We start from the raw sequence: 288358 nt of genomic DNA on the forward strand, positions 1-288358 counted from the left end.
AGTGGGAACTTGAATGAAAGGTCATTAAAAGTAACAGTGATAATAAAGAGAAGAGAATAGTAATTGGCTGAAGGTGGTTAACTCAGCATCTTCAGCAAAAAGTCCCTAATAATGTCAGAAAATATATATTTTGGGGAAGAATAAATTCAGCACTGGACAACAAAGATGTGCATCAATGGATCAGGTATTTTTCCTTCCTCTCGAAGGAAAAAAACAGATGGAAATCAATTGATAGAGGAAACTGCATGCTTAAACACTAGCTCCACTGGATTCTGGAAGATCATGGGACATCTTCAAAATGCTGATACTTTGACCCTGAAATCCTATATTTAGACAAAATAACATGCAAGATTTTGAACCTATAATTCTGTTTATGCAAAATAACATGCAAGAAGGAAGGCAGAATAAAGGCGTTATCAAAACATTCAAGAACTCAAAGGATAATATTGATGACATACTCCAGAAAAATGAAAAACCAAGGAAGAGAAAAATGGGCTAAAAAGTAAAAACAAGTCTCTCTTATTCACTGTCAATATATTCAATAAAATATTAGCAAATCAAGTCAGCATTACATCAACAAGAATATTATTAACCCAGAAATCCCAGGATATTCAATCATACGTATGTTATAATTGTAGTAAGAGATTCAGAATTCAATATATAAGGCTTTAAATACATGCCATTTGGCAGGAACAGAGAGGAGTGTTCACCAGCCAGGGTCTGAGGAACACTCCACACCCCAAGTCCCTAACACATCAAAATGACAGGCTTTCACAGCACGAATGTAACCAAGACCACTCCTGAGAGTTGCCTTTTAGTGGTCAGGTTGGAGGTTCCTTCGGACATTCAGGAAGGGAATGGAGACTTGGTGATACTTGAGTAGAAGAGATGCAGACCTTGCATGTCTCAGATGGAGGAGACGAGCCCCCTCGACAGCATGGAAAGGAAAGGTAGACATCAAAGCCATAAGTCAGCTAATTTCCAAAAAGCTCTTTGAAAAGGGATACGGATAGCATGCCTTTGGAAAGCGGCATGATACCATTTCGTGGGAGGCTTTGACTTCTAGTTATAGACGGGATGCAGTACCACGTTGTAAAGAACGATCCTCCCTTGTCCCATATGCTGAGTATTAAAGGACGCAGCTCCAGGGTCATCTCAATATGATGGAAAAAAATTGATTTTAATCAATCAGCTGATTCTATTCTCCAACGATACCGTCCCCTTCCCATTCTCTTTTTTTCCCCAGGAAGGGAAGGGCCAAGGACCACAGTATGGAGTTAAAACTGCATTGTATTTTGTCTGACAATTTGTGGAAGTGGGATGACACAGGAGGTTGTTGCTTCTTATTGCAAGGATAGATCAATGACCTTTCCCAGGCTCAGATTTTTACGCTGATAGTTTCAATGTAATAATAGCTTCCCTGAATTCTTTTCTTAGCTCATTTTAATTTAAGAGCTACTCAATCGATTCTATTACTCTTTGCACTGAGCCACCAGTTATTTTTTTATATAAAATATGCCCATATCATAGTGTTCCCACCATGCTATGTAGCCCCAGACCAGCTGTGCCCTTAGGTTGCAGGACTGCAGAAAGCTCTGGCCATAGCTGCATTGAGAGGCAAAACCATGGCACCCTGTCCTCATAAAATCTTATTTGATAGCATCTTCTTCATGTTTTGTCAGCTTCTTAGGCCACGGGCTCTGCATTTTTGACTTTTAAATTTAATCATCTTACTTTATTGTAAACATTGTATTTAATGGATTTACAATGTTGGTAGAACCACCTCCCCCAGGATTTCATTTCTTTTTTTAGCAGGATTGTATCTCATCTAAGCAAACAAAGAAATATTCCCGTGACAGCATAGGAATAGCTTGCATTTACTGATTGTGCTCTGTGTACCAGGTCAGGGAGAAGTGCTTTTCCTGCAATGTTTCTGTGTTCATTAGCCAGCCTCACTTTCCATCCTGGACCACCAATCTGCAGCGGGCAGTCAGCACCGCACGTCTGACTGCACTCCTAGGATGCTTTTTCTCATTTTCTACAGTGAGAATTTCCTATGTCTTCGCTGTTCTCAAAACCCAGTTCCTTCCCCTGTGTTCATTCTCAGCTGATGACCTTGCTCATTCTGAATGAGGAAATTGAAGCAATCGGGTGGGAACAAACCATGTCCAGACACCCAATTCCGAATATCCCTGCATTTGTACCTCTGTCCTCTGCCCTGCCATTTGCTAAAATGGATGAATTATCCCGCTTGTCCTTTTCTGCCCTCTCAAGGATGTTGCTCCTAGAAGTACTAGCCCCTTCTTTCTCTTGCATTTATAAGGTCTCTCTCTCTCTAATAGTATCCGTTCTACTGGAATGCAAATATTCTCTAGAATCTTCCATCTTAAAAAGACAAAAACAACAACTTCCGTTGGCCTTACATCATTTTCTTGCTGGGACCCATTTGTCTACTCTTCTGAAGAGCTGCCTATGGTTCCTCTCTCCACTTCCTCATGACACCTTCCTCTTCAGGCTCTCCAGAGAGGCCTCCATGCCCCTGCTATAATGCGACTGTTCTTGCCCCAGTTTGCTTGACCTCCCTATTGCCAATCTAATGCCATTTCACTGTTTTTATCTTTGGCCCTCTCCACAGCATTGACGAAGTACTCCTTTCTGCTCTTGGCTTTTTCCATATCCTTGGTCACACTATTTCCAACTCTTTTGCTGGCTCCTTGTCTACTCAAACCGTGCCCATGTGATCTTTCAAGTAGGAGGAAAATCAGGGGTGGTGTTCTGGAAGCCCAGGGAAGGAAGAGTGCATCCCAGAGGCTGGGATAGGAGTGGGTGTCACCAGCAGAGGACAGTTATGTCCAGTGGCTGGCATCCTCAAAGTCGCATTCAGTGGCATCATGGTATCAGGAGGAGGGGATAGAGCAGAAGTAGAGGACATGGCTATTTTCAAACATTTATGAGATCAGGGAGGCTCTCAGATTGTTTCCATGTGGGTTACACTGGTTGCAATAAGCTATCAGCAAAAAGGAAATGCATTAGAATTTCCTCTTGTGCTGAAAAAAAAAAAAAAGATAGGAAGTTATTCTGCATCAAACGCATCTTTGAGAAATGGGTAGGACAAGGAGATGGTGAGAAAACAGATTTTTAAAAAAGTTTTTCAGTTACGTTGACATACAATATTGTATTAGTGTTTCTGGTGGACTTCCTAGTGATAAAACAGATGAAATAAAAGAAAATCTACTTTTAGTTCAGCTCCCTTTAATTCCCTTTGAATATTAGTCTTCTTTAATAATAGTAATAGTGCCCCTTAATGGAAACGAGACTCTGCAGAGCTGTCAGCAGTGAGTTTCGAGGGCGATGTCATTGCTTCTTGGAGTATAATTCCAACATTGAAACTAAAGGACCTGATGCACTATAACAGAGAAGACCATCAACAGCATTTTTCATGGTAACTGCAGGAAGGGATTTCATGTGACTTTTTAAAAATATGATAAGGAGTGAAGACCTTTACCCTCTTAGAAACAGTATTTGTCAAAACTACGCAATCACTAAAACCAAATCTGGCTTTTCAAAGTAAAACATTGTTTTTTACGTAATTGCTATAATTAGCTGTGGGGACATCACTGACCATTAGCAGAAAGAGAAAAAAAAAAAAAAAACAAACAGATGGAATGAGATTTATCTTCATGCATGAGCAAGGATCTTGTAAAAATATACATTGTCAGCCATAACCTCAATCACCCAGTTGTATAGCTGGGTGCTAAGTTACAAATAGTGCTGGAGATGGTACAACCAGTCTCTGAATGACCTCTTTTAGTTAGAAAGGTCATTTTAAGTGTCTTTCATGGCAGCTAATTAAAAAGTGTGGAGATTGCCAAATCAGTTCAAACAAAAATCTGAGCAAACTTTGGAGCAAAAGAAAATACTACTATTTCCCACATCTAGTCCACCGTTTCAGCTAATGGAGCTGCCACTGACCCAGTACCCCTCGTGAGAAACCTGGGGCCTTTTCCCCCTCTTCCCTCTCTACTCTTTCTGCTTGGTCTCAGCCTGCCTCCAACTCATGAACACCTACCTTCAACCTCACTATTGGCTTTGGCCTGGGGGTAGGGGTGTGGGTGGTTAGGGAACAAGACTGTGAACAACTAGGATTTGGGAAGAGAATGGGGGCTGGCATGTGTATTCTTAAAAAGCACGCAAGGGATTCTGATGCTCCCTTCCCCCACAAAATTAAGAGCCTCAAGGTATAATATAGATTCTCAAGGTCAAAGGGAATACAGGAACTTTCACAGCAGGAACAGATTTTAGATTTCCCAAACCCCAAATGCATTATTCAGGCAAAATAAGGGAACAAAAAGGCATGATACAGGAGACATGAGAACATGAAAGAAAACAGAACAAGCCAGAGACTTGGATTTGAGGTATTTAGTACAGATCTCTGACCCCCGAGCCTGTGTCTGGGCAACACGGCTCTGTTCAGCCCTGACTATATATCCTCTTCCAAAGGCTTGCCAACATTATTAATTCTGTGCCCTCTCTCCCTTCCTAGACTGCAAGCTTCCAGAGGGCAGGATCGTATCTTTTTCTCTCCACGTATCTAGGGCCAGGTACCGAGCCTAGCATAAGGTAGACACTAAGCAGTGAATTCGGTGGATGAATGTGTGTTTGTAATCAGCACATCTCTGCTACGATGTTCTGGAAGAAACTTAAACTCAGCAGGACCAAACATTGACCATGGAATCTAGATCCTGCTCACACTCACGTTCCCATTTCTATATCGGTTGGTGGAACTGAGTCTTGCAATCAGAGCCCTGTGTCTTCCAGTCTTCGTACTAATTGACCACTCAGTGGCCACTCTTTTCCTTTTCCAAATGTGTTTGTTTCCTGAGACATTGTCTTCTTCTGACTTTCCTTCCATCTTTTGGACTGACAGTGTTCCACACGTCCAGGACACTTGGTCCTTACCTACTTTTATACGCTCACTCAGTCATCTCACCCACGCACAGAGCTGCCAGTTGCATCCATGTCCCAACAATCCTCCGACCTCTGACTCCAGCCCTGATTTCTGCAAGGGTGCATCCACCCACCTCCTCGACCTCTCCACTTGGCCGACAGCTCAGATTGAACGTATCCCAATAGGACTTTGCCATCCTTCACTGTCCCTCAGCTCAGTGAATAGAACCAATGTTTTCCTATTGTTCCAGCCAGAGATCTGAGGGTGCCCTTTGCACCTCAATCCAGCCAAACCCCAAATCCTGTTTTTGCCTCCAAAATGTCTCCTGGACATTTTGCTCTTGATTCCTTCCTGGACTCTATAGGATGTCTCCCAATTAGTCTACCCACCATCTCTTCGCCCTGCTGCCATGTGTTTCTTATACTAAATTTATCAAAAGAAAACAAACTCAAATCTGATCAGGTCACTTCCCTCCTGAACTTTCAGTGTCTTACCGTTCATCATGGATTAAAGACAAAATGCACCATATGGGTCCAGATGTGCACACCGATGCTATCTGTGATAAACGGGATGGTGATGGGAGAACATGCAAAATGCTCTGTATGCAGATGAAGGAGGGCATCCTGTGACTAGGTGGAAAATGATACCTCAACAGTGAGTCCTAGCGCTCTGCACAGGTGGAGAGCCGTCTCCTGGGAAGTTCTTGAGGCAGAAAGTGGGACACCTACATCTTGAGTTTTCAGTGGGGCCAAGATATCAGAGAGGCCTGTGGAGTGAGTGGGTCAAGCAATCCTGGAGGTCAGACAGGAGGAGGCAGGGCACAGCACGAGACTGGAGCTGTGTGGGGAACCCACTGTTGGTGGGAAAGAAAACTTCTGAGTCACAGCACTGTCTAAATTGGATTTTCAGGTATTAGGTGATATGCCATGTGCCTCCCCTGCCCCCGGCTCCTGCCTACCCATCAGCCCTTCAGTGAGGTCTACTATTAGGGGTGGTTAGTTGCTCTCTTTCTTATTGTTATTTTAAGTGAAAATGGTGAAGGGTTTAAATTTCCTGTCTGGCCTGATGCAATGCCAAACAGGCCACAACAAGGAAGCAAAGACCAGAAACCTTTAGTCTCCACAAGCACAAATTCACAGGTTCTGGGAAGGGCTTTACACCTCATAGAAAATAGCACTAGGGGTTTGAACCAGTGTAGATCTGAACCTTGATTTGAAGTGGCATGGAACCTGCTCCCACCTCCACTCATCTGGGTTACACTAGGATTCTTCTGAGCTGGGAAAGGGTCCAGGACTGCCACAGAGGAGGTTCCATTGAGCTGAGCCTTATTAATGGATGGTTAGGGGTTTTCAGGGTCAGAGGTTGGCATTCCAAGGGACTGAACATAATGTGGGAAGATGTAGAGTTGAGCAAGCTCCTCGCTTTAATGGTTTGTAACCCACAGAGGGTAAATGGGGCCCTGCCAGGAGCTGTGGTCCAGCATTCCTGTACGGTTATAGCCCAGCTCTGACAGTACCTGGAATAGGCTTCCCAACCACATTTAGGTCTGTGTTTTTACCATGAGCCACGGTGGTCCTTTTCCCCTGCTGTCAAAGACAGAGTGGAGGCCAGGAGAGCCGAAGCCTAACTGCTTCAAGTCAAGGAGGGGTGATGTACTCCTTTGTCATCAGACAGGCCAGCAATTAATAGGGATCAAACTGACACCTGGCTGAGTGACATCAGCAGAGCTGCTGTATCTCAGACAGTCAGCATTTCAGTAGCCCAGGGACACCGGGAAGAATTGCTCCTGGACGTGGAAAAAACATTATAAAACCGTCAGTTCTGCCAGATTGAGGACACCGACACATTCATCACCACGATGATTGTACAAAGACCCAAATTACAAATGGGGTGGAAATACTCATTCATAGATTTGGTTCTTCACATTCGTCACGTGTGATCTGCTCTGACCAGGGCAAGAATACCTATCTGGCCTCCCCTTTTCAAGACTGGCCTTCCTCAAATGAAAATCTTTTTCTGACTTCCCAGTGGGTTTGCCATGAAATGAATAAAAGAGTAGGGAAGAACAAATATAAAAGGACGGGCTTGAAAGCACAAATTGTTGTCATTACCAGGAAACCAGAAAGGGCAATAGAAAACACTGCCACCACCGCCTACGAGGAGCCCTTTCGTTTTCCATGAAGTACTTAGCACATTGCTCAGTGAATGAGGACAGCAATTTCATGCTCTTTCCTCTCGTCACCTTGCCACCTGACACCTGATGCTCATGGCACTGGGCCAGCACTGCTCCTTGTCATCTGACACACACAGCACAGACAGCAGAAGGTGGCTTTCAGTCTGAGGCCGGCAGGGTCTCAGCCCTGTCTGTCCTCAAACCTCCCTGAGCAAGCCCAAGGCGGAGACCTTGGCAAGCTTGGTGGGGCCCTCCGGGAAGTTCAAGGGCACCCTCCCCAGATTGCTCTGATTATAGCAGAGTACGACTCTCCTGGACTCCGAGTTGACAGATGTACGGGATGTTCATTGCGCCTCTCCCGCCCGACCAGGCTTCCCAGAGGTTCTCAGGTTCGTAGCCTTGTAAACTGCTACCCCTGCCTGGCTGGCTGGCTGGCGTTGGGCGTTATGAATACGCAGGGGAGGCAGAGGTGGATAGAGGAGGAGGCTGTCACCTGGGTCACCTGCCTTATGATGCCACACGGCTCTTCCATCTACCAGCAAAGAGATTTAACTTTGGCCCACTTCCAAGAGCCACAAGGAAACTCGATTGGAAACCCTCAGGTCTCAAGGAAGCTCACTGGGTGGTTTCCAGGCAACAATAACTCCGGTGTCTTTCAGAACTTCAGTTAAGATAGTCGGATGGTGAGTAGACCTTCCCTCCCTGGGCTGGGGAGGAGAGCAAGGAAGACAAAACCGACAGAAAGCTTTTCCCTAAAGGGATGGAGGAACACTCATCGCAGGGCCCAAGCAAGAGATGGGGTTCTCTGGGTTATTCCCCACGTCTTCCCTGCTTTCAGCTGCCCTGTAAGCATTGAGTCAAGTCTTGAGAGCGAGCACAGCCCTGACGGCTTAGGCTGGGGACGAGCTGGAGGGGGAATTTGAATCACCAGGAATCTACTAGGTTTTCTAATTACTAGGTGGTCTCCCAACTTTTTTGGCCCCACAACCCATCAGTAAAAACTGTTTATATATATTCATTTATAAATTAATCCCCCCAAAATATATTCATTTATAAATTATTTACATGTACTCTCATTTAGCTCTCTATTTAATATTGGTAAAGCTTACTTGCAGATAAAAAATACGTATAAATAAAAGGTCTAGTGTTTTCTTTTACCTGCTCCCAACTGATCGTCTTCTACACCCCGTGTGTAGTCTATACCCCGCTTTGGGAATACTGCTCTAACCTCTGAGTTCTCCAAGTTCTAGCTTTTTCTAGGCAAAGGATGAAGGAGGAGGCTCTATTCGGAGAAAAGATGGACCATGTCTGGGCACATGGGCTGTGTTCAAAGAAGTCAGTGAAACGAGTGCACACCTTAGAGTCTTCCCTGGCTTATCAGCGATGGCAGGAAGGGAGGACGGCACCTCGGAATGTGATGTTAGCTCTTTCTCAGCCCAGAGACCGTGTTACGAGAGGCCCGGCGAGACTCAGCCGAAGGTGCTGTGTCTCCTGGGGACCCACTGCTTGCGAGTGTCTGTGGCTACAGGGGCTTGTGACTTCGGACTCTGGGGAGCAGCTGCTTGGACCATTTACTGCCACCTGGGGTTACCCCACCTTCGTCAGAAGAGGAGTGAGGGTGAAGTAGAGGCTTGGGGGAGTGTTCTGCTCCTCCATCTTGGTGTCGGGATTCCTCCTGTACACGTCAGTGTTGGAGGGGTGCTCACCCCCTACTCCAGTGTGGCCTGTTGTGCACGCTCTTCTTTCAGTCACGTGGGCACAAAGTAACCACAGCCTAGATCCAGACCACCATGGCCGCCCCACGTGAACCAAGTTTGTTTCAAGCACCTGCTCTGTGTGGGACAAATGGAACCCAGTTCCTCAAGGTCAGGGCAGGAGAAAGACACACAAACATGAGCATGCACTGCAGGGGTTGTCTTCCTTTGGGCTTTCCCCAAAGCAGACTCTGTGCTGAGTACTTCATTTGGGAGGTGACCCCAGAATATGTGCTGAGGGAGGGAGAAGGTGAGAGAATGAGGGAGGAAAAGTCACAGAAGAGGCACCGGTGACCAGCTCACCAGTGGGTAATGGCCTCAGTCCTGCAGGGTCCTCTCTGAGGGACGGTACTGAACCTTGCTACTCAAACTGTGGCCGGCAGATGTGGCATCACCGGGTAGCTTGTCAGAAATGCAGAACTGTGCACTCCATCCCAACCCTGCTGAGTCTGAATGTGTTTGCACATTAAAGTTTGAGAAGCAGTGCCTCAAATCTTTCATCTTTATCAAAGGTGACAACTTTGATACAAAACACATTTTTCTACATGTTAGGACTTGGTTCCACCAAACTGGATCCTTCTGAATAACCTCTTTGAAATTTCCAATGTTTGAAGTCGATATTAAAGTTTTCCAGCCCCTAGAAAGCTCTTTAAAATGCAACTCTATTTACCTGCACTTCGTCATAATTATAACTCAGTCGCAGAGACAGACGGCTCATGCAACCAACTGTTCTGTAAAATGCAAATTTTGTATGGGAAATATTTCTCCTGGGAGAAAATAGAGTGGCTGTCATGTGAGAAGTTATTTTTAAAGGACCATGCCAAATGTCTCATGTGTTTTAAAGTTTTATCAAAAATTTCAATAAATAGAGGACCCTTTGTGAAAGATCAACCCAGGCATCAAGATAGATAGATAGATAGATAGATAGATAGATAGATAGATAGATAGATAGATAGATAGATAGATTATAGATAGATAATAGATGATAGAGATCCTCCTAAAAATGTAACCAAAACTTCATATGTAAGTTGTGAAATGTCAAAAACAAGTAGCTCACTGTTTGCTTATACAATCTTGATATTGACAAAGTGAGTTTAATTTTGATATTCACTACTCTTCATTTCATCTGTAACACAAGAGTTAAGCTAAGGTGATAAAACTGATTTTTCAGGTAGTGTATCAGTTAGCTATTGCTGCATAACGAAGCAGCCCAAAACTCAGTGGTTTAAAAGAGCAGCGATTTACTCTTGCTCCTATGTCTACAGGTTGGCTGGGTGGCTCTGCTGAGCTGAGCTGGTCTCACTGAATGTAGCCACAAGCTGTAGCTTGGGTCTGGGTCTGTTCCTTGGACCAGCCTGTGGCATGTTCTCACAGTGAATAGCAAAACGTTAGTGGACAAACCCAACTCCATCAACATGTTTTAAGCCCCTTGTGTAACTCTTCTGCTAACATCTCATTAGCCAAAGCAAGTCACATGGCCAAGCCCAAACCATGGGTTGAGGAATGCTATGGTCTGAATGTTTGTGTCCCCTCAAATTCGTATGTTGAAACCTACCCCCTAAGGCGATGGTATTAGGAGGTAGGGCCGTTGGGAGGTAATTGGGTCATCAGGGCTCCTCCCTCATGACTGGGATAAGTGCGCTTTTAAAAGAGGGTCCAGAGGAATCCCTTGCCCCCTTCCACTGTGTGGGGATGCTGCGAAAGTGGACAGTCTGCAACAGCCCTCACCAGAACTCGTCCTGCCGGCACCCTGACCTTGGCCTTCCAGCCTCCGGATGGGGGAGACATACATTTCTGTTGTTTATAAACTATCCAGTCTCTGGTGTTTTGTCACAGCAGCTGGAACAGACTAAGAGAAGCATGTTCCACCGCCCAGCCCAGCTTCAATGAGGTGGGGTAGTGCCCTCCTCCCCGAGTTAGGAGGGGAAAGGAGTGAACATTTAAGAATAATCTCCTCTATTATAAGCAGAAAAATAGAGGCATGACTTTTGCATAAGTCATGATGCTGATATTTACGAAGGTCTGACAATTTAGTTCGCGAACTTGCTGCAACGATGTTGTTAATGTTTTTTGATATCAGAGGGATTATTCATTATGAACTTGTACCAACTGGACAAACAGTTAACCAAGTTTACTATTTGGAAGTGCTGAAAAGGCTGCATGAAAAAGTTAGACGACCTGAACTTTTCGCCAACAATTCATGGCTCTTGCATCACGACAATGCACCAGCTCACACCGCACTGTCTGTGAGGGAGTTTTTAGCCAGTAAACAAATAACTGTATTGGAACACCCTCCCTACTCACCTGATCTGGCCCCCAATGACTTCTTTCTTTACCTGAAGATAAAGGAAATATTGAAAGGAAGACATTTTGATGACATTCAAGACATCAAGGGTAATACGACGACAGCTCTGATGGCCATTCCAGAAAAAGAGTTCCCAAATTGCTGTGAAGGGTGGACTAGGTGCTGGCATCGGAGCATAACTTCCCAAGGGGAGTACTTCAAAGGTGACATAGTGATACTCAGCAATAAAGTATGGAGCACATTTTCTAGGATGAGTTCACGAACTTAATTGTCAGACCTTGTAGATGATTTTCTTATCCTAAGAGAAAAGGAGGAAACACGCATTGAGTAACTATAGTTCCCAAGACCTCGCTGAGAGTTTTCTCATGTGTTATTTCATTTAACCTTTCACAACACCATGAAGAAGATATGTGTGACCCCATTTTACAGATGCGGTGATAGGTTGCAGAGCAGGAAAATGGAAAAACCTAAGAGAAGCCTAGTTTTTCCTGGCAGCCTTCACATGCCTTGACTATTTGATCACTTTTTTTTTTTCTGTCCCGGCCAGCCAATCATGCACTTATTTCTTAGGGGAAAAATATTACCTCTGTAGTGTTCCTATGTACCCCAGAAACAAGCAGAGCTGTACATTTTCTGACTATAGCTGCCCATCACTCTTGATACTCCATTTGACTCAAATTGATTCTCTTGAATACTCAGATTGTCAATGCAGTTTCGTCACTGAACACATGCTTTTGGGGCTTCTGGGGTAGAGAGGCTGAATGTGCAGGTAACTTGGGTGTGAGTGGACCCTCTCTACTATCTTATGTGTCTTGCTAGCCTATGGGGATGAGGGTGTGGGGTGGGAGGTCAGAGAAATCAGGAATTCTGACCAGGAAGTGCTGCCTGGAGAGGGAAGTGCTGCCTGATACTGCCCTTCCCACCTCCCCCATCTGACATGGCCTGTCGACCTAAATGTGAGCTCGTCTGTTGTGAGTGTTCAGCACACATTACTGTGCCCGGCACAGAGTAGAGAAAGGTAGACTGAGGACTGGGATGATTGGGTTTATCCCTGAATCTACGTTTTCACAGGCGACTCTGATGCCCACTCAAGTTGAGGACCACTGCATCAGACCACCAGGCAGAAAAGGCTCTCGGCTACTATTAGTATTTTCATTCACTCATTCATTCCAGGTTAGTGCAGGGTTCCCCCTCCTACTTGGGGATGGCAGGGGCCAGTGTCTGGCTTCAGTGTTCTGGGCTGGCCCGACTCAGAAGGGCAGCGGCTGCTCTGAGCCTGGGCTCGACTGGGAGAGACCCTGTCCTGCTTCCTGCTCAGCTGCACCGTCCCCGCAGAGCCTGGCAGGGGCTTCTCCTGGGACGTTCAGACTTACCTCCAGGCTCTAGGCCCGCTTCTCAGCCTTGGCACTATTGATATTGTGACTTGGATAATCTTTGTTGTGGGCGCTGTCCTGTGCACTGTCGGATGTTCAGTAGTGTCTCTGGCTGCTAGCCGCTGTCGGCCAGTAGTACACACCCTGCCCTCCCGTGACCCCCACAATGTGACAATCAAAATGTCCCCTAAGAGACATCACACTGACCTCCACTTGGAGACCTGCTGGTTCTACCTGAGTGAACACTCAGTAGAGGTGATCACTGCTAAATTCTGTTCTCAGGAGAACCAGCGATGGAGAGGTGAGTGGTATCCCTGAAAGGACCACGGGTCCTGGGGAAACAGTGGTTTTAAATCTTGGCCCCTCCAGTGACTAACCATGGAGTTCTCTTCTTATCGCCTCTTCACTCCTAGACTTTCCTAACCAAAACAAACAAACAAACAAACAAACAAACAAACAAAACGCCAAAAAACCACATACCCACAAACATTATTTTCATAAATGACTTTTACTTCTTTATCATTTCTCTTGACAGTAATTCTTGGCAATGGGCATATAACAGGAAGGCAGGCATAACTTTCAGAAGTCGTCAAAGATATGGTCCCACTGTCCTCATTTTCTTAAACCATTAAAATATTTTCATTTATAAAAATTAATCTAAATATAAATATTGACACTGGAGATCAAAATCACTTGATGACAAAATAATTCTTCTGGAATTATAACATATGCTTATGATTTTTAATAGTAAATTAAATCTTTGCACTTATTTGGCACAAGGAAACCTTTATAAAAAATTCAAATGCCATAGAGCAGGCTTTTTTTTTTTTTTTTTTTTTTTTTTGCAAGGCTTACACAGTACACATTTTTGTGAAGGAAAACTGAATATTTTAACACTGTAACACAACAATAGTTGCTTTTCATGCCTCTTAAAGGAAACGTTCAATTGGAATTCAGGTCGCTTTTGTTGTGTTTTTCAAATTTGTATTTGTTTGCTTTGAATCACACCAACAGAACACAAAGCCAAAGACTTACTTTCTTTCAAAGGCATCGTTTCTGTTGGATAACACATACACAGCATCAGCAAGAAGCATTCTTGGACAATATGTAGACCCCTATCAGGAATGGATCATAACACTTATTTCAGCAGCAAATCAGTCCTGGGAGTGTGCTGAGCAGCAAAAGAACATCAACGTTGAAAATAACACAGACTGAGGCTCTTGTGAGCCATTCTAACTAAGCTTAAAGGTGTACCTTTGGCGAATTAGTCTCGCTGGCTCTCAGTTTCCAAACCTGAAAAATGGGAATACTTACTGAATAGGGTTGCTGTAAGGATTAAAATGAAAATAAACATCAGTCATACTATTCCCTTGCCTCCTGTCTTTGCCTTTTTCTTCAGATTCAGAATATGTACCAAGAGCAAATAAAAAAGGTTACAAATGCTCAATTAACTGAGTGAAATTCCAGTTCCATTTGCTTTTGTAAACACACTCAAGTCATGCATTTGAGACTGGAAACGTGGAGTTAGTGTCAACTCTTGTGTCCATTAAATTTACAGTTTGTCTTTGCTTTTTCATACCTGTAAAGTTTTCAAAGGCTGTTCCTTAACCATTTTTTCGTTTTTTGTTTTGTCTTGAAGGTCATTTTACTACTTTTGCTGGATAGATATTGGGAAATAAATTTTGAAGGATAACAAGTTCTCATGTGGTTATAGTCTGCGATAATCCATGTTCCTAAATCTTATTTAGATGGGATCACTGCTACCCACATCGCCTTGGTTCTGGATATTGCCCTCAGGTTAAACCAAGGCTGGGCTTTCTCAAGCCCCTCTCCCCTTCAGAGTGGGTAGTAAGCCCAAGGAAGAACCTAAATTCTCGATGAGCCATTGTTTCAGATGGACCTGGGCATGGCACGGGGAGTCAGAGCTTCCCAGTCTGGGGCTTGTGATTGCAAAGCAATGGGAATGATTGGTGGTGCGGTGGGCTGGGAGCTTAGCAGAAAGGAGGTGGCTGAAGGGGGACCTACACCCTGGATGGCTGAGCACTCCCCAAATTTGACAGTCCCTAGTACTCACTACAAGGTCATTTGCACCTTAGCATTTGCAAGACAAAGACGCTTGTGAGAGATTAATAAGAATCGAGGATGAATTAAATCATACCATCTCCCTTCCCTCCACCCCAAGCATTTTCCTTTGGACAAATTGTTGTCATGTCATTCTAGTTGAATCAAAAGGATGAAAAAAAAAAAAAGACAGTAAAGATGACACACAGTAGCAAAGCGAACAGGGAAATGATGCATCATTTGGATGTGGAGCGCTGCTGCTGGAAGCCAGCGTGGTGGTTTTCTCTGTCTTGGATCCCCGGGGAGCCTCAGGCAGAGAGTGGGCGGGACCTCCACGCTGAAGTCTGGGACTGCTTTCTGGGGAGGTATCAGGACAGCCCTTGCGCTGCTGCACCGGCCTCCCCAGACTCCCTCCTCAGGTGGAAATCCGTACAGTATTCAATGGCTGTTGGGTCAAGGCACTGTCGTGTACGGCCGGAGGCAGTGGGGTCACTGGCAGTGGAGTTCCATGGCGTTAATACATCACAGCCGACTCCAGAGTGGGCTCCTGGGGCGACACAACCAGCACCGTCATCGGCCACTTGGCAAAAGCGAGGACACGCCATTAAAAACATCTACCACTTTTTTTAAAAAAATATCATGAAAGGCATTCATGCTCATTGACCAGATAAATATTTCACCATATTTAAAAAGTGATGCATTTTTTTTTTTACCTGTGCATCTGAATCCATCTGTAATGTATTGTGGTACATGGAATAGGACAGATGGATTCCCTTCCCACTGCTACCCCCTTGGCCAGTTTCCCAAGCAAGTGCTGTTTTTGATTTTTAAAATAATCTATACCGTTTCTCTACTAGTTCCTAATGCTTAAAAAAAAATCATATAACATGTTTTCATATGTGCCTGAATCTGTAGCTGAGCTTTCTGTTCTATTCCATTCATCATCAATGTCTTTACAGCTTTTAATTTGTTCTAACATCCAGCAGGAAGATCATCCCAACTTTGCAAAATGCTTTTGTCTATTCTTTCTGATTTATTCCGATGTGAACTTTAAAGAAGTCCCGTTGAGATTTTTATGAGAATTGCATGAAATGATAAATTAATTTGAGAAACGACTTTCCTTATTGAACTATTGGTGGGAGTGATTCATCAGCATCTCGATAGTAAAGGTACCCTGGCGTTCCTGTGACTTTTACCTGGTGATTTAGTACTTAAGCTACTGCTGTGTTTAATTTGCTAAGATTTTATTTAGTACGCTTCACCTCTCTGAGGAAGTACACCTGGTGCGTGGTTTGTGTGTCTGCGTGTGCCTGGCTGTGAGTGGACATGGGGTTTGTGTGCACACTTACCAGCCATGTCAGGCTGTGGCAGCTGGCACTATAGTCACTTTCTAACAGGAATCTTTTAGTTTTCTTTTCTTTTTTTAACGCTCTGGAACATTTTATTTTGTCTGGGAATTAACTGTTCCTTAAAAAGTTATCAGCAAAACCACTGGGCCAGAGAATCCTTTTTTGAAGGTTTAATGAATTTAAAAATTTTATTTCTTAAGCCACTTTTTACTAATATTCTGATTTGATTCAAATTAAGACTTAAGATTTACATCCAATTACATATTTAAATAAGAAATTTTTTATCTCTATTATAATCTCTTACTTTTGTTTATTTTTTGTTGATTGGACTTACAGCATTTTTCTATTTTCTATGTTGCCAAAGAACAAACTCTTGGATTTATGATCATGTCTACAATTTTCTGGTTTTAATGAACTGGTTTCTGCATTTATCTTTGATGTCTGGAATTCAATGTTTAGCTCATTAGTTTTGCTTCTTCTTTACTAGCAAATAAAATATTTAATACAATGAATTTGACTAATTGATAGAATTGACTAATTCATAGTTCCTTGGAAATGTGTGCGTGTGCATTTCTATATATGTATAGTTGTGTATGTGGGCGCATGTGCTTCATAAATGCAAGTAGGGTTTCTGCTTATTTTAACTTTTGTTCTAATTTTCTAGATTTGCCCTGTCCAATGCGGTAGTTACTACAGTTACTACAGCTATTTATACATTGTGGCGATTTATAAACTGTAGCTACGTGTAGCTATTTACATTAAGATTAATTAAAATTAAATAAAAATTTAAAAATCAGTTCCTCCAAGGCCATATTTAAGTGTTCAATAGCTACATGTGGCTACCATATTGGGCACTCCAAATATACAGCATTTCCATCATTTCAGAAAGTTCTATGGAACAGTGTGCCATTCTAGATGATTTTTGGCATTGGGGTCACTGAAGGTAGTTTTATACTTTCTACGTTTTGGAATTGATTGAGGTTTCCTTTGTAGCTGGTACAAAATCAGTTTTTATAAACGGTCCATTGATGGTTGGAAAGAAAGTGAATCCTCTGTAAAGTATAAAGTTAGATACACATCTTAATTAAGGGAATTTTAAAGTCCCCAACTATGGCACAATAAATTGTATTGCTCTATTGTTTGCCAAGTCAAGAAAGGCTCATGAGTGACTATTTTCCTTTATCAAAATTAAAACACCCTCCTGTCTTGTTTTTGCTAAATGCTTCTTGGCTTGAATTCTACTTTGTTGGAAAGTAATATTTTTGTCCTTTTTTGTTTGTATTTCTTTAGTAAATATTGTCTGTTCTTTCATTTTTATTTTTTTTTTGTTCTTTCATTTTTAAGCGTGCTGTGTTATTTAAAGGTAATTTATTTTTTTTTAAATAATTTAGTGAGGTGAAATTCACATACCACAAAATGAACCATTTTGGAGTGAATGATTCAGGGGCATTTAGTCCATTCACAATGTTGTGCCACCACTGCTTCTCTGTAGTTTCAAACATTTCCATCACTGTATAGAAAACCTCTTAACCACTGAGCAGTTTCTTCCTATTCCCCATTCCCAAAGCCTCTGGCAACCACCGATCTATATTCTAGCTCTACGAAACGTCATTTATTTTTAACTATCTGATTTATAACAGATTCCCTCCCTGGCCCTCATGGTCTGGCCCTTTAGTGCAATAATGAATCTCTTTCGCTCTTTGAAGTAATGGACAGGAGCAAGGTAATTGGACTTTGAAAGGTCAGGGGTAACGGCTGACCAATGAAGGAAAGACAACGGGCAGAGGTGTTGCCGTGGCTCTATGGTGTCTAATAGATGCAGTCACTTGTAATTCAAAGCAGCATGCCCACCATTATGCCATTCCCTGGTGCTTCTGGAGACAGACAGGGACAAAGAAAAAGAAGAAGGGGAAAGGAGTGACAGGTGAGGCGTGAAAGGCAATGGAGTAAGTCTGTCCTTGCTTTCATCTTGTCCCCCAAGATGCCGTCTGCCTTGAGCCGAGTCGTACCACTGAGGCAGTTTAGCTGGATCACCTCCTCCCACATCAGCAGTCCCCAGCATCTGCCAACATGCCGAAACACGTGGTGGTATTTACCCAAACAACCCTATGCCCGCTAGAGTTCGTGCAGAGTATCGTCTGTCCTTCCTTTGCCTCCTTTAGGGGCAGCTGCTGACTTTTTTCGGGAACACAAGTAAGAAATGGCTGACAGGAAATTTAAGGAAGAGTGAATATGATCTAAAAACAGAATACAAACTCTTACACCTCAACCAGATTTTACATTCCTGTGTATGTGTTTTTATTTCTCTTGTATCAAACCTGGTCCCTGCAAGGAGCTGGAGAGATAGTGGAGGATGGCAAATGCAGGCAGGGTGTTCATTACTGCTTTTAGATCTCCACCACCCCCAACCGACAGACCACGAGACCCTGCGGGAAGGATGCTACTTGGGGCTCCGAGCGGGAAGCTATAGAAAGAAGGACTATAGAATGGAGGGACCCTCTACAGTGAAAGTGATGGGCATTGGGACAGAGATGACACTTACTGTCAAATCCTTGGAGGTGTTTTTCCTTTCTTTAGCTCTGTTTGTCGAGGAGCCTTGGAGAATGAAGTTGCGGTTGAATGTTTTAATGGTAGTCACTGAAGATGCCTCCATTTTTTCAGCTAAAAGGAAACAAATGGGAATAGGTGTTACCTAGAAGCTGGACTGATTGTTAAGGAAGAACGACCAGGCGTCCAGATTACCCAGATTTTTGTTCTAGACTGGGAATCTCATTCTGGTCCACATGTCTGACTGTGGAATCTTTTTGTTTTGTGTTTACTTTTACAATGAATGAAATAAATTAATCATTAGTGGCTTTCTGGGTAAAGGTTGCTTGGAGATAATCCAATATAGCCCATAAATTCTCATTTGCAATTCTGAAATAGAAAAAGCTTTAAAAACTTCGCATTTATAACTTCACATTTATAACTTTGCAGCCAACATGGTCTGATGTGTGGCCATTTCAAGTCCTCTCCATCCCACCGAGTGGGAACAGTCTCGTGTTTTCCTGCAAGAATACTGATTGTTTATCAGATGCTGCCCCAGACACAAGGGGGCAGGGGCTCTTATGAAATACACAATATCACCTTTCTAATGCTCAGGAAATTCTGAAACACAGAGTGACCCAAGGGTTTCAAATAGGGTATCATGAATCTGTGATAAATTTTGATTGTATAGGTGTTTGTGGAATGTAAAGTAGGCATTCAATAAATGTCTATTGAACATTACACGGTAGAACCAAGATTCAAGTAGGTATCTTCTGACTTTCTACTCTTCTAATGTGTGGATCTAAATTTCTAGTTTGGCATCACCATGATGTAGCTTCCAAATCCAGGGAAATCACTGAAAAGACCCAGGATAAGGGTGATGCAACTGGCATCACCGACATCCCTTCTAGGGTGGGCACTCTGTTAGATGCTTTGGGTGCCCTGCCCATATCTCCCTGACAGTCACTTTGCCAGCATATTCTGACAGCATCCTACTGCAAGCACTGCCACTCTGTTGCCCATGCATGGGGCAGGTCAGAAGTACCCCACAGGAGGAACCTTGGGCCATGATGGATGAGAGCTGAAATACCTCACCTTCTTACTCTTTGGGCAGGAAACTGCAGTGCAGTCAGTCAATACTGTCTCCCAGAAATTCCCAGCCCTATTTAGCACCTCGTATTGGCTTCACTTCCTTCCCTGAATCATTTCTCTCTTTCCCACCAGTGCTTCTTGGAACTACCTCCTAAATAAACTACTTGCGCTCACATCCTTGTTCCGGGGTCTGCTTCTTGGGGGGATACAGTGAAGACAGACTCTCCCCAGGAGCGATTCTGGGTGAGAACTTCCCAGCAGATCTGGTCCTCAAACTCAGACCTGGGAGTTACTCAAAGTAAATGAATCAGGTTTAATTCTCCGGCCGCTCCTTGGTTTTAATTAAGCATACCTTTCACTGGTGGCGCGGGCAGTTTCCTCCTCTGCTGCCTCGATGTGTCTATAGTTTGTACCTACAAAGAGAACGCAGCAATCAACACACCTCTCAAAGCCAAAAATAGTTTATCTTCTAAAATTTCCAGGCTGTGCAAAATTCCCACAGCGGGAGTGAGGGAGGGACGCACCTGGTTTCTTTGCTTCTGATCTCGTTTTCGTGTGAGACGCACACAGGGCGCTATGTTTAATCCTGCAATGGTCAGGGCTGAGATCCGGCTCTCGATGTCAGAGATCTTCATGCGGCAGAAAGACAGAATCAGTAGGGAGAGAGCACAGGAGGGGAGTCTTTGTTAGAAGCATTATGAACCTATAAAGAACAAATCTGCTGTGATGTACGCTCACTCCTTCATTCAGCTTCTACCAAGCATTTCTCTATCGAATGCTGTAGCGAGGAAATAAAACACAGGCCCTTCTTTGTACATTTAAATGTCTAGTCGGTAGCTCTACAGCATGTCACCCATGTCAGAGTATCTCTAGGGATAAATGGGAGCCTAGGGCACAGCGGGAACCCTGTCCCGGGGCCATCAGGCTCAGCACAGGGAGAGGGGGTCGGGGAAGGCTTGCATGGGAGGCAACACCTGATGTGAGCTTTGTAAGGCGAGTATGATTTACGGGTCCTGCTTCATTCTTCCATGACATGTGAATCCCAAACCACAGCACCAGGTCTTAGGAGGGAGGCCGAGCAACCCCTGGTTCAAGTCCATTTCCTCTATTAAGAGGCCAAGTGGCCTTGAGAAACTCCTTCTTCTCTCTGGGTATCAGTTTCCTTAAGTGTAACACTGGAAGGTCAGAAGGAGCTCAGATTTCCTTCCAACAGTGTCTTAAAACACATATAGAGGGCAAGAGCCCACTCAGTGCCCAGAAAGAACCCTGGTCCATCCCTGTCCCAGGGATGAAGAAGACACAGTCCCTGTTCTTAGAAAAGGGCATTACTAAGGGCCATGCCAAGTCACCGTGCTCAGTGCTGTGCCATGTACATGAGCTCATTCATGCTTTGTTCATGAATTCCTTCATTATCTGGTGACCTAGGTACCATTCTCTTGGTTTTATAGATGAGGAAACCGTGGCTCAGAAGGAAAAGTAATATACCCCACATCTCACAGCTGGTCTGGTGCAGACCTTGGAATTGATGCCAGTGCTCATGCTCTTGCCACTTTGCCCCCTTCTCGGAGGCCTTGCCAAGGCTGGAATGGGGGACACTGGAAGGGGCAGGAGAAGGCTGGCAGAGTTGAGGAAGGAGCGGGGATCACAGCTGTCATGCTGAGATGGTGCAGACGGAGTGGTGCCAGGGCATAAAACAAGTAAGCTGAAAGCAGGCCCAGCAGCCAATGTGTGTGCTGCACCCCGAGGTCACCATTGCCTCGCCATCCCTCAACTATTTTGTGCTGCTCAGGACCAACTCTAAGTCTGCTGTCATGTACTGATGGCTTCTTTGGACAAAGCCTCCTGGGATAGGCACTACGGGAAGTGCAGAGAGGACTGAAAAGTCAGCAGATATGGGAGATGATCCCCCTGTCCCCAAAGAGTGGTGGTCTTGGTCAGACAAGGAAGAGGGGGTAGGTAAGATCAAGACTGTGGCAGCTGGTGGAAGAAGGCACGGACAGCTGCCCAGTAGCAGCCCCCTGAAGGGGCCACTGTGCACCCCTGCCGCTCCCCAGCCCCCAGGTGCCTTCCTGTTCTAACTCCTCAAATTTCACACTGAGAGCTGCATTCATTTGGTTTATAGTCCAATAAATTGTGCAAGACTCTGAGAAAGATTGCAGGCTACACTGTTATCAGTTGTTTGCTACTGGTGTGGATTAGATGCCCACATTCTTTTCTGGAAGTAGTTTTGATCGAAGGCCTTGCTCAGGCAGCCCTGGGAGACAGGTCCGTGGGGAGAACAAGATGCTGACCTCCTGATTTGTCTGACTGTCAGGCTCTGGAATAAGAAGGGGTTGATTTTTCAAGTTTTAGTGCATAGGGTAAAGGAAAAAGAGAGAGAGGAAAAGAGACCACTAAGGGCTAATTTTACCTATATTTTGCCTATCTATCTATCTATCTATCTATCTATCTATCTATCTATCTATCTATCTATCTATCATCTATCATCCATGCATCCATCTAGTTTTATCCCTCTTTATCCTAAGACTGCATGCACCATGACCCTTACACTTGACAGAAGAGGATGGCCAATTCAGCTCTGAGTTTCCTGGGAGGCAAAGCAAAGAGATCTGTGTAGGACCCTATGCCCACAAGATAAGGACCAAGTACTCAGAAGAAGAGCTTTCCCTGATACTAACAGTTAAGAGAGACTGTCCCCAGGAATGCTCACAGAGATGACCCTGCGTGGTGCAATGGACAGCATCCCTAGGGCAACTCCTGGCATATAGGACGGCCCACTGAACATTAGGTATATTGATAACATTATTGTAATATTCTAAAATAAGTAGTAAGTTAGTAGGTACATTCAAACATATGAAAAACAGACACTTTGGACTCCAGGATCTTCTGCCATAAAACAGAGCTCTAATAATTTAAGCCTATACAAATTTGGAAGCAGGAATTACTAATTATTCCAACAAAACCTTCTCAAACACACATAAATAATATTTCTTCCTTCTATACCATTCAAGAAATATTTATAAGTATTGCAAAATGTACCCCCAGAAAACAAATGATTTGATTCTACTTTATATCTTTATATGACTTTGACTATTCATTGATTAAATGTTGGGTGGCATTTATGGAAAATTATTTTTATTTGAGAAGAAGTGCTCTTCAGCCATTCTGGCTGATAATAAATAGCCAACAGAGCCAATAAGACCATTCCTAGCGTGCAGCATTAACCCATCCATGGAGTGGAGACTTGGTGCCCACGCATTCTTAGGAGAGCTTAATGATGTCAGTGGTGGTTGTGATTTTTGACTATTTACAATGAAAATATTTATTTAAAAAAAAAATCATCAGTTGGAAATTTCCATAATACAAAGTTTTCTTAAAAAGAAAAAAATAATCATCACCCAAGATTGTCAGCTCTCTCCAGAGGTGTTTCTATTGCCCTCAATTGGGCAGGTCTAAGATGCAGGGCCCAGGGGTCGACACTGAGCTTGTGCTGCCGAGACCAGCATTTCTCATGGGTTCCTCAGTATATCTCCACAGACCCCAGTTTGAGAATTGGTGGCTTAGTCCATGGTCAATTCCGATCCAGAGTCAGAGCCCAAAGGACTGTCCGTGAAAACGGCAAGCAGGCCTCTTCACAAAGTTATCGCTCACAGTGATCAGTGCTGAAGAAACAGCACGTAAATCACGCACAGTGTTGGTCTGAGAAAGCTATGCTTCCAATTTTCATTTATTTCTCCCATTTTTATTTTATTTTCCATTTTTACTGAGTGCCACACCTGCGTCAGGTATCGCGCCAGGCACTGGAGTTACTGTGGTAAGCCAGACAGCTACAGCCCTGTGCTCGCGGAGCTTTTGGTCTGTAGTGGGAGAAACTGGCATTCAATAGATAACCAACAGTGTGATAAAGGTTAGGGGAGGGGGCCTTGGGGTGGAATGGGAACCTATATAGCAAAGAGGCCTACCTATGGGGCAGAGATTTGTCAAAGAGGAACGCCGCATAGGTTTTAAAGAGAAGTCTGATATATTATCAAGGCTATAATTTGGAGAAAGGAAATCAGCACTTTAAAAAAGGAGGGTTTGCTGGACTCTCCCCCGAAGGACCACGTCCATGCGACTGTGCTGGCGAGGGTATAAACTGGTAGCTACAAGGGCTTTGAAGCAATTCTTGTGGAAGATGCAGTGCCCTGGTCTTTTGCCCGGTGGGGCCCCATCTGGGCAGAGAGGAGGGGCCTTACCTGGAGCTCAGCATGGTGCACCTGGGCTGCAGCTGTGGCCACCTGGTCCTCCAAATCTGCCAGTTCTGTCTCGTCACTGCCACTGTGGATGCAGCGGGCAGCATCTTCCAGCTCGTTCAGCTGGCCTTCCAGTCCGTACACCGTGCCTGCCACCAGGTACACCTGTAGGGGAGGCACAGCCTTGAGCTCAGGTCTGGTGGGGCCATTACAGGGGACCTCGGTAACTCAAGGGAATGGGAGAGAACTAGACTCAACACTGGGGGTAAAGGACAGGGAATGCCCCTGTGTACAAACATCCTTTGCACTTAAATGGTGGCATGAGGTCTTGCCACCCCCTCAACCCTCCACCCCACTTTCCTGCAAGGAAAAACAATTTGTAAGTTGAGAACAGAAAGAGAGAGAGAGAGAGAGAGAGAGAGAGAGAGAGAGAGAGAGAGAGAGAGAGAGAGAGAGAGGAGAAGAAGGGGAGGGAGGGGAGGGGAGGGGAGGGAGGGGAGGAGAGGGGAGGGGAGAATGACGGCCAGGACAGTCTTGAGTTTGGATATTATACTTTTGCTACACCCAAAAAAGGTGAATTTATTTTGATAATTTTAAATATAAACTTAGTTGTGCACAATGATACAAAATTTGGAATTGTTGTTTGAATGGAATAATTTGAGTGTGGCAACGGTTAAACATTACTTGACCAACATAACTTTGGTCTCAGAACCTTGGAACCTTGATATTTCCAGGAACACACAAAGCTCAATGTCATCACACCTTACGGCTATAGCAGCTTAATACTGTAGCTCCTTGTGGTTTTGTCTTCAGCATGGCCTCTGCTAATGTCCTCCGTCTCCTCTGACAAGGCAAAGCAGTATGAAAGCACTTCAAGCCCTCAGCCATGCCAGAATGTTCATCCTTCACTTTGTGTTCCTTAAAAGCCTGCTTTCCTGGCAATAGGGGAGGTTCAGCGGTTTGGCACTGACACCAGCGGAACAGGAACTTACAGCCAAGGTGATGGCGCCACAAGGACTGGAGGATGACAGTGACGGCAACCAGGGTGATGATGACGACCACACACATTTACTGAGCCAGGAGCTGAGCCCACGCCTTCATGTGACTTATCTCATTGAATGCCCACGGCAGCCACGGAGGGAGGGACTCTTCTAATCACCATATTAAAGATGAGAACCTTGTGCCCAGTGGTTTCTCCAGGTCTCACAGCTGGGAAGTGGCAGAGCTGTGGTGTGACCTCGGGACGGCTGATGCCAGACTCCATGCCTCTGTCCGCCCTGCCCTGTGATACTGTGATACTGAATCTTAGCTGGGATGTTAGGACATTTTACATTTTGAACTTTGACATCCAGGGGCTGGAGTCATTGCGGTTACAGATCAATATGACATTGTCTGTGTTGCGGGGCTGAAATAACAAAAGTTACCATGCTAGCTAATGAAAGTGTTATTCTAGCCTTAAAAAATAACCCATTGAAAGCCATGAGCCTGGAATTGCTTGCTTAGTACGTGTCCGCTGTTGGTGAGAACTGTGCCCGGACATGTCTGGGTCATCCACGTCCTCTGCAAACCCGACTCACTGACTCCTAGGACCCCACGAACTGGCTCCTGGTTCAACTAGCCTTTCTCAAGGTGGTTCAAGGGCTGAGCGTAGGCGTGCCATTCAGGAAGGGCTTTGTGGACAAAGCCCCTGAAATAAAGAGAACGAAGCAGGACTTCTCGGAGTCTTTAATGTGCTAATAGGAATCTCAATTTTCCTAGAAAGAGTATACAGAGTCCTCAAACTTATTTGCTCTTAGAGCATCTTGTTGGACTTGGCCTCCATGAAATGCACTTTAGTTAGGCAGTAACTGGTAGTATTTCTTTTCTTGTTCTCTGAGGGCAGAGAACCACCTGAGTGGCCGTGACCACCCCCACAGGTATGACAAGTACGACATCCTCTCCTGTGCTGAGGGTGTTGTACAAGGGCCTTGAGAAGGAGGACCACAGCCTCTGCCTGGTCCTGGATTCTGCGGCCGAGCTGGGCTCCTGGCGGGGCAGCTCCACTCTGTCTGCAGCCACTGGTTGTATAATACATGCCAGCATATTTGGTGCTGCTGAGAGTTGCAGGGCAGAGATAAAAGGGAAGCTGGGATAGTTCCTCCACTGCCTCTGTGGTTGGGAATTACGGGGTACCCTAGGCTATCTCTGTCATTTAGCAAAGATGAGAATGAGGAAGGTCCTCAGGTGGGGGTGGGAGGGTGAGGGGGCCGATTCATCCCTCCCACTCACAACCCAGCATACATTCACAAGGTGGCCCTTGTGGGACCCTACTATTCACACCACAGGTCTGAGAATGGTCACGCTAAGGGCCCTCTGCTGACCCCTAGATCCATATTTCACCCTCTCTGCCCTGTTCCGTTCTCTGCGAGGCTGACCTGTATGAACTTCATCATCAAGCCTCCCTTGCTGGCCGGGATGGTTTTGGCCAATGGGAAACACCAGCAGAAGATCACAGACAGGAGAAGAAACAGTCTTTGTTCCCTGCTCTCTCCGAGCCGCTAGGCTCCATGGTGACAGACACCACTAGGGGGCGCTCGTCCAGGCTCCCGTTCTTGGGCTGCACTGCCCCGGGGTGGCGACTGCTCCTCCCACTGCTACTCTCTGGGTGCTGCCGCGTCCCTTAACCTTGTCCACACCTCAGCTAACCATCCTTTCCTGAAATTCCTCACCTAGCCAGACCCCAACAGGTCCAACAGAATCCTACGCTTCACAGCTCTCAGCAAGAGCATCACCAAGAGACCCAGGCATTCAATCCAAGGAACTGGGTCCCCATTGTGTGTGCAGGGGAGGCTGGGTCTGGCCCGCGGTCCCCCCTCCCCCCACATCTTTCCAGGACACAAGAGCTCCAGCAGCAGGTGAGACGCATCAAACCCGAGAGACTAAGGGAATTCTGAAACCCCCATGCCTTCCTCTAATTAAGTGGATGAACAAGGCAGTTTATGAAAACAGGGGATTCAACATATGAATGTGACATTTTTATCTCATGTAGCTCTGAAGCCTTCAGAGGTATTTTTAAAGGCGAAACATTCTCAAGCAAATGTTCTCTTTCATCTCAGTCCTGATCTGCAGTAGCCGATGTTCTGAAGGCGAGAAAAAGTGTCGCCATTTCTATTTCTGACGGTCCCTGGTTCCAGCACAAAGGAGAAAGGCAGCGGAGGAATGAGCAGCAGAACAGACAGACAAAAGGCACGGTTTAATTAAATCAGCTGCAACCAGAGGCCAGCTGAAGAATCGGCCGTGCCCTTCTCCCGCCACTCAAATGAATTCCATCCTGGAAACCACAGAGCGAAGCCACCTGCCCAGGCTCTGTGATCTGGTGAACTAAAGAGATAAAGAGAAGAGTCACCCCTTCTCTGACTCAAAAATCCACAGACTTCAAAGGAACATAGATGGAGTTTCTCCTGAGGTGAAACTTGAAAAGCTGGAGCGGGGGAAGGGAAGGAGGAAGAAGATGGTCAACTCTTGGGGGACAGGGGAAGCATCTCAGAGGTGATGGACAGGGGTGCAGTGAGTGACAAACCCCAGCGGCCTTTCAGCATGTGTCCCCACTGGGGTTAGTGACATTTTGAATCAGTGGGTTAAGTGGATGTATTTCAAACTGAAAGTGTTAACAAACCCAAGAAAAGAAACATATTGTACAATCAAAGGCTCTTACAAAATGAACACTGGACAAGGCCGTTTTTCAACATGCTCTTTTCGGGGGGTGGGGAGAGAAAGGCATGCTTTCTTTGCTTTCAGTGCGTGTGCCATGAGAACTGACCGCTGTCATTTAAATTTGCGTTACTTCACACATTGTTAGTTTTTTTGGATATCATACTTTGTAAAAAAACAAAAACAAAAACAAAAACAAAAACCAGCATCCCATTCCTGGGGAACCGTATCTTTATCTTAACCTTTTCAATTCTGCGTGGGGCCATTTTCAGACTATCAGCTCTGAAAGAACTGTGTTATGACATACTTAAGGGACACAGACCCTGCACGTTAGAAGTAAAACATGTCTTCCTTTAAAAAAAAGCACTTCATTCATCCGATGTGACCACACATCAGGTAAGCGTTCTTTGAGCACCTCCTCTGTGTCAGGTTCTGGCCACGGCTACAGATAGGGAAGCCGCAGGCCCTGTGCTGCAGGAATTTATGACTTTGGTTCCCAACCTGGGGGGAACTGTGCCCCTGTCTCCCCACAGCGTCCCCCTCCAACATCTGACAAGGTCTGGAGACATTTTTTTCATTGGCAGAATTAGGAGAGTGCTGTTCCTGGCATCTAGTGTTGGGTAGAGACCAGCAGTGCTGCTAAATGTCCTACAATCTACAGGACAGCCCTTCATAGCACAGAATCACCTAACCCTAAATGTCAGTGGTGCAGATCTAAGGGGAGCCAGAACAGAAAGGACGGCAAAGTGAGGTGAGAGGTCAGTCAGACATATGTTTAGGTTTAATGGGGATCCAAAGGGAGAGACTCTTCAACTTTTAAAGTGAGAGAAATACTGACTTTTTAAAAAACTTCAAGTCATTTTGATGTGTTGTTTCAACTTTTAGCAAATATTTCCTCTAATAACAGTTCCTGATTTCTGAGAATGGCATTCATTAGAGCGACCCCCAAATCAGGGTTTATTCTGCTGGGTCTGAAAAGATAGAATCGCCTGACTTGATTTAATACAGTTTTGTGGGCAGGACTATGCCAACTGGAGATGGTGACGATGGCCCAAGTGGCTAATGTCCACACCGCTCTGTGTCACCTGTGGGCTGCGTTGTTGGAAAATTCTCATAGGATCTTTATGGATACACGTAACGATGGTTGCGGATATTTATATGTAAGATTCTATTACATTCTTTTTTTTCTCACAAGTCAGAAGGCTAGAAAACTCTACTACCAGAGGTCATATCTATGAAGCGGGGCAGACCAGCTGTAGGAACCTCTGTTCTATGGGCAACCACCCTCATTTCCTACCGTGGCATTGGTGATGTTTCACCTGGATCCCCACAGACCCTGGTTATAGCTTCTGTATACTCACCTCCCTGTACCCCACCCCCCAAGCTTCAGTGTGTTCCCAACAGCTCAAATCTATACAGAAGACTGCCGTTGGGCCCCTGTAGACACCCTGCTTGCATGCAGACAGCCTGAGGTGCCTGCTGGCTGGGGGAAGGGCCAGCAGGACAACTCTGAGATGCAGCTTATATTCCAGAGCTCCCTGCAGGATCAGGTCGAAAGTACTCTTTGTCTAAGATCATGCCTTTGTCTCATTTCCTCCGTCTCCCTTTCTTTCCCCACTCCCTTACCAGCCACCCCTGGGAACACTTCCCTAATAAATCACTTGCACACAAACCCTCATCTCAGGATCTGCTTCTGGGAACCCAGCCTAAGACCCTTCCCGAGAATGTATTTGTTAGGGTGGTGGTATGTCTGTGACCTTGTACTCTGTGTGATGTGTTATGACTGCATCCGCTGCTTCTTGCACGTTTGCTCTAGATGGGGCGCTGACTTACGTTTTCTTCCAGGGAAGTCAGCTGCTCATCCAGTCTCACTTGGTCTGTCCCAAGGGGAAATGTCCCTTTCTCTCTGTCAGGTAGGACAGGTGGGAACTGCCAGGGCCCTGTAGACTCTGCTATCAACTCCTCCGTGGCATTGATGACTTTCAGCACTTCTGTGGAGATGTTGCAGAGAGAAACAGCAGAAAACTTCTGTTTGGTCCAATAACAGAAGGAGACAGAAGACAAGAACAGCACATTAACCAAGACATGGAAATTCTACATCGTCAGGGTGCTCATCGTGGGATCACTTCCATGATAACACACACACACATCAATGAGCTGAAGGAATGAGAAGGCAAACACAGCAGGGGAAACTCAGAGGTGGCCAGATTTGACTTGGCCTAGATTCCGTGACTCACACTGAATTATTTCAGATGCTTAGGGAGGGAGGAAGGAGAGGTCAAGGGGAAGCTACTGTGTCCTCTGCCCACTGCTGAGAGTTTTATATCCAGCACCTCGTTTTCTGGATGGTATTCTACTTCTTTAATGGAGCTTCAGACACAGGCGATGTCAAACCACATCCATGCCGTGGACCAGTGGGTAGTTTTCTGGACTGCGAGTTAGGAGACCTGGGTTCTGGATCTGGCTCTAACTCCATCTAGTTACGGGACCTTGGCCAAGCTACTTCCCATTTCTGTAACTCAGTTTGGTCGTCTGTACAATGAGAGTATTGGAAAAGAGTTTCTCTGCAGTGCCTTGGTAGCCACTGTGCGTTAGCTCACACACACCTATTCTCAGGCCCGTTCTTCCTTGCTGTCCTCTGCCATAGATGCTGAACAGAAAAATACTCTATTTTCCCGCCTCCCTTGCTGCTAGCGGCAGTCATGTGACGTAGTTCTGACCAGTGAGACTGAAGGGAAAGCCTACTGAGGGGTTTCCAGAAAAGTTTTTGTTTTCCTACCAGGTGAATAGATACAGCTGATGCTCCTCCCCTTCCCTTCCTCTTCCTTCCTTGATTATAGATGTGCAGTTATGACAAAAGTGAGGGTGAATACCAAAATTCGGAGTCAGGTGGATCAGAAAGACTGAAGGGGCCTGTGCCCAGATAGCTCAACCAGTGGATCAACTCAACCACTGTGAGTTACCACCTGCCTCTGAACATCTTGTTACATGAGAAAAATAATTCCCTATCTGTTGAAGCCACTGCTGGCCAAGTTTTCTGCTCTTTGTGGCTGAACATATTCCTAACTGACACAAGTCACTTCTAGCTTTTACATTCATTCATGGCTCAAAATTACAATTAGTCCAGATCTGGGCATAGGTCATTAATGGAGCAGAAGGTCTTCAACCATAAAGAATTATCTGCATCTCTGAGTTCATCTGAGCATATATAGCACCAACCAATACGCTGAAGATCAATGTTGCTTGGCAGTAATGATTTCCATCTACAATCAATTTTATTTACCTCATCACAGGGTTTATAAATTGGAAGTCAAATATTGCCCACACGCATATTTTTTGTTTGTTTTGTTGTTTGTTTTGACCAGTAAAATGTTTCAAGAAAACACAGAATTTGAATGCCTTTGGTACTGGGCTAACATATTAATGACAGCTATGGTTTGATTTTGCAAAGTTTGTTTCTCCAAGTAGATTCTGCTGTAGGTTTTATCTCACTTGAGGATGTTGTCTATAGCCCTCCCACTTCACTAGGGAATCAAAGTGTCTAAGTGACAAGTCAGTGACTGCATCCAACAGCCTAGAAGCTGGCTCTGGGCTTCCATGCTGAGGCACATGGTCTCATACCTGTCAATCCATCCCAAGGTTAGGGCACACGTGCTCAGTGGGCTCCTCTCCAGCCTATGTCACAACAGCTGTTTGACTGACCCAACAGTTTTACTCCTTTTGATTCAAGGGACTTTGTTACAAACCAAAAGAAAAAAAGTGGGGGGGTTGGGATATCAGTAGAAGGGGGTGAAGGGAAGGTGACACAGACCCACCCGAACAAGGGCAGTGTCCAAGGGAGCAGCCAGGGCCAACTCTTCACCATGGGAAAAACTTTCAAAGGCTGTCCTCCACTATCCAGGACCCTGGGTCTCGACATGGCAGATTTTGGAGATGAATTGGGTTCAAAATGATGGGCATGAAACAGTTACCACTGGTTGCTTACGTCTATTTTAGAAAAGGCTATGTTTTACATGTGAAAGCAGATTTGTTACCCTTCTTTTAATAAATAAAGCATGTATTAGAAAGTCTGCCCCTTATTTGGTAGAAGAGGTGCCCTTGTACCTCTTTTGAAAAGAAAGACGTAAGACTAAGCAATTCAGAAAAAAAAAAAAAAAAAGGGCGGGAGGGAATCACAATGCAATGGGAGGGAAAGTGTGAACATCACACTAACTTCCAGTTAATCCAGGGGCATTAACAGGCCAAGGTTATTAATGGGAGGACTCAGAAGGTGCGTCTCTGCGTCCTGAGTCTAGCTGAACATATGCTATCTAAACAACAAGTTGGACGTTGATGTTGCTTGGTAGTCATTGTTCCATTCAATCCATAAATAGCCTTGTTTATTCAATGATAGGAGTTGCAAGCTGGAAGCCAAACATTGCCCAGAGGCATGCATTTCTGATAAGAGTGCCAGCTGTGGGATACACATGTCCCAGTTTTCTATGGGCCCCACCATTCATTCTACATACTTTATTGGGGGTCCATAGCGTTCAGGCTTTGCTCCAGGTACTGGGACAAGCAGTGGACAATGATAAAGTCCCTGCCCTCATGGCATGCCTTTAGCCCTACCCCAGCCACCTGATGTGGTGACACTTTCCTGGCCCCTGAAGTCATTTGCATTTGCCATTGAGTCTATTGAGAGAGCACCACAGCTTCTCTGTGCTCTGTGGTCTGGTTCAAGGTCTGGATCACTTCAGAAGGGAACTAACCTCCAGCTGGGGGAAGTGGTTGAAAAATAATTACGTGAAAACTGGACAAGATGTGTCTGTCTGGTGGGTGCCCCAGTCTTGCTCTCTACTGGAAAATACAAACTGGAATCCACAAGCACTTGTAGGGGATCACGTGTTTCTTGTCTGTGACACAGACGTGGGCTCAGACGTGGGGGCGGGAGCCGACACAGCACCCACCAGAAGTGAAGATAACTGGGATTTAGTTAGCTCACCTCTCTGTTCCTTGTTTACTCACTGGCCCAATAACAGAGATTAGATCTGTTACAGGGCCACCACTGATTTGTTATGCAAATGGCCAGTTCCCTGCCCAATCTAGATTTAAAAGTACAAAGCACCTTCTACAGTTTATGTTAAATAAAGCTGCATGTGGCACTGGACGGGGTATTCAGATGAAAAGCTGGTGGGGACTCATGGGTGCTGTGTGTGGGGCACAAATGAAAAGCTAAGGCTCCTTTCTGCTTTATAGCTCACAGCCCTGGAGGCACGCGCTGAATGGCACAAACGAGCACGATTTGAGAGCCAGCCAGAGCTATTACAGTAGCTGACATTACTCCAGATATTAATTACAAGACGGATCACATGCGACAGTTTCATGGTATCAAATAAGGGAAAGATGAAAGTGTGGAGCAAATCAGCTGCCAGGAAGGTTGGGCTCCAACACTGTGGCCAAGGGCCCTACAGACAACGGACCGGCCATGGCTGGGAGTCCACGCAGTAACCAAATCCAACCTGCTAGTGAGCACAGAAATACAAATTAAACAACCGCTTTTATCAAGTGCCAGACACAATCGCAACTCCCTTTAAAAATGGCCAGTGTCTGCCAGTGGGACTTCACTTGGGGGGCCCATGCTTCCAGCTGGTGGCCCAGCAGGGGACGTGTTTGCTCCTCAGTCTCCCCACCACTGACGGTCACCCTCAGTGAGTGACCTGAGTATCCCCTTCTAGGGCTCAGTCTGTGTCCCAGCCCCACGTGGAAGATCACATCCAGAACGTCAACTTCACCACCACTGGGACTGAGGTTAACAGGCCAGCACTCAGGGTACAGAGGTGAGAAGAAGCACCCATTGTTTACCCCTGGCGGAAGGGGGTGTTCTCCATCACTTACCACCAAGGCAGTGAAACAAGCACCTACCTCAGGAAAGACTCATGCTTCCTGCCTGAGTCTAACCAACAATGGGACCAATGCAGACCTGTAAGAAAGGGAGGGACCACTCCGAGGTCGGGGCCCTGCCACAGTGGCCACTTCAACGGACCCAAGAAAGAAGAAGACCTGGTCAGGACCCAAGTTGTATATGCAAGCTGCATCATTTGTTTCTTTCTGGGGACTGCAGGGCAGAGCAAGACTGCTTTCCTTTTGTCTCACTGCTCACAAAGTTTAGCCTTAGCAATCTCTGCATTCTGTCCCCAGGCATATTCTCTTCCTATTAAACAAGTTGCTAGAAAACAAAATCGCCCTCTATTTACTCTTCCTTATAAACTGTTTTCCAGAGACATGCAGAATGCAAAGGGTTGCCTGGAGGAGTCTACAGAACTCTAAAGAAGAAAGTAGTTGCACTTTCAACACCAAATAGATCTATTTATTAGCAATTCTTGCAAATTCTCCTGTGATTTCCCCACCAACACTGTTCATTTCAAAGTTTCGTGTGGGACAAAGAAATGCCAGCTCATTTCGAGCTGGAATAAACAGGAATATTGCTTACCAGAATGGCTCGGGCTTGTGAACGTGTGAGCAGCAGGGCTCATTAGGTGCCTGGCTGAATAGAAAGGGAATATTTTGGGGCAACAGAGGGCTGGTTCCAGCCCCAGCCCCACCCTTGGGCGTGCACACCTGCTGTGTCAGCTGGGCCAAAACACATCTGGTGTCTGGCTGTGTGTGATGGCCTGGGGTGGCCACAGAGGCCTGGGGTAATTACTTATGAGACTTGATATACGTCTTGATGTGCTATACTCTAACGCAACACAACGTGGGAAAAAGCGCTGAGTAGTAAATGATGTGGACAGGTATCTGGGGCAGAACAAAGGCTGGTCCTCGCTCCACCTTGGACACTGTTCTGATGTGTACTCATAACAACAGCTAAAAGGCTAGACAGGTGGAAGCTGAAGGGACACTGCCACGAGGATTTTTGTGGGGTACAGAGGCAGGCTATATGCTTTGAGGCCCCGGGGCCAATCTTCAAAACAGGGAGGGGCTGTGGCAAGGGGACTGCCACTTTGCAGGATCTGACAAAGGGCCTCCTTCCCCTTGGGCGCAGCGGGCCTGACGTCTGGGCCCCACCACTTTTTTAGGGGCCCATGAACATCTTTTAATTTCTTTTAAAACTGGAAGGAAAAGAAATGAAATCTTAGGTCCAGGAACATGTTTTAATACCTAATGTTAATATATGAATCTTAATGCCAACTTGGTTGCAAGATATGCTTTTTCTCTTACTGTAGCCCAGGGCGTGCAGAGGATGACAAATGGGAAAACGGAGGCAGGCCCGGAATGCCCAGCTCAGCAGCTTGAGTGTTGCACTGCTGGCGAGCAGGCATCACTGCGGGCGCGTGCTGCTCGTTATCAGAGCCGTCGTTTACTGAGCGCTGACCGTGTGCCAGGCTCTGGGGTAAGCACTTTATTTGCCTCACCTCATGTAACCCTCCTCACCGCCCTATGATGCAGGCATTAGGACCACTCTGTCTCACAGGTGAGGAACGAAGGCTCAGAGAGGTGATGGGGTTTGGCCTGAAGGAGCCGGGATTTGGACCCAGGGCCACCCGATTTCAAAACCCAGACTCTTAACACGCCAGCCTGAGGGGCTTATGCTTTAGAAACGTAGTTCTGACTGCCAGACGGAGAGATTTAGGGCTGGGAGAATCAGAGGCAGAGAAAAGCACAGGAAATGATCGCTACAACTTGAATCAAAGGTCACAAGGGCCTGAGGTGGGGTGTCTGCCATGGGAATAAAAGGACGAAAGGCACAATATTCTGGAAAGAGAACCGAGAACACTGTGGCTATGGGGGGAAGAAGGGGGAGATGGAAAGACGCTGCTGTGCTTTCCAGCTGAGCGCTCTGGAAGAAACTGGTACCATTAAAGGAGATTTAAAAGCCAGGAGAGGATGAAAGTTTCATTAGGCTTTTGAAATAAGGAAACATATAATATTTCAAAGATCTTTCTCATAACCCAAGAGACTGAGCAATTGCCAAATGCCCAAATGGGGTAACTTCCAAGTCATGTGTTTAGTCTTTATCTGGAATCCATTATTTCTGATGTCAGGTTTCGCGAGTGGGTTTGGAGGAGACACAACCTTCATGGTTGGCTTTCGTAAAAACAAGACAGTGTGGGGGCCTGCAGTTCTCCTTTCAGACGTGTGGTAAATGAAACGTTCTTTAGGGGCCGAGGAGGAGACAGGGGACATCCCATGTAACAGAAAGAAGTTTCACAGGGGTCATCTGAAGACCTGTTAGGACACAAAGGGGTGGCCTGCGTGGAGGAATTCCAGGCAGAGTAGAAAAGTCTGTTGGCTGTTCAAGTTGCACAAAACACATAGGAGGCCTCACCTTCTGCCCAGCTCACCGCTGCTCCACAGATCCCTTTAGGGAAAGAGGAGAAGAGAGAAAGAAGCCCGTTCAAAGTCAGTGTGGGTGCTTCCTATGCCAGCTACGCCTCTAGGCTTCTCACAATTTCATGTAACCCTCACAACCACCTGGCATGGTTTTCATCCCCTCTTTAGAGAGGAAGAAACCATGTTTGGTGAAGAAGATGCTGAGCAGGGCTGTGAGCCCAGAGACTCTGGTCTCCAAAGTCCACGTTCTTTCCCACCTGTCACATCACCTTCTCCACATGTATGATTCCCGAGACCCAATGGATTGTAGAAAGTGAGGATGGACTAGAATCACACTGAATGAGCAGGTCCGTGAACAATCAGTCGGTCAGTGAGAGGAGGGCCTAATACGGGAAGTCCTCAGGTTGTCGTAACACCAGTCAGAATGAGCTCGTTGAGTTGGCACACCAACAGCCCAGCCACACGCTGGAGCTTGAGATCTCCTGAGGGACAAGCTCCTTTCTATGCCTCTCTGAGCCTCCCTGGGCGTGAGCCACCAACGACAATGCAAGTGAAAAAGAATGGGGTCTGTAAGAAAATCTGCTCTGCGTGGGACCCAGACGTCACAGTCTGCCCATTACTTTTCGGTCCCATGTTACAGATGCTGCCTTGGCTTTATGAAATGCTTCTATCAAACCACCAGAGCAAGCAAGGAAACTTGTCCAAATGCCCTGATTTCTTGTATTTTTTTTTTTTTTTTTTCAAACGTAAGAAATGAAACTCCATATGTCCTCCTAAATAGTTGACAGAAATCTGCTAGGAAAATTCAGTGCAAATATGTTTTAGCTCTCGTGAAACATAAGGCGTTCCGGCACGGCCTCTACAACCCATCAAAATACATTCTCCACCAACAGATTTGTGTCCCTGAAGAGTGACTTGATGAAAGAGGACGGCACAGAAGTTCGGAAAGAAATTGGAGCATGAACCTAATAAATTAGCACATGTAACAAACTGACACAACGAAGCACGACGGAGATTGGAGAACTGACCTCTAGGAGTGCTTCCTGAAAGCATCTAGGTTTTGATGGTCAAACCATTTAGGAAAGAAATAAGATTTTCTTTTTTTTAATGGTGATTACAGAAATAAAAATTTTTAAATGTGCTACTTGCAGTGTAGTTCCAGAATTAAACCCACTACTAGTTTGTCTGTTTCCCTTGGGTCCTTTTCTTGCCCTTCCTGGGGGGAGTCCCTGTGGCTTGATGTGGGCCACCTGAGCAAGGCCACTTCAGGACCTTTGGCCATTACCTGTGACCAGCCCTCCCTGGCAGGTGTAGCGCACACAGGACTTCCTTTCCTGGCCAAGGAGGTGATCACGGTCATCAATATTTTTCGCTTTTGTATCCTGGCTATTCCTCCAAAAAAATGGTTCCTGATACTGACTGCAAATATTTCCCCACTGCTGGCAGTAACCAGGGCCTCCCCAGGGCACATGTTCAGCTCTGAAGAAACTCAACGAGCCATGAAACCATCTTCCTTGTTCACTAGGAAAGGAAGTGGCACATGGCAGCCAGCGTGATCTTCCTAAATGTGAGGTCCTCCTTGTTCCTTTTCTGCTGAAACTTTCCAGGTGCTTTCTACCTCGCCCAGAATAAAAGCTGAAGTTCTCTGCACGGCCCACATGGCCCTGCTTGCTCCGGCCCCTGCCCTCTCTCCCTTCTCCCACCACTCTACCTTTGGCCACGTTGCTCCAGCCACCCTGGATCTTAAATCTGTTCCTTGAACTTGTCAAGGTCATTTTCACCTTAAGGCTTTGCCTGGGGTTCCTCTGCCTGGTAAGCCTGAGATCTCTGCCTGACTTTTTCCTTTTTGTTCTTCAGGTCTCAGCCAAGAAAGACACTTGGTCAGAAAGGGCCAGACCAGCCAGGACCCCTCCTCCTTCCAACTCGCTGCCATGACTGCCATGCTTACTCTTCTTAGCACTTAGCACTATCTGACATCTTCCCCTGCACGTATTTACATATTTATCAGCTCTCTTCCAACAGAAGGTACATTCCCGAAAGCACGGAACTTTCTTCTCTTATGTCTACTGTTATGTGGCTCGTACAATAGTTCAACCATTATTTGTTGACTAAATGGTAAATGAACAAGGATTGTGGCAGCACGTCTCCCACAGGAAGTCAGGTAAGTCTTTATTGTCTCCTGTAAGTATCACTTGGCCTACAAACCAGGAAGGTCCATCTGTTCCTCCATTGGCATGAAAATTAAGCACCTTCCCCTCTAGCCACATTCTCCCCTCCCCAAAGGAACAAGTGAATATTTGTTCCAGCACTATTTATTAGGAAGTGATCTCTTCACAACTAGAGGTGAGAGGTGGGTAGAAATCATTAAGATAAATCATGAGTTAAATTTTAGTATATTCTAGGCTATCCTCTGGACTATCTCATTGTATCTTAAATCAATATTCACAAATTACTGTGCCTTTAAAGACATAATGTGATATCTTAATAGCTAGGCCCTCTTCATTCCTCTTTTATTTTTTTCTAAACATTTCTAAATTATTCTTGATTTTATTCTATCAGATAATTTCAAAAATCCTTTTGGAAAGTTAAAAAAAAATCCCGTTTGGATTTTGATTTGAATTCCATTAAATGTCTACTCTAATTTTGGAACAATTCATCCTCCTTACCAGCAAACTGCTACGTTTCTTGGAAATCTGTGGTTTTCTCGTTAAGTTTTAATTTCACATCTTTTGCTCCTATTATGGATGGAATTAATTTCCCCTATATCTCCCTTCCTCCCCCAATCTGGTTTGAGATTCATCTGCAAATTTTAGTTCATGGCAAATTAATGGCTAAACTACAAGCTCCTGACACGGGGAGTTGTAGTGTAAATCCCAGAACCACTTGAGCTGTACTGTGTAATTATGCTGAATGATGTGGATTTATGAATACATCTGATACTAACAGACCTTTCCTTCGAATACAGTGGATGTTTATTTTGCATTTATTTGCATTCAAGGTTGCTATATCCTTTCACTCTCTGTCGCAGGTAAATATTCGTGATCTCTGACCTTACCCAAGTTTTTATTGCTGCTTGGGGATCCTTTCTATCTCTAAACACTGTTTTCTCTCCTATTCTATGCAATAGCCATTTCACACCCTCTCCAAAACGCTGAAACTCTAATTCCATTATCCGCTCACTTTCAGAAGACAAACTTGCCTTTTAGTCCGGAGAGCTAGAGAGAGGAGAGAAAAGCTCGAACATAAAACAAACTTTCTGACATCAAATTCACTCTCTTACTTGTATCTGGACCAATCTGTCTTTGCTATTCCAGTGCCTATGTTCAGATGTTTTCTGGACCTCACCCTCCCCAATTCCCCAAGAGCCCCTTATTGTTGGATATAGTGCTAGATATCCTTGGCTGCTTGTCCAGTTTTCCCTTAGGATAAATGAGCTACACTGCCTTTCTCTCCTCAAACCACATCTGGCCTATGTCCCGTTCTACTGCTGTGGTGGAGGCAACATCGGTTTTTCCTGGCCTTCAGGTAACACCTGCATTGCACTGGGGTTCTGGACCCTCTTCCTCTCTAGTGCTCAGTCCATCCCTTTCCTAGAGAGGAAGACGTTCTGCTGACGTCCCAGTGACCTAGCAGAGAACCTGGGACTCTGTCTCCTCAGCCAGGTGGCCCCCCTTCCTCCTCCCTGCCCACACAGGACACAGCTGTGGGAATGCATGAAGCCGTGACAACATGAGTGAAGCCAGTGACGACACGCGTGCAATGAAACCGCCTCACCTGTTCCAGCACGGTGGCTAAGAGCTGTAGCTCTAAGTGGACAGCTAAAGCTTCTCTGTTTTCCTAGGACAACAGTTAAATAGAAAGTTAGAAGACAGGTGTGAATTCTTCAACAGGCGTACAGGCCGACTGAGATCAGTGTAGTTTGCAAGGTAGAAGTTAGTACCTCACACTACATTCGCTTCAGCACCAACTAAAGATGAAGACACTCTTCTACAATCAAATGCTACCTGGGATGAAAGACATTGAATCCTCTGGGGAATGGGGGGTTATTCTGCAAGGGTGAGATACAGATGGACAATCCTTGATGTTACGTCAACACTGTGATATCAACAAAAAGTTTCTCACAAACACTTGAAACTTCAGAAACCCAAGGTGCTGGGTTTTCTCAGACAACATTCAATAAACCTGTCTCCTTGTCACTGACCAGGATTGTGTTTCCATGTGATCTGATGTTAGTAAATGGGGAGCTGCCATGAGAAGATGAACAAATTCACCTCGAAAGACACTTTAGTTTGGAGAAGTGTCAGTACTTTGATGAGAATTATTCCACGAAACTATAAATATGGGAGACATCAGCTGGTCTGTGACTCCCTTGTGAAAATAAAGCCCAATGACTCAGCGACTTGTGATAATAATAAACAAAGACACTTTAAATAAAATGCTTGCAGGATACTAGATGTACATATTTGACAATATTGTAAGAATTGACTAATTTGCACCTTCAACAAACACTCATGTTCCAAAAGCTTGACACGTAGGACACTGTCTGTCATACAAAGTGTCATAAATGATACTTATGTCAGGAAATAACAACCCATTTAATCTGTGACATATCTAGACCCACGGGATTTTTGAAGCCAGAAGGTACCTTGGGGACCACTGCTCCAAGCCTGGGATGATGAGGGGCTTGTGGGAGATTCAGCTCCTGAATGTGGGCTCCAAACTCTTTGTGCCCCTCTTGTAGGGACACGGGACCTGCATCCCTAGAGGCAAATGGATCTAAGAACCACGTTAGCCAGAGCCATTGGCACGGCCACCTGCCCAGTGGTAGAAGAGAAGCAAGTGCTTGTTCCGGGGCTCCAAGGACCCCATGGTTTGGGAGGCTGACGACTGAGGCTCAATGGAACCAAGCTGACTTAAAGAACAACCATGAACCTTTGGGAATCCAGGTCCCAGGAGGTTACTGGGCTGACCTCAAACTCTACACGCCCATCCTTCAGCTAGTTCAAGTGCAGATGGCAGTGACCATCCTGGAGTCATCACTGGTCTCCCAACACCCAGCCCAAGTGAGCCGACTCCAGAGCCAAGTCTGCCCACAGCAAAGGGCTCCCTCCAGTCAAGAAGAACTATATTTCTAGAATGGTTCTTCTGCTTCTGGACAGGATTCTGAAGCCCTCATTCCTAGGTGGGTTTTCATACCAAGGACACTGAATTGCCACCGATGGCACTGTGTCTATGAGGACATGCATGTTCCTCTGCTTTGGCTCCCAGAGAGCAGGGCCACTGGTGGGGGCAGGAGGGACAGTGACATCTGGTATTAGGCAAAGCCCCTCTTGGTAAGACAAAGGCGACTGGCAGCCATTTAGGCATTGGGATTGTTCCACTGCTAAGTCACAATATCGATGTGAGTATTTGTGAACCTGGACCCTTCTGTTTGGTTACTGTCTCAGTCTGTTTTGTTTTCCCCAGAGGCAGACTCAGAGACAGGGATTTGAGAGCATGTAGTTTAGCTGGGAGGCGAGCCCAGGAAACAGGGGTGGGGGAGCGGGGAAGTGAGGCAGCACAGAGAAAGGAGGCAGTGAAGACTGTCTTATCACTCTGTGTATCAATCGCTGTGGGTGCCGAGAGCTCAGTCTGCTCAGTGTGCAGCTCGTGTCCCAGGGTCACCACCCAACAGGGACACCGGAGCTGGAGTATGTACACTCTTCCCATCAGTCACTGGTGAGGGCTGCTCCCGGGGAGTTGAGTTCTCTCACACCCAGCCTGCCTTCTGCTGTCCAAGGAGCCCCTGCCCGCTGCCTCAGGCAGTTGGACTTTGGGCCAGTGCATGACCACGGTAAACAGAGAAGGTGAGCACTGACAGCTTCTGGGACAGCCATGCGTTCAGATCCACTCCCCAACTGTAGTGTGTGCGCGTGCGTGTGAGTGTACAAACTAGTTGTGCTTGGATCAGGGGGAAGTTACGGTTATTCTGATCCTGACCATGGGAACCTGGGGTTTCTGATGCACTGTCTTCCCATTGCATCCTGCATAGCGTGACGAAGCACCGAATGGGCTTCCAGACCTATGGCTCGGCACTGCCAGTGTGGACTGGGAACATGCACTAGGCTGTTTGGTGCCAGCTGGTGGGTGTTATTTCGTGGCAGGGAAGTTGATTTTCTTTGAGGCTGTTAAAGGAGATACAATTAATATCTGCTGGGCTCCTGCTATACGCTAAGCCCTACGCTGCATAATTCAGTCCTCACAACCCTATCAGGGGTACGATTATCCCTATTTTGCAGATGAGGCTGTGATGTGTTTATTCAATCAACAATGAAGACCAGGGTGGGGCCTTGGGAATCAATTAAAAAACAAGACAGACGTGGGCTTGTCAACATGTTGGGAGCAGCTCCGCTGCCCAGTGGGAAAAGAACTGGAGAAGCTAAGAAGGGCCTGGAGGGATGGGGAGAACAGTTCAGAGGTGGAGGGTAGTGAGCAGGCAAGGAATGGCACTGCTTTGCTCTAAGCAGGGGCAAGGAGTTAAGACGTTAACCAAAGTCCACAGAGTCTGTAAATTGCATGGTTGTGTTGCAAACTCAGTCTAATCCTGAAGCCTATCTCTATGCCCTTCTGATTCTAACTAACGTTCAATATGTAAACCTGAATTTCTGTTTTCCTTTCATCAGAGTAGCCCATGCCTGGAGGAAAATGTACTAATTATCCTTTCTGTTGGCTACATGGATTTTTGCATACAGTAATGGATACCTGGTTGATATTTAATTCATTGATTCATGGTAGGCTGGGGGAAAGATGTGAACTTTGACCCATCTGGGAGTTTGAATAAGAAAAACTTCCTAATTTCCTCCTCAGCAAGGGCTCAGGGCAGGATGGGGGGTTGTCAACGTGCCCAGGATCCGCCCCTCCACCTTCCCCCTGTGGCTCCTCCTTTACTTGTTCACCTTCTGCCCAGGAGAGCACTGCACAGACTGCTGGCTCTGCCTCCAGAAGGTGAGGCCTGCAAGCTGACGGTGGTGGCAGTGTACGACTCATCAGGGCCTGGCATGCCACGGGCACAGCATGAGTTTCTGGAGCCTTGGGACCACCAGGCAGCAAAGCCAGAGGATGCAAGGCCCTTGTAGGAAACAATGTGATACTCTTCAGTTACCACCTGGCTCTCAGCTCTAGCCGACAAATGTGACGGGGCGTGGGTTCAAGTAACAGGGAGGATCAGAGCCCGCTACCATTGAGGAAGTGATGGGTGGGAACCCACATCCCAGGGAGCGGCTGCTTGTGAAGGCCAAGTTCTGCTCTCCAACCCACAGACACGCCAGAGGAAAGACACGGACACTGTCCACAGGCAGGAGGCCTGGCAGATTTACGAGTGAGGACTCCATGTTTATGGAGGGTGGGACGGGAATGAGTGAAAGGCAGAGTCTGAGATGCTGGAGGGCTCAGGGGCTCAGCCATGGAGGACAGTCCCCATGTCCCTGTGGGCCTGCTCCTGACCTGTGGTCATTCTGACATTGGCCTGGCTATGCCACGGTACCCCAACTTGGCTGCTGAGCAGATGAAGGGGCCTCATTCACCTGTGCACATGGGTTGCCAGCAACCTGTTGGCTCCTTTGGCATATTCTCAACACAGGAAAAAACTGATCACAAGTGCAAAGACATCTAGGTTTTTCAAGATAAGATTGTATCTGAGTTACCGAAGAGGCAAGTCATTGTAAAGGAAGGAGCCCATGATTTGAGGCCACGCAGATGTGTGATGCCGCCCCAGCTCTGAAACCTACTAGCTGTGGGCCTTGGGCAAGTTCCTTCATGACTAGCCTCAGTTTCCTCATCTGCACAAAGGGCTGCATCTATTAGGTTGGTGCAAAAGTAATTGCGGTTTAACAGGTTAAAAATAATTGCAAAAACTGTAATTACTTTTGCACTAACCTAATACTTCGATGGATTTATTAAATGAACTAACCAACATGTGCAAAACAGCAGGCACACAGGAGACACTCAACAAATGTTAGTGTCATCCCCTTCCACTGGAGGCAGCTGGGCTGTCCCAACTCTAAAGTGGCCAAGTCTATCAGGAACGTACTTGGAGAAGCTGTAGAGAAGCCAGGTGTGCGTTGGAGGCAGGGACTCGGGAACTCTTTCTGCCAGAGGTTGGGGCTATCGTCTATGGTTTTCAAACAATGTCCCTTGGAACTCAGGGGCTGGCTGGTGGGAGTCAGAGGGGAGGAGGAGGGTGGGGCTGAAGATCAAGTGGCTGGGCTTTGGGGACGTAAGAGCAGCAGTGTTTTTGTCTGTTAATGGGATTCCACATCAGGTTTGTTTGAAAATGGATTCTGAGGCTAAGGCAAATAAACCCAAATCTGGAAACTACAGAGACAAATGATCCAGAGGCTACTTTAACACAAAGACCATGGAATGAAGTTTCATCATTGACTAAAAGTGGGGTGGCTAAATGTTCCCAATCCACAAGCAAAATTCCTCAGGGAGAGGGTGGGGAGGGAAATCACACCGCTCCTTACCAATGAGAGGTCATGGACACTAACATATAGGCTTGAGACCGACGGGCTGTCTGGATGAAGGATAGTAAGTAGGAGATGACAGGTCTTGGAAGATGTCCCCAGGACACACAGTGCTGGTGTCCTGATGGAACCACTCGGCGCCAATCAAGAAGGGTTCTCTTGGGCTCTCTCCAGTGCACAGGGAGGGCCATTTTAGGGAGCTCTTTGGGAGTCATGCACATTTCTGTGCAAATACAGACCCTTTCCCCACTCCACCCCCAGCTGCAGGAGCCAAGCTGTCTGGAGGTGGTTCACGGCCCTTACCTTCTTCAGCTCTTCCTGGACACTCTGGCTGTTGTCTTCAGAGGACAGACTTTCCTTCTGGGTCTCAGACTCTGTCTTGGGTTCGGACTCCTGGTCCTCCCCTGAAGAAGTCTCCTTCTCGCTCATTTTCATTGCTAACTTGAACAGCCTGTTTCTTACTTTTTCCTCCGTGCTGTCTGTGCTGGTCTGCGGGTTTCGAGCCTCACTGCTGAGGTCGGTGTCTGATAAATCACCCGACACCTAAATAAAAACCAGAATCATGAGTTGAGGATGCCTCTGCTGCACTCGTGTTGTTTGCTGTCCCCAACGACCGCCTGTGAAGGATTGCCCAGGAAAGTGACGACTCTCTTACCTGATCTGCTTCCTCTACAGAAGCCTTTCACTTTTTTACTTTCTCAAACACATGCATTTTAACACCTTGTTAAAGGGTTCAGGCAGGCGAGCATCTGTACTTGGAAACATGTTTGAATCCATTCATTGCTTTTCATTCACAAAGTACCGAGCACCCACCATGGGCAGCACTGTGTATACCTGGCCACAGCCCCGCTGTCCCCTAGTGAAGGAGACACACTAAAGCCTTACATACTAACCGTCACTACGGTGAGTGCTCAGAAAGGGGTGGGTGGGAAGCGAGGCTCTGCCAGCCCACTAAGGGGCACTTCCTGGGAGGGGCCGGGGTTCAGGAAGTCTGCCTGGTGGAAGCCATATTTGATTTCAGATTCAAAGTGTAGCAGTTACTCAGCTAAAAGGGAGAGAGCGAAGACCAGGATTCTAGGCAAAGAGCAAAGGTGTTGAGATGGAGCGAGGTCCTTGCACAGAGGGAAGGACTACTGTGAGACAGTCCCTTTGGCAATTACAGTTCCGGCTTAATAATGACATCTCTGGTTCCTACTATCCACTTGGTGAAACTCTCCTAAGCTCCTTCTGCGAGTAGAGCTCTGACCAGGCCTGGAGAACTCCAGGAGGACACGGAGACTCTGACAGTCACTCTATTCTTGGCCTTAGACAGATGTGTGTGGGATGTGAACCAGATAACCCTCAGCATACCATCAGGTCCAATTTTAGCTTTTGAGTTTCCTCTCTGAGCTGTTCGATCTGTTTATAAGGCTTGATATTTCGTGGCTTTTATTCTTTTATGAAGGGCTTCCAAAGAACAAAGAGAAAATTGACTTATATTTTCAATAAAATAAAACTCATTCTAGTTTGCATTTACTATATGGGTTCATTAGGCCTTTTTATAAATCTAAGGTATGTGATGGGATCTTTGTGACCATATTTTCCCTATCTTTTGAAATATTTTGCTATTTCATCATCCTGGGAAATATCTTTCATTATTACTCATCAGTGATTCCCAATTATGCTAAAAGAGACTAAGATAATAAAATAGAAACATAGAATTGCCTACAAGGATGATTCAATAGCGAAATAAATCATCATCACTCTGTCAGCTTTTTGTTCATTGCATCCAGTCGAGAATTCAAAATTTCATAATGGCAAAGAAAAATCTGACAGAGAACAACATTTCATTAGATGACTCAGAAGACGAATTCAAAAGATGGTGAAGTTGATTGTATACGTCAAACCTAAGACTAAGAGTCTTTAGATGATAATGTCTTAGGTGAATTATCTCAAACTCAAGAATCAGTGAGTAAACAGTGTATTCAATAAAGACAAAAGAAAGTGATGGTATTTTCATTTAGTTTCATTTCATTTCATTCAACAGGAAGGACTTCATCACACATTTTACAACAAGAATCCGGACAATCCTGCTTTGCTGAAAAGATGTGTGACAGATTCTTTCATTCTTTATGATGTCTGTGTATCAAATTTGCTTGATACAGTTTGTAATTGGACAAATGCCGAAGAAACCTGCCTACATAAAGATGTTTAGAAGGAAACAGATTATAGAAATGAGAAAAAGAACCACTGGATTAAGAAAACAAAAAGGTCCATTGGAAATGACTGTTTTTTTCTGGTCCTGAGCAAGAATCAATGACGAGGGCCTCATGAGATGTGACCAGTGCTGTCAGCATGCTCGAGAAGGAGGAATTCCTTTGGGGCTACGGGGACGCTCTACAGGAAGAATGGCCTCTGAGAAGATTCCTGAAAGATGAGGACCATTTTAATATGTAGACATGAGGTCAGGCATTCTTGAGGAAGCAGCAGGACCAATAAGACCCAGCATGCATGGAAACTGCTTGATGTAGTTAGAGGAAAAAGGCTTAGAAAGGGAGAGACTGGGGAGCTTGGAGGAAAGAAGAAAACAGGCCTGGGTCAGACCGCAGAGGAATAAGCATCAGCCTAAGGAACTGAGCTTTACCCATCAAACAGTTTGGCTGCTACTGTTGTGGTACAAACTCACACCTGGTAACCAACCTCCTCTTACCATCTTACTCAACAGATTTAACACTGAACTGTTGATTCATCTTAACACGTTGCGTACGGATCACGAGAATCTTCACGAGGGATTTAAACCCCGCCGTACGCAACATGTTAATTCTGGTTGGCTTTTCTTTAGCTTTGGCCTATGTCTCTATCACATGAGAACTCGTGAAGAATTAGCCAATGGTGATTCAGTTCACATTTGGCAAACAAACATTGAGCACCTACTTTCTGCTGGGCTCTGTGCTGGCCACCGAAGCTCAAAAGTGAGAGTGACAAACATTCCTGCGCTGGCAGAATCCACAGCTTGGTGGAGAGAGGAACATCTAACTAGATCATTGTAACACACTGGGTACAACATGTGAGGGTTTGGTGAGACTTTGAGAAGGAAGACTCGCCCAGTTGATTGAAGTGGATGGTGTCACAGAAGAGAAATTGGGATAGGTGATACCTGAGCAGAATCTTTAAGAATGGAACCCTAAAAGTTGTCAGGATACACCTCAAGTTTTACTTAAATTGAAAATTGCATTAATGCTAAATGATGGCCCTAGAGTTCAATAAGGACTTTGGGATCTGATACCCAGGACATGTGATACTGTACACATGGATGGAAGCATCATTATCAAAAGCCATCAGAGCTTCAAACTAACTTAGTAATATTTGGCCGTGTAATATTTATCAAATAGATTAACAAATACTTACATTTCCAAAGAAAAATAGGTACAGTAAGTCCTCACTTAGCGTTGTTGATAGGTTCTTGGGAACTGTGACCTTAAGCAAAGTAACGCATAATGAAACCAATTTTACTGTAGGCTAATTGACATAAATAAGAGGTAAGTTCCTACAGCATGTTTCTGGTCACAAAACCATCATCAAAGAAAGACCCCCAAACACTTCTAATATTAAACATTGAAACAAATGTGAGCTATACATACATTTAAGAAAGATTAATAAAAACAAGATAATTTTTCCCATCCAGTTTTTCTAGTTCAGGGTCACGGGGGGCATCTCCCAGCAGCTCAGGGTACAAGGAGGAAACCCACCCTGGGCAGGACGCCCTTCCATCGCCTCACACGTCCCCACACTCACTCATACTGGGACAATGTAGACACACCAGTTCACCTCAGATGCACATTTTTGGGATGTGGGAGGAAACCAGAGTACCTGGACAAAACCCATGCATGCCTGGGGAGAATGTACAAACTCCACGCAGACTGTCGCCCTGGCTGGGAGTCGATTTTTTTAAATTCTCATCGTTATAATGAAATGACATTGAACAAAACAATGTTGTTCAAAGAATAATCGTTGACTCTCCCCACCAATATTCACCCAGCTTCAATGTTAAGTAAATATAAGATAAATAATCCAGAATGTAAGATAAATGATCATCATAAAACAAACACACACACAACTTCTGAGCCGTCTATTGTGGTGGGAGGGCTTTTTAAGCATCCAAAGATAAGCCTAACTTCTAAGCCTTCTTAATCCTGCTCTACTTTATGGCCACTTAGAAAATGTATTTCCCCCCAAACCTGCAAGTAGGTAGAGGGAAGAACTAGCCACAGTGACAAGCTACATCTAGGAGGTATGGCCATGAAATGTAAAGCCCTAGGGTGGAGACTATAAAAGCCATGTAGTGGTTTTTGTTGTTTTCCATTCATTCATTCACTCATTTATTCAACATACGCATGTTCAGTACTGCAGCTAGTTCTTAGCCATCTGTTCAAAGACACAGAGCAAGACAACGGAGTAGGAAAAACTCCTATCTTAAGCGAGCAGAGGAGAAATGACTTGAGTATGCTAGATATTGGCAAAGAACAGGGTGGGGAAAGCATTATCCTCGTTCAAGAATGACTCAGAAAAGGTTCACATGAACCTATGGAAAAATACTGCAGAGCAAAAAAGCAAAAGTTAGCTTAAACACATCACACAAATTTTGCTAACAACCAGGACCCCATGTCTGATCGCAGTTTCGCATTTTCATTAGGCGGTAATAAAACACAGAGTCAATAGAGAGGAGTAGAACATTACAAGGGACGCGCACCCAGACTAAAAGACTAAAGGATGAGACGAAAAGGGGAGATGGGTGAGACAAAAGGTTGAAGAAAGACTGACAACACAGCAGCAGGATTAGAACCTGCAATCGGAGAGAGTTAACAGCAGAATGTATCTTGGGAAAAGAAATGAGTGATGTGGAGGATGAATTTGGGAAGGTTTCCTAGGAGGTTGAGGCAAAACATCAAAGCAGGAAAACAGTTAAGAGAATATCACAGACACGGAAGACAGAGAATGGAGATTCCACATAGGAATTATGGGTGGCCTGGAAGAAGTAATAGTCACAGTGACAGAAGAAAATGCTCCTGAGTTGAAAAAGCACCTGAGTGTGTCTATATTATGTGCTGCAGCATAAAATGAGCACACACCTACCATTCTGGCAAAACGTTTGCTTTTTAAAGATACAACAAATCAAACAAACTTCGAAGAGAAGAGACAAATGTTATATGTAAAGGAAAAATTAGTCTCTCTTCAGGCTTCTATCCAACACTAAGATTATCAGCTTCAGAGTGTTGGAGGAAAAAAGATTCAGACCCACAGATTTCATGCCATCTTCTTTCACAGGAGAAAAAATGCAAATAGCTTTAAATATAGGAAAAAATGCTCAACCTCAGTAGTAACCATGAAAATGTTAACTAACGAGAAATATATATTTTTTTCCTCCCATACAGTTGGCAACAATTTAACAGACTGACAGCACTAACTAAGTATTGTTGACAATAGGAGAAAACATACTCTAACAGTTCTATGGGTATGTAAATTGCTATGCGGTTTTGGGAGCTTAATTTGGCAATACTCATTAAAATTAAAGATGCATATATGCCTCAAGTCAGCAATTCTACTTCCTGTACTTGTATAAAGAGGCTTCCACAAAGAAATTCTCTGCAGTACTGTTTGCAATATCAACCACTGGAAAATTTAAACTTCTATCATCACGGGAACTATTGACTGTTGATTCCTCCCCACCATGGAGCAGTGGTGAACCCAGCAGGTTGGGTGGACAATGGGAGCACCCTATCCCAACAGGAAAAAAGTCTTTTATCACTAGCATTGCTTAGAATGTTCTGTGCATGGTGCAAAGTGATAATGACAAGACTGAATTTTATTAGATTTGTTTTTGTTTAAAAATTCTCTACAGACAATGCACCCTTATTACTTGCACCCTGGGTGGATTACTCCCACTCCCAGGCTCCTCTTGGGGACCATGCGGCGTAATCTTTTGCAGGTACGATGTGAATGTAGTCCTGTGTGTGCTGATATCTCCATCACTTATTGTTAAGAGAAGGGGACAGAAGAATATGGAGAATAAGATGCTGATTTTGATTACACACAGATACATTTACAGAACTATGTTTCTAAATATACTCTACGGATATGAATGCACAAATACAACTATAGTGAATTTGGGGGAGATGACAGGGATTTAGGGTTGTGATCAAGGGGAACTATATCCGGATGTTTTAAAATTTATAATTTAAAAATATGCAGTTTAGGGGCTGGCCTGGTGGCTCGGGCGGTTAGAGCTCCATGCTCCTAACTCCGAAGGCTGCCGGTTCGAGTCCCATATGGGCCAGTGGGCTCTCAACCACAAGGTTGCCAGTTCAATTCCTTGAGTCCCGGAAGGGATGGTGGGCAGCGCCCCCTGCAACTAAGATTGAACACGGCACCTTGAGCTGAGCTGCCTCCCAGATGGCTCAGTTGGTTGGAGCACGTCCTTTCAACCACAAGATTGCTGGTTTCAACTCCCGCAAGGGATGGTGGGCTGTGCCCCCCTGCAACTAACAACGACAACTGGACCTGGAGCTGAGCTGCACCCTCCACAACTAAGAATGGAAGGACAACAACTTGAAGCTGAATGGCACCCTCCACAACTAAGATTGAAAAGACAACAACTTGACTTGGAAAAAAGTCCTGGAAGTACACACTGTTCCCCAATAAAGTCCTGTTCCCCTTCCCCAATAAAATCTTTAAGAAAATATGCAGTTTAATTATATTTTTATAATTAAAAACTATATTTTTTCTTTTGAGAAGAGAACTACGCTAGTAAACTAAACAGGAGGGAGGACCACGACAGCCGGTTTTGAAGTCCCCAGAAGTGCAACGTCATCGCCCCCTAGTGGGGAGGAGAGGACACTACCAGCGAGGCTGATAACACGTCCCAGCGCCTTTCTGCGGGCTTTGCCTTCTCCAAGTTGATGCCTTGCAAAGATTAACACCAGAAGACAACTTTCAAGCCGTTTCAGAATAAATAGGGAGTGTTAGGCACCTAGTTCTGATGGAGAGGTGGCATTTCATACCTGCGCGTGAATCATGCAGACAAGAATATCCCCGAGGGAAGTTACCCAGAGGAAAACAGTATCCATTTGAGCTAGGTACCAATGATTCATAGTTGCACAGAACCTGGTATTTCTACTCTACCATCACAACAATCCCAAGAGGCAGATTTGTAATGATCCTGTTTGACAGAGGAGAAAATGAGAGCTTGGACCAAATCGAGGACTTTTTCTAGGCAGTGTATTAGCAGGGCAGGCAGGCCTGATGCCACAGTCTGTGATCTGAGGATCTTTGAGTCTACAGCTATTTTCTTGGGGGCCCCAGGATCAGGGATGTGGCTGACACACTCATGGAAGGTCACTGTAGCAGATGATGGTGACATCCCCAGCCTGCATCTCCCTGGATCTGCATGAGTTGCCTGCAGCCGTGAGGGGTGGCCCACTGATAGTTTCCCACCTGGGTCTCTCTCCTTCTCCATCTGAGGAATTTCTCAGGTAGCATTCATGCAAACCTAGCTGTGTATGGAGTCAGTGCCCACTCTGGGTGGGACCACTCTCCACTAATGGGAGATGGGAGCCTGTGTCTCCTAGTGGGAGAACTCTGAGCTGTGATCACATGGCTTCTCAGAGAATTCCTGGTGGGATGGGGCCCTACTTGCCTATAGCGTGCTTTAATTGGCCTTTCTCACTTCCCTGTCTCCCTCATGGGCTTCCAAGGATCTCCTCCCACACAAACCTACATCCAAATCCTCGACTCAGGACCTGTTTTTGGTGGAACCCAAACTACGACTGCCGGGCATGGCAGCTGGGTACTGCTGAAGACGCAGTGACATTCGGGAAGTGGGTGTGGTTTCTCCAGGAGTGCAAAAGGTCAAGTTGATAGGAATGCGAGTGAATGACCAGGATGTCCCTATAGAAGACAGAGGCAACATAACTGTATCTCCCATGAGACTCTCAGTTTCAAATACTACAATGCGTTGCTTATATAAGGTCACTAAACATCCCTGGCTACATGTGTCACTTTGGAGTGTATAAAATATTACTATGGGAAGGCCAGAGTGGGCTCCACAAAGCTTAGTATTCAGTCCATGGTGATCACAGCCCTTCGCCAGGAAGAGGTGAGGGCAAGGGCACGGCATAGATCTGGGAATGAGCAGCGTGTATTTAGAGAATATAAACTCCTGAAAGTGTAAACAAAATGGGGTGTGTGCGTGTGTGTGGGGGTGCAGGTGCATTGTTTTCTAGGAAGAGAGTCTGTAACTTTAATAATATTCTTAAAGGGGATCCATGAACAAGACCACGTGGGCAGAGCCATTCAGGATTCTGAGACGGGGTGTGCTGTGGACTAAAGGGTCACAGAACGTTAGGAAATTGTGCCCTAAATTATCATGTTGAAATCACAGGTACTGAATCCTTGCGCTGTGTCTAGGACAAAGCTCAGCTCTTTATAAACATTACCATTTTCACTCATCTCAACCATTCTTTGAAGTGGGTTTGAATATTATTTCCACTGTATAGAGGAGGAACCTGAGACCGAGAGGGATGCCTTGCCCAAGGTCACACAGCTGTTTTTGAACCCAGGAAGGCTGACTCTAGACCCCATTCCCTTAAGCCTAAGCCAGTGGCCCTCAAACTTTAACGCACAGCAGAATCACCAGGCGAGCTTAGTACAAGAGAGATGCCTGGGCCCCATTCCCGGGGTTTTTGATTGAGCAGATCTGGGGTGGGGCCTAAGAACCTGCATTTCTAACAAGCTCCCTGGTAATGCTGATGGTGCTGGTCGGGGGCCACACTGTGCAAATCCACTTTGAACTTGAAGTTCCCATGTCTAAGAGGAAGGCGTGGAACCCCAGAGAGTTGGTGTCATCCGTCTCGGTCACCCAGCTCCTCAGCAGCAAAAGTCAAGATGAGAATCTGGGTCTGTGGATTCTTAACCTAGGGCTCTCTATGCCACTCGTGCGTGGAGGAGGGCACAGGCTACTGGAAAGTATGTGTGCACCTGTACGCACCCATTTCATTACCTGACGTGTGTCCAGCTTCTGGGTATGGGCGCCAGGGGAAGGCAGTTCCTTGCTTGGCTCCTCCGAGCCCACTCGGGCCCGTCTCCACCTCCTAGCCCTGCGGTCTGCAGCGTGGGGGGCCTCCTCAGGCTCGCTGCTGTCCGAGGTCTCCCTGCTGGCTGCCTGAGGGTTGAAGTTCACGTCCAGCTCTCCCTGTAAGCGTATCTTCTCAGCTGCAGGGGGCCTGGGGGCCTTCCTCTGCAACCAGGACAGCCTGGCCCGCCGGCCAGCTTCCCGGGAGGAGCCTGCTGATGAGGTCTCCGAGTCAGAGCACATGGCCTCGGGGTTGGGGGAGAGCCTGGAGGAGGCAGAGGTGGCTGAGGGTCCTTGGGCCAAGCCTTGCACCTGCGCAGGCTGAGGCAGGAGGTTTCTGGACAGGCCCTGGGGCCGTGGGCACAGGCTGCTCAAGGCCTCAGTCCAGTCAAAGTCTTCCTCGCTGTCAGAGCCCATCTCATCGTAGGCGGATGCCATGTGGGAGGCCGCCTCCAGGGCCTGAAACGTGCCACTCTTAGGTGTGGCCAGCAGGCGGGGAGCGGGCAGGGTGCCGTCCTTCAGGGCCATCCAGTTCCCATCGGGACTCTGCAAAACGGGGGCCAGGTCTGCAGGTGGGAGAGAGAGAGAAACCAGAGAGGGCTGTTACCACCTTCGAGCAAGGTGAGGTTGCCATCTGTCCCTTTCCCACGACTGGCTCCTGGGGGTCTTGGGGAGCAGCTGACTCTAGAAGTCCAGGGGGACACACCTAATTGGGGGACAGGTTTCAAGGTCCTCAGGAAGTGCCTTGAGGCCTCACAGGTCCCCAGTGCTTCAAGGATGGGAGAAACTCAGAGATCTGACTCCGATTTAATGTCTACCTGAGCAGACGGTTACCTTAGTCCCCTGAGAATTGTCCCACTCCTGCCCTAGGCGGACTTGGGTATAGAAGGGGAGAGGAGAAGGCTGCTATTGGCAGCCCCATGTTCTGGCTCTTTGAACTTGGGCCTTGGTTTTTGCCTCTTAGATTCTGTTTCTCCCGGTTGGATAGGAGATGATTCCACTACCTGCCCTGGTCTACCGCACAGGTCAAGTACACCTGCCCTTGGCACTTTTACAAATCTCATACGAGCCTCGTGAGATGGCATGTGTGAAATAATGAGATACATATGTATAAACACACACACACACACACACACACACACACACACACACACACACACACACTGGTCTCTGTCTCTGTCTCCTGCTAGTATTTGGTCTTTGACCCCAGTTCCTGACCTAGAACTCTTAAATTCCTTGGAAATTTTTGTTCTAAAGAAGCAACTGTGAGTGCCTCTGGGACGAGGGCTGGTCATGAGACAGACCAGGTCATGATTAGAAACTGAAAACTTTTAGCCCCTCCCGTATCCTTCAGAGAGGAGAGATGGGTTAGAAAATGGGTTAACAATGGGTTATGCCTACCTGATGAAGCCTCCATAAAAATACCCAAAGTTGGGGTTCAGAGAGCTTCTGGGTTGGTGAGCGCATCCATGTGCCAGGAGCCAGGAGGGTGGTGCACCCCAAGTCCACGGGGACAGAAGCTCCTGTGCTGGGGACCCTTTGGGGCCGACCCTATGTACCTCTTCACCTGGCTGCCCATCTGTATGCTTTATCATATCCATTATTATATAACAAACCAGCAAACATAGGCAAGTGTTTCTCTGAGATCTGTGAGCGGCTCTAGCAAATCACTGAACACGAGGAGTGGGTCACAGGAGCCCTGATTTATAGCCGGTCGGCCAAAGTCCAGGTGACAACCTGGGACTTAAAATTGGTATCTGAAGACATGCAGAGCTGGCTTAACCTTTAACGGTGAAATCTGTCATTAACTCCAGGTAAGGAGTGTCAGAACTGAACTGAATTGTAGGACAGGGCCATCCAGTTCCCATCGGGACTCTGCAAAACCCAGCTGGTGTTATATAACCGGTTGGTTTGGAGAAAAACCTGGCACATCTGGTCACAGACGTGTTTTGTGTGAGCCGTGGAGGAAGAACAGAGTTTTTTCCTGCTCAGCTTATTTTCAACTCAGGGCACACGCCTCATTCCGGAAAGGGCTCGAGGCAGAAAGAGGTCGGTATTTCCAACCTCATTTTACAGATGAGGAAAACACAGGTAACTAAGTCAAACGTCACAATAACTAGTCAAAGGCCACAGAGCCCATAACTGGTCAAGGTGGGACAGGCTGCATCTTTGTCAGACTCCAAGGCAGCTCCTGGTTAAGACAGGAAGCGCTCGGCCAGCTGTCAGGCGTTGCGGGAGCAGGCTGGGGTGGGTCTCAGTCCGGGGTCATGGTCTGGACTGGCCTAAACTGGGCTCAGTTCTACCCAGAGCATCTGTGATGACTGGCGGCTGGGCCATCGGCGGGGACCAGCAGGCCAGAGGACAAAGTGACTTTGTCTTGTTTTGGCTGAAGGCAAACAAAAAAATATTTTCTGCCCATGGGCCCGGGGATGGGAAGTCTCTGGGAGATGACCTGGCTCTCCTTCAGCTATGGGTACCTGGCCCAACACTGCGGCCTCTGGCACAGCAGCTGCCAACAGAAGCTGTTTTCCTGTATCAGGAATCTTGCAGGACTCCCTGGGGGTGAGCGATGGGGACTAGGGCTTTGGAGGAACCACTTCCTGGGACACCAGCGCCTGGGCTGGAGGCCTGAAGGGTCCCAACTGTGCTGTGACAGAACGCCAGGCAGGGTCCTGCCAGACACTCTGACACTGGTCCCCCGAGGCACCTTAGGCCTTCTCTTCTGGAGGAGCCGGCTACTCTGTTCTCCGAGCTTTGCTGAAAAACTTCATTCTTTAACTCTTAAACTCCATTATGGTTTAGTTTTTGGTTGTCCACCCTGCCCCCAACCCTGATGGTGAGCTCCTTGAAGGCAGGGCCCCCTCTTCTTCGCTGCTGTACCCCGAGCCCCCAGCCAGTTCTGGAACCCATCCTGGGCTTGTCAAAACTCCTTGTTAATGATCACAGGCCCCCAGAGGCTGCAGAAGCTCTTGTTTCTGGGCTTCCCTGTGAGGCTCTCAATGAGCCCCGCCGTCTGCAGCTTCTCTGAGGCCATGGGAGGAAGCCAGCGGGAAGACCTCTGCTGACACCGCTCAGGGCCTGGCTCCAGGGTAGACGTGGACCCACCTGTCACACCCACTACCTGATGGGCGGGGGGATGCAGCTCATTGCCAGCTCCTCTCTCCTATCTTTTACAACCCCAGGTTGCCACGTTCCTTTGGGGAAGCTAGGAGTTGGCCAACTTCTAGCTCAGCAAAAGCACAGATGTCTCCGTGAATACCCAACCCTCTGAAAACCTTGGTTGTCAAGCAGCATCGTCAGAATTGCTAAACACCACACCTGTGCTCCAACAGATGTTCCCTTTGTCCCCCGGGGATGCCTCCCGGGATCCACCCCCTCTCCCTCCTCTGCTTTCCCCATGTTCCCACTCTTTCATGCGTGTGCAGACAATAGTGACTAAGCAACTCAAGAGCAGGGGCTGTCCCTGATCGTTAGTTCTCAGCTGTGCATACAGTCGATGCTCAGTCAAGGTCGAGAAAAAGAAGATGGGTGTTGGGGGAATCCATCCACTGCTATAAGCCCCGCCAAGACAGAGAGTGGAGTTGCTGTGGTCTGCTCGGCCGCAGTGTTCCTCCAGCTGACCCCAGCTGTGGACTACCAGGCTCCAGAACCCCCTTACCCCCCAAGGCAGAAACAGAACTGCCGAAAAGAGCCCAGTGGACATGAACCTTCTAAGATGACCTTCACCTCTGGGCCTCGTCTGTCCTACATTTCTGCTCTGCTGAGAACTAAGCCGCGATGTCTGGGAGTAATCTGCCTCCTGGAAACATACCAGACGTCTGTCAGGACCGCCGGGCTTGGCCTGGGCATTTTACCACGTCAAAGGCCGAGCAGTGCTCAGAAAACCAGCCGTTTTCTACACAAGTGCTTTATTTATTGATTTAAAACAAAATTTTTAAATCCTCATCTTGAGAGCTGCATGGATTTGGGGCAGTGTGTGAAATCTTTTTTGTGTGTGTTTGATGTTGTTGAACTAAGTTTTATGTTCTTACCCAACTGATAAATTACACGCGGATGTGTTATTTTACAGTGAATTACACACAAAGTCATGTTTTGAAAACCAAAATCCTCTGCCAATGTGTCTGGCATGCTTCTAAATCAGTGGGGAACGATTTTGTGAAACTGAGTGTCTTTTAGAAGTTTTTATAATACCCTTTAAGTTATCAGTTTGTACATTTGAATTTTGAAATGCTGTTTTTATCCTTGTTCGTTTATCTTTATGGTGTGGAGACACATTATCGGGCAGGAGTTGAAAAAAATCTGCAAACTGGAGTCACTCTGTTTGTGTCTGAGGACCAGATATGCTCCCACGAGCGGTGGGATCTTGTCACTTACCCTCACTGCCCCTCAAGGTTTTTATCTGCCACACAAGATGACGACAGCCATGCTGTGAAGGAATAAATACAATCCGCCGGCAGGTGGACACTGTACATCATGACGTGATTTTCCAAAGGTAGTTAGTATTGTTTATTGAAGCTCTATTATATGATATTCTCATCTAAGAGTCCCTTCTCTGAAAATTTTCAATCCATGGTGACAGAGAAAGAAAACATATGAATGAATGGGTGAATGAATGAATGGATATGGACTGGGGGGAGGGAAAGCATATCTAGAAAGGAAAAATGCACTTAAAAACAAAACCAAAAGCCACAGACATAAACAAAGAAAATTTCATGTGCTCACAGAATCTTTGCAGTTTCCACTGGTAGGTACTAAAAGGTTAACGTGAAAACAGTCTCTTTTGGAAAATCTTTAGAATGACTTTGAAAAAATATTTAGTGTCTTTTTATTCTTTGCACTGTGATAACACTGGAATTTGCTTAAAGCTGTTAGTTAAATCTTTTCCCTTAGGGAGTAGAAGTGATAGCACAATCTTTAAAAGCATATTTCTAAGATGAGTATTTTTGCTGCTAGTTTATTGTTTTTGTGGCTGAGGAAAGGGGTGTAGATCTGACAGATAACATGGGCTGAGAATATTTTTAGTGGTTTCTTCTTGTGAGGACACATATGCCTAGCTTCCTATATAAGTATGTGTTTCTAGGTGAGAAAGGAACTGACCTGTGTCGGGTGGGTTCAGTAGCTTTACCCCCACAATCATGGGACACAACAGACCTACTTGACCCGGGCATGGGGGCTTCACAGTCCTTGCTGTCACTCATGTGGTTCCAAGCATCTTGCAGCTTTCTGATGTGTGACTTTGGGAAAGTGACTCAACTAATTTGAGACTCTTTGTTGTGAGGGATTTCATGACGTGACAGCTTTATAAAAGACACAGATGTTGAGTCTCTGGAGAGGTGTATTCAATTGCCCTATGTTGAGGCAGTACATTCCAAGAGAATTAGCAGGAAGAGGGACTAGTCATGCCATCTTTTGGTGTGGCAGAGAAAAACTCATGTGCCCCGCCCTTTTCATGGTAGAGCCATGGTGCTGGGATACATTTGCTCAGCTTGGACTACATTTCCCAGACTCCCTTGCATCGAGGTGGGGCCATGTGACTAGTTCTTGCCCAGGGAATGAGTATGAAAATGCTTTGCATGCCATTTCACTGCTGAGGTGGTTAGCAAGCAGGTGCACTGACATTTCCATTCTCTCTTTCTCTATCTGCTGGCTGGAGGTGAATGACCCAATGGAAAGCTCTACAAGGTCCTAGAGAATCACAGAGCCACAAGGTAGAAGGAGCCTTGGGGTTCTGAAGGCCTCCCACAGCCAGGACACTGCATTGCGCTGTTGTGTGATGAAACGTAAAACTATTGCATTAAACCACCTCAATTGTTGGTTTACTTGTTATAGCAGTGAGTGCTGCCCTGACAAACATGTCAGGTTTCAGAAAGGACACTCTTACAACCAGACCGATGCTGGGACGCAAATCCCTTTGACACTGACATACCACAGGTATGTCATCAGGTTGGATTAGCGTTCCTGGCCTATATAAGACACACCCTCCTAATCCATAGACTGGTCGCTAGTCATGTTTCCATCCATTCTCCCGGCATTTGAAGTGGGCTGTGCAGCCAAGCGAGTTTAACACACTTGCCCAGGTCTCAATAGGAAAACTGCCTAGGCAGAAAACACATCACATACTGCGTGCTGTGCTATAGGCTTTGTGACTCAGTGGCTCGGCTGCCCCAAATGGGCACACACCACTTGACTGATGGGAGGCAAAGCTGAGTGGCCATGTGATAGCCGAGAAGCCTCCGAACAGCACTTCTGCAACCCACAGACCAACTAGATGCTGCTTAAAACACTTACTTGTCTCATCCAGCCTGTCCACGCTCTTCCAGCTGGGCAACACCATCTCCTCCCTGGGCTGCTGGCCCTGGTCCCCTAGCTGCCTTGACGCACTCCCCAGAGAAGGGGTTGTTAGGGCTTCTCCTTTGGTGACTGAGAATGCAGACTGGGATTGCTGTGGAAAGAACACAGGGGAAGGGGGGTCACTCAAATGGCATGGTAACTGGCAGGAATGCCTTCAGCTTTGGGGCTGACACTGCACAGCGTGGAGAAGATGTGTTGGACAGCATGGGCTGTTCTCATGTTCAGGCTTAAAAGCTGCAAATAAGTACATAATGCATGTGAAAAGGTTCCTGATTATTCTGTTGCAAGCCGGCCAGGCGTTCTAGAAAGCATCATAGAGGTAGTGGAACCAGACAGAGCCAATTCTCATTCAGCTGCTTTTTAGCCAACCATTCTCCGAGACAGTATTTCTTAGGGCCACCTACGTATGATGAGAAAGGAAAGCGTCTTCCCCTCGAAGACTCCAAACCTGAGTTTCGGCAGTGTAAACAGTAAGTACAACGTAAGTGCTATAACAGATAAATGAACCAAGAATTGTCAGTCCACAAGCCTAGAACTATTCCAACATGTTCCCATTTAGTGCCTGAATTAAAGAAAAATAAACTCAAACATAAGGAGAAGTGGGAGAAATGGGATTTCAAATGACTGACAGAAAACATGTTTAAATTGTATCTCCTATATGTATATATATATATGTGTTACGAATATTATCTACAGTGAATTCGAAGCTTAAATGTTATAAAGAATTTCATCTAACAGAGACCAATTTTTTTCCTTTGTCGTTTAGTATAGGAATTATCTTTTACTAGTGATTTATTTTGTTCTCTTTATATCGATAAGCCGAGAAGGGGAGGGCAAAGCCACTGGAAGCATCCATGACTGCAATATGAAATAAAGTACCCGTCACTAACTCAGGCCCCGTGAGCTGTCTGTCTCCACCTGCTGGCGGACCTCAGTGCCAGCAGCCCCACTGCCTTCTCTCGTAGGGAGAAATGTGCTCACCCTAGTAAATTCTGTCCTCTCCCACCACAGGTGCTAAGAATGGGAGACAAAAGGACAGCTGTGGGTAGGGCTCCTGGGGTGGCTGGAGCTGGACTCAGGCTTCAGCTGAACCTGGGCTCCAACATCCCCTCTGCTACAACACCTTGGCCAAGTGACTTAATTTCTTGAGATGGGCAAAATTAACCTTGCCCTGCACACTGTAAATGCATAATAAGTGGCAACTTAAAAAAGCTGTTTGAGAATAACAAACACAAATAGCAAATATCAGCACCAGGATATTTGGGGGGGGGGGGGAACACTGCTCTCCATGACCGGAGTTTGGGGAGAGGACAATGCACTCAGCAGCCTCACCTCGAAGGATGGTTAGCCAGCGTGAGAAACGACAGAGCTAGCTGAGGGTCAGGGTCCAGCATCCCATCATCACAGCCAGGGCCCAGGAACTCTCATATGTAGGGCGCTGGCACATTTTGTTGGAGAGGGTGGTACAGGCCAGTTCTGGTTCAGAGAGTCCTGGGAAACCTCTGCTGTTTCCCCCTCACCAGACCCTGGGGCCAATCTAGGAGGAAGATGGACTTATAGAACAAATATGGACCCTCTAAACTGTGTACCCAGGGTTGCAGCTTGCCGCTTATCCCTCTGATGACAGAAGAGAGCATGAGGGGCCCCCAGACCTGCCTTTCAATGTAGCGTCACAGGTCAACTCGGCCCAGGGTGGATGAGCTCTCCCCATCTTATCAACTTGATAAGATTCTGTGTATATTCAGTTCGAACAGGCCGTGTTCTGTGAGAAACGCCCTTCCCCAAGCTGGGCTGGGGTCCTGGGCTCCCTCTGGGCTTATCTGTGCTACACTGCGTTCTCCTGCAAACATCTGTCTCTTGCCTGGTGTCTCCATGAGACTGTGAGCAACTGAGGGCAGTCCAGGGCCTATTGATGGTGACACCCCCAGCCCTTGGCACAGGAACTGGTACGGAACTGGGAATAAATGAGTGTTTGCTGTGGAGTGAATGTGACTTGGGGTGGGCTGCAGGCTGGGTTTTCAGAAGTGTCTGATTTGTTTTCTTTACTCATTTCTTGGATAAAATTAGGGAGCAAGAGAAAGAAATAAGAAGTCCACCGTCATTCCCACTTACATCACGGAGAGCAAGGTCTTACTTGGAGGAGAGCCAAGCTAACACACACACACACACATCAGGTGGCTTGCAGCCGGGCGTCACTTCCTTCCCTCCCAGGGCATGACAAGCACCGATCCATCCCTAGGGTCCTGCACAGCTTTGATGCTTGACAACATCCAAGGTGTTCACGGGGTTGGGTCTTCAGGGAGCCACCTAGGATTTTGCTAAATCCTTGACAAATGGTAAGTGGCTATCAGAGAGGACAGAGGTCAAGACTGATGGCCAACTGGCAAGTGAAGTTATTAAAAATGAAGGAAAAAATTCTTGTATGATGAACCCCCATGTATTCAGGGGGACATACTGTTGAGACTCCTCCCACGTGAACTGGCAAGAAGACTCCCCTTCTGCGTGATCACACACTTCCCACAGTCTGTTAGAGTCGTACACCAATTTGTTTAATGTTTAAAAAAGGGGGAAATATTTAATGTTTGATTTTGTAGTGGCTCAAATGGTGTGTACACGTGTGTCTCCAGGAGGTGGCTGGCGTCTATTTTTATGGGACAAAAATGCTCCCCAATGTAAAAAAGCCAAGACCAAGAAATGAAAAGTCCCAACAGGAAAGCCAGATGGGATCTGTGTTCTTCACAAGAGACTTAGGGATGCCAGGCTTTTATTTCAGGCAAGCCATTGTTTCACATTAGAAAAAAACTATACCCTGATAACCACAAAAGGTCCCAAAGAACTGTCTCCAACAGGTCTCAGGACACTGCTGGCCCATAGTCTCCAGCCAGGGTGGAAAACTCCCCTTCTGAGACCCCAGACCTGGTTTCACTACAAATTCATTACAATGAACACACTGCCCAGTAGGTGGCGCCACAACAACGCTTTCACGCACCAGTTAGTGCAAACTCGGTGGCTCCTGGGAAATGATGGGATAAGTTGATTATTTGCTCATAACCCTGGCTGGGCTCTCTATGCACACCCTTTCTTTCACACCCACAGCCTCTGCTTTTCTTCCCTTCCTCTTACCCACTCTAGGGTCCATGAAAGCAGCAGAAAGGCTGGTGATATCTGGAAGGGTTGGCCTGGGTTATAGCGTCTGCACGTTTATGCACAAGAGGAAGGCTGGGAATGGCTGGTGGACGGTACCAGTCCAGGAATGTCAGCATGCCAGCAAAGCCTCACAAAGATGCACGTGAGAATTTGGGCTTTCACACAGGCCCCGACTCTTAACTCTTCAGGCACTGAGTGATGAAATGGGTGGTGTGTCAGGTCGTGGGTCAGTGCCAGCTCCTCCTCCTGCTGTGTGGGATCTTGGGAACCTTCAGCTGTTCTAAGTCTCAGTTTCCTCATTAAAGGATCAGTGTCATCACTGGTACATAGAAAGCACTCAGTAAATATTAGTCCGAACAAGAGCATTTATGAAGCTCTATCACGGAGCCAGTGCACCGTATCCATTCTCTCACTCAGTCTGATTGGGTGCGCAGGAGTAAACTGAGGCAGGGTTGAATAACTTGCCCAAAGCACGTGGGTGGTCGGGGGCGGAGACAGGGATTGACCCTGGGTCTGTCTGGCTCCAAGTCCATGCTCTTCTCCGCCCTCTTGGTGCTGTACCTGAGCCTTTCCTCAAAGCCAGGGGACCAAGCACTCCTGGATGACATGCTCCAACCCCGATAGCCCTGCCACCCACCGGCTCCGAGGCTCTGTGCATAACACAGAGTGTGATCGCCGGTTACCTTGGCTATACAGTTGTCCCTAACACGGGGGCTGGGGATGCCGACCCTGCAGGCAAAAACCCGTGTATAACTTTTGACTCCCCCAAAGCTTAACTCCTAATAGACTGCTGTTGACTGGAAGCCTTACTGATCACATAAACAGTCCATTGACACCTATTTTGTATGTTACATGTATTATATACTGTATTCTGACAATAAAGTAAATCAGGGAAAATAACATGTTTTTAAGACCATCATAAGGATAATACATTTACAATATTTATTGAAAAAAGATCCATGTATAAGTGGACCTGCACAGTTCAAACCCGTGTTCTTCAAGGGTCAACTGTCCCTTCCTTCGCAGTCGCTGTGTCCCCCGTGTTCTACCTATATGTCTCGGGTGGTGCTGGTGCTATGTATGATTCTCCTCATGGTTGCCAGGCTCCCCGAGGCCGAGATCACGGCTTCAAAATAGTCTGCTGTCAAGGAGCCCACAACATAAAACAGGGAGAGGATGTTTTTAGCATCAAGGGTTTGGGTGCAAAGGGACCAGTAATAGAGGTCAGATGAATCAACAACCGAGACATAGCTTTGCTTTGTATTTGCAGGGTTAGGCATAGCCGCTAAACTCAATCCACTCATTATAATACTTTAGGTCTGTACTGTAGTCAGCCAAAGGAGAGAGCGAATGTGAGGGAGAAAATGACAGAGACACAAAGAGAAAAGACTGAGGAAAACAGAAAGCAATAGAGCAGGGACAGAGAGAGAGAGAGAGAGAGAGAGAGAGAGAGAGAGAGAGAGAGAGAGAGAGAGAGTCAGAGTCAGACAGGGACACGTCTTAGTCACTGGCTCTTGCTGTCACCATATTTCCCATCAATAGGATCACCTTCTTATTACAGAGATGGCTTTTTGTATACACGCGCCCAAAGAGACAGGCCTTAAATGAATTATAACCCCTGAGCTCGTTAGTTCCTTTTAGGATATTGCATCTTAAGGCTTTCAAAGCCGGATTGCCCTGACCCCCACTACTGGCAGAGAACCACATACAATAATGGAGGAAATTAAAAGAGAACAATCACACTGAAGTTTCTTTCAAGAGAATAGATGAGAAATCCTGGCTGAACGGGAATAAATTAAGCCTGGGTTTTGCAGTTAAGCCTGAGTAGCGTGCTCTGCAGCATTCTGGGATTCGGCGCAGTTATTCTCTGTGCCAGACCTGCCCAGGTTGTTGGAGAACCTAGGAAAAAGGAGAAAGCAATACCAGGATGCCACAGTTTAAGGCCCTGCAGGGCCCATGAGTCAGGAGCCTCATCGGGTGTCATAAAGAGGGCATCCTCAAGCCGGTAGCCTGGTGGCATCGCCTGGGAGCTTTCGGTCGGTACATGTCTGCCCAGGTTCCACGCCAGACACCATGACCCAGAACCTGAGGGGGATCGGGCAGGTACGCTGAGTTCCATCCATTGTGAGCACAGCCACCTTCCGTGAGGTCCCCAAGAACCGAGACTTGGTCTGCTGCTTCGTCTGGCCAGTGTCTGGGCACATCTCTGCGTTATGCCCTCTGCTTATCACTCCTTTATCTAGACCCCTAGACAAATAAACATTTCTGGGAAGATGGAAAGGTTCCATATCTGCACTGTTCCATGGAGCAGCCACCAGCCACAGGAACAGTTGAGCACCCGAAACACGGTCAGTGCAACCGAAGAACTGAATTTTTAATTTGATCTAATTTCAATTTAAATAGGCACGTGTGTCTTGTGGCCACTGAACTGGACAGTGCAGCCCTAGAACCTCTGAGCTGAAAGGGGTCTTAGCGATCACTGAGTCCACCAACCTCATTTTATAGAGGAAGAAGTTAGATCAAGGGCTTTGGAGCAGAAAAAAACGTATCTGATGTCCAGCCAGCAGACGTGTGGCCTTAGGTAAGTTACGGTAAAGCAGTTTTCTCATCTATAAAATGGGTCCAATAATATGTGTCTCCACCTTGTGGTGGGAAGTAAAAGAAGTAACATGCGATGGGCAAATGGGATGCCTTCTCCTTAACTGATAGTTTTCCTGCCCCCTCCCCACAGGGGCCTCAGCAGCAGCTAGAGCCGTGGCCATCGTGCTGCACAACCCCTGGGGGTGCCAATCACACTGTGCTCTAGGGGCTCCTGGAGTTGCACAATATGGTGGCTTTGGCAAGGGTCAGTCCTTCTCAGGTCCTACCTCCTGGATGTGGTCCCAGCACAGGCGCCTTCATCACAGGGGACTACGGTCAGCGGCTGGGATAAAGCATCGGCTTAGCCCACGTGGGTGGGCCATGTGCCCAACCATCCTGCACGGAGCACTTGAGGGAGCTGAATGTGCCACCCCTCCAGGGCCCCAGGCTGGCCCTGCTATGGTGCTGGTTAGAGGGGAAGGGCTAGGGGTCCCGGCCAAGGGGCATGAGGCCGGTGTCTGTCGCGGGGTCAAGGCCCAGGGAGTGACATCATACTGAAGTCTGAAGGCAAGCGAGGACAGAGACAAGGACAAACAGAGGAAGGGGTGAAATGTGGTGGGAAAGATGTCAGAGGCAAGGACGGGTCCAGTCACTTCCTGTGAGCCCCCGTGGCTTGTCTTCCAGGGTGGTCAGTGTGGGCGCTAAGGGTTACCTTAGTCCATCCTATCAGTCTGTTAATACGGATGGTTGGAGACTAATGGGGACAAGATTCAAACAGTGGAAGTGCGCTGGCTTCCGCGTCACCAGGACGGCTAGAACTTGGGGTAAGCCTTTCCAAGCAGACCGCTAATCAGGAATCACTGGATTCCTATCACGAGGGCTGGGTAAGGTATAAACTCTCCTTCCGGATAATGTTTTTAAAAGCTCTAATCAGAGTGCTTGTCTTTAAACCAAAACAGGAGCTAAAAATGGCCATTGATGAGAATCCTGGTGTTTTGATGGAACCCTAATCAACATATTCTCCTTCCTCCACAGGCATCCTGGGAACCAGAAGGGAAGGACTCCAGTGCTGACCATGACTAAGCCCCCACACAGTCACGCATTCTGCCATCAGTGGGCCGCAGACCTGTGTCTGCAGGGTGCCCACCATATAGCCAATGCTGAGCTGGCCCAAGGCCTGCACAAACGTGACCACTGACAGTCAGGGGCTATTTATATTGGCTGCTCAAAGGGGCAAACTGTGCCTGGGACCCCGCTGGGTGCTGGGGTTCTCTTTCTTTTCTTCCCACATTCAGGCCGCTTTGCTTGGGGCAGTTCCGATGAGTCCCAGCATGGATGGAGAAAGACAAAGCAGTCACGGCTCTTGACTGACATTGTTGAAAATAATATGCTGTTTACATGTGGCAAATCACGGCTCGGGGAGGACTCACAGGGAGAGGACAGGAAGGGACCTCCTTGATCAAGCATCCATGTTAAGGATGAAGGTCGTGGTGATGGGGACCACCCAATGATCTCGTCCCTTCGGTGAGGTGCCCAGGACACATGATCCGGGGGTTAATGTGTTATGCCAGGAAGAGTGCTCATGCAAGAGGTGTCTCATGTGGGCTATTTCCCAAACTATATCCTCAAGGTTCTCTCCCAGCCTGTCCCACAAAGGTGGACTCGTGCCAGGGAAGTGGACATAGCTTGCAAAGTGCTGTACATCAAAGATTCAAGGATTCTTTAAAATCCCAGAGAGCGGGGTGGTCAGTTAGCTCAGGTGGTTAGAGCGCGGTGCTCTTAACAACAAGGTTGCTGGTTCGATCCCCGCATGGGCCACTGTGAGCTGCACCCTCCACAACTAGATTGAAACAACTACTTGACTTGGAGCTGATGGGTCCTGGAAAAACACACTTAAAAGAAAAAACTCAGAGCGGGACTTTCATTAGGCCTTTTTCTATAATCTAGAAATAAACCATATTCTGCTATTTGCCTGAGGAAAAACAGTAATAAATGAATCAGCTCTGTCTACATGGGTATTGGAGCCAAAGGGAAGATTCTGCTGTGTGGGAGGCAGGCGTTTGGCAAGACGGATTTTTCTGATGAGAAAAGAAAACCCTGAGACGTATTTGTTTTAGCACCCCAATGGGAATCCAGCACGACTCTGATTTCCGCTTCTAACCGTCTCCCTCAGTGAAGAAGCCCACGGCCACGCCTGCTTCCCGGGTGGACTAGAGCTGAGGGGCTGAGTGCGAAGCCCCCTTGGGAAGGAAGCGTCACTGCGTTAGGCCAGCGCTTGGCTGAGGAGGGTGGGGAGGCCTCTGTCATCCCTGGGGAAAGGGGACGCGGTGGCCGTAATCGCTGCCATGCCCAGTGTTGTGACTCATGGTGCGAGAGCCCGCTGTCCCACGATCTAAGGACACACACACAGTGCCTCTGGTCTCTAGGAGGCAGCAGGAATACCATTTCCATGATTAGCGATAGACACAACAAGGAGACCTGGTGAGCATCTGGTGGGAAAACAGGCATTTCAAATCCAGAGCTTCCCAATGAGACAGGAGACAGCGGAGTCTAGGAAATGCTCGGAGCCAACTAGTCCTGGCCCCACCACTGACTTCCAGTGGCTCAGGCTAGCTAGCTAGGCCTCAGTTTACTCCTCTGTAAAACGGGGATAATGTGGGGTGCTCTCACTTGGATCTAAAGAAATAATATGTGTAAACACCCTGTGCACATAGAGTTTATGTAAAGGACGGTACCGGCCCCTCCCTTCTCTGAATGCCAATTCCATGTCCCGACTGAACCTCTCCACGAGGGCCCACTGTGAGCTGTCCCATAGGCGTATCCCCTCCTGCTTTGCTAACCAGACAACGAAGTCCAGGAGGACAGGGGCCGAGTCTCCTTTGTAGTTTGTTCACCTTGATGCCCAGCGCATGACAGCAGCAGCAAAAGAAGCTGACAGCATGTCGACAAGGGAAGGTTCTGCCGATAAGTCAATGAAGTTAGATCTCTGATAAAGCCACAGACTTTAAAGTGACACTCCTTGTCACCTCCCATGCATCTGGTGTCTGGTGAGGACCTGGGGAGAGTTTATGCAGGTGACGCTACTGACCACCCCTCCTGGAACTGCGTGCCGACCATGTGCTGCTCTGCTCCCCCATTTGTCACTTTGTCCCGGTAGGGGATGAATGCCACTGACCCCCCACTCCCAGGAGTTGGGTAAACACTTGGCATTGTTCCCCCTTCCCCACACCCCACCCATCTGACTTTCGGCTTTAACTTGCACCTGTGTGTGACCTGTCCCAAGCTACGACTGCAGGCCCAAGGCTGATGGGACACAAGCCCTGCAGCCCGTCCCTGTCCCTCTGCCTCTTGCTGAGTCTCCTCCACACGGAAGGCCCAGCTTCACAGGCCCAGCCACTGCTTTGCACGTCCCCTGCTGGGGCTACTCAGATAACAAAGGGTTTCATGGGCCTGGTGGCTGGACGGCAGACAGGAGCAGGCCCAGACCGCCTGGTCACTAGAAGGCCACTGTCCCTTGGCTTACTGTCAGGGTGACAAACAGGCTGACCCACATCACAACTTCCCGACTGTGTCTAGATAGGACCATTTTGGTGACGCAAACGGCAGTGGCAATGCTCTTGCTGTCCCTTTTCAGTTTCAGAAAAGCAAGTGAGCTCCGTGATAAAGCTATTGTTTGCCCGCATGGGACTCAGTGCAACTCTTTCCAGAATGAATTTTTAAAAATGCCTATTGACATCTGTAGTTTTCCCAAATTGGTCTCTGTGTAAAAACCTACCCCATATTCTTCAATAGTCCATTGTGTTTCTTCTCTCTTGCCCCTTGGGGCCCCCACTCACACACATATTTCCTGTCTCCGTTGCTCCCTTTCCCATAGGCCCTTCAGGAAACTTTACACTGTCTGGAGGGCACATGAGTCAACTACAGATGGTTAAACATGCTGTCCCCATGTCTATGGGGACAGCATGCGGGACACCTGTGTTAGGCATGGTGGTGGTCAGTGGGGGGGCTTGGAGACTCACCCAGAGGGTGCCACCAGAAGCCTGGTGGCCTTCTGGGGAGGCTGTGGTCCCCTCGTCGGCCGCCTTGGCGCTGCAGCTCTGGGGCTGTGACCACTCTGGCTCTTCTTCCATTGGCTGCTCCCCTTTGCTCTTCTGTTTTCTTATGATCTGAGGAGGTGGGTGACAAAGGGGACGAGTTATTGGAGAGGCATAGTGACTTGGATGATCTTTGGGGTTTTTCTTTCACGCACGTAAGAGCTTAGTTTCAACAGAATGCCAGCCTATTTCAGATCTGCCTTATGATAAAACAGTACAACTACAGCCTTGAACATTCTATAGCACTTTACAGTTTACAAATAATCATTTTGTGATGTTAACAACTTCTTTTATGTATTAAGTGCCTAGTATGTGCCAGACTGTGGGCTAGGCACAGTAGGTGCTTTGCCTCATTTAATCCTCAAAATACTTCTAAGAGCTGCATACTATAATGGTCCCCATTTTACAGATGAGGAAACGGGCTCAGAGAGGTTAAGTTATCAGTTAACACCGCACAGCTCATGAATAATGGGGCTGGATCTCAAACCTAGAGTCTCTGGCTGTGAATCCTGATTTTAGGAAGCATCGGGAAGGCCTGTGAAGGGGGCAGATACAAGAGTCATGAGGGATAGCTTCAGCTTGTGTGCACCCTTGCTGTCTTGGGCAAGGCCACTGGGATTTAACGAGCCCATTTGTACAAAGGTCTCTGGACCCCAACTTCCCACACACAGGAAGCATCTGAGAAAACTGTTGGGCCACCAAGAGGGGCATATTCTCCAACACCTTTTCAGACCAGACGGGGTGATGGAGAGGAAGGCAGAGAGCCAAGAAGGACAACGAACTGAGGTGCCACGCCCGGCAGAAGACTTGGGCCTACTCGTATGTGGAGGGCCGACTTAAATTACACGTGGATTATCCACTGCGGGGTGGTCGGTGCCCTAACACCTGTGTTGTTCAAAGGTCAAGTGCATTTCCCACCTTTAGCTCTGTGTTGACTGTGCGCCTTGCTTTGGCCAATCACATGTGAGGAGGGAGTGGTAACAGGGTGTCAGGGCGGAGCCTAGGCCTTAACAGACAGCGCCGGCTTTTACTTGCGTCTTGTACTTCTGTTGTGGCCACAAGTAGCTGCTGTGCCTTCAGTCAGACCCCAGAGTGAACATACTGCACGGACTTGAACCCAAGATGGAGCCAGTTATAGATGCATGAGTGAGAAATAAATTGTAGTATAATAAAATATGGGTTTGCTCTTTGACCCTGGTACAGAGCTTCAAAAACCCTTGGAATTGTTTGAGTGACAGGAGTGTCTCTGTATGCTAATGAGATAACTGACCGGGGCCACTAGATAGTTGGAGGCTGATGGCTAAAAAAACAACCAGACAGAGCAAGACAAATACCACATGACTCTACTTATATATGGAATCTAAAAAACAAAAGAAACAAACAAACAGAACAGAAAAAGACTCATAGATACAGAGAACAAACTGAGGGTTGCCAGATGGGAGGGGGGTGGGGAGCTGGGTGAAAAACATGGAGGCATGAAAAAGTACAAATTGGTAGTTACAGAACAGTTGCAGGGATGTAAAGTACAGCACAGGGAATATAGTCAATAACATTGTAATAACTATGTATAGGGCCGGGTGGGTAGTATACTTATCAGGGGGATCACTTCATAAGGTATATGAATGTCTAATCCCTATGCTGTACACCTGAAACGAATATAATATTGTAGGTCAACTGTAATCGAGAAAAAACAAACCAACCAGGTGAACCACGGAACTTTCAGCTCTACCCCAACCTCCGGGGAGGGGAGAGGGACTGGAGACTGAATTCAATCAGGTGGGCAGTGATTTAAGCAACGATACATTCTTAATGAAACCTCAATTAACAACTCGGACACACTGAGGCTTGGGGACTGTCCTGGCTGGTTCGTACACGGATGTGTTGGGAGAGTGGGGGGCAGGAGAGGGCATGGAAGCTCTGCACACCACTGCCCACACACCTTGTGGTCCCACTATCGTCTCTTCATCTGGCGGTTCATTTGTATCCACTATAATTAACGAACAGGTCACTGTAAGTATAGCACTTTCCTGAGTTCCATGAGTTGTTCTAGCAAATTATCCAACGTGAGGGGGATCCTGGGGATCCTTGAATTTGTAGTAGACTGGACAGAAGTGGGTAACTCGGGGATTCCGGAGACTTGCACAGGTGTCTCAAGTGGGGCAGTCTTGTGGGACTGAGCCCTTAACGTGTGGGGTCTCTGCTAACTCCAAGCGGTGTCAGAATTGAACTGAATTGTCGGACTCCCCGTTGGAGTTGGAGAATTGGCTGTGGAACATAGAAATAATCCTTGTGTAATGCCACAGAGTTTTGGGGTGGTTGGTTTCTAAGCAGTAATTACTGATACACCCTGTAAGGGGCTTACGGCATGGAAGCAGTGGGGGGTGACTGCACAATTTCTTTAGCAACAGACTATTTGAGAAGTGTGAGTAAACACTCCCTGTCTCTCTCTCACAGCCTAGGAAACAGGAAGTCAGTGAGTAACCTGCTCAGTGCTGAATCCCTGGCTCCTCACCCACTAAGTCAATCCCAAAAGGCAGATGGAGGTCCCTCGGCGCAGATTTCACAGTGAACGCAACCCTTCTGCATTAGCCCCCAGAGCACAGGAAGCAAAGGTGACGAGGCCCAGAAATGATGCCCAAGACGAGAGCGGTGCCCACGGCTGCCCTCCAGCTCACCAGAGGCCCTATCTGGGCACGCGTGGTAAACCGCCGTCATTGGACGCCAGGCCCACCTACCTTCTGCAGGATAGTGGTGGCCAGTTCCTCCGTCAGCTCCTCCTTGTGGTCCCGCAGGTAACTGGCCTCGTTCTGCTTGTCCTGCAGACGGAGGGAAGAGAATGGCCGTGAGCTGGGGTGGGCCTGGGGGACCTGGCAATCAGTTTTTGGGCATCCTGACCATAAACGAAGGGAGAGGTTGGGCACTGCTCCAGTCAAGGATGGCTATCGTGACGCTGGTTTCCTGACAACCGGTGCTTTCTCCTGGAGGCCAGCACACTGACCCTCCCTCCCCCAGGAGGAGAAGCGGGGCCGTACCAGGCTGTCTCCATAGGCTTCTGCTTTGGAAATCGCCTCCTCGATGGCCTCTTCTGCCACGCGGAGGGCAACGGCCAGGGTGTCCATCATGCTGTGTCCTAGACAGGAAAGAGAACATAGACCACTTTCTGAAAGGGAAAGACGAGTAAACCAATGATTGCTCCACTGTAAGCAATTCTGCTGAAACCTCTCAGAGGCTCCAGGATAATTCCCGCACTGCTCACCCTGGCACACACGCCCCTGCCCTTCTCACCCGCCTCACTGCCTCCTGCAGGTCAGCCACACCCCCTGCCCCAGACACAACCCATTATCCGTGATTCTCTGACAGCTCCCCCCTGTCTTCATTATCTTGTTCCTCCTCACACTGGTCCCCTGCTCTGTAACAGCGCTGGTTCCCGGGGACCCCAAGGATTCCTCCTCTGAAAACCTTCTCAGATCCCTCCTGCCCCACTCTTGGCTGGATGTCCGTCCAAGGTTCTGGGGTTGCGTCCGTTGGAGCCAAAAAGCCTCCACCCTTCACCCCTCACACAGGTCATTCTCAGAGAGCGTGATTTGATCTGTGACCAAGCACAGCTCCAAACACACAGCGTGGCTTAAAGATAACTGAACAGAAGGACTTACTATAAAGAAATAATGGTCCTTTACCTACTTTCTCAAATAAAAATTATGCGTTATTTTGTGCATGTAATGTATCATTATGAGGATAGGGATGAAAATGATCAAATGTTCTAAGGGCACTGGGCTGTACATCCGGCTTAATGCAAACACAAAATCCACGGAAGAACTTTTTAGACTCTAAACCAGTACTATCAACAATAGTAAGGCTGCTGAACTTCACTGAGCTTGACCACATGCTGGGTCCCAGACTGAGGGTCACACACATGATGCAAGTTATTTGTCCAACAGGCCGCTGAGCAGGTACCATTTTACAGATGAGAGGACTGAAGCACAGAGGCCAAATCACCTGCCGAGGGCTACACAGTGAGACAGTAAGAGAACTGAGACTTGAATTCAGGACTCTCCATCTCCAATGTCCTTGGTTTTCACCACACAAGCCCCATGTGGTGATATCAACACAAGCTAACATGATTAAAAAAATAATGCTATCATGTTAGTGACCATATTTTTTGCATATGGCAACAAACGGGAAGAAGTGTCCCAAAGTCGAAGGACTTCTTCAGGTGACAAACTTCTTTTTGGAGCTAAGTGCTTGGAAGAGTGCCGCTTCCCCAAGGTACTAGATTTTTGCTTCCTACTCGAGAGTGAGAATGTCTATCATTCCTCTCCGGTCACCTCAGAAGCCAGCGCACATCCGCCACAAGCACATAGCTCTGAGGGCTGTGTGTCTAGGTTTCCTTTTCTCCGGCTTCCATTTATAATCTCCTGGTCATGCATTATTCAACACATGCAAATCTCCTGAAAGCTGCCTCGAATTCTTTGTAGAGTGAGACAAGGTGTAAATACATCAATTCATTCATTAATCAAGCCCTCCATTAAAGAACCTAATTCAAGCTTCTTAGGTTCCTAGAGACAGGAAAGTAGACAGGAAGTGGCATTTAGCAACAAAATAAAATCTCTACAACCAACTCCGTGAAGGTCAAAGTGATCCAGCCAGCAGATGCGTACATCACAGGCCGGTTACGACAGTCATGACAGAGCCGCGTCGGGGCCGCCCAGCTCAGGGCTCTGCACACCCAGGGTGGCTGACTGGACACACATTTCTCCCATGTTTCTGTAAGCAGAGGCTATCAAATTTAAGTTGTCACCACACTAAGTGCTCCCTGGAGACAGACACTGTCTTTCCCATCTCTCTTTTTTGAGATACCCACCCATGTATTTTTCCCAGAAGAGACGCCCCACAAATTCTCACTGAATTGAAGCTCACCAAGTACCTCCAGAGAGCGAGGCCTGATGGACAAGCTGAGCCCACACTCTCGTGTGCTTTCCAGGCACATAAGTAACTGCTAAGTGGCGTGCAGTGGGTCCCATGGTAGGGACGGTGACCAAGTTCCACAGGTCCCTACAAAGTCAGAGTCTGGCGACAAAAGCAAAAAGGCTCTGGGTGCCGAGTTGACGATCTTTGGATGAAGGTACTGTGGAGCCCTGAAAATGTTTCGGCTGAAAGTGAAGGCTCAGGTTGGTATTTCCAAGAGAAAAACTGGTGGGAGGTGAAGGAAGAGTAAGAAGACAGAGGCAGAACGACCAGAGGTGAAAACACCAGTGAGATGGAGGGAAGATTGGTTTATGTGCCGGCGTGGCTGGGCGATCGCACCCAGTTATTTACTCAAACACGAATCCAGGGGTTGCTGTGAAGGTATTTTGTAGACGTGGTTAACATCTACAAGGGTTGACTTTAAGTAAAGGAGATTACCCTCTAAAATGCCAGTGGGCCTTAGCCAATCAGTTGCAAGGCCTGAAGAGCAAAATCTAAGGTTTCCCAGAGAAGAAATCCTGCCTTAAGACTGAAGCAGCAACTCCCGCCTGGGTTTCCAGCCTGCTGAGCTACCCGATAGATTTTGGGTTTGCCAGGCCCCATAATTGTGTGAGCCAAGTCCTTGAAAACAAATCTCTGTGGTGTGTGTGTGTGTGTGTGTGTGTGTGTGTGTGCGCGCGTGCGCACTTCCTGTGGTTCTGGAGAGCCCTGACTGGTACAAATGGTCACCGAGATAGAATGAATATAGGAGATTTGTGGGCAGGGAGGTGCTCCAGCCATGGGCATCAGAATGAAAAGGAAAGGATCGTGTTGGAAATTGAGCTGATGGGAACTCGGGTGACCGGTGGGAGCAGGGAGGGGAGTTGCAGGAGAGAAAACCTGCTGGTGGACCTAAGTGGCTGAGGAGAGTGATTAGGACACACTGAGGCTAAGGTCCCTGGATGACCTACAGGTCCTGATGGCCAAGCATTGGAAACCGGAGTCTAGAACTCCGGGCTGAAATCAGGGCTGGGCATTTCAGGCTCAGCAGTAAATAGCGGCGGGCTGAGGCAGGTCATGGTGTGTGGCCGCCCATGGAGAAGCTTCAGGTAGCAAGGACGAGAGAGGACAGGACCTTCGTGGGAAGAGAACAGACTAAGCAGAAGAGCTGGGGGGCCCCAGGAGCAGGGCGACTCAGAGACGCTGGTTCTCAAGGGCTCTTACTTTGGAGAAGGACCAAAAGTGTTGGAGAAAGTTTTTTTTTTTTAAACTGGAGGTTTGTTTTAACCTCTGCCCTAAGGGGACTATTATATTGGTACAAAAAAGTAGAAGTTAATCAGTAAACGATACATTCTTTCTAAGAATAGTTTAAATGAATGGATTGCATATGTACGTTTATTGGCTTTTATAGTTCAACTCCAGAACACTCACTAGTTGATCATAAAGCAGCTGGTGGTTGGGTAGCAAATGCATTTCTCTAGGCTATGATTCTAGGTGGGAATTCCCGCCTGTTCTCAGGAAATTTTTTTGCTTTCCCGTTCCTGAATCCTGAGATACAAACTGTTTTCTGTCTTCCACGGTGAATCGCTTCCACAAAGGGACGGCTAATACTACCAACCACCTGGGTTCAAGGAGCCGATTTTCCAACCAACTTTTCTCAGGATTCGGGAACGGGAAAGTGGAAAAAAAAAATTCTTGAGAACGGGCGGGAATTCCCGCCTGAAAACCCTACTCTAGGCCACACCTTGGATATCCTCACCTATTTTTTTTAATTAAAGTTTATTGGGGTGACAATTGTTTTTAAAGTTACATTGGTTTCAGGTGTACAAGTCTGTAATATGTCACCTATATATCACATTGTTTTGATGATGGATTCATACCAAGCGCAATGACAAGACCCACAGAGACTCCCACATAGCAACATACAGCTGTACCCAGTGGTTACAATGCAGTTGAGAGACCCTGACTATCTGAAGGTGTTTCTGTTCCCCCAACTTCCCATTAGCTGTCAACTCTTCAGCAACCTTACCTTCCGCCTGCCTATAAAATGCTGACTCACTTCCTGAAATACTTCCTTCATTCTCCAGGTTCGCCTCAAAATAGCTTCCTCCTAGAGGAGAGAGGGAAGAAGGGGGGTGGGGTGGGGGAAGAGGGAGAATATGACTATCAAAGTTTATCAGTGAGCACTCATGCTCTGTGTCACTGTATTGGCAGACCACCAGACCCATTTTGATGACGTTAGCCTTGCAAATAGATGTAGGGAATCTCTGGCTCCCACAATAATGCTACAATTTTTAACCAGTCACATTTTCCTTCTCACATGGATTCCTGGTATAGCGTTGCTGCCTCCCCAACTTTCTTCCAGTAAATTCTTTAGATGTAACATGGCATCCAAGACAGAAAAATAGACCGAAGTCAGAGAGATGTGAGATCCATTCCTGGACATGAAAATTCCTAGTTACGTGACCTAGAGTGAGGTACTCAGTCTCTCTGACACTAGGCTTCCTTACTACATGAAGAGGACTAACCAGGGTGCTGTCCCCAGGATGGTGTGCCTGGTCTTTAGCTACAGTCCACGGCCCTGATCCAAACAGATGTCCTTAGCTTATGATTTAACTGTCATCATTCTCTCCAGCAGAAGAGAGTCCATGTGAAACAAACCCAGTGTGAGACAAGGTAAACCATGGCATTTGATCTTTTAAGGCCCACTGCTTCTTCTCTGGTCTTCTTTTAATTGAATACACAACCCTAGTCTTAGTTCCAGACTGGGGAAGGCAGTTGGCTAAACCCTTTTTAAAGCCCTTTTAAAATTGGGGGGTTTTAGCATATGTGTTCACATCAAATGAGGACTCCAAAGGTGGGGATGATTTTTTTTTTTTAAATCACTGTATTGTATCCCAAGTACGTAAGATAGCACCTAGATAGCAGGTGGTCAAAAATGAAAAAATATATATTGAATTGGATGCTGGTGGAAAACACTGATTGATAGAACTGAGAAAATAAATATAGGTCTACACTCTTTAGCTCAAAAGGGGCAAACTAAGCAAAAGGCGTCAACACAGAGGACACACCCTGTGCTGCCCTGGATGGGCTGTCATGGGGGTTCCCAGGTAGGAACTCTAAGAGCACCTGCCATAGGCATTTGTAGCGGGTTAGCAGGCTGCCACCTTGATGAAAGAAGCCACGAGTGTGCAGCCTGTCGTGGTAACTCAGCCTAACCACATGCCATGCTCTGTGTTTGTGGTTTTTGGCCGGGCTTTCAAAAGGCCTGAAGTCTATTTATCCTAGCTCTGTGACCTTGAGGAAGTAATTTAGTCTTCCTAGGTCTCCGTTTCCCCAGTTTTAAAATAAAGCTTTAGGTTAAGTCATCCCCAGGCTACACATCTTAGCAAACACTTCCCTTTGGCACGGCTACATCAGCATTCATTCATTCATCCATCGAGCAAAACCTCCACGACTATCTACTAGGTGCCTGGCCCTGGGCTGAGTGTTAGGGTCCCCCCTGCCCTGACAACCTTGACAGTCTAGAATTTCTTAATCCAAGATTTATATAAATAAATATAAAATGATAGATGTGCTACGTGCTCTGATTGGGTGCTTCACAGTGCAGCACAAGTGTTCAGCGGGGACTGACCTAGATGGTGAGTGGCCAACGGCGTGTGGGCAGTGGCAGAGAGGCCAGGGCACAGCCAATAGCTCACACAGGGACAGGCGGTCTTCTGACCTAACCAGGAGGCCACTTTAAGTACTGGGAGATTTCTCCATACTTGAGGTGTCACTGAATTTTCTAGGTGGCATGTAGAATAAATGTCATTATTTTACGACCACGGCTTTACAAGCTCGAGTACCGTCTCATTAATTGTCTCCGGTCTGCTTGTCTTCACGTGTATCAAAAGGAAATCTTAATTTAACTGGAGATACTAATCATGAAAGTAACTGATGCTAATACTTCTGTGAAGTGTCTTGATTCCCCACAAAATGCTTTAAGATTGAACGAGTTAGCACAATATCAAGAACATACGATGTACCAGGCACAGGGCCACACATTGGGAACAGATAACAAAGCGACGGCTTTGTAGAAAATCCCAGGATGCGATGTGGTTGGGGCCGAGACTGAAGCCCAGATGAAAGAAGAGAATCACTGGGGGCCCAGCACCTAAACCGGCTTCAATTGTGGATGACAGTTATTCCCAGTGGATGATGCTCCTTTGAAAATGACACTTGAGGATTTCAAAGACCTGAGCTCGCCCACTTGGGATTGTGTCGGCCTGCGTCTCCTGTGGCATCCTCCCGAGAAAGGGAAGGAAATCAGAATTGTGTTGCTCTACAGGATTCTCTATATGTTTGCTTTTCCCTCCATTTGCATTAAGCAGGCGAGAACACCTATGACATCTGAATTTGAGGACATGTAAAGAGGTAAAAAAAAAAAAAAAGCAAATGGGAAGATGTACAACAGAGGAAAGAAAGAAAGGGATGCAAATGAGTGAGCCAATTCTATTCTGAAACGTTCTGGAGCTACTTCTTTGGGTTGAGGAACTGCTGTTAACACCATTACTTTTAAGCTTTGTTTTCTGCCTCCATTCCTAGAGAAAAAATTTTAGAGAAAAGAGAGAATAAAAATAATATGTGTAAACCTTCATTACTGCTCTCTTAGCTACAGGCTTCTTGAGTCGTTTGAAAGATATTCTACCAACTACCACAAAAGGCGCTAATGATTCTCTGTTCAATGCTTCCATCCTATTTTCTCCCTTGTCTCAGTGGCTGGAATATTTTTAGATAAGATAAAACTGAAGACTTTATTGAGAATACAAAATAATGATGGTGAAAAAGCTCCAAATGGGATGGATGAGATTTCTTTTTTCCTACCCTCTTTCTTGTGGATAAAAAGCATTTACCTGTGTCAGCAAAGTGACGAAAACATCTGCCTCTAGAGAGAAAAAATAGGCTCTTTTGGAGGACATTCTGCTCATATTCTGACAACCATTTCTTTCTACTGGCTGGTCTGAGAGAACTACAGAACATAATTTCTCATTCTAATTGCATACATTGGTTGTCTTAGCCATAGAAAACAGTCTAGGCAGGATTCATCCTTCAAGCTTCCTGGGAGGAAGCTGGTACTTTTCTCACTCTCCCATTACATCAAATTCTGGGGCTGGTATAAACAGAATTTTGGAGCAGGAAGGAAGGGGAGTGTGGAGGGCATATCCTTTGAGTGCAGACCTAGTCTACACAACCAAACAAAGATGGCGTTGTAATGTTTTAATCCTGAGGGGGAAGACGATCAAGAATCTTTAATTTCTAAGGATTCAGAATGAAAAAAGCTGCAATTTGCAGAAATACTTTGGTCCTCCCAGCTCCTACTTTACCCAGCCCAGTGGGGATGCTGAAACCTAAAGACTCAAAAGTTAGCAGAGTCTTTGGTGTATGTCCAAAAACATGTCCTATTTCTGCTCCTCACTAGAGCCGGGAGTTTAAGCAACTTTCTCTGTCTCAGGTGACTGTGCCTTAGCCGACGGGGCCTCTGAGCAAGGCCTCCTACGCCACCCGCTCCCCACGGACTCCCAGAGAGGCAGGCAGCCAGCGTACCAAGGATGTCGAAGCATGCCCCACTCTCCAGCCGGTGTTTCCTGTACAGATTCTTCAGGACCTTGGCACTGCCGAAGCGTTTGAAACGGCTCTTCACATTATTGTAGAACCATTCCAGAGACTGAGCTCTCAGGAGCCTGGAGAAAACACAGAATCAGAAAACAGAAAATTTGAATTCCAAAATGGAATCATTCAATGGTGGAGTGCGAAGGTTGCCACAATCCTTTGTTGCTTGTCCCATCAAAAGGTGGAGTTTATTTCTCTGCTCCTGGCATCTGGGCTGGCCCACGGGCTGTGACCACAGAGAGCGATGGAAGTGAGACTGTGTGAATCCTGAGCCTTGCAGCCTCCTCCCTTACTGCCCTTAGAAGTCTTGCAACCCGTCGCCATGTGAGCAAGCCCAAGCTAGCCTTTGGGATGATGAGAGGTACTTGGCCCCATCACCCCTCTTGCCCCAGAAGGTATCCAGCCAACCCCCAGACAAGTGAGAGAGACCATCAACTGCCAGTTGACTGGAGACACATGAGTGATGCCAGGTAAAACCAGCAGAAGATCCGTGCACCCAAGTCCACCCCACAACCGAGCTGATACATGCTTGTCATTTGAAGCCACTAACTGATATATCTGTTTGTTTTATTAGTTTAAGGTGTAGAAACTAACATAGTGATTAGATATTTACCTACCTCCCAAAGTGATAACCCCAATAAGTCTATTACCCATCTGACAGTGTACATAGTTATTAGAATATTATTGACTACACTCCCTATGCTGTGCTATATAACCCTGTGACAATTAAAAAATATAGATAGGGTGGCTTGGTTAGAGTGTGGAGCTAAAAACACCAAGGTTGCCAGTTCTCCATATGGGCCACTGTGAGCTGCGCCCTCCTTAAAAAATGAATAAAAGTTAAAAATATATATATATTTTATTTAAAAATATATATACATATATACATACATATATATACATATGTATATATGTATGTGTGTGTATATGTATGTATATGTATATGGTACTGTTACTGCATTAGCAACATTTCTAACTTAACTTGGGAACATAAAAAGCACAAGTGAGACCCTGGGCTCTACGGCAAAATTCTCCAGCCTCTTATTCGTTCCGCCTGAAGCACGATAGGAAAGCAGTTTCCTCTGAGACGTTCGGTACAAAACTCTGACATGATTTTACCCTCTTCTCTCTGACAAGACCGTATTTCTAAGTCCCTCTCACTTGAAGAATATGCTTTTGTTGTTATGTTTCATATGAGGAATGTCAGAACGCATGCTCATTTCAAAGAAAATTTAGAAAAGCAAAATGAGTAGAAATGCTTCTAATTTAATGGAGGAACAAGCACACATGTAGCTGCTCTCCCTCCCCAGATGCCCATGAGATGTGAGAAGACATGCAATGGGAAAGAAATCTATAAAAATGAAGAATGAGGGTGAGAGCAGAATCAGAGATTCTGACAGATTTCTGGAAAATTGAAAGTGATGGAGAGAATAATGTTCTGCGAATCAGACAGAAGACTGAGCGATCCAATGTGGACAGAGTGGGTCGCTGGGTGCGGAGGGCAGGCCTGGATTATGAGACAGGAGTCAGAAAGCTCATCTGATGGGTACATAGACAATAGTGGGGCCTCTTGGCCCCTGTCCCTATTCCCGAACAAATGGACAATTGGTCCAAGGATGCTTTGTCCTAAGTCAGAAACAGAAAGCAGTTTTCTAAGAAAATTGAATCATCTACTGGAGCAGAATTAGGATTCCAATACAGGGGTTACCACCTTGCAGTGAAGCCCTCCTTGTTTGGCACTGGGGGAGCCCCACATGCCTATCCACCAGATCCTATCCACGTACCCCAAAGCCAAGCTTGCCAGTCACCTGCCTGGCTCACAAACTTGGAGCTCCCTGCACAAATGGCACCCCCTTTGGGAGGCCATCCCTGACCGCCCTCGCTAAAACACCACCACCGTGCCAACACAGCTTCTACCCTCACACTCTCATTTTCTTTCCCCATATTTCTGTAGAGTGCTTCTCTGTACCTGATATTCAATTATTCATGATTCATTATTTATAAGACAGTCAACACATTAATATGCTAATTAACGATTAAATTGTTTATTATCGATTTTCCCTTTCCAATAGAACATAATGTGTGTGTGTGTATATATATGTTTATGTATATATCTCACCAGCATCATCGCTATTTATAAAAATAAACACAATTACTTGAGTGCTTGCTCTGTCTGAGGCACTGTGCCCAAAGCGTTCCTTGAATCACGACTTAATTCTCACAGAGTAGAGCTCTGTGCGTAAGTGCATGGGTGCTGGGCAGGCTGGGATGGCTCCGGCCCTGGCTTTTACTGCCTGTGTGGTCTTGAGCAAATGCATGAATCCCTCTCGGCCTCAGCTTCTTCATCTATAAAATGGGGATGCTAACAGTGACACCTTATAAGGCTGTTTGAGGATTAAATGATGTGACGCGAGCAATAAGGTATCTGGCACCACGTAAGGGCTCAGTAAGCTTACAACAGCTCTACAGGGATGCGAACCGTTTTTATGGATGATAAATAGAGATGCAGTGAGGCTGATGCCTTGCCCAAAGGAGCAAGTGCCTGAGCAGGGATCCAAAATGGGAGCTCAACCACGCACAGACACTAGTCTCAGGCACCCAATGCGCAGAGCGACTGGCTCTCTTCAGTGTATTTTCCTGTAGCATTTTACTACAATAAGCATCTGCATTTTTATTTAAAAAAAAACACCAAAAAACATGAAGCCATTTTCAGAGTTTAGACTAATATAGCAGGAAAAAATACAGAAGATTTTGTCCTTGGAAATCATAACCTCTGGGCTTATGATTTACTTGATAGCTTTGAAAGCACACACAAAAAATGCAATTCTAGAAGAGAAATGTTCTCCACGCTGCCTCTCCCACACACTTGCCCTGCTCTCTGAGCAGCTGACCACCAGGAAGGACCTGCTGGGGGGCTCAGCTCTGCAGCTGACAGGGTCCACAAAAGTACTGGTGGAGGATGGTTGTTACTGAGCCCCTCATTCATTTAACAAAAGGACATTTCTTTTCCTTTTGGGACACTCTCTCCTCCTCCCTAACTGAGTCTACTTTGTTCTGAAAAAGCTGGTCCCATCCCCTGATAGCCATGTGGTCACATGACACAGACCTGCCAATCAAAGCTGAGGTGAGGGCTTTCATTGTTGCTGTAGGGAAGAGATTCTTCCTTTCTGCTGGGCTGGTTCCATGGCAGAATGAAAGCCTGGGGCTTCCAGGCCATCTTTGCCATCACTTGGGGGATATTCGTGGTTCTCTGAACAAAACAGATTTGACAGTGGGAAGGGACAGAATCCTGTTGATATACTTTGAACCCTTGGATCTACTCAAGCCTGCGGTCAACCCTTGGACTTTTCCATGATATGAGCCAAAAAATTCCCTCTTTCGTTTAAGCTCTTTTGAATTGGGTTTCTATTATCTGCAACCATGAGTCCTAATACTGCAAGTACATCACAGGATGAGTTCTCCATTCCCTGGTTATACCAAAACTGCATGACCTTCGAAGCATGTTAACGACCTCTAAAACAGAATGCCTCAGCTTGTTCATGTCGCAGTGTAACCAGGGTACCACCCTGGGGTTGCTGGGAGGTGGAAGGATGGCACTGAATCCTTGGAGAATGACCAGCAAAACCACAGCCCGATTTGGAGAGCAGAAAGCTTTTCCTAAAGAAGTGATGCGTTTTAGATTATGTTTGGACTTAGAGTTAATGTGGAGAGCTTTTCTGGAAGCCCCAGGGAAGGCTCAGGCATGATTACTCTCATTTGATATTACTGCTTTTATTTCACTTATTTAAAAATTTATGGCTCAGAGGACACTCAGAGGATGCAGGTGGCTCCTGGGGCAGGGGTGTGAAGAGAGGGCTGTGAGAACGGCAGCACCCAGGGAGGCTGGAGAAGTGTGCTGTCGAGTTCCCCAAAGTCCCGTCAGGGAGGTCCGTCCGCCTCTCCGTGCTTTGGTCTCTGCAAGGTGGAAATAACAATAGCTCCCACTCCTATGAGGTGATGGAGGAGGTTAAATGGATATAGATGGAATATGAAGCAATGCAGCAGAGTCTGGCGCAAAACCAGTGCTCAATTCGAAGTGTGTGCTGTCAGCAGTGGCCTGCTCGCCACGGTGCAGTGGGTAACAGCACTGGCTCTGAGCCTGGCTTCCAATCCCAGCTCTGCACCAGTAGGCTGGGTGATCTCAGGCAAGTCACCTAACCTCTCTCTGCCTCTGTCTCCTCACCTGTCAAACAGGTAATAATGGCACCACAGAGTTTTGGGAGTACTTGACGGGACAATCCAGGGAAAGGACTCAGCCCTGACACAGGGAAAGCCATCGCCACCCTCACCAAGCTCAAGGCTTCTCAGAGGAAGTGTGTAGATGGAGAGGGTCAGGGCCCTCACTCGGACAGCGTAACAAGAGAGCTGCGCTTTCACACGGAGGTGGGGTCCTGGTAGGCAGGCAGGTGTGGAGCGCCAGTGCATCTGTAATGTTTCATCTCCCTAAAATCTGTTATGGTGGGTCCATGAGAGTTGTTAAATCAGGATGATGGTCCACGAGCGTCTTTCTAGCACGCTGGGCACTTTTGAGAGTGGCTGAAACATTCTGCAATACAAATACAAGATAACCCAACACGATCCAAGGTACACATGCTTTGTACCTATTGTCTTCATTCTTCTTGAGAAAACCTCCTCTGAATTCCACATCTCTTCTCTAAGCACACACCTTTCCCGGAGTGCTTCCTAGTACTGACTTCATTAGCTATTTGGGAGCTGGCTGCACTGCTAAGTTAAGCGTTCATTAACGGAAGGAGCTTTTGCAGACACACTTCACAGTTTGTACTATTACACTGTATCTCCTAAGACGATCTCTGCAAAGAGAACAGATTATATTGCTTTTTTTTTTTTTTTGTAAACCCAAAGCATAACCACCCCTGAAGCTCTTATCTTCTTTGGCTTTACCAAAGGATTTTACATCTGCAGTGGATGAATTCTTATTTTCCTGGTTGACTCAACAGACATCAGTTTCCTTAATACGCCCTCCTGCCTGCACTGCTCTTTTTCATGAGCTCTATCTTCCTCCTTCTGTTCCATGACTCTAGACACCACACAGCACGGCCTTCTGCATTCTCCCCAGCAATGACCCCTGCATGGGGCTCCACAGCCATCTCCGACCCACACATCAGCCCGCCAGCTTTTGCTAATCCCCACCATGAACCAGTAGTCCCTTGGCCAACAGAGGCATCTCCCCGGCAGTGTGGTAGCTTCGACAAAGGCAATCCACTGTAAGACTCCGAGGATGGCGGGCTGCACTGGGATTGGGAAGTGTGTCCAAGTCCAGGCTGGACCACTCGCCATGCTGTGTAACCTTGGTGGGCTCAGCCGCTGGACACCATGCCCATCTCTTTGCATTGCCCTGGCATACCATGGGGTTGGGCAAACACTCTCCACCATCCCTGGAAAAAGCCTACTGGTGGGGCAACCCTCTGGGCAGCCAATGTCCATGCTGAAAAGGAACGGCTGGACAGCAACTTCATGCTCCAGGATCGTTTCCTGAAGAGGTCCGCTTTGGGTTAGAGTCACTGAGTGAAAACTGCGAGGGAACCAGGGCCCCTGCCTGGTATAGCCCAGGGCCCTCACCCAGGAAAACGTCTCCGTGTGGCTTTATATACTTTTCATTCCTGCAGCTCTCGGACTTCTGGGGGAATTGCTCAGCCACGAAATGGTCCAGCTCCTGAGGTACAAAACTGTGACAGCACCAAGTTTGAGGAGTTTCAGGTGGACATGGAGAAGGGCTAGGAAAAGCAGATTCAGTCAAAGCAGAGTGTCTCATTCCACAGCTACGTGGGCTCATCTGCTCAGTCTGCAAAATGGGGAGGGAAGAACTTCCGTTTGGGAACTTCCTGGACGGCAAGTGGGGACACGCTTTGGGGTAAAGCTCTCTTCAGCAGCTAAGTTCCAACCAAAAGGTGAAACTCCTTTCTTATAGTGACAGAGAATCAACAGCTTATTTTCTCAGTTCTCTAAAGGTCTCTCTCTCGCCACCCCCTTGTTTCATTACCTGGTGTCACAATGTCTTCACTAACCCCCAGCTCAAGGCAGGTATTTGGAAGAACGTCAATGATTCCATAAGTATTATATAAATTGATGTCTTAAAAAATGATGTAAGCACATTTTGAACTCATTTTTGCCATCATTTATTGGGGTCCTCCTCACCTTGAGTTTCATTAAACAGTCTCTTTTCTGCATGTAGAGAACTTCTGATTCTGCAACTAGAATTCAGATCGGCCTCTCCCACAAAGTAAAAGCAGATTGAGAGAAGTTCTCATTTTTAAAAAATTAAAGATTTTTTTGTAGCGAAGAGAACTTTTGAAAAAGAAAAGATACAGAATAGGGGAAACTTGTCCTACCAAATATTAAAATAAATTACAAACATATAATAATTGAAACAGTGTAGCCTATTAAAAAACCATAAATATAAATAAGAAAAAAAAAAAAAGAAACCTGGAAAGAAATGTAGCAAATGTAACTGTTGGTATCTCGCAACACTGGAATTACGGGTAACTTTTCTTTAATTTTTCAAATTTCATGAACATATATGATTTTATGAACAGCAAAGAATGATACTGCATCTTTATGAAGATTTCCAAGTAAAAGGAAGAAAGACTGTATCCTCCTAACGTGTGTTAGGAAGGCTGGTAGCCATGCAGAAGAAAGGGTTGGCAACCAAGCCCCCTCGCTTGTGTGTGATATTGGGAAAGTGAGTAATTACTCCCCTTTAAAAAATTATAAAACTAACTTTTTAAAAATTATTTTTTTCAGTTACAGTTGTCATTCAATATTATTTTATATTAGTTTCAGATGTACAACATAGTGGTCAGATATTTATGTAATTTATGCAGTGATTGCCCCCGATGAGTCTAGCACCCACCTGGCACTTTACATAGTTGTTGCAACATTATTGACTATATTCTTTATGTTGTATTTTACATCCCCATGACTATTTGGTATCTACCAATGTGTATTTTTCACTCCCTTCACCTGTCTCACCAGGTCCCCAACACACTTTCCCTCTGGGCAACCATCAGTTTGTTCTCTGTATCTGTGAGTCTGTTTCTGTTTTGTTTGTTCATTTATTTTGTTCTTTAGATGCCACATATAAGTGAGACCACATGGTATTTGTCTTTCTCTGTCTGATGTATTTCATTTAGCATAATTCCCTCTAGGCCCATCCATGTTGTCGCAAGTGATAAGATTCCATTCTTTTTTATGGCCAAGTAATATTCCATTGTACATATGTACCACTTCTTTATCCAATCATCTATTGATAGGCATCTTGGCTATCGTAAATAATGTTGTAATGAACACAGGGGTGCATATATCTTTTCAAATTAGTGTTTCGGTTTTCTTCAGATAAATACCCAGAAGTGGAATTGCTGGGTCATAAGGTAGTTCTATTTTTAAGTTTTTGAGTAGTAATTACTCTCTTTGAAATTCAGTCTCATCATTTTAAAATGGTGTTTACAAATTCAACCTCACAGGTTGTAAAATTAAAGACAATACCCCATAGTGTCTATTATGATGCCAGTACATAGAAGGAATGCATCCAAGAGGGAGGGAGACAGGAGCCAACAAACATGATCAGAAAAGAAATCAATAAAATATGTAGATAAATCTAGATTACAGTTGATGCAGAATATAAAACTAAAAATTAAAAAAGGACCACTTTGCTCGTATGTATTTTAAAGTCATAGGAATTCACCATATCCTGGCAGTAGAAATAATCAACAAAGAAAGCTGTATTCACCTTCTTTTTAGGGGAGAAAGAGACGTTGCCATGCACCACAATCCTCAGAAATGATTGCCAGGGTTATAGGGACCATCCATCTTTACAGAGTTTAGTTCAATTCAGTGACATGTTTTTGAGCATTTTGCTGTGCCAAGTCCAGTGCAAGATACTGGGGTTATAAAGGTGAGTAAACCCAATTACTGCTTCAAGGAGCTCACAATTTAATAGGGAATGATGCCTCCTGGCTTGGATGAGGAGAGTGTAATGGTCACACAACTAACCAGGATGGGAATAGAGGAAGAGGAAGGAAGATGGTAAGTTCAGTTGGACAACTGATTATGGGGAGCGCCATGCATCTCCAGATGGCAACACCTGGTGGGCATTTGGATATACTAGTCTGGGGCTTAGAAGGACAGAAATCTGGACTATAAATAGAGGCTTGGGATCCTTTGGTCCACAGGTAGTATTAAAGCCAATAATCCGTACATTGGAGGTATAAGTTTTCATTATCTCTATTTTACGAGAAAAATGGAAATGAGTAGTTTGCTGCTAGTCACTGACTGAACCAGTATTAATAATAGACTGTAACCTCATTCTTGGGTCAGTGCCTTGAAGTCTGATCAGGTTGCTTTCCTTTCAGAAGCCCCAGCTAGTGTTCTTATTGCCAATTAGGACCTTTGCTTCAAAGTTTAAGCAAATAGAAAGCTCCATGAATCAACGAACCAGAAGAAATTCTAAAGTCACTGTATTGTTTCTCTAAAAAAAAAAACACTTCTCACATTGTGAATACTAACCACTTCAAGGCACTTGTTATGTAAGCAGTTTTGTATTTTTTTTTTCTATGACATGCATACATTTGTAATTAGGATGCATTCTCATTAGGAGACAGAATGGAATCATATAACTCAATGCAAGAAAAGCACTAAAAGTACAATCACACGAAAGCTTCACCCAAGAATGGAAGACGGATTTTGGTTCATTGGACTGAAATAATACAATTGCGAGAAGGAAGGGACTGCCTACATGAGAACTGCTCAGATCCTGGCTGCTAATGACAAAGCCAGTCTTCCTGGGCCATCAGCCCCAGCATGGCAGGGCACTGTGCAAACTGAGTTCACTGTGGGCGAGCCTTGGGGAGATTCTGGAGGCTTCGCTACTTCCAGTACGGTCCTCAGACCAGCAGTGTGGACAACTTCCAGAAGCTTGATGGAAACGAGCACCCCCAGCCCTCCGTCCTCATCATGAGACCTGCTGAATCAATCTGCATTTTGGCAAGACTTCCAAGTGATTACTACATTCACCAAAGCTTGGTAAGCACTGGCTTAGCAAAATTAGCTGGGTGTTTTCTGAGTCTGCATGATTTTTTTTTTCTTTTAAATTTTGACCACAATCTACTTAGGTAAAGAGATAGAAAGCTGACTTGCCTCACTCCGCTCCATTTTTCAAGGAAAAAGAAATGGATGGGGTGATAAAAAGTTCTGAAGAGGAATAGAATTAAAATAGTACTCTCAAATTCAGGTGTCTTCATCACACACACACACACACACACACACACACACACACACAGCCAAAAATACTGCTGATGCAAATTTAAGTCATTATACACAGCACAGTTCCCCAAACAATCTACTACAACAAAGTGCTGCTGGTCCAAGGACCTCACTTTGAGAACCACTGAGTTCAAGGACAGGTTTGGCACGTCACGAAGAGCACACAAAAACATTGCTGATTCCAAGTGGTGGGGAGAACAACAGAAGGACAGTCAGGTGGTTGGAAAACAAGATTCCCTCAGCCCTGACAGCGTGAAGGCCCTTGTGTACTGTGTCAGAGCAATCAGTTCTGAAAAGTCAAGAGAGGCTGGATGAAAAAGAACAGCCCTCACACTGGGACCCCTGAGTGTGTCACGGGGAATTTGCAGACAGACACAGCCAGGAGGCTGGAAGTGTCATGTTCAGTTGATACGTGACAATTGCCATTAATCTGAAGCATCCTGCTCAGGGCAAGAAGCTGGTGTTGACAAATAGCAAGAAGGAAGAAAAGCATGGAAGAGAAGGGAGGAGACGTCCATGTGACAGACTCGCTGCTGTTCCCGGGCCCTCTCTTCACGATTTCTCTAATCCGCACAGCAACTCGAGGGAGACAGATGAGGAAACTGAGGCTGAAGGAGGTTCAAGAAGCCCAAGGTCACACGGTTAGTAAGTGGCAGGACTGTAATTGGAAGGTAGTTCCATCTGGCTGCAAAGCCCCTGTGTCTTGCCTGGACCACACGGACTGTGGATATTATGTGAAAACTCTCACCGTATACTTAATACCAATTACCTATTTAATCCTCACAGCCACCCCAGGGGCAGGCACTCTTATGAATCCCACCTCACAGAGAAGGAACTGGAGGCTATGGGACCTGCCTGAGGACATACGGTCAGTGAGAGGCAGAGCTCGGATTCCAGCCTGTGCCCATCAGCACTGCACTGGCTCTCCCCTGCAAGGGAGAGGTTTCCGAGGACACAGATAAGCCAGGCAGAGGTGGTGGCTTGTCCACAGTTCTGGAGGAGATGAGGAATCAGCGAAAGAATCCTAGCTGTCAGAGCTGTGTGCCTTGGGGGTCCGTGGACAGACTCCAGCTGCCCTTCCCTACAGCTGCATTCTGCTGATCTGATTGGACTCACTTTTCTGGATCCAATCAAATCCTTTCCTCTCCCTGCCAGCCATGCACCAAACCCCAAACACCCCCTGGAGCCAGCCTTTCTCTCTAGGACTGAGCCTCCGTTGGAGGCCGCAAACAGGGAGGAGAGTGCAGGCAGCAGCGGGTGGGCTGAGCCAGCTCTCTGAGCCCAGCTTCAGACCACGTTCCCCTGCGGCCCTGGCCCTCCTCTCCCTCTGTGTCATCCCCAGCACCAGCCCTGGCCCCGGCAATGACCAGTCCTGCCCCCTCTCCCAATAAACTGACCAAGTGTGGAAACGCCTTCTTCCACAGACAGAGCCATTCATGGCTGCAAAACTCAAAAGATGCGAAAGTCACAGAGAGCACTCCACAAAGACCCCGCGTGCAGTGCAGGAGTGTGGCCCATATGAGTCTGTGATTTGGTTTGTGCCCACAGCTGGCACTCAGGCCTCCGAGCTTCTGGACACCTTGGCGTCAAGCTCTGAAGGACGTGTCTTTCCATGGGGCTGATGTAGGTTAAAGATGGCAGCAAATTCTTTATTATTCCTCTCTTTGAAAGGTGGAATCTAAACGCCCTGTTCTTTTGCATCTGTGCTGGCCTTGGTGACCTGCTGTCCCCTTAGAATGTGGCAGAATTGATGTCCTGGACTTTCTGAAGCTAAGTCATAAGAAGGCCTGCATCTCCACCCTAGGTGGCTTGGAGCACAGTCTGGACACCCTGGGCTGCTGTGTAAGAGGAGGAAGTATTCTGAGACTGCTGTGCTGAAGAGACCACGTGGGGAGGCCACACTAGAAGCCGCAGGTACAGGGAGAGAGAGAAAGATGGCTGCCCGGCTCCAGCCACAGTCACCGAGTCCCTCCATTTCAACCCTTTTCAATGAAAAGAAGTGCCCACGTTTGACAATGATGTTTCTTCACCAAATAACAAGCTTAAATAATTTTTAATTATGTTCAACTTACTGAAACGTGACTGGTGTTAAAAAAAACAATTTCAACACTTACAAATTTGGATAAGATTGCACTAAGCAAAATTCATGAACCAGTGCTAGAGGATGCAAACATGCTGTTGGTTTTTATTACACATTATTGATATTGCCTGATGCTGACAACGGTCAGAGGAAATTTCTACAGGATTTAAATCATCAGATTATTAGAATCAGATCATTGGCTGCTTTTTGTAAACCAGATATATTCATAAAAAATAACTTCTCTCAAGTAAAAAATCCAGAATCTGAAGGCCTTTTGTTAAATCTTCATGTCTCCATTTCAGTGTGAAATTAGAACAGCTATAATCTTAATTTCTATATGATGTTCACTTTTCCCAATAGTAACTGATATTCTTAGCCAGAAATTCATACACTTTCAATTTCTTTTTCATTTATTTTCAAATTTGGAAGGTAGATTCATTTCTCTTGTTAAAGTTTTACAGACTTTCAGAGTTACTTTCGTTTATGGAAAGTTGCAATTCCAATAAAAAATGAGAGAACAAAGAAGGAGATTTTGAAAATATTATTGATGAGTATGCTTCCATAAAGGCCAGGAAAGTAAAATTATAATAAGTTATGTTTTTGATTTAAATAAGCCATTTAAACTTAAAATAATGTCATGAGTTTAATCTACCTACTTTTCAATTTTTCAATATTTTTCAGATATTTTGATATTCTAGAAAAGTTAATTATTAAAAATACATAAAAATATTTTGTAGGGGAACACATATTTCCTTTTGTCTCAGTCTCTAATACAGAGATTTTTACCAGATCCTGCCTTTAGTTAAAATTGTTATATTTTTTGTACTTTATTTTTGATTTTTGCACTAATTTTGATATTAAACATACTGTATTAAAATATTATTTATCTTGATTAGGTTTTTTTGTCACTCGAGGTGAGAGCCTTGCTCACGTCACCCTAACCTTGGTGGGAAGAGGGCAGTGCCACGTTGGCACCTTTGACTCTAGGGTTCCATGGTGGCAGAGGAGTGCCTGGTGGGAGACCGCTGTGCCAGTGGAAAGGGAAAAAGTGCCCAGGGAAGCAGATGCTCCCAGGAAGAGAGGGCGGTGCTGCCTAGGGGGGCATGGCAGTAGATGGATGTGGCAGGGCCCAGAATACACTGGGGATAAGGAACAGCAGAAAAAAGGTGGAAAACAAAACCCAGGGATCCCATGGGTTAGTTGTTGAGAGTTGGACCCTTTGAGAATCCCAGGAGTCCATGGGGGTGGGGTGGGGAGACGAGCTGTGAAAGAGGCTAGAGTCCTGCACTAGTAGTTAAGGATCAAAGCCAATGAAACACCATTACTCAAAAATGTATATAAGAATACATTTCTGAAATGGCGCGGAGGTGGATGTGTCAAGGTACCCTCTGTCCCTTCTAGGACTTTTCTGTGTGTCACTCATAGGGCTTGGGCACAGCAGCACCTCCTCTTTGCCGGCACTCTGACCACTCGGCAGGACCTGCCCAGCTGTCCCTCTCCAGACTTGAGGTCACTAGCATTGACCTTGCCCAGAACTCTCCCATCCGTCACGTGGTCTCCATGGCTCTGGGCTCCACCCTCATGCTTGATTCATTCCTCTCTGTGACTGTGATTCATATGCTACCAGGCAGTTGTCAAGCCTGGGCGATGGGGAGTTAAACGGTTTCTTTTGCCTCAGCTGTTTGGAGGCAGGACTAAATGTCATTTGAGTGTGGCTTTTCTTTTGCCTTCTGATTTATAAAGCTGATTGGGACGTCCCTCTTTTGTCAGAATCATCTTAAAGTGAGTAAGAGAATTGACTGGTTTACAGAGCTGCTGCTCTTGCTCTAGCTGCTGCAACTTGCACCCCACGCCACGCTGGCCCGGGAGGGAACTCTTGCCCCCACCCCGTGCTGATCTGTATGACCTGGGTTCCAAGACAGCAAAGAGCGGTCCACACAGGAATCTCCCTGCAACCTCATCCCTCCATGTGTGGCCTTCAAGAAAGACCTCAGTTTATCTTTCTGCATCTCACCACCCTCATCCTCAGAATACAAATGATCACAACCTTCCTCCAACCAACTCTCCAGGGCCACACAGTTGCATCTGACATTTCCTCGCCTCGCGTGCTCTGATGTACTGATGTGTGCCAGTTTTGTTCTGATAACCTTCATGTCCATATAAAGAAATGGGTGCAAGTCCCCCATTTTTGTTTTTTTTCATCTGTTGCATTAATGGTAACATTACACAGTTAAACACCATAGTGAGGTATTTGCCCTTTAAATGAAGGTCCAAGTTGGTGTTGGAACAAGAGAATGAAGTGATTGCTGTTAATATCAGCCAATTCTGGACCTGAGCTGTAACATACACACGATGTATTGCTGTGAAAATTGAAAGGCAAGGACTTTCCCAGATTAAGTGAGTGGCTAAGATATTGTAAAAACGTCACTGTTTTTTTCATAGTAAAATACTTAGATTGGAGTTGTTGGGGCTGCTGTGTAATTAGCATCTGCCACTTACTGAATGCCACCGAGCCAGGTCCTTTTAGTCCTCAAAACAAAACTATGAGACAGGTATTATTTTGTGAAAACAAAGGCTACATATCTGCTCAATGAGGAAGCCAATATCTTTTTTTTGGCCTGTTAATTAAAAAAAAAAATAACAGATGGCTCACCATTTTACATGAAGGCACCCTAGCACAGAGAGGTTAACAAAGCTTTCTCAGAATCTCATGTTACTGGGTAGAACAAGTGTTCTGTTTCCCACATTCCTCAGTTATATAGACCGGATTAAGCCTTTTCTAAACTATGTCTCCTGCCTTCCTCCTTCTTTCCCTCCCTCCAACCTTCCTTGCTTCCTTTCTTGCTTCTACCTGTCCCTTCAGCACCATGGCAAGGCCATAAGCGGAAGTACCAGGGTGGGCCAGGGGGCAGAGGGAATAAAAGTGTGGATGCGAGCTTTTGTGGTGGTTTCCATGGGGAGGAATGAGGGTGCAAGTTCAGGATCAGCTAGTTTGACTCATTTCAGTGGGCTCTGGGACACAGGGGCTGTCCCTAGTTGTCTGATACTTGGCTCTGCAGTGATTAGAGCAGGGGAATAGGGGCCCTTAGTGCGACAGCCTGACAGAGGAAGTGATGAGGATGTGGGCGCTGGATTGGCTGGTTCCCATTTGAAAGCTGCACTCACTTTTCTATAAAAGACAGTTGTTTACTATCTTTAGGAATTATCAGTCTCTCCAGGGTCAGCGAGGCCCCAGATGCCAAAGCATCAAATACAGAAACCAGGAATATAGCTATGACACCTCTCTCCTTAGCAGCCAGGAGTCTCTGGCTCACAGTCAGTGTTACCTTCCTCACCTCCCGCCTCCCCCTTCAAACAATCCCGTGTCCGTCCCACCACAATTGCTCTCCGACGGTCCCACGGCTTTCCTGCTAAGTCACAGGACCTCTTCCCTGATCTTCCTTCATGTGCTATTCCGGCCCCCAGTTTATGTGTTTGACCTTTTCACTGTTTCTGAAATGCTTTGCCTCCTTTGGCTCCCATGATACTCGGACTTTGAAAGTGCACGTTTCACCTCTGCCTCTTCCTTCTTATTCTCAGCCTTGTGTGAAGACTCCTCCTCTTCTGCCCACCATTGGATTGACCCCCCAGCTCTGAGCTCCCCCAATACAAGGAGTAGAGTGAACCCGCAGACGCCCCTGTGGCTTCCGCTGGCCTCTCGTTGATGTCTATCTGCCAAATTCCCAGCCCCGCTGATGGCTGGCTATCTCCACTGCATCTCCCAGCTCAAAGGCAGCATGCCTCAAATTCAGCACCGCCCTTTTTGCACACAAGCCTGGCCGTGATCCTACACCCCTGACCTCGGTGGCTTCATCTTTCACTCACCCCTCTCTCTTAAAACCCCAGCTAAATAACAAGTAAATACTGCAGTGTTTCTCTCCTGCATGTTGACCAAAACCGTATTATTACCTCACTTCCTCTGCTAACACTTTCTTTCCAGCGGCCATCACCTCCTCCCACCTGAGCCTCCCAACGTGTCTGCTCAGCCCAGCCTGTCCTCTCACTCCTTTAAGGTATGCTCCATGCTGAAGCCAGGTGACCATTTCACATGAGAGACACTAATGTGGTCAGTATCACGGTTTAGAAAGATGGCGCCCACTTAAGTTGGCATAAAGGCAGAACATTCTATGATGGTGTTCCAGATCCTTAGCAATCTTCTTTTGTTTCTTTCCTCAGACTCACCTCCCATTACCGGGCATAAGACTTGGTATAAAGTAACGGTCATTTCTAGAAGGGGCTTGCCATAGGGGCTTGCCATCAAGACTTAAAATGTAGACACTCTCGGTTTAACATCTGCTAGAGATAACTGGAATGTTTTTCCATCTTTGCCCCTACTTCAGACGATAATTCTTCTGACCTTGATGGTTTCAATTACCTTCGTTCAGGGATACCTACAATTTTTGCTCTTACCACAGACGTCCTGATGTCTGAAGACCCTGGCCTTGCCCCTGTTGTTTCCTCTGCCACCTCGTCTCCCTCCAGGCTGACTCCTACTCCTCATCCCATTCTCTCCAGTGACCCACTGTGTCCAGAAGGCCTCCCAGACTGGTGAGGAGCACCCCCGTGCTCTCACAGTCCCATCTGCTGACTCCTAGTAGGGTATTTATTACACCATATCAAAGTTGCCCATGTTCTGACTCTCACACAGCTTCATGTTCTTCTAGGCGGGACCAGCCACATAATCTGTGAGGCCCCGTGCAGACGTGAAATACAGGTCCTCGTGTTAAAAAATTATTAAGACATTCAAGACAACAAGAACAGAGCATGAAACCAAGCTTGGGGCCATGAAGTGACTGTACATCTACGAAGGTGGCCCTGCTTATGGGGCAGGAAGTGTGTCGTGTTGTCTGTTAGATCTCCAGATACAACAGCCTGGCTTGGTACCTGGTACCCAGCAGGTATTCAGTAACTATTTGCAAAATTTATGAATGGAAAAATACATGGGTATCACAACTCACTGTCACCTACCCCCATCACCATCCAATTAAAAAATATTGAGATCGTGGGCTGCAATAGTAGTATAATATGTTGATAAAAGGTGATAGACATATTAGTTATCATAATACAGGTCAGTAGGGTTAACCTATAGTTAAGAGACAGATGCTTGGAAGAATAAAAAAATCAAAACCAATTATATACTGTCAACAAGAGACATGCCAAAAGAATCATAGAGAAGATTAAAAATGAATGAAAAGGCCAGAGAGCAACAGATGAACACAAAGAAAAAAGGAGAGAAAATCCGACAAAAGAAAATTCAAGAAAAACCCATTAAATAAGATAGTTATTTTCCCATTGATGAAAGGGATAACCCATAATGGAAATATAATAGGCTGAAGAATAAAACTGACATACACAAAACAAAATCTATTAGAAAAACAAAGAGAAATTAAAAAAGAAAATCACAGTGGGGGATTTAAAAAGCTCTCTCAGTCTTTGACAGATCAAACAGACAAACATAAATAAGGGCAGAGAGAAAGTGACTATTAGCAGCTTGGTTGGAAATATACATACAAATAAAAAGATGCATAAAATGTAGTATCTTAGAAAAGGCACTTTTCCCCCCAAATGGGCAATGCAAGGAAGAGTCATAAACTGAATCACATTCCCGACATAAAACCTCAATGGAGCCCCAAAGTAGCTAAACTGTTCAGAAAAAATGACTGACTTTACAAAGGCAGGCATTAATACTAAAAACAAACGTAATCATGAAAATGCAAAGCACTTGCAAATGACATCTCTATCCCCTCCCACCACCAAGATTCCCCTTAAAGAACTCTTTTGTCCATAAAGAAATGAAACATCTAATTTCGTTGTGGAGTTCCCTGCTGTTTTGTATTCTCTTCCCAGGGCGGCGGGACCTGCATAGGGAAGCTGGTGATCAGCACGACTTATGATGCAAGCAGTCAGACTGTCCCGTATCCAGTGCTATGACCTGAAATGTCCACACGTTCCTGGACCCCTAAGAGCAAACTGCTGTTACACTGTAATGCTTCTAACTTTGACCCTTTTCAGTTAGTGTTGTCCAGGAATACCTACGGAAGTGGTAAAGCCATAAAGAAAAGGGTGATTGACACAGAAGTTAAGGAGTGAGGCCACTGGGAAGAGGTAGTAATTAAATATCTAATAGTAGGATATTGCTTAATAAATTATAGTCGACCTTTACCGTGGCATACTACAATGATATAAGTATTATATTTTAGAAGAACATTATTTTCACATAAAAATATTTCTGATATTTACTTGTAGGTAGAAAAGGTGAGTATGTAATTCTGACATTAATAACCCAAATAACCTTAGGAAATGGGAGTACAGGTAGATGAAGCAATTAGGTATCCAGGTCTCCTTTTACACTCCATTCAGCCAACTGCTTTCCTCCACAGAAGACTCAAGGTTTACTCCCTAGAAAGACTGATAAATATATCTGGAAGCAGGCTTCTGGCATATCAAGGGCAGGAGCACCCATGGAAAGTAGAAGCGTTGAGTAAAAGCCCTCATAAGGAAAGCTGGGCGTGGCCTTGGCCCCGCTCTGCCACTGGGCTCCCCTAAATTGACTCTAAGACTTACATCCCCAGTGGGAGATGGGAACACTCCTATCTGGGGAAATTGACCAACTCCAAAGAAAAGACCTACTGACAGTTCCCCGAATAAAACAGTTCAGCTTGATCATTCAAGGCTGAAACCTACCACCCAACAAGCCCCACTGGTCTTCAAATCAGCTTTTAGTGTGTCACTCTTAAAGATGAAGTGACACTGAATATAGTCAATAATATTGTGACAACTTTGTACAGTGACAGATAGTTACTGGACTTACTGTAGTGATCAGGTTGTCAGGTATATAAATGTTGAGCCACTATAGTGTACACCTGAAACTAAGATAATATTGTATACCAATTATACAAGGAAAAAGGTGAACTGACAGTCCTGGGTCATCTGATACTTGAACAAAGTGTTTATCATTAAATATAAAGACCAAAACAAACAGAATAAAGAAACTCTAACGCAAGAAAACTTAAAAATATATTAATAAGGGAATATATTGCAGCTATGAAGCAATAACATTACACTCTGAAAGGAAGAGAGAAACAATAATAAGTCTTAGAAAAAAACATTATTGTGAAAATGTAAAACTTAGTAAATAGAATGGAAGATAAAATTGAGGATGCCAGAAATTTTAACAAAAAGATAGAGAGCATTCAGGGAAAAGTAAAACTAGAGAATTAATCTGTGAGGTTCAATAGCTATGCTCCAGAAAGAACAAAAAAAAATGCAAGAAATAAAATAATCAAAGAAATAATTCAAGAAACTCTCCCAAGACTGAAAGAACTGTGTTTCTGAAATGAAATGGTTCTCTAAGAGCCCAGTACAATGGGAGAAAAAAGATGCACATGAAAGTACATTGTTGTGAAATTTATAACAGTGGGACCCAAGAGAAGATCCTACAAACTTTCAGAGACGGGGGAAAAGCCACGTACAAAGGATCAAGCATCCTTTGGACCTCTCAATAGCAACATCTGAAAGCAGTTTATTTTATAGTTACAATAATAAAACAATAAAAACTGATCTAATAAAGACCATGTTACAAATATACTCGGAGAATGGTGGGAAGAGGGGTGGGTACGTGTTGGGAGTTTGGAGGAACAAGAGAATAGCACCTTTTCATAGTAAGAAATGAAGACATAAAATTAAAAATAAAGTAATGTAAGCAGGTTATTTCTAAATTTGGAGATGAAATATCAAAAGAAAACTAGAGGTTGAAATGGTTGTGTCTAGGAAGCAGAAATAAGGTGGGGGAGGGTGGGACAAGGGAATACTCTTTTTTTTTTTTTTTTACAATAAATCAATAGAACTAGTTGACATTTTTAAGTAGGGACATTTATGACTTTCATTACAATAAAATTAAATGAACAAAGAATCCAGGGATTTAGCACTTAGCTTTAGGACCCTGAGAAATCTCTGAATGTCCCTCTGCACGATGGGCAGTTACCACGCTGTGGCTGCTCTGTGAAAATCCCTGAGAACACACAAGTCCCCTCAGTTGCTGCTCATAAAACCTGTGCGAAGAGTGCACTTGGAATAAGTCAATATCCTTAAATTCAGGTGTGACTTTCCCACTCTCTGCAGGAATAAAATAAGGAGTCCAGCCGCAGACACGGAGATGGCAGGTCTGCAGAGAATGCAGCCGAAACTACAACACTCACTACCTCAGGTTTGTACTGTGTGAGCAGCAGAATAAAATTCTACCTGCTCTTGTAAAGCGTCAATAAAGAGAGAAGACATACTCCACCCCCCCATATTTTTGAAATGGAGCCAAGAGTCCCAAACGTCCATTAAAATTCATTTCTCAACGTGCACAGATACTCATATGCAAAATGCTGAAAACTTAGGCACCAAATAGGACAAAAATGACCCAGTTCTGTAGAAAACATCAGTGACAACAAGCATGCAGCCTATGATAAAGGATTATCGTCAATAATCAATAATTGTAAGCTCTGAAACAAAGAACAAGTCAGCATTGCTTAATTTTTAAAATTACCCGGACCAGTGGTTTTCTTTCTGGCAAGTTCTTCTACCCAGATCTAGTTCGAGTGTCTGGAGAGAGAATTAAATGCCACGACACAGGTAACGGAGCCCCCAAATCTTCACTCTGTGCCCTCATGGCCAGAAAAGCCCAAAGACGGAGCATGAACTAGGAATCCTTCTCAGGAAGACGGCGCTCCGGGCGGTGAGCTCCCCCAGAGGGAGTGAGCAGTGCCATCATCTGTTTCTATTACCAGCTTCAGGAGGGAGGTGACAGAGAGCTGTGAAATCTCAGACGACCAAGCTGAGAAAAACCCATCAACACGTGTGTGGTGGGGAGAGAGAGGGACCAACGCTCATTTAAAGCTGCCCAATTTAACACAACTTTGTGGAGGAAACGTCACGCGAAGTGTTCCATTTATTTATTTATTTGTTTGTTTGTTTGTTTGTTTGTTTATTTATTTATCTATTTATCTATTTATTTACTTTTACTTTCTGGCTTTAGCAAATTCAGGATCCTGCGCTACAGACACACCAGGATGAGGTTTTACCTTGTGCTTTCTCGTCAGTCAGACCCTCGGATCTGCTTTGCTCAATGTTCTCAGCATAAACATGCTTGTCATGGCAGCAAGAGCCAGGACAGTGGGGAAGGGCTGAGTGAAAGAGAAACCTCGGGGGACAGTTCTGGGCAGGCCAGGTGGGCACACCTCCTGTGGTGCACACGGCTTGTCCCCTTCATGTTGACACCAGCTGCAGCGTGGGGAGTAGACGTGCCCACCCGCCAGCAGTGCCCACAGGCAATCTATTTTGCTTCTGGGAGACTCAACAGTCCTCCTTTGTACAAGGGCTATCATTCCCACCCCACCCCTCCCTTGCCGAAAGGGTCAAAACAGACCATGCTTGCAGCGCACCAAGTTACAATATTTTGCATATTTTAGTACCATGTCATCTGTAAAATACTATGACTAATAAGCATGGATAATGTTTTTCCCCCCAATCACACAGCTTAGAAAGGAGCTATCACAGAACGTTGTGTTTGTAACCCCAAGCACTTGCTTGAAACGTGCCCCCTGCAATGTCCCTCCTGGTCTGCTGTGAGCCCCCCCTTCCCTAATATGTAGGTAGGACTAATTCAGGCGGTCACCAGAGCAGAAAGTTCTACAAGAAAAGCTGCCTAACTGCCCAGTGCAATTCCAACTGCCAGTTCTCAGCGGGGCCAATTGGCTCTCTGCCCAAGATCAGTATAGATTTTTCAGGTAAGATTTCATTCTGGTGCTGAATAAAACGATAGGTTTTGACTCACAATACCTGCACACACACACACACACACACACACACACACACACACACACACAAGAAGGGAGCACAACATCGGATAGGAAAGAATCGGGGAAGCTTCTCTCTAAAGGAGCTAGGCAGGATTTGGAAGCATGTGCTTCTCCCTTTACTATGAAGTGGGATGCAGAATATTTTGCAAGTCATCACACTAACTCCTGTCTGTGTGTGAGGACATGATTCAGAATATTCATTGGGGACCCAGGGCACTCTGCTCACAGCCCACCACTGTTCCTATAGATAGCACATGCTTAGAAAGGGACCTCCAGATAAACTGCGGGCATTAAAGAGGAAAGGAAGAAATTGGTTCTTTTTTCCCCACTGCCAACTAACCGCATCCTTTGCCAGTGGGTCCATTTCTCCCAGACAAATGCATATGTGCAAAATTCTGTTAACATGTTAAGGGAATGTACTGCGTCAGAAATGGGTTCCCTTCAGTTATACAGGATAAACACAAACATTGAAAAGGCATTTGCCTCATCCATTCATTTTCACACAAAAATCAGTGGCTGCTGCTTACAAAAATGGGAACAAATTTCTACTTTGCAGAATTCGTGCAAAACATGAATTTCATGTACTCCTGTTCAAAGGTAAATCTCAAAATAAATGAATAAATAAAAGGTCGCTGTTGTTGGTTAATTTGAAAAATAAGTTGAAAGTGTGGAGTGGTCTCTGCCAGGGCCAACCGCAAGCCCTCTGTCCTGCCAATCTATCATGACTTGGAATTTGGTGGTGAGGGTGTTAGCAAGTCTGACTTACAAGGGAGTGCCGTGATAAACTCGGACAGGCGTTTCCAAGGTTGTGTGCCATGAGAGCAGGCGGGGAACACCGGAAGTTCATTCCTGCTGTCATTAAGTCCCCGAGCTCATCCTCAGCCGGTCTGCATCACCGCTTTGTCCCTGTCGTCATAGAGGATCCCAAACCCCGTTCCAATGTCCAAGTTGTTTGAGCAGACTGGCCGTCCGGATGGGGTGTGGGACGTCCCCAGGCCTCTGCAGGTTTCTGCCTACAGAGATGCTCAGAAGACCTGGGTTCCAGGGTCCACGCTGCAGGACATTCACCCCTTTAGAGATGGGAATCCTGCACGTGCACTACAATCCCACCTCTGGCTGAAGATCTCAAGTGTGCAGGTGGTGGTGGTGGGGCGCTTTTTAGTCCATTTTAGCTACCATGGTGGACTTCACGGCTTTGCATAGAAAGATTCAATCCATCTGTATATAGCCAAAAATATCCCTCGAGAGAAGCCTTGAATAAACCGAATACACTGCTTTTAGGGTTTTTTGTATTTTTATTTTCCTGTTCTCATGAAAATTGAAACCACTGACCGGGATTCAATTAGGCGCCCTAGAAGCCATCTTCAGAAAGTCTGCAGATTTTTGAGTTCCTGAGAAGCATCTGAGTGCGGAGGGTAAGAGTACCAACTATGGAGCCAGCCTGCCTGGTGTAAATCCTGCCTCCTCCACGTCCCAGGTGTGAGACCTTGAGCAAGTTCGTGACCTTCCTTTCTTTAGTTTCTGCATCTGTCAAATGGGGGCAGGATATCTGCTTCATGGGGTCGTTGTGAGGGTAACTGAGTGCTTAGCCAAGTAATTCAGTAGAGAACAAGCTCTCAATAACGTTAGCTATTACACAGATAAGTAATTTCCCATTTCCACAAGCTTTGCCCACGCTTGTTGGTCGTGGGATCTATTTGCAAAGGCAGTGACTCAAGGCCCAGCCTTTGAAGAAGTCGAAAGCCTCCATGGCAACAGAGAAACCTTTTTTCTGGGTGTTGGCAGGGCCGTTTATACCAAGGTACCCTGATATAGACAGCAAGGAGTTAGGGCGTTGGGAGGATGTGTTGCTTCACCCAAACAGTAAACCAAGGGCTTTGCCAAGCAGCACAGATGATGTATCTCAGAGTGCCCAGATTTTTCTTACAGTTGTCATTTTGCCTGGCAAAGAATGTTTTCGTATTTCAAAGACATTAATGCCTTTGCCCAATGCATGGACAAGGGTCTATGCCCTCAGCCTACTGCTCTGAGATGGGGAGTTCACGGTGAATCTGCTGGGCTGCGCCCAATTTTCCAGGCTGCCCTCAGCATAGCTCACCTGTCAGACACCCCTCTATGCAGTCCTTGGCATGAAAGCACACAGACATTCGGCCTGTGAGGGCCACTCCTGTGGTCAGAGATGACACAGACCCGTTAAAAACCGTCTTTGGTTTCTTTGGTCACTTAGGGGAGGGTTTTGTGGGAGGAGAGCTGACATGATGGACTCCATATCATGTGTGGCGATCTCCCCATCGGTTCATCATGCCACCTTTGTCATGTGCTAAATGTGACTTCATCCTCACGGTGTCGCCCGTATTACACAGTGAGGATTCCGGACATGGGGGAGGCACCGAAAGTCAGAGAGAGAAATGGAAAACTCCCCGTCTAGAGGTCCAGAGAGCGCGCGTCCACCCACACCTCTGTCACTGGCGGCTGTGAGACCAGGCTCAGATCCCCTCCCTTCTCTGACCACAGTTTCCTTATCTGATGCACTCCATGGTAGCATGGATCCAGTATTTGAAATTGGAACACAAGTTTAAGATTTGACTGCCGTTTGGTGTGTTTCCATCCAGAGGGGGAATGGCTGCAGAAAACGAAACCATGGAGGCCAACCTTTGAAGTGTCAGTAGTCACAGATAATGAGTGGTCTGAGAGTTTGGGGTTGGTGTGTGTGTGTGTGTGTGTGTGTGTGTGTGTGTTGGGGACTGGGGAAGAGGGAGAGAGGGGTGAGGTGTTATGCTGTATAGCCTGTGTGTGTGTGACACAAACGGGGAGGGTGTATATGTGAGAGAATCACAGAGAGGCTGACACATATATGGGTTTGAGAGAAGGAAGGATGGGGAGAGAAGGAGGGGAAAGGGGGAGGAGAAGAGGAAAAGTGGGAGAGGGAGGAGGGAGGAAAAGCAGGAGGAGGAGAGAAGAAGGACTGGAGTATGTGAGAAAGACATTGTGCGAGAGCTACTGTGACTGTGTGAGAGAAAACGGGAATGCGGGAGAAGGTGAGGGAGCAGGGGCCAGAGCGACAGGAGGGAGGGAGGTAGCGAGGGGGGCAGAGGCTCTCTGTGGTACATGTACGTGGACATGTGTCTGTGCGTGTGCGTGCTGCTGTGTGTGTGTCAGCTGTGGCCAGCGGCTGGACCGTACAGAGAGCCCCTGCCCACACATTTCTCAGAACCTCCCCCAGTTCCCTGCAGCAGCACAGCAGAGGCTTGGAGGACTTCTGTCCTCTGACTGGCTCCAAAGCAAGGCTACTTTTCCTAGTCTGAAGACAGCGGCTCCGGAGGCCACCGGGGCCCTGCCCGTCTGGTCAAGGCCTGGTTTCTGGCTCTGGGCTTCTGAAAGGCTGGCTCTGCACCGGAAGGAGTGGTCCTCACTCAGAAACCGGTGGTCCCACATGAGCTGGGGTTTCTCAGAGCAGCACCACCGGTGCAGGCAGCAGCTAGAAGCTGCTCAGGAAGGAAGGATGCTGGGATCTGTGTACAGTTCCAGGCCCGAGAAGTCTTCCTGGAAGGGATATGAGGAATGGGAGTCAGGCTCTATCCCACAAAGGACAAGAGCAGCACCGGACTGGTGAAGTCTGGAGGAGGTGTGAGGTCAGTTCGGAAAACTGTAGGAGGAGGTTGTCGTGGAAATCTTGCTTTCAGGGCCTGGCATCCATTCTTCCTGATAAAATATTTGGGGAACTGCATCTTCCCCACTCCCAGCCCTCATTTTTTGTGGAGTTGACCCCACTCTCAGCTCCAAGAGTGTGTCTTGCTTTAATCAGTTGTCCTTACCTCCTCCTAGAAGGAAGAGAGGGAGGGAGGGAGGCAGACAGTGGTCCGGTCAGGGGGGGACAAGTGACCCCAAATCAGGCCAATGGGAGCCATGCTTTGAGCTTCCTGGAGCCCTTGGCAATGGGTTGTTTCTGAGATGTGGGACTGGGAGAAGGGAGGGGCGGGAGCTTTGGCCGGCATCTGTGAGAAGTCTGAAACTGCAGCCCCTCAGCAGGAAGCAATGGAAAGGGGAGGAACTGTGTCCTGACGGTACTGTTTGAATTCCGAATCCAGCAATGCCTAAAGCCTGACTACCCTTGAACTTCTCCGATTACACGAGCTAGTCACCAGGGAAGGGAGATGTCTGAACAAGGAGCTGACCTCCCAGCAACAGATGTCCATGTGCTACAAAGAAGAGGAGCTGGACAGCCTTAATCCAGAAGCTGAAATGCAGACTGAGAAGTCAGGCCACGGTTGTCATAGGCTAACAAACACCAGCTTTAGAGACAGACTGAGCCTTAAATCTGAATGCAACCTCTCTAAGTGTCCATTTATTCACCTGAAAAGGGGGAGTCTTATCTCATAGGGTTGTTGTAAGAATTTAACATCTAATCAGCCACCCTAGACATGTTTGTTGAGCACCTATTATGTGCCAGAAATTGGCAACGTGGTGGGCAAAAGCAGAGGGGGTGCCTATAATCCAGTGGGGTAAACAGCACATGAACACAAACTTGCTTGATAACAATCTGTGACGAGGGGGCTGTGGCCATGGAGGGGACGTCTGAAAGCAGGATAAGAACTGAACACGTGCAGACAGAGGACGGGGGCAGCATTGTAAGTGGAGGACACCACACACAAAGGCCTGTGGAGCTGGGAATGGGGGAGTAGGAAGGATTGAGAGAGACCCCCCTTACGAAGGGGGAGGAGGGAGAGAGAGGTGGAAGAGCAGGCGGGGGCAGACCCTGCGGGCTTTTGTTAAAAATTGAGGAGTTTGTCTTTATCTTAAGAGCAAAGGGAAACATGGATGGGTTGCCTCTGGATAATCCGGAGTCTGAAGCAAATTGTTGTCGCTGGTTTTGCATTCCATTGCAATGGTGTTGTGGCTGGGCTGACACTAGAGATTAGGAGAGATGCAAACTGTGACAAGCTGGCTGCATCTCACCTCTGTTTGAGCAATGCTAAGACAAGGGTGAGCTGCCACCGTGGAGGGACCGTTATTCCAGTGCTGGGGCAGGAGCTGCTAGTGGGCAATGGCAGACTTGCTTCTACAGTCTGGTCAAAGGGCCCAAGATCCATAGAGGGGCGTGGTCACTAACTACAAAGCTGTATGTTCCAAGGGGCCTGGCCCTCCTGGAGCAGGAAGCCCATTAACAGACTAAACTTCCTGGGGTGGAAAGATCTGAGACAGACTTGTCCCTGGAAGCTGGTGATGGTGGCCTCATGCCCCCAAGTAAGCAGAGAGGGATCGTGGAAAGATGGTGGGTTTCAGAGTCAAATAGACTGGGTTCCAAATCCAGGCTCAGTGCCTAATTAGCTGTGGCTTTAAGCAGGTTACCAACCTCCGTGAGCCTACCTCCTACCCTATAAATCGGGGATAACACCTACCGTGCAGGCTATTTGAGGACTTGGTGAGTTAACATATACAACATTCATTTCTCTTCTTCCCTTCTCAGGGTTCTGGGTGACCAACTTGAGTCATAGGTGACGAGACAGACCCAAGACAGCCCCAGGCACTGCTAAAAGCATCCCAGAGGAAAGCCGGGAATAATTCTGGAATAACCCTAGTCAGCATAAGGGCTTGCCTGTGAAAATAAAATTCACCTGGGAGAGGGATTTGGGGAGGTAGACCCATCCCTTACGGTGTGGGGTGAAAGCTGTTCACAGCCTTTCCTAGCAGCTGGCTGTGATCCAGGGGAAAAGGAGAGAGAGTCCAGGAGGGGTGCCAAGCATCTGGGGGAGACATTTTGGGGGGCTTTGGGGTGCTGACCAGGAACAGGCAGCAAAGACCCCAGGCAGGGTCTCTGAACTGAGAGGCAGTGGTGGTTTCAAACATGGAGGAAGGGGACCTGCTGCCCCAGGAGTGCCCCTGTGCCGTTCCACGGTGGCAGTGGCCCGTGTCCTCTCACGAGCAGACTGGCAGGCTGGGGAGGGAGTGTAAACACACACTGCGAGAACAGAGTCCATTGCAAGGCTTACAGAGCCTCGGATGAGCAATTTATAGCTTCTGAAACGCATTCTCATGGGTCTTTGCAATGACATTCTCTTTCCGTACAATTTCAATCCTTGGCACCGTTACCAGGGTAAGAGTGGAAGGTGATGACTTCCCTGGGCCATGATAGCATGAAATGTTCCTTCTGGGAGGTTCTGGGGAGAGGAGGAAATAATCAAAAGAGATCCTTTATCATGTTGGCATTCTCCCTCCTCTACCAGGCCCTTGATGCGGCTCAGACAAGAATCCTGCAGCCTAATTAGTAGATCAAGCATGCCATTACATGTGAGAATTAGACGTGACAAGCAAAGTGCCCCATGCCATGAAGCTCATACTCATTCAGCCGTTCTTGTCTATTATTTCAGCTAAAATACAAGCTCACTCAGAATATGCTTAACAATGGTCTGCTAAAATCTGTGTCTCGTGATTTAAATCAAACATAGGGAGGTCTGGGTTGTCTTTGATTTGTCACACGGCCATTAAAACTATTGTTGCCAAGAAATACCATTAATTTAAAAAAAAAAAAAGAAAGAAAGAAAAAGTGGCTGGCACAAGAAGAAGGAAGCATCTGGATCAGGAAGGCCAAATTGCACACTCTCGCCAGGACAGCTGGCCCCTCCTGGCCTCTCCTCTCCGCTAGTGGCTGACCCCCTTCCGGGGTCCAGCTGTGGCGATCTCCAGGAGAGCAGGCCAGAGGGCCCAACCAAGAGTTGGGTGGAGGCTCTGGAGCTGCGAAGGAGATGTGAACACAGAGGGCCCTTCGGCTGCTCAGCTCTCTGACGTGCACACACTTGCCTCCTGCCAAGGACTTCCCGTCTCCATGTGGCAGGGCCACGTGCACTCGCTGCCCCAGAAGCACACACGTGGTCTTCCTGAAGCCCACACCTGAGAAACCACGACTGAAAGGAAGAAGAGCAATCCTCTTGATGGCTTCCTGAGCACCACCTCTGCTCCCCTGAGGATGGAGCTTCCATGTGGCACCTCCTCAAAGCCCCACAGCCCCACCCACTAGAATAGGTACAACTCAACGCTGTATGTTCTCGACAGAGATCCAAGTGCAGGGACATTATTAATGAGTAGAAAAACGCACAGATGCACGTGCCCCATGGATGACACTTTGTGGTCTTTTTCTACTGAAATGACTCTGGGCAAAGAAGTGCATAGGCAGCAGGTTCAACAGACAATGAGTTAAAAATGAGTGAAGTTGGTCAGCTGCGGTAGGTTTTCCTTTCCTAAAACTGAAACCCTGTAACATGTGTAGTTGCCTTGTCTTGGAGAGCGCAAACCATTCTTCAGCAGAAATGGTGACAGAGGAAGTCTGGCTGGTCAAGGATAAGACAGGGCTCTCTCTGCAGACGTCAGCCTCACCCCGGGTGGGTACTTGTCATGTACAAGGGCAAACTCCTCTGCTGTCCTTTCCCTTCCTCTTTTCCCCAACCACTGGGCAGTTACGCTGCCCTCTGAGCCCAAGCACACGGTGCCACCTGAGCACAATCATGGCCCTTCACAACACTGGCAAATTTCAGCACACAGCATCTGGGCAGCCCTTGCTGGCCACCCCTCTGGGCTCTTGGAGGAATGTGTCACAGGGGTCCGTGACCACTGTCATCCTCAGGAGACGAGGCCAGAAAGGTCAGGGATTTTTGACAAGGTATCAAAGCTTATCAAGCAAGAAAAAAATCTGACTAGAAACAAAACTGAACTATGTTGATTTTTCTTGATGAAAATTTAAATGCAACAAGTATTCACGGAGTGTTTTTCCACATCCAGTAACACCATACTAGGAACGTATTAATACACTCTTGGCATGGATTGTCCCAAGGTCAAAAATAAGAGGATGGAGAGCAGCACTTGAACGTTATTTTCAGAGGCGCATGCAGTACAGGAAGTGACTTTCCTTGACCTTGGCCCACTGAAGTAGGTTCACAGGCTCGTGCACATGCACACCCCCCCCCCCCCCGAAAATCCTGTTATAAATTTAGAGAAAAAACAGAAAGCTACAGACAGTCATTTTTAGGGAAGCAAATGCAATTCTGCATAAACAATCCGTTGCCAAGGCCATCACCATACAACAAGCCCAGAAACATCCAACAAAGAGGCATTTGCCTCAGAACTAATACACGAAAGCTTTATGGTGATGATTATATCCCTGAGAACCTAGGAAACAGTCCTGTTAAGCTTCACGTTCTCTTTTAGTTTTTGTTTGTTTTGGTTCTTCTCTCTCTCTCTCTCTCTCTCTCTCTCTCTCTCTCTCTCTCCCCCCCCCCCCCCTTTCTTTCCTTTCATTCATTTTTTGAGCCACAGACAAGTCCGCCAGCACTTTGGCATATTCCAACTATATCTAGGACCGAAATGTTCCTGCTGTGTGAATATACCTTTGTCTCCTTCCTGGCCAGGAGAGCATCTTGGAGTCGTAAAAACCTGCATGGAAAGGCACTAAGCCCAAAGATGGCTTTGAAGGGCTATAAATGAAAAAGGATGATGATGTTATAACCACCTCTGCAAGCATCAATTTGTTCAGCTACAAAATTGGAATATTGGCTCCACATAGTCCATGGATGACTGAGAGGTTAAAACAACGTAATGCAAGCAAAATGTTTCTTAAATTTAAGTGCTAAATACAGTACGGCTGAATTCTTCTTAATGACCCAGAGTCCAGTTTGGGATTCAGGCGTTAAGATGCTGATAGCTACCATTCGTTCTATACTTCCTGTCCAGCCCTCTCTCCTGCTCACATTGTGGGGACCACAGGCCCTCACACTCACACATCACCCTCCCTGCTCACTGCTGCTCCCCCTGGGCTGTCTCCCTGGGAATGTCACCAGCATCCATCCAGGGACCCAGCTGAAACTGCAGCATCACATCCTGACTCCTTCCACCGCCCCACACCGTCCATAGGTCTAGGTGCCTTTCAAATCTACCTGTGTCTTTCAATACCCACGGCTACTGTGAGTCTCAGGCTCCATCCCTGCACAGGTGATGCTGAGGCCTTGTCCTGGCTCCCTGCTCCAGCTGCAACATTCTCCACACGGCATCTGGAAGCATCTTCCTAAAACATGAATCTGAGTGAGTCATGCCTCTGCCTCTGAGGGCTGTCTTTTGTTCTCAAGATAACCATACCTTCCTTAACAGGACTGAGAAGGCCCTGTGGGGCAGGGCCCTGCACCCCGTCCCAGCCCAGCCAGCTTCTCCCCCAGGTGGCAGAAGAGGTTCCAGCCAGGGACGCTCTCCAGTTGCCTGGCTTATACCTCAGGCGTCTGCCCTACCCCTGGGTACTTCCCCAGCGCTGACAGGAACTCCGTCTGGCTGGGTCGAGGCTTTCCGGTCTTCCACAGCAGACTCAGATCCTAGAAGGCAGCAGACTTCCGGTTGTTCTTGGAAGCACACTCGCTGCTCCACCACAGTCGGTTAGGCTGGATCGGGCTTGTTCTGGCTCTCGAGAGCTGGCTGTGAGCATCTCTTCCCCACTCGGCATTCGGGGATGACATGTTGGTAACTTTAAAACGTAGATGGTGGGAGCCAAGAAATTGGCTTTTCTTTAATCCTTGTAGAGCTAGTTGGTAAACTGTACCAGGGCACCACTGACTCCAGGCCAGCCCTCTCGCCCTAGTTGTTCACCTGCCACATTCACGCTGAATAAACGCTCTCTGCACCAGAACTAAAGCCTGGGGTCTCCTAACAGCCTCCTTTCTGGAAGCAGACATTTCAGTGTGGACTCTTGGTTCCACTGATCTCCGTGCCTGGCTCCCTCCCTCGTGAGAGCAGCAATAACGACAGTAACATGAACAGCTAACATCCGTTGGTGCTGAATGGGCCAGCGGCTGGGCTCAGCCCAGGCCTGTGACTCTCAGGGAATCCTGTCCACAGCACCGTGAGGCTGGGACTGTCACTGCACTCACGTGACCCAGGAGGAAACAGGCTTCGGAGCCTTGCCCAAGGGCAGGCAGGGCCGGTATCCGAATCCACACCAAGGCAGCGAAATCACCTCCCCATCACAAGCACGCTGGCCCTGCTTCCCTCCTGGGACCTCCCTCTGTGGGGACGATTATGCCTCCGTGTGTCCAGCACTCCTCGCTGTGGTCTTATTTTCATCCATGCAGTAACTGCATGAGTCCACTGATGCCTTGTGGCATGTTATGAATGTCCCGACAGTTCCCGGTTTTCATCCTGGGCGCAGGGAATGGGGCTGGCTTCCCTTGCCCCCACACTAGAGCTCAAATGCAAAGCAGCCTCAGTGCCACTCTGAGATTCACTTGCTGCTACATTCTTGCTTCTGGATGGAGGCTCCCAGGGGCCACAGCTGTCCACATAATTTCTCTGAACCTGGCCTCAGGGAACATTCATTGGGGGTCCACTACAGTCCACACTGGGCTGCAATTCCCCAAACCAGCGTCAGTTCTACTGGGCAGTGGGCTAGGGACAGAGAGCTAGTAGGGGCCAAGCCAGGGTTTAAAGCAGGCACGCCTGATAGCAGGGCTGGTATTTCCTCCATAACACCAGAGGTCCGGAGTGTAAGGCAGGGGACAGGCCCTGCATGGACAGGACAGCCACTTCACACTGCCATGTCCTGGCCCCTGGCCCACAGAGCACGCAGGCCCCGGGCGTGCCCTGCAGCTTCTTTTCCCACCGTAGCTTCCTGTCCCAGCCCCCGGGGAGCAGGTCCCTGCTAGGGGAGCTGCAGCCCCCCGTCTGTGTTGGAGAGGTCCTGCCCACAGTGGGAAAGCCCTATTGTCACAAAGTCTTCTTATCTCTCAAAAGGCGCCCTTCACACAGTGAAAAGCAAGCTCTTTGACTTGGTTTTGAGGTGGCTGCTAAGTCAAGGGGAGTTCAGGTCATTTAGGGAAGTACATCCATTCCTTCTGAGTCCTGTGGGACACACTGGGTTAAGGGGGCTTTTCAGACAGTGAGAAGTTATTGTCTTGGAGTCTGGACTGGGGCTCCGCTAAGAAGATGGGGAACTTACAACGAATCCAGGAAGAGAAATTTCCCCAGCTTTTGCAAATGCTTCATGCCGTCCACTATTGTTTCTTTTGGTTCTTGTTACTTTGTTTTCTTTCCTGCCTTCGTGTGCATTCCCTTTAGGATTCCATCTTGATTTATTTATGGGTTTTGGGTGTCTCTCTGGATAGTTGTTGTAGTGGTTGCTCTGGGTATTACAACACACATACGTTCCTTCTCATGTCAAGATAACCATTCTCTGGTATCAACGTTTCCCACTTCAAGTGAAGTTTGGAAACCTCAACTGCATTAGGTTCCTTTGCCTTTTCCACTTTTCAGTATCATTGTCTTGAGTGTCAGATGTTGTTACACTTTTCATTTCCATCATCACAAATGATTTATAAACTATCATGTGTCCCCACATTTCTGCTCTTTCCGTTGACTCCTCTTCTTTCCAACGCATCACAATTCCTTCTTTCATCATTTCATTTCTGTTTGAAGAATGCCCTTTAGCCAATCTTCAAGGTGTAATTCTGCCAATTACACCTTCTTCTAGTCTTCTTTCTTCTGAGCAGCTCTGGATCTCCCCTTCATTCCTGAAGGATAGTTTCCCCAGATAGAGAATTTACAGTTGACAACTCTTTCCTTTCAGTGCTTGAAAAATGTTGTGCCACTTCCTTCTGGCCTCCATAGTTTCAGAAATCTGCCGTCACCTGAACAGATCTTCCCTTATAAGAAATGCATTGTTTTTCTCTAGCTGCTTTCAAGATTTTTTTTTTTTGTCTTTTTTCTAAAAGTTTAATTATTATGAGTCCTGGCATGGATCTGGATGTATTTAGTTTTCCAAGTTGTGTGTTTATGTTTTTCAGGGTTACAAAGACATGTTCTGGCTTTATTCTCAGAGAATGATCTTTTTTTTTTTTTTCCCCCTTCTCAACATCAACCAGTGAAGTTATTTGGTTTTCATTTTCCTTGAGTACCACTGACAAGCCTTATTGTGCAATTTCTCATTTTCTCCACTCATATTTAGAAAACCCTCAGCTGCGATAAAAAAGTGTAGCTGGAATACTTGAAAGAGTAGAATCAGAAGCGGTGTCCTTGTCACAGGACATGCCATCGCCTAGAACACCTGCAGGGACTCAGCATAGCTTCCCGGCTGTGCCACTACAGCTGGAGCCATCAGAACCAGGGGCTTGGGACTGCGGACCATTATAGTGAAACAAATATAAGTCCTTGGCATTGGGCGCCTCTAAACCATGTGACAGACAAAATGGTGGACACCACTCACCCTTGCTCTCATCCCTCAGCAACCTTATGAGCCAAGGATCATTCATTGCCGTTTTTCAGATGAGGAAAATGATGCTCACAGATGCTCGGCAAGTGTTCCCACCAACTGCCAATTCTGTCAACTTGCAGAAGAGAAATAGCCACACAGCTATTAAGTGGCAGAGCCAGCTATGTCCCAATGGCTCTTTTAAAAATGTATTTTATGGCAGAATAGCTTACACATAACAAAGCACACTAACTAAGGTACAGAACACTCCAGGAGGTGCCCTCTGTTCCCCCCCCCCCCCCGCTTCAGTAATATCTCCTTCCCCCCCAAGGCAATCACTATTCTGAGTTCTCTCATCGCAGATCAGTTTCACCATTTGGGAGCACTACATACATGGATTCATACAGGATGTGCCCATCTGCATCTGGCTTCTTTGGCTCAACAACATGTCTGTTCATGCATGTTGTTGCATGTATCTGCAGTTCCCTCCTTTTTGTTGCCGTGTAGTATTTCATTAGAGGAATATACCACAACTTATATGCTCATTCTCCTGCTGGCATACTTTTGGGCGGCTTCCAGTTTGAGGGTATTACAAATAGGAAAATCACTTCTTTTTCCTAGTACATAATGCCCAAGACATAGTTTACCTACTGGATGGTATACTATTTTTTTTAAATTAAAGTTTATTGGGGTGACAATTGTTAGTAAAGTTACATAGATTTCAGGTGTACAATTCTGTATTACATCATCTATAAATCCCATTGTGTGTTCACCACCCAGAGTCAGTTCTCCTTCCATCAACATATATTTGATCCCCTTTACCCTCATGGAGGGTAAACTATTTTTCCAGAAGTTAGAGATACAGGCTTTGCATCATTTAAACTCTGCATTGCTCTACCCATTCCTAAATTCCCAACATCATCCACCCACTACCCCACCATGCTCAGTAACGCGCCCCAGACCTCAGCCACGCCACTTCTGCTGCTCCTGAAAACAACATTCATTCTTAACCCTGCACCCTGTTCTACTCCTCTGCCAAGCTCCATTCCTCTTTCAATCCTTGCTTAAATAACACCTTCCATTTTCTCCTTTGCAAGTTGACAGAATTGCAAGTTGCTGGGAACATAAACACGAAATAAATAAAAGACATATACTCTCTTGGTATGAGGATATATAACAAATTTTGGCTCCCTAAAGGGAATTTTTAAACATAAAGGATACAATTTAATACATAGGAAAAGGAAAATCATTTCTTTTTGCTAATACATAGTGCCCAAGACACAGTTTACCTCTTGGATGGTATATTATTTTTCCAGAAGTTAAGAGATATAAGCTAAACTGATGAGAAGCAGAGAAAAAATTCTAGTGCTTTATGATTGCATCTGAGAGGCACAGCTGCCACACAGACTTTTTAAAGTTATTCAGCTTATTCGGAATTTGTTTCACTTCCTGAGTTTACAAGGCCACTACTCTGTGTCTCTTGCGGGACCTCATTTCATAGATTTGGAATGAGAATCTCACCCCTCAGCTTGAACAAATCCCCTGAGGGACACACAGCCTTGGAAAAGACAGATGTTTTCTGTGTGTTTCATTCGGAGGAGGCTCTGGAAGCTGCTTGACTGGGGAGTTGGGGTCCCTGGCGCAATTCTTTAGAATGAGTTAAATCCTCTTTTCTTAATTATCTCCCATCCTCATTTCTACTGTTGCAAACTACAAGCCTCTTGAATTCTTTCCTTACCAAAAAATTTCTAAATATTTCCCTGCTAATGCTGCCTTTGAATTACAGGCAGTGCGATATTCTCTGATGGCTTTACGATGATTCGGAGAGCAATTCCCACCTCAGGCAGGATTCCTGGGAGCGCTTATGGCTGTAAGGCTCACTCGGCCCAGGCGGAAGGAACCGCTCAGACGGCAAATGTGTTGGCCCTCCCCACAGGCGACGCTGGATTACAGTTTGCTTTCCTTAGGCCGCCTGTTCACACCCTCAAATGAGAATTCAAGAAATTTAAAAGCATGCTCAGGAGCTTTGACTCTTGACTTTTGGAGCTGTTTGTCTGTAGTTCTGAGGATGCATACAACGTCATCTTCTATATTTGTTCCTGCTGATCTGAATGTCTTCATGTTGAATACGGCCTGATTCCAACGAGGACTTCTAGCTCTGGGATCTCTCTAAGGATTTACATTTGGCAAGGTTTTTATAAAGGGAAGTGGGCACTGCTTACTGGCTAGTCCCCTCTTTAGCTGGGGTAGCAAACCCGTCTTTTCATTTCTTACGTTGGTGGTCTCGGGACCCTTTTGAGTGAATCTCGAATCTTTAACCACAGGCCCATCCTGGGCCCTCTCCCCCCTCATCTTTGATGTGCTCCTTCCGTCCTTGGTACCTTCCAGGCACTGACGAGCCGCTGAGCTCTGGCCAGCGCTCTCTGTGTGAAACGCCCCTGTAAAGGCCTTGAGGGGAACGTGTACAAAAACAAATCTGCCACCTTCATCTTGTCCTCACCGTGGCACTTTACTGCTGTTTTCCATCTCCGTAAGTGGGACCACCCTTCCTCCGAGAGGGTAAGCCAGGAACCACGGAGTCATCCGGGATCCCTCTCCATTTTCCAATCGCCAATCCATCCCTCCAACTAGCACTTATTTACTAAGTGTCCACTGAGCGCCCAGCACCGTGCCAGGTGCTGGCGACACAGCAAGGAGCCAAAAGACACAGGGGCCCTGGCTTCAGGGAGCCTTATTCAAAGGAAAAGAAGGAAAGCTAAACATACTAAGCACATAGTTGTACAACTAAATATATAATTACAAACTGGGAGGTGTAATACTGTGCTTCCCTGAAAATAAGACCTAGCCGGACAATCACCTCTAATGCGTCTTTTAGAGCAAAAATTAATATAAGACCCGGTATTATATTATATTATTTTATATTATAAATTATGCCTGGTCTTATAGTAAAAAAAGACCGGGCCTTATTTTCAGGGAAACAGGGTAGCACAGAAAAAGTTGAAGAGCCTCGAGAATACGTATGAGGGGAGCCGTGTGGGACCACGGAAAGTTTCCACCAGGAGAAGAGATCTGAGCTCTCTCTCAGATTTATTTCATTCTCACTCCTGCACTTCCCCACCCTCACCCCTAACCTAGGCCACTGCAGTTGCCATGAGCCAAACTCTCCCACCCCCAACAATAAGCACACAAGGGCAGGGACTCTGCGTATTATCCTGGAGAAGTCTCAGAGCCTAGAAGGGGGCCTGACCAGAGAAGCTGCTCAGTAAGTATTTGCCAAATTAAAATGTGTGAACTTCCTGACAGCACGAGATCAGGCCCTTGGCACCCTCCGTCCTCACCCCTTCCCATTCTTCTCTCCCTTCTCTGGCTCCAACCACCCTGGCCCCTGAATCTCTAATTTAGGCCACTCATCTCAAGGCCTTTGCATGTACCATTCCCTCCACCTGGTCACTTCTCTTCCCGGCCCCCCATGCAGAGACTCTGCCTTGTTAACACTTGCTCAACCTTTACATCTCAGCTTAAGCATTGGGGAAGCCTTGCCTGACCTCCAGCCCAGGCCAGGTTTCCTTCTTACAGAGGCTCACACCTGCAGAAGCTGCTTTCTCATAGCCCTTGACACTGCTTTAAAATATCCAGGCATTTTTGTGGTTATATGACAGCTGTCACTTTTTCCCACACTGCTGTCAACCCCAACGAGTCAGGGATTGTGTGTATTTTGCCAGTAATGTACCCCAGGTTCTAGCACAGTGACTGGCACACCTGAGGAGCTGAGTAAAAATCTGTAGATTTTATACTAATAATGACAAGTTTGAAAGCATTAGGCATGGAAAGAAGATGGAAGAAAGTAAGACCCAAATTCCCAGCATGATATACAGAATAAAGGTTTAAAACCCAGTCAAGGCGGGGAGCCTCTCTTGCTGAGAAGAGGCACTAAGTACCCCGTCTGGGGCTCCTCCCTGGTGAGCTGTAACAATACTGCTTTGGATTCTAGACCATGGCCTGCTTTTCCAAATTAGTTGGCACGTGCTTCAAATACGGCCACTGCTTGAACGTGTCCTCTTGCATCTCGGTTTAGATTAAATTCATCTTCTAGAAGTGCTTAAGACTGACTCTGGTGCATTCCTCACTGCACAGGGCTTGAAAGATGGGCTTCTGAGGCCATCAGAAATACAATCTCCCACATAAATGCTTCCCTTCGAAGAATGCAGGGGAAGAAAGTCTTGCAGAATTAAAGGGCCTGGAAACACTTGCTTTGCCTAGAAGTCATGTTTTTCTCCCTAAGAATTATGCAATTGATCAGGTTGTGTTTTCTGCTTTGGCCACCAAGGAACCCAGATACAAATGTGTGGTCCAGCATCTGGAACTGTGTCATTCCCTGCAGGGTGCATTTTTTGCATTACAGTTAATTTACATTCTCTCGGTCTTATTTTTAAATTTATTTTTATTTATCTTTCTATTTTAGGGAAGAGCTTTTTGTAAGATACTATAAAGCACTTTAACATAAGCTGGGGTAAAAATGTATGTTGTTAAGTCACAAAAGGACAAATAGTACATGATTCCACTTATGTGAGGGATCTAAAGTAGTCCAATTCATAGAGACAGAAAGTCGAATGGTGGTTGCCAGAGGCTGGGGATGGGGAGAGGATGGGAAGTTACTGTTTAATGGGCACAGTTTCAGTTTGGGATGATGAAAAAGTTGTGGAGATGGATGCTGATAATGGTTGCACAACTATATGAATGTACTTAATGCCACGGAACTGTACATTTAATAATGATACAATGATAAGTTTTATGTTATGTATACTTTATAACAATTTTAAAAAGTAAAAAAAAAAAAAGTGTCTTGTGAGATTTGTCCTGGAGGTAGGTTGGATTAGAATATGTTGTGATATTTATTTTAATTAAAATGAACAAATGAAAAGTACCTGCAAAGTCACCCATGTAACGGCAGGAAGGATAATAAGTGGGGGGGGCGTGTGTGGCTTCTGTGCAGCCATTGCCAGAACATGCGGAGAAGAGACATCCAGGTGCACCCCTAAGCTGGGTGACAACCCTCTGCTCTTCCAAAGAAACTGTTAGTCAATCCACTTGATCTCTCCTATCATTTGTCCCCTGAGTACCAGCTACCAATATAATCATTTATTTAGAAAGGCAGGACTACATTACTATATATTTAGATATACAGGACAAGCCGGGCTTTGCTTCTTAGTTTTTTGGTGCGTTTTTAAAAAATATAACACGGACGATGCCGAGGTTTTGCAGCCGGTGACACTGAGCAGTGTTTTCAAATCGAATGTCCGCAAAGGCATGATGCAGTCACAGCTTTCCTGAGAGAGGAAATGAACACTCCATCCTGCTACTGTCAATACGAGCCTAAACAGTGCAAGAACGCGGAACCCCCACATGCTAAAACATTAGTGAAAAGCCAGCAAAGGGTTTGGAACTAAAGCCAGAGACAGCGCACTTTTTCCTTTTGTTTGCCCCTCATCTCAATGAATCACTGCCACCCAAGGGAACTGAGACTGGGGGTGTCTTTCCTTTTGTCTTGTGCATAACTTGAATGCACTGTCCTGGCCTAGCCTATATGTTCTTGATTCCATTTCATATCTCCCCAAGGTGGTGAAAGGATTCATGAACACAGTAGTTTGTGCAGAGTAGCTGTTATGGGCTGCCGGGCTGAATCAGCTTGCTGGGAGCAAACTCTGGACAAGCCATCCTCAATAGCAAAGCTGGTTTCCGCGGCACAAATCCGACCCTACCTCTCCAGCCATCTTAAGGGGTTAATAGACTCTTTTAAGGAAACAAGGGGAAAACCTTCAAAATCACCCATATGTTTTACTCTCCCATAGCAAAGCACTGTGTTATTCTCAGCAAAGTAGAAAGAATTTTAAAAATGAAAGATTTTGACAACGGCATTGGAGTCTGTGCTGCATTTGATGTTTAGTGCTGATGGCAGAATAAGTTCATACAGTTCTGTGAGAAAGCGATATGGTACTACGAGTATTTAAGAAGAGTCAAATATACATACACAGCCTTTGAGCCAAGAGCTCTACTAGAGATTTCCTTAAAAAAATAACCAGGAGGAAAAGGACATCGGGAGAGAGGTGTTCATGGGAGCATAGCATGTAGTTACAAAAGAAAACTGGGGAAAGAAATGCTAATGGTTAAAATCACAAAAATGGGTTAATAAACTGTGGTACAATATCATAACAGGCTATCACATAGGCATGCAACCATGACTGCTGTAGAGAAATGTGGGTAAGAATTGATGCACTGAAGTTAAACAGTAGCATATCAAAAGTAGGTCTCGCCATGATGATCGCTACGTAAAACATAGGTTTCTATGGCTGATAATATAGAGAGATGAACATCACCCCATTCAAGTGAGAAGGTCATGGGTGAGTTACTCACCACGCCTGCTTCCAGAGAAGCATTCCATAAATGTTAGGGTTGATATGGTTATCACTACCTCTTAGGTCTTGTTGCAGGGTGTCTAGGGCATTTCAGAGAAAAGCAAAATTGGGTTTTATGCCGACTAGCCCCCTTCACAACAGAAGCAGAGCCAACTGGGTCTGTCTGCATAGAAGTAAGGCCCAACTAGCATTCATCCTGAGTACAATATCCAGCCTGACGTGGACGCCCCTCCCCTTCCTCTCAAGGAAAACCGACTCATATAGTGACTGCTGTTGCTCACTAGCAGCCTCCTGGTGTCTTGGAGGGAAGAGCTCTCCTTGGCCTGTAACTGTCGCATTGGCTCCTGGCACTATGAGTAGTAACCCCAGCAAAGCCAAGGGACTTGTGGGATAGGAGAGCCTCCCAGCATATTTTACAGCGTGACTGACAGGATAGGAGCCCCTGAATAAGGTAACACACAGGGAGCCATGTTGGAAAGAAGTAGGCAGTCACTGTGGCAGGATATGGAGAAAGTGGAGGTAGCAAGCTTCCCCAGAGACTCTGCTCTCAGGCAGCTAGAAAAGTAAGTGTTGACAACTCATGGACACACACACACACACACACACACACACACACTCTCTCTCTCTCTCTCTCTCTCTTACACAATGTGGATGCAGGGCTCACTTGTAAGTGTGGGCAAGTTCTTGTGAGCCCTTCAGACCAAATTTTCAGGTTATTTGCTCTTCTACTTAAGACTTTTTTTTTCCAGGCTCCTTTGCCACATGAATATTCCACAAAGGGTAGAGCCAAGAAAAATGCTCTCCATTCAAAAAAGTGAAATACTTCAAAGAAACCATCACATACGTTTTGTAAAGATACTTCAGAACAAAAAGAAGAAACAACATTATAAACAATCGCCAGACCAAGAAATCAGACCAGAAGGAAAAAAGTTTCAAAGAAGTGACTATGAAACAGCAGAAACAGATAAAAAGTGAGATGGCAGAATTCAGGAAAGACAAAGAACACAGTGACAGAAATGAAAGTTCACATGCGTGGTGGCAAAAGGAGAAGAGACGCTGCTGAAAACCCTGTCAAGGGCACAGAGGACGGACTAGAGAAAAGACAGCAATGTGAGAAGGAGAGGGGCCAGGAGTTAGAACGAGGTGGAGGTGGAAGTCGGGTGAAGGAGGTCTACTATTTGCATAACTGGTGTCCCTGAAAAAAGAGGAACTTGAAAGCAACAGAAAATCCCTATGTAACAGTATTTTACAACAGTAGTTCTCAAGGTGGGATCCTCGGCCCAACATCATCACCTGGGAATGTACTAGAAATACACATTGTAGAGCCCCTTCCAAGACCTACTAAATCAGAAACTCAGGGTTCAGGCCTAGCAGTTTGTGTTAACAAGCTCTCTAGGTGATTCTGCTGCCATCACGTTTGAGAATCACTGTAATAGGAAAAGGTTTTCCCCAAATAAAGGAAGATCTTAATTATAGATTAAAGGACACACGCTGAGTTTAAGTACCGAATAAAACAAAACAAGACAAAAGTAAAAATGAATTCCCTGGGGAATGAGAGAACAGAAAAACGATGAGATGTGTACGGCGATAGCGTACAAATAGTAAACCTGATGTTTGTAGCGACGTCTGCTGTGCACATTTTTTAGTGCCTAGCGGCACTATAACTTAAAGTAATACACAATTAAGGTTATTAAATAATGATTTGAGTCTTACTGTCCTCACACATTCACTGAGCCATCCCAGGACACCTTTCAGAAGATGTACAAGTCTCCTCACTTGCTGCGTCCCAAGTGGTGATATTTTTCACTGCCTTGGGTCAACGCTGGGAACGAAACTATGGGAATTAAGTATCCAAATTAAATTAGTTTTGCTGTGCTACAAAAGGAAGTACAACGAACTTAGAAACTGCGTCATGCTCATAGGCAATAACGCTGTGTTGAATATTTTATAAAGTAAAGGAAATAACAATTTAACAACCGCAAAGTGAAAACAACGTAATAATAGCTACCAGTCCCCACTAGGCATTGCTCCGTGATGTACGGACCTTATCTCCTCTTTTCCTTTACGATGACCTTCCGGAGGGTTGCCTGGAGGATTCGCTTTGAGTTACTCCCAAACTCAAAAGGGCTGACTAACTTGTCCCAGATCGCATGGCAAATAAGTGGCCAATCCAGGATTCAAACTCAGGTCTGATGCGACCGCATGACTCAATGAATGACTGACTGCAGGATGGAAAAGAACCTCAAGGGACCAACCCCTTCCTCTGGGAGGTGCTGCCAACAGATGAAATTCGAGGCTTCCCATGAACAGAAGGCTCCAGTGCAGAGAGGACCACCTCCTTTTGGCATATTTTAGGTCCCATCTCTCCACGCATGCACTGCTGTGCTAGGGAAAGCATGAATTGTGGGACAGGGATGGCTGAGAGGAGCCCGTGGGGTCCCTGAGCAGGACTCACTGGGAGTCCCCAAGGCACCTGGTGCCTCCGCTCATTGGTCAGCGTCTTCCTCCTCGCTAGTGACCATGGAATCTGCCTGAATGAACACATACAGCTGTTCGTAGCAGTTTCATTCCACTCAAGGGCTCTGCGGTGTTATACTTTTCTATGTTCTTGTTTTGAACTTCAGTCCCTTTGAAAGATCAGCTGCAATAGCCCCAAAATGCAATCCCAGTAACAAGCCTGTTGGGATGAGTCAGGCTAAAGGGAAATTGCCCAACTCTAGGCAACCTGCGTCATAGGACTTTGTTTAGTCTTCTCTCAACTCCTCACTGAGGCTCTTTCTCTGCATCCAGAGCTCACCAGACTCCAGCAGTTAAGGAGGCAGGCATGAGGGTGTGAGGGGGCCCCTGTGCTCCACAAGCTCCTCGTGAGGGCCCCCAGGGAAGCCGGCAATCCTATGGTCATAGCATCAGCAGCAGCAGTAATAACAGTCAGGCACGGAAGCAGGTTACCTCAATTTAATTCGCAAAACAAACCCAAGAGGTGGGCATTATTATCCCTACCCTTTGCGTAGTGAGTGGTAGATTTAGACTCAGTTATGTAATTCCAGAGTCTGTGCTATTTCCAACACACCACACAGACGGACTGATTTGAGTAAGATACACAACCCACTTAATTGCATGATGTGCTATATTTTGTCAGCCAATCCAATCCCATCTATTGAACCGAAGCTGTTTAATGAAAACGAGTCTATTTAACCTAAGTTATTTAACTTCTTCATGCCTAGGTTCCCCTATATGCAAAATGGGGAAAAAACAACAGTACCTACTTCATAGTGTCATCATGAATATGAAAAGAGTTAATATTTATAATACTGCTAGAGCATGGCCTGGCACATAGTGTTATGTAAGTACTTGTTACATAAAATTCTCTCTAAATAAAGCTTGCCCTCACGGCAGCTGGGACAATGGCCATATTCATTGAGGAAAGAAAAAACATGAGCTCAGAGAACCTGGGGTGGGGAAGGCTGACAACAAAGAAGGTTCTCACTGCCCCTCAGGGCGTCAAGAAGGCCAGCGCAGGCCTCCAGCTGGAAGCCAAAGGTCTAACGTCAACAGGTACTGAACTGAGAAGTGAGCCCATCCTCTCTATCAGGAAAACTGAGAGTGAAACTGGGAAATGTAGCATGAACACTGTCACGAGGGAACTGAGTCACGAGGTATGTGCGGTGGTGGCAAAGGAAGGTCCCCACTGCCCTCACTATTATATATTCATGTTGAGTTACATCCTAGGCAACAGAATAAATGCCCAGGCAGGTTCTGGAAGCACTGCCAGTTATCCCCAAAGACCACAGATGCTCTCTCTCTCCAAAGAGCCAGAGGCGGCTTGCTGCCCCAGCTTCATGCTTCCTCCCTGGACATCCTGGTAGCACCTGCACCCTAATTTCCTCATCTTCTCAGGGCGTTACAAGCTCTGGTGCACCCCACCTAGAGAACCATGGACAACTACAGTCTTACTGGCTTCTGAGGAGGTGTAAGACCTAGTTTAAGACCCAAGAAACCGAAACTCTTACTGTTGATCAGTTGGGTCACACTTGGTCAGGTGGGCACCTACCCAGAGCAAGCCCATCCCAGGCAGCCCCTCCCTGCCAGCACCAAGCCAGCTCTGCACAAGGACCAGGCTGCTGAGCTCAACACACACGACCCGGGGCGGGGGTGGGGGGTGCAGACAGATGAAAGGGTTCTGCCCTGCCCCATGCCCATCTCTGGAGATGCAGTGCCCAAGAAAAATATCCTTCTGTCTCCCAGTCAACAGGGCTGCAGATGAGAAGGGGGGCACTTGCTGGCAGAGTATTTATCATACTACACATCGTCCCTCACTCCGGGCCCCCAGTCCCGAACGCACTGCCACACTGCCCATCACCCGATCAGGAGCTGCCCCCATTGCGGGATCCTGGCTTTCAGGGACTCAACAATGGTGGCTGAGCCTTCATTGGGCTCAGCAAGTGTGTGAACTTGGGTGAATGCCTCAAGCCTCCTGACGTCAATCTCCTCACTTACAAGATGGGAAACAAGACTGCTCTGCCTGTGTGTCAATTTCCTCACTTAGAAGATGGGAAACAAGACTGCCCTGCCTGTGTTGCAGAGTCACCTGAGAGAAAGTCATGCATTTTCACTTTCACTTGCCCTAGAAACCGTTCACTTCCCTAAACAAAAAGGCCAAGTTAAAAGCTCTGGTGCTGCTGAAAAGCAGAAACCACGCAGCGCTCATGGACAGCACACAGAGCCCAAGAAGGCATTTTCAGGACCCTAAGGAGTGGCAGAGAATGCTGGGTGAGCTCAGGGTTCATGGACCTGGGCAGATGCCAGCTAGCAGCAGAGGTGGCTGGACCTTCAGCGTCACTCTTGTCAAAACGCTGTCTCAAACAAACAAGCAAAACTCCCCGACACACACAACAGTTTAGTGGTTACCATGGGGTAAGGGGGAAGGGTGATAGAAGAGGGTAAACGGGGTCAAATATATGGTGACGGAAGGAGAACTGACTCTGGGTGGTGAGCACACAATGCAATATACAGATGATGTATTATAGAATGGTATCCTTGAAACTTATGTAATGTTACTAACCAATGTCACCCAATAAATTTAATAAAAAATAAAAAAGTGACACTGTCTCTAAACTATAAAATCTGAGCAACTGCAGAAGGACTGCATTTTCATCATTGTTACAACGACCCTGGATTCATGAAACACTCATTCTTGTGCAGGGAAGGATCAAAGAGAAAGTGTGGCCAGACCAAGAACCAAAAAGATGAATGGTGACAGACGGGGATTGGGACAGTGACGCCTGTCCAAACTCCCGGCTAGGCTTTCACCACTTCCTGGGTGGGGAGGGATTAGACGTTAGCATCAGAACTCAAATGCACCTGGTTCTGTATTTGCTAAATGATGCTATTGTGAATGATAGTTATTGTATCCGGTTGGACCCATGGCATGGCTCCAGTCATTCTCAAGTCTTTTGTTTCTGTATCATCAAGTTAAAGAGAACCTCCAGCTAATGTGAAAAGTGGGATCTATCTGGGGCTTCCGGCTGACACTTGCCGCGCAGACACTGGCCCAAGCAGAGGAGCTGTTTCTCTTAGTAAAAGGCAATTTTACAAGGTCTGTTAGCTCCGGATGTGACTCCTCCACTGAGACAGTTGAAAACAGTGAAGCGCTATGGAGAGGAAAACCATTATTATAACGGGGGTGATCTTTTGTAAGGCCTCTTCATGTCCTTGGAATAATGAGGCTGGTGACAGGAGGCAAACCACAGAGGTGGGCATGTCCCCCTTCCAGAAAGTCACCAAACATCTGATGTGCAGGTGCTTTTTGCATCTTTGGTGTGTTGTTTTTTTTTGTTTTTGTTTTTTCCCCAAATGATGACAAGCTGTTTGACTGCTGGGTCTATTTTAAAGGACATTTTCGATTGGTTTTTCTCTCTTAACGCAAACATATCATCAATTAGGGACTAAATGAGATACGTTCTCTATGACAGCAGTTGGTTTTCTATTTGGTAGCCTCTTTTATTTCAGTATTTGGCCAAAAGATAAAACTTCCTTTTTAATTTTTCCCTATAAAGCCTTAAAGCTCTTTGTGGCATACCCAGTACAGAAGCTTCTTATATTTCCCGGAGTTATTTTCATCTTAATATCACTAAGACATACCAAACACTGGTATAGTCGGTGGGTATGTACTTGGTTAATTATATGCTAAAAGGTTGATGCTGGGAAATGCCTAATGGCCTTAAGATTGAGTACAACAATGTAAATACCAGTCTAACATGGTAAAAAAAAAAAATCTGACACTTTTTCCTACCATGTCAGTGAGCAAAATTGATGATGCTGATGACATCTGCCAAACTGGTCCCTGTCAAAGGAAAATGGTGCTTAAAAAACCCATTTCTTAAGCTCCCTCATTGGTCCAAGGTCAGAAAGCACGGCCCCCTCAGTGGGGTTCCTTGGCCCACGGGTCTGCAGTTAATTAACAGGAAAGGTGCTACGAGCCTGTGTGATGTTTTGTCAGCTATTAAAAATCCCCAGATAGTCCACACTGGGCACCGTGGAAGATGCTGGGGGCATGGACTGTGAGGCCACCATCCCTTGTCCTCCTTCCGAGGTTCACTCCTGCTATGGCTGCACAGAAAGTGCATGTGTGTAGTTAAATGTCTGTGGAAACACAATGCTTTCCAAAGGAAAAGAACTCTCCACTATCTTGATACCGTTTAGGAGCCAATTTCAAGACACCGCATTTAAGTGCGGAAGAAGTCACACTATCCCCTTCTTAGTCCCATATCATGATGGTCACCTGCCTCTTCACCATTTTGGTCTAAACGTTCTATCCATTTGCATAATCGCTCCTGTATCAGGGATGGCTCTTTAGGTTCTGTTTTAAGCAGTAGAATTGAACTCTGGATGACTTCGGTGAAAAGGTAATGTAATGGAAAAATCTAGTTGCTTAATGAATTGAGGGAAAACCTGAATATTCAAGACATGAGGTGGCAGGCTCGGCGGTCTTGGTAACAGGAACATTACCCACGGTCGTCTCGTCACCTGTCTCAGGATGACTCAGCTCTAACTGTCCTCCATTGATGTGCCGTTCCCCCCAAGATTCAAATTCCCACAGAGAATCAGGTTGGCATGGTTTGGGTCACGGGCCCACCTACTGACTGGGGTGGTCCGTCCTCCGGTTTTCCAATCTCCTAAATTTTCTTTTCTGCTTTGTCCAAGTCAACACCTTCTTTTGCAACCTGAATTTCCCCTAGTGCCACCCACCTATGGGAAAACACACACATAAGGTAATCTTACAAACAATTCCAGTGTTACTTTGTGCCTCTGCCTGGACAAAGCAATGTGTCTCCAAGGTCTTCCTAGGGAAGTCTCGTGGGAAGTCACTGATGGTGTTTTCCCCTTTCCAGCTCTTGCTAACGTCCAGTTGTAGAGAAACCACTGGATTAGGAGTTTTTGCTGCCAGGCCCTGCTGTCCTGTGCAAATACCAAATCACTACCCAGCTTCCCTGACTGCTACCAGGGCTAATAATCCTCCCTGTACTTGAACTTCTGTCCTCACAGGAGAATGCCCCTCTCTCAGGTCTATATCACACACTGTCCCCTAGGCTGCAGAGCAACACTGCTGGGTCGCATGTTCCGTGGTGAAAACAGTTTCTTTAGTTTCTACCTGTGTCCCCTTTCTGTCCAGGGCCAGGAGAGAGAACACAGACAATGGGTCTCCCATTTCACTTCTCTCCTCTCCACCTCCCAGCTCCAGTTATCCTACGTTCTATGAAGGATCCTATATTAGTCTAGGCTCGCCAGAGAAACAGAACCAATAGATTCTTTCTTCCCTCCCTCCCTCCCACCCTCCTTCCCTCTCTCCTTTCCTGTCTTCCTTCCTTCCTTCCTTCCTGTCTTCCTTCCTTCCTTCCTCCCTTCCTTCCTTCCTCCCTTCCTGCCTAGAGATACTTATTTTAAGGAATTGGTTCACAGAACGGAAGCGGCTGATAAGTCAAACATCTCCATGGAAGGCTGGCAGGCTGGAGACCCAGGGAAGAACTGATACTCACGCTTGAGTTCAAATGCAGTCTGATGGCAGTCTTCTCTTTTCCTTGGGGAAATCAGTCTTTTTTCTCTTAAAGCCTTCAATTGATTGGATGGGGCTCACCCACATTATGGAGGGTAATTGCTTTAATCAAAGTCTACTCATTTACATGTTAATTTTATCTAAAAAATATCTTCACAGCAGTATCTACAGAGACTAGTCTTTGACTAAGTATGTGTACAGGTAGCACAGCCTAGCCAAGCTGATACGTAAAATTAACCATCATGGCCCCTCACGCTATCAAACTCGCCTTAAGAAAAACCTATGTGACAGCCTAAAAGCGTGCCCTAAATGCTCAGACACGGTGAATACTGCAGATTTCCTCCAGAGCCTATTACACTTCGTACGTCTTCTTTGTTTAACCTATTAAAAGATGTGTCAAGGGGCCATTGTTTGATCAAAATCTCTCCAAGATTGAATTCATGCCCCTAATGTGTAATGACACCCAACGTCACAGTCTATACTTTCCCTGAAAACGGAGACTTCTAGGGATTCAGGCAGTCAATGCTGACAGCACCCACTCACCCCCTGCGGTCCAGACAGGGTGTCAGAGCTGAAGGGCCTCAGGTAAGAAGCACTGTGAGGAGCTCAGGGTGTCAGGGGGACAGGGTGCCAATGTTTGATGTGGTGGCATGGACTGTGAGGTCGCCGTCCCTTGTCCTCCTTCCCTGAGGTTCACTCCTGCTAGGGCTGCACAGAAAGGGCACGTGTGTGGTTAAATGCCTGTGGACACACAATGCTTTCCACAGGAAAAGAACTCGCCACTGTCCTTTTAATACTGTTTAGGTGCATAGGCTGTTCACTGCTCTACACACTTAAAAATAGGGTCCAGGTGGCCGGCTGAGACAGGAGGCTGCTGGGCAGCTGAAGGCAAGGGGCCCCGAAGCCCAGGCTGCATCCCTGGGGAGCCTGAACTTGGGACTCACAAGGTGACCTTGGCTAGCCACATAGTTAGTCCAAGTTTCAGACCTCCCTGGCTCAAAAACGGAGCTCATCGCTTGCCCCTTGCAGACTTCTCATAAGGATTCGATGACATAACTCATCTGAAAAGGCAAATTCAACTTCATGTCCATAGCAGGCACTCCTGATATATTCATTTGCTATTTGATAGTAAAGAACCGGGGAACAGAAAAGGGATGCTTAGCTTTCACTGGGGACAATCTGCATTTTAAAGATTTCCCATTTGCCCCCTGGTTCAGGTCACTCTGATGAAGGTTAGATGAAGTATAGAAGTCATAGTCTCTATGGCGATTTCCTACAGACAGGTTGGTATCTATAACTAACTGGGACTTCAAAATACAAGTACCCTTCGATGGCCCCATTTTCCTAGGAAACTAGGTGCAAAGCAGGGGGGTGGGGTGGAGGGTAGAGGGACTGTTGAGGGGAGAGCAACACTGGGTGATGCGGGAGGGGATTTTGGAATGAAGAGGAAAGAAGGAGCAAGTCCTAGACGTATTTCTGTTTATTTATATCTGGTCATGAAAGCACACGTGCAAAATGTGGAAAACTTGAAAAGTAAATAGAAAATAGAGAGGTAGGAGAACCATTACCCATAAGCCTATCCCCCAAAGAACAATTACTACTAACAGCGTTGACTGTGTATTTGCTTCCAGTCTTTTTTTGTTTTCTTGATTACATGGTGATTATGTACTACCTGTGCATTCTGCGTCGTAGTTTTTAATCTAACATTCTAATATAAAAATTCACCAATGTTAATACAATACACAATTATGTTAAAGGCATCATCATAGTATGTCAAGTTGAATGTGCCCTAATTTACTTCCACTGTTCTACTGTTGTGCATTTAAATTATTTCAGTTTTTTTAATATTACAAATAATACACCTCATTTTTGTACAGCATGTGAAAAATAATCTGTTGTCTCTTTAGACAGGTTTTCAAAAATGAAATTACTGGGTAAAAGGGTTTTGACATACTGAAGGCTCCTGATACGTGTTGGTAAAAGGTTATGCCCATTAGACATCACCAGCAACGAATGAGAGTGCCTTTTTCAATCTACCCTCGTCAACACTGAGTAGAATGATGAAAACAAAATCACTAATGAGGAAAAAATAGCTACCTGAAGCATTAACTCTGTTTCCCTGCTTTCTATTGAGGTTCAATATTTCCCCATATATTTGCTAACCTGTGAATGTCCTCATCCCATAGTAATAATTTTTTAATGTTATATCTTTTTAGGGATATTGCACACCCATTGGGTATCTCTAAAACATACTGTGGAGTTGATATAAAAAGGGCAGTATGCTAATTTATGAGTCATGTGGGCTGTGTGAATACCGAGAGATAAGTGGTCAGAGATCCAAGATTCCAAGTCCAAGTGAAAAGAAACGAAGGCTTAAGTCATCTCAGAAAAACCAAAGCAACTGCCACAGGCATTAATGAGGAGATGTGTTTTTATTTCAAGTTCCAAGCATAATTTTTTTTTCTCTCATTCCCTGAAAACAATCTCCCAAATTGGTCTGTGTTAAAGGTAATAGCACAAAATGACAAAAATCAGAAAGAACCATTTTTATAATGAAGCAAAGAACTAGGAAGCCAATTTGTTCCCAAGAAAAGTAGGAACAGCTTCTTGAATCAATTCAACTCCAAGTGATAATGTCTGGTATGAACAGGCTGGGCTCACTCTGAAACCTGTGTTTTCTGCAGAAGACCTTCAAATGTAACTACTATATGTAGTTACTTACAATGCTTCAATAAACCTGTACAATAAATTGTCATGAAGGTAAATTTATAGATAATAAAAAATGACGAAGGGAATGATTCAGTGGTATCCCATTGGCTAGTAACTTCTAAAATAAGTAATCTATCATTCACTCTATAATAAATTCATCTGTTTGTTAATGCCCCAAGGTTAAAAATTTTAAACACTGACAACAGAAATACTTTGTAACGCAAAACGTATGGAACAAAAGAACTGGTGAAGAACTAACCATCTGATCATAATTACAGCAATGACCGTTAAAAGGGAACTTTCATTTCAAATTAAAATGCTCTTACCATAATAAATAACTCAACAAAACACTAAGACACGTAGGCTCTTTTTCATTGCGATGAAAAAGAAGAAAGCTGCAGTTACCAATAACACCATTTTTACAGTGACTAGACACCACCTGGGTCCCACATTTCTAACAGGAGTCCCGCATTTAGAACTACACGATGGACGGGCCTAGGTGCTTGGCACAATTATTTACTTCTAATGCAGTTCGTTAATATTTTTTGCATGAATGTCTACCCTCAACTCCTAGGAGCTTAGGACCCGCACTGTGAGTTCTTCAACTACCAGGCACTTCTAGCCGACCCCTCTATTTTCTTCCCATTCATCGACAGCTTCCTTCTCTCTTTGCTTCCTTCACTATCTGGATTAGAGTCTATCATGTTAGTTCCTATATTTTTAATATCTTTGACTCCATGACCCTCTGACCTGTCTTAAACCCCCTGAAAAAACCCCAACCCAGGAAGAAACAGACTATCTACTTTCCTCACGTCTGCATATGGGCTGTTGGCTGTGGTGGGAACAAAATGGGAATATCGGCAGCACACAAATTGGTGATTAGTTACCAGAACCCAGTTCGAAATCCTGGATTTCCAAGTCTGTAATGTCAACTCTAATCTTTTCCAACATCCAACTCTCCTGTTGTTAGCACTTGACCGTACCCCAACTTTACTGAGACAGGGCAGGCATGAGATGAACCTTCCTGACTCTCACCCCAAGCATGCGCTCGCCTACAGTTAAAGTCTCCTCCTTCCTTTGTTGCCATAGAGCTTTTCCTCCTCCTACCAAGCTGCTGTGTGGAGACTCGGATGGGTGCCCTGCTCTAAAAGTTATACTCAGAACGAGGCCAGCACCCCGCCCTGGGCAACGGCGCTCAACAAACCACTTGTGCTTCAGGTGGGGTCTCTGGGCTGCTTTGTTCTTTACAGCCACAGATTGCTTCCCTGGCGACCCCAAGGGAGCTTAGTAGCTGTCCCCGTTAACTGGTGTTAAAGGCCATAGTGAACAACAAGGCAGGAGGCAGGAGCTCCTGAGTGCGTGTCCTCAGGACCAGCCACTGTCCGTCTTGCTCACTGTAACAGGTGTTATTGGGAGGATGCAACGAATACAAACGTGCTGTGCAGAGGCGAGGAGCAGCCACGATTTAGGATCCCAAGGAACACATACAAGACACTGGCTTACCAAACGAATCAGTTTCCAAATACTCAACCAACAAAGAAATGCTCTGTAGTCACCGAGGGAGAACATCCACGTGGCTCTCTGTGAAACTCCCCACTGGCCATTTCCATCTCATGGAATCACCCCCCCCTTCACATTACTAATTCTTTTTTTTTAATCTTTTGCTATCTGCTTTTATTTTGTGTCCTCTGTGGAGCTTTCTCCAAACTCTAGAGCTAGTGGCTCCTTACTCTATGTCCCCACAGCGGATGGGAGAATTGGTCAGGCAAGTATCACCATATACTGGGATCAACACTCATGCATCCTGTCACCCTCCTAAGCAATCCATCATGTTTCCTGCATCCAGCATAATTCCTAATAACCCAACACATACTTGTAGAATGAATGAATGAAAACATGAGACGAGATGAGAATGGCGCCCTCTCATCCTCTCTGGGACGCTCCTGAAGTCTCCTTAACAGCACTGCACCTTGGTAGTCACTGCGGTCAGTGCTCTGTGCTGATCAATCACGGCTGGTCCTACCTGCTCAAGGAAGGTGGGTGCCCCCCCGCTGAGACCTCGGCACATACGAGGCCACTCACCTGGCTTGCTGGCAGACACAGCAGACCCAGACCTTCTCGTGCTTCTGGTAGGTGCAGCAGCTCTTGCAGACGTTGAACAGACAGTCCCCACACCGACGCTTGCTGTTGACCAGGAAGGTGAAGGGCGAGCAGCAGCGCATGCAACAGTGCTCCACGAACTTCTGGTGCTTCGACAGGATGCTGCACTTGCTGCCTTCCTCATCCAGCTTCTGCTTCAACTCGCTGGGGAAGGGTGAGGAGAAGGAAAGAGCAGACCAGGTCAGGGGTTGTCCTCAGAACATTCCTCCCCCAGCCCTTCCACAGGCCAAGCCTTCCTGTACAGGGAAACTCAGAAAGATCAATTGCTTGATACACTATCCAGAGAGGAACCCCAAGGGTGGATTAATTTTGTGTACTTACATATGCCGTATTTTCTGTGAGAAAGCATGAAAACCTTACTACTACTTGTATTTTAGACACCAGCTTGAGATACATATTATTATAAAACTAAGCACATCCTCAAAAAAGAAAAACTTTACCTTAATTAACACCTTTTAAAGGAAGAGGAGATGTGTTATTATGTTATTATGTTAAAACATTAATCCTCACAACAGCCCTGCTGGGAGTATGATCAATGCTGTCCTGGCCTCTATTTAACTTAACATCCCTGGAAATGGAAGCACCCAGGGACTTTAAAAGCTTTCAAATCAATGTGAGTCAACAAAGGTTCTCTGGGTAATAGGCAAATCCCAGGCACTGGAGATTCCGAGTTGGATAAAAGACAACCCCTGTCTTCCAAAGAGCTCTTGGTCACACTGGGCACACAGCCAGCCATATTAATGCAAAACATGACATTTACATGCACTTCCGTCTGTCTACACTCAGTGAGAAGGAAGAGAGGTTCTGAGAGGCCAGGGTACACCCCAAGCAGACTAGGAAAAAAGTGACTGGAACTAACCGAGTTACTCTGACTAGGCAAGTTTGTGTTGTTTTTCCTTGCTACAAAAATGGACGCCCGTGCAACTCATCCTAGAAAAATCTATGGTGTATGTGACAAATATTTTCTCCTATTTTGCACTTGTCTTTTCAACACTGCTTATGGTGCCTTTCATCATTTAGAAGTGTTTAAGTTTTCTGTAGTTAAATCTGGCAGTCTTTTCTTTCATGGCTTCTGAGTTTTACGTCTTGCTGAGGAAGACCCATGGTACCCTACAGAATTACTAGCTGGCCTGATGTAGTCTCCCCTTTTAATACTGGATTCAGCCTCCTGAGACTGAGAATAACATGGTGACCTAACTTAGAATGGGTAGTGAGAGACGTCTTCTCTGGGGAGGTGACATTTAAGTTGAGACTATAGGTTGAGAAGGGGCTAATACAATAGAAAAAAACAGCGTAACAGGCAGAGGAGAAGAGCTTAATGTTGGGGGAAGGGGAAGGGAGAGAAGCAGAAAATGTAGGTCAAGGAAAGTAGTTTGGATTTTATTCTAAATGCAATAGGAAGTTATTGAGCAGGAAAAGAGCAGGGTCCAATTTCCATTGTAATATCACCCGCTGTCACATTAAGACTGACTTCCAGAGGGCTGTGCGTGGAAGCGTGGAGAGCACTGCAGGGATCTGGGTAAAAATGGCTGAGGTTTGGACTAGGGGAGGGGCAGAGGAGATGGAGAGAAGTGGACTGATGCTGGCACACCTGCTGAAGGATTTGATAGGAGGGCTGAGGGAAAGAGCGAGCCCAGAACCATTCTCAGGTTTCTGGGTTGTGCAGGGAGTGAAGCCATTTATGGAAAGAGGGAAGACGAGGGTGGGTAGGGGCATGTCTTAGTGAAACCTGTGAGACCTCTGAAGAGATCTGCCAAGTGAACCTCTGGCCATGTGCTTGAGCAGCTCGGAGGAGGCATCTGAGCCAGCTGTGTTCATTTGGGAGTCCTCTTCATAAACATCTTTCAAGATACAAGAAGGGATGAGCCACCCTAGGGGAGAGAGTGCAGCAAGGGGAAAGACAGAGAGCCTCAGAACAAGCCAGGAAACCCCCAAATATTTAAACTCTGGCAGAAAGATGGAAGAGACAGACAGAGAAACACCAAAGAGGATGTTGCAAGGATAGACAGGCTGACTGATCTGACCTGAGGGCAGAGAAGAGTCCATTGGATTCGGCAACATGGAGGTCACCTGACAAAAGGAATTTCACTGGCAGAGTATGGCAGGAGCCATGTTGTAGACTGAAGAGTACAGGAGAAGTAGTGGATCAATCATGGAACACTTCTGCCAGCAATGTTATGAATGCGCTCAAGAGCAAGGCTCCAAAGGGTGAATCCAATGTGCGGGGTAATAAGAGTCATGATAATTTAAAAGTGTGATTTGCTTTTAAAATGTCACAGGTAATATCACTCTTGCACTGTGTAATTTCAGGCAGAATCATTTTGTTGCCCCCTGATGGTGTTACCAAAATTCATTCACGGCTAATAGAGTTCAGGGTACCACAGTACCACAGTAAAGAGAATAAACACTTAAATATTTCCCATGGATGGTAGAGTTAATAGACACACACGAAACGTACTGTGTGGTTGGTTACCAGCTCTGCAATGGAGGAGCCCATCTGAAACCAGAACATTTGATGGGCCTTGTAGCCCTGTAAGCGACAGCATCTAGCCTGTCCTGCACATCACCTGGGCATTGTCTGAAGGTGTTGTGGGAGCCTCCTCAACCTGAATTTCTGCAGGCAGCTTAGTGAACAACGGATGCTGGAAAGAGGGTGATGGGCACTGGCTGTGCTCCTGAGTGACTCGGCTCTTCTAAGCCTCAGTTTCTTTTCCTGGCAAAGAGGGCTATCAGCAGCATCCTGAAATGTTTGTTGCAGAAGTAAATGAGAAAATGTACCTGAGTTGACCAGCAGGTGCCTAAAAAGTAAAAGTCATTCCACAGACATCTGGTATTATTTCAGTTCAAACCAGCTAAGCTTCTGCTTTACAGCAGGTGCTCAGAAAAGGCTCCCAACTCCCCACTGGACCTTCTGGACAATTTGGCCAAAAGTCATTTGTCAGGATTCATGTAACCAAAATCAGATCAGTCAACTAGGTAATTTGATTCAAAGGATGGTTTCAACAATAGTTAGTATCTCCAATTACTTTTTAAAAGAACTAGTGACTTCTTTTTATTCCCAGGGGGTGAGGGTTGAGATGGTTAAAATCCTTTCTGTCTGAAACACTTTTGCTAGTTACCATCTCTATATAAAAAGAATAATGAGATCGAAAATTTTGAGGTCACTGACAGAGAGCTGTAGTTTATACTTAACATATTCAACCTATAATCTATGAAGGAATTTACAATCATAATTCAGAAAAAAGCGTTGCAAGATGAGAGCACATTTACATAAATCACTTCTATGTAACCCACTGAAATAAGCAAAAAGAATGGAAATAGATAGTAAGCTCCATGTTTAATAAAATGAAGGAATTCCCACAATCCACCTCTGCCAAAGCAGACAATGGAAGTTGTTTTGTGACATTTGGACATCTGGAGGGGAGATAGTGAAATCAGACACAGAGGCATCCTGCCGTTGAGCAGATGGAGAGCTCCCTCAAAACAAACAAGGGTACCCTAGCGGCATTACAATTCTTTCCTTGAAAAGAAGAGGACTGAGGGAATGAATGGCCAGGTCACATGAGAAGCTGACACCTATGAATGACCCTGCAGATTCATATCAATGTCACAGTATATCAGAGCTTCCTAACAAACCCAGGCTTTCACCTGGAGCATTCGAAAAAAGAAAACCAAAGGCCATCCAGCCTACAGGAGGGACACACCTCCACAGGTAGGCTCATCAGGTCAGGTGGGAAAACATCTGGAGGAGACATCCCCACCAGAAGTTGCTACTGTGCCAGGTCACTCACTTTCCCTGTCCTCCAAACAGCCCCAGCTCTCTCTGCTCTCCGAACCTTGTGATAGCTTGGGGCCCCTCCTGGGGTTTCACAGAGCAATATGACAATCACTATCTTCACAACTTTTCTGCACAGCTCTGGAAAATAGGGAGGTCAGTTACATTTCCCAAATCCTCAAATCAGCTACAACACACGCAACAAACAGACCTCCATTTAACAGCTATCAATGACCTCACTTGGGCAGTAGCTATGTTTGCCCAATTCTTCCCTGTGTCCACTTGGACGTAGACCACATCATGCTTAGAGAAAGGAAAACTGTCCCCTAAATCTTTATGAATCATCAAATTGAAAATGCAGAAAATGTCACAAAAAACCACGAGCCACTGATACACCTATGACAGGCACCCTGTTATTCTGCAAAAATCGGCACATGCTAAATCAACACGTCATCATTTTTATAAAGGAGAAATAACAGCACCTCGTATATGAAACAACTGCCATAGTCCCCTTCCCCAGACACCAATTGTTAGAACTAAGCCTCTTTCTCACTTTTCCATGGTCTCCTCTGTGTAGCACAGGGGCCTGGAAGCCTGGAAACTACATTTCCCAGATCCCCTTGCCTCTTTGCCTGCTGGTGTTGGTTAGGCTCTGCCAATAGGAGGCATTTGTGTGAGACTGGAAGATGGAAGGGAGACGCCATTTTTCTGCTTTGTGTTCCAGTAGAGGCAGGTACTGTGGGTGAATGTGGCCTCCTGGGTTCCTTCCTGTCAGTGGGGGTTCCTTCAGTAGCAATGGGGGCAACAGCAGTGTCTCCATCAAATGCAGGTTTCTAGCCCCAATGGCAGAAGCAGCTGCTTCTCTGGATAATATCATGTTCTTCCTGTTGCTCTCCCAGCTCTTCCAGTACTGTTGTAATCAATTCCCAAAATTAAAATCCTCTGTATGAAATATTTAGAGGGTTTCTGTTTTGATGGGACCCCACCAGACACATCATCAGCGGGTAGAAGTCACATACTGTCATATCCAAAGATTTTGTGAAATCCCTATTCTATATGACCTCCTTGACATCTGCACTTCCAAGTGCTCTGTTCTCTCACTCTCAGTGACCCTGAGCTCCCTGGTTTTCTCTCCAGATCAAGTCATGTTTCATCACACGCTTCCCTGAATTTATTCCTTAATCCTCTTCTTGTTCTGCATTCCCCTGTTGAGGAATTTAACCCCTCTGTGCATCATAAATTACTGTATACGTGCCAGTGGTTCTCATTCTTAGGTCTTCCTTATTCTCCCAAGTCTCAGATTGGGGTTTGGGACTGCCAACATCTTTCCCAGGCCACTATCTTAGTGGGTCTGAACTCAAAATGTCTAAAACTATGGTTGTTGTTTTCCTCCCAGATCTTCCCCGAGTGTAACTTCTGTCCGGAGGCCCCTCTGGAAACCTAAGAGGCATTCTCAGCTCTTCCCCTTTTCTAACTTCTGCTTTAAATCTTGCACCAAATCCTATCCATTTTAGCACTTCAATATCCCTTAAACACGGCTCCTCTGCTCTTGCTCTGCCGTGGCCTTAGCCCAGGCCCTACAATGCTGCAAGACTCTCCTCCGAGCCACCTGCCACATAAATGCAGAGTGATCGGCCTCACTCCAACTGCATTCCTCCACTACTCGCAAGGTTTGATGATGACTTCTGAACTGTATGGCGCTCTCTTGAGCTGTAAAGACCATTCATATTCCTATGCTTGCTTCTTTTACATGCTGTGTCCTTCCTCCTTTCCTTTCTGGCAGATTTCTCCTTTTTCCTTCCAGACCCACCTCAAATGTCACCTTCTCTACCAAGTTTCCTGTTCTGCCAGGCACAGTTAGTACTTTGCACCTAACTCTACGATGGTACTTACCCTACTGAATTTTAATCATGTGTTGATGTGCCATCTCCAGGACAGTAAATTCCTTAGAGAGGCAAACAATGATGGCCTCCATTCTCCTTCGTACAGAAGGACTGACCTGGATTGCGTGGCTGGGTGTGTATTCTTTCTGCCCAAACAAGCTTGGCCAATGGGTGAGGGATTACAATGAAACATGAGCACGGGCCAGAAGAAAATAAAACTTCCTAACAATTAATTGCTTAGGCTTCTAACATTATAGAAAACACACAGGTAAAGCAACCAAACATTTGGCCAACTCTCACTTTGCATCTGTGAATTTTGAGTAAAGCGAGACTTCCTGCCTTCTGCTGCTTATAATTTACCTGAAATAAAGCACCATAGGAAAGTTAAAATAAGAATTCAAATCTATATAACGAGAAAACCTGGAAAAGGAGCAGGACTCTTCTTTTGCATTTCTGAATAAGAGATAAATATAACATTTCAGAATTTGAAAGGTTCTTAGTCATCATGTAAATACTATTAATAATATATGCAAATACAAATTCCTTGAGTCCAAGCCTGTGGCTGAGCAGACAGTACTTCCAAAGCCAGTCAAAGCCTGTAGCCCTTGGCATCCACGGAAACAGACGTTTTTGCCCAGAGAATTGTCGTCCTGTTGTTGGGCTCACAGAGCTAGATCTGACCTTGAGCAAGAAAACTATCTCCCACGAGAAGCAGAACTGCCGTCTCTCTAGGTTGCAAACAAAACAAAAATGCTGCAGACTTCGTTCTCTCATTTATCTACAATTCAGATCATCACTTATATTCTGACACTTCATGCATTATGCATTGTATGTAAACTCCTATTTTAGTGCCATTAATATTTGATTTCCCCATCTAGAAGAGGTCACTGTACAGGTAAATGTCAGCCTGTGGAGAGATGCCAAAGGTCTCCGGTGCTGCCCGATAGCTGCTAAGGCGGTTACCTGTCTGACGCTCAGCCACAGCGGAGCCTGCTGACTTGAATTCCCCATCTTACTACATAGTGAACTCCCTTCTCTAAATTTGGAGACAGAAAGGAAACTAGTGGAAAATCTACGGGAACATTTTTGAAAGCATCTTAAAATATTATATTTCTTTATATCCGAGCAAAAGGGAGGTGGAAACTTCCTTTCTTTACTCAGGCTTTCATAAAAAGGAACGGCAATCACCTTTAGGGAATGACTGCTCTGTGTGAGGCGTTCAGCTGCACTGATCCCTACAAAACCCTTCGAGGCAGAGAAGGAGGGGCTCCCACACTTTCCTCATCGTGGGCCCTGGAGAATGTTCACACGCGCCTATACTCTCTGTCTGGATCCTGTGCCGCCTGTGGGTGGACATGGCTGCAGCCTCTGACTGCACAGCATCTAGAACTACAGCTTGTCCACCCTGGTTTAACAGCGTCTGGCCACTGTGGTGTTGGAGAGTATGTGTGCAACCAGTTTTTAGAACACCAGCGTGCAAATATCAAAATTACAAACGAGAAAAATGAGAGGCAGCCGGGAGAGTGACTATGTACCTAACATATAAAGTATATTATTTGATATTCTCCCAGCTTTTCCTGGATGCACATGTCATGCTTGCAACGGGTGTTCTGTACCCAGAATACTTGAGCGCAAGGACAATCTTCTGCTTTCCCAGTAGAGCCCTCCTCATCCCACAGACAAGTAAAGCGGTGCAAATCAACACATGTAGCATCACACAGCTGGTTACTTGTCTGCTCGCGTCTTTAAGTTCATTGTCACTTGAAATTCAAGCACTATCCTGTAGGACTCATCACACAGCAGCTGGCCTTGGAGCAAAGGCAACACTGATTCACAAAATTCAAAAGGTCAAGTAATGAAGGACACATTCCATTTCTAGAAATAAATTCAGTTGAGAAATGTAAACACCTGCGACTGTTTGTTGGCTCTACACGTGTCTAAAAGTTAAGGAATAACAGATGAGAATGCGTAAATAAGTAAGAACAAATGGATTCAAATACAGAAAAAATAATCTCAAAATATGCCGGTTCAAAACATATACCTTTATCACCTACCTATCAGATAGTAATTGTTGTGTTCACTAACCACATTTGAATGCGCAAAACGTTTTTCTTGCCAAGAGTATCTTTAATTAATCAGAGTCACTTATAGCCCTTCTGCTACCTCACACTAAAAATACACTCTACATGTGTTCTCTATCCTAAAAGAAATGATTTAATTGGTGTCTTTATTCTGGAAACATTCATTCATTCATTCATTCATTCACTCATTCATTTATTCATTCATGCAACACTTTTAAGGTCCTATTATGTGCCTGGCTCTCTGCCAGTTGTTGGGACATAAAGAAAATCCAGCTCACAGGCTAAAGAGGAAGAGCAATACAGCTACAGAACAATATGCATAAGACAGGTGTATAAAATGCCAGGTAGCAGATCAGGAGAGGTGGAGTGTGGTTTATAGGAGCAGTGGTGCCTGAGCTAGTCTGGCCAGGTGCATAGGATTTTATAGCGGGAGAATGGCAGAGATTTTTTTTATTGACCTATAATTGGCAAATAAAATTATACTATATTTGTAGTGTACAATATGATGATTTGTACATATACATCGTGAAAGGATTGCCAACCATTGAGTTAATTAACACATCCATCACCTTACATATTTACATAGTTTATTTTATTATTTGGTTTTATTTTTAGTGCGAACACTAAAGTTCTATTCTTCTAGAAAATTTCAGTTAAACAATACAGTGTTACCAACTATAGAATCATGTTATTCATTAGATCCTCAGAACTTATTCTTCTTATAACTGAAAGTTTGTACCCTTTGTCAACCTCTCCCTATTTCCCTCACTCCCAAGTCCTTGACAACCACCATTATACTCTGTTTCTATGAATTCAACTTCTTAATTTTTTTTTAAAATTTCACATAGAAGTGAAATGCCATGCACCATTTGGAGGAAGAGACTATAGGGGGGAGGACGGCTTGTGTAAAAGTGCAGCCACATAACTGAACACGGTGTGTTTGAGAAGAGATGACTTGTTGATTCCATGGCTGGAGTCAGAAACAGAGGGGACAAACCAGGGGAGGAGGCCTGTGGTTGGTTCTAAGGGCCTTGGAGGCCGCCGAAAGGATGAGCATTTGTAAGTGTTAATGATAGGAAGGCAATGATGGTCTTCACGAAGGTCAGATCTGTTCTGACAAAGGGAACTCCTGACACAGACAGCAGACTAGAGGGGCCAGCTGGATAGAGGAGGGAAACTGGTTAAGACTTGTTGTCATGGCGACAGTTACTGAGGCTGAGACTGTAAATAAAGACCAAGGCAAGGGAAATGAAGAGGAAAACACTAACTTGAGAGATTTTTAAGAAGTAGGCTTAATAGTACGCTGGGTTCATAGTGGTGAGAAGCCAAAGATGGCAGTGGTTTCTGGCATGGGCCACTAGACAGGTGAAGTGTACTGTTATTTGGGATCGTTTCCTTCCAGTCTTTTTCTCATGTTATTTATTTTTTTGTAAGCACTTCATTGATTGGATTGCCCATAATGTTAATGGCGATGCACATGGAAGTGACCTCTTTGGGAATCTATAATTACTGGGCTTGCAGGAGGGGTGAAAGCTGTGAGAGGAGGAGAACACAGGACAAGTCCTGCCCCGGCCTAGATCAGGGAGTGGCAATGAAAGGAGAAAGGCTGATATGGGGGTAGGTGACACTGTGACAAAAACATGTGAGAGGACCTGGGGCCTCGAGTGTCAGAATACAGGAAATGGGGGAGCCAAAGACCACCCAGGTCTTCAGTTTTCACGACTCACTGATACAAGGATTGTACTGCCCATCAAGAACAAAGTCAGAATGAAGGTAAGGTGAGTGTATAGTGAGTTTAAGACTGACTCACTGAACTCAAAGTGATGAATGGAGCACAAAGTCAACATGTTTGGATGAGAAAGCGGGTGGAGCTCGGAAGAAAGATGTAGGTACAGTTCTAGGTTTTTATCATAGCATCATCCTTCTAAAAGTGGGAGCTGAAACTCTGTGAGGAAATTTCAGAAGGTGAAAGAACAGAGAGAGTGTGTGGACTTAATACTGGGGAACACCAACAGATAGGGAGCAAAAGAATACAGAAGCATTGACGAAACTAGGAAATCTGTCGGAATGTTGAAAAGGAGACCAAAATAATGCAGGAATATAGTAATCCATATATATCCTTCTGGGCTGGAGCTGATCTATTTCACATGGGAAAGAAAAAGCTTCTAATTAAAAGTGCCCAAGGGTCTCAATTTGCTTAGGACTCATTTGCATGAAAAATTCATTTCTGCCTGTTTCTGTTTAACTCTGTTACAGGCTGATGACAACGCACAGTTAACACCCAGCTACACATGAATGGTCACAAATTCGCAAAAGACGAATGAACAAAAAAACTTCAACAAGGTAATGACACATTAGGCTGCATGGTGAAAAAAGGGAGACGTCACATTAAATATCCAAATTTTAATCTACTGAATTAAAAACCAAATTGACTCCTCTTCCAAAAACTCACAAAATTTGGCCCCATCAGATATCCTAGATATAACGGAAATTCTCTGAGTAAATCATTTCCTTCTTCAACTACTCACATTCAGGGGGAAAAAAAAAAAAAAGTCATTTGTCTTAGATTCATTACTGTTTTCCAGGAAATCTGGAAAATAGAATACAGAATCAGGAGTCAGTAGGGTTGGGTTGAGAACTTGTCTACTAACTGGTTGCCTTGCCCTGGCCAGTCACTTATCGTAATGAGAACTCAGTTTATTCATGCATTCAACCAAGGAACGGACCCTGATAACGGTTATGAATAGGTTCAATCTAGATCTATATTTCAATTTGAATCTCTCTCTCTATCTCCCTATGTAGCTATCTATCTATACACTCATGAATTGGTAGTGGTCATGTAGAAAACTGTATTAAGAGGGGTTCTGAGGGCACATCTAGACCCACTGGGAAATCGCATTACGTTTGACTCAGGATGTTCTTGGATGTATCTAAGGGAGTGGGAGCTTGTACTTGGCTTGGCTTATTATATGATCTCTTAAGTTTCCTTTCAGATTCAAGGTTTTATGGCCCATGAATGTATGTCCAACATCAAATCACTCTGGATAGTAAGTTCCAAAAGGGAGAAATCAGAAATGACAGAAATCCAAAATACAGCAATTAAACTTCTGAGATTACGCCAATGAAGGGAACGGCATTTGGAGTCCAAGAAACCGTTCTCCGTCGCATGTGTCTTCTCAGAATCTCAGTGTTCCCATCTGGAGGAGGGAACATCTGGCCCTGCCCATCAACCTGGGCCAGCTCTTTTCAAGAAACCTTCCATGGCCATGAATTATAATATACTCTGTAATTTGACTGAGGCACCAATTTTAACTGGGTGCACTCAAGATATGTGCATATTAATAAGACACTCTGTGAGGGGCTGGGGGACACTGAGGTTTAGATGCAGTAATTTTGAACTGTCAATGTGACACTTGTCTTAGGTCCGATTTTAGAAGCAGAACGTGAGACGGGGATTCTCTTTGAAGTGAATTCCCCCAGGAGAAGGGAAGTGAGGGAAACAGCATGGCAGGGGAATGGGCGAAGCAAGGGCTGTCAGCTTCAGCCTGGTCCCATGGGAGCCGCACTTGGAGGCATGAGCCCGTGTGCTCACTGAACGTGTAAGGAAACTGAGGCCCGGGAGGGGGTGGGGCCCAGGGAGCAGGGGACTCTAGGTGTGGTGTCAGCCCCTGTAGGGTCAGGTTTTTCCCACCACGCCCTGTGACCCTCAGAACAATGTGAATGGGAGGAACTGTTCTGTTCCCAAGACCCTGCAGATTTTCTGCTGAATGCCTGCCTGTGTGCTTGCAAAAAAAAAGAAAATATGCAAGGTGGGGGGGGGGGGTCAAAGAAATCTAAAATCCTTATTTTGGTAAATTACGTCAACAGGTTTACATCATAAACATTGGCTTATTAGGTCTTTGATCTTTCTTTGGCACAGGGATAAAACCCAAATAAATTAAACCAAAGGAGCATTCTAAGACAATATTTTGATCTTGGGAGTTCTGGAAATGTTTACAAATTACTCATAATTTTTTTCACATGGGTAAAAAAACGCCAAAAATATATTTAATTAGATAAGAATCTTAAATCATCACCTTGTTTCACAGACTCAGAAGACAGATCCTTACAGATATTCTCCCAACCATCAGCAGATCCAGAATGCCCTAAGAGGTCTGTGTTTTCCCTCTTTATGAAAATGAGGCTATGGTTATGAATACATGTAATGTTTGTTACATCAATAGACTTGAGTGCTTCTGGCACTGGTGCCAAATACAATGAGAGCTGTGCTTAGAATATGAACCACACAAGGATGGGAAAAGAGGTGAGAATTTAAGCATCTTTTATGTTTTAAATAAGCTGATTGCTGGCCCTCAAATTTGTCCAGCTGCCTAAAATAACCCTGTGGAATCCCACATGTGGTAAAGTCAGGGAGCCATCACTGCCCCATTTTACAGATCAGAAACTGAGGCATGAAGCGGTTAAGAAACTTGCTCAGTCTTAGAAAGCTAGTGAGTGGTGGACCCTGGGCTTGAATCCAGGCTTCCCACGTTGAAGCCCCAGGTTCCTTTCTCACAGCACACCACCACCCACGGTGGATGAGAGGCCACGGAAAACAATGAAAGTGCTTTTTCTTTGTTGTCGGGTGCTGCTGGGTAAGGGCCCATGTTCTAATCTCAGAGGAAGACTTCAGACAAGTCGGAATGATAATCCTCTAGTCTTGAGCCTGCAAGGTACACACAGAGCTCAGGCCTAAGAGCTGGGTATTCCATTTTATAAGCTACACCCATGTCTGCTCTCCTTCCACAGGAATAGCAGTGGTGGAATCCAGAGGCAGGGACGAGTTGGCACGTTTGTTTCTCCACGTGGACCACAGGAGAAAGACACTGTCAGGGTTCTTACTTGTCCAGGGCCTCTGCAGAGGGTGATGAGAGGAAGTGCAATGACACGGTCCTTCCTGTTAACCGTGCATCCTGCCTGCCCCACTCAGACCTCCTCCGCCAAGGCCACACAATGGAGCAAGATGTGGGGAGGGGACATGGGGTCACCAGAGAGACGCTGGACTGGCTGAAAACCAGGGAAAAGGGGACACAGCAAATAGGAACAGTGCTGGCAGGAAAGGTGAGAAGGGAGCTTACTTTACCCTCCTTAGGAAGTGCACACAAGACACACCTTGAGAAGAAGGGGGGGGGGGAAGAGGGAGACAGGAAGGAAGAGGAGTGTGATATGGGCAACGCTGGAAATGAAATCATGATACTCTACTTGGAGATACTTCCATGGGCTGCAGCATTCCAGGGGTCCCATGGCTGTTGGGTTTTATCTAATTTTTAAGACACTTAACTATTTATAAAGTTGCAATGGAAAACATCACATCCGAACATGGCACGCACTCTGTTTGACTAGTGTGAAGCCACCAGTGGTTAACCTGAACTGTCAAGGGTCATTTGCCACCGTGCACGGGGCAGATTCACAAGAAGCTACTCCCGCTGCCTACTCTAGACAGAAGTGCACAACTGCAGCTGTGAGATAAGCTGTAAACTGTGGCCACCGATAACTACTGATCTGTGCGTACCCAAATCTCCATATTATGAAAGATGTTATGGTATTATGTTTGAAAAATACATACCAAATAAGCTGGATATTAACATTGTTATAAGACCGCACCTATAAGTCCTGAGTTCAACTAGCTATGCTCATTAATATAGCCTCATTTAGTCATTGAACTGATGGGATTTACAAGTGAATATTATACATTTGAATGCATGAAGTAAATTTACCACTTTTATGTCTTTGCATATTGGGAATTGGCCTGAGATGCTTTTTATAAGATGGTTCCTTTAGTTGGAGTGAAGGTCACTGAATGAGGATAGCTTGAGGCGGTTGCTTTTGGGCTTTTTCATTTTGTGTATTTATTTACTTGTTTTTGCCTAAAACAGCTTCTAAAGATGGAGTGGCAATTATCTTTCACATGCCCTGGGATTTCTCTTTTCCTGTTTCTAATTCAATCTGTAAAGGTTGGCTCATTAAACAAACAAGGAGAGAGAATTCAGCACAGAAAGTGCACCTGTCTTCAGCTGTCATAGTGCTTTGCATCCCCTGAGTGTAATCACAAAACAGCAAGTGTCTGGGGCCACACAGGGGGCTTTGGGCAAACACAGTGGGAAGTAACTCTGTCCCTGCCAGAAGAGGGACAAGCTCAAAGCCTGGCTATGATCTTATACTAAGTTAAGGTTAGGCATGTGTTGATTTTCTTCCATACACAGGCAGTTCAAGACACTGAACCTGGAAGGAAAACCCAAACCACGACTGAGGGTGAGCCTGGTCACTGCAGAAGAGAAGGGCTAGAAAGAGGGGATGGAAGATACCCATTCTTCTCTTACTCCTCCAGGACAGAACTTTGACTTTTAGTTGGGCCATTGCTTCACAGAATAAAGACCATGCTTCCAGCTTCCCTTGCAGCTAGGTGTGGCCATGAAACTAAATTCTGGTCATTGAGATAAAAGTGGAAGGGACATGGAGGGTTAGGGTGCTCCGAGGGAGCTCACGCAGCGAGGAGGGCCGCCATTTGTGTCTTCCTGCTTTACTTCCCCCATCTCACTCTGTGCTCAAGATGGCATGAGCTCCAGCTGCCTTTTTCTTTTTTTCTGATCTCTTCAAGTTTTTCAAATGAAATTTACTGAGGTGCCATTGGTTAATAAAATTGTATACATTTCAAGTGTACAATTCTATAATATATCATCTGTATATTGCATTGTGCGTTCACCATCCAAAGTCAAATCTCCTTCCATTATCATATACTTGCCCCCCTTTACCTTTTTCTACCTTCCTCCCTTACCCTCTGATAACCAGTATACTGTTGTCTATGAGTTTTTCTTTACCTTGTTCATTAGTTGCTTTCAGTTTTATATCCCACATATGAGTAAAATCATATGGTTCCATCTGACTTATTTCACTTAGCATGATAATCTCAAGATCCATCCATGTTGTCACAAATGGCAGTATTTCATCTTTTCTTATGGCTGAGTAATATTCCATTGTATATATGTACCAGCTCTGCTCTTTCCAATCATCTGTCAAAATACGCTTTGGTTGTTCCACGTCTTGGCCACCATGAATAGTGCTACAATGAACATAGGTGTAGACGTATCTTTACGAATAAATATTTTCAAAATTTTCAGGTGGATAACCAGAAGAGAGATTGTTGGGTCATGCAGTAATTCTATTCTTAATTTTTTGAGGAACCTTCATACTGTTTTCCACAGTGGCTGCACCAATTTACATTCCCACATCTAGTTGCCATTTTGACCTATAATTTGACCTTGGGAGGCTGTGTGGATCAGAAACATAGGAGCTTGGGTCCTCAATGGTGTGGGGGAGCCACCACACTAGTCCTGACCCCACCCGTGAATTTCTTTTATGTTAAAGAGAAATAAACTTCCATCCTGTTCATCCAATGTTATTTTGGGGATTTCTCCTATATGCAGATCAACCTCACTGAGAAAGGAGGCCAGGGCCAAGTGTCAGGTAGAGTGAGACCAAGGTAAGGATGGGAAAGGAAGGCTGAGTGATGAGGTGGAGAACGGCTGGATTCGGAGCAAGATGGAATGGAACAGAAGGAAGGGGTGGCACAAGCAGTCCATACGAGGGCCATGCCAACCAACAGTCTGCTGAGATCCCCTTTAATGTGCTGGCAGGGGCAAGGGAGGGATGCCAACTGAAAGTTACCATGCTGTGCTGGGGCGCCAATGCAAAGCCCAGTATTGTATGCAGAAACATGCTAAACCCACCAGAGTGGGGTTGGGTATGAGGGTGGTCTAAACATGACCCTGTTGTAGGGCATCTTTCTTTGCATGGGCATCTGATGCCTCCTAGCTTACCAGCTCACGAGGGGCTGCTCTGTTTTTCTCTTGAACCAAAGGGAAGTACATAGGTCTGTCTATAGGAGCCCTAATTTCACAGGCCTGTAGGGGTTTGTGACTAGTCACTGCCACTTGTCACCCCTATGGCTCCCTCCTACTAGAATTTCGGGGTGGCCAGGGTTTCCCTGCCCTTTCTCCTCCCCTCCAGGCACTGGATGCCAGAGGAAGCTCTGCCATCACCTTGGCTGCCATGCTCAGAAGCCAGCTGTCCATGAGTTCCTAGTGGCCTGAATTCCTCTAGTCTTGGGATTGCTTTCTCCTTAGCCTTGATGTCCAGTAGAATTCCCAGAAATCTCTTGGCTCTGTGCTTCAAAATGGCCAGCACTGCCCCGTTCCCTCTGGCCTTTCCCTGCCTAGATATACGGCTCCCTTGTTGGCTGCCCTTGAATAGCTGGCCATCTTCCTAGGACTCTCTCCTTTGCTGTCTTTCTTCCTAGTTCCCAGGACAGAATTCCTTTCTCTAGGCTCATCCTCCCTTGGAGGAGAAAAGAAAATCATCCTTAGATTTAGCACAGGCGATGGCACCATAAAGACCTGACTGAGAATCCTGACCTGGCGAGGTATTTCAGCTCTCTGACCCGTTTCCTCATCTGTCATAACACTCACTTCACAGAGCTGGCGAAAGGACTAGAAATGAAGTATGCGTCCATGGTACCCGCACATCATGGGCACATATAAAATCACTGCTTTTGTCATTGCAATGGTATTAGTAGCGTTTGTATGACCATTTAATGGAACTATGAAAAATGCAGTCTTTCTAGGTCATGCATCTCCAGTGACAAGACGGGTTCCTGAGCCTAGGAGATAGCCCTGTCCATCCAGAGACCACTGTTCCGTGTCCGACAGCTCCTCAGCGGAGCTGCCCAGGAAGTCCTGTGGCTCCACACTGGAATGAAGCAGCAGTCTTCTCCCTCCGTCCTGGTGACCCTGCTCAGGACAGGGCTCAGCAGTGGTGGGGTCGGGCCGGCCTCACATCTGGGCCACGCAGCTCTGGGCTCCCTGTCTGCCTGTCACAGCTCCCGGCCCTGCTGGCAGCCTTGCTCCAACAGAAAACAGGCGTGCTGCTTCCTTCCCCTCCCCCCACCCCATGTGCCTTGGCTGTCCTGACAGGGAGTCTTGCCAGCCCACCCCAGCCCTGGGGCAAGGACAGGTAGGAGGGGCTTCAAGCCAGGAGACAGAAAACACTCAGGGGGCAAAATGACTCAGTGGGCCTTCACCGGAAACATCACCCCATGTCTACATCGCTGGGGCTGCCTGGTCCTGTCTGGGCAAGGAAATGGGAAGGGAAGAGGCAAAACCAACTGCAGAGAGCCCGAAATTCTCTACGCCTCTCATTCCTAGAGCAAGACTGCTCTGGGGGGGTTGATCAGAATCTGTGTGTTTTCTGGCTTTGAAACTGCCAGGCCTCTTAAGGTCGAGAGTCACGTGGAGAGCTGTGATGTGAGCGTCCTGCAGGGTCTTGCCGGAATTACCAACACTGCCGAGAGCTCACGGCCTCAGCTCTGTCTTCCAGCGCACGCTCCTCGGCGTCGGAGCTGCTTCTTGATTCTGGCATCACACAGAGACAGTGCAGTACCTTCTTTCCTTTGTACCACACACTCCTGTTTCCCGGGAGAGAAAACTGGGGTCAAAGTGGGGGCGTGTCCAGCCTGGCTAAGCCAGAGAGCATTGTCTGAAATGTTATATAGAAAAGACCATTTGGGCAAGAAGGACAGCATTAGCTGAATGGCCTTCGTGGGCTTTGATTGTATATTTTTATTTTTAACAACATGTTAAAATGTGTGCCCTGAAGCCTACATCTGAATGTATCCATTGCTTTAAAATTCTTAGTGAATAAATAAATCCACAGCTTGTTGACATCTCTATCTTTTGCCTATAGAAATGAATCCTACATAATTTATGTGGTCTTTTATTAAATAAACATACATGAAAATGCTATCTTGGGCCATATAATGTGCTAAAAGCAGGGGTGTGATTCAGAGACAAAAAAGGACAGTCACGGAGGCAAGTAATAGGGAGCGGGAAAAATCTACTCGAGGGCCTTTCTGATGGCTAAACTGAGCCAGGGAGAGCTGCAGAAGTCTAAAGTGGCATTTCCAGAGAACCTGCATGATGGTTAACCTTAGATATCAACATGCCGAGGCCACCGTACCCAGACATTTGGTCAAACATGTCGGGATGTTGCTGCCATGGTATTTTTTTAGTTATGATTAGCATTTAAACCAACAGACTCTGGGTAAAGCAGGTTACCTCCCATAATGTGGGTGAGTCTCATCCAATCAGATGGAGGTTTAAGAAAAAGACTGATGGCCCCCAAAGGAGAGGGAATTCTGCCAGTAGACACCGTTTGGACTTGAACTGCTCTTCCCTGGGTCTCCAGCCTGCTGGCCTACCCCATACACTGTCGATTTACCAAGATCTCCACAATTGCGTGAGCCTATTCCTTAAAATATTCCTACGGCACCCCTCTTTCTGTCTCTCCACACATATACCCTACTGGTTCTGTTTCTCTGACTACTTCAACCTGCCATGGGCCAGGACCCACGTTAGGCACCCTACCTCCCATTGCTAGCATGTACGGAAGGAGAAACTGAGGCTCACGTAGATTATCTTGTCTCATCACAGTGTCAGTGAGGGGTTGAGGGAGGGTTTGAACCCGGGGAGGGTGCCCTGAAGGGGAGAGGACATCCGAGCTCATGCTGGGAGCATTTCCGTGTGTTCCCTTTTCCATTCCCTTTCCTCCCACAACTTCCTCATTGCATTTACTATGTTAAAAATGACTATGTTTTGCTTTTGTTTTTAAACATATTTGGACAAATATAAAATCAGAGGACAGCCTGCTCAGACACTCGAAGGAGAATGATGACCGGGCAAGGCCTGGGTGGGATTGTCTCAACACAAACTATCCCGACAACTGACCAGGTCTATTTTGAAACTGCTTTCTCCATGGCTGAATGCATTCGCCGGAAACAGAATTCTGACAAAAATACAGGCTGCCTCTGTCGCCACGTGACCCGAAAGAACCAATATGAGTTACTTCTCCAAAGCAAAGAGCCTTTCCCCCAAGCCCTCGCTGAGGCCCTCACACACACGCAAAGGTAAGAAACGGGCCCTCACAACAACATGCACCTATTTAATTTGGCTACTTAAGAGAAACACATGCCAGGAATTTTCCCTTTAACCCGGCACTATCCTCACGCCATGAAAAGTGCCCCAAGTGAGTGTGGATGCCAGGCCGGCAGGGACCACTGCACATAAACTGTTCTGTGGCTGTACTGGTCTTTATCATCACCGGGTAACATGATTAACATTGAACGTGGAAACTGCCAGGAAGGGTGGGTGCTCAATCACAGATCCCTGAAGTGAGAACACGATGTCATTTCACAGACACCTTACATTCAACGTGTTTTAAATTTTGTCTCAGTCCCTGCAAAACCACTCCTCCCCTAAGCTTCCTGGGCTCAGTGAATGGCTTCTCCATCTACCCAGCTGCGAAAGCCAGACACAAGACATGTTCTCAGTCTTGCCTCTCCTTAGTCAATCCAGGTTCTGCACATTCTAGCTTCTAAATCTAAGATATGTGGGATCTATTTGCTTGTCTCCATCTTTGCTTCACCCCCCCCCCACCTCATCTGACCTGGCCTCACCTCCCCAGGAACAGGGCAACAGCCTCTTTCTAAACTGGGGACACTTCTTCCTCTTCCCCAGGATCTTCTCTAAACTACAGCAAGAAAGACCTTTAAAGTATGAAAATGTGATTGGGTCACCCACCTGCTTCACATGCTTTCACAGACTCCAGATTTCTTCAAGATGTAACAAGAGCACACACGACCTGTTTGCCTCCAAACTCACCCCTCCCCTTATGAACCACACAGCCTGTTCAATTTCTTGTTGTTCTTTGAAAACGCCACGTTCCTCCTTTGAGGCTTTCGTACATGATCTCTCTTCTGTAAAGCTCAGCCTAAGTCCATTTGCCCTCTTCCATTTTCCTATAAAGAGCCTTCCCTTATCCTTGAAAGTAAATTGAGCCCCCCCATGATGCTCTCTCATAGCACCTTAATTTTCTACTTTGTAGACTTTTCACAATTCCTAATTATATATGCATCTATGTGCATTACATTTATATTTTGCTTAATGTCCATTTTGCCACTACAGACTCAGTTACAAAGGAGATTTGCAAAGTCTTGCAGTATATTATCTACACTATGTTGCAAAATATATACAAGATACTCAAAAGATGCGCATGACATGTGCCAGTGCAACAGGTGTGCTAACAGGTGGGCGTTAACAGCGAGGAGTAACCCTGCTAATTACCCGCCTACCAAGTCTACTTTCCATGTTTTAATACTCTCATCTGTATCATTTTGAAAACCATGATTGTCGTGGCTTATTCATTTTGTGTCTCTATTTTTACCTTGAAGCAATGAACAAAAATGGAGTTTAATGGCCAAGAGAGCCAGAGAATAAACGTAATTAATTGTGGAAATAACACCTGATTGTAAAACGAGGCCTGAGACATAGGCATGTTGTAGGCATTTACCCAATACTGACTTAGTACTCACTTTTTCATAGCACTGTGTCAAGTACTGTGGGTCACAAAGGTGGATTAATAAGACAGGAGCCTGCAATGTACAGGAACAGAGGATCATAAAACCCACATAACATGTGGGAATTAGGAAGAAGCAGGATGTGGACGACCTGGGGCAGGGGGCTCATCGTGGGGTGGGCCAGATTCAATGGCCCACAGCGGAACGCTGACCCCACAGCGGAACGCTGACCCCACAGCACAGCCCCACGTTCATCCCATCCCAGCATCATGGTGGAGGGTGGAAACCCTTCCTGGGCGTCACGGATTTCTTTCTGCAAGGCTTCTGCTTTGTGGCTCTAAATTCTCTCAAATGCATACTCTCTAATATTCCTCTGGCTCCTTTGACTAGTGTAAGTCACTCAGGTAAAGATTTAAAAACAATATTATAAAATGTGTTTGGAAGAGAGGACATCACGGTATATTTTTAGAGAAGAAAGCTTAGGAACTCAAGAAACATGCTTGCACTAAAATCTACTGGATTTCAACATGTTCGTGGACGCCTACGGGTTTCAAGAGCAGAGCTCCAGGAGAGCGATAAACTCTCTGAAATTGTCTGGAAGTTTGCACATAGTTAAAAGGTTGTCAAAAAGAGATGGCAGATGGGCATAGCAGGCAGTTCATAAACTTCACAGTCAGACTTGGACTGAATCAGCTATGGAGCACTTTCCTGGCCCTGAGCAAATTATTCATGTCTAAATATCTCAAAGTCTTAGTTTTGGGTCAGGAAAAACAGCATGAGTTATACCATGTGGCCAGAGGTCAGGGTATGAGCTTTTCAGAAACAGAAGCAAAAATACAATAATTCCAATACTAAATAAATGTGGATCTGACCTCTTTCATGGAGCACCTTCGTTCACATCTAGAGTTCCAAAAGGCTTGAGAAGAAAGAGCCATAGAGCTCTTTGTATGTTCAATAGTATATAGAGAGTTAGCCACAAAAGCACAGAATCTCCCAAAATTGTTGGAATGGTGGAAAAGTGCATGAAGGGAAACCAGTCCACTGTCTTCTCTTCGCCCCATCACACTTCATCCAGAGCTGCCACTGGAGGTCAGTCCTCTCTAGCCTGTTAAATTTCCAATACCTGAAGCAGGCAAATTTCCCAACTCAGGTCTCTACCACTCAAGTTGTTCTGAACCAGTGAAATTCTGTGTCAAGAGACACAACCCATGTACAAGCAGGTCTTCAGTATCCCCATCATTTCTGGGGATCCACGAAGGGGGTCTCATTCACAAGTCTGCTTTTTTTTTTTTTTTTTTTTTCTGGCCCTACACTCACCTGGACACTTCCTTTCTATAAATTCCTTGGAGCAGCCTCAGAGGCTGCCACTCAGAAAGGGATCACAAATTCTCACACAGAGCCAGAAAAAGTGCTGGTACAGGTTGCTGGCTCGTTTTATATCCTCATGGGTTGTCCTGAGCCGTTACCTTCATCATTGTTTCCTTCTCACCTTCTCTGACTCGTTCCTGTTTATCATCTTCTTCCCGATTCTACTCTTCCAGCACATTCTTCAGCTTCAAAGTGACATCTACCTTCTGAAGTGACTATATATCACTTAAGATTCATGTAAGTGGACCATTTACATGAACTGATGGGAAAACTGTCAGACAGTAATTGCTAGAATTTAGCTTCACAGTGCTATGAAAATAAAGTATCTGTCTGTAGATACAGGTATGGGTATAGGTATCTATGAAAACATAGATAGACATATAGATATTTCTTCTAATAGTACAGGCTATTGATTGGCTTTAATATATGCCTTGGGTTGGTTTTTTCATCTCCCTTTATTATCCTGGCGTTCAAGCTGCTCACTTGGTCTCAACTCTGCCCATCACCAGGCACATTCTTACGTCCTTGAGGCAGAAGGCTGGGGCTTCTGTTATTTACGTGCAGGTCTTTACAGTGGCAGGATAATACTGGAGCCCAGTTTCAAAATAAATTCTTCAAAATGAAATTTGAAGTGGGGCAGAGGGGACTGCTTTACACCATAAGTCAACCCCCCACATGTTCTTATGTCCTAAGGTTCAACGAGTCCCTTAGTCGACACTGATCAAATGTCTTTTACATGCTCGGCCTCACACCAAAAAATAAGGCACCACTTGTACCTCGGAGGAGGGCCTGACACACAAGCCACAAACTGAAATATTCCTATAAAATGTGATATTGAGACTCCACAATGTGTTGTGTGAACTCTGAGGCCTGGGATTGCCTTCCACGGGGCTTCGGAAGCCAAAACCCAGCGTTCTCCCTGACTCCTCTCTGTCTCTCATCCACAGTGTCCAATCAGTACCCCACGGCCTACTGGATCTACCCTGAAGTATCTCTTGAATCTGTTCATTTCTCCCCACTGCCACTGCCATCATGCTGGTCCAAGCCACAATCATGTTTTACCGTCATCGGCTCTTCTCTGGTCGGTCCAGTCACAGGGACAGCTGGAATGATCCTTCCGAAGTGCTAATATGACAAGTCCCTCCCTGGCTCAAACCTTGTGGTGTCTGGTGTTCTCACTCCTCTAATCCCAACACCTGGCCTGATGCCTGACACACAGGTTCTCTGAAGTGTTTGTTGGATGCATGACTGAAGGAATTACAGTTGTAGTTACGTGGTTACTCTCTGACTCTGAAAGTGAAAGACTGAATGGTTCCGACCACTTCTATATGAGACAAAACCTCATAAGAACAGTAAAATAATCCCTACTCTGTGTGGATAGTATCACTGACAGCTATACTTTCCAGTGAGGGAAACTTGAGCACCTGAGAAGAAAATCTCTCCCTATGCGATTATGCCTCTTATTTTATGGAACAGTCTCCCAAAGTTTCCACATCCTTTGACATTTAAGAAAGTGTTTGATGGCCTCTGCCCATTGAACATATCGCTCTGTCATTGAGAGTCCATAGGCAGCCAGTTTAAAAAATTTTGCCAAATATATAGATCACCTTTTTACTATTTACTTAATATTTTTCTTTTAAATATCTCACCTGAAAAATATTAAATACCATCATTTTTACTAACTCTAAGCATTTACATCCATGAAATATCAGGCTAAATATGTTTGTTAATATTTTTCCTAATATATATTAAAACATAACTATTAATATTTAAAAAATGGTTAGTCCTGCACCACCCACATGCATCTGGTCCACCCACAGTGGTCCATCCACATACCACACTCTGGGAAACACCACTAAAAGAAGTGACGGAAATTGCAACTAAAATGCAGAAGCGTCCAGTGTTTTCTAGGTATCCAGATCCAGAGTAGGAGAAGGGAGAAGGTCGCCCGCCATACTTCTAATCTAAGAGCATCGTTAGGAAAAACACACACACATGTATAATTTCCATCTGTAAACCCTTGCAGGAGACCAGACATCACCGCTGTGGGCTGCCCAGGGCGTCTACGGAGATGACCAGCCACGTGGGAAGAACTTTATGCCAAGTCTCATCAGCTTTGTTGGTTGATAGTCTGGCCTTTGTCTCACCAAATTAAGACTCACAAAAAAAGGGGGGGAAAAAGCAAGGAAAAGAAAGAAACCTATAGATCATCAACTGCAAATCTCTCAAGTATCTCCTGAGTCTGTGTAAAGATACAGTGTGTATTTTCCACATCATGGCCAGGGGACCAGCTTCACGATCAACTGAGGGGACTTCAGGGGTGGTCTGTATGGGGTTTTGCTTGACACTCTGGCTTTGGAACCTAAGACACAAGTCAGCCGTGCCATGGGAAGGAAGGGGCCTTTCTCAGGAAGAGCAGACACTGTTTGCGGCAAAACCTCTACAGGCCTCCTAGCTGTGCTGCTCAAGTGAAATGCCGATGGCGATTTACTTGGAAATACTCAAAACTGTCAGAATTTATGAGTGACAATGTGCAGACTGCAGTAACCAGGTGGTATACACTTATTTATAACATTTGTAAGTTTACATGTTAAGTTCTATGTCTTTGGGATTTTTTTTCGTTTGAAATGCTTATACTTTAAGTTCATACTTTATGTGATAAACTCTTTAAAGAAGTGTTTATATTTTCAGTTATAAAAGAAATGTTTATACTTTAAGCTATATTTAAAGTTATCCTTTAAATAATTAAGTTATGCCCAGTAATTAAGTTCAGCAGACAAATTAAAAGCAGGCAGAGACATGATTTAAAACGATGTCATGATTTCACTGAAATCATGGGAAAGAAAGGAACTGGAAGGTTGGCAGTTTTTGAAGACTAAGAGGGGTCAGCCCAGCGTCCACGTCTTCTAACCGGAAGGACTCAGGCCTGCTATGCCCATCCTCCCAGGCCCTGAAGGCGGGAATCCCTGCATCTTGCCCAAATTGTTCACTGCTTACCCATGTGTAATGTCTAGTCACCTGCTATAAGGCAGAAGACAGCAGATTCGGTGGTGCAAAGATGAGGTCGTTTGTTTCCAATTGCTTTTGTTTCCTCGCTCAATTAATAAAATATTTAATTTTATAAAAAATCTTTGGAATAATAAACACCAAAGTGTTAACAGTGTTTATCAGAGAGCAGTCCCACTGTCTTTAAAACGAAAGGTGCTCATCTTCAAAGATGAGAGTACCGTAACTTCAGCCTTAATTTTTCTATAAAAACACTTTGTAGAAGAGGAAAAAGTTGAGTACTGGCTGGCTGACTTTTCTTTTAGGGCCAATTTCAACTTCTAGTTGAAATTTCAATGACTGGTTCATTGTTAAGAATGCCTGGGAGGCTGGGGCTCCTCTATTAGTAAACTATGTAACTTTAATCTCAGTTTAACATAAATAAATAAAATGAATCATCAGACAAGAAGAGATTTAATTAGCTGATAATGAGGAGGTGGCAGGGGTGAGGAGGGTTGAGCAGAGGACAGGTGTGAGTCATCTTGGGGAATGGAGACTGACCAGGGGAATGGTTAGCATCGCCAGTCAGGGCCCACTCACTCTTGTGGTCATAAATTTAAAGCAGAAGCAGTCGGCATGGTGGTACATTCTCCATTTAAGCTCAGCTGCTCAAGGGCACAGGGAGGGACAGAGGGTGACTGCAGGTTAATCAGGACTGGGATTTGCCAGGTGTGCATGGCTGAAGGCACACAGACAAAGGGATTGAGGTGAATGCCAAGCAGCGCATATACTGATGGAGTCCAAACTAAGTAAGGATGAAATCAGGACAAGGGACCATCTTGACAATGAAGAACTGGAAGTCACTGGATCCCAGGGATGAAGAATTACTGGAGTGGGGCCACCAGGAAACAGGAAGTGGTGGTCAGAGACTGGAATGCTTGAGGTCAAGAATTTGGAGGCTGGGCATTATTGAGGATAACAAGGCCTAGAGAAGGTCCACGGATGGGAAGATTAATGGAAGGCAAAGAACTGAGAGACTAGGATGCTGAATGGGGACCACCGGGATGCTGAAGTCACGAAAGAGGAGTGGAAGGGTCACAGGAAGACGAAGTGAGATTAAGACAGTGGTCCAGGTACTAAAATGTTCTGTGAATTGGGGGGACTGCCCACCAGGCTGACAGGTGGCCGGAATAAGCATGGGGGACAGGCAGGACATTCAGATGGCAAATGCTTCAAAGGACCTGAGGTTCTGGTCTGGAGCATGACCAGAGTTACAGTGGGGAAGGGAAGAAACAGTCACCATTTGAAAAAGCTTTAGGGTAGTGGTGTCACTTGATTCCCCAATATAAACACCACATGAAAATTAATATTAATTCAGAGTCCACTAGAGGGCAGCCCTGCCCGTAGAAATGGGAAAAGGTTTACCACTTAGCAATGGGGACTGTGTGTCACCTATTGGGCCACAATGACAAGAACAATCAGAATGAATAACAAGACATTCTGAAATCTTTCAGTAAGGTTTCAGTTTTTCAATGTTTCTGTAGTCATGGTATGTGACCTAACATCCTAACCTACAGTTAACACTAGCTCTTGAATGTCTGCTGTTTAAGTCTCTCTTCACTTTACAGATAAGAAAGCAGAGGTCCAAAGAGCAGAGCCCAAAGAACAAGGATTCTGTGCACATGATTTATTGTAGGCGTGCTCTCAAAATAAGAGAAGAAAAAGAAACAGGATAGGAAAGGCAGTGGAGGTGAGCAGAGATGGGGTCTCAGCTAGAGTCTGCTTCAGTCTGATCCCATGGGGAGCTCTGAAGCATGCACTGCACTGCAGAGCTGGTTCCATTCTGAGAAAAGAGGAGAGCCTTTGGACCCTTATAGTCAGTTCTGTCTGTGGGAAGTCACTCCACCCATGACCCCAGGGGGATGTAACTGTAATCTCTAGGGAGAAAACTTCCCCTGAGATGGGAGCAGCTGTGAGCCACCAGCAGCCAAGATTAGGAGACACTGGGCTGTGGGTTCCCCGGACTGGTAAACGGGACCTGGGCAGGGCACTGCAGCACTGTGCCCAAGGAGACTGCTTGTAGGTATCAGAGCAAAGATTTAATCCAGGTCTGTTTGTATCACACCCTCGGTTCTCAGATCCACTAAGAAAGAGACAGAGATAGAGATAGAGAGACTGACTTGCTTGTAGTTATCAGCAATGTTATTATATATAAATGTACAAATACAATACAATCAATAAACTCGGAAAAGAAGTAATAATGACAAGAGCTACAAGGATCAGGAACCAAGTGTAACCAGAAAGAGGCTGGCTCCTTTGGGACACATGTGCTCGACCTGTGTGGCCGGTTTCAGGCCAGCCTCAACATGTGGACACCCCCCCAAGTACAAACCCGATGCCTACCAAACACTAGAGAGCAGTGGCGATTTTATTGAGAGTTTTGTGCAGAAATGGAGGTGTGAGTTACGTTGCATATCATACGGAGAAACTTCCTTTTAAAAACTCTCCTCCAAACATCTCCGTTCTGGCCTGAAAAGTCTTTACTCTGGTCTGTCCAGGCTGGCCTTGGGCTGCCCCAGAACCACAACTTTACAAGCACCAACTTGACATGGGGGTGTAGGGGCCCGGGCATGTTTATCTCATCAGCTGCACAAATATACTAACCAGGAGAGATCATTTAATGCTTTCGTTGGGCATCCAAGTTTTCTCCAAGTTTCCCAGAAACCATAGCAAAAAAGGGGGAATAGGATAAATTATAGAATTTTCAGTTACACCAAGAAGGAAGCTCATCGGTTCCCTATAAGAGGTAACATTTCCTGGAACCTAATTCTAAATTAAATTCCTCAAACGGTATTTATATTGGGGAATCAAGTGACATCAAGTTTCATGTTCTCAAATCTTTTGCAGAGAAGGCATCTCCCCCATTCATGTCTATCTGAGAGTTCTATTTCTTTCTTCCCTGGTCCTTACCACAGTCTGCAATTCATGACTTCACCTCTCTATTCATTTGTTCCCTGTGGATTGTCTTCTCCACTAGAACCCCGTGAGGGCAGAGCGTCACATGGATGTGACTCACCACTGCATGCCCAGCCCTCCTACAGGGTCCTGCAGCAGGCTGGTTGTTGAATAAGTACGCAGAACGCAGAACGGGGCAAGCCTCAGGGTGGTATGGTCAGGCGGGAGAGGCTTTCGGCATGTAATCAGCAGGGTCAAAACAGTCTAGCACAAAGACCAAAACTGAGTAATTTGTGATGGAGAATATTTACAATCAGTGACTCACACTACTCAAACTGTAGGGTTAAAAATTACGTTGCACAGCAAAGAGGTATAAAAATACATACACATATACCTGATATCCTAAGGAAACAGTTTTGACCAAGAAAGCTAATATTGCCTTTTGTTTAGTTTTAGCTTTGCTTTCTTCTACTGCAGTATGATTTCACATTTTCCTGACGACGTTTAATTCAGTGCCCCATATACTGCATAGGCACTGGCAGGGAGAAAAGAAACTAGATCACATTAAAGCCTGAAACATAATCCAGGCCCACCTTTTCAAATATCAGAAACCTGTATTTCAGGTTTATATTTAGCAATGGTATTTGGTTATGGATTAAGTCTCATCAAAAGCAAAATTTCAAAATGATACCTGAAGCAGTAAGTTTTTATGATTGCCTTAGGTTTTAAATATTTCTAAACTTTGCTTAAACACTTAATACCCATTCATCATCACAATAAATGTTTTTCCATATTATTTCAGACAACTCAAACTTATGAAAAAATGGAGGTGACTTATCGCTGAGTTTGACATTAGTGGGTAAGTAATCCTGGAGGAGTTTCTGAGGATGCACCATGATACATCTTTGCCTCAGAAACCAGAAAGTGTTTTTAGGATTCCGTTTTCAGGGGAAACAAGCCTAGTACTTAGGATCATGATTCAGGCAACAAAAACAACCAAAATATTGAATGTACAGCATATACTAAAATGACTCCCCCCCCTTTTAAATATTTCTTAAGATTGATAGTATTTACTGGTTAGTTTTCCCTAGTAGAGATTTTCTGATAAAATTACTGATTTTTTTTTTTTTTAAATGAAAATATTTTGCATCCTTTCCAAGAGACTTGGCAGGCCCTGGGCTTCTAAAACACAATGATTCGCGATTATTGTTTAACACAATCAAGGCCATTGAGTATTTGTAAATAATGTTTAACTGCAGTTATAAATGGTTCCTTTGGCAATAAAACTGGCAATTCCAGTAACAAAAATGTCAAGCCACAGTAGGGGGTCAACCTATCTATAGGAGTCCAATTTCTCATTCCACTGTATAAACATACACGCTGACAACAGTAGACATGGTCGTTGCTGCCAACACAGATCAGGAATGGATGGTAGACCCACAAATCCCTGTTCAACTCTCAGGTACCACCTTGATTACGTTTTCTTGAATACACTGATCCACCTACCACTCTCTACAGAATCAATTACTTTCTCCCTGTTCTGTATGTGTCTCGATGAAATAGCGCTCTGACGTTGTTAACTCTGTCATTCCATTAAGCACTTCATGTGCACCATTTCATTTAATACTCTCAGAAGATGAGTCTGGCCCCAAGATTACACATGAGGAAACTGAGGCATATTCAGTTTTATTATAATCATGTGTTTGTGGTCTACTTCCCCTTCTAGTATTTGGAGTTCTTTGAAACCATGTTTGTTTGTCTTTGTGTTCCAACCCAGCCAGCTCAGTTTTATTCAACGTACATAGATTTCCTGAGCTCCTCCTATGCACCAGAAGTCTCCCGAACCCGGGCCACTAGTTGGCACACAGTAGGTCCTCCATGTACATTTACTATTCTGTTCTAACCTCCATGCTTCCAATTAGTCCTCAGATGTATGTTTTCTAAGTAGCATTTGTTCCCACCATTGGAAGAAATTTGTCAGATAAAATTGTCTCTTCAGGAACTTGGCAGTGCTTCAGATCTAGCAGCCCGGCTGATAATGAAAACGATTCAAAACATCTCAAATAAAGGGTCACAGTGTCACCAGCAGAGGCCCTCTCTGCACCAAGACCCCAACAGCACGAACAGTGAGTAATGCAGGGGCAGCTTATTATTTTGACAAAGAACCAGATTTCAATGACCTCCCTTGATTTTTTATATAATGGAAACCAAATGTGAAAATAGAAAGGTAAAGAATGCAAGGAGGGAGAAAAGGAATAGATCCCAAATACTAAAGGTAAGTATTAAAATGGGGAAAAAATGTAAAAAGAGCCCAGACAGCAGAGATCTAAGACACAAACCATCATGAGGAAAGAAAGACACATGGAACAGGTAAAGATACAGAAAGCCCAAATGAGAAAGCCCACCGTATCTAGCAATCTGTTTGTGTAAAACAAAACAAAACAAAAAAACAAACAAACAAAAAAGATTTTGACCTCAAAGACGTTCTCTTTTTTTACTATCTTCAACCCTGAGCCAATTTCAAATGGAGACAGTAATTCTGATCATGTTTGGTGAAAGAAAAATGATTTCTCTGGAGCCAGAAAAGCCATACCATATGGTGAGTTTTAACTTAAAGCAAAATTCTAGGGCACTTACACATCTTTGGAATAAAAATGGAAGACAGCAAAACTGGTGCCTCAACACATGCAGATGAAATGTGAAACAATGTCCAAAATACCCGTTGCTGTTTCAATAGAAAAGATAACTGACAATCCGGCCGGGGCAAGGTTAACTGGAGTGACAACGAGCACTGACCGAGACACATCCAGGAGATACGCCCCAGGTCCCACAGGCCTTGGCAATCCTTTTCGGAGAACTGGCTCTTTTTCTCAGTGGGAGGGGAGGCCATCCGAGGGCTTTGGACAAAGAAGACCATTGTATTATATGCTCTGCAGTGGACGCTATGGGCTGCACCCAGGGCCCCTCGCAACTAGATGCCCTCGCGCTCTCACTTGCTGCTCTTCTTCTCTGGGAAATTGCCCTTGGCCTTACAAGCCCCCTTGCCCAGCACCATGCCCAACCCCCTGCCCTTCCCCCCATGTAAGGCTCTGGTTAATGTTTGTGGGAGGATGGGAGACTACAAAAGGCCAGCTCCTTGCCTTAAGGTGGGGCGACTCAGTGGTGCCATTCACTCTCCAGGGCGCCCGGTGGGGTCCGGCTGAAGCCCAGTCCAGGCAAGACCTCACCCTTCCCTGCCTCAGCCTGATCTGCACACACCCCTTCTCCTAAGAGCACTCCCCCAACAAATCATGGGCGTCTGAGCCCGTCTCAGGCTCTGCTTCTAGAGAACCCATCCTAAGCCACATTGTGATGTGTGCTACCCTTGTAACTTGACACTTCCTTCTGTGATTCTTTGAGGAATGCCCGCCTCCCCCACCCAGCGTGACCTCATCCTCACCTTTGTTTCCTGAGCACCGACCACGGCATCCTGCATTCATTCACCGAATACTTTAGACAAACCTTGTAAAATTCTTCTCACCACTGACGTTAATATTCATTGCAAAATCATCATGTTGATGCTAATTAAAGGTGACAAAGTATTTCTCTGGTGGCTGTGTTCATTTGAAAATATAATCTGACTCTGGGTGGTGAACACACAATGGGATATATAGATGACGTATTACAGACTTGTACACTTGAAACCTATGTAATTTTACTAACCATTGTCACCCCAATAAATTTTAATTTAAAAAAATAAAGAAAATACAATCAATTGCCAGTTTACTTGCCATTTAAAAATCACCTATTTAAATTCCATGAAATCAGATGTTGCCGGCATCCTCTAGCAGAATGTGCGATAAAAGGTTGTTCACCTGAGCATATCTGGCAAGCTAGCTCCTTAGTTTTAATTACTAAACATTGCAAATCCCTAGAGGGACAAACTCATTAAAAATCTGGGTCGAGTGCTGCACAAAGGTCTCGTATATGAAAAACTTTAGGCCTTAAGCATTCTGTAGTTACTGAGTTTGTTTTTATTCAGCAGTCAACACGTACAACACGTACAGTCAACATGTACAATGAACTCATGGGCCATTTCTAGAGAAGACCCCCACCTCTCCCTGTGTAATTTCCTCCTAATTTATACTGTTTTTCAAAAGTGGGGTAATGAGCAACCCCTGCATCCAACACCGCATTGAAAGTGGGAAAATGCTACAACGTAGAACATGAAGAGGCTGGTGAGTACGTGAGGATCCTGATAACATTTAGAAAAATCAATACAGAGTTCAAGAAAACACAACGACAAGTTATAAAGCACTTTTCTTCCAAGGAAATGTCTTTGACGAGATTATGGAGGTACCCACTTAAAGACTGGCGCGTCAAACTCAAATTCTATGACCTGATCAAGGTTGGAGTTGGAATTGATTTCTTGGTGAACTCTAAGAAGTCCTGTTCCCAATCAGCACGTGGCCAGGCTTGTGCCAAATTTCTGGGAAGACTGTTTGCGTCAACACAAATATATGGCACTGAGAAATCATAACGCTAGGCAGAAACAGAGTCCACGGGTATTTCTACAATGCAAGAGAGACAAGATGCATTTAATCAGCGAGGGCCTGCAAACTCACTTTACACAGCCTCAAGGTCACTTAATGACAGGCAGATCACAGACTTCTGAGGGAGACATCAGCCAAACTGCACAGTGCAGACGCCCCAATATCCACAATGCTCATCACTCACTTTTAGCCTCCGTGTCTCAAACTGAGATGCTACCTGTTCGGTGACTTTATACCAATGCCCTTATCCAGACAAAAACCCCCCTCCAGTGTCGCACAGGTCTGATATGTACCAACACACAAAATACAGCTTGTCTGAATTTCTTTTTTATACTTGAGGTCTATGATAGATATCGGTAATTTCATGGACGTACTATATACTACCCAGGTCTCAATTCAATCGCATCAGTTAGTAACAGTTCTCATCAGTAGCCATATGGTATGAACCTGGGTCTAGAACCAGCCCTGGAGGACGAAGGTTAATAGTTCTCACTACACAGTGAACGCATCTCTGAGGGGTCCCTGAGGACATCCACCCTGCCTAGGACCTAAGACTTATTCAGTGGGCACTCCACAGACATTGATGAATGAATGAAATCCTGGGCTAACACAAAAGAGGGAAAAGCTGGACCCTGTATTGGCAGGTGACCAGCAACTGAAAGTCTGGGAAGAAGGACTTTCCAGTCTGGAAGTTCCAGTCTGAAGAAAGCACAAAGGAAGCAGTCAGAAGGTGTGAAGGATAGAATAAAGGTTGACCTAGAAAATAAATAGCCTCAAGGATTGCAGGTTTTATTCTTTCCATTTCAATAGGTTTTATGCAGCTCTCCATTTCACAAGGCAAGCTTCCTCCCAGCCCTGTTTCACTGAAAGTCCTGCACCCCACACTTTCACAGGCGCAGTGCATCCCTCCCAGGGAGCTGAGGGCCTGCCCTGGCTCCGTGGGCAATGAACAAACCTCAGGTCTGGATCGAGTGGGGCAGACAAGCCACCAGTCAGATCTGCAGAAGCATCCTGTCTAAGAGGCGGAAGAAACCCCAACATCAACTGGGGCCCGTGTGCTCTGATTTACCTGCCAGTTTCTGGGAGCCTGATTCAGGTGAGCTGACCCCCTGAGAGGTCTGCTCAGTGTGCCAAGCAGGGGCCTGGCCTGAGGTCCTGCCACGCCTGCACCCTCCCAGGCCTTGGTAGGGACTCCCCCTCAATGCACACCCCCTCTTTCAAGCTTCTGTGGTGCTTTCTTTAGCTGTGCTCCTTAGTGGATGAGGCAAGGAGAGAAGGGAACATTTTTTACTTATTACTCCCTTTTAAAAAAATAAACTACTTTTATGACAGAAGGAAAATTAGAAAATAAAGTACAAAAAGGAGAACAAAAATCACCCAGAGATAAATATTTTAATTATTTAGCAATAGTCCCACCACATCTTTTAAAAATCAGTATAAACATACATTTCTACATTCTCTATTTATGTACAAAATTAAAGTCTGACGATATAGGCACTTTATTATCTTTACTTTCAAAATACAAAAACAGTCCAATAAACAGAATCACATTATTCAAGTGAATTGAAATGCAAGATAAAATCAAGACTTTCAGGGTATGAACTTTGTTCTGGTCCAAAGGAGATGCTCACCAGTGGAATCTAGCTCAACTGCCGCTAGGAAAAGGAGGTTTTATCCTCTCATTTCAGAAGAAAAAACTGAGGGGAGGAAAGAGAAGTGACTGGAAGATTACCAGCGAGCCCTGAGGTTTGTACAACACACGTCTCTATTTCCTAATCTGTTCTTATGCATTCTCATTTCATCTGCCAAAGGGTAATCAGAACACATCCCTATGTCAGAAAATGATGAGAGAGAATTTTCAAAACAAAGGCATCAAAATATCAGAAATCTGATTGGGGTTTGTTCCTTTTTAAAGTATATGTATTTCCTTATTTTTTTCCAGTTGTGATCTGGATATCCTAAAAGCCAATATTTATGAGTTTTTAAAGTCACTCAGATACAATGGAATATTACTCGGCCATAAGCAAAGATGAAATAGTGCCTTTTGTGACAACATGGATGGACCTGGAGATTATCACGCTAAGCAAAGTACGTCAGACAGAAAAGCCAAGAACCCTATGACTTCACTCATATGTGGCACATAAAATTGAAAGCAACAAACAAACAAGACAAACAAAAAAATACTCATAGACACAGACAACAGTTTAGTGGTCATCAGGGTGGAAGGGGGGAGGGGGTGGTAGAAGAAGGAAAAGGGGGTCAACTATATGGTGATGGAAGGAGAACTGACTCTGCATAGTGAACACACAATGCAATAGACAAATGATGCATTACAGAAATGTACTCTTGAAACCTATGTAATTTTACTAACCAATGTCACCCCCAATAAATTGAATAAAAATGTAAAAAAATAAGTAACTCAGAATCATAACAGTTAAAGTCCATGTTAAAATAACTTTGTACTAGTGATACTGTAAAAGCATACCCCTCTGCTGATATGGTGCTATTTTCACCCAATAAAAAAGAAATTAAGTTAATATGTGAATAATTATATACTGGGAAAGACAGCAGTACTAATAATAACCACGTCTTCGGTACATTCTGAGTAAGAACTAAAATGCCCCAAATTACTACCTCAGAGAAGAAACTATTGTTGTTAATAATTATTGCCACTGAAAGAGAAAATTTCAGGGTGAATATCCCTATTTATTCCAAATTCTCTTGGTGAGTCACTAAGCCTTGCTCATACGAACATAAGATATTATAAGAAGTAATTGAAGTTTAACATGTTGCCAACATTTTGTCACTCACAGTCCTAGAAATGAAGACACCTGATACTGTACCTTGAGGTGATTAATGTTTATTTAGAAATAGCAAAGACCCATAACTGTCAGTTATATTTTTACTGGCATTTTATTGCTCAGGAAGGTTGTAAATGCCAGCGTTCCTCTATTCTAGGAAGTGGAAATCATGCATTTATTAGAATTCCTTAAGTGGTTTTATGGTCAACAGATGGCTCATGAGTTATTCATAGGTATACTATGATAAACTGTAGCAAAACCTCCGACCTGGGTTTATTCACCACCAGGAGTCTCATCCATGCAGAGAGCAAGGAGTGCTTGTCATAAAAAAGGAGGCAGAATTTCTTTCAAAATCAGCATGCTTTCGCTGATTTGGGACCTTGGAGGTGCAGATTTCTTTCTTGCAAAGCAACTGATTCCCTTTGAACCACCTCTGAGATGAATTTTAGAGCGTACTTTGTAATCGACGCATAGTAATCGATACTAGCTACATACACTGTTGTCTCTGCTATTGTACCCATAAACCTTGCTTTATAATCCTAAACACTATAGAGAAGAGAAATGACACATGTGGGCACATTTATTGTATTATCACGCTATTACCTGCCTAATACTCAAAGTTTTCATAAAATCACATCAAATTGTAGCACAAGTGAAGTCAGGTAATGTGCATTAGTCCCAATTTCTCTTCACGGATCCTAAATCTTTTGGCCATTTTCTTTGTTCTTTAAATTCTCCATCATGAGGTAGGTTGGAGGGAAATGGAATTCCAATTGGGGTAGCTTACTAGGTTTTTCACCCCTGGCAAGTAGGTAGGGAAAAGTGAAAACGTATGGTCGCAAGGAGCATCTAGAGGAGATTCTCAGAGTTGAAGTGCGCGCGCGCACACACGTTAGATGCCGTGGTTATTCTAAAACAGTTTAAAATGCTTCTTGACTATCTCAGCTCTTTTCCTACTGGCACCTCATGTCCGTGTTAGGGGTTAGTTAGTTGAGATAACAATGGTGGTGGCAATGAAAATAATGCCAATAGCGGCTATTATATTAAATGCCACCTATTCTTAAAAGTAATTTACATATACTATCTGCCCACAAACTAATCTAGCCAGATAACTATAATTACACCATTTTAAAATGAGAAAACAGAGGCTCAGAGAGATTACACAGCTTGTTCAAGTTCACATACCCGGAGCTGTTTATAAATTTCCCGTTTGCCCTTCCACATACACTCTTCACCGTGCCGACCACATGAGTGATGGGGGGGGATCACATCAGCATCCCTCCAATCCAGCTTTTATCTTCAGACTTCCAGGAACCTCTCCCTTCCCTAATCCCCCAAACTGGAGATGATTATGGCTACAGGACACTATAATATCATCTGGGGTTTCCCTCGAACCCACACTTTTATAAATAGGCCATTTTGTTAACCCCTGCTCAAATTATCCTAATTTGAGTACATTGTTTCCTGCCGGGGTCCAAATTGATACCTGTGCTATTTACTGTGTGACATGCTCTGAGGACAGACAATCTGTGCCTTCAAGAAGCTTGTTCTTAGAGGTAGAGAAGAAGAAGAAGAAAAAAAATGCAGTAGTCATTCAATGTTTTCAAATGCCCAGTATCTCTAACTCCCTTTTCTGGCAATTGTGGGGGAACCACTCTTTCAATATCATAGGCATTCTTGGTTAAGACTCAGGGCGCCCTCCCCTGGCTTCTAAAGTTTCTGGGTTTAAGCCTGGCTGTTTTGGACAATCATTCAGCAACAGACACCCTCTGAGTGGCAGCCCAGGAAAGCCCTCTTGACCTAGGAGAGCCCTTCAGAAAGGCTAGTTCTGAGGAGCTAGAGAGAAGATAGAACACACTGCAGTGGACTCACCTTGGAGTCCTGGAATTATCCAACTTCCTGCCTGCCTTGGCTGCAGGACAGAGAAGCTCAGGGACAACACCCACACCTTCTCTCTAAGGCCCTTGCCCCGGGCCACCATAGCAGGAACTTAACATTTACTTTCACAGGAGCGACTGGTTTCGACGGATACCAAACAAATACAGTCATGCATAAGTCTCTATTAGTTTTGCTGAATTTGAAATATTTGGCGCTTAAATATTGTGACAGATCATTGTACGTGTCAGTTTGGCTAGACGACAGCCTGTGGTTACGCAAACATTAATGTAGGTGTTGCTGTGAAGGTATTTTGTAGATGTGATGAAAGCCCACAGTCAGCTGACTTTCAGCAAGTGAGACGATTTTAGATAATCTGGGTGGGTTTGACTCAATCCATTGAAAGGCCTCACGAGCAGAACTGAGGCTTCACAGAGGAGGACAGATTCCGCCCGCCCGCCCGTGGAGAGCAGCTTCAGCTCACACCTGCCAGTCCAGCAAGCTGCCCTTCAGGACAGCCTGATGGCGGCCTATCCTATGGAGTTTACTCTTGCCTATCAGCTCTCACAATCACGTAAGCCAGTCCTTGGTGATAAATCTCAATATATATCCGCCCTACTGGTTTTGTTTCTCTGGTTGACGCCGACTGATACAAATATCTACCAGGAAGAGCAAAGAGTTGAGATTTTAAAAATAGTCTTTATTGCTATAATTAGATAGAAATAAAGCTGTACTGATTTGGGGTGGGAGGCAGGGGGGACACAAACAGAAAGTCATTGAGTAGCTCCAAATGGGAAGGATGCAAGGTTTAAATTGAAAGAAATCACATTTAGTTCTATAAAATGCTTTTTTCCCCCTTTTAAGGCAAATTAGTTATGTGGCATCCAGAAAATGGTCTTAAGGAATGTATTAATATAAGAAATCATCTAAACAAGTTCACCTGGAGCTTTCTGGGAACCACATATATGTACATAAAGAAGGTTAAATTCAGTTGGGTCATAACACTAATTACTTCAGTAAAACAAAATTTAATATGTAACCTGTCCCCTTAGGGGATTTATGGGAAAAACTACAAAGACTATATAAAGAATAATTTCTAACTTTGTACTTGTACATAAAATACTTCATCAAATTATTACCCTGTGCCTCAGACCTAATTGCAAACGTGAACAAAGTTCTTTATTCTCCCTTTCAGGCCAGAAGAACAGTTTCGAGGAGCCATGCTGCCACCTCTTTGCTGATGGTCCACTGCATAATATCTGATGCTCCCTTCATTTGGCATTCATTCCAGCCATGTCTTACCTGGTAGATTATCATGTATGCCACTAAAAAAAAAACAAAAATTCATACCGCTTAAAACACTTTGGAAACCATTTTTCAAAAGTTCTTTTCTGAAGTGAAAGAAACAGAGCAGAACCCAAGTTGCTCATAACGGTACTTAAAAGCTGAAAATTAATCAGGAGAAGGAAGCTGGAGAGGGATGAACATATTCTGCCGTTTCGAACGCACCAGGCGGCCATCTTGGGTGAAATGTCAGGCACTGACACAAGAAAGGAATTCAAATGCACAGTGAAAGAAGAAACCTAAAACAAGAGTTGCCAGGCACCACTTAGCATGCCTCACCCAGATAGAATACAGGATCGAGAAGACATTAAACTATTTGAATACTGAGTTTTACAATAAAGAACAGCATGGAATTGCTGAGACATAGAATCCTTGCAAGCCTGTTCTTAGGTTTATTCTCTTTCAACCTAAAAATAACTGATCTTTGAAGATTTGGATTTCTAGTATGATTATGAATATGGAGATTATTGGAGAAATAAACAGTCAACACTGAGCAACTGAGCCAAATCACGTGGAAAAATATTGCTTTTAATTTTAATACAGGACAGTGATTTGCGGAAATAGAAATACATACATGTTCATATATACATATATATATTCAATTCTGGACACATAAAGAACATCAAGATTCTTTGATTCTAGGACTCAGTTTGATGTTTTTCATATGATCATGTTTTATATTTAAACACCAATACACAAGAGAGTGCTTAAGTTAGCAAGGTGCCATCTATCTCTGCATTCATGTCTGATTTCACAAATTCCAAACAAAACCATCTGCTTCATTCACTTCTGCATCAACAGCACCTTTCACACTGCAAGGTACTCAATAAAAAGGGGCCAGATGAATAAATGACTGAATGGATAGATAGATGGAGAGAGAGGCTAAGGTAGGCTTAACTGAAAACAAACTGAAGGTTATCCCTACTTTTAACACTGTAATACTTGTTTTGATGAACTGGTCATAGTCCACTCCTCACATCATCAACCCCTGACCCCCATCAGGGAGAAGGGGAGAGGAACGGAAACTGACTTTACCAAGCAGCTCACAAACATCACCTCATTTAGGCTGTACCTGTGTTACATCAGGTAAGCATTTTACAGATAAGAATACAGATAAGATTTTATCTGTAAAATCTACCCATTTTACAGATAAGAAGACCGATGTTTTGAGAAGTGACACACATGCCTGACCCTGGTCACTTGAAAGTGCTGCAGCTGGATTCTAATCCAGGCCTTTTCTAACACAAAGTGTGTGTGTTTCCTGTTTACATTTCCACACTATCAGATGAAATGAGGCCACTCTCATACATGAGCTTACCTAATTATTTACACATCATTGTATTAATTTACCTTTGCTTTGTCTTATGTATATGTTCGCTCATAAGACTGAAGTATGGCAACTCTACCACAGAATAACACAGTTGTGAGGACCCCTGTTGAAGAACACCAGTCATCCATAATTCTACCACTCTAACACAGAAATCGCTTCCAAGTCAAGTGATTTTTGGCTTCTACACCCACCGTCTTGGCCAGAAACAGGCTGGCAGAGACTCTTCCATGTTCCTACACAGTGATTCTAAGTCGGGGCCTCAGTCAACAACTCAGGGCTCTGAAACACGAGGGCCTCAATTCCCCAAGACTTAGGGATGCCCTTGGCCTTTTGTCCCAACACTGGCATGTCCTGGGTGGGGGAAAGCTCTGGACCAATGTCTTCTGCAGAGGTAACTGCACCAGAGCCTTTGAACCCCCTCCTTTTGTAGTGCAATTGAGGACCTTCTCAGAGGGGATGTGTATCTCTGGAGAAGCAAACAGCACCCACAGAGAATTTCCCCATTAGAATGGACGTTACAGATTCTCCATTCCCATCCCTTCACTGGACAAGCTCTAACTCAGAGAACATACAGCCAATAGTGTTTCTAGGTCCTTCCTCATCTCCCAAATGTTTTTCAGCAGATTGACAGGCGATTTTATCCCTTTTAATTGTTAGACAGTTCCTTAAATAATGAAAATGCAGAGTTACAATGTAACAACAACAACTTCAGGAGTTTAGACACAATAATTGCTGACATTTATGAGGGATTACCACGTGTCAAGTGATGCCTAAATTTTTTATGTGCATAATCCTACTTCACCCTCCAACAACCGTGATAAAGGTGGCATTATTATAGCCATCTTGCAGATGGGAAAACTGAGGCTCTAAGGAATTAAGTTACTTGTTAAGGTCATATAGCTAAAAAAAAATAATGGATTTGCTGTTTGAATGCAAATGAATTAGGAGTTTAGACGTAAAGTGTCTACATTACCATGTTATACTATCCTGCTTATAACCAGCCTTGTGAAATCTTTTAAGAAAGTCTACCCATTCCTCTGTTCGCAAAACAGAATCATATAGTAATAATTTTAATCTTGCTGGTCCATCCATGTAACCAGCCACCAAATACCCTGAAGGGTTAGTTCCAAATCTATATCTGGAAACTTCCAGAGAGTGAGATCAAAAAATGAGAGCACTGTGGCTGATCTTCTTTTGCACAGCCAATGCCTAACCCTTGCGCCTGAACCATCCAAAGTCAGCACTTTCCTTCCTGCTTGGATGCCCAGGATACCAGAGGAAAATGGCCTTCCAGTGATAGGAATTGCCAATGACTGACTCTAAAGCGATGGCAGTCGATCGCTTCTTGTTTCTCCACTCTATTTCCCTGTGCCTAGCTCTTCTAGTTGAATTGTAGTGACATCAGTAAGCCACTTCAAATCCTTTCTAAAGTAAGACTGAGGCATAAATGAATAAAGTAAATACCATCAGGGAAATCTGTGTGGGTCCCTTTGCTCTCCGGGTCTCCTGCTACCATTCCTCTCCACCTAAAAGTACCAGTCTAACCATTTCAGCAAAAAATTTAAGAAAAATTGCTGGGAAAACAACATGTGTGGGAAACATGGTCCTTGAATGCAACCCTGAACACAATGTTCTAAGATGTTTTTTAAAGTTAGATTTCCTTCCAGAATTCAACTTGCACAGGTCTGCCAGATAAACATTTTGGATTCAAACAGTAGTTAGGGAAATGTTTGTATGCTTAGATTTGAATGAGAAGAGGAAACTGCTGTGCCTGAGAGATTGCAAAGTGCTGTTCCATTTAGCATGACACTAAAAGAACAGCAACAATCAAAGTGACACTTCTCACCCTCAGGTTCCTGCCTGCACAGCATACCCCTCATGAGGGGGAAAGGCATTGCTTTTCAGAAGGAAGATCCAGAGTACAACTTGCTTCCTAAGAAATGGAACTGTTTTAAACCAGCACTGACTAATGTGGCTTATGTAAGCTCACATTTATGGCAATGTCTGCCTCTGTCTTGATTATCTCGTTAGCAACCTGTTACAGCTAAACCACCACATGGTACCCCAGAATACTCAATTCTTTTCAGCTGTCACTTTGCCAAAAGAAACACACAACAAATGTATGTGGTGCCAATAGCATTACACTGATATATAAGCTAGTCACGCTAGTTTCATGTGCTGCCTTTATATAATAGTTTCCTCTGCAACGCTGTATGGATTTCTTAAAGTTCCATTTGGTGGATGAGGAAGAGAGCAAATTAACCTGTTAGTGAACTACAAATGCTATGATTGGGGAAATAAGGAAAAAGAACAATCTTATAATTGTAAGCAAAAATAGTTTACTGTGTACTATTACTTAACTTTGCCTCCCCAAGTAAAATTAAATAATTGCTTTATTACCTGGGCTCGTGGTTTTTACAGGAGCATCTCAAGAATCAATGCTCAATGAGAATCGATTCTCACTGCTGATACGATGGCTGTTTGGGAGGAAGCTAAGGGAGGAACAGGAGAGAAACACTATAAATAGACTTAACTGTGGTCATGAGGTGAAACTAGAGGTTTTCACTTTTCACGTACTTCTAAGACCCAAACCCACTGACTCTCTGATGATTCCCGGGCCAGCAATGGAGGCTGGAATGGCAAGTCACTGTCACATCTACTGCTGGTCCTGTTTGTTCACAGGGAGAATGCCAAGACCAAGAGACTTGGGAACTGGGAATAAGAGATGAGTGGGGGGCACAGGAAGCTGACATCAGTTCTTACTGGGTCCACTGTACCGAACAGTAATTTTTTTCTACCATTTTTATACCTGGTATCACGAGTTTTCAATTCCACCTGCCCACATTGGTAAACTAGGGAAAACAGGGATGAATTGTTTTTTACTTCTCTTCATTCCGCTGACTCACTCAGAACTCTCCCAGAACAAGAACTAAACGTGTAGTACAGAAGCATCCACCATGGATGGTGCTAGATAGGACCACTGCCATTCCAAAAGAAAACTATTTTATACATGAGTCTATTGAACATTACTATCAGTTGTTCAAGCTATAATATATATAGAGAGAGTTAGTAGTTTAATAGTATAATAATAGTTAATTGTTTAATACTTAAACTTTCATCCCTCCACACAAATCTGCTTGCTGTTTTAGAGGCATTTTTGGATACCATACACAAAGTCCAGGCAGTTAACTTGAGCTGATAACCCTGCAACAGATATTATTGATAGGAACGGAAGAAAAATTTATTTTCCATAAGCTGCCTAAGAATAGAGGCGTTAATCAATGAGATATAAACACTGCAGTGTGTGACATCTCTAATGGCAGCACGAGGAGCTCAGCAAATCTTCTCTCCAAAAAACATTCATAAAACTAAAAAAAACTGAAATTCTCAAAAACAACGATTTCAAGACTCAGACTAAAGGCACATGGCAAATTGAGGAGCATTTATTCAAATAAAACTATGGAACCTCAGGTAAGAACAGTGAGAGTCTGTGCATTTTAGGTTGGGGCTGCTCCCAGTGTCCCCCTCTCCAGCACAGTCCTCCCCATACCTGCCAGCTGGTAGCTCTGCCAGGGTGAAGCAAGCCATGAAAACCTGCAGTTTTGCTGCCAAAGGGAGCTCATTTGATTTGCAGCAGAGCACACAGCAAAACCTCATGCCACTGGGTATTGTCAGAACAACAATCCCAGAGGAAAAGAATGAAGTACAACTAGGTTGTGATCCTATTTAGAACAAGCAATAGACCAGCACCAAGCCAGACATTTACCCTTGGATCTGGAGTGTGTGACAGCCACAGTGGGTTGTGATCAGCTCCCATAGATCCCTGGGGTCTGGAAAGCTGTGCACTTGTGTAAGGCTGCACAAACACTCAGGAGAAGGTCCCTAACTATTCCTGTATTTCTGTCAACCAAGAATTCAATATCCAGCAAAACTATCACTCCAAAAATGAAGGCAAAATAAACACATTCCCAGAGATTGGGAGAATGCATTGCTACCAATCTGTCACAAACTCATTCAAAAAACAGAGGAGGAAAGAAGGCTTCCCAGCTCATTCTATGGAGTCAGGATTACTCTGATACCAAAGCTACACAAAGACATCATAATTAAAAGAAAACTACTGACCAAAGTCCCTCAGGAATATAGACACAAAGACCCTTAACAAACATTGCAAACCAAATCCAGGAACACATGAAAAGGATTATATGCCATGACTAAGTGGGATTTATAACATTTGAAAATCAACTAATATAGCATTATGTAAAAAAAGGACAAAAAAATGTATGATCACTTTAACAGATGCAGAAAAAGGATTTCACAAAATCCAATATTCATTCATGATAAAAACTCTCAATAAACTAGGAATGGAGAGGAATTTCCTCATAGCATTAGACATAATAACCAAAGAATGAAAACAATCCATGAGTGAATGGATAAACAAAATGAGGTATATCCATACAATATTATGTAGCAATAAAAGGGAATAATTAGTAATGCACGGGACATCATGGATTACCTCAAAAATAGTATGTTAAATGAAAGGAGCCAGGTGCAGAATACTATATATTATTTCGTGTAGTTATGTGTATACGAAATGTCCAGAAAAGGCAAATCTACAGAAACAATAAGCAGATTACTGGTTGCCTGGAGCTGGAGTGGGAAAAGGGACTGAATGCAAATGGTCACAAAGGCTCTTTTGGGGGTTATGAAAATATTCTAAAACTGGATTGTAGTGATGACTGCATAAATCTATAAATTTACTAGAAGTTATGGAATTGTACATTTCAAATGGGTTAACTTATGCCATGTAAATTATACCAAACTAGAGCTGTTTAAAAAGAAAAAACTATAGTGACTGGAAAATGATGATTTTTTTTTTTCAACCTCTTCCCAGACCATGAAAGAAGTGCTTCAATGGAGGCAGAGACCTTTTGTCAGAGGTGGTCTAGAGTAGGGTCAGCAAACTATAACAGGTGGGCTAAATAAGGCCCACCACCTGTGTTTGTATGGCCAGTGAGCAAACAATGGTTTTCACATGTTTTAATGGGTGAAAAAAAACAAAAGAATAATATTTCCTGACATGTGAAGATTAATGAAATTCTGATTTTAATGTTAATCAATAAAGTGTACTGGAACATAGCCATGCTCATCCGTTTACATGTTGTCTGTGACTGCTTTTGTGTTATACAGGCAGAGGTTGCAACAGAGAACTTAAGGCTTGCAAAGCCTACAATATTTACTATCTGGCCCTTTAAAGAAAAAGTTTGTGGACCCCTGTTTTAAAATAGTGCTTCTCTATTATGAATGCACATTAGATTCACTTGGGAGCTGTAAAAAAAAATTCTCAACTGATTTCCACCAACCTCCCTCCTCTTCACCCAATTAATTATACGACAATCTTGGGACAGAGTAGTTTTTAAAAAGCTGTCTAAGTGATTCCAGGGTTTCACCAGGACTAAGGATCACTGATCTAGGTCATCCTGGAGCTAAGACTGGGGGCTTGAGTTTTATTTTAATACATCGACATCACAACAAGTTTTGAGAATTAGTAAACAAAACAGCTTTAGATCATTGATCTGAATCTAAATCACTGGCAGATTAAAAGGGCCTGTCTGCGACAAAACTACCTTGTTCTTCTGTCTCCCAAAGAGAAGGGACCATACAGCCACTGTTCCTTGGTCAGTGTTTCCAAAATACATTAATTGAGTTGATCACAACAACCAGTCTTTGCCAAAGCATTTCCAGAAAGAGGATTTCTGCTAAAAGCATTAAACCTGGAAACAAAGAGGAATAATTGGAAATAACACAATGCCAAGATTTTGCTGATTCCACTACTTTTACTTATTTTAGATGTATATATCATGTAGCCCAATGAACTCAACAACTATTGGGAAAATAAGTAAAAATGAATGACAAATAGCATATATGGTGGGTTAAATATGGCCACCAGCTCTTTGCAGCTTCTGTCCTCAAGAGTTGAAGTCTACTAGCCTAATCCTGATTTTTGACCTCAAGAATCCTTACTGCTTGTACTCATGCTTTTCTTAAAAGCGTGAGACTACCACACTGCAGAGAAGCTCAAGATGAAAGACCAATGCAAAGAGAGACCCAGTCTTCTCAGCTGCCCACACTGAAGCCAGATACCAAAAATTAAAAAGTCACTGTGATGAGGAAGTGACAGAACCCTTGAAAGAAAATGATCATGTCATCTTGGAATACTTAACAGTGAAGAAATGAAAAGCTGTGCATAACCAAATGCAGAAAAGAACTTCAAAAACATATTTTTCTAAAACCTGTGAAAAATATAAGTATTATCAAAAGTTGAAGCCTATGGTGGACCACAACTCAAAAAGGAATAGAATATATAAATGAAAAGTGATAATATCATTGAAAGTGACCTTGACCAGGAAGTAAAGAAATCTTAGGTTATCAATGTGGCTCTATGGGAAATTCTCTGATTCATTCCTTCATCCATTCATTCACACAAACAAACATGGAATATCAACCATGTGCAAAGTGCTGTGCTCTACTAAGGTCATACTTATAAAAGCACAAACTAAAGACAGAAGAACTCACATTTTGTAAAAGTATATACTAAAGATAAAAGAACATAAAAAAATAAATGGCAGAGATCTATAAGAATATTTACAGAAAAACTCAGGATGAGCTAAGACATTAAAAATAAATGGTGTCTGAAATCATGTTCCAGGGCAATAGAAATAAGAAACAAAAAGTGATATTGCTTGGGGCAGATGGTATAATGCTAGTCAACAGATGCTAGTGGGAAATTCAGAACTCTTCAACATCTTTTTTTTTTCCCTATCTTTTTCACAGAAGAGACTATTTTCCAGTTAAAATAAGAAACTGGAACCCGAGACAAGAGATGAAATTATTTAAAACAAGAAGCACACAGGTGGTTTTATACTAATTTCAAGTTGCCCGCCTGAGCCAAATCACATTCCAGGGCCCAGAAAGTACTTGCAAATGTGATTACAAACCACTGTCAACAGTCTTTGAGGATAGGCACCAAGAGCTCTGAATCAGATCAACGGTATTCCATTTTTCAAAAGAGAGACGAGAAGGTAGATTCTGTTTAAATGTAAAGCTTGAAATCAATGCCTGATAACATTCTAGAAAAACAGTTCATGAAACAGGTGGCTAATGAACACTTGGAAAAAAGCAGGTTCTTTCTGAGGAGTTAGGAATCGCTAACTAAAATGTGTGGCATTTTATAGAGCAAAGGTTCATCAGATACATCTTTTAGTCCTCACAACACCTCAGTGAGGTATATGTATCGTGTTTCTCTGAAAATAAGACCTAGCCGGACAGTCAGCTCGAATGTATCTTTTGGAGCAAAAATTAATATAAGACCTGGTATTATATTATATTATATTACATTATATTACATAAGACCCATTGTTACAGTAAAGTAAGACTGGGTCTTATATTAATTTTTGTTCCAAAGGACACATTCGAGCTGATTGTCCAGCCAGGTCTTATTTTCGGGGAAACAGTATTATTGCCATCACACAGATGAAGAAACTGAGGTTCCTAAACATTGAGTTATGTCTAAAGTCATGCAGTAAGTGGCTGACATGCAACTCAAAATCAATTCATACCAAACTCATTTCATTTCGGATAGAACAAAGGATCGCCATAGATAAAGTATAAATCAATTTCAGCAAGACGTTTGACCAAGTTCCTTGAAATACAAGGATGTTTGTTTTTAGACAAGATAGAAACTATAAGCTACATACTAGGATGGAAAAGGAACCTCATATTCTTTTGGATGTCGCAAAGCATCTCAAATTCAACTTGTCCAAAGCAAATTCATGAACTGCTCCCTCAAACCTGGCTCTCTTTAAGTATTCTTTATCTCAGTGAAAGTATCTTGTGCATTCCAAAAACTTGACAGATACTCCTGAAATGCTTCCTCCAAGATCCCATGTTCAGTCCATCACCCAAACCTACCGGCACCAATTTTATTCTGAAAGAGCTCTCAGCACATTTCAGGTATTATTCTACTGCTGTTGACAAGGAAATGTCAGTCTGGCTGTTACTCTTTTGAAGTGTATATCTTCTCTCTGGATAATTTTGAGATCTTCTGTTTGTCTTTGGTGTTCTGATGATTCAGTAAGATGAGTCCAGATGTAGATTTCCCTGCTTGGATATTGTGGGCTTCGTGAAACTCGTGATTAGGGTCTTTATTAATTGTTGGAAATTTCCAGCGAACATCTCTTCAAATATTGCTTCTATCTTATTCTCTCTCTCACTCCATCCTCTCTCTGACTCTTAACCTCTTTCATATTTTCCCCTTTGTGTCTCTCTACTACATTCTAGATTTTTTAAAAAACCATCTTAGTGTACTAATTCTCTCTTCAGCTGTGCTTAACTTGCTGTGTAATACACTGATGATGGCTTTAAATTATTATGTATTTCATCTTAATGAGTTCTTTTTATTTGTCTTTAAATTTGTTCACTCTTTATTGCCATTGTTATATTTGTCCGATTTCTCTAGCATAGTAAGCATTATTTTTATATCCTGTAGCTGTTAATTCTTGTGTCTATACGTTTTATAGAGCTGGTTCTGTTGCCCCTGGCTTATACGACCTTGTTTCCTTAAGTGACTAGTGTTTTAAACTATTAACTGTTCATAGTAAAACCTTCTCTGCAGAAATTTTTTGAGTCCTAGAATGAAGGTAGGTTCCTTCCAGGAAGAATTTGCATTGGATTTTGTTAGGCCTTGGGAGTACCACCACCCTGGGACCCCTTTAAAAACTTACCTTTGAGGGTGTGGATGCCACATAAGTAATGGAAATTTGGGCTACAAATACAAGTGTGGCTACTTTGTGATTAGAAATTCTTAGGGGAGATCAGGGAAGAATCTTTTCACCTTCTCCTGAGTTCCAAGATTGCTGACAAATTATTTTCTTTGCAATTCCATGTATGGTGGGGGGTGGGGGTTCGAATATGTCCTTACCCAGGGGGTCTAAGCTTTGGGTCTAAGCTTTGTTAGATGCCCTACACTGAAAGCACCCCTGGCTTTGTCTTTTGTGCCCTGGGCCATAGGAATTGCTGGGCTTTTGGGAGGTTGTCATTTGATATATTTGTAGGTTATTTCACACTTGGTGACCTACTTAGATAATGTATCACATTTTTAGTTAATTTTATCCCCCCCCCCAATTTTTATTTTTCTGGAAAGTAACCCATTACATCAAGATTTTAACATTTATTTGCATAGAATAATTTAGAGCAGGGATTCCCAACTCTGGTTTCACAGGAGTGTCACCTGGGCAATTCTCAAAACTCCTGATGCTCAGGCCAGTGAAATCAGAATCCCTGGGAGTTTTGTTTTTGTGGGTTTTTTTTTTTTTTTTGGTTTTGTATTTTTGTTTTTCGTTGTTTTTGTTGTTGTTTGCTCTGAAAGTGATTATTGTATGTGTCGCCAAGGTTGAGAATCACTGATTGAGAGCAATGTCATACAAACTTGAATGTGCACGTGCATCACCTGGGGATCCTGCTGAAATGCAGATTGTGATTCAGTAGGTCTGGGGTGGGACCTGAGAGTGTCCATTTCTAATAAGCTCCCAGACTGAAACTGCTGCTGCTGCTGGTCTGTGGACCACACTTTGAATTCGAAGGATTTGGGAGTTTTCTATTGTAAATGTTGTCTCCTTTGCACCTGTGATTACATTCCCTTTCTCCTTCTTGATGGTCTACAATTGTTCTTTTCTCCGTCTTTCTTTAAATAGTCGTGTCAGTACTATTTTTTTTTGGCATTTTATTCTTGTTTTTTGCTTGTTTGTTTGTTTTTCATTATTTTTAATTTCAGGAAACAAGCTAGCTGGGTTTTATTTTCATTTCCTTCCTGTCTTACGAATCATTAATTCCTACTTTTATTGGTATTCATCCCTTTGTCTTATTACCCTGAGTTTATTTTTGTTACTCTTTTCTGTTCCTAGTGGTTGAATCCCTAGTTTAATTATTTCTGTGCTTGTTTAATGATGAAAACATTGCAATGAAAGACTCTCCTTCCACAGGCCTGGTTGCACGCCACCCAGCACGGCCACTGACATTTTCCAAACAGTGAGCGTGTAACTCCAGAGGTATTCAAGGGAGAACTTCTTTTGTTTATACTTTAGCAATTAGGTTTTAGTTCTGGTACTCTGTGATCCAAGAAAATAGACTGTACAATTTTTCCTTTACATAAATGAATGAGTTTTTTGCTGTTTGTTTGTTTGTTTGTTTGCTTTTTAGTTTTTTGGCCTAATATGACTAAGTTCTTAAGTGTTTCATGAGAATTGGGAGGAAAATGTCTGTATATCTTCTGCAGATTATGCAACGCCATTTATTTCCATTGTCTTATTGGTAGGCCTGGAGACATCAGACGTCCAAGTTTTCAGTTAAGCCTGAGTATGTGCTTGTGGGCCTTTCTGGCCCTGCCCTTGCAGTTCCAACATTCTCCTATGAGGAGCTGGGGGAGGGCAGGATAAGTGGTGACCCTTCCAGGTGCCCTTGGACTAGGAGAAGAAGCGGTAAAACGTGGGTTTTAAGACAGCCCCTCATGTGCAGGCCACTGTCTCTCCTGAAGGCAGCAGGCTTGGTTTCTGGGCTCACACAGAGGTGGACTTGAGCAGGGTGGTCCAAGGGGATTGAGAGCCTCAGTCTCAGAACCGTCTGTTGTTCCCACAGGAACAGTCAGTCCAGCCAATGGAGAGGGCAAGGCCGGGAATCATCCCCAGTCCAGAGACTGTTGCCCTTTCCTGGGAATTCAGAAGCTGCAAGGATTTTTTTCTTGTGCTGAGCGGGCTTTAGGTCTTCATGTCTGCCAACCAAGGCACATCTAGGGGGTCAGTTGCCTCATCTGAGAGCAATGAACTTGATCCAAACAAGATTTATTGACCCTGTGCTTCTTAAACCACCACAACAGCCCCCCTTACTCTATGTCTGCCTGACCTTTTAGACAGTTGCAAGTGTGTTAATATCTCCTGCTGAGTGTCTGTCTATTCCTCTGAGTATTTAAACTGTCTTATTAAAAGTAGAATCTGAGGCTATATTAACCATGGGATGTTTTTATTTTTATATATTGGTAGGTTACTTTGTCCCACTTAATGCTTCCTTTCTTGAATTCTGACTTGTCTGGCATTAATAGTAATATCCCAACCTTCTTCTTGTTTAGAATGTACGTGTGTGTGTGTGTGTGTGTGTGTGTGTGTATTAGTTTTATACTGCTGTATCACAAATCACCACAAACTCATTGGCAACACTACTTTACTACTTTACTGATAAATTTATTATCTCACAGTTTCCCTGGGTCAGGAGTCGGGGTGTTTTAGCTGGGGCCTCTGCTCAGGGTCTCCTAAGGCTGAAATCAAGATGCTGGTCAGCTGTCCCTTCATTTGGGGGACTTGAATGACTAGGAAAAGATCCTCTTTCGAGCTCCCACAAGTTGTTGGCAGAATTCATTTCCTCATTGTTGCAAGTCTAAGGTCCTTGTTACCTTCTAGCTCCCAGCAAGGGACTTCTCTCCTAGACGCCTCTCTGAGGTACTGGCCATGTGGCCCCATCTCAGCAAGGGGAACCCCGCTCACGTCAAACCCCTCTTGCACTTCTCATCTCTCTGTAATTCCCTTCTGCTATCAGCCGCAGAAAACGCTCTGCTTTTAAAGGGCTCATGGGATTAGGTCCAGCCCACATAGACAAATTCCTTTTCTTACCGTCTGTACCATATCACACAACACAATCATGGGCGAATTCTCCAGGGTCTGTACTCCAGGGTGGGGGGTCAGATGGAATGGAACCTTGGGGGATATAAAAATTGTGCCTACCACAATGTTCACGTCTTTGTTTTTATTTTTCCCATGTTACTTTTTTTAGGTGGGTCCCTGGTAATAATATTGACTTTGCTTTTTTATTAAATTTGAGGGTCTTTATGTTTTAATAACTGAATTGAACAAATTCACCTTGCCTGGGATAATAAATCTGATCTTGTGTCATTTTATCTTGTTGTTCCCTTGCCCCTCAGACGATCCCCAATATCTTTTTCTTTAGGGATCAAAGTTTCCCTTGATCCTTTTTCTCTTTCTCTGGTCATCCAGAAGTAATATGTAGTCTCTTTAATGTTCTAAGCAATTACCTGCATATTTTTAAACCGTTTAATCCTAATTTCTCTGTCACCATAAAGAATAAAACAGCATCTAAAAAGATGCCTTTATAATTATCCCTCTTCTTCTTATGCCCCATCAGGTAAAAGGACTGTAGCCTTTATATTCAAATTATTAATGCCTTTTATAGTTTCTTCTCTCTTAAGAATTATTTTGATGTCATACTAAGTTGTATGATCATAAGAACAATTATTTAACACTAATGAAAATTTTAAAGATTTAATCACTCATTGTTTATTTTATATTTCATTTTCCCTTAATCTGAGGGATCTCTATTTTATCTTTATTAAATTTATTGGGTGACACTGGTTAGTAAAATCATATAGGTTTCAAATGTGCATTTCTATAATACGTTATCTATATATTGCATTGTGTGTTCACCACCCAGAATCAGTTCTCCTTCCATCACCATATATTTGACCCTCTTTACCCTCTTCTACCCACCCCCAACCTTCTGGTAACCACTAAACTATTTTCTGTCTATGATTTTTCGTTTGTCTTGTTCCTTTGTTGCTTTCAGTTTTATATGCCACATATGAGTGAAGTCATATGATTCTCGACTTTTTCTCACTTATTCTCCCTTAGCATGATACTCTCAAGAGCCACCCATGTTGTCACAAATGGCAGTATTTCATCTTGTCTTACTCTCTTTTGATTAACTTTTTAATTGACTGAAAAATTTTGGAAATTCTGAGTTCTTGAATGCCTGAGAAGTCCTTCGTATTGGGGACTAGAAGGCACTCCTTCTTTGTGGATTGTTGATGAATCTCCTATTATATTGACAGGCCTTTGGAATGAGACTAAGTGCATGGGCGTTAACTGTGATTTCTTGGGCCAAAAATATATTCTTAATCAAATAAAACATGAAAAGAACAAGACATCCCTGACAAGCTGTGGACCTCATGTGCATCCTTTAATTTCTTTGAGCTGTCCTCCCTCATGGGTAAAATGGGACTCAACCAAACTACCTTGGAGACTCTTCCAGATGTATGAGTCAAGACTTGATAAAACTAAAAAAAAAAATCAATATTTTATCAATACATTAACCCATAAAAGCAAAATAATCAAGTTACAGCAAAATATCAGTAAAGTCTACTAACATGTGTTTAAAGGTTCAGGGTCACACAGTGATAGAGAATAAAAATACAAATGAATATTTCTTCCTCCTTAAAAGGAAAAGTAGACAATCACCAATAATACTTCTTCCAAGTGCATGTATAATCACATTATTTTAAAGTCTTGGGAAAAAGAAATAAACTTTTGATGGACCTTAGTGTTTAGCCAACAATATCACAACCAATTGAGACACTTAGGAATATTTTTTAGGTTCCATTTACAAATGTTCCAATTGGGTTTTATAGTGACATGGTTCAAAAGTTAGAAAGTATAGAAAGGTTTACAGTAAAGGTTTCCTCCTTAATTCTATCCATTAGCTACTCAATTCTCTCCATTGTCATACAAAGTTTCGTGTTCCCTTCCAGAGATATTTCACACATATATTCCTCTTCCCTTTATCTGTCTGTCTCTGTATCTCTTTGTATTTTTAAAATTTTTTGTCCCCTTTTCATAAAATTGTATCATTCCATTGTCCTGCACCTTATTTTTTATGTAATGTAGCTTGGAGATCTTTGTATATCAGTAGAGAGTGCCTCCTCTTTCTTTTTCAAAACAACATAGCATTCCAAGGTCCAGATAGATCATAGTAGTATTTTCCCAATAACTTATTAGTGTATATTTTAAACAATGTTACAGTTATAACCTCAACCATATGTCATATGTGAAGTATATCTATAGGATAATTCTTAGAGATGACTGTCAACTTACGGTTGTTGGCGTCAATTCAACACCAACAGGAATCCTCAATTTGGGGTGTGGTGAAGAAGGAAACTTGACTCAGTGCAAACAGCTCAATTATGATACAGCACGGCTGTGAGAACACATGACTATGGCTGTGAGAACAACATGACTATGTAACACCTCAACAGTGTTACAACTCAATTATGAAGCAGCATGGCTGCAAGGCGGCCCTCGGGCCAGGCACCTCTCCGCTAGACAGCTCTCTGTTCTGCTCTGCATCAGTCTGCTCTGCCCTGCCCTGCTCTGCCGGATCGTCTCCACTCTGATCTGGCAAGACGCCTTTGGTGTTTCATTTTCAGTGTTTCAGCTCCGGCCAAGGAAATGCAATCTTCAGTTTTTGGTGGAAAGAGAATGTGCACTCCCTGAGCCAGAGCGGGGCTGACTTATATAGACAAAAGTCCTTACCCCTGGTCCTTGAGTGATCTGTCCTCATGCAAATGAGGACTCCAAATCCTCACAGTTTGATTGGTCCAAAAAGCACTGTCCTGATTGGCAAGAATAGAGCTGCTCTGATTGGTTGATGAAGATGCCAATGGGACTATAGCGGCACAGTTCCGACTGGACAGGGAAAGCCTCAGTCCCATTGGTTGAAATACTATTCCACGAACTCCTTTATAAAGGCTGGCTCAGATGTCAGAAACATAGTGCGGGCAGGCAGTTCAGAGCAGGAGGCAAGCAGCTTAGTACAGGCTTCTCCCTGAAGTGTGGTTTGCATGAGAGGCCCCTGTTTAGAAGTGCCTGCTAGGCTCTACTTTTAAATTTCAGCCTATTTAGCTACCAGGAGGCCTTCTTTGTGGGTATCTTGTTTATCGGGGTCCACATGATAAAATCACTAGGGAATAGGCTACACACATTCGTAATTTTGATAGTGATAACCACATTGCTCTCCATAATGGAAATAATTTATACTCCCACCCAGTAATGTATGAACCTAGCATTATTTTTAATAATTCCAAAGCACACTACAAGGTACTTGCAAATACCTTTCCCCAATTTCCTTACTGTTTGGTTTTGTGGGGGTTGTTTGAGATAGGAATGTGAATAGTTAGGTGGGCCCTGCTTTATGACCTAACTAATCCTGGTTCCTCTCTCTTTTCCCTAAAACTCATGAATATCACAAAACACCCACTATTGCTATAAAGCTTCACAAATTTAGAACATACTGCAACGATCGGGGTCTAGAGTCCATCATATTTGAGTGTCTCTACAAAGCACATCTAAATGCTAAACTGTAACATAACAGCAGCAGACAGCTGCTCAACTCTTGGTCCTATGAATCAATGTCTAACGAGAATTGATTAAACAGGCTCCAAGGGTCTTATCTTATGGCTAATAAAAGAAATCCCATCCGGCACTTTCTTACACTGCTAGATATTAAACAAGGCTTGTGATGATTAAATACCAGAAAAGTTAATTAAGAGGTAATTCCAGGGGAATATGCTGATCTCGTAGGGCAGTGGTCTTCTACTGGATAACCTCACGCAAGAAGAGCAGTTATCAAACTCCAAGCACTAGGCAGAGGCCCCACAGCATGCAGAGTTATGCTGCCCCAAGCCCACCTTGGGTCAGTTCTCATTAACTGAGAACTGTCTCCCAATGCAGAAGGGACTCTCAGTTCTACTTCAAAGCTAAGGACCAGCTCTAAAAACAGGAACTCTGCCTGGCAAAAAGGACACGAGACAATGGTGAGGTATTTGCCATTTGTGTTTCCTCAATGGATGGGGGCCACCATAAAATTTTCATAAAATTAAACTGAAGGGTAGGGTTTACAAAAATGTAGAACAAACGAGAATGTTGTCATAAATTATGGTCGGCCATCAAAGCAATTATGCCCCAAAGTTGAATGAGCTATAGCTCGTCCAAATCAAAAAGAGAACGTTTCTAGAGACTAAGATCATTTAATATCCCTAAACATGGTCTCAGTCATTGGTGCCCTAGGTGAGTCTACAGAACACAAGACTCAAGGTTATCAGAACTAAAAGTGTGCTCATATGAGCATTTCATCAGCATGTTCACAGCTGGAAAGCTGTTCTAGAGCAAACAAGTATTGCATTTAACTTTTTAAAAAACCATTTATTGTTGTTGATTAAATTAATATGTCTAAAATACAAGGGAAATTGGCTAATTCCTATTTCTATAAAACCCACAAATGTGAAAAGTCAGGCCTAAATGGTTCCTTCTAATTCCTAGGAGAGAGGTAAAACACAAGGGTTTCAGTAAGATACATGTAACAAAACTTTTATTCTGGCACAAACTCTCAAGAGCTTATTGTTTCTGGTTCCTGGTGGTATTTCTGCCTTCCGTGCCTGACACACAATGAGGTCAGAAACAACTCCAGTGGCAGGGCTCTCCTGTGTGATTCTGACCTGCGCTTAACACATGTTTTCTATTCTGAATGCATGGCGGGCGTACTAAAGTCCACAGGGCTGCTCACATCCTTACATGTTACGTGGAACTCAGCTCTATTTGCTTAATTGATGATAAACAGAGCCCTTGCCAAACGGCACTTGCCACACAGAACTCGACACGGGGTGTGTTCACCTGGATGCTCTCCACAAGTTTCAGGAGGAGCAAACATCAAATATTCCACCAGCGAGGAAACACTGAGTGGGTTGCTGGCGTGACCCTCTGGAAACCAACTCAGTGGTATGTCTCTGTGGCCTGGAAAAGTTTTATTTCACACATTTAAGCCAGTCATCCTATTCTTCAGAATGAATTTTAAGGATAAAAGACTGGCGAAGATGACAAAATTTCATGATATACAAAGATGTTCACTGCAGCATTCTTTATATTATAAACATCATAAGCAACCAAATAGCCAATAATCAAGGAATGGTTCAATAGATTAAGATACATTCACATGACATCATGTGATGCAATGGGATATGATTTATGATATGACATGATATTATAATACAACATAATATAGCCATATTTAATGACATAGGACACTGCTTAAAATAATATTAAACTATGTAGAATGACAATTTGCTTTTCAAAAATCTGTCTACTGTATGTACACATGCACACACTTTTTAAAAAGACATTTCTCCCATAATGGCACTTCTCACATTAAACTGCCAAAGTACTTACTTGTTTTGCTTTCCACTCCCTCTGCTGCCTCTTGTATATATTCCCCTGCACGCACGCGTGCACACACACACACACACACACACACACACAGTGACTCCTGCCCAGATAGTAAGTTATGTGGGGGCAGTGTTTTGTCCGTCCTTCTCACAAACTTTTCCCCAGAGTACAGCGATACATACCATGCAGCTCAATAAATACCGTTAATGGTAGTAACTGGTAACAAAGGCTGAATATCTAGAAAGGAACTCACCTCTGTTTTTACAGTGCTTATTTCTAAGGTGTGTAATTACATATAATTTTTATTCTCTTTAAACTTCTATGTCCTTTTCATAGTTTTCTATATTGCCACATGTTTATAACCAGAAAGAATTTTTTAAAGAAATGAAATAATACCTGTTTGCATTTTTATTCCATTGTTCGGTTTCATAAGCATGTAAGTGTACACGGTGAATCATGTCTCACCATCCATCCAAGTAGAATGGGACATTTGAGCACAGAGGAAATCATGTGCCATTAAAAAAATAAAATTATTAATTTCCTATCTGTCAAGACAAGTAAAGACATGGGGGCTAATAATCCATAAATCTGATAGAAAATAAAACACAGCACTGAAAAGAAAACAAAGCCAAAAGCATGTTCTCATTGTTTAGCAAAAGGTCTACTACAACACTCAAAACTCTTTACTATATTATCTACTTAAAAACCAAAAGAGCTGTGGTTTGAACAATATAATTCAATAACCCTTTAGAAAACAGAGGCCAGCAGTATGTTTCTACAACACTCACTGCCTTTTCCTTCTAAGTATCCTTACCCACCTGACAGAGGGGCCTTGCAAATTTCAAATATTACCTAAGACCCTGAGACTTTTTTTAACAATAGCATATGTTCATCATAAAAAATTCTGCAAATACAATAAAGTATACTTTATGCTTTATACTCCATAATACCATTACCAAAGAATAACCAATGACATTATTCTGTGTATTAGCATGAAGATTTATGTACATATGATTCAACTGAGTTAAAATATACACGCATATAAAATATGTACTTTAACATATTTATTTATTGGCTTTTAATACCTATTACTATATTCATTTTACTTCCCAGTCTTTTAGCACTCCTACTGTCTTACAAAGAGGGGCACTAATAAGAATTAGGAAAAATAGACTGACACGTAACATCTACATACATATGTGTGCACAGAGTGTGTGTGTGTGTGTTTGTGTGTACACATATACATACCCATTAATAAATATATACTATACGCACAGAGATTACAGTCTCCTTAATTCTATTTCCAGATTAATGTAGACATATTCCCTCACTGGAACATGGGCTGTGAACTGTTTGTTCATTTCATTGTATTATCCTGCCATCAGTCATTACATTATGGTTCTGTGATTTTTAAATATAATAAATTCCACACCTTCAAAATGATTACAATTCTAAATTATTTTTCCCAAATATAGGCAGCAGAAACACAGATACACTGTATCATTCTAATTGTTCAAAAATAGGCAAAATCGATCCCGCCACTAGAAGTCCAGGCTGGCCTTGTCCTTGAGGGGTAGTGACAAGGAGTGGGCACAGAGTGGCTTCTGGAAGCTGGTCATGTCCTGCTTCTTGGTCCAGATTCTGGTTACACCGTGTGTTCAGTTTCCAGGCCGGTGCCACGCTTCCCTGTTTCTCCTGGGCATGGAGACCACAGTGGAGCTACAGCCAGTGGGCAGTTGCTTCTCCAGACCCTCATCCTTAATTCTCTCTCCTTCTCATTTGAATCCGACTCTCCCCCTTTACAATTCTACCTGTGATTTGATTCACTACAGTCCTAAATTATCCCTCTCCCTCCCCCAAGGCTCATATCTATCATATATGTAAAACGAGGTTAATTCTCCCCCTGGTTACAATTCAGGGAAACGAAAAGCTCTCTTAGAAGCACCGAACAAAACACGCTATTGTTACGAAACTTCCAGTCAGCAGTCACCATCATTTAGCAGTTAACCTATCATAAGTTGTTTTCCTTTTTTTTATTAAATCGTATCGTGCAGACCGCCCGTCATTTTGTAGCTCTTACTTGACTCCCTTTCATTGGCTTCCTTTTAATTTGGGTTCATGCATGAAGGCCAGACCCAAAAAGGCCACATTGATGCTGTTGGACAAACTCCAACTCCTCTGACTGGTGACAGGCCTGGAATATACAAGCACCAGGTGGCCCACATCACAGAGGCTGGTTTGACTTGAGGCTAAAGAGCAGGACTGTGTCTGAGCCCCAATCCAGAGCCTTCACCCCAGCCTGAGATGCTGTCCAGGGATCCCTGGCACAGCGAAAACATCTAGGAATGGTTTTTCCTTCTTAAAAATGGGGAGACAGAGGGCATGAGCAAAATGTACCGGGTCTCTGCCTCAGATACCGCGGTGAAGATAAAATGTCAAAGACCCTGACATATAAGAAAAGGAGATAATTTTTCCATAAGAATCACATACCGGTCCTAAGGAACACCCTTGCTGTCGTCCTGTTAAGCAAGCATCTGGCCCCGAGGATGCTGAAGGCTGTTCTGTCTGTCTTTGGAAGATGAACAACACCCCAGAGTCAGCCTGTTGCTCCTAGGGAAGCAGCCAGGTTCGTGCACCTAATTTTAAATACCAGGGTTGACAGAGGACTCCTCAGCATGGGTGCAGCACGCAGCCATGGGCCATCGCGCCAAGCAGCGATCTGATAAATAAAGGGCAGGAACAAGGACAGGTCTGCTGTGCAATGACCTTTCCAAACTATCTGTTGATCCCTCCAGCTACACTGTCCATGCTTAATGGTGAAGGCCAAGAAAGGAGCTGCACGGTTTGACAGAAGGAACTGCAAGACTCTCGATTCTCTTTTACTGTTCACTCTTTGGCCCTGTGCAAGGCACATGCAAAATGCTAACGCCGCCACCGCAGACAGCTCATTTCTAACATGGGAATAAAAACATCCTGCCTGTGGGAAGGCAAGCGGCAGACCACCCACGATCTCTTGAAAGTCCTTCCAGGTCTACAATATAAGGTTCAATGGCTGGAAGCACAAAATGATTCACCTAGACTGGAGAATGGTGGTCAAGTGTATAGGTTTGCTGGGGCAGGCGGATCTGAGCTTGAACCTCAGCTTAGCCACTGTGGAGCTGGGTGACTTTCATAGTCTTTTTACATTTGTCTGAGATACAGCATCTGGGGTTGTCAGTTGTGCTCAGTGGAAGGAACAGGGAGAAGTCCCTCTGTTCCAGAAGTGAGCCAACTGTTGGCATTTTTACAACATACCTGGAGTTGGGTTGTAATATCCCACATGAATATGTATGAATTTTATAACAAAGGATGCAAATTTTATTTCTCAATTTTCAAAATTCAACCCCCCCAAAAAACAAATTTATTTTAAATAATGATTATTTGCAGGTAAGCAATACAGTTGACTTTAAATATTCCCTTGAAAGTAGGTGGGGCTAGAGACTGTACATCTCCTGATATTTAACTGAATACTCACTGCACCGGAAAACAAAAACTACACAAGAGATGTGCTGTCATGATGGAGGAAACAGGGCGAGACCCCCAACGCTCACCAGCTGTGTTGCTTCGTGTAACATGTTTAACTCCTGAGGGCTTAGATTCTGTGTTTATAAAATGAGCAGGTTATGCTTAGATTCAGGACTGATTTTCCAGTTCCACTGTAGCTCTAAACTTCCATCATTTATTCTGGAATATTCTCTCTCTACCTCAGAGGGGAAACTAAGGTTTGATAATGCTAGCTCTAGGGACATCCTTCCCAAGGTTAAAGGGGAAGCATGAAGGTTGAGAAAAGCTTTTCCAGCTGGAGGCATCCTTCGCCTTCCTCAATAATGGCAACAGTTGACCAGAATCACGTCTGGTCGGAGATTTTTGACGCCCATCAGCGGAACTGTGGCCTTCAGTGTCATGCTAGAGCAGAGTGCCTTCAGAGAGAAGGGTCTAGTTGACAGAGACGGCCCATGGGATTCATGAAGAAACAGTCCAGGCGGGAGGCTCTGCCTAACTATGGGTCTGGATATGCAAGACTTGATATGAAGGTGGAACCGCCTTCAAGGCTGACTCGCAGCGGCTGCATCTTAGGCCAGCTCATCCTGCTGGGGTGCCCACATGGGTTCAGAGCTTCCACTTCATATGTTAACACTTCCCTGTTATAGTTAAGCTGTCAAAAGCAGAAAGTGTGATTTTTCTCAGAAATTCACTCTTCATCTGCCCACTGACCCATCCTCCACTTCATATAGAAATACTTTGTTTCTACAATCAGAAAGAAAAGCCACTGAACAGTCCCTATAGAAGGCATGCAGGAGAAGAGGAAAATGCACAGAACCACCTCTGTAAATAAAAGGCATCCTAGTCTCCTCCTCCAAGAGAAAAAGCCATGCCGGCAGCTGCTGCAGGAGGTCAGCACACAGGGACATAGGAAATGAAGAAAGACATTGAAGGTCTAAATAATTATGCATCAGTAACAAAACAAACACTGGCGTCTCTTTCTGCCTGTAGAGAATCATCTAATAACAAAGAAAGGGAAAGTACCTTGCTGCAGGAAAAGCCAATCCATAGAGCTACTTGAATTGACAGAACAGACATGCACGTGTAAAGGTAACTCTAATTGTTTAATTCGCGGGTCCATACACTAACAGCTCTTGCCCTGAGTTCCTATGGGTCCTGACTATGTCCCAGGGGCTGCCCACAGAGCTTGCTAAGTCTTCACTTGTTTAACCCTCACGACACGCCAGTCAGGTACCCCATCAGCTTCACTGTATGTGTACAGTGGGGAAAGCAGAGGCACAGACGGAGGAAGGGACATGCCCAAGGTCACACATCAGGTGAGGATTGTCTGGCTACAAACCAGCATCAACAAACTTCTTAGTTCTGATGTTCTCAGCAAGACAAACAGTGCAACTGAGTGTCTGGCTTTAAATACCACACCCATGCCTTTGCTCTGAGGTTCATGTAAAATGAATAAATGCAAGAAGGAAGGAGGATCAAAAATACAGTCAACAATGAATTTTACTGTCTCTCTTCCCCTCTCTCCCTCCCTCCCCCCTCCCCCTACACACCTCTAAGCACTACAGACAGTGTAGGCTGCTGTGCACGGACTTCAGGACTACACAAAGCTGTTTATCCTCCCACAGCCATAGAAACTTCTAGGATCTGGGTCTGGACTGACCCCCTTGTGCTAGGGGAGCCAACCCAGGAGGGGAAGAAGTAGAAGGCAGGACGGGAAGCGGAGTGGCAGAAGGAAGTCCAGGGCCTAGGGAAATGCAGGACCCTGGCACCTGCCACCTCCTCTCGGGGCTCAGAGATGCAGCACAGGGAGGGAGACAAGCCACAGACATCGGGTGGTCTGACCTGGGCCCTGGCCTGTGCCTTGGTTCAGGGCAGGGTGGGGATCTGGCACGAGCACTCAGGTAGGCTTCAGCAATGGCAAGGAGGGCCGTGGGGTAGGGGGTCCTGTAGATAGGATTTGCAGAGCCACACAAAACCATGTCCGTTCATCCAGAAGCCAGGAGCAGCCTGGGGAAGTGAGGAAGCCCAGGCTCCAGGCACATTCCTGGCACAGAATGAGACAAAGGCATAGCCAGACACCTTCCCCCAGATGGGTAACAGGCCCTGGTGGCCAGCTGTGAGCTGTTCAGCCTGGAAGACGGAAAAGGCAAGCTAAGCATTATAAGGTGGCGGGTGACTAGGGATAACTGGCACAGCTCCAGGAATTGACCACACACAACCATATTTGGAGGACTCGGGCAGAGGACAAGCAGAGACATCATTCCAGTGCTAATTCTAGAGGTGGAAGGTGCCAAAGACCCTGCCAACCTACTAGGCGGGTCATCACATGCAGAAACCCCAAATCCAGCTAGACATGCAGGAACTAGGCACACCGGTTCTGGTCTGAGGCATGGGGTTCAGAATCGGCCAGGGAAGGGGGCTTGAGTTCTGGGCTCACGCAGGTTAACAGCTGATACAGAATGGGTGAGTCCGGCCAGCAGTGGCAGATGAACTGCAGAGGGCTGGGACTCAGGGCAACCTGGGGCCCAGCTGGAGCAAGACTCTCCCATTAGGGAGATCATTGTGACTCATCCCAAGAATCAAACAGGCTTTTAATGAATTTCCATACAAAGGTATCAGCTTAGAGACAGGACCAGGAGAGGGGCCTGTTGGCTTCTGGCCATCAAGGCAGGAGCCTGTTTCCAGAAACTGAGTAAGGTCATGGGGACAAGGAAGGTGTCACGCCCACAGACAGCACAGGGCCAGGAAGACGGTGGAACTCTGATTGCCATGCTGTCCCTCTGAGCTCTGTGTTTCAGGTCACTTCCGACTAAATGATTGTGGACGTGCCTGAATTATTGTGGTTGAAGAAAGCTGCCCTTACAATGGCTGGAGAAACTTTCCTCTTTATTTCCTTTCAAGTTCTGAGTTCTGTGCACACTTCATGCCAAAGAAATAAATGCTTTTTGCAGCCAGAGGTCGGAGAAACGAAGGTCAGGCCAAGAATTAGTGCCACAAAAGCTTTATCAGAGCCCAGCAGAATTGAACCTCTGACATTTGCAATGGAAAAGTAAATAAAATCAGGAACAAAGAACCACGAAAGTAACCTAGTAGAACATTGGTATTGAAGAAGATGGAACTATAAGGAGAATGTATCCAGAACTCAGAATCTGCAAATTAGTAACTATGCATCTTTGAAAAGCTACCAATTTAAAAGTGAAGGAGGGCATTTGTGTGGCCCCTCTTTATATCATAAGCACATCTGCACATCAAACTCTGTTGGCCATTCATAAAGGCAGACCCCCACAGGAAAATATGTGATCACTTCCAATTCTATGGTGCCAGAGATATTACACAAATGATGAAAATGAGGTCATTCTAAAGTCACGTACTATTTCAAAGGCTATGACAACCATTAACTGGATCAACCATTAACTTCAAAGAAACATGAAAGGGGTGAGTCTGTCCTGAGATGCACCAACTTTCCCTGGTGCGTAGACACAAACGCAGTGTGCTTTCCTTTTGAACTGTATGTGAAAGCCAATATCAGGGCATTATTCTGAGACCAGTCACATGATGAGATGACAATATTTAATAGCAATGGCCAATATGCAATTAGGAAGCGAAGACTTTAGCTGGATCCTTCAGATAACTAAAAACCTCACACAGAAAAGGACTAGCCCCAAACAAAATTGAAGAAGAAAGCTTACTTTTTGGCCCTACTAATTCCAAAGAGCTTACCCTAGCATTCCAAAACAGTGCTGTCCGTTAAAAATATAGTATGAGCCATACATACATATCAAGGTTTCTAGTCATCACATTTTTGAAAAGAAAGAAATAGGTGAAATTAGTATTATTCATTTTATTTAAATGTAATCTTAGATTCATTTCAATGTGTTTTCAACATGAAAATTATTCATAAGATATTGCCCATTCTTTTTCATACCAGAGCTTTGAAATCCAGAGTGTATTTACACTGAGACTACATCTCAGTGTAGACAAGCCATATCTGAAGTGCTCAGGGACACATGTGGCAAATGACAACCATCATGTCCCGACCCACCCCTTCCCACATCCTGACGTAAGCCCTGTTATTTCCCCACCCCTGCACATACCCCAAGTTTCAGCAGACGCAGGTACCCGATTTTCCAGAATGGCCCTCATTTCACCCACTGTCACATGGCACCTGGGTGCCCCGTTTTCAGTACCGGGGTCAGTGTGCTGTCCTGGTGACTGGCCCCAGCTATGGGGTGACACAGCCTGGGTTTAAATATACCTCTCACTACGTGCAACCAGCGCAAGTTATTACCATCTTTTGAGAGCCTTAGTTTCCCCATTTTGGAAACAGGTAAGAACAGTGTTTTTTCCAGAGTTGCTGGGAATGTGAGGAGGTGATATACCTGGAACACCACACTATTCCACACGATTGGCGAGGTGGAAGCAGGAACTCGCGGCAAAGCAGGCTCTCCCTCCCCTGCCCCACTGCCGGTCCTGCTCTGGGGCTGAGGAGACAGGTCCTGTCTTCCATCCCTATTCCTGTGCCCCGGACGCTCCCTGCTGCCCAGAACTTTGTATCAGTCCCCTTCAGACAACCCCGTCTGTCTCCAAGGATCAGATCACATTCACTTCCTTCTCCTTTAGGAAATCTTTCCCTTTTCCTCCTCCCACCTCCGGACGAAGTATTCCCACGGTCTGCCTTACTGGTTTTATTTCTCACTCTCTGTTGCATCCGAATCATTCATCTCAGACTTAGCTCACCTTCTGGGCTCTTCCTGATGGGTTAAGGTCCTTATTACAGGGGTGAACCTCCCCCTCTCTCCACTATCATTTCACTCCCCACCCTTCCATTTGCCCACGAGGCTCCTGACATTCAATCTATGATTTCAAAGCAAAGGAGACGATATCCAACAGCTTTGATTTCATAGATTCAACCTTTTCATTATTACTATATAATACTAATAGTAAATAAAAAAGGAGATTTTTAAAAAACACTTGTGAGGTCCCCTCTAGCTTTGCGATTGCTACTCAGTACCTTACACGCCTCCCCACTTCAGAGGGCCCCACACCCACCCTTCACAAGCGTCTGGGCTCTCTCGCCTGGTGTCTCCCAGTTCTGACTCCTACGTGGCCGTCCCCCTCTCACAGTGACTCTCAAACAGTCATGTCACACCTTCCACTCCCCCACCAAAGGCACTGATCTGGGCTCTGTTATTTCAGGAACTTGACCTTCCAGTGCAGAAGGCCGATTTCCTGCCTTGCAGCATCTCCCCTCTGAGACAGCAGACGTATTAACTGGGCAAGTAGGTTAATGTCACAGGGCTGGTGTGCCATCACAAGAGCCACAGGGGACCAGTGAGGAGAGGCTGGGCAGATGCACTCTGTGTGTACACAGTCATTTCTTAAACCCTAGGGCATATTTATTCCCACTGAGTCAAGACAAGACGATCCACCTTCCAGCTACCAAGAAGGATATAACCAGGAGTATTTGATCAAGGTAACTGTCCACACAAAGAACACTGAGAACAAAAGCATTTCACTTTTTAAAAAACAAACTCCTTGAAAAACTAAGCTCTTGTAATACAATTTTAATTTGTTTAAAAGGAAATGAATTTTGAATGAAGAAAGGTCACTAAGTCATTTTATTAAAAGCACTGTGCTGTTCCTACTTTAAAAAAATGGTGACTTACTTTCAAAGGAGTTTCCGTATAATAGACTAGAAACACAAATTATTCAAATGATTTCTAGCTTTGAGAGAGGCTCTGCTTCCTTGCAGTGGTTCTTCCACACCCCCTGGCAGGTCTTATTTATTTCCTTACAACATTTGAACTTGACTCTTGGGGGATGCAAGATTGACCCCTCCACCCCCCAAGTGGCAAAGAAGGTGTAGGCCATGCAAATGAGTAATTGAAATCACTAGGGCAACAGACACAGGTCTGCAAGTATATACATCTAGTTCCCTTCCTTAACAGTGAGAGGAGTTCACAGGCTACAGCCTAGGAGGTGGCAGCTGAGCCCCTCAGGAAAACACCAGGCAGGAAGTGCTCTGCCACTCGCCCTCCCACCCTCTCCCTCCCTTCCCTCCCCTGGCCCTGGCCTAGCGGGGGCCCAGCAGTCCTTGGCAGGCCTAAGCCCACTGTCAGTTCAACAAACGCTGACAATTCATGGTCAGCTGCAGTTACAGGAAACAGTTCCATCAGTTCCAACCCCCACAGACCAAGTCCATTAGAACATCAGCACGTCTTTGGAAGTTATCCAGATGCTAACTAGCTTCTTGCAGCACATACTAAATGAGAAATTTTAAAGGCTGTGACTCTCATAAATGTCTTCACGATTCAATTTGAACACCAGAGTACCGTGCAATTAACAGTCATTTTTAAAACCCCTTTGTGAACGTGCCTGACAATAAAAACTCATAAGGTATAAACTACGATTCTAGTGTAAGTCTGGAGATCTTGCCACAGGTGTCATCTACTACGTGAGGGGCCAGAGGGCAGAAGACCGGGAGCCCCAGCACAGCAACCTCAGGTCCAGGCCAGACTCTACCGCTAACGGCCTGTGCACCCTCCGAGCCTGCTTCTGTAGCTGCAAAGTCAAGGGTGGAGGCATAATGAATACTCAGGTCCCTTCTAGCTCTCACAAACCATGTTAGTCAAAGTAATACTAGGCTAAGTTGCTGTAACACGTAAACCCAAAGCCTCAGTGACTTAACCCAACAAAGCTTTATTTCCTTCTCACATGAAGTCCCTTGAAACTCTCCTCCATCCAGTGTCTTAGGGGTCAGGCTCCCACTGTCTAGTAATACCTGTCTCAACACAGCCCTCCAAGGTCCCCACAGCAGGACTGTCACCTAGATTCCTGAAATAGCCCCCTCACTTGATGCTCCGCTACCTTTTGCCTTTCTATAATTACTTCCCCACAGAGCAGCCTGAGTGATTCCATAAAACAGATGTCAGATCCTGTCAGTCCTGTATTTAAAAAGCCTCAACTTTATTTTCCTAGTAGCCTTTAATTTCCTAGTAGCCATACTAAAGAAAGTAAAAGGAAACAGGAAACATTAATTTTAATATTTTTCTTTAACCTCCTATATCCAAAATATTGACACTTCAAAATGCAATCAATATAAAAATTATGAATGAGCATTTTATATTTCTTGTACTAAATTTTTGAAATCTGGTGTGTAGGTTACACTTACAGGGCAGCTCAGGTCAGACTCAGCACAGAACAAGCATTTCAGTAGCCACACCTGGCTGGTGGCAGGTGGCGATGGCATTGGTCTGCCAGCTATGGAATATAAACTCCGTGGGGCAGAGACTTGTCTTGCTCACTGTTACACACCCATCAGCTAGAACAGCACCTGGCACATGGTTTTTAAATCAACTAATTATTTAACTAACAGATTTCTTGCCTTCCATCTAACAAGCACGTACTGAATATATACAATATGGGAGGGGAAAAAAAACCATGGTGGAAATAAAGATGATTACATGAGGGTGCTTACAATCTAGTAAAAGAGATAATATTGCAAAGAAATGGAAAGTCTGAGGTATCCCATAGGGCAGGGATGTCAAAACTTTTTTCAACGTTTTTCACCAAGGGCCATATGCGGTAAAATACACAAACAGCCGGCCACTCACTCAAGGTGAAGTACGTATTGCCTCACCTGGTTTATTTAAGTAAACTAAATATACTTTTGGAATTTGCTGCGGGCCAATTAACAACGGATTTTCCTAGTAGCCTTTAATTTTCTAGTAGCCATACTAAAGAAAGTAAAAGGAAACGGGAAACATTAATTTTAATATTTTTCTTTAACCTCCTATATCCAAAATATTGACACTTCAAAATGCAATGGATTGCGAGCTGCAGTTGGCCCGCGGGCCACAGTTTGGACACCCCTGCCCTAGGGCAAAGCAAAACAACCTATATCGATTTTAACAGAGTAGGAAAAGGCAGAATTAGAGCTGAGATGTGGCTCAACCCTGGTGTTGGCAGGTTATTTGGGGGAGTGATGGCAGAGAGTGGAGGCGAGAGGATCATAAAAAAGATTCCCACAACGACGGGATGAAAAGCGATGAAAGGTGGACTGAGCTAAGGTCAGGGAGAGATGGTCAGGAGGCAGAATCCACAGGGCCCAGCAGGACTTAGAAAGACTGAGATTTTGAGCTTAGTGGTTAAAGAAGACGGTGCCATGATAAACCTACGGAATTCCGAGGGAGAACAGATTTATGGATGAGGGAGCTGAGGATGACTTGCCATCTGGTTCTAACACACTAGGCCCAACACGTGACCTCATTTCCATCATTCTGACTTCTTTACTCTGCCCAACTGAGCAGCGGGAGTATTTCCAAGAACATTCCACAAGGAAATATCAACTGCAGAGGAGTCAAAAGACCCTCCCTCTCTGGCCTCCACTTTCCTCCTCTATAAAATAACGAGAGTGGTGCTGGGCCAGGTGATTCCATCCCAACCTGATGGTTACTTTTGGACCAGGTCTTCAGAGCTCTTTTCCTGTACTATGGTAGCTGAGAGTTCGAACAGAGGATTGTATAGGTCTGAGTCTAAGTCTCCTAGAAATTGTTCATATAACACTTTGGTTATTCTTCAAAAGTACCTGCCAACAGGAAAACTGAAACCAGGAGCAAGCTCAAACCCGCCACTGTCGTCACCAACTCCTCCCACTCTCCAGTGAATAATGGACAGGTGAGCAGCCCAAACAAAACCATGATTGGGAGTGTGAGCAGCCCCGTTTCTTAACTGACTTGGTGATGCCCAGCCGTGATGCCGGCAAGCCTTTCTGCAAAGGGAAGGGCACTCTTCTTATAAACATAAGTGTGTATTTACATGACAGAAAGACTCCCGAACTCAGGGCGAGAAGCACGGAACATTCTCGGGAAAGCTGTTTCACTTGTCCTCAGACGGTATGCATGGGTCACTGTACCCAGGAAGGCCACGGAAGCACCTTACCTTAGTCGTTCTTCCTCTTTTTTTCGAAGATTGAAGTCTCGCTGAACCACCTGGAGAACATGCTGTGTTTCATCATCGGTCAGACCGGACAGGTCCAGCTTCCTCCCCATGATTTAATACCAAATACCGACGATGACACACGACCTGAGAAATCAAGGAGAGACCACAAATTAAGGGCAAGATCAAAACTATATGGTGGTTGCCAGAGGGTAAGGGGGGTGGGGGGTGGGAGATGAGGGTAAGGGGGATCGAATATATGGTGATGGAAGGAGAACTGACTCTGGGTGATGAACACACAATGGGATTTATAGATGATGTAATACAGAATTGTACACCTAAAATCTATGTAATTTTACTAACAATTGTCACCTCAATAAGTTTAATATAAAAAAATAATTAAAAAAAACAAAAAAAAACTATCCATGAATAAAACCAATCAATTTTGTTATTAAACCAAATTAAATACACTGTATACGGTACTATCTTGCTCTGCTGTCAGACTCAGCAAACATTTACAGAGGACTTCAGCAAGGCCGCAGAGAAAAAGAAAAGGTAACTGGTCATCTGCCTGTTTCATTCATCCTAACTCTTAAATTAGAAATCAATCAATCTTTTCAATAGAATGAAGCATATACAAGGACATAGTGTCGATTTCCAAGAAATACCAAAAGACAATATCCAAAAATTCTAAATTTCTATGGTTTGAAGTTTTAAATTCTAAGTACTATATGTAATTGCAAAATAAAATTATAATACTTTAAAAAAATATCCTATATACATTATGTATCCTTTGAACTTTTCATCACATGACTATGAAATATAAACTAGATATGAATAAACTCTCTTCCGAGGAAGGAATAATATAGTAAAATGATCTTACTTAGCCATTTTCTTAGCAGTAGAAAAGATGGTATTTCAAAGAAAACCCTGCTAGCAGAGCATACCTAAAAATTATGGGAAATTGTATTTCTAAAAATAAATTTTAATGAATGGCTGCTCTCAGATGCAATCCAATAAATAATTCTAGACAATTATCCAGAACTGAAGGCCATCATAAACATAAATGCAGACATCCTCGGAAACACATTAGTGGACCCAATCCAGCAAGATTTCAAAAGGATTATTATGGACCATGACCAAGAGAGTTTTATCTAAATGATGCAATGTTGGTTCAGCATTCAAAAATCAATCAGTGTAATTCAGCACATTAACAAAATAAAATTCATATGATCATTTCAACAGATGCAGAAAAATCACTTGACAAAATTCAACACCCATTCATGAAAGAAACCCTCTGCATTTTAAAACTAGAAGGAAACTTCCTTGGTCATTTAAAGGTCATGTTCAAAAAAATAGAAACAACAAAAAACGTACAATTAACATAGTCCTCAATGACGAAAGACTGAATGCTTTCCCTTACCATCAGGAAAAAAGGTGAAAATGTCCACTCTCACTAACTCTACTCAGCACTGAACGCCTTCCTACAAGATATATTAATCAAGACAGAGTGGTATTGGCAATAGGTAGGTGTGTTGGTTTGCTAGGGCAGCTGTAACTGACTGCCTCAGACTAGGTGGCCTGAACAACAGAAACTGCGTTTCTCACAGTTCTGAAGGCTAGAAGTCTGAGATCAGGGAGTTGGCAGAATTAGTTTCTTCTGAGGCCTCTCTCTTTTGCTCACAGATGGCTGTCTTTTCCCTGTGTCTTCATATGGTCTCTCTCTGTACATGTCTACGTCTACATTTCTTCTTCTTCTAAGGAAGGGTATCAGTCATGATGGAGTAGGGTCTACCCTAATAAGCTCATTTTAACTTAACTGCCTCTTTAAATATCCTATCTCCAAATACAGTCACCATCTGAGGTTAGGACTTCAACCTCAGAATTTTGGGGTGACACATCTTAGCCCACAACATTCCACCTTTTGGCCCTTCAAATTTCACATCCGTCTCACATGCAAAATACAATACATTCACCCCATCCCAACAGCACAAAAGTTTTAACCTATTCCAGGATCAACTCTTAAGTCCAAAATCTCAATTAGGTATAGGTGAGACTTGAGCTATGACTCATTCTGAGGAAAATTCTTTTCCACCTGTGAACCTGTGAAACCAGAGAAGAAGTTACCTGCTTCCAAAACACAATAGGTGTAACAGCCATTAGATAGACATTTCCATTCTAGATGGGAGAAATTGGAAAGAAAGGGGTCTTGGTTCTCAAGCAAATCTGAAATAAGAGCAAATTCCATTGGATTTTAAGGCTCAAGAATAATCCTGTTTTAATTAAAAAAAAAAAAAGAAGAAGAAGAATCCTCTGGCTCCATGCTCTGTCCTCTGTGCCCACTGGGGGGTGGGGGGGAGGGCCCCTGCCTTCTGAGCCCATGAGGATGGATGTCCCACCACCTTGGCTCTGGGTACAACCACAACAGCTTGGCAAACTGTAACCCGGGAGGTGGCCCTGTCCTTTGTAACTGAGGAGAAGAATGCCCACACCCCAGGCCATGGTGGCAATGGCAGCCCTGCGGGCCTCTCAATTGTCTTCAGAATAATTATTTCCTTTTCTTGAAAAGTAAGACAGATTCGCAGCCAGATGTCTCTACTGGCCCATCCTGTAGAATCTCAGAAGTCCAACAGCCTGTCTTCATTTCATCTTGTCTCTGTTTAGTCTAAGCTGGCAGTGTTTCTGCTTATGTAAGTTCTCAAAAACTTTGTTGCCTGCTTATGCAATTCACAGCGGGCCAAGCCATCAGACATGAGGGTCCTCTACTGGTCTTTCCTGGATAACCGAATCTCTATTGCTGGTTTCTGCTGAAATGGTTGATTGGATCCCTGAGTCACACTTGCAGTCTCTTCAGCGAGAGCACCCTTGATGATCTCTCCAGACAGGCTTTCTCGTTTTTGCAATATGGATAAACTGAGGATTTTCCAAATCTTCACGTTCTGACTCCTTTTGCTTAACAATTCTTTCTTCAATTTATCTCTCTGCTCTCACATTTTACTGCAAGCAGCAAGGAGAAACCAGGCCATGTCTCAATACTCTGCTTAGAAATCTCCTCAGCTAAACACCCAATTTCATCGCTCGCAAGTTCTACCTTCCACAAAACACTAGAGCACAAGTCAGCCAAGTTCTTTGCCGCTTTATAACAAGGGTCATCTTTCTTCCAGTTTCCAATAACACATTCCTCATTTCTGTCTGAGATCTCACCAGATGCAGCTTTCACATTCATATTTCTACCAACATTCTGTCAGTGATGATATATGTTTTCGCTAAGACAACAGACCCTTTCTCTACAGCTCTCCTCTTTTCTTACTGAGCCCTCATCATAATTACCCTGAACATTCATATTTTCACCAATAGTGCTTTCAAGGATATTTATGTTTTCCTAGCATGCACCTCAAAGCTCATCCAGCCTCTACCCATTATTCAGTTCCAAAGCCACTTCCACATTTTCGTATAGAAGAAAAAAAAAGGTAAATGCCCATATGAAAATAAGCTTCATTTCACTGGTAGTTACAGAATTGCAAATTAAAACCACATTTCACAGCCACAAAAACAGAAAGTTTTTATCAAGTGTTGACAGAAGGTGAGACAATCAATAGCAACTTTCGTATAGTGGGTATGAACTGGTGCAATCTCTTTGTAACATAACTAGGTGTCATTTTCAAAGTTGAAGATGCATGTACCTTACGAACTAGGCTTTCTGCCACACCTAGCTGTATTCCTCACATATAATCTTGCAAATGTGCAACAATCAGGTTGAATCATATGAAATTTCTAAGTTTGTACCATGTTGACCTGTAAAAATGCCTGTCTTACATCGTTCAATCTAACTCAAGCATATTAATAGCAGTCACATTCAAAACATCCAGCAAAAAATAAGTTAAAACAAAAATAAATAAAAACTGGAAATGACCCTAGACATCCATAAACAGGAGAAAGGATAAACAAATAGTGTGTATTTATTTCATACAATCGACTACTCTAACACAATAAAAAAGAAAATGAGGTAGGTATAGGTATAATCATGGATGAATTTTAAAAACACAATGTGAGGGGCAGCCAGATGGCTCAGTTGGTTAGAGCGCGAGCTCTGAACAACAAGGTCACGGGTTCAATTCCCGCACGGGATGGTGGGCTGTGCTCCCTGCAACTAAAGATTGAAAACGGAAACTAGACTTAAAACTGAGCTGCACCCTCCACAACTAAATTGAAGGACAACTTGAAGCTGATGGTCCCTGGAGAAACATGCTGTTCCCCAATAAAATTAAAAATAACAACAAACAAATTTTTAAAAACAACAAAATAACTAATGTGAGACAGAGAAGCATGCCACATGTGCATACGTATACAGCATGCACACAGAATGATTCCTTTTATACAAGGTTCAAAAACACAGAACGCCAAAGGATATATGTGTGTATGTATATATACACACACATGCACACACATATATATAGTATTTAGCAATAAATGTGGTAAAACTATAAAGAGCAAAATGGGACCTCTGAAGGGGAGAGAGGGGACCTGACTGGGGATAATCACATGGGGCGTCAAAGTTTTCAGTAATATTCTGTCTCATGAGCGAGAGAGTAGTTCTGCTGCTACTGCCGCTGAGCATTGTTATTATTGTTATTTTTATTATTATTATTACTAAAAGCTTCAAGTTACATACACCTTTGTCTGTAAGGTACCTTTCATAAACATCAAAAGTGAAAGAAACCTAATGCTACACAAAAATAATCTAATTTCACTTCGATTAAAGCCAATATTTGACATCATACATCATAATGAACACATGGTAATTAAAGCAAATATATAAAACCTTGTTCAAGGAACATGCTGAGAATTATAAAAAGTAATGAAAATAATGATTTTGAGCTACCATTATTGACTGAACAACTACTATCTTCCGAATGCTTGAGCTTTTCCTATACGTACAGACATAAAACATTTCATATTCTTAACTCCCACAAACTCCTGGAGGCAATCACTATGATGGCCATCACTTACGTATGAGAAAACACAGGCTCACGGTTACATGTTCCGACTAAGACAAATGACCGGTGACAACTAGGGTCTCACTGGGTCTCAGTCTGGCTCAGAGTCCACACCATTACTCCACGCACACACCTTCCCATGAGATGCACAGGGAACCTCTGGACCTCAGATTTTCAAACCTGCCCTCTCTTTCTAGCACGCGACAGCTGAGAACAGGAGATCCCACTAATTGGTTGCTATTCAGGTGAAGGTGATCTGGCCTTTTAGTCTCCAAATAATGGCAATCCTCATACAGAGCAGAACTGTTTCAGTCCTTGAGTCCTTTATTAAGTAACTGAAAAGCTCATGACTGCATGAAGCCAAGTAATCTCAGGATTTAACCGACAAATCCCAACAGGAATTCCAACTATTAAAACTTTTTTTTTTTTCATGCCAGTAATGCTATTAGTCCAAAGCAAATCTGGTCCACTTCGTCCAAGATATGCTGGGAGTGAGGGGGGTGAGGGTGGGGGCAGGGAGAGAACCTAGTGTGCCTGCGGGTCCACAGAAGTAAATTAGAAATAGATTCCACCTGTAAGCTGCAAAGCAAGGGGCAAACTCCATAAATACCCACCGTTTAGTCTCCTAATGGTTAGAAAGAAACAGAGGTCACAGTGGAAAAGGAGACAGACTTCTTCCTTTAAAACACCCATGAACGGTGATGATGCCTCTCATGGAGTTTCCCAGAAGGTGACATGTCTGGGGGTCCCCTTCACTTCCACCCACTGGCGTTGAGTTTTTGAGAATTCTAAAGGAAATTCTACGATGCCCAATTAAGAAAAGACTGAAGTGGCAGCTTTGAGCATATCAAATCTAAGAAGAACAATCGAGACTTAAGAAAAAGAAATGGTTTCTGTAAGGAAATAAATACAGTCACTCTAAATGGACAAGTCAGCGAATAATGCAAAAACCTTTTCTGGGAACTGGTCAAAGCTTCTTCCTTTCTCTACAGTAAACACAATTAGATTGCCTGTGCAACCAGAGAAATGGCGTCTTAGAGCTGGGGAGGCCTCAGGGTGCCTGAGTCAGAGGTCACTTAGGTATGACCCTCTCATTTAGAGGTGACCGATCGCAAGCCCAGGAGAGGGAAGCGGTTTCCCAGACAAACGGCCGGCGCCGATGCCTGACTCTCAGGCTGCTGCTCCTGCCTCTGGATTTCTCTGGTTTATACCCAACTAAGATGGTAGCAGAGAGAATACATTTTAAAATTCAGTAATGAGGAAATTAATACAACTTCACGATGCAATTATACCACCACTCCCCTAATGTGTATTTCTCATGTCACTGTTCCCACAAGCGGTCGAAGAAAGGGGAGCGCTGCGATGAAGTAAATTGGAGAAATGCTTCAAACTATATTGCCCTCTTGGGAATGCACAGTGCATATGAGCTTATCTGAGCCTCTGAGAAGTCTGTCACTAAAGTACCAGTTGGATTGTGTTTAACCCCGTATTTCTCAAATATATTTGTCCACAGATATCTCTTTCTTCGGTAACAGCTGCCTCTTCACATCCAAAATGTAAGTAGCTGGGAAACACTGCAGTCAGGCCATCCCATGATGACAAATTCCAGGAGCTGCTCTAATAGAATTACTGACTTGATTCAGCTGTGCTTTAATGGAATTATGATAAGACGCTACAGAGTTAGACAAGCTTTAGAAGATGATGACTTAAAAAGGAAAGCAAATGGATACAAGTTAGGAGATCAAAACAAAGGCAGAATTGTCTGTACTATTCCTAGCTGGAATAGCTAACATGAGAAAGGACATAGACACTTCTACAGGAAACTGGTTAACACAAACCTTGCAAATGAAAAAGAAAAAATAAAAATAAATAAATAAATTCCAAAAATACTCAATATGAGGGTTCATCATGCAAGGTCAATGTCTACAGAAGTGGCATTCTAGAAACATACCTAGAACAGAAAGGTCAAGGACAAAATATTGAACGGGATCATTACAAATCCCACCGTGTGTGTGTATGTGTGTGTGTTATGATGCACCTAAAATAGAGAAAAGTAAGAAGATTAACTTGGAACATCCAAAGTCCTAAAGTCCTAAAAGTGATAAAGGGTAAATACTGCTGGGACTTCCCTCTTTGACCATTGCTAGTCTTGGCCATTGCTAGAAGTTTATGCAAACTTGATAAATGACCTAAATATAACACCAAACCTTTTACTGGATTAAATAAAACTGAAAAGAAATTTCTTATTCCTTACAAAATAATCTAATGTTAGGACTCTCCCATTAAGGCACTTGGCATGGGGCAGGGGAAGAAAAGAAATTGGCCTGGGAAGGAAAAAAAATACACATTATACATACTTTCACTGTGCTATTCTTTGGAGCAAGTACACATTGACATTCTTTCCTTCACCTTCAAAGGCGTTTACACAGGAATGGCCCAAAGCAGGTGTGGTTATACAACTGCGGCACAGCTGATTGGACTAGGCGTGTTGCCTGACCCACACTAAATGTCTGAGTCTCTCTCCTGGGAATAATATTAACATTCAGCTGGTTGAGCTTGGTGGCCTGCTGCAATACTGCCTGAGAATGCCACCAAATGCGCTTTTATCTCTGCCATAAATTTTTATTTTGCTTTTTGTTTCTTCTTATCACTTCAGTTTCTTTAACTCACTGACAAAGGGTCCTTAGCCATTTCACAAACCTGACATGATTGGTCAACCGTCCCGATACCGTTTACTGACTACTCTATCTGATTTACGTAGATGGCCTATGACCCGGGGCAGGGAGGAAAGAGAATTGAAGAGAGGGAGGGAGAGAGAGCGAGAAGGGAGAGAGAGAACACACATGGATCTTTCTTCGGACTTCTTGCCTGATCTGTCCTAAGTTGGTGGACTACTAGCTGATCTCATGCCAGCAATACACCTTAATAAAAAGCTCTAAAACAACAACATCGTATCATCCAAGACATGAAAGAAAATACTAATTTCATCCATGAAAAAGAAAATAACAGGATGCCAAACTAAAAACAAATATTCCATTAGTGAACAAGAACAAACTTACAGAAGTTAAAAGCATTATTGTGACAATAAAGAATTCAATGGAAAGCTTGACAGAATGAGGCAACTGTCCAGAAAACAGAACAAATAAAGAGACAGAAAAATGAAGACTAAAGAAAGATATTGAATGAAGATACAGAAAGAGATAACAGAGAGACTAGAGAGAAATAAATTATCAAAAAAATAACAAAAAAATCCTGGGACTAAGGAATTTTCATTTCCAAACTAAAAGGAACCACTGAGTGTCCAAAACAATGAATGAAAAATGATCCCACATCAACATAGACAAGAGAAAATTTCAGAACACCTGGTTTAAGTAATAACAAAATTTGCATTCTATGAGTAAAGGACTGTTTAAGTATTTTACATGTATTGACTCATTTAATCATCACACAACCTTAGGAGATAGAAACAATTATTACACCCATTTTTTAGATGAGTAAATGGAGACAAATAGAAGTCAAATAACTTGTTTAAGGTAACAAACACATCTTGGAAGTAGCAGATTAACAAAATAAAATGAACCAAGGTATCTGGCTCCAGGGCAGTCCTCTTAGCATCAACATTGTTTTTGAAGGCAAAAAATACAGCACAAAGCTAAATTTTCCTCAATAAAGAAATGGCTGAATACATTTGGGAATGCCTATTCCTTGAAAAATTATGCAGCTATTAAAATTGACTTATCCAAGTGAGTTCCAGTAATAGAGAAGGAGCCTGTATCAGACTAACCTTCCTGCAGAAAACAATTATAAACTTTGGAAAAAAATATAAAAATAACTATTTGAAGGTACCAGAGAACAGCTAGAGAAGACAAAAGTTTGAGGGGATTTAATCCTTGAAAGAAGAGAACTATATTCACTGGGTGACACCTAGATTTCTAATGCCTCTTCAGTGAGGATAGTCACCAGTTTGAGTGTTGCAGGATGACTAGAACTCATGAGGTATCAGAGGATGCAGCTCAGAGCTGTCTAGGAATTAGGGGGAGAGACAGACTCAGAAAGGAGGGAGCCCCAGGGGGGGAGTTCTAAAATCTACTTATAAACTCCCTTCGAATCCTTGGATGACCCCAGAACCGTGTATGTGTGTGGGAGATTCCAAGGAGCCCAATTTAAAGCAGTAAATGGAACATAGAAAAATATGAGCAGAGATTTCAGCTGCTACCCTTCTAAGTAAAGAAAAGTTTGGATTAGAGTCCTGCCAAGATAGAGGGTCTTGGTAAACACCTCAAGCTTTTCCTTTGAAACCAAAGAAGGGCCACATCTTAAGAGTAAAGACTATTTAAAATATTCACTCTAAGGACAAAACCTGAAATAGATCCCTCCTAATAAAGTATAAAACCAAGCTCCATAAAATCAAGATGATTTAACTGCCTTAAAGAAGAAAACTCAACAATCTTTAGAAGACTACAGAAGCCAGAGTCTCTACAATATATCTTCCTCAATGTCCAACGTATAATCAACAATTACTAGACATCTGAAAAAAATAGAAAGAAAAAAAAGGGACCCAAGGTCAAGAGGGAAAAAAGTATACTGAGATAATCCAGATGTTAGAATTAGCAGACAAACATAAGACAATGGAATAAGACAAACATGTAAATAATAATAGCTATAAATTAAACCAAACCACTTTTTTAAAAAGACAAACTGTGTTAAAAAGGTAACAACAAACTTTATGTTCTATGTATGAGGCACATTTAAAACCAAAGGACTCAAGGCAAAAGTAAGAGAAAACACAAAAATATATCACACTATATATATAAGCAGAAGTTGCAGTAGATGTATCAAAGTCAATTTGCTACAACAAATTTAAATTGTTGATAACCTGTATACTTTAAGAAGGAACAGAATTTGGTATATCTGCTTCTATTGATAGCTCCTTGGTATACTGTTTAGTATAAAATGCTTTAGAAAACACATTTGGTAAGAAGACATGTAAGACACATATCTTCAAAAATGTTCATTAAGTCCCTTCTGAAAGTACCAGGTCCATATTGTTGAAAAATTAGACAAAAGTGTGTAGAAAGAGAGTTGAAGTTATTAAGACAGTAATTTCAAATTCTCCTATATAAGTATTTATTATCTTTATACTCAGAAAACATATATGTGTGTATGTGAATAGTATTCATATTGGAGGAAAAAAGTAAATGAAAAATAACATGATTTCTGAAAAATAAAGCTAGGCCATGAGACAAAAAAAAAATCATTAGTAGTCCATATTTTATGTGTACTTGATGGCCAAGTACACTTAGAGATACAAAAATGTATAATAATAGTTTTGGGGCATCTGTGATGTGTGACAGCTGCAGAAAACTTTACAGGATCTATGGCAGATTGTACTAGGTTCAACGTTTTGCTGCATATTTTGTGTAACATTACATAATACATATAGAATGCTTGATGCATTGTAAGCCCTTTTTATTATCATTCTCTCCATGCTAATAACAATAAAAATTGTTTTTAGAAAGTTAAAAAGTGATTCTAGATAATTCAGACATAATTTCTACATCATCATCACATCCTCTGCAAACATAATAGTCATTAGCCAAACATGTGATGTAACGATGATGGTCATTAATTAATGACAACAGTGGCTAACACTTTTATGGAAGGTGTTGTCTGTGGCAGGCTATGCCAAAAGTCTCTCAAAAATCATATGATAGTTACTACAGCCCTATTCTTTCGTTGAGGGAAATTGAGGCACAAAGAGTTAAATAAGTGGTCTAATGTCACCGACTGGTACGTGGCTATGCCAAGCTACAAGTTCAGGAGACATGACTCCTGAATCTAACCTGTTCGCCTCCTACCCTGCTGCTCAAAGGGTCATTATAAGAAGCAGTCACACTGACCAACTCTTTCCCTCCATGTGTATGAAAAGGATAGTCCTAAAGTCCATGCTGTTTCCAATGTGAACTTGAATTGCAAACCCACATTTATTTAAATTTTAAGTGACTGACTTTCCAACTTGCACAGTTTTTATACACTTGAAGCCCTTAGCTAAACCAAAAGATCTAACTTAATTGGCATATATTCAAGCATGAGTCCTAGAATCTTCTTACTTGGGGGTTCTCAGAGTACAATCTGCCTCCCTGCTCCTTGGATTAGATTAACCCACACTGATTTCCAGCATAGAATATAGCTACAGAGAACTGGGGGGTCCTTGGGGCATGTGTCATGGAATCCCAGTAAATCTCCAGTAGGTCTGACAGCCAACCTACACACGAAAGGAGACTGGAGAGAATAAAATCCTCAGCTAGCAGATCAACATTATCACTTCCTTGGCAGGAATCCAGATCAGAAACCTGAAGACATGACACTGTTCATTTCACACCAAAAGACCTATCAGTCAGTATATCACCCAATTATAGCATGAGCTTCTGCTGAGACCCAAAGAAACTCCTGTTATCACATTCCCCTGTTGCTCAAGCTGCTGATAAAGCAGCTGCTGAAATTAAGCTTATAAATAAAGGCTATTTAATTTTGGAATTTTCAGTGGAAAAACATGCAAGTTAAGTAGAGGTAAGGCAGATGAAAAATACTGATTTTTTTTTTAACTACTTAAAATGTGCATTCAAGTTTATAGCTTAGTTTCCTTTGGCTTCCTTCCTTTATAGGATCTGGGGAAAAGATATGAATACTGATTTTAAAAAAAAACACCTTTACATAAGTATTTCCTAAAATGAATAGAAAATTCAAAACTAAAACAAGCAAAAATCTTTACTAACCTCATGGCAGTCCTATAGCCAGAAGGAAACATCTATTACGAAGCTCAGGCTTAGCTCTGGCTAAATGAAGACATTATGCTATCTGCATCATTTGAGAATCCTGTGTCATGTCAGCTGTTAACTTAGAAAGGAATTATGATGCCTGCTGCAACCTGATCCAGCCATTCCTGACATCCATGCCCCTGCACAGTAGTCAGTCTGTACTAGGTATTCCCTCCCGCCCTCTTTCAGGACAAAATAAAGATATCTGGGAGAACTGCACTTTGCTAACGAGGTTTTCCAGGACAGGAGGAGACGAAATCTCCTGGCTTGAGATCCCAAGCCCTTCCTAGCTGAGTGAACCTGGGCCAGCTCTCCAGTCATGCCCCACGCTTACCCTGGGCGTGGGTATAGTCCAGTCCTGCCAGAGCACCTGCAGTCCCTCCAGGCACTGTGTGCTTCAGGGCTCCCTCCTCACCAGGTCACCGAGAAGCTTCTCAAGTTAAGGATCCATCTCTACTCTGGAAAAGCTTCCCTGACCAGCTGAGGTGCCCCCATTTTCTACACCCACCCCTCTGCTTTGGCACATCTCATGCTGCTGGCCTATACCTAATGGTCTGCTTACGACGGAGCTCTTTGAGGGCAGGGGCCGTGCACTGTTAGTCTTTACTTTCTCAATGCCTCGTCAAGATATTGAATCCACGTTTTTTTGGGAGGTAGTGAGAAGTTTGGGGGAAGGGATACCAGTACCTTGAGTTTAGCAGAGGATGCACTAGGTGCTGTAGATAATGTCATTTAACACTAATAAAACTATGAGCGGTGGAATTATCAGTCCCATGTGACGGACAATAAAATGGATGCTGAGCTTGACCAAACGCCTGCCTGATGTAACACGAATGGCAGTCAAAGAAGTGGAGTCAGATCCAGGGTCAGTTTGGGCTCTGGGCGCTGTACCTCCCTTCTTAAAGGGGATACATCCTTAAACATCTCTCTTGTCAGACAAACCTCAGAATTCCCCTAGACCCTGAAGCCATCTCTCAGATGACGTAACTTTTCACTATCCTATGTACTACTTTATAAATCTTTACCAGTTGAATTGCCAAACACTGACCAAATATTTGAAAAGATTTAAAGGGTGGAGAGAGGTTTCTCACAGCCTCTGAATTTAAAGCGTGGTGTTTACTCAGTTCACGTCAAGGTGGCTTCTGCCTAGCAGGCTTTGATCAATTCAGGTAGTGCCCATTAAATTGCACTTGGAGAGTAGACACATGATGCCTCCCTCTGCCCAAAATCCACCCCTGACCCCAGCAATTTGGTAACATGACCTAACTTCATTCTTGGGAACTCCCACTCCTACGTTTTGTGTGGTGTTGGTGGAACCATCCAGCTTGAAGCTTCTGTCTCCCCAGGCAAAGAATAAACACAGGATCCATCAAGCTCCGCCAATGAGACTTTCTCCCCGCAATTTGAATCCTATACCAAGTGACCCAAAGATTGTTTGTGGTTGGAGCTGAGTGATCCCCAGAGCCCCTCCAGGAAGAGGTTCTCCGTCTGTTCCTACCACCAAGTACCAAGATCCTCAGAGTCATTCAGTTCCTCTCGCTGAGGCGTCCAAGTCTCTTTCCAAAAATGTCCTTGTCTTACTTGAGTTAGGTGAAGGCTGTTTCTGTCCCTTGCAATAAAAGAAAAGAAAAAAAACACCTCAAGCTGGCATAACCACATATATAAATAAAAGAACTCTTGCTTCCTCACCTCAAGAGGAACTGAAATTTTGTTACTAAGTATTCATAAAGCTTTTTAGATTGATTAGATAGTATCGATTATAAAAAAAAAAACAGGAACAAATACAAGTTTTTATGATAGTGAGTTCAGTGTGGGGAGGAGGGGATAACTCTTTCAAATAAAAGGGAAATAATAGAGACAGTTGTTTTCAGGTTTTCACAAACAAACAAAAAAAGGACAGTCAATAATAACAAGTATATAAGTCCTTACTTAACTAGGCAATAGATATCAACAATCTGTTTCTTCCTCTGAGGAAACAGGCTTGGAGAGATTCAGTTATTTACCCCAGGTTGCAAATCTAGTTATTCAAATAAACATTGGTCTCATTCCATCAATGCTCAGCTTACTGTTGACACACTGCCTCCAAGTAGCATAATTTACTGCATTCTACCCCAAAAGCTCAAATATCATCTAAACCACATCTTAGATTATATTAAATGTAATCTTTACTTCCAAAAGCAAATGTCAATTTCATATCATATCTACTTGGTGGGCTATCCTAAGGAATGTGAAGCAGGCTGGCTTCTGCCACATGTCCCAGTGAATAAATCTTTACCTCCCAGCAAGTGATACGAAGCTTTCAGTAACAGACATGGCTTGGTTTCAGAAGGTCAGCTCCACTGAACCCAGAGTCAGCAGCCTGGTCAAACCAACATCAAGAACTGAAGGATATTCAGCACGTTTCAAGAATATAAATAACTCCTACACTTCAAGTGCATGTCTGATAGGTGAGAGGTTGCAAAGAAAGGTGCATCCAAATTCTTGTTCTAAGTGCCACACTCGGTCTTGGAATTGCATAGGGTTCAATGAGTTGGGAGTGCAAAGAACAGAAGGCGGCCCAAGAAAGGGACACAGCAGAGTTACTAGCTGGAGATAACAAGAGGTCAATCAAAAGACTTCAATGGAAAACCTGGGGAATGAGTTGCCCACAGGGGGCTTTGAAAAGCTCTAATATATTCTTGGAAATCTACAAGACCATGTGCACGTATGGGGCATGTACATACAGAAACCTGTGCATATGCTCAGGAAAGAGCTAAACAAGTTCTAATTTCTCACATCTAGATCAGCCTTCAGGCACTAAGCAAGCAAGACATGAAGGCTAATTGCCTTCAAGAGCATTGAAAACATACTCCAAAACAAACACAGAGTCCCTTTGGCAAAGGCTGGGAGGTTTACTGATTCAAGAAATCGATGTCCACAGAGAAATGCAAATAAAATCTATAATGAGATACCACCTCACCCCAGTCAAAATGGCTATCATCAATAAATCAACAAACAACAAGTGCTGGCACGGATGTGGAGAAAAGGGAACCCTTGTGCACTGTTGGTGGGAATGCAGATTGGTGCACCCACTATGGAAAACAGTATGGAGGTATCTCAAAAATCTGAAAATGGAACTACCTTATGGTCCAGCAATTCCACTCCTAGGTATCTATCCGGAGAAATCTAAAACTCTAATTCAAAAAACTTTATGCACTCCTATGTTTATTGCAGCACTATACACAATAGCCAAGACATGGAAACAACTGAAATGCCCATCGGTAGACAACTGGATTAAGAAACTGTGGTACATTTATACAATGGAGTATTATGCAGCCATAAAGAAGAAATAAATCTTACCATTTGCAACAACATGGATGGACCTAGAGAGCATTATGTTAAGTGAAATAAGTCAGACAGAGAAAGACAAATACCACATCATTTCACTTATGTGTGGAATCTAAAGAAACGAATAAGTGAATGAACTAATCAGAAACAGTTTTAGAGACATAGAGGAAAAACTGAGGGTTGCTAGATGGCAGGGGGATGGGGATAAGAGGGAAGGAAAGGGGATTTAAAAACAGTCAGTAACCACAAGATGGCCACGGGATTTTGAAAATTAATTTGGGGAATGTAATCAATAATGTTGTAAAGATTTTGTAGGGTATCTAATGGACACTTGTCTTGTTAGGAAGACCACCTCAGGGATGATGTAGAGATGCCTGATCACTGCACTGTACACCTGAAGCTGAAGCTGAACAATAATGAATGTCAACTACAAGTTTATATATATGTAGACGTATATACTTACAAGAAGCGGAGCACAGCATTAGGAATAGAGACAGTGGAAATGTAATGGCTGTGTGCGATGTCAGAGGGGTAGTGGATTGGGGGAGGGGGATTCACACAGTGTGAGGGATATAAATGATAAACATCTAAGTATTACTTTGTCTTGTGCACCTGAAATAAAAAAAAAAAAGAAAGAAAGAAAAATAAAAAAAGAAATTGATGTCCAATCAGCTGACCACTAAGTTAACCAAGCAGAACTCCAGTGGCCACACATGACAAAGAATACTGAAATTACACAATTAGTCTGGAAAAGTCAAAGTCACTAAACAAACAAAAACAACACAGGAGAAGGTGAGATCTGATTTTCAGAGTTGCCACATTATATTATTTGAAATGTCCAGTTTTCAACAATAACAAAAAGCCATGATATGAAAAGAGAAAAATGACTCACACAGGGGAATAAACAGTCAATAGAAACTGTCCCTGAGAAAGAACATGTACTGGACTTACTGGAAAGGATTTTAAATTAACTATTTACAAATATGCTCAAAGTATTAGGTTGGTACAAAAGTAACTGTGCTTTGTGCAATTATTTTTAACCTTTTAAACCACAATTCCTTTTGCACTGACCTAATACTAAAGGAAATCACGTCTAAAGAATTAAGGGAAAGTATGAGAATGGTGGTGTTTCATCAGAGAATATCGATAACTAGACAGAAATCATGAAAAAGAACCAAACATAAATACTAGACTTGAAAAGTGCAATAACTGCAAATTTACAAATCACTAGAAAGACTCAACAGCATATGTGAATTGACAGAAGAAAGAATCAGGCAATTTGAAGATAAATTTTGAAAGTGTTTGAAATTGAGATTATCCAGTCTGAAGTACAGAAAGAAAAATGAAGTGAGTTTCAAAGACTTCTGGAACACTATTAAGCATGCCAGAAAAACTGTAGTGAGAATAAGAAATAGAAAAATATCTGAATAAATTATAATGGATAACTTCCCAAATTTGACAAAAAACGTTATATGCTCATTCAAGAAGCTCAACGAACTCTAGATAGGATAAATTCAAAAAGATGCCGCTTCACATTCCTTAGGATAGCCCACCAAGTAGATATGATACGAAATTGACATTTGCTTTTGGAAGTAAAGATTATACTTAATATAATCTAAGATATGGTTTAGATGACATTTGAGTTTTTTGGGTAGATTGCAGTAAATTATGCTACTTGGAGGCAGTGTGTCAACAGTAAGCTGAGCATTGATGGAATGAGACCAATGTTTATTTGAATAACTAGATTTGCAACCTGGGGTAAATAACTGAATCTCTCCAAGCCTGTTTCCTAGGTACATCCTAGTCAAATTGTCAAAAGTCAAAGAAAAAGACAGAATCTTGAAAACAACAAGAGAAAATGACTTATCACATATGAGGAATCCTCAATAGGATTAATTGCTGACTTCTCATCAGGAATCATGGAAACCACAAGATAGAAGAATGACATATTCAAAGAACTAGAAGGAAAGAACTATCATTTAAGAATTCTATATCCAGAGAAGTTATCCTTCAAATATGAAGGAGACTCCACATATAATCAAGAATGTTGTAAAGATTTTGTAGGGTATCCGATGGACACTTGTCATATTAGGGAGACCACCTCAGGGACAGTGTAGATGCCTGACCACTGCAGTGCACACCTGAGGCTGAAGGTGAATAATAAAGAATGTCAACTATAATTAAATATATATACAGGCACAGGATGTGAAATATAGCATAGGGAATAGAGTCAATGGAATTGTAAAAGCTATATACGATGTCAGAGGGATAGTAGATTGGAGGAAGGGGTTATCACTTTGTGAGGAGAGTAAATATCTATTACATTTTTTTGTACATCTGAAACTAATTTAAGAAAAAAAAAGAAAGAAGAAGGAGAAATTAAGACATTCCTGATAAAGAAAAACATGGCTTCCGATAGTCTAGATGCCGTCAGCCTAAGACTGCTGGGCACCAGCTCCTATAGCCCCAGTGACCTCCTTCTGAACCACTGACCCTTCTGACACTTCAGGGAGGCTACAGGCTCATGCTATTTTAGGCAAAATTTCCTCCATTAAACAGAAGCAACACCATGATTTTATTTCTGGCAAATGAGAGCAGGTCTGCAAGTTGAAAATTGGTTAAGAGATCTTAATACCTCCATCCATATGAGATTGGATTGCATATCCTACCTGTCAGATCATAGTGGAAACTTCTTCAGAAGTAAGGATTGGTAAAGGTGGGGGAGATGCTTCTGTGGCCTCTGCTGGCAGTGTCTGGTGGCAGGAAGTCTTGGGATGGTATTAGATAGGCACCCAAACACACCCTAAGCACAAAGTGGAGGCAGTTAGCAGGAATATGGGGCCTGGACAAGGCAGTGGGAGTTTAAACCAGTGGTTCTCAACCAAGGCTATATTGCCTCCCAGGGAACATTTAGCAATGTCTGGAGAAGTTTTTAGTCATTACAGCTGGGAACATGCTATGGGCATCTAGTAGGTAAATGCCAAGGGTTGCTGCTAAATGTCCTGTGATGCCCAGATCAGACCCCCACAACAAAGAATTGTCTGGTCCAAAATGTCAATTGCCAAGGCTGAGAAACTCTGCTCTAAACAGAAAGTTATGAAACCTGCTGGACTCTTGCTCTGTGCCTCTCCACATGCCCAGGCATGCCCGGCAGAGTTCACAAGGGGGTCTTCACTACTGGCACTGTGAGAGGGGGCAGGAGGGGCTGGAATCACTACAGAGACTCTGGGCTCGGAAATCACTTCGACACTGTGATGGTTAATTGTATGTGTCAACCTGACTGGACCATGGGGTTCCTAGACATTTGGTCATACATTATTCTGGATGTGTCTGTGAGGGTTTCTGGATGACATTCATATCTGAATCGGCAGAATGAATAAAGCATATTGCTCCCCTAATATGGGTAGGCATCATCTAATAATCAGTTGAGGACCTGAATAGAACAAAGGGGCTGACGGTTCCCCAAGTAAGAGAGAATTCTGTGTGATGTGTTCAACTTGGGACATTGGCTTTTTCCTGCCTCTGGACTCAAACTGAAACATCAGCTCTTCCTGGGTCTCAAGCCTGCTGGCCTTTACCCTGGACCTACGCCATTGGCTCTCCTGGATCTCCAGCCGCATTTCTTGGGATTTGTCAGCCTATATAATCATAGTCATTTCTTAAAAATTCCTTTTAAGAAATATCTTTATTTCACACATATAGATGTACTTATATACATACACACATCCTATTGGTTTTGTTTTTCTGGAGAATTCTGACTAATAGAGACACAAATACACATTACACCTCATTGGCAAATAAATGACTTGCTTTAGAAACCTTGATTACATTTCCTGGCTTTATCTGCAATGACTGTACTTACAGGAAACAAACACACACAAAAAACCCCAGTATCTGTATTAGAGCCCAGTGCGTTCCTCTGCCATCTTGAATTAGAGCAATGTCTTCAATCCCCTAGTTTTGTTTTCTGAGTCTCTGGACACAGCGGAAGCCCTGTGATGCCTCTCTGTCTGCTTTCTATCCTTTGGGTGATTTCCTGTTGATTCCCTGCACAGAAAACAGCTAATGAACACTCAGTAAAAATGCACAGCTCTTCTGCGCACTGAGAATTTTCTCTTCATTATCACCTGGGTAATGATGCTTTTTGCTCCCTCTACTACACAAAAGTCTGGTACATTTCTTCTGTCTATAATAAAAGTATCAAGAGTTGGCAGTTGGCTGCATTTGGAACCAGACCACGTAATTAGAGTGGAGATCATAGGACTATGAAAAACTATACATTAAAAACTCACTAATTCACACTTCATCAATTCCGAATTTGTGATCAAACATGGTAGGCTAAAATTCACTGTCCCATTCGCTCTCAAAATAAAGGGATTAAGACAACTAAGAGTGGAGAGAAAAGGAGAATGTTTACCTTCCAAAGAGAGCAAACCATCATCAGGCACTCACTTAGAAATATCAATTATATGTAAACACCACAGCTACAGTATAAGCAAATAACAGCTGCAGAGCCTAGGGTTTTAGCATGCAAACCTCACAGGGTTCTCCTAGCCACACATACCTTCCCTGAGGAGCGGCTGGGACAGCTTGCTGTAAAGGACAACCAGGCCCAGTGTGGTAAGGGCTACCTGAAATGGGCTCGAGGAGAGATGGGGAGGTGTCCAGGAGCTGGTGATGCCTGGGCCAGGGCCCTAAGGACGGGCAAGGTTGTCCAGGTGTCCAGGCTGAGGGCAGAGCACACCCTTAGGACGTGCATGTTGCTCAACAGGTCTGCAGCAGGGTTGTGGACAGAGGCTATGAAGTAGTTGCCAGAGGGTAAGGGGGTAGGAGAGGGTAAAGGGGCTCAAATATATGGTGATGGAAGGAGATTTGACTTTGGGTGGTGAACACACAATGCAATATACAGGTGATGTATTACAGAATTGTACACTTGAAGACTATATAATTTTACTCACCAATGTCACCCCAATACATTTAATTTAAAAAAGAACTTGGGCTTCACCTGAGGCCCCTGGGAGCCACTGCAGGGTCCTAGACAGGTGAGTAACTGGAGACACGATATTTGTGCTTTTCCAGGATTACTCAGGTAGTGGGGGGGAGATGGCGAGGTGAAGAAGGACAGAGGCAGGTAAGTGGAAGCCACTGTGGGGGGCCATGCGAGAGCTCTAAGATGAGAAGGAAGGAGAGAAAATGACTCAAACCTGCCTATTTATTCTCTGATTAAAAACTCTTTCCTCCTGGAAAACGTTCAAGCAGTTTAAAGTTCAACTTCTCAAGGGGCCACTCCCTCCCTCTCGCTCCTCCTTCCCACGATTGCATCTGGCACTAGGGGCAGGCTTTCCTGCTCGCGTGGCAATGAGCGAGCAACAGGGCGACTGGCACACACGGAGTCCTTCTAGTGTATTCTAATTCATTGCTTGGATTAGAGCAATGTCTTCAATCCCCTAGCTTTGTTTTCTGAGTCTCTGGACACAGCGGAAGCCCTGCGATGCCTTTCTGTCTGCTTCTAGGCTGGGCTCTGCCTCACAGGGCTGGGCTGGGGTCTGGACCGTATCAAAGAGTCACCAGTCTTCGTTATCCTTTGTCCTAAACGGCACACCCTGCTGCAGGCCGTGACCCCACTGAGGTCTCCTAACCTCGGGCTCCTGGTTGTCAGCCTCCCCTTCTGGGCCCCGGGCTTCAGCAGTCCAGCTGTCCACAGAGCGGTTCATCCTTTACTCCCCTGGGCACATGGGAACCCCTGGATCCCTGCATTCCATGCACAAGCTGCGGGGCCCAGCTTGACATTGACAGACAAGTCCCCAGCCACTGCTCCAGTCATTCTTGAGCCACCATGGATGTGGTTACGTAGGGTTTCCCAGAGAGGACTGCAACTTCCCCCCAAAACCAGTCTCCCTGACTGTGTTCTCCAGCCCCCGGCACCTTCTGCTGAATGTTCTACTCCGTCGACCACCGTAAGGCACATACTCATAGCCCTTGACGTCCTGCTCCAAGAAGAGGCGCGTTAGCTCACACACCCCTGAACTCTGCCTTCTCCCCGCCTGTCTCTCTCCTCTCTTCTCCACACTTCTTGAGTCAAAGGGTCAGGCTTTCTTCTCTTTGTGCCCTAGGCTTCGTCCTTCCATGCCTCACAGCTCAGTCCTACCGGTGGGAGAGTCACCTTCTCTGCCCTGCGGAACACACTCTCCTGTGAGTCAGATGCCATGCTCAGCTGAGGTCCAGGGATTGCCGAGAACAAACACTCTTAAGTGGACTGTCCTACGTCTTCCCACTAACCAACAAATGACGAAGAGACAACTTAGAAGTTCCCATTTATAACTTACAGGTTATCAGGCCGAGCACCATGGCGTGCCTGCCGCTCCCAGATCCACTACTATTTCCACATGGGACAGGCTGGACCTCTGTCTCCCACGGCCCGTCACCACATTCGGTGCACGAGACAAAACCTCTCACCAGTGTGACCCTGGCACGATTTTTCAAATGGACGATCCATTAAAAACACTTCACAAAAATATAGCTATTTTGATGGCTTTAGTATTTAGATTCAGAAGTAAATGACGAGTAGAGATGTGGTTTTGTCTGTCTTACCCATCTTCTGACCACCCAAAGCACCCTGGGAAAATCTTCTTCCTTCTCCTACCGGCCTTTGGTAAAGGGGTGCTGAAGTCTACTTAGGATTGGGACGGTCAGTGAAGCCGTGGAAAGAAGTGAAGCAAGTTGTAGTAAATCATTCCAGGTCCCTTGTGCTTTCCTTCAGCTCCTACTTCAATGCTGTGGTTTGTCTTTAGAAACACAGCTCCCTCTACATCCTAGAAACGTGTCCATAGTAGGGTTTCTGGGCAGGAATTCCTGCCCGTTCTCGTGAATGTTTTTCGCTTTCACATTCCTGAATCCTGAGAAAAGTTGGTCAGGAAATTGGGAAAATTGGCTTCTTGAACCCAGTAATATCCACAATGGGAAATAAAGGTACTATTCACAATGTATCTCTTGTACATTTTTCTTATTTATCACTAGGGTTTCCAGGCAGGAATTCCTGCCCGTTCTTGGGAATCTTTTTCCATTCCCTGAGAAAAGTTGGTCAGGAAATTGGGAAAATCGGCTCCTTGAACCCAGGTGGTTGGTAGTATCAGCCATCACTTTGTGGAAACGATTCATCGTGGAAAACAGAAAACAGTTTATATCTCGGGATTCGTGAACGGGAAAGAGAAAAAAATTCCTGAGAATGGGTGGGAATTCCCGCCTGGAAACCCCAGTCCATAGAACAAAAAATGCTCTCACAGAGTCACAGAACGGGAAGAATGAATACTCAAGAATGATTCATTGCCTTCTTTGGAAATTATTCCCATGTGTGTTTGAGTGGCCTGAGCATCTCTGGTATGTGTGACCTACTTCTGCCCTTTCTTTTCCCAACTCCTTCCTACCACAGAGCAGTAAATTCTTAAAATTCATGATGCCTCCCTCTTTGGTGTAAAAAGTTAGCAATGCTTTTAGGGACGCGACAGAACTAATTGGGAATAACACTTTTTATAGATTTGCCTTCAAGAAGAAGAAAAAGTGCTAAATTGTGCAGAAAGGAACCCTCTCAACTTCTGTGCTAGTTGCAGTCCATTTTACATGTTTCGAAACAAAATTTTTCAAACTATCCATACACTTTCATTTTCTAGTACACCCTTTAGAATGCACAGAACTTATTATGTTTGACCTGCATGTTCTAGATTCATTCTATGGCTTGCAGAAGAGTTCTCTTATGTTGCAGTGAACTTAATTTAAATCTGATTGAAGCTTTTAAATCTGTTCAGATTCAGGTGACTATTGGAAGTAGGGATATTTTTTTGGGGGGGAGGTTGTCCGTATAATGGACCTAATGTTACAGGGTGTCTTTTCAGTAGGGCTGACCAGCAAAGGTCTGGTTGGAGCAGAGTGTCTGGGCTTAGAAGAAATGTGGGTGACAATTCCCGTAGCACCCCGGGATCCCTCCAACCTCTGCCCTCACTCAGTTAGTTACTCATGAGCTGGTGGCATTTATTTGTTGATGGACTGATTTAGAAGCAGGCTATTAAAAAGAACTCCTGCCCAATTTCACCAAGTCCTGCCACAAATACTGTTGCTAAGACAGGGCCAACTCTTCTTTGCCAAATAAGATCATCCAAAATGCCTACCAAGTGCCTAAAACTCAATATATAACTTTGAAACTCAGAGAGATAGTCTATATTTACATAGAAAAGAAAACGACCCCAATTATAGCCTCAACAAGTTAAAGGAAGACACCGAAATATAGATCACAATCTTAAAGAAGAGGAAATGAAACTATGGTAATAGTAAATTCCCAAATGAGGAGTACTTTTCAAACGTGTGATAAGACGTCTAACTCTACACCAGCTCCCATGAATTTCAAGCCAAGTGTTCCAAGAGCAAACATCTGAGCCCTAAGTGCGACCTGCTCCCACCAGGGCAGCAACGCCTTCCCCAGGCCCAGAGCGAGCAGCCTGCCACTCCAGCCACAGCCCTGGTCCCAACCTCAGTTTAGTCTGCTGTTTCTCTAATAAATTGCCCTAAGACGTCTAGGGCTGTTGTTTTATTATTGTTATTATTATAATTATCATCAACATGCAGCCTTTCAGTAAATAAAGAAGCGTGAATCTTGACAGGCTTCTTTGGATTTGGGAGATGACACATAGAAACATGCACATCTGCTGCTCTCAGCCATTTATAATACCAAGTACACTGTAAGTGCTGAGTGGGGCTCAGAGCAAGAGAAGGCTCTGGAGCCATTTGAGGCAGCAGTGCAGGTGCTGTGTGCCTTGGTTTCTGCATGACCTGACAGATCCAATTATATCAAAGTGTCCATAGCAAACAGAGATATGCACAGGACCTTTGGGACCTTCCAGGTGGAACACTTCAATGGCTTCTAAGGGTGCTGGAACACAGCCATGTCCTGTCTACAGAAAACTCTTCTTTTGAGAAACAGTTCATGCTTGCTATCAGGCCCTGGTGCTGAATGCCTGACTATGGAACATCTAATGACCATGTGACCAGAAGAACCCAACTTTGAGCCTCTTGTTAGGCTAGGTGTGTGCAGGAGGCTTCCACTGTCCCGTGCAAATGGTATATAAGCAATCAGGCTCAAGCAGTTCCACATGGTGTGAGTTGCACGGGAAGGCGTCAGACTCCTGCATCTCCGATGTCTGTTGCTTTACGTCCTCTCCCTCAGTCCACACTTATGTCCTCATCGGAAGTTCTGGATGATCAACCAACATAAGAGGAAAAATGTCAGGCCTGACTTGTGGATGATTCTGTGACATATCATTAACACCAACCAGAAGTGGTCAGCTGTAGCAATATAGCCCTACGTGGGGGGTACGGGGCTCTGAAGGATAGTCATGAAGGGTAAGCCTCTGATAGGCAGAATTTCGAGCAGTAAATTGGTTTTCCATGTTGTCTGGACTGAGAGATATCAGGAAGAATGGAGCTACGTCAATCCATGGGCAGGAGCTAACAGTAAGGCAGGATGGGAAGGAACAGGACTGGGAGGTCAGTAACAAGGAGGGCTGGGAAAGAGATATGCAAATGATGGACCTCTCAGAGGAGCACAGCGTGATGAGATTCGAGTATCTATGTGGAAGCTCTCAATAATCAAGTGAACAAGAAGATACCTGGGGAGGCCAGGCAGCCTCTTCCCCAGTGCTTATTCAGTGAGCTCTTGTACAAAATGGCCATGGCAGCAGGGTCCAGCAACATGGCCCCACGGGCCCAACAACATGGCTGCACATGGGTCCAATCTCACTGACTTCCTCTTTTCAGTCCTAATCTATCACCACTGCTGAGGGCCCATCTTCCCCACAGCAGACACCCACTCAGAGCCTCTCCCCTGGATGTGGAGGGGAGGAAACCAGTCTACAAACCTGGTGGTGGCAGAGTGATTACACTAGACCCCTTTTGTCATAGAGGGGGTGATGATTCCTCCCTGGAATAGACACATACAGATTTGCCATCGCTGCCTGCACTGCTCCGACCTGCACCTTTATCCATCACTTACAGAATCGTTCATTCACTGTCATCGTTCCCCCACAATGTTGTGACTGACCAAGAAACTCATTTTATAGCAAAAGAAGTTTGGCCACGGACTCATGTCGATGGAATTCACGAATCTCACCAATGTACCACATCATCTGATGAAATGGTGGAATGGCCGGCTTTCTACCTCTGGGCCAGATGATTTTCAAAACACCTCTCTGATCTGATCCTTTTTAGTGCTGTGGTTTCCTCAAAGACCAAAGGCCCGAGTACAATAAATAGGTTTCTTTCTTTCTTGTTTTGAAGCCTCAATATATTGAAAGTTGAAATAAATGTTTGAACTAGACTGGAGTGTACATTTTCAAAAGGAAAAAATCGTTTCAAATAGAAAAACTTACAATAAGATATTGTGTTCAGGGAAGCCTTTCAAACTGTGGTCATACTCAAAGCTATAGAAACAATGACGTTATAAAGAGATTTGATCCTAGATAATATCTAATTAAGTAGATAAAAAAGAGGAGTGAAGTTGTTCTAGGCAATGAAAGAGCGAGCGAGAGAGAGAGAGAGAGAGAGAGAGAGAGAGAGAGGAGAGCACGCTCCCATTCAATACTATGGCAGGAGGGAAATGATTTAATGTTCTTTAACGTGACCCTGACCCATGGGGGTTGGGGAGTGGGGGTTTAGTAATCCATCTTCCACCAGCAGGAGGTTCAGAGACACACACTTTAATTAAAGTTAGCTACTTCGAGGATAATTCAAGGCGTGTTACAGAATTCTATAGATAAGATTACGGTACTCTAAAGCGTAAACTAACCAAAGTAGCTTCAGCTTTATTTTAAATGAAGTGGTTCGGCAATGTGAGAGCGACGACAGAAGGCTGAGAAGGTAGCTTAGTGTTGAGTAGCAGTGCCCATGGATATTTAATTCAAACTGGAGAGAAATGAAAAGCAAATTTTTCTTCCTATTTTTTTCCTCAGAAGCCAAAGGGAACACCCTGAAAGCATAACGTGGCCAGTGGAATTTGCCACAGTCTCCGCCCATGTATCCTAAAGTCAACAAACACAGCTTGAGGGCCTACTTGTACTTGGAGAGACGCCCAACACAGGAGAACCCAGAAACAAAGCACCGTGTGGCCTTGCTCTGAACGTTCACAGACAGGGGTAGGGAAACCTCCCAGCCAGGGCACCTTCCCTGTTCCATCTCTGCTATCTCTTTTTTAGGGGACTCTCAATTCTGCAAAACAGTTACCAAAGGGGTACAACCCACATAGAAGCTCATCAGAAGAAGCCTCTCACAGCTCTCTACCCCCTCTTATTCTTCTGAGATTTTCCTTTAGAGTTTTTGTGTGGTTTTCAGTACCCCCCACCCCCGCCCCAAATTCCCATTGGAAAAAACTGGAAAGATGTGATAATGTCATAAAAGAAAAGAATCATCTGACACCATCCAACAAACACACCCAGTGCTGACACTTGCTTCATTTGTCTCATTTCTCCCACTCTTGATAGGTGCTGGCTTGTTTTCATCCTAGGATACACAGCTATACGAGTATGCATCCTTTTGCACTAAATACTTGACTACCAGCATATTTCCACATTAGTACGATCCCTTTTAAGCATCGCTCCTGATGATTACATTATGTTGCATCAAGTGTGTATACTTATCGACCTTCTCTTAGTGTGTACATCTGGCTTGATTCCAACTGTGGACTATTTCATAGAGAACTAAGATAAATATCTTTGTGCATAATGGGTTTTTCCACATTAAGGATTTTTTTCTCCTCCTTAGGCTAGATTCCCAGAAATGTAATGACTAGGTCTAAGGCTGAGAATATTAAGGCCCTTGAGACACATTTTCAGGCATAGGTGTGAAGGGAGGGCAACAGCTAAATAGTGAAATCACCTGAATGAGTAAAATTGCCAGAGATGACAACACACCCACTGCTGAACCCATCTTATCCGTGCAGACTCATCAGGGGCATTGCTTTAACTAAAATTAGGTCCTGACTTCCAAGAATTAGACTTTTTAATCACACATTTTCTTTAGAATGTCCAAGAAGAGCCTGTAACCACTCTGGTGAGATGGATCAAGAGCGGAAGAGGGAGGGCCCTGAGCTGGGGCCGCAGGAAGTGCCAGCCACCTTCCTCACCCCACTCTGACTTAGAAGCCTCAGCTTCCCGAGACGTGGTCTTGACTGAACACCCAGAACACATCTCTGTGCCTCCTCCCATGTTCCCCACTTCATCTCCCGTCTGGCAGCCCTCCACCTTTCTTCGAGAAACAATTCTAACCACCTCCCAGATTTGCCAAAAATGGTGTTTGGCTTTTTGTTTCTCCTGCTCCTTGTTGCTTTTGCATCACATATAGAAGAGAAGAGGGAAATATCAGCATTTCATCACCTACCTCCGTCAGCAGCAGTCTGAAGGGAGGGAAACTGAGGCAGTAAGAGGGTGTGGAGGGAGTGGGAAAAGCAAACATCAGGTACCCGGAAGCTATGGGAGGAAGGATTCAGAACTGGGAGCACGAAGGGACAGCTGGGGAACTGGGTCACTCAGGGGCCGGACGGCAAAACCTGCAGTCCTGGGAGAGGCACCCAACATTCACCCGACCGCAGAGCTAAAAAATCCACTGGCGGATTTCTAAAAGACTTTAAACAAGGATTCAATTAAAACGGCATTATTTTTTTATTTTTCTACTAATTAGCCATAAAAGACAGAAACTAATCTCGAATACTCTGATTACATGTCATCCTAGTAAATCAAAGTCCCTAGTGATCAACAAATTGCTTTTCAAAAACAGCGAAACAACAAAGGCGCATTTGTATAACACGAACACAAAAACAGCACCTGCCATATGTTCTGAGGCTGAAGCTACAGAGGTAAAAGTAAAACGATGCTTGAGATAACGGTCTCAAGAGATGAGGAAGAGGTCTGGGGTTGGAAGCACTGCTGATGCAGGCTGGGCCACCTCCAGAAGAAAAACACAGAGGCTTGGGTTATTTCCTTTTCTCCAGTGATATCCAGGCATCCAAGCCTAGAGATGGTCACATTTCAGATCAAAAAGGGAGAACCATATGCAATGACATAGTTTTCTGAACCACGAGTCAGTGTCTGTTCGGGACTTTGGCAAATAGCTACACTAGATCCTGAGGCCACAGGCACCTCTGTCCTCCAGGCACCTGCCCTTGCTCGCATGTTTTGCTTTCTTTTTCCCAAGTATCTGCTCAGTGAGATTAAGTTATCAGCCCACAGAATGGATCTGAACATCCGTGCTGCAGATGGCATATGTCACATCAGTGGCATGACGCTGTAAATCACAAAAAGCCACAAAAGAACTTTCCATAGAGTGTCTTTCTTTCCCCAGCTGATGATATATAAACGTACACACAAAATTTAACTCATAAGTACCTAGGGAAAGGTAATGGGGGGAAATAACACATGGCTGAATACAAAACCAAAACCAGTTTTCAAACAGCATCAGGCAGTTTCACAGAGAGCTCTTTTTATTCTCCTTACACAAATGCAGAATTGATTCTCAGAGTAATGTGGAAGCGGGTGAGGTTCCTCTCGGTAAAGCACCCAGCCCGTCCCTCAACAAAGTCCATCTTTCAGCCTTTTCCCCAATAACCTTCTGGCAGTTTCATGCTGTTCTGGTCTTGCTGTCACTAGCAACTGATCACAATAAATGCATGAGGGTGTTTAGGTCCACTATTAATTACTTCAGTTACCCCAAGCAAGGTCTTCTAAATTTTGAAAGAAGAGATGATAAAAAGGAACAATTGTGCAATGGTGGGACCTATGCCCTGGGACAGGAGGCACAGAGCTGGGCCAAGGCGCTTTTCTGTTTCTCCTCAACAGGCGCTCACCTCCTCCTGCCGGCTGCCCTGATTGCAGGCACCACAAAATAGCTGACCTTGTTTTTACTTGAACGCTTACCAATTCTCCTAAGCTAAGTAAACATTTGTATGATGTTTATGATTTATGTACTTATCTAAAACCACCTATATGACACAAGAGTCTAAAGGTAAAGGTCAAAAACCTCTAAGCTTTTTCAATGAACTTTAGGATATTTATATATAGACACAAACATACACATATATACTTTTTCCTTTAACACCTTTGTTCTTCCTTCTCTAGTATTATTGTTTCCTTAATGTAACCAATACTATCCATATACACTACTCCGGAAGTTTATGTGAGTATAGCCACTTTGGGACAGCAATTTGGCAGCAGGTGGTCAAATTGTAAGGTTACATAAAATGGAACCCTGCAATTCCACTGCTGGGCATACAGTCTCAACAATTTCTTTTGCATGTGCATAAATATATTTCAAAGATGTTTACTGAACACATCTATGAAATAGCCAAAAAGAAAAAAAAACAGAAGCCATCTAAAGTCCATCATGGAGGAACAGATTAATAAAATATTGTATTTTCATACGATGGAATGATACTTAACAGTTAAACATATGAATATAAGCTCTGTAAAACAAAGTGATAGTTCTCTCAAAAACACCCAGTGATGATGCATTTCTTTTACAGGAAGTAAAAAAGAAACAACTCTCTGGAAAATTCTATCGTGAAGTCTGCTATGAAGAGCCAATAAACACAAAGGTATGTTTTGACTCACTAGAAAAGAAAAGTAAAAAAGCAAGAGCTTGGTTTATTTCCTTTGCCTATGAAATTTACAATGTTGATGAAGAATCACATTTATCACTGGCAAGGCTTGGGGACCTGGCACACTCATACGCTACCAATAGCAAAACAAATGCATAAGCTTTCCTGGAGGGTTATTTGGCAACATGGATCAAACATTTGTAAAAAGGTACTTTTGACAAGATAATTCATTCTAAGAAAATAAAAATGTGTACAAGGATGAAGTTACAATAAAAAGTGTAAAGTTATAATGTTTTAAAATAATGATTTTGTTGAATAAATTATGGTACCTAGATGAAATGGATTATTAGGAGGATAAAAATGACACAGAAGAATAATTGTTGACATTAACACCACTCATATATTGCTGAGTAAAAACAATGACCTCATCTGTGTTTAAAAATATATTCATATACTGAAAAATAGTCAACCAACAGTATATGGTTCACTGGTTGGGGTTTTTCTAAGTATCTCTTTCAGTTTATACTTCCCTGAGTAGTGAGCCAATGGGGGAAATTTGTAAAAAGTTTGCATAAAGAATTTAGTTTTCGGAAGCCCTCATACCCTGTTGGTGGGAATGTTAATTGATACAGCTGCTATGGAAAACAGTATGGAGGTTCCTCAAAAAATTAAGACCAGAATTACCATATGACCCAGCAATCCCTCTCCTGGGTATAGACCCAAAAAAATCTGAAAATATTTATCCATAAAGATATATGTACTCTGATGGTCGTTGCAGCTTTATTTACTATGGCCAAGACATGGAAACAACCAAAGTGTCCTTCAACAGATGATTAGATAAAGAAGATGTGGTACATATATACAATAGAATACTACTCTGCCATAAGAAAAGATGAAATAGTGCCATTTGTGACAACATGGATGGATCTTGAGACTGTTATGCTAAGTGAGTAAGTCAGACAGAAAAAGTCGAGAACCATATGACTTCACTCATATGTGGGATATAAAACTGAAAGCAACAAAAGAACAAGATAAACAAAAAAACAAAAACTCTTAGACACAGACAATAGTTTAGTGGTTACCAGAGGGTAAAGGGGGAGGAGGGATGGTAGAAGAGGATAAAGAGGGTCAACTATATGGCAATGGAAGGAGAACTGACTCTGTGTGGTGAACATACAATGTGATACATAGATGATGTATTATAGAAATGCACACTTGAAACCTATGTAATTTTACTATTGTCACCCTAATAAATTTAATTTAAACAAATATGGTCCGTATTATTCAAGGATAGCTGGTATGAACGAAGAGTCACCTAAAGTGAATCCACGTAAAATGGGGACTAAAATTTCACAGTGAATAATGGGAAATTAAAAGGTTTGATTAGCACTGTATTTGAAGAAAAAGAAACAAATAAATAATTTTATTTGATGTTTTACCAAATTTTGATAACAGTATTTTTTCATGGGAGGGGATAATTCGGCTAGATCCTAAAATTCATGTTGAAGCCTAAAGGGTCAAGAACAGCCATGACAATTTTGAAGAAAAAGGCTAAGAAAAGAAGATTTATTATAAAGCTTTAATAATTAAATTAAAATGGTATTAGCTGAGGAGTTACAAAGAGAACAGAACAGAGTTAAGAAACATCCAAAAATATAACAGAAATTGGTACAAGACAGAAATGGCAACAAAATAAAGGAGAAAATAGTTAATTATTCATTAAATGATAATAAGATCAATGGTTTTAAATACAGAAAACAATTAGATTCCTGCCTCCCACAAAACAGAATTATAAATTTCAGATGAGTTTAATGACCTAAAAGTTTTACCTAGTAACAAATGGCAGCGCGTAGAAAAGAAAACTTGAAAATCGATACTTCTTTTAAATATCTCTAAAGAAAATACAAAGTAAAAAAGCAGTGCGATACATTCCATGCTTATCAGATTAACTAAAATCAAAGTATCTAATTAGCAGGAGGCACAGTCGAGGATATGGGGATACAAGGAACTCCAACACATTGCTGGTGAGAATGTTAAATGGCACAACTACTTCAGAGGGCAATTTGCAAAACCTAGTAAGGTTGCAGTAATAGACAAGTGTTGATGCGAGCATATCCTATATCCAGATATGAAACTTCAGGGGGTATACACCCTAGACACACTCTTGTCTATTTCTACAAGATCTTACCACGGATATTCCCTGCAGTACCGTTTATAATAGCAAATGGTAAAACCATTTTTTTTGTCCATCGATGGGGAATATTTGAACTCTGGTATATCAAAGAAATAGTACATCTATAATTATCAACATATGTTATCAACACATATCAAAAAGCAGTATTAGGTGAAAAAAGCAAATCACAAAAATAAATGAGAGGCCTTCATTTCCATAAAATTTTCAACACAAAAGAACACTACACACGATGGGCACACACTCAGTCCCAATGTTACAGGTTGAATGGACTCAACCCCAAATTCTCATCCCTCCATGTCTGAACTTCCCTCCTGCTCAGCCCACAATTTTCTATTTATGGCAATCCCCACTCTTAGCCGTAAGTAGCTACTACATGTAGAGTGCTATGCTAGGTGTCAGGGAAGACAAAAGAATTATGCAAGACTTCTCTACCCCTGCAGAAGGGTACAATTCAGCTGGGAAGCTGTCTGAGAGACTTGGTTCTCAAACCTTACTCACATATTGTATAAACTCAGAAAGAGTGGTTAATTTTCAAGGCCCAGTTCCTTCATCTATAAAATGGGAAAGCCATCCTCCTCTTATAGGGAAGACTAAATGAATGAATATATATATATATATATATATATATATATATATATATATATATATATATATATTTTTTTTTTTTTTTTTTTTTTTTAGTGTCCAGCACATGGCAAATACTCAACACTCGTAGCAATCAGAGGCACGCAGCCATCACACAAATCCAATCATCTAAACAACATTCAGTCACACTGACAGAGGAAAAGGTGATGAAGGGCACTTACTGGGTCTGCTAGGCTGTCTCAGCCGGATACAGCATCCCCACCTTCCTGAGGGCTCTCCTGGTGACCTGGTCCGCACGCTGTGGAAGGCATAGGGCCCTTCTTCCAGCAGCAGTTGGGCTACACCCAGGTTTGTTTAGTATTCTGAGTTCAGCATGGACAGTGCTCCGTGAAAAGAGCTACCTGCCCCGGGAAAGAGAACTCCGTCTCTCAGACCTCGGGGGGATTCTGGGGTGAAATGAGACCAAAAGAACCATAAAACACTTAAGCTAGCTTCTCAACTGACCCTCTTTAAAATTCCAAGGACATACCACAGCTCCAAGTTATTAAAGAGAAAGCAACAGTGTCTCAGCTCCACCTGCCCCAACCCACAAAAAGCTGGGAGGGCATTCTAGCCACGGACTTGGCAGGCAGCAGAGGGAGGCTTGCCTGCCAGACACTGCAAAAAGCCCCGTGTATAGACATCACTTTTGGAGATCCCAAACTGTTGGATTTTATTCCTAGGATTCCTTCCGGAGGGCTTGGGAAAGAATGGTGGGTATTTCAGTTCTCCCGCCAATGTGGCGCCACCATGTGGCAACAGCCGGAACAGCTCACAAGTCACTCAGCCTTGAAATTCTGGGATTATCCACCAAATTTTTCACCTTGTGAAATTCAAAATATTTCCATTTTTATGTCTCAAATAAGAATTCATTCATATATTTTCTTCATTTATATTTTATTACCACACTATTTCAGACTTGTATTATTCAAATACACTCTATGAGTAAACCAGCCTCTATTTATCCCTGTCAGCACTGTTATATCTGGGGTCCAGCTGCTCACATTACTCAAGAACAAGAACCAATGATGAGGGGGTGTGTGTGTGGCGGTGGGGGGCGGGGAAATGGTACAACCAGTTCAGACTCCAACTAGATCTTAAGACCAAATCCTTCCTTCTAACTTTCTGGACTGGCTTAGGTATAACTACCTTTGCTTTACATACATAAAAAAAAGAGGTAGAAAATCATCTAGCAGTTTCATTTTCACTTTGAAACTAAAATGATAAAATAAATCATAATAATAAAACTAAAACTCGCCTGACAAAACTAAGCGGGATGATGGTTACCCTTGAGGGATGGTGCCTGTAGGAGCTTCATGGGGAGATTGGGGATATTATAGGTCTTAACCTGGGCACTGGTTCCACAGGTGTGTTCAGTTTGTGAAAATCCATTGAGAATACACTTCAGATCTATGCAATTTGCTGTGATTATGTCATACTTCAATATGATATTAAAACAAATTCACCAAGGTCTGGTCAGTTGTCCCTCCTTAACTTGCCTTTGAGACAAAAGTCTGCCAACACGATAATAAACAGAAAGGCAAAAGCAGGGAGATGCTCAGTTCTCTATGGGGTATTTCGGTGGATGTGAATCAGCTGCTCCAAAGGTTAAGGCCACAGATGAACTCTCCTTCTGTGCCTCTTGGAAGGGAGAAAGGAAACAGGATTCAGTCTATACCACTGTTAGTTTCAATTGCCATGACCAGGCAAGCAACATCAACAGGGAGATGGAGAGTCGTATTTTCAAAGTTTTACCAAAATAAATTTCTCTGGAAAGAAGGATTTTTAGATTTGTGAATAGGATCCTCGAGGCTGCTGTAAAAAATTCTTTGAATCACCTCCATTTCTCCCAACAGCTCAGTTCCTTCTGGACCATCTTCCTTCGACTTGCACATCTGACATGTCCCCTGAACCATAATCGCCTTGGGAAGACTAAAAGGCAGGGATTATTCCATTTTATAGATTTGAGGAAAAAAAAGTCGAGGCTCAAAGATGTTTGTCAAACATCACAAACCTATCTAAGTAGTCGTCACCGAGTTGGGGCAAGGGAGGCTGAGTTGGAGGGACAGGGTGACATGTCAAAAGGGGAGGGAACATTCTCTCCCCAGCCCAAAGTTCTTCCAACCGCGCACAGCCCCACAGGAGCTGCCTCAAAGGATCTGGAGTAAAAGATTCACGTCTGCCAACATTTACACATTCTGGGACCAGACTCCACCCTCCCCTGGGAAAGGGTTTAACAAATCCAGATCCAGGGGTAGGGAGGAGGGGCGAGCAGAAATGAAGCCAGACTCGAGGCATTGTTTTAAGAGCTGATGAGAGCCAGTGTTGGGGAAGCCAACCTCAGAACGTACCCGCGTCTCTTAGGAAGTCCCTGAGCCCAAACTGGTATGTGCAGGTAGAGTCTCGGATATTTATCCTCGGGGACAGGGCTTATCTGGGAGAAGGAGACGGAGCAGGCACCTAGCAAATTCCCCTGACTCTGCCCAGACGTTAGCAAATTAAGTGACGGGGAATGGAGGGGATACTGCAAATGTCTGAGGTCCAGGGGTTCCCACCGCGGAATTGCTCCTCTCCGCGCTCGCTCCGAAGGTCCCCCGCGCGGTCCTTTGGGATCTGGTCCCGACCTCTCCAAATGAGGCGGAGTTTGGGGGAAGGGAGTATCAGGAAGAGGCTGGGATGGAGCTGAGGCGACCACCCCCGTCCTTCCCCGCAACAGCGCGTCCCTCTCCAGGCAGTCCGAGGACCGGCCAGACGCCATCGACTCGGATTCTTACTCCGTGCACCAGCTGTGACCTTGAGCGAGTCCCTGATTAGCCCCATTTTACAGAAATTAAGAGTCCGAAAGAGTCAAGTCCACCGCGTTGTGCTGCTTCGGGGCGCTTACCCGATGGTTCAAGGCGCCCGGCAGGTGCGCCCGTAGCTTAGTAGGTGCGCGGTGCCCAAGAGCTACGTGGCTAGTGGGGATCGAAAGCCGCGAGGGAAACACAGAGGCGAGCTTCGGCCCTGGCAGCCGGAGGAAGGCACGGTTCCCACTCTGCGACGACGCAAGTTCAACGCCCCCACCCCCGTGCCCCTCCGCAGCCGTGGACTGGCCAAGCCCCCGACCCTGGCTCAGGACGCGCACGGGGTGTCGGGGGACGTGAGAGACACCTCCACACACCTATCCCCAAAGTTGCTGCAACGTAAGAGGGACAGCAGCGGAAAGCCTTCTGAGGGGAGGGGACGGTACTCACACGGGGTGGCCAGACTGGTGCAGGTCCGTGACCCGGGTCATCGATGACGGCCGGGCTCAGGCCACCGCGTCTCAGGACGCCTGGGGCACCTGCCGCAGCGCGGCGCGTGGATTAGGAGGCGGCGGGCTGCGAGACAGGGGCGCGGGTCGTGCGGCGCGCCAGATCCGAGCCGCAACGCCGCGGGGCTCGGCCGCCGGAACCGCAGCCGCAGCGGGAGCCTGGGAGGCGGCAGGAGGCGGGAGCGCCGCGGCGGCAGCGGCTGAGAGGGAGGCGCCCGCGCCGCAGGCATCCAGGGCCAGCCTGGCCGCAGCCGCCGCCGACACGCTGGCCCGGCGGACCGCCAATCAGAGGCGCCCGGGGCCCGGGCGCGTGCGGAGGCGGGGCGGGGGCGCGTGCGGGGTGCCGGGCTGGCGGGACTGCGCGCGATCGCGCCTGCGCTGGGGCAGGGGTACCTGCCCGCGGGTTTCTCAGGAGCAACCCCGGCGCGCGGGCCGCACGCGCGGGGAGGGCGGGCGCCTCGGGAGGAGGCGGGGCTGGGGCTGCGCGCGCCCGGGGCGGGGTCCCGCGCCCTCTCCTGGGCGCTCCTTAGCCCGGCAGTGCGGTGTCGGGGCCGCGGCCCAGGAGCCCCCAGGTGAGACCTCAGGTCATTCTCAGCTTTGGAGTCAGGGTTTTCCTGTCCCTCGCCCCTAAACCTCGGGGGCCCGGCCCCTCCCTGACCGCGGAGTGATGGGTCGCGGGATCCCGGGTCGGCCTGGTTCTACCAACGCCTGGCTCGCGGGCGGGAATCTGGAGCCTCACGAAGAGCCGGCGTGGAGCTTCTCCAAAGACAGCTCTCCACTTCACAGTCAGTCCCTGGGTACGTAAAGTCACCGTGCTGACCCACCCCCTGGTCTAGATTCCCTTTAGTCTCATGAATTTACTGTGCTAGCGACTCATTCGTTCAACGCGCGTGGACTGCATTCGCGCTAGGCTCGAAGAGCTGTCCCAGGCCACTGCGCGCCCAATTCTCCCAAACCCCTTGGCTTCCACACCGCCGGTTTAGTGAGCCCGCGCTGGCAGAAGGACGCAGGAAGATTACTGCAGGTGAGGAACGCATTCGGGCACCTGCCAGGTGCTCCAGGTCCTGAAAAAGCAAATAGGAGTTGAAAGGTTCCCCTCCAGGCCGGGGCTTCAGCGTGCGTTTGCATCCATCATATACAAGGCCTGGAATCTTCCTAAAACAGACTGCCTCAGCACGAACGACTCTGCTGTGAAAACACACTGTCAATTTTAACTGCAGGGTGGAAGTCACTCCATCAGAATAAAGCGTTTGTGGAGCTACATTGGTGATTCCTAAAGCCCTGGGGATCCTCTCTCAGGACGGTGGATGGAGCCTGCTCTCTCCGTGTAAATTTACGCAGTAGAAATGGATGGCTTGCTGGTTTGCTGATCTGTCCGGGGGACGGGGGGGATTTTAAGAAGGAAACTTGGAAGGTAAAGGAGTTGATTTCTCTAAAGATCTGTGTTCCTCTCTTAAAGGGATTTCATAATCCACAAAACTGGTTAAAGTGGAAGAAAGTCTGTGTTTTGTTTACATTTATTTACATTTAATTTTAATTGTATTTATCTATGCTTGAGTAGCATTGGTGTGTTATGAAATTCAGAAAGTGCAAATGGGTAGATAGTTAACAAGACTCAATTCTTCTCCCTGGAGACAACTATTGCTCTCATGTTCTTGTGTACCCTCCTAGAGAAAATCGACATATACACAACCAAATGTATTTGTCTAAGGTTCCGATTTTTACCTTTTGTTATATAAAATGGTAGTTGTAACTTCAGGCACATGTGGACTCAGAGGTTCAAGTGATGTCAGAAGTAGAACTAGAGTCTCAGCGTCTTCTTCTCTTCCTCTCTCCCTTCCCCTTCCCTCCCTCCTCCTCCCCTCTCTGCTTTCCTCTGTGGGCTTCATTGTTAAACTGACTGACTTCACATAGTGACACGTGGCAGCGCTACGATCACCTTCTCCTCATTGGTCAGGATCCAAGAATGAGGCAAGTCCTCTCTTTCCCAGAGTGCACATTGCACCCAAGAAAACTCATTCTCCCTGCTTCCGTCATGCTCTACCCCTGAGTTGTCTAGGACTTGAGTAGTCAGATGGTCAGGCCTGGGGTATTCTGATTGTTTGGGGATGCACAGGGATAGTGAGATGAACACAGTGGTGGGAATAAATCTGCCCAAATGTTTGCAGGTAGTCCATGAATGCTTTCCTACAGGTGCCTCCTGTTGGTCAACAGTAAGCCACTTGTAAACACTTGTGTCCATTTATGTCCAGACATTGTGAAGACCTCTGTCTCTGCAGCTGCATGTCAGGCCAGCAGCGTAAAGGTTTGAATGGAGAAGGGGGAAGGATTACTTTCCACATGTGGCCCTACAGTAGCTGTATCATGACAAGAATGGGGGCTGGGTTCAAAGGTTATTTGACATCTTGCAGGTGTTCGCAAAACTGACCTAATACATAAACCTTCCTCTTTACAAGGTCTTAACATCATTCCTAAGTTATAAACATTTTAAAAGAAAGACAAATACATGCAGAATAGTTCAATGATTTGGGCAAGGTCAAATACAGAAAGAAAAGTACAGATGGAAATCCGGAGACATCATGAATGAGAAAGCGCTCCAGTTCCCTATTTGTCATCCTTTAGGTTAGAAAGAGACACAACTTCAGTTCTTCACCAGAGCTATTATTGATTCTTTTAAATCATTCCCCATGAAAAATTCGGCGTTTGAAGATGACTTGGGTAACAATGAGCCTGCAAGAAGATGACCTAAAATGCTACCTCCTTGGTTACTCCATCCTGAGCTGTCATCCTGCGAAATTTTCCTGAATTCCAGCAATATCCATCCCTTCTTCTGCCCCTCGTGACTCACAGGCAGAGCTTGTTTTTTCCATTTTCTGCATGAGCTTGACCACTGTGAGAGTTTTAATGGATTCTTCCTTAATCAAGAAGAGCTCGTTGACTTTTGTGCACCAAGACAATGTATCACATATTCTTTTAAAACATGAATCAGTCCATTTCTTAGCCAGAAGACTGATGAGTTTATACTGGCAGGAAAAGGACATGTCTCAAAGGATTCTGGATAGAATTAAAAGAGCATTAATCACAATACTGGAGTGCCAGTCTGACCTTACCACTTTCTGTGTGCGTGACGTTGGACAAGTTACTTAACTTTGCTGAATCCTAGATTCCCTAAATAAAAAATACAGTGCAATCCTTTCCATTGCCCTGCAAGATCGTTACTAATTTACACAATACATGTGGAATTTCCTTGCACAGAATGAGATTGAATATGTTAGTTATCTAAAAATTATCATTTTAACCTGGAAAAGAAATGAGTTAATAAAGGAAGTTTCTATGCCATTTTGAGGTGTTCGCTGGCATAGAAGTGGTAAAACCTTCACTCAGCCAAAACATGATATCTGATTTTCTTTAAAAAAAAGAAAAGAAAAAGTATCTCTACATCTTCCATGGCACTTAGCACTTGTTATGTAATATCAGTTGTTTGGGTAGTTCTCCAATATCCCCAAGTAGACTGGAAATTCCTTAAAGTTGGGACCATGTCACATCTTTGATTCCTATGGGTGTCTGGAATATTGATACATTTTAGACATATAATAAATAATTATTTGTTGAATGAAAAGTAGGTGAATGAAGGGAAAAACTGGTAAATTGGACCTCATCAAAAATTGTTTTAAAAATTTGTATGTGAAAGATCCTGTTAAGAAGATGAAAAGACAAACAATATGCTGGGGGAAATACTTTCAAATAACATATCTACAAAGGATTTTTATCTAGAATATGTAAAGAACTTTCAACATTCAACAGTAACAACCCCCAAACAGTCCAATTAGAAAATGGGCAAAAGATGTGAAGAGATATTTCACTGAAGAGTTTGTACAGCTGGCAAATAAGCACATGAAAATGGGCTCAATATCATTAGCCATTAGAGGAACATAACCTAGAACTATAATGAGATACCACTATACCTATAAGAATGGGTAAGATAAAAAATAGTGACAACACCAAATGCCGGTGAGGGAACAGAGAAACTGTCACTTACGCATTGCTGGCAGGAATGTAAGATGGTGCAACCACTCTGGAAATTAGTTTGGCTACTTCTTTTTTTTTTTTTTTTTTTAAAGAGTCTTTCTTTTTTTTTTTTTTTTTTTTTCCAGATTTTATTGGGGGAGGGGAACAGGACTTTATTGGGGAACAGTGTGTACTTCCAGGACTTTTTTTTTTTTTTTTTTTTTTCCACGTCAAGTTGTCTTTTCAATCTTAGTTGTGGAGGGTGCCGTTCAGCTTCAAGTTGTTGTCCTTTCAGTCTTAGTTGTGGAGGGCACAGCTCAGCTCCAGGTACAGTTGCCATTGCTAGTTGCAGGGGGCACAGCCCACCATCCCTTGCGGGAGTCCAACCGGCAACCTGTGGTTGAGAGGACACGCTCCAACCAACTGAGCCATCCGGGAGGCAGCTCAGCTCAAGGTGCCGTGTTCAAACTTAGTTGCAGTGGGCGGAGCCCACCATCCCTTGCAGGACTCCAGGGATTGAACCGGCAACCTTGTGGTTGAGAGCCCACTGGCCCATGTGGGAATCGAACCGGCAGCCTTTGGAGTTAGGAGCATGGAGCTCTAACCGCCTGAGCCACCAGGCCGGCCCTGGCTACTTCTTTTAAAACTAAAATCAGACCTACCATACAACCCAGCAATTTCACCTTGGGTATTTATCCTAGAGAAATGAAAATTTATGTTCACACAAAAGCTTATACAAATTAATCTACAAAGGACCTGTCCTCAACAGCCTCACCATGAGACAGCAGGAGGCAGAGGACCATGACACACATCCACCCTGCTTGCTGTATAAGGAAACAGGATGGACCCCACTGGACTCAGTAATTTTTTTTAATATATATATATATATATATATATATATATATATATATATATATATATATATATATTTATTTATTTTATTGGGGAAGGGGAACAGGACTTTATTGGGGAACAGTGTGTACTTCCAGGTCTTTTTCCAAGTCAAGTTGTTGTCCTTTTAATCTTAGTTGTGGAGGGCGCAGCTCAGCTCCAGGTCCAGTTGCCATTGTTAGTTGCAGGGGGCACAGCCCACCATCCCTTGTGGGAGTCAAGGAATCGAACGGACTCAGTAATTTTTGAACAAAGGTTTTTGAGCAACTCAAGGTGGGTGGGAGACTTCAACATGGAAATCGTGGATTTTCTGCTCTTCAGCAGTGGTTAATTAGAAAAACAAGACATGTGACCATATGTGTATCTTGAGTTGGTGAAACAGATGTGAGACTAAATAAAAATAGAAATGCAGAGAAAAGAATTTATTGTTTCTAGTAAATACAGTATTTTTCTCTGAGGTAGTTTTTAGAACGATTAATATTTTATTATACAGCTATCATTCCCTACTAAATAATGGCTTTTAAAAAGCTTTGCTGTTTTCTTTCAGAAAGTTGATTCTATCTTGGAAGGACAATGTAGAAATAATAACAGAATATTGCCATTCACTGTCTAGGGCATCCGAGAAAGAATCCTGCTGCTGCTGAGAGAGACTGATAAAAACAACAGTATTTTACAGTATGCCAGGGTGCCAAAAAATGTATACAAGTGGATGTTTTGGTCAACGTTGCTTAAGCAGTAGTTCTCCGTAATCAGAAGTGTCTGGACACTGATGGTAACCACTTTGAGCACCTCTTGTAATTGCAGACGTCAAACGTGACTTGTATTCATCTTTTGTTATTGGTGTATACTGAGTATTTGTCATGCTGGGTGTCACGTGGGGTCTCTGGTCCCGCTCCCCACATAAGCATGCAGGACATGGAGGCCGAAAAGGAACACCCACGGAGTCACAGATAGGGGAGTCACACCACTACAGTCTCGCTGGTGGCTGGGTTGGAGACACAGGAACCAGGAGCCACACTATCCGCAACCTGCCATCCACTTCTCTCTGCCAACCAACCCCACTTGCTAGCTGCAATCCACTCTTGCTAGCTCAGCCACCATTTTCTTGCTAGCCCCCATTTGCTGCTAACCAATGGCTCACTGGTTACAGCAAATGGCCAACTAGCCACCACTGATGGCCATCCAATCACAGCTATGGCCATTACTACCTGAGCCAGCACCTTTCCATGTGAGGGCGAGAGCCTAGAAACTGCACTCCTGGCTCTGTCCCCACAGTATTACATTTATTTTAATACAGTTTTCCTTCTTAGAATGTGTATACATTTTTTTGGCACTCTGTACATGATTATTGACTTAGAGTCTTCACTTGTGACTTTCTCTTCTTATAGTTTTGTTGTTGTTGTTGTTTGGTTTTGTTTTTTACTGTAAATCAGGTCTTTACAATAAAGCCCAGACACGGTGAATCACCTCTGTAGCCAAGTCAGATCCAGTGCTTCTCTGAATCTGGAACCAGTTGAGCTGTGTGGCGGCTGACTCAGCCTGCAGCTGTGCTGAGGATTAATAAAATTAGCAGGCATACCCACAGATTTAGCCAGGGACCTGTGTGAGCGTGTGCCTCTCTTTCATAACAATCCTCCAACCCTGAGGGAAGGTTTAATTGGCAGGATCTTATTCACTGAGGCTTAGCAATAAGGTTGCTAGAGAAATGGCGACATCAGGCATCACCAAAGAGAAGGTGACAGATTTCCCTTTCCTCTTTCCCTCAGAGCCTCATCCTCCCTACCCCGCTCTGCATTTTCTTTCTTGCATAACACCTGTCACCCTTTAACACACTATTAACTGTCCTCTTCTGCCTACTGCTTCCTGTTTGTCTTCCCCACTAGAATGAAAGCTGCATGAGGGCAGAGATCTTTGTTTTGTTCACTGGTGTCTCCCAGTGCCTTGGACAGAGCCTGGCACAAAGGAAGTGGTGGACAAATATTGAATGAATGAAGATGCCAGAGAAAATGCTTATCTACCAACATTTGTAATTCAAAGACGTTCAGAAGCTTTCGTGCACACTGAAAGTTCACACTAATCTTTTTTTAATCCGGTGGCCTGAATTTTCATATATTTTAAAGTTCTTTGAGAGGTGAAGAATCTCTACGCTGGTTGCAATGTGTGTTACCAATTCATTGAGGATATTTTCCTTCCAGCAACGCCCCCTCCACCATGGCCACCACTACCTTTAAGCAGAGCCAAGAGGCGTATGCCTCCAGGAGACAGAAAAGTGGATCCTGCCTGGAAGACAGAAATCTAAAGGTGGGGAAAAAAAGAAATACATATGGAGGAAGCTTCTACTCTATAGGAAGTTTATAAAAAAATAAATAAAAAAAAGGAGGAGCTACTGGTTTCCCTATTCTTTGGACCCTTGGGAACATTTGGCTTGAACAAAGTTGTTTATTTGAGAGGTGCCTTAGAAAAGATAGGGATAGAGATTTCTCAGATTTAATGGGCAACATTTTTTATTGGTATGCAGAGGCCTCCAAATGAAATTCTAATTGAAAAATTGCTTCACTAAAAGATTCTTTGGCCAAAGCAAATAAGCAACCTGACAAACTTAGGCAATGACAAACACGACTCATTTCCCGAGTAAATTCTCCCTCTTTGTCCTCCCGTAGCCTGCCTATGTCGAGCTCTGCCTCTTCCCCTTCTTCCACACTCCTGTCAACTCCTCTCTCTTCTTGCGCTTGTCCAAATCCCCTACCTTTTCCCAGTGACTCTCCTAAGACCCCCAAATGCTAGTTGCTTCTAAAAATCTATCCCTCCCAAGAATCAGATACCAGGTAGGCCTTGGACCCAAACTGAATTAACAATTATTATTCAGAATTTCCCTACTCTGGAAAAGGCCAGCTGCTAGTCATAGAATTTAGACTTCTTTGGGGTATATATGCCCCTGGGTTACCTGAACTATAAGTATTAACTGAAAAACCTCAGATGCTAAATCCTGATGGCAAAAACTGATGGAACTGACACAGAGAGGGATCTACAGAGTCCCTCTTTTAGAATAAACCGAAGGGTGAAAAAAGCCCCCAAAGTTAGGGCCAAGTCCACTAAAAGCCATACCTAAAACATTTTCAATAAAATTTGGTTAGACTGTGATTCAATCATGCACACAGAGAAAATATGAAACAATGGGAGCTTATGGCCATACAGTCTAGTCCCTCAGAGACACATCAGTTATCTCTCTATGATATGGTACCTGGAAGACCCACAGGCATTTAGGGTTTCACCTCTGATAGTCTACCCTGCTACATGCAAAGATAGCAAAATATCGCAAGGGACTCACATGCTCAATCCTGTTGTCAGCAGGTTAAGGCTGCCTTCCCACCACATCTTCTTCAACAGCCTCAGCCTCCTCCTGATCTTAAACCAGGAGATTTCATCTATTGGAGGAGACAGAGAAGAGCTACTCTTGAACTTCATTGGAAGGGATCTTATCAGGTACCGTTCACAACAGTCAATCCTTGGGTTTATGTTTCACAACAAAAGTAATTCAGAATTCCACATACTTAGCAGGCTACTCCAATAAGGGACCCCAAATTTAAGATTCTCAGAGATGCTCTAGTAGTAGCCAATCTTTGGAAGTAGACAGCTGGCTCAAGATCTTTGGAATATACAGGTGATTTAGGATGGTGAACAGCTGCTGCCTAAGACACGGGGCTAAGACCCCGACTAACTCTTGTTATTCATCTGCTTGCTTATAGCCATTCATCTTCTCATTTTCTATAGACCTCTGGTTATTGTCCATCCCTAATGGCCCTTTTCATCTTCCTCATTTTTGTTGTTAGGTCAGAACATACTCCTTCTAACACCATTCTTTTTTTTTTTTTAGTTAAAGTTTATTGGGGTGACAATTGTTAGTAAAGTTACATAGATTTCAGGTGTACAATTCTGTATTACATCATCTATAAATCACATTGTGGCTAACACCATTCTTACATTATCCCAAACAGTAGACACTGCCCTGAATCTTACTGCTTGCTGTATATTGCCATCCATCATCAGATTGTCATGATAAAAACCACTGGGCAATTCCAGTCTTATCAAACAAGATCATAGGGAATTGCAGCCAATGACATTTGCATCTACCTAGACAAATGACCTTAAATAAATCAACATATGAATTTGGTAGTGGCCTTCTGTCCCAGAAAAAGAACCCATTGTTACAATCGGTTCTACCTTAGAATTCAATGACCTACATGGGTGATGGGCCAATTACTTGCCCCCTGGAAGACACAGATCCAAATATGTAACTCGGCTAATGTAAGGCCTTTCTTCTGACCTCCTGTTGTCAACAACTCCTTTTCTCCTGGATCTCCACGTGCCTTCTACTGGATGCTACTTCTTTGGCAGCCCGGATGCCTGGTCTGATTTGCCTCAGACTAATACCTCACGCACTTTAGGAATAGTATTCCAAGACTTATCTGTACACAGAGACCCTTATTCTGGAAATTACCAACTTAGGAAATTTCAACTCAGATGCAAATTCTCAAATGAGCCCACTCTTGATTATTCAGGCACTCCAACTGGGGAAATCACTGACTAATTGTTTATGTGAACAATCAGGGCAGTGTTCCCAGTGGTGGGAATCTTACAAGTAGAAAGTACTCTAAGAAACGTATTATTAACTTTGGCAGAAGGTATCAGCGATCCCATCTCCACCCTAGATGAAATACAGATTCATTGTATTGGCACAACTAGCAATGGACAATTGCATTTTTTAGATTTTTTGCTGGCTGGTCATGGTGGTGTCTGTGCCTCTACTTAGATTAATAAAACAGGCAAAGTAGAGCAGACGATGTAATGTCTTCAGGAGAAAGCTTTTTGGCTTTTTAAGGTTGATCCTTATGGCCCATGGGATTTGTCTACTTGGCCAGGGTTGGGCAGTTAGGGTTCCTGGTTCTGAAGTATCTTATAGGGACTATTAATTGTTCTCTTTCTTGTCCGTTGTCCTGATGCTGATCTCTTGCATTCTATCCAGAATCTTAAATCTTACTGCGTAGCTGCTCTCTTGACAGACAATCACCATGATGATACAACAACAAAAAGCTCAAGGTGATCTTGCAAGATAGTTGATCATGGAAACAACTGAACGATCTCCAAATAGTGAAGATCCGGATATGTGGCCTCCCCTGAATTGGTCAGCCTCGTAAGTGAGAGGGTGACCCAAAGGGAAAATGAGCGACTGATTATATAATACAAATGAAAAGTGGCCAGCCCATGGACGACAATAGAATGCTGACTTACAACCTCTGCAGCAATCAGTTCAGGAGGTGAAAACATACCCTTTATAGCAATTGGCCCAGAGCAATTAGCACTTTGTTAATAATTGCCAGCTTTTCTAAATTTTGCCCCAGCTTCTAACTCAGGACCAAACATGGAAAGCCAAATACGCTTCCCAAACCAATCGTGTAACATGCCCCACTTCTGGTTAGCCTGCATCCAGATTTTCTATGCCAACAACCTCCAATCAGAGCATACCTAAAGCCTGTTTCATGTCTTTGATTATAAAGCTTCCCTACTACCCTGCCTGGCTTTGACTCTACCAAACACAAATGATGGTGGCTTTCTTATCTGCATGGTCTTTATTTCTACAGCCAATCTGGATCTCTGGAAGGAGACAGCCTCACATGACTCCTATCTTGCAACACAGAGCAGCTGTTGCCAAATAGGAATGGAACTGTGACCGATTTAAGGTAAGAAAGAACAGGAGCTGGCACCCTGATACCTCCTTGGCTCTTATACAGCATAGAAGGAATACTTCTATGTACTCCCTATATACTTCCTGTGAAAGAATTTGTAAGGTACAGCGAGTTGAGAGCTAACAAGCCTGCAGGGGCCACTGTAGGGAGGAACGAGGCAATACTGTTGCAGGCGATATGAGGTAGTTTGCCAAGGCCAGGGACCTGATTTGGGTGGGGTTTGACTGAAATTCAGAGAGATTCGGTCAAGACATTAAGCGCCAAAGTAGGGTTAGGTCATCAAGGGAAAGACTCCAAATCCTTACCATGCTAAGAGCAGTGTATCAGTTAGGTTTTGCTGTGTAATAAACCACCTCAAAACTTAGCAATTTAAAACAGTAAGCATTTATTAGCTCATCATTCTGTGGGTTGATTGGGTGATTGTTGGGATTGGGCTGGCTCCGCTGATGTTCCTGGGCTCTTTCAGGAAGCAGGTTAGCTGTAGCTCAACGATTTAGAATGGCCTCTGTGGGGACAGAGCCCCAGAGAGCACTTTCCAGGCTCTCTGCCTCATGTGGAGGGGTGCTGGCTCGGGTAGTAGATGGCCGTCAGCTGTAACCATTGAGCCATTGGCCACTAATATAACTGCCGCGGCTACATTGGGGAGTCGAATCGAGGAGAGTCAAGGAGAGAGTCGGTCGGTTGGCAGAAAGAGGACAGCAGGTCGCACGTCGTGTGAATCCAGCCTCCAGTGAGACCATAGTGGTATGACTCCCCTACCTATGGCTCCGTGGGTGTTCCTTTTTGGCCTCACCACATCCTGCGTTCTTGTGTGGGGAGCGGGAGCCGAGACCCAGCATGCCACCCTGCATGACAGCCTCACTGACAGAAATGGGTTGTAAGTCAGAGGTCATCTGACAAACAGTTGATCTTAGTGGTTTTCCTGTGCTTCAGCTTCTGCCTGGTAGATGCCGTCCTCAAAGCTCAAGGTGAATTCCTCCATGAATAGACAAAGAGAAGGAGGGCAAGGCTGTCTAGTGGTGGCTTGAGCTTTGCCCTCACAGATCTGCTTTCCTCCTTGAGAAATCCTTCCTGTCAGATGAGTGACACGTGGAATGTTCTCTCTCTCACAAGAGAGCGTTCTAGAATCGTTGTGAAGAGCAAGAGCCCTGGAGTCTGACTTTAATGCACCTTAATTTAACAACTCCATGCATCATTTTTCTCATTTGAAAACTGATAACAGTGGGTAACCACCTCGTACGATGTTGGGAGTAGTACCTGAGTTAAAGCAGATACAATTCTTAGAACAGGGTCTGATATAATAGGGTGTACTCTAGATCTCAGTAATTAGTTTACCTTAGATCTGGCAGCCCTCAAAAAAAAAATATCCCCATCAGACTATAACACTGATTTCAAAAGGTAAATAAGAGGGACACATCTTGAGAGCTAGGGAAGCAGTTTTTTCTGGTTGCAAATATTTTGTCAGCATGACTTTTTATGTGGTACTACAGTAGTTAATTCACACAGTTTGCATTTTTATATTTATATTTTATAATTACAAAAGTAACACATTCCACTACTGGGAGCCTGTAAAATGTAATGAATTGAAACATTAAAGGGAAAAATGCACTCAAATTATCTGTCTTTGGAGACCCCACCGGTAATATTTTGTTATATATATATATATATATATATATATATATATATATATATATCATTATATATATGTCATCATTATATATATGTCATCATTATATATATGTCATCATTATATATATAATCAATATATATAGATATATATCATCATTATATATATATATCATCATTATATATATACATATATGTGTGTGTGTGTGTGTATATATATATATATATATATATATATATATATATATATATAATGAGGATAGACTGCACTTCTAGAAATATTTTCACTTGGCCAAATATTATGTACACTTTGCCATGTCACTGTTCTAACAGCTGCAGATTATTCCAGCCTGTGGATGTGTTATAATTGATTTCTTGATTCCTGAGTGGCTTACTATGAGGCTGATTTATTGAATTACCCATCACAAAGCCAGTGTTTTAACAGAAGGAACCCACACGATCTTCATCTGCTGCAAGATTATGAAGCGCTGTCAATTCTTTCCACCACATTTCCTACTCAGACACCATGTCCACCTCTTCGTCTTCATGGTTTTTAAGGGTAAGTGAATGCAAGTCAAGCACGTACACAAGTCAGCCAGAGAAAATCAAAAGACTAAAAGACAGAACTTGTTAAGTAAGATTAAAAGGAAATAGTGTTCCTTGTCCATTATATTCAAGCATCAACAACATCTTTATTTTCACTTTTTGGTTAGTATCCTTCTACTTTCCATAAAAACAGGAGTATGCGCTATAATGCATGTCACCCCATAACATGTCAAAGCATAAAATTAGCCAAACGCATCCTTTCTTCATTTTTAGGAGAAAAGAGCTCTAGTGTGCTTCAAGGATAAAATATGGTAGAAAATAAGTTACCCAGAAATCCAAACACTAAAGCATCCAAAATACAAAATTTGTTCTAAATGGACTTATTTTCCCCTAGTGATCTTCCATGCCTCCAATCATGCAAGTAGAATAATGAATGGATGAGTTTCTCTTGTATTTATGGTGATGACAGCATCTACAAAGCAATGAATGACCAACCAGGTGGAAACTTCACAGCAGCTCAATTCTTACGTTAAAGGCAATGAGATACAGAGCATACTATGCATTGGACATCTATTAGTTTTGTCTTTTGGGAATTGTCACTTTCTCAGTCCGTACTATTACCACATCTTCTAGGCAGGATCCAGGTATGGCCACCGAGCATCCAACCGCTGGCCACAGTGACTGAGCTCGGTTACTTGAGCCTGATCACTGATACTCAGTTCAGGGACTATCACTCAACTGTTAAGAAAAAGGGGCCATTAATAAATCTGCACTTGACATGAGTAGAATAAATGCCAGAGCTGCTTACAGCCATCTTTCTGACAACAAAGGTGTCTGTTGCATTAGAAATCACTCCAAATTATTTAGTTCATGCTTTTGTGGGCTGCCAGTCTGAGTTGGGTTCAGCTGAGTGGTTTTTCTGGTCTTGGCTGGACTCACTTCCTACATCCATGGGCAGTCACTGGATTTGCTGGGCCTGGCGGGTGTAGGATGGCCTCACCTGGGTTGGCTTGTCTCTCTCTACTCCTTGTGGTCTCTAATTATCCAGCAGACTGGTCCAAGCTTATTCACACAGCAGGGTCATGGCTCCAAGGAAGTGAGTGGGAGCATGCAATGTCTCTTGAAGACCAGACTTTGAACTGGGATGGCCTCACTTTCCCCACATTCTATTAGTCAAAACAAGCCTCAAGTGCAGTCCATATTTAAAGCAGATGGAATAGACTCTATGTCCACATGGAAAGAGCTGCAAAGTCACATTGCATGGAGGTCATTATATATAGGGAAGGAAATAATTATGGCCGTTTTTGTAAATTATCTTCCACAGTCCGTCTTCAGGCCACAATGATTCATATCCCTTCTATATGCAAAATATACTTAGTTCCTCCCAAGACCTCCTTCCATCCGGATTGGAGTGCATGTTTTTGAGACCTACACCTTGTCACATGAGGCTTCCCTTGATTGGAGGCCTGTGAACTAAAAAGCAGATTATATGCCCTCCACACACCCAACATAGAAATGTGAGACATGACGGGATGGCCACAATAGACTTTTCCATTCAAACAACTCTGTCAAGGAAAATTCATGCTGTGAAAACTTTGTAGATTTCAAGGGCCAAAGGCCCTAACCACTTTTGGAGGAGGGCATGAAGAGGACATGACCACCAGTTGACCTTCGAGCTGGACCCTGGCAACTGGAATCTCCTCACTGGCTCCCCTGTCTTTGGAATGTACATTCTGCCCATCATTCCCACAGTGGGAGCTATTTCAAGGATACAACCCTGAGAGGGTAAGGCATTGTTGAGACCATCTAGACCGTGGCCATCCAGACAAGCCTTGTATGTAAGTTCCCTTGCCTGTTAAACCTACCACCTACCGATCTGGAGTGGGCTGCCCCTTTCTTTGGTCTCTCTTTACTCTCTGTTTAAGGTACCAGTTTGCAAACCAACAACCACAGAGCAGAAGATGCTGCAGATGTGTAGGCTGAAGAGAAACTTCCCAGCAAGAGGCTGTGGATGGCGCTGAGGCAGTTTTTAAGTAGCTATTTTCTTCCCCGGTTTCTGCAGATGTTGACATAACAAATTCTGATTCTATGTGACTTGGCCAGATTCCTACCTACAGGTCAACGAAGATTTTCTGGTAAAGAAAACATTCATGCATTTTTCATTAGTGCATGATTCTTCTTTTGAAGTTGTCATTGCCATTTTAAAGTGCACCCTAAATCATGATATTCAGTACAAGATTTGATGAGTGAAATATTTACATTGTGTTTTATCGTTAAACATTTGGAGTTTTCTATAAAATGTTAGTTGTGTTTTTTCAGTTTCCAACTGAGTCTAGATGATTTTGGTCAATGTAAGCTGATCGCTACTTAATATATCCTTCAATTTTATTAAATAAAGGTTTTCTAAAGCTTTGCTTTTTAACATTTTTAAAACTTTTTGTTGATGGATAATATACATATAGAAAAGCATACATGCCATATGTATATAGCTTGATGAATTTTCCAATTGAACACACTTGTGCAATCAGCATGCAGGTAAGAAACAGAGTATTACCAGGTCCCAGAAGCCGTCTCGTGCCCACTTTCAGTCACTGCTCCTCTAAGACAGAGCTTCTCAATGCCAGCTCTCTGGATATTTGGGGCTGGACAATTCTTTTCTGTGAGGGACTGTCCTGGGCATTATAGGATGTTTAGCAGCGTCACTGGCCTGTACCTACTAGCTGCCAGTAGCAACCCTGGTCCCCAATGTGACAACTAAAAATATCTCTCCAGACATTGACACACATCCCCTGGGGACCAAATTATGCCCAATTGAGAACCTCTGCCTCTAGGATAATTACTGTTATAACTTCTAATTTAGCCTGTTTTGTGCTCCATATAAATGAACTCATACACTGTACTCACAACCTGGCTTCATTCTCTGAATAGATTTGTGAGATTCATGCATATTTTTGAGTGTAGTTGTAGACTGTTTATTCTTATTGCTGCATAGTGCTCCATTTGCGTGAATATACCACAATTCATGTATCCATTCAACTACTGAAGGGCATTTTGGTAACTGCCAGTTTTTGACTAATGTGTATAGTTTAAAACTCATTTGTTTCTTATCATAGCTTATCTCCCAAATTATGTATCATATCTTACTTCTAAAAACATTTAAGTTAAGACATCTAAATTTTGGAAATTTTGTTAATCTGGAACAAATCACATGCTAGGCATTATAAGTAAAATGTTTCTTATGGTAGCTTCCCAAGAAACCCAGAATGGGGCCACTGCTCTTGAGGACGAAGTCGGGAGGGGGAACAGAAGTCCAAGTTCAGTGTAACGGATATTTATTGAACACCTGTGACTGTGAGGCACTGTTGGCAGCTCTGGAAACGTGAAGAAGAATAAGACAAGTCCTGTGTCTTTGAGAAGTTTGCCGGTCCATTCCTCCTCTTGCTGGCTGACGTTTTTTCTTCTGGGGCTGATAGGATCTAATGGTACCTCCTGCTTGGAAGGTTGCCTTTTATGAGAAGATCTGGGTAGTGACAGGAGGAATGGGTGTGGGATGGGCAGTGAAGCTGCATTTGCCTTAGATTTTTGTCCAGAAGGATAAAATTCTAGGGGTCCTAGAATTGTAGCCCCAATCACCAGAGTTAAGAAACAAGGAAGGGTTTAGAGCAGAAAACTTAGCTGAGAATAGGCAGGGTGCAAACTGCAGGGGAGAAATGTGCCTTGTCCCCCAGATGCCCTCATGGCAGGGGAGACTGGCTGGGGCATTGGAGGAGAGGTGGCAGACACAGCTCCCAGGACATCCAGCTAACACGGAGGACCGACATCCTTACTGATGCTCCATGAATCACTACTTAACTAAGTCTAAAAAGTTCATTTACATTCATAACACACATCCTACTACACAAATGGGAATATCAGCCTGGAGGAAGAATGACTCTGCAGGGCTTTTGTTTTTCAAAAATAGGCTAATTTGGTCTTTAATAGACATCAACCAAGTGGAGGGCTGCCCTTTTACAAGAATCTCATCAGCAGTATTTTATGAAGCATCTTTGTCTCTTATCTTTGCTACTCAAATATTTCATTAACTATCTACAACGTTAGCACAATGAAAACAAAGGCCAATGTAACTAGTATCACCCTTCCTTATTCGTCATTCACAAGCTTCTGAGACTTTCACTTCTCCTTCTCAATTTAGGTTTGTTCATTATTATTACACATTCTTTAAGCTCAGTACTGTTTCATTAAATTAACCGAACAATTACATTGTGAGTTTATTTTGGATTAATCTTTCAATTAAGGTCGCATTATAATGATCAAATTATAAACATAAAAAAATAAAGAAGTTCAATCCAAACTTTCTAAATTTTCTCTTAAGTAAATCGATAGGAAATAGAGTACTTTCATTTATATTACTATGTATATATTTATAATTTAATAGACCATGGCAATAAGCGCAGGCCTTATTTCCAAGAAAATTTTAAAAATGATATTTGAACTACTTTACTGGGCCCTCCTTTAAGCACCTAATCTCGTTCATTAAAAAAGCAACAGGCAAAACGAAACAAAACAAAATTCACACAGGCTTTTTAATGGTCCTGTTAATGAGTAGACAGGACGGGGCCATGCGCCCCCTGACCACTCCCCTATGTCCAGTTAGCCAATTAGAGAACAATGAGACATTGAGTCACTGAATTGCAGAACCATAATCTTTAAAAGCCAGCCTTTTATGTTTTTTTCTTGTTCAGTGGGAAAATCCTAAAAGAACACATTTTTCACTGAATTTATCCATCACATGCTAAAATAACCCAAAACAAATGCACAAGGCTTTCCTTTGAACTACTTGTGACTTCCCTTTAATCCCTCTCAAAAAACTTTCACTGCAGAGCATTTGTCATGGGTCATCACATGATAACAGAAGTGTTATTCTCTTTTAAATTCTTGCTTACTTATTTTGTCAGTCCAATATTTAAGAAAGCATGCTTGTTATTTAAAGTACACTGCACATCTGTTTGTAAAGCAAAATGCGTACATGTTCTTTAAAGCATTATCTACATATTGACAGGCGTATCTGTATGTGCGTGTGTGTATACGCTCATGGAGCAGTACATACCTACCTATCTAGTATGCACATGTGTGTTTACCGAGATAGGTGGATGGTGACACCTATACTCACACACAACATATATAACATGTATATGTATACACACAGACATACACATATATACATATGTACACACATACGTATAGTACAAAGTAGTGGTTAAGACCATGGAGTCTACAACCAGTCTGCTTAGATTTAAATTCCAGATCCACACAGTAACAAAGTCAAGTGACTTAATCCTTGAGTGCTTCAGATTCCTTATCCTAAAATGACACTAATATTTGTATCTATTTCATTTGTATCTATTTCTCTCCAGGCTATGGGAGAGAATATATGCCCAGCTCTACACAGAGCTCAGAATGGCATTCAGTACCTGTTACACACCATGTAAATATCTGCCTGTAACTCATCTGTGTGTGTGTTGGGCATATAGTACAGATGCAAATAATCACCCTCTCCTGTGTCTATTTCATCACATTTGGATTTTTGTATATTAGATTTTTCTTCATACAGGATATATGTATATACTTACAGATGGTTGGAAAATTAACTTCTAGTAACTCTTCATCTACTATTAATAACTCTACTTCTCCAGGATAAATAGATCTAACTTTTGACTTTTGCCTCATTTATTTTATGTTCCAAATTCCTTAAATCCTTTCATCCGTTCTTTTCTTGAATCTCCCTAAGGGCCACACCTCTAAAGCTGTCAAACCCAAAGTTTGCAGTGTTCTAATGGGGACGTGGTCATGCAGCTGGGAAACGCTCCCCAGGGTTGGGAATTCTTCAAGGGCTGAGGCCAGCTCCAGTTCCTGGGTCTCGCCCTGGATGCCTTGGATTTGACTCTGCGCAGAATGTGCACTCTTTCTGTGTTACCCAAGGATTATAGACCTGCGGTTGGCTCCCTGGCTGCCCATTAACATCACCAGGAGAGCTTTTAAGAAATACCAACTCCTAGACTCACCGAAAGCAATTAATTCAGAATCTCTGGGGGTGTGGCTGTACACTGCTACTTCTGAAAGGCTCGTGTGTGACTCTTCAGTGTGGTCAGGGTTAGCAAATAGTGCCACACCGAAAGGATGGCCTCTCCATCTTATTTCTTCTCCTTTGTGTATCAAGGTACTTTCTTCAGCAAAGGTAGTTTCCTTGCATCTCCCATTGTAAAGATAAAGTTTTCCCTTTGCAATTGAGTAGTTTGTGGGGCAATAACTTAAAAAACTACTTGAATATTCTGATTCCCAAGAGCTTTTCACCTAATGATGTTGGTTTCCATTGATAATTCTTGCCTGAATCAATTACACTGAGGTTGCAAAATAGTGATCTCCCTCCCCCCACACCCGCTTAACTCTACTATTCCTTCTATATCTATTAGACAGCATCTTCTCTAAGGAAGAGGTTTTCCCCCTGTATCTCTATTTTTGGGTATCATTATGGGCTCATGGATTCTTTTCTAGGTCAATGTGTTCTAATCTCTTGCTGTCATTCTATCTGGTACTCAGATTGTGCCAAATATGCTTCTTTAAGTTAGTTCTTATGTCTTTTTTAAATGTCTCTATCAGTCTTTGATCACTTTCTTGCTTTTTGGCACGACAAAATGTTCAAGGCTGATCTTGTACTCTCCTGGTTGCAGCCCCAGAATCAGCTATTTCTCCAAGGACTTCTGGTTTCTTTTATCAGAGGATGATATTTAGAAACTAAAACTGGACATTGGATGTGCTCACTGCTACTGCTGTGTCATAGCATCTAGACTCTCAGTGGGCAGAGCTAGGAAATATATGTACATATTACATGAAAATAAACTATCTATCTATCTATCTATCTCTATATTGGAAACCATGAATTTGTACTGATATTTTCAATTCCAATCCAAAACTAGAAATTGACGTTAGCTTCCACATTCTGAATATATTTACTTACCTGCTCAATCTCAGAATGTATTAAAGTAGTTTTAGAATTGGTAACACATACCACGGTGGTGGGGGGGGAAACACCTCTGACTAGATAGAGCTCAGTATTTATTTAAAGTTCTTTTTCAGTTTAGACTGAGGGTAGATAGTCAAAATACTGTATTGGAAAGTTCTTTTTATTTTCACCTTCATATTGGTTGTGTTATTTGTTTAGTTAAATACATTTGGTTTTGTCTGTATTCCATTTTAGTGTTTCCTTTCTCATCCTTGTTTTGATTCCAAAAGTCAAAACCATACCAGACCAAATACTCAGAGGAGTGTCAGTTCAAGTCCCCCAATCCTTCTACCCCATTCCCACCCATGTCCTTTAGGTGACCTACCTCATTAGTTTTGGGTTTATCTTGTGTTTCCTTTTGCAAAAATAAACAGATACATGTATAGTGTCTTATTTCGTTATTTCTTACACAAAAATATATACTCTTTGTTTCATTTGCTTTATTCACTTCAGCAATATTCTATACTATATTCCTGTTAATAATTCCATTATAAAATGTAAAAACATGGGCTCGGAGAAGCTAAGTAGCTTTTCTAGGCTCACAAAGCTAACAAATAGAAGAACTGGGAAAACACACTTGCATCCTGAGACTGCCCACCTTTCTTGTGATCATTTTTATTTTTGTTGTAATTAGTTTGTAATTCTCAATGTTCGAGTTAACAGGCAAAAACAATGTTTACATTTTTATTTCCTAGAAATATTGTTTCCCAGTAAGCAATCCCAGCTTTGTTCAGACAGGTTGATGATATGTTTAATGAGCAATTGGAATCGCTCTAGTATTTCCTGTTGTGGCAAAGATTACTTTCAAATGTATTTTTTTTGAGAGTTGAAAATACTCTGCAAGACTATTTGCTTCCTTACCATCCCACACGCCTTCTGTTTATTCCTACTTTAGGCCTCCCAGCTGAGATACATATTGCCTTCAAAATCTTTACACTTTAACGTATTAGAGAGTTGACATTACCACCAAAATCACAGCAACTGCAGCTATTATATGGTTTCTCCTTCTTTTTCCTTCTAGCAGTTAGAATATATCTATATATCTATATATCTGTATGTCTATATCGATATCTGCTCTATTTACAGAAAGGGACACATGTATCAACAGTATATTTCACTAATATGCAAATTCATCTTGAATATCCATCAATCGCAGAAACAGTTTGAAAAGTGGAGAGTGGCTCCGTTAACTTCAGATTTTGAGTGCCCACCTCTCAGTACAGTGAGCAGCTTTCCTGCTGTGCAGCTCTTTAGCTGAGAGCCGACAGCTTTCTTTGCTGCTTAGCCCCAGACAGCCTACCGTAGCAACATAAAGCCACAGTAAATGTAAAGGGAAATGAAGGGGAATCTAGATTGGGGGAAAAAAATCCTTCTAGGACAAAATTATGGTCATAAATTGAAAAATGCAATGGATCCTCTTATATTTTCAGATTTAAAATTATATCATCTACATATAGCAATATTTTTGCCTGTGCCTTTCCTAATATCCTAATACTGATAGCTCTTGTTCTTTCTCTTATCTAATTGCATTGGGTATTACATATATTTGTTATATAATTGCAGTGATAATAAGGATTCTTAAATTTTGTCTGCCTATATTATCTTGTCACTATTTATAAGTGAGATTGGTCTATAGCATCCTTCCTTCCCTCTTTCCTTCCTTCCTTCCTTCCATCCTTCCTTCCTTTGCGCATGTGCCCTTTGTTGGGTTTTGGTATCTGAGCTATGTCGGCTTCAGAAAAAAGTTTGGAAGTCTTACCTGTTTTTCTGTGCTCCAGACCAGTTGACTTTGAGACTAATCGTGCCTCCTCTGTTTGTGTGAGACCTAAATGAAATAATGCATATAAAGACCTTAGATCAGAGGCCAATACTTGTTAGCACTTAACTAATTTTAGCTATGACAGGACATAGTTAGACATAAGTTCCAGGCAGTTTTTATTCATTTTTGGCATGAGTGACAAACTCATGATTATAGAAGACAGTATAGGAGAAAGATGGCATAGGATTCTTCCCGAGCAAGAAGGTAAAATGATCATTACTTTTAATCCCTTCATCAAAAGACAAGCAAAAAGAGGGATGTATACTTGCAAATGAGCACACTGGGCGTTCCAAGACCTAAGTCCTTCCCAGTGCCTCCATCTTACAGGGTAACTCAATACCCACTGTGTTACCTATTCCTGATACCCATCCAGACCCCATTAGTCAACTGGTGCCCCCATCCTCTAGGTGCTGTGAGTGTTGGCTGTTCCTGCCTCACAGCTGCCCCTTCTCCAAAATGATGCCCTCAGCCAGAGGGCAACTGCTTTTATCCCTGTTCCAGGATAGCCCCAAAGTATTGACTGACTGACACAGGGATTGAAACGGCTGGCTCCTCACCTCAAAGTGGGACCAGCTCTGTGGTACAATCCACACTCCTGAACTCCCTGGGGATCCGGCTGAAGCTGGACTCCAGCTGAGACCAAATTCTTGCTCAGCTCCTTCCCCCACTTTCTCCTGCTTCTCTCTTTCCCTTTCACGTTTCCCTGAGAGCACCTCCTTCATAAATCCTATGCACACGAATCCCTGTGTCAAACTCTGCTCCTGGGGAACCCAACTTACGACAGCCACTTAAATGGAGGAGGTCCTGGGGGCATGGATGTTGGCAGTTGTCAAGAAATAAAGAAAAAAGTGAAAGTTGCTTTGAATGAGGCAAGGGGTGAAATTTATTGTTTGGGATTCTGAAAAGGAAGAAAGAGAGAGTTGCCCAGGGAGCCAAGTTGCGAGCCAGCTGGCCGGTGGTTGGAGCTAGACTTCTGCTCTTGATAGTTCTACAAGTTTCATCCCCCGGGGCCTGTGACTTCACACCTCAGCTTATTCCGTACTCACTTTCGCTGTGCCCAGCTTCTTTGTCTTTAAGCAGGAAGGCTTGCTAAACCACCTCGCCAGCAGCTTGAAAACATCCCACTGGCTTTTTTCCTTGCCGGTACTTAGGAGCTTCATGGAAACCAGGATCCATGCTGGAAAGCTGGTTGCGGTTGTAGAAGTTATGTCCCTGAGGATACCCTTGACCTTTGTTAAGGACAGGGTCATGTTCTTCTCATTTCACATGCATAGACATGACTGGTATATACCAGCAGTGGGAATGTGTTATGCTTTTCAAAGTTGTGTTATACATATAACAATGTAATGGTCACAACAAACATCTGCGGTAGGGATAACATAGGTAATAACTTTGTTTTTCAAATGAAGAAAAAATAAGGATAATGGTTAGAGCACACGTTCTGGAATCAGCCAGCCTGAGGTTCCAAGTTTGACTGAAGGATATCCTTGCATTTTATTTGTTAGATAAGCTTGGTATACATATATGTCTGTACTGTGTTGGTAACCTGATTGTAAATCTGTTGGCTTTGAATCAGCATCCTCAGAATTCACTCTTTCGTTCACTCATTTAACAACCATTTTATCAGCGCCTGCTACGTGCAAGGCTTTGTGAGAGTCCTGAGGAGACAGCCTTGAGAAACATGGACACAGACTAAACTCACGGAGTTTAACCTCGTTAGGGAGAGAGAAAATAATCAAATAACGGCTCTGGATTTATGTACGGCAGCGTTTCAGTTTGGGTTTCCCTGGAAGCAGATTCGGACCCAGAGTGGGGAGAGCAGGTGGTTTCCTTGAGAGGCGAAGAAAACATCGATAGGAGAGGACGGAAGTGAGATGGGGAAGGGAAGCAGCCAACCAAGGGTGTGCTGTCCTGCAAGTTACCACTGTGGGCACCCGAACCTTAACCCACAGGGGAAATCTGGGACCCATACAGAACTCAGACTTACAGTCAGGCAAGCGAGTGACAGGTGGTTTATATACCAGCCCAGTCATGGGGTGCGGGCTGCTCCTGGGGGTGTTAATTCTCCAGCTCTCCAGTTCACCTCATGTGGACTTTTTTTGGTGACCAGAAAAAGCTCTCAGCAAAGAAAAGCAGGGGCTGCCAGTTGGAAGTTGGGCAGGCATGCCCTGAGATGGTGAGGGGGGGCGGTTACAGGTGGGCCAATGCAAGCATCGGCTGCAGGTGATGGCTTAAACACTTGGTCGAAGTCCACTGAAAATTTTTCTTGAAATATGTTAGAAACAGAAACATAAGTAAATTCATCAATAGCTAGAATTATTTAGTTTTTCTTTAAAGGATCATTCCTAAAGAGTTTTTGAAGCAATATGAAATGTAAATACCGGACCCATCATTATTAAACTAATTCTGCGTGTGGGATTTAGTGATTGGAAGTGCTTTTGACAGAAGGGGGTTGGGGACTGCCTAAACCCTTGGAAACCAGCTCTTCCCAGACTCACATGGGAACTAGGAACCGAAAAGGTCTCAGAGTCGCAGAGGGAGAAAGCAAGCAGTCAGGGAAAAGAATCATGAGGACCCCTCCTTCTTTGTGTGTTACTGGATAATGTTCTATGTGAGGGCTGCAAGTTTCTGAAAACAGCAGACCCACTGTGGAAGCAGAGACAGCACCACCGCCCAGGGAGGGGGGCATTGCAGTGCTCAGCTGGCCCCCAGGAATCAGGAAGAGAGGCAGCCTGAGCAGCGTGACAACCTGGGGGAGCTCTCCTCTGCAAATCCCTTCTCTGACAGACATTCTATCAGAGCCTGGAGTGTGAGGGGTAGGGTGATCAACTTGTCCCAGATGACCCAGGACCATCCCAGTTTTTAAACTGAAAGTCCTGTGTCCTGGGACCCGCTCAGTCCTAGGTGAACAGGGATGAATCGTCATCCCAGTGAGAGGGGAAGTCATCCCTGCAGCCACTGAACTATTGTTAATATTTGTGTGACTTGCTGATCAAATTTATTAATACAGTTCTGTGTCTTTAATGTCATCAAGACACACTTGGGAATGGCCACCAACTGGATTAATCCATTCCATATATGCTCACTAAACAAAAACAATTACTCAACAAAATTCTTAATCAGAGACTTCTGTACAGCAACAGGAAAGACCAAAATAATGCATATTTAGTTTATTATTCATGCAAAACACTTGACTGTTTTTTTTCTCAAATTGAAACTGTTTTTCCTCTTTATGTGTCAGAACTAAAGCAGTTTATGTAACACTTGCATCCTTATATCTTTTCTTCTGCTTCTATTATTTCCTAATATCAACAATTCTCTTTCTTTCTCCCCCCAGCGTTATTCAGATGTGATTGACATATAACACTGAGTAAGTTTAAGGTGTACAATGAGTAGATTTGATACAGGTTTATGTTGCAAAATGATGACCACAATAAGGTTAGTTAGTACATCCATCACCCCACACGATTACCATTTGTGTGTGTGTGTGTGTGTGTGTGTGTTGAGAACATTTAAGATCTATTCTCTTAGCGATATTCAAGTATATAATACAGTATTGTTAATTATAATCACCATGATATACGAGATCCCCAGAACTCATTCATTTTATAACTGGAAGTTTTTACCCTTTGACCAACAGCTCTCCATTTTCTCCAGCCCCAGCTTCTGGCAACCACCATTCTACTCTGTTTCTATGAGTTCAGCTCTTTTAGATTCCACATATAAGTGAGATCATATGGTATTTGCCCTTCTCTGTTTGACTTATTTCTTTAAGCATAATACCCTCAAGGTCCATCTATGTTGTTGCAAATGGCAGAATATTTTTCTTTCTTATGGCTGAATAATACTACATTGTGTGTGTGTGCATGTGCGTGTGTGTGTGTGTGTGTTCTATTCATCTGTTAACAGAGACTTAGATTGTTTCCATGTCTTTATCCTGAGACCCACCTTTGGTCTGTTGGGAACCATTTTGGAAATGCCTGGATATTAGGCCCTTCCCATCAGTGGCCTACAGTCACTCACTGACTGACACAGGCTACAAAAGGCTGGCTCTCTTGCCTCAAAGAAGGAACGCTGTGATGTAACGCACACGCCCGAGCTCCCCGTGGCATCAGGCTAAGGGGGGACTTCGCTGAACTCACATCTTTGCCTACTTTGTTTCCCTCTCTTGCTTGATTTCCTTACTCTCAGAGTAATTGAAAGCACTCCCTCAACCATTTGCACAGAAATTCATCTCAGGCTCTGCTGGTAGAGAATCTACACATGACTGGTTTTCTGTTTACTAGCAGCTTGTTAGCCTATGGCTCTCAAAAAAAGAAAAGGGAGCAGGGACAAGACAGAAGGGAGAGAGCAGAGTCAGGAATAACTTTATCATGACATGTCTCAGCTCCATACGCCTTTTCTAAATGAAAGGACCCCTGTGCTAACAAGAAAGCCTACATGGAGGGAGGATGTGGAACAAAGAGTACATAAACCGAAGGCTGGCTCCTCCAAGAAACTCGGAGCTTCTTAGCCTGTCTTAGAAGTTAAACGGAAAATGGATTAAAGTTGAAAGTGCAATCACGTGGGTCCTTAAGGTCTTGAAATTCACTTTCATGGCAATAAAAAATGCTGCAGGACATTGAATTTGTAATCAATTAGCTTATGCTGCTCTTTAGCTTTGACTTCTGACATTTATGAAGGATTTAAATCACCCTGGGAGACCATCCCTGAATTCCTCATAAGCTAATGCCCCTCTTCACTGGGGCACCTGAGGCTCGCCCCAGAGACTACCTGGAACAAGAGCGGTGCTTTCTGAGGGACACGCTAGCTGTCTAGGCAGGCTGTACAGAGAGTCCATTCAGGAGAGAACGTTTGTCCCAAAGAGCTCTTGGTCTCTGAGCGCAGGCCCTGGAGCAGGCACTTGGAAGTTGTCTTGGATTAAGTGTTTTGTATGCAGTAGCAGTCCTTCATTAAGAAGATTGGGGCAATTAATGTTGTCTTGATTAATGAAGTTAAATTAGCTTTGTAATCTCTAATGCTTCTTCCTTCTTGCTAGCAGGCAAGAATTTGGACATGACTTAGTGCAGCCCACCAGCAGACTTTTATGCAACGCTGGAATTCAGCTTTAGCTGCTTTTCAGGGAAGCATTTGGCAGTCAGACCTGATCAGCTTGTGTACAAGATGAGGCAAATAGAGCACAGATTTTCAGGGCATGAATCACAGACGTGGGGTCACGTTCTGGCTTGGTCATCACCAAGCCTCATTTGATTAATATGTAAAGTGGGAATCACTATAATACCACCCTCAAAGTTGTTCTCCAAGTGAAGTCCCCAGACCAGCAGCATCAGTGCCACTTGGGGACTTGTTAAAAATACAAAACTGTGGTCCCCAAACCAGATCTAGTGAATCATAAATCCTGAGAGCGAAGCCCAGAAATCGTTTATCAACCCTCCAGAGCATTCTGATAACACGCTAAACTCTGGGAACCACTTTTCTTCACCCTGGTTGTTCATTACATGTACCAGTTGAGTTTTAAAAATATACTGGTGCTGTGTTCCAACTCCAAGAGAGTCTAATATAATTGATTAGGATGGGGCCACCAGGAGTTCATATGTTTAAAAGCTCCCCAAACAATTCTAATGTGCAATAGGGTGGTTCTGAAGATTAAATGGCATGCATAGTATATAGCACATAGTAATTTCTCAAGTGTTATTTATTATTCAATTGTCATTAATAATGTGGATGAATGGGTAGTGAGTGACACTTGGCTACGTGCATTTATTGGGTTCTCCTCACCTCTGCAGGGAGCTGCACCTAGCTGCCTGCCAAGTATGATGCTTGTGTTGGGTTGCAAAGTTGAAAAAGCTTTGGAGTTAAGTTAGAGTGGGTTTGAATCTGAGTTTTGCCACTGACTATGTAAGTCAGGTTAGGAAAGTCACTTAACCTCTCTGAGCGTTAGGGGCGTCATCTCAAAATTAAGATGACACCTTCTCACAGGCTGGGCCACAGGAAGCACTACAATCCATCTTTCCAGTCTTTCTTTGTCCCTCTTTTCCTTCCTCTTGTTTCTTCCCCCATATCTCCCTCACTCTCTCTCTTCTTTGAGGTCATGACAAGTGGCTCTCCATTTTCAGTTTGTGCATTTCATTTTCAGTTTGGTCTTTTCCCTGGGTCCCTTCATACATCCCTATGCTCTAGAGTCACCCCAGGCCACACAGAAACCTCCAAGACACTTGGCTCTCCTCCATTAAAGGCTTGACCTGTGCCAGACTGAACTGTCAGCTCCCCAGAGCCCTGCCCTGGCCCATCTCATCCTTTAGCATGAAAGTCCCTCATAGACCAAAGGCACTTCCTGCAGGAGACAAATGTGCAGTGAATTCCTGTAATCTCTTCCTCCTTTCTACCAAATGGCCGACTCACAGAGTATGGGGAAGGGAATTAAGGGGCCATTTCTCTGTGGTGTTCCCCTATGTCCTACATGTCCTCTTGTAGATCGGAAGGATGGGGAATCAGTGTTCCTAATAAGCTAAAATCCACACCCCAAGGGCACTGCTGATCAAATTTCACCTTGTGACGTTTCCGGTAACAATCTCCTACCTCTTTTCTCTGTTTGGTCCAAAGGGACCAACAGAAGCAGAAAAGAAGGAATGACCATCCAGTCGGAAGATGATGTAAGGCCGGAACAAACAGGAAATAAACTGAGCAAATAGATGTAATATGTTCCACATTGCTCTAAATTCACCAGAGGTCTATGAATGAGGAAGACTCTAGTTTGCAGGACTTAAAATTTAAAGACGGTGGTGTCAGCCACTTCCTGAGACTAGAGGCAAGACACAAGACAGACCCTTTTGAATTTTTTGACGTGTTTCTTTTCTAAGACCTGGTTTCTGTCTGAGTATCGAGTCTTATGCACCAAACTTGGTGTTGCAGAATAACAGATCTTCTCGGTGCCTCTGTGCCTATTCCCTGGGGTCTTGCCACTGTAGTGCACACTGGCCAATGTCCACCTGCCAGCATTTCCTCTGTGGAAGCTGGGGTCTACATCAAGAATTAACGTAATACCCTTCCTTCCCGAGAGTTACCAATCCCAGGTGGAATAACTCAGTGTGTTCTATACTGGTTTCCAGAGCTCTCCAGTGGAATTGAGCTACAGTTACCCATGCAGCCACTCACTTGGTGACAGACCTTTTATTGGCTTCCTGCCCCTCAATGCCTCACTTCCTCATGCCTCTCTCAGTGTCTCCTGGCATCACTTCTTAAGTGAACAACTTGCCTCAAATCCTTGTATCCGGGTCTGCTTCAGGGGAACCTGAACTAAGACACAGGAAATTCCAAGGCTGCCCTGTGATCACTACTTTCATTCGGGATGTGGTAGGCCCTGCTCTGCTAAACTTACCACCACGGCTTCAATCCTAAACCTGGGGTTACTCATGGGGAAGCCTTACTCTTTCAGCCTATAAAGGGTTAATTTTCTTCTAGTCTATAATCTTTCAGTGCAGACAAAACAAATTGAGCTCTTGGAACAGGCGTAGTAGAGATAATATTAGTGCCCATTGAATTAGGAAGGAAGTTGACTGCTTGCCCTGCTTCCCTCAGCCTCTGTTTTGGGTGATGACTCATGTCCTAAGTTTCCTCCCTTGGGATGGATGTGATTCACAATGGCTTAGATAGCAGTGGCTTCTGAAATTCCAGTTCTGAGGAAGGCTAAGGGACAGAGAGATATTATCACAGCTCAATAACTAAAATCCTGAGTGTTATGGAATAAGGGGTTGGATTTATTATAGAAAATGGACATTTCTCAATTGCAGGAGGAGGTGGGGAAGTGAAGTTCTGGAAGAGGGATCATGAGGTCAGAGAATAAGCCCTAATTAGACCTCCTGAAGCACAAGTCAGGTGGACAAGTCAGAGCTTGCAGGGAACTCTAGGAAGCTAAGCGTGTCCAGTTACCAAAGCAGGAAAGCAGGACTGTCATGGAAGGAGGGCTGTTGTCTCTGTGAAGCTGCCATCTCTGCACTTCCACGGCCACGTTTCTGGTGCTGAGTTAGGTGGCTGTTGATCAACAGGGTCAGCTGTCAGGAAGCAGAACTGAACAAGGAGGGGAGGAGCGTGAAGGCAAGCTGCAGCTGGCCGTGCACCTGTCCATCACTGTGACAGACTGAAGTCCTTCTGAGAGTGATGGCTGGTGCTTCACTTCTGCCTATCAATTGTGTTCCGGTTCCTCCTTGACCAGCCCTATCTGGAACGGCTCAGGGTTGGGGCTTTTGAGCAACCTAGTTCCGGCTTACCGAGTTGACAGCAGTCAGCTCTCAGGCAGAAGTCATCATGCCAAATGACCCACCCCAGACTCTGCCCAAGGCTCCGGCTGACTTTGTTTCTGTTTTTGCTTGTTTGTTTTTATATATTCTCTCCTGTCATCAAAGGCGGGGGACTATTTATTACTGGTTTACTCCAAATGCTATGATTCTAAGATGAATTCACTAGAACAGTAATTCTCAGTTGGGGGTGATTTTGCCCACCAGGGGACATTTGTCAACGTCTGGAGATGTTTTTGGATGGCTTGACTTGGGAGAGGTGAGTAGACACCAGGTATGCTGCTAAACATTCTACAACACACAGGACAGGCCCCCACAAGAAAGAATTATCCCACCCAAATGTCAGTAGTGCCTTTGGAAGGAGCCCTGCACCAGAAGTAAGAGCTTACTTCTAATTTATTCAGTTCCTTTGTTTTGCTTAATCAAGCACGTTTCCAATAAGACGGCGTCTAGTGATAGCACCTACTTCCTTTACCCAAAGCCGAGCATTCCAGGTCTAAACTTCAGTAATAATCTCAAGATGCTCGGTTTGTCTTTTCCTAACTACTAGGTATAATGAAGACATCTTTCTTCAGTACACCTTCCCTAAGATGTAAAGCCACCCCTGGCACCCCTGACCAACCCAGATCCCCATTAGTTATTCTCAGGGTGCCCTGAATATTTTCTTTTCCTCATTCATCACAGAAACAACCAAACACTTACTAGTACGATCATTGTTTGCAGTCTGCCTGACCCGCTAAAATGTAAACATGATCCCATATAGTCCTCATGACAATCCTTGAGGAACACGTTCTTATCCCATTTTACAGATAAGGAATCTGAGACTCAGAAAGGTTGAATGCGTTGCCTGCGATCACCCAGATACCACGTGGAGGAATCCTCTAGTAAACAGTCCTCAGAAGATAAGATATTGCTAACACAAAAATTGAGATGGCGTCTCTGCTTTGTAAGTGTTTGCCCGTAAGTAGTTAAAAGATAGCTCTGCTGTCATCCTTTCTGTCTGCAGGTCTGTGGAGAGAAGCAGACCCAGTTCCCAGAATCATCAGCCAGCATCTCTAAAGCTCTTCTCTAAATAGCTGCTAGTAAGAAAAAATGCAAATGAAAATGTCTAATTGCAAATTGCTCCAGCCCCACTTTGAGACCTTCTGTGGTGACTGAGCCAAACTTCCTCCCAAGCAGACAGATGTGCCAGCTTCTCTGTTCTGGAGCTTGGCTGCTCCCTTGGCAGGGAACCAAGCCTATGGTGAAGTGACATTGCTGTGCCCACTTCAGGGCATCTGAAGATTGTGATACCTGCTAGAATCTGCCTAGTGAGGGCACAGCTGTGAACAGGAGCCCCTCCATGTCTGCTGAGAGGGCAGGACCAAGGGCTTGGCTTCGTTTTAATTATAAACAACTGTGTTCCCACGTGAAAGGGTAGTCAGTGAAAATAATATAATCAGGTATCAGGACATATGTGTTTATACACACACACACACACACACACACACTCACACACACACACACACAGAGTCACATGTATACCTGAGGATGTATGACTATACAGCAGGTATGTGAATACGAAATTCACCCAGTTACAATTCAATAATGCCTGGTGTCTTGGTGTTCATGTAGGACTTTCCTATATTAAGTAAAACCAAATGAAATTGACATTTTTGTAGGTAAAAACAAAACTGTGTAATATGGCTTAACCTAATACATAATCAGCAAGTGAGGGTCCCAAACTCAGAAGAAATGAGGAAGCTGTCAGACCACAGGGGCAGGATCTCATGAATAGGGTAAGGGGACAGGACCCCACAACTACAGATGGGGCAAAGCAAATGTAAAAGAAAATGCCATCTATTCAGAAAAAGCTGGGTTGAGAACAGGCCAAGAAGGAAGTGTAAGTAGCTGGTCTGTTCCTAAGCTCCTGCCCTAAGCTGCTTGGCCAGAACCTCGTTTGAGCTTCGTTAAACAACAGCTGTAAGAAAGCATCCTGCAAGGAGCAGCATCAGACAAAGGGGATACTTGCAAAGAGGAGTCAGAAAAAAGTGACATTCAGAGGGCAGGGCCTGTCCATGGAGCATATGGAACAGTGGCCCTCGGGATATAGGCTGAAGGCAGGAGAAATGTCAGCTGAGGATGGGGAAAGGGCTACAAGCAAAGCTGGGCCAGATGCTGAATTCTTCCAGGAAACAGGGTGATGGTATGGATGAAGAGGACCTGGATGAGAGGGGAGGGTGGAGTGATTTGTGGACTGTGAAGTTTCCAGAAGGACAAACTGTCCTCTTCAGTGGGTACCACAGAAATTGTATAAGATGATCAGGAAGGCTGCTTTCTTGTTTCAGACTTGTCAGCTATGTGTTCCTTGGCCGATGGTTCAAGTTCGCTGAACCTCAGTTTCTTCATCTATAAAATGGGAATATAGTTCCGTTTCTGGGTCGAGGTCACCTGTCAGAGCATCTCTTGCTTGTCAGAAAGTGGTTCATTGGGGGAAAAGACAGTGGCATTCCAAAGCATTTTCATTTATTTTTCATTTTCATTATTCTAAGGATAGAATTTTAGGGAATCATTCCAGAAAACAGAGCTCTGGCACCCTGGTATATTTTAATCTAAGTAGACTTCTTAGTGTCCTAATTTTTGGATCTGACTGCCATCACATTTGCTGGGATTTCCTTTATTCATTGCTGGCTCTTAGGAAGCACAGGCCCATTACTTAAACACGTTTAGGACTTTCTCTTTTTTTAAAAGACGTCTACATGACCATGGATGAAAGTAGAAGTTCCCTTTTCAGAAAGCAGGGGGGGAAAGCGTCCTAAACAGTGGCCCCCTTCCCTGGGAAAGCCGCTGCAGCCCTCTGTTTTGAACTAGGAGAACTTTCACAGTGGCATTCTGCAGATGCTGTCCTTGGTGCTGAAAGCCGATTAAACAGGCATTTAAGCAACCTTGGACTTACGTGTACTAATAAATTAAAGCCTAAAGGGATAGATGGGAAAACTAAATAAGGTCTTAAGTATACAAAGAAAACCATCTTAATTTAGGAATGAAATTGATCATAATTTTCAAACTATTTAAACATTGCATATGTTCATAATTTTCTAGTTCATGAAAGTACAAATTGAATGCAGAAAGCTTTGGGAAACAAAGGAAAATGCAGCTTCTGGCCAACCCCCCCCCCCCCACAACCCCCATCGAAAGTTAACCATTATTAAAATTTTGGTATCTAAACTTCTGGTCTTCCAAAAATCCATTCCACAAATATTTATTGAGTGACTGCTGCACGCCAGGAACTGTGCTCTGTGCTAAGGAAAAGGAAATGATGCTGTGGGTTCCATTTCTCCTTTTCTGCCTATTCCATAACTACTCTTCCCTATGTGAGTTTGTCATGGAATAAGAGGCAACATGGGATGGTGGGAAGAGATGGGTGTTGGTCTCATTGTAGCCTTATAGACTTGTCACTGGGATTATGATGAATAAATGTAAAGAAACTGGCATCGAGCCTCGCACTTGGTAGGTGCTCAATCAACAATAGCTATTGTTCGTTTTTATTACTGTTATTTTTGTGTGAATGTTCTTATTACCAATTACAGCTCATTTTAGTTCTGCTTCTATAATTGTTCCAAATGCATTTCTAAGTACTGAATCTCCATCCTTGCTCTTCCGAAGAGAATTGTGTCCTTCAGCACTCTCTTCAAATTTTTTGCTGCTGGTTATTCCTCCAGAAATGGCTTTTCTTATCATTTTAAGGGTTGTTTTGCCTTTTAGATTCTATGCCTCCTGCTCAGCCAGTTACCTGCCTTCTCCTGTTTTGGGGGAGGGGTGGTGTAGCTATTACACTTCACTCCTCTGAGCAGAAGAATGACCCCAGGTGGGTCACTCAGTTAAATTGGGGAGCATGGCCTCTGGAAAACAGACAAAGTCTTTTTGATATTTCCTGTAACCTCCTGCTCAGATGTCTCCTCTAATTTCAACAAATCAGTAGTTTAACCACAAATCAATCAGTCATAGGGGTGGGAGAGGACACAGCCTCCCAGGCACTTCCAGAGGGAAGCTCCCTTGGTCAAAAATGATTCTCCAGAGAAGGGAAGAGTGGAGAACCATGAGCAGCTAACATTCACAGAAGCAAGGGGATGGGTCCACTGGCTCCATAAAGGGGATCCAAGACAGGCAACCCCAACATTGACTACGCTAGCCTAAAGTACGGCTTGCTTTCCCCCAAGAATGAACATAAAGGAGAACTCTGAATATTCCTAAATGTCACTTGTTGGAAGTGATATAACTCAACTGTACATACAATAATTATAACAATAGTTATTTCTGGAATTCTTCCTAGGGAACTGGATCTGCCTCATGGAGAGGGGAGACTCAGGGACTTGGGGTGTGAGGAGAATTATACTATATTAAAAAGTGAATAAATTTGATGGTGCTCTGAAAAAGGAGGGAAAGAAAGAGAGAACAGTTAGTTTTCATAGGACATTGCCAAGTACGACACTGTCTTTCCCAACACTTTGAAGATTATTTGAAACATTGTACAAGCACTATTTACATAACAGAAAATACCACATTTTACATAATTTATATATACATATAACATATATAACATTGATATATAACATTATATTAACACAGACACACACACTATACTAAGCATGTAGTTTGAAAATAGCCACTGGGAATTTCTGGGTGACAAAAGCTTGTGAAACCCACTCACATACATAGGACCGCATTCAGCTCCTTACCTGCCCATGGGCACAGAATTCCAACATATCACTTTGTTTGCTCCTCCCTGTGGCCAGATGCCTTTTTGTCACCATGTTTTCTCCCAATGTTTGTCTCCTGCTTAGCCATAGTTGCTATTTTTTGCAATTCTCTCAGTCTTGGTATCATGCAAGCTTTTTATAGTTTTTCTTCTATGTGTGGTCTCAGGCCAAGGGCCCCTTCCTGATTTCTCAAGAAGTCTGAAGAGGAACTTAATCCATTTCCCTCCCCCTTTACATTTTTGTTGGTAAGGAGGAGGCCTTGGACACTGGAAATTCTCATTATGCCTGATTTCTTAAAAAGAAGAGAACAGGACTCTTCGATACATTTTAGCTAGGATAACCTGGTGCTGAGATTTTCTGGAGCCATTCCAGTTTCAAATTATGAATCATTGTCACCAAATTATCTGTCAAACCACATGTCTTCATGTTGAAGTTATAATGCTGTTACTGTAATTTGGGCTGATCTCAAATAGAGTCCCATTTAGCTCTTGGGTTCTGAATCTATTAGAGATTGCTGTCCCCATTATGGATGTCTTAGGACATAAAAATAGTATTTGCTATGCCTGGCAACCAATTAATTAAACAAATCATTAGGCTCGGAGCAAAATGGTCAACATTAATTTCCTTATCATTGTCACACTGTAGTTAGACACAATAGTTGTCTAGTGACTGAAAAATGCAAGGTACAGATGTGTGGTTGAGCTGCCAGTGCAAAAATGGACTGTGTATTCCAATCTTGTTACCCCCCACTTTAGGAGGCTACATCACATGGCAAACAATTAGAAGAAAACTAATGAATACAAACATATAATCCTATTTTTAGTAACTGAGGAGACAAACTGTATTACCCACACTTCTTGGATTCCCTTTGCTAATTCTTATCGCTGAGTCAAGCACACAGTGGGAGACCACTAAAAACTCGAATTGTTAACCATTTTCCATCACACGAGTGTGTATGAGGAAATGGTCATGAAAAGTAAAAGAATTTACTGGAAATTGTTGCAAAACTATTTTTTTTTCTTTTTCCCTTTTTCCACTTCTGCCCCCCGCCCCACTCTGGTTCAAGCCGTTGTTTCTCAGTCTAGTTGTGTAGGACACAGCTCTCTGGCCCATGCTGGTATTATGAGCCTTGTGCTCCCCCCCGGCTGAGGCAGTCGGCCGCTCACAGCAGCTCACAGCAGCTTTCGCGGGCTTCCGGCCCCTCACACTGGCCACCGGCCGCTCCTAGCAGCACATGGTAGCCCGCAGCAGCACACAGCACCCTGTGGCCATGCTAAGCAGCCCACAGCAGCTCACAGCAGCCCAGCTCCAGGGAGAGCCATTGTTCACAATCTTAGCTGCAGCTCACTGGCCCATGTGGGAATCGAACTGGTGACCTCAGCGTTAGGAGCACGGCACTCCAATCATCTGAGCTACCAGGCTGGCCCTGCAAAACTATTTTTATTCTAAGTCATCTGATCACATGTGGTAGCAACCCATAGTGATAATGATGGATGGAACAGGTGGTAAAGCTGCTTGAGTCTCTAATGCTCCAGTCTATGTTCACTTTCAAAATGCACCTTATTCTTTTAGACTACAATATTTTTATTAGCATTCTAGTAGTGCATGTGATGTTAATAGGTACACTAGCTGTTAAAATTTAACTACAGTAACATATTTTGAGGAGGTTTACAACTGGGGCATTCACTTTGGATCAAGTAGAGTGGTAGTCCATTCAATACTTATTCAATAAGTTTATTGAACATTTACTATGTGGCAGGAATTGTGTAGGCTTCGGAGACACAGTGATGTATAAAGCAAACATTTCTTCTGCCTGCATGGAATTTACAACCTGGTGGGAGAAAAATGCCAAGGGAAAGATCACAAATGGATATAAAACAGCAAGTCATGCTAAGAGCAATGAAGAAATAGTACCAGATGCTGAGAGAAAGTATAGGGAAGAACAATTCCTAGATGGGATGGGGTATGTTCAGGCCAGGCACCTCTGAGGAAGACTTTTAAATAGAGACTTGGAACATGAGTAGGAGTTAACCAGGTGAGGAATGAAGGAAACAGCATCTCAAATAGAGGGAACAGCATGTCTAAAGCATTAATTTTAGGAAGGCTTTATTAATTTGAGAAACTCAAATTGTGACTGGAGCTTATAGCGTAAGGGGGCGGGGGCAGAGTCACAGGAGAAGGGGCTGGAGTCATAGGGCCTTGTAGGCCATGATAAGAACCTTGGATTTCATTGAAAGAAATAGGCAGCTGGGTGGGAAGTAGGGCTACAGTGTGTTTCAAGCCCTCATTATTGTTAGAACAGACCCACTGTGATCCCTGCTCCAGGTATTACTAGAAGACACCTGCTGCTGTAGTCACAAAGGCCAAAGTAAGAGCACATAGTTCTGAGGTGATGGAGGAAAACATCCCAAAGAAAAGAGAAGGAAGTTCACCAAGGAAAGCGTTTGGAACACATCAGTGCCCTCTACTGTCTCATAACAGAAGAGGAAGTCTGAGAAAGCATTGCTCAAATTCTCAGCCGAAGGGCTTTTATTTAAATCACAAAATGAAAATCACAAATCTCATCAAAACACTATCAAAAGAAGACTGAAGCCCGCTGAGCTGTGCTAATCTACTCCTCTCTTACTCATTTCTTCTAAAACTCAGATCTTTATAAAATGCTGATGCCGAAGAACTGTTTTGCTGAAAGGGGCGTCTGCCCGCCTACCGCTCCCCTTCCCTTACGCATGACAGAGGGCTCAAGGCGCTTGATTTGCAAAGATTATTGTCCGTGATAATCTTCCACCCATGCAGCCGCTATTCCTTAGAACACATAAACAAGCACAGCTCACCCCTGGCCATGTAACTATTGACCTCATGACAGTATCTCTTAGTTCTGAGACGTACATTGACCTGAAGCCACTGCTAGGTATTATTGGGATGGAAGCATCAAATTCTTTTTCTGCATCTATTGAGATGATCACATGACTTTTCTCTTTAGCGTGTAAATATGGTAAATTATGTTGATTCTTTTTAGAATGTTGAACCAACCTTGCATTTCCATGGTGCACTCCACTTGGTTGTATATTATCTTTCTGTATATAGCTAAATTTGATTTTCTAATATTTGGGTAGGGGATGTGGTTGTATCTATATTCATGAAGGATATTTGTCTGTACTTACCTTTCTTATGTCTTTGAGAAGTTTTCTTTTATTTTCTTAAAGTGATTGTGTAGAATTAATATTATTTATTCCTTAAATTTTGATAGAATTTGCTAGTGAAAACTTCTAGGCCTGGAGATTTCTTTATTGCTTTAGAAAACAACTATGAACTCAATTTTTAAAATATATACAGCAATATTTAACTTATATACACTTCTGTTTGAGTGAATTTTGATATTTCAAGGAATTGATCTATTTCATCTACTGTGTTTCCCCAAAAATAAGACCTCGCTGGACAATCAGCTCTGATGCATCTTTTGGAGCAAAAATTAATATAAGTCCCAGTCTTATATTATGTTAGATAAGGCCCAGTCTTATAGTAAAGTAAGACCAGGTGTTATATTAATTTTTGCTCCAAAAGACGCATTAGAGCTGATTATATGGCTGGGTCTTATTTTCAGGGAAACATGGTAGGTTGTCAAATTTATGGACATAGTGGGGTTTTTTTTGCAATATTCCCTTATCTTTTGTAATATTCCCTTACGATCTTTATCACAAATGAATTAGTGTCTTTTTAGTATATGTCAGATCTGTAGAAATGGCCTTTTATTCTTTCTATTTTTAATTTATGTCCTCTCTTTTTTTTCTTAGTATATTTGGCTAGTGACTTACCAATTTAATTAATGCTTTTCAAAAACCACCCTTTGCTTTCATTGATTTTTTATACTGTATTTCTATTTTTAATTTCACTGATTTCTGCTATTGTCGTTATTAATTCCTTCTTTCTGCTTGCATTTCTAGTTACTTATGTTGGAAGAGTAAATTATTATTTCTAGAAATTTCTTTTTCTACTATAAGCATTTAAGCTATAAAGTTTCCTCTAAGTATTGCTTTAGCTTCAGCTTACAAAGTATTGGTGAGGATGTGGCAATACTGGAACTCTCACACAATGCTGGTGGGAGTATAAAATGACACAACCACTGGTGAACAACAGCTTTGCAGCTTCTTAAAATGTTAAACATAAACCTACCATCTGATCTAATCATCCACTCCTAGATATTTATGTAGAGAAAAGAAAAGAAATGGACTATTATTACATACTTATTAAAACATGTGTCCATACAAAGATTTGCACACAAATGTTCACTGCAGCTTTACTTGTAATAGCTAAAAACAACCTAAATGTACATTGATAGCTGAGTGGATAAGTAAACTGTAGTACTATAACCATATAATTGAATACCATTAATAAAAAGCAGTGAACTGTTGATATATGCAACAACCTGCATGAATCTCAAAGGTTTTATGCTGAGTGAAAGAAGTCAGACTGAAAGACTACGTTACATAAAATTCTAGGAAATATAAACTAGTGTTTAATTAGATAGGAATAGAAAGTATTTTCTATAACAATGTTGCTCAATTCTTTAGGCTCCTTATTACAAGCCAAAAATCACATTTACTAGTGAGAAACATTCTTTTAAATGATCCATCAGCTTATCATTCAATTTATTAAAGAAAATGGATGCTGCCTCCCAGATCTGCAAAAGTCTTTTTAAATAATCTTTATAGTCATTTGCTTTCTCAATCCTGATACTATTATTCTGAATTGTGCTAGAGTTATTTACATCAAAGGCAATCACGTACAATAGTAATTTTCTGGGTGGCTAAGAGGTGGAATTTTCTTTTGTCAAGTGGGAAAGGAGTGATTATTAAATGGGAGTTTGGAAAGGAGAACCTTACAAACTAATTATAAGAAATAATACGTATTTTCAGGATCTAGAAATTGATTGCCGTAAAACTATCTGTACCCATTTATCTCTGAAAAATCTTTGTATACCCTGAGGTAAGTGTACTTTATATCGAAGACTGCTGATATAAAATATTTTGAAATGATTTTCAAGATAATTATAAGATTAGAATGCTTGAAATATTTTTCTGTTGCTTTTAAATATAAAAGTTCGGCAAAATATAAATTTGGGGGGGTTACAACGTTTTCTTAAATTCTTTAGAGTTTTTCTCACTGTTCTTTGGGGTTTAGCATTTCCAGAGAAATCTGAGCCCAGTCTGATTTCCATTTCTATTTTTTCCCTTTACTCAGTCTCTATCTTCCTCCCTCTCTTATCAGTCTGTCTAGCTATATTATATCTGTCTATCTATCTATCTATCATCTATCTATCTATCTACTTACCTACCTTTCATTCTTTAAACACAAAATTTACCCATTATGTGTTTGGTTTTACTATGCATACTCCAGTGTTATTTTTAGTTCAGAAATTTTTTCTTTAACGATTAAATTGGCAAATACTTATTTAGTGAGTACTATGTGGCAAATACTCTATTATGTGTTCACGAATAAGGCACAGTCACTTCCAGTTCATGATACTAGCATTCTTCCTTAGTTTCATAAAGCATGACATCTTTTAAGTTTTATTATATTGTCTATAGCAAGTCATTTGTTCAAAGATGATTTTTTCTTCTAATCCTCTAGATGATGGTTCTCCTGTTAGCTGTTATTTTTTTAGCTATAATTTTTAATAGCCATATACTAATTTTTAAAAATTTTACTCATTCTGAAAAGGAGAGAGCCAGCATCTCTGTTTTAGAAGAGACACTTAGAATAGATTTATTATTTGCAGTGCACAAGATGCATAATAACATAATTGTGTTAATGGAGAGAACTCTTCCCTTATACATATTTATGTAAGATCAAATGAACTTTAACATTTTTCATGGCAGCTGAGGTCAAACAACTTTTTATGGAAGTGGGAAAAGAAATTGGAGGTATGGATGGTGTGTGTTAAAATATTGTAGAAAATGCTGAAAGTTATACACCTGCATGGCTGCTTGCTGCTGGCATATTTGCATTCACTAAAAGTAGGAAATTGTATCTTTTTCCCATAATGAATGCTAAGATGAGATAGACATACATAAAATAAAATTACGCAGAAGTGGTCTACAAAGAGATTATATGTGTCCATCAGCAGACCAGATATTTGTTTTGTAGAAATGACATTCACTGTAGCTGATTATTTTAATATTGACTGAGTGAATAATAACTTCATTAGAAAATTCTGCCTCCTATAAAGAAGAAACTTATTATCTCAGATAACTTATTTTGGGGAGATAATGAAATTTTTAAAAATATTGGATGGTTCATTTAAAAATCCACTATTCCTCTCTCTTTCAATTCCATTTCATTGACTACATAAAGGGATTAGAATTTGACTTTATTGCCTTGAATATTTTAATTAAAGTTTTATACTTAATCTTGAAGAAATGGAAGTTTTATGTCATTGAAGAAATACCTGGACTTATAGGAGCTCTTTGAATACTAAAAGTAGAAATTATTAGTAAAAGATTTTTATGTGAAATTACTTTTGCTAAGATAATAAAAAGATCCAACTGGAAAGGCATGCTAATAACCATTGGTTTATTGTCCTAGAATCTGGATATATTTGCACTGAAGCTAAACAATTAATATCTAGTGATGAAATATTTTGGCTTAAAGTTCAGAAAAACAATAGGAAGCCTACATCCTAAAAAAGTAGGGCCTTATAGGAGATTCAATTTACTTTCTCTAAGCGAATGAGTACATAGGAAATGAAAAAGGCTGAAGACCAAAAGATCAAGGACATTGTCACAGTTAGATATAGTGTCTCATACAGTGATGTTTGAATCGAAATTGGAGGGAGCAGAGGGAGAGGGTGATAAATGCAGCTGATTTTCAACCAATATACTCTGGTCCAGATGTACTGGTTATTTATGTGGGTCGTTCTTTGTGAATGGTTTGTACCTTAGCCCTGCCTATTGTTAAATAATTTGCACATCGCTGTTAGGTACATGCATTTGTTCTGTGTGCTGTGCCCTTAACCTCATTCATTTATTCAACTAAAATTCAGTGAACGCTTAGTGTATTTTGGTGAAATACCATATCCAACAGGGAGGTGTAATTTAGGATAGACAATGGATGCCCTACTTTTAGGTGACTAAGTCACATAGGAGAAAAGATAGATGTCAATGAAATTCAAAAGGCTCGTGGACTATTTGATGAGACTGAATAAAATTTTACATTTTTCCTCACTTTCTTTCTGGTTATCTACTGATGTACAAATGGTTTCTGGTAGGTTGTCACTAAGACTTCTTTCTGCAGATGATTTCACACCACGGTAGGATAATTTCACGACGAAGAAAGATCAAGCTCCTATTTAGAAATCAAGTCAGAAAAATAGCCTGACCACACCCCTTTCCTTTTGTTCCCCTCAGGGTTGATCTATGGCAGGCAAAGGTATTGTTGAGTTTCCTACACTTCACCTATGTGTTCAGGACTTACCTTTAAAATTTAAGGAGTTATTAGTGAGGTTTGACAGAATCTGAGTTTTTGTGTCCACTTCTGTCATCTTCTTCAATTTCAAATAAATTTAACTCTATCTGTTTGAAATTTATTAGTGTTGGTGGTATGCACATCATTTATTCATTCATTTATTCAACAAATATTTATCAAGTGTCTACAATGGGCCAGGTCTTTGTTTTAGATTATGTGAGCAAAACAGAAATAAACTCCCTCTATAGCTAACATTCTGAGGGGAGGTAATGGAAAGTGTTCAAAGCAAATAAGCAAGTAGCTCATGAAGACTGGTGATGAATGCGATAGAGAAAAAAATAAAGCAAGGAAGGGGTATAAGGAATTCTGGGAATGATGTGATTTTAAATAGTGTGTCAGGGAAGGAATCATTGAAAATATAGCACTGAGTAAAGAAGACAGGGAGATAGCCATGCTAACAGCTGGAAGAAATGTATTTCAGCTAGAAATCACACCATGCGAAGACCCTGAGTCTGACATGTGCTTGGCATGTTTGAAGGGCAGCAAAAAGTTCAGGGTGATTGAAACAGAGTGAACAAAGGGAAATCACACTAGGAAATGATTAGAGAGCTAATGATGGGATCCGACATCATTGAAAAGACATTGACTTTTTTTATTATTGACATATAATTGGTATAGAACATTATATAAGTTTCAGATGTACATTATAATTCAACATCTGTGTACACTACAAAGTGATCACCACCAAGAGTCTAGTTACAATCTATCACCACACAGTTGAACCCATTTATCCATTTCACCCACCTTCCAACTCCGTTTCTCTCCGGTAACCACCAATTTGTTCTCTGTATCCATAAATGTTTTTGTTTTGTTCTTTTTTTTTTTTTTTTAGATTCCACATATGAGTAAAATCATATGATATTTGTCTTTCTCTGTATGACTTATTCCACTTAGCATAATACCCTCAATTTCCATTCATGCTGTAGCAAATGGCAAGATTTCATTCTTTTTAAGGCTGAGTAGTATTCCATTGTGTGTGTGTGTGTGTGTGTATCGCAACTTTTTTATCCATTCATCCATCGATAGACACTTCGGTTGTTTCCATATCTTGGCTATTGTAAATAATGCTGCAATGAACATAGGAGTGTGTATATCTTTTCAAATAAGTGTATTTGTATTCTTTGGAAATATATCCAGAAGTGGGATAACTGGGTCATATGATACTTCAATTCTTAATTTTTTGAGGGACCTCCATACTGTTTTTCATAGTGGCTGCAGCAGTTTATATTTCCTACCAACAGTGTATGAGGATTCCTTTTTCTCTACATCTCCAACACTTGTTATTTCTTGTCTTTTTTGTAATAGCCATTCTAAAAGGTATGAGTGATATCCCATTGTGGTTCTGATTTTCATTTCCTTGATAATTAGTGACGTCGAACATCTTTTCATATGTCTGTTGGCCATCTGTATGTCCTTTTCAGAAAAATGTCCATTCAGATCTTCTGCTCATTTTTTAATTTTGTTGTTTGTTTTTATGTTATTGAATATGTGAAATCTTTATATATTTTAGATATTAACTCCTTATTGGATGTATCATTTACAATGATCTTTTCTCATGCAGTAGGTTGCCTTTTAGTTTTGTTAATGGTTTTCTTCACAGTGCAGAAGCTTTTTAGTTCGATGTAGTCCAATTTGTTTATTTTTGCCTTTAGAGTCATATAAAAAAATTGCTTAGACTGATGTCAAGGAGTTTACCACCTGTTTTTTCTAGGAATGTTATGTTTTCAGGTCTTACATTCAACTCTTTAAACCATTTTGAGTTAATTTTTGTGTATGGTATATGATAGTGATCTAGTTTCATTCTTTTACATGTGGCAATCTAGTCCCAACACCATTATTGAAGAGATTATCCTTTCTCCGTTGTGTGTTCTTGGCTCCTTTGTCATAAATTAACTATTCATATTTGTGTAGGTTTAATTCTGAGTTCTCAGTTCTGTTCCATTGATCTGTGTGTCTGCTTTTATGCCAAAACCATACTGTTTTGATTACTACAGCTTTATAGCATAGTTTGAAATCAGGGAGCATGATACCTCAAGCTTTGTTCTTTCTCAATAGTGCTTTGGCCACTTGGAATCTTTTGTGGTTCCATATAAATTTTAGTATTATTTGTTCTAGTTCTGTGAAAAATTCCATTGAAATTTTGATAAGAATTGCATGAAACCTGTAGATTGCTTTGGGTAATATAGACATTTTTACAATATTCATTCTTCCAATCCATGAGCGCAGACTATCTTCCCATTTATTTGTGTCTTCTTCAGTTTTTTTTTTTCATCAGTGTCCTAGTTTTCAGTGCACAGGTCTTTCATCTCCTTGGTGAAATTTATTCCTAAGTATTTTATTTTTTCTGATGCAATTGTAAATGGTACTGTTTTCTTAATTTCTCTTTCTGATAGTTTGTTGTTAGTGTATAGAAACGCAACTGATATTTGTGTGTTGGTTTTGTATCCTGCAACTTCTTGTGCGCTCCCCACACAAGAACACTGAATTTGTTTATTTGTTCTAATAGTTTTTTGGTGGAATTTCTCAAATCTCTTTACACATTGGCCTCCTGGCCATTCCTCAATCTCACCAGGCATGTTTCTGTCTGAAGTCTTTACTCATGCTGTTCCCTGTGCCTGGGATTCTCTACTCCAAAATATATGCAAGGTTTGCTTCTTCGTCACCTTCAGATTTTTACCCAAATGTCACCTTCTAAGCCAGGACCACCATGTATAATTGTGTGTATTGTACCCTGCATAAGCGTAGAAGCTACTCTTCCTCTTGTGTTCTAGAAGTAACAAGTGACTGAGATCTCACAAGTAGTTATGCAGCCTCATGAAAAGATTGTCCTTCTCATTCCAGTCATTTTTACATACTTACCTCACAGAGTTACCAAATGCAATTATGGATCAAATGCAGTTATGTTAGCGACAATAACCTTAAGAAATAACATTGATTGGGCAATTATATTGGGACCGACTCTGTAGTAAACCCTTTTCACAGATATTGGCTTAATCCTCACAATACTACAAGGTAGGTATTATTATTACAACTAAGCATCGCCTATTGAAAACCATTCATCTGCACTTCAGTTACTAGTGCCATCATCGTCCTCATAATCCTCTGTGACTTATTAGCTTGTTACCTATATTAAGATTTCCCTTAGAATGTCTTTTATGAATTCTGAGGGGTCAGTTGGAATAAGGCACCATTCAGACAGTGTTTCATTCGAATTTGCACAACTATAACCAGGTAAATAGAGGCTTAGAGATGTCCTAAGAATAAAGAAGGTGTCTTTGTATGCCCTTCAAAAATAGCACATTAAAGACAATGCTGACAAATGCAATAATATATTCCTCATCCATTTCATTCTGTCTACATAATCAATTCTTGTTTAGTCAAACCTTGCATCAGCTGCTTACTTTCACAAAGTCATTTACTTCTGGGTTACAAGACTCTTAGAACTTCTGACTGACACCGCTGGTACAGTCTGACACGTCTCCACTCAGTTGCATGGTTAGTGTCATGCAGGGTCTCTGGTCCCGCTCCCCACACAAGAACGCAGGATATGGTGAGGCCAAAAATGAACACCAACGGAGCCATAAATGGGGAGTTATATTCTCAATGGCGGTTGGTCGAGACACAAAAGCAAATATCCGCCAATACCCCAACAGGCAGTCTTCCTGCACCACAGTCTCCATGGTGGCCGGGTGAGACACAGGAAGTTGGATCCACATGATCCGCTATCTGCCATCTGCGCTTGTCTGCCAACCAACCAACCAATCCCCTAGCAGTAGCCACGGCAGTTATATTAGTGGCTAATGGCTGACCGGTAACAGCTGATGGCCAACCAGCCACAGTGGATGGCCATCCAATTACAGCTGATGGCCATCTAATAACTGAGCCGCCACCTTTCCACATGAGGCCAAGAGCCTGGAAACTGCTCTCTAGGACTTTGTCCCCACCGTTAGCTTCTCTGGGGAACCTGCGTCCATGAGTATATTCCTTGCAGTATCAGTAATTAGAGTATCTGGTGTAATCCTTTCTATCAATGCTCCAAGGCTGTCCTTTGTTGTTACTTTCAAAAGATCTAGTGTCTGGCCTGTAGCTTATAACAGGCCTTCAGGCAAAGTGACAGAAAAGAAGAGAAACCATCTGTTGGTGACAAAACAGAATGATTCTATTTAGTTTGTTGCAGTGACAAAGAAGATTTTTAAATGGAAGATAGTAGAATCCTTTAATGCAATGTGTGTGTGTGTGTGTGTGTGTGTGTGTGTGTGTGTGTGTGTGTATTTAATACAAATTAAGCTAAATTATTGTCTTGAAGGTAAGAACATATTATGGTTGCTGAGAACTGTAACAAATCTCCAGGGCCTTCCAATCCATCCTGTTAAGTACGTACAACATTAAAAAAAAAAAAAAAAAAAAAAAAAAAAAAAAAAAAAAAACAAGGAAAAAAGAGTTGTTGCAGGAGATTGGCCATTTCATTGTAATAGGAGCAGAGGGGCCTGAGAATAAAAAGGCTTGTCGCTTGGCTCTTATTAACCAGAATGGTAATAACATAGTTTAAAATAGACATTGTGGAGGGTAACCTAGGAGCTTTAGCTCTTTTAGAAACAAGAGTGTCTAACACCTGGCATTCCACCGGTGACCAAGAGGCTAAACCCCTGGGTTATTTTCCTCCTTCCTTTCTCTCTATGTCCCTTAGTCTTTTGTGAATACTACTATTAGGAATCAGATGTCCTAATAATATCAGGAGTCAGAGAAGCTTCCCTTTGGGGCTAAGATCTTGCGAGTTACTATGATCGAAGAATCTAACCCTGTTCTCTAAAGGATTATCACACGCTTATCCTCTCTCCTGAGAGGACAAACACCCTAGTAGGAGGCCAGTCAGTCCAGAATATGCTCCCAGGGACCACCACTGCAGACTCTGTGTCAAGACGAAAACCGTTCCCCACTTTAGCTTAAATGAAGGTGATACTAAGTGGAGACAGGAGAAAGCCTTGGAATAGATGTTAAGGCCCCCACCCTCCACAGCTACCAATCTGGTCTTAGCTCTCATTGGCTCTGGCCCCAGGAGCCATGCCATAGCACTTATAGTTCTAAGGAGCCTATCAGCTATCTTTGCTGTCCCCTCTCTTCTTCCCAGAGAAAAGGTCCCAGGATTCCTAGGTGGGGAGCCTCAATGGACATTGGCGAAGCCACTCAGAAGCACACTCCAGACATTAGTCCTCATTTCTGGCTATAATCATGGAGCAGGTAAAGACCAGCTGGAGCCCTGACCTCTGTGCTCTGGCTGCATGTGAGTCCCACTGTTGAGAATGAGGATGGAGAGAATGATAGATGGGCACGTAACCTGTAAGGGCCTTGTAGAGGTTCCCTAAGACTGCAGACCAGCTGCAAAGACAACGCACAGGTGCAGGAGATAATTAGGAGGCCACAAGTGTGCAGCATCTACTTAAATGAGACCACCCAGACTGTGTCTGGAAACAAATGGACAGATGTTAATGCAAATGTGTCCTCACTGCTCCTCTCAAGGAGCTATGAACCAGCCCATCTCAGCAGCTCTGTGTCTCGGGGAAAAAGGGTGACAGTGGGACAGTAATAGACCTGCTTTGCAGCCAACCAAGTGTACATCAATCCAGAACTAAGGTGGAGAGCTGGGGACAAGGGATAGGAAAGTGCTGGAGGAACCACTAAAAGGTGCGTATTACCTTCCTCAATTCTTAAGAGGCATCCCGGGCTTCCATCCTTGGCCCACACATAACAGCACGATTCTCTTACCCTTCCTCATACATTCTCCTATGTTAGCTTCCGTCCATTACCTTTCTCTGTATCAGAATGCTTATCACATTTTAATTTGCATAAAAACTATCTACAAGAGTTTGTGAGTAATTCAGAGTCTCAGGTTCTTATCCTGGGTCAGAGGAAGGGGGCTAATTCTTGCTTATATCTCTCAAGCTAAGACTGTTTAGTAGCTGGCAGAAGGAAATGGTCAAGGTTTGGACATAGAATGGCTAGAGTCAATACATTCCTCCACGGCAGTTGCTTCTCCATCACAAAGACCAAATCTTGAATCATCACAGTCATAAGACTCACCATCTTCTGTAGTTCACCCAGGCTGAAGAAAGAAGTGGATGAGGTCCTGAGAGGCCTGAAGAAATCACAGAGGGAGACAGAAGGGTATTAGGAAGCTTGCTCTATACTCTCTATAGTTTTGTGCAAAGTCTCACAAAAGGTACCCTGTCCTTCTCCACACAGGCATGGCATGAGGTAGCATTGATGAAGAGGAAAAAATACAACACTATGTCGTATATGGATGGAGGTCTTTGACTCTGGTCCACGTTATCATTGTTGTGCCATATATTATAGGTTCCTGCTGGACGTAAAGCCTTAACTTCTTAAAAACTATTTTGGAAGCAAATATGATACCAGCTTTCACATTCAAGTTTGGGCCAGGCTTGAGACCTCTCCTGGGGACGTCTTGGCTTTCCCACCAGGTCTCTGGGATTGCACATGTGAACTCCAGCCCTAGGGTGGCCTCATGCAGATGAGCGCTTTGTCAAAGATCTTTTCTATCTTGTTCATTTTGCAGGTGAGAAAGCCTCTCCAGGAACAAATGTTTCTGTGAGAACCAAAGTCATGTGTATCCTGAAGATTTCAGGAGTGGCTCTTTAAGAAACGTAACCATCTCCTCTCTGCCGCTGAACAAGATGGGTTTCAATTGGCCCTGATTACCTTGCTTTCTTCTGCATTCAATATTTATAATATCCCACTGTTTTTAAAATGGTTGGCTATTCACTGATGAAGAATCATTTGCTTGCTCAGTTCAAACAAAAATCTTTATACTCAGACACAATAGCATTTGATCCATTTGACAATACTCAGTGGCTTTGTGGAATGACGTAAACAAGGCTCTTTTTTCTAGCACAGCAGTTTTACTAGAAGACTGAAAGTATAACGAAGCATGACGCATTCTAGACTATTTTGATGGCACCTCCTGTGCTACCCAAGAATTCAGAATCCCTCCCCACTCCACCTAGAAAGACCTTCCTGTCCCTTTAAATGAAATAAATAAACAAACATAGGTATTACATGAGCTGGTTTAAAAATAAAGGTGGTTAAAGGGAAATAAGGGAGCTGGAAGGAGGGCAGAGAAAGAGATGGAGACTCAATGAGTCTGATGGGAGAGGAGTTCTCTGGTGGCAATTCTGGGCTCAGTGGCAGATGACAGGAGAAGACAAGAACATTTCCAGCAAGTGTATGGCGGAAACTGTTCGCAACGCTGCCCCCTCTGAGTAGTGTACTTAAGACAATTTGTCTCTCAAGTGAGTGTACCATGACATGAAAAATGGTGACATGGTGGATATGTCATTCCATGGGGCCATCATAGCTGTTTGTTCTGCACTCTGAGCCCCCATCTTGACAATCAATTCTTACTTGTTACTATAGGTCATGTCTTTGTGTATCATTTTCTCTCTCTGTGTCTCTCTGTCTCCCTCTGTCTCTCTGTCTCTGTCTCTGTCTCTCTCTCTCTCTCTCTCTCTCTCTCTCTCTCTCTCTCTCTCATTCATTTGCCTTTCTGAAAAATTAGAGGGAGCGATCATAAGATTTTATAAATGGCATCCTGTGGAATGAAGATCTGTGAGGAATTAAGTTTTTTTCCAGCTTTTCCATTGATGTGATGTGATATTTAAGTGAAGTAATGTGTGTAAAGCACTTAGACTCTGCCTAGCACATGGTAAGCACTACAAAAAAAGTAGCTTTTGCTATAACTACTACTGTTACTACTACTTGAGGCTTAGGTAATAAACAGCAAATGCAAAAATCTCATAAGTGCGTTCTGATTTTTCTCTGGACCACAGTTCTGAGGGCCTAAAGAGGAGTGGGTGGGGCGGGGAGGGGGTGTCAATGTCAGGCCCTTTGATCTGAGCCTGGAGGGGACACAGTACACTTGATAGGTATGTTCTCTGGCTCTACCTGTGCAAAAATTCTATAACCCTGTCCCAGCTATGACAACTTCAAATTTTAATGGAGAGATGCGTGATAAAGTAAAAAAAAATTTCTGGTGGCTTTAAATAGTTCTCTTTTATTTTTGGACCTCAGGTTTTTCCATTTTAGAGAACTAGAATCATAAATAACTCAAAAATCATGTAATAATTGGTTTAATCATTTAAATATTATATAATGGTGCTTCCCCTAAATCTTTAACCCTTCTTCCAAATCATTGTTAGACAAATTTAGCAGCTGAATGATCAAAAACATC

At 43.9% G+C, this 288358-nt stretch overlaps 1 protein-coding gene across 4 annotated transcripts; it reads right to left on the bottom strand.

Annotated features, from left to right (window-relative positions):
• Positions 1-13371: 13371 nt before the first annotated feature.
• Positions 13372-238325, bottom strand: MYRIP (myosin VIIA and Rab interacting protein). 4 transcript variants are annotated; one of them, XM_019727576.3, is made up of 18 exons: positions 237807-238093; positions 201988-202131; positions 132945-133166; positions 80126-80262; positions 76569-76649; positions 72628-72725; positions 72331-72411; positions 69521-69667; positions 59712-59865; positions 53352-53989; positions 44621-44860; positions 39588-39650; positions 29337-29531; positions 23817-23978; positions 20106-20210; positions 19934-19994; positions 18506-18624; positions 13372-15161 (listed from the first exon to the last, which is right to left on the bottom strand). In XM_019727576.3, exons 2-18 carry the CDS (start codon positions 202095-202097, stop codon positions 15129-15131), a joined length of 2646 nt encoding a protein of 881 aa, XP_019583135.3. In that variant the 5' UTR covers positions 202098-202131; positions 237807-238093; the 3' UTR covers positions 13372-15128. The 4 variants fall into 4 exon arrangements, with proteins under 4 accessions (XP_019583135.3, XP_019583136.3, XP_019583137.3 ...); XM_074312580.2 differs by lacking the exon at positions 237807-238093 and adding an exon at positions 206995-207104 and having other exon boundaries at positions 14978-15161; XM_019727577.3 differs by lacking the exon at positions 39588-39650 and having other exon boundaries at positions 237807-238325.
• Between the last annotated feature and the right edge of the window lie 50033 nt (positions 238326-288358).

Source organism: Rhinolophus sinicus, chromosome 5 (assembly GCF_057876585.1).
Source record: "Rhinolophus sinicus isolate RSI-liver-muscle chromosome 5, RSI-T2T, whole genome shotgun sequence".
NCBI lineage: Eukaryota > Metazoa > Chordata > Mammalia > Chiroptera > Rhinolophidae > Rhinolophus > Rhinolophus sinicus.

Coding starts and splice junctions, on each gene's coding strand:
- MYRIP (XM_019727576.3), bottom strand. CDS start 202,097: ATGGGGAGGAAGCTGGACCTGTCCGGTCTGACCGATGATGAAACACAG. Junction 44,861..53,351: donor AGAAGCTGGACACACGTCAG/GTAATGAAATGG, acceptor GTTTTTATTTAG/GTGTCGGGTGATTTATCAGA. Junction 23,979..29,336: donor TGACTTCCCTGGAAGAAAAC/GTAAGTCAGCGC, acceptor CCTCCCCTACAG/GTGTACCTGGTGGCAGGCAC.